This window comes from Hermetia illucens, chromosome 7, assembly GCF_905115235.1.
Source record: "Hermetia illucens chromosome 7, iHerIll2.2.curated.20191125, whole genome shotgun sequence".
Taxonomy (NCBI): domain Eukaryota; kingdom Metazoa; phylum Arthropoda; class Insecta; order Diptera; family Stratiomyidae; genus Hermetia; species Hermetia illucens.
The window spans coordinates 1,972,790-2,192,982 of NC_051855.1; the positions used below are offsets into that span (position 1 = coordinate 1,972,790).

A 220,193-nucleotide genomic window follows, 5' to 3' on the forward strand; every position below is an offset into this window, starting at 1 on the left:
CTCGACAAATCGGTTGACTATCAGGGTAACCAACAACTCCAGCCCTAGAGAGAGTCATAGCAATGGTGTGCGAGAATAACTGTGTGGCGATATTTACTTTTTGCCACTGCGCTCTTCTGGTCAAAGGGTAGAATAGGTCCGAGGGCGAAATGTGGATTGGTACCCACGATGGAGTATAAAACCTGGGAAACGCCTGCTGGACAAATACCAATAGCCCTACTACCAAACCCTATCTCCACCTTCACGTGGTGACAGCTGGGAGCTCTTTCTTAACGAAAAGCTGCACACGCGGAAGGATGAAGGCGAGTCCACCGCGCCGAACAAATTGTACCAACTGGTCCTCCAGACTGGGGGTTGGGTGGGACTGACAACCCTACACGGAAAGCAACTTGTTACGAAGCCACAACAGGAGCCTCGGATAGGACGGATTTTAAAACGACGGATCCGGCAACGAAAACGGAACAACGATTTGCGCATTTTCTCATGGAACGTGCGCTCCCTGTACAGAGATGAAGCTGATAAGCAGCTAGCCGATACCCGGTCCCAATATAGGGCTGATGTAACAGCGTTGCAAGAGATGCGATGGACAGGGACCGGTTTCCTGGAGAAGAGTTGTTACACCATATATTATAGCGGCCATCCAGCAAACCATGTTTTCGGAGTAGGCTTCTTAGTCAGGCAAAAAATGAAAACTGCTGTTATTGGCTGTGAAAGCATAAGCGAAAGGCTATGCACTCTGCGCTTACGAGGCAAATTTAGAAACATAAGCCTCATTAACGTTCACGCCCCTACAGAGGAGACTGCAGAGTCGGAACAATCCCCGCTGACAATCAAGGGAGAGTTAACACGGAAGCCATCCACAATGCAGCCCTCCACAACACCTGTAAGAGGGAAATGGATGCCGCAATAACCGCAGTCAACAGAGATCCGAAAAGTTCGAAGATGGCGGGTGTATCAAAACCGCTTCGTGTCTCTGTTGGTGTTCATCAAGGAAGCGCTCTCTCACCACTCCTCTTTGTTCTTGTTATGGAAACCATCACACGGGATATCCACCGTTCAGCGCCCTACACACTGCTTTATGCAGATGATGTTTTCCTAGCGTCTAATAGCAAGAAAGATCTCGAGCAACTTGTCCAAAAATGGAATGATCGCCTCATGTAACCCGATCTCAGATTGAGTCTAAACAAAACGAAATTCTCGTCGACCGATCCCCATGAAACAGGTAAAATCACTGTCAGCGGCAGTGATCTGCCCAGCATTGAGCGATTTAAATACCTTGGATCAGCGCTATCAGCCAATGCAGAACTGCGTTATGAAATCGCTTTACGCATTAACGCAACCTGGATGAAGTGGCATTCCATGATTGGTATTCTTTGTAATCGACGTACCAATGTCGTCCGTCCTGTCGCCCTCTATGGTTCTGAGTGTTGTCCAAGTATAAAAAATAATGAACGGCGTCTTGCGATAATGGAGGCGAAGATGTTGCTTTGGACTAGTGGCGTCACACGTTTTGATCACATCCGAAATGAAGATATCCGCGATCGTTATGGGGTTGCACCGATCGTGGAGAAATTGCGAGAGAGGCGCCTTCGATGGAATGATTACGCAATTTGTGCTAACGAGAATTCACTTGCCAAGATTGGTTTGGACAAACGAAGTCGATGATAAACGATCAAAATGCAGGCCGAAACAACAGTGGCTTGATACGCTGGATCGGGATTTAAAAATCTTGAGATTGCATCCAGATCAAGCATTCGATAGAGCTAAATGGCGAAACCGATCACCACGAGTCGAGCCCGCTTGTGAACGGGACAAAGGCTGAAGAAAAAGAGGGCTAACCCTGACCAATGTGCGAGGCCATATAAAGCAGCAGGATCACTCTCAAGACCATTCGACATCAACAACGGAGTACGACAAGGCGATGCCCTACCATGCGTTCTCTTTAACCTGGCCCTCGAGAAAGTGATCCGTGATGCTGAGGTAAATGCGAGGGGTACAATCCTCTCTAAGTCCACCTAACTGGCCTATGCTGACGATATCGACATCATGGGAAGAACCACCCGAGACGTACAAACGGTCTTCATGCAGATCGAGCAGACGGCAAGCGAAACGAGATCTTGGGCTGCACATCAACGAAGGCAAGACAAAATATATAGTTGGAACGTCACCATCGAAAACCAACCACCAACAACACCAAACCGCACTGGTCAAACGGGAAGAATAAAGATAGGCGACTAGAACTTTGAGACCGTTGATAATTTCTCCTATCTAGGGTCGAAAATCACAACCGATAACAGCTATGATGATGCAATCCGCGCACGGTTGTTGGCAACCAACAGAGCCTATTTCAGTTTACAAAACCTGTTCCGCTCGAAACTTCTCACCATAGGGTCAAAGCTCTTACTGTACAAGACAATGATGTTGCCAGTCCTCATATATTACTAGGAGACCTGGGTTCTCAGCAAGAAACTCTTGGCCGCGTTCAAGAGAAGAATCCTCCGAAGAATTTTTGGCCCCGTAGCCTACATAACGACGAAATCTATAAGCGATACCATTATCGTCCGGTTGTGGATAAAATCCGGCTGAATAGGTTACTGTGGGCGGGTCAGTTAATCCGTATGGATGAGGATGATCCGGCCCGGAAAGTCGATAAGGGCAATATCTATGGTAGAAAAAGAGGACGAAGCAGACCCTGCTTGAGATGGAGCGATGGCGTAGATCAGGACTCTAGACAGCTTTTATGTATATCGAATTGGTGGACCTCGGCGCAAAACCAGGATGTCTAGAGTTTTTTATTTAGGCAGGCCTAGACCGGAAAACAGTTGTTGCGCCGTTGATGATGATGGTGATGAAGGAAATCTTATGTGTGATGCTCAACTCATCTGAAGTAAGGGATAATAGCTTTTCTATACTATTACCCCCTATTGTCACGCCTTGATGAATTAAGCTCTGATCGATGAAATAATTTAGCAGGAGTTTTGTCAAACGAGGAACATCAAGGAACACGAAGATTTTGTTGTCCGGCGGCGATGGGTTTATAATTCTAAAAGACTAAAGTTTTATTATATGTGAAACTGACAATGGGAAGTTACGAATGATAGATGGAGACATCTGTCTGTCTGTAGTTTGAGGGATACACAAACATTTATTTGTCTGATATTTGAGACAAACACAAAGATATAATTCCATAATTCCGAGATCTCGACCAACAGCCACGTTATCCGCATAAGTTTGAACGTGTATTGACAGATTTTGCAACCTTTCGTCGCTTCGGTTGTTAGGTAGCGATCAACACCCACTTCAGCACACAATAATTTCTGCGTTAGCATAGCGTAGATCCACTTTATTAGAGTTTCGTCAACACCATGTTCTCTGGCGGCATCACAGAGCTTTTGGAAGGGCGCACAGTAAAAAGCCCCATCAATGTCCACGAACACCCCCATCGCGTACTCCCGTACCCTTCGGAGTTGCATCCTCTATCTTTGAAATCAAAGAATGAAGAGCAGACTCACGGGACTTTCCACGTTGGTAAGCATGTTGGTTTCCATTCAGGGGGTGCGACTTTAGCGCCTTCTCGCGAATATGACGCTCAATCAGTCTCTCCAGACATTTCAGCGAAAATGATGTTAGGCTGATTTGTCTGAAGTTCTTTGGATTAGAATAGTCATCTTTTCCAGGCTTTGGTATGAAGATTACCTTCACCTTCTGCCAAGAGGAAGGCATGTAGCCCAGAGCAAGACATCCTCGAAAAATATTTCTTAGAAGTTTCTCTAAGTGCTCTATATTCTCCTTTAGCATCGCTGGGTAGATGCCATCCATACCAGGTGCTTTGAAGTGTTCAAATTATAGTACAGCAGCTCTCGCTTTTTCATTGGTAACAACTACTCTCGCAGTGTCCCGATTCCCCTTGCAACACCTTCGTGTTGAAGGGTTTGCAGAAACCCCGAATTTTCTTCTTCCCACTTCTGAGACCTGTTCTCCCGGGTGGTGTACTTCCAAGAGAGTCTGTATAGACTCAACTCTGGAGTTCGTGAAAGTACCATCCGGTTTTCTAAGAGAGTCCAACTTGGCGGACTCATCCTTATTAAGGACTCTGCACAACCTAGAAGTCTCCCTTTCACTTTCCAGTTCCTCACAGTACGCTCTAAAAGAGTCTCGTCTCGAACGTTTTACGAGCCTCTTATATTCACGCTGTGAGTTCCGGAAGTTTAGCCAGTCTTCATCTCTATTGCTTTTGGAAGCACGATTTAGAAATCGTCTGGTTGATTTCCTAAGTCTCTGCAGTTCTCGGTTCCACCATGGAACCGTTTTACCACTTTGGCCTCGGGAAATAGGACAAGCCTCTGCAAAGCTCTCTAAAAGTGTGCTATTCAGAGTTTTCACTTGATCTTCTATTAAGAAATGAGTCCTTAGTCGGCCAAGAAGTTCATTGAACTTTGTCCAATCCGTTTTCCTACGATTCCGTCTTTGTATTACAGGCTGTTCGTCAGTAATAGACTAAATTCTAAATAACGGTGATCTGAGAGTAAGACTTCATCTAGTACTCGTCAGTTTCTAATATACTCTAACAGCTTTGAAGTGCAGATTGTTAGGTCAAATACTTCACTTCTTCTTGGCCCACGAACGTAGGAGCGCACCCTATGTGTGCGATCATCAGACCAGCTGAAGTGATAAAATCAAACAGCTTCTCTCCTCTAGGATTGCATTTGCTACTGCCCCAACAAATATGCTGAGCGTTCGCATCACAACCTATTAAAAGTTCAAGGTCACTTGATTCTGCATACACTACCAGATCCCTTAGTTCTTGCGTCGGTGGAGGGCAAAAAGAATCATAGGGTAAGTAGGCAGAGGCAACTATAACGTTTCTCCTCTCACCATTAACCTGGTATTGTAAGTTGACCGCAACAAGGTCCTGTGAACTGAATTGTCTCAGCATGGTTGCCTCTAACAGTTTTGACATCAGAACGCAGGCCCTCGGTCTCGAGGATCTTTCATCGAAGAAGATCCCGGTCCCCTTGACTGATCCAATGCCACAGATTCTGTTAAAACAAACCAATTGTTCTTGAACCAGAAATATTTAAGGACAGTCCTGCAACTTTGCCAGCTTTGCCGCCAGTAGATAGGAGGAAACTTTGGCATGCTGCAGGTTGATTTGACTAGCTCTTATGTTTGTAGCCATAAGTGCAGTCTAATACGAAAACCGCCGCTAACTGAAAAGTCTGCTGCGTTCAGGGTGGATCTTACCGGGGTTACCAACTTGTCCTCACCTTCCACCGAAAGTTCCACTTTTTTGCGTCCGGTTTCTCTGGATATCGCCAGACTTAGTAGTGTAGCAACGTCCATGTCCTCATTCGCAAGAAACTTCGCCTTCTTTCGCAGTGCCTTCCGTTGTCGTCGGCTACAAGCCCTCTCAGATTCACGGAGTCCGGGCTGCATGGATCTGTTTTCACTTACCGGCGTTTGACCAGTTGCGTCCACATTACCAGCTTCCCTTTCTTCTGTTTTTCCGAGTACAGGCGGAGGAGAAGGTTCTGACAAGCAAGCCTGTAGTCCCTTCTCCTTTGTGGCTGAAGTTTCATTCTGCCGAGCTTTCTTCCCCGGTATTTTGGAAGAGCTAGGTAACAGTGTCACCGACCAACTGGCCGTAGTCAGATTCCCAGTTGCTCTCATTAAAGGAGATGCTGTACTATCCTTGCTGGCTGACCGCGTCGTAGACACCGGGTGTAGGTTTTCCACTGAAGTGGAGAGCCTTTATTCCACAGATTTCTCCATGGGGGAACATGAATTAGGTGGGGCATCCAAAATCCGTGCCTCGCCCACGACCTGATTTCTCAGAGTCGCGGGTGGATTCGAAGTCTGTGACTTCTTACCACTTGGAGAGTTACAATCCTTTGTTTCCATCTTTATGTGTTTTTGGCCACTCTTAGTATAGTAATAAACCACCCCAAGCACCCCCATCACGACAAGATGGTGTCCGAGGGGGAGAGAATATTATCGTAATCATAATCATGATAAATGTACATTGAAAATTCCTCACATATTAAAAACAGAAAACCTTTCATACCTGAAGCATTGAGCTTCTAGTTTCCCGACTTGTTCTGTATTTTAAACGATTTTGATTAGTTCTTAGTTTTCATTCATTATGTTCTATATTTTTTCACTATTTCTCTTCCAATAATACACTCTGGAATTTCACGCTCTCTCTTCTTCAGTGCATTTGCAAGGGATGGTATTCGCTAGCATACGCAGAAAAAGGTGTTTTTGTTAATGAAGGGGTTCTAGGTGTTTTAAAGTGTCATTATTAAAATCGGTTTAGTGTCTGTCACAGTCATTTCCTCAGAAATAGTTGCTCCTATCGACACAAAACTTTGGTGAAAAGATGCGAACTGTGAATTCCATTGCATGCAGTGAGTGACATCGATCTACGTTGAGTTTACATTCAAAAGAGGGGTGCTTTCGAAGTAGATATTAGTTTTGACATTGGTTGCAAAGGGGATGAGTGAGGGGATGCGAAGAGGGTCAAATATTTCAACGAGCCGTGCTCAGAAACTACTCAGCTGAAAAATCTGAAAAAGTCGTGGTGATCAGTGCTCATGGAATCTAGGTCCCAAAATACTCCTTGTTACGATATCTGCTCAAATAAAATTAGTAACGGCATTTAATTGTATTTTCAGAATTAGCTGTGAACCCCCCTTAAATTCGTACTAGATCTATAAACTTTTGCAGTAAAATAGACTTTAGTAGGAAGCAACTCACTAGAGGAGGTGGCAGAAATCCTATGATTATTAAGAATGTTATTATATGTCAAAGCTGCCCATTTCGCGGCAAATTACTACTCTCCACGGGGAAAAATGTCAGTACCATATCGAATTGAAAGTTGAGTATATTCAACGTATACTCACTATCAGCTATACATAAGTAGAATCATTGTGCAGTCAAATATTCTTACATAAAAAATCAACAAAACCTTTCATACCTAAGGCGCCAAGCTTGCGGTTTCATGGCTCGTTTATTCTTTGTTGCCAGCATGTTGGTGTTTGAGCCTAGGAGAACGCGATGCAATCAACCAGATCGACTTCATAGCACTGTGCTTGTAATTTTTGTGTCAACTTGATTCTAGAGATAATTGTAGATTAAGCGGGGGTTCAAGAATAACAATATAAGCACTTGAGGTATCACAGGCTGGTTAGTGGCATTCATTTATTTATTTTAATCTCTATATATTTAATAGTGTTCTATACGTAAAGGGCAAGTGTTTGAAAATTTAAAATTTTATCATTTCAAATTGGAAATTCGACGGAACCCGTTTGGATAGTATGAAGTCTTTAACTCTTGGGTAAATTCTTTTTCTCTCTTACCATTTGGTGTTTACTTTCAATTTGTTTCTCTTATTTCCTGGACTTTACAATGCATATTGTATTTGATGAGGGAGAGTGGGCTGGATGGCATGACAATATATGTGGGTGAGTTGCATCGGGGGGAGGAAGGGAACTGGGAGCTGATTCCCAATCATTGAAGAAAAATTATTTCAGTGTCTCTTCTAAGAAAATAAATAAAAGTAGTTCGACTGTCGATTAAATTTTTTTTGTAACTTTAATTCAAATGATTAAAATTTAATTTAAATATATATCCGGCGTGGCAAAATAATACCAACATTTAAATACAGATATGTTTGTAGGTTGTTTTGGAATAAATTAAGTGATTTATTGCGGAAATATTTAAGAAAATAGAAATACTTGAAATAAAAAATGTGGGTGAAATTATAATAGAGCAAATTATTGTGGATCAGTGGGAATTGAGGAAAATTCGATGATTTTATGATCGATCCGAGGCTCAAATAGAATCGCTAAACTAAATTTGATTGAAATGCAGACTTAAAAGAATCTGGCGGCTAAAAATTTCGTTGAATGATTTCCATCACGCTTCAGAACTTAATTTTTGGTTTGACACCATTTAAACAATTGAATTTTTAATAGTTGGTTTTCTATTCAATATAATTTTTTACATTAATAACACTTTAAATATTAAAAACCACTTGAAATCCATCGGTTTTTGTAACATGATTTTTCTTATTTGCATCTACTCTGAATGCACATATGAGTTTTCACTTGATATCTATTGATATGTAAAAAGATGCTGTTGAAAATTGTCGGAGATTTGCGAAAAATTAAGAATAAAAGAAACAAGACCTCATGCATTGCAAGAAATTTTTATCTCCTTTGTCATCATCATGAAGGAGAAGTTATGCATATCTGTAAATTGCTCGCAATTAGACCAGTAAATTTATGCAAAAGCTCTGATAAACGAAATAAAAACAACTACAAACGACAGCAGACTATAAAACTAAAACTAATGCTAAATAAAGTTGATATAAAAAAACGTAAAGCCTTCCCATTAATAGTAAATCTACAATCAATTTGTGGGAAAGAATAATAATGTTATATAATAGGAGAACTGGTAACTATTCGTTGTTTGTAATATCCATGAATAACGTTCAACTGTCCAACAAACCCTTGTGCAACTATTCAATAATATTAATTGTGTGTATGATGTTTTGGAAGTTGGGATATTGTTCACATGGTTACAGGTATCTCTAGCTAAATAATTTTCCTAAAACCACCCAAAGTCATAACATCAATTTCGACCCTTTCCCTACTTTCCCTTAGTCAAGAGTTTAGAAAATTAATTTCATTCCCTCTGAACCTTTTTTTCCAGTAACACCACAAAGAATTTTCGAAAGAATTTCCATTTAATTCTGTCCATTGCGGCCTTCACGTCAATGGCGAGAAAAATCAATTCAAATTACAATACTTTTAGCCTGCAGCACGTGCATTGTCATCAACTACGGCCGATATTGTTGCCTGTGTACATGGAATTCTATTTTCTCATTAAATGTCATTTGGAAGGGGTTGAAAATAGAGACATTCAATTGATTTTCTCCGACACACCCAAATCGACTAATAGGGGTAAAAACGAGGCATATCCCATTGATAAAATATGAAATATTGCATCAGATTACCCTAGAACCTCAACTGAAATTATATGTCTGAGGGTAGATAAAGTGGAATTGGGATCTAAATCCTGATCAACCTGTATATCTATTTTCGTAAGAAATTCCGTGTTCGTGTTCTTTTTTCTCTACCTAAAAATATTGAAATAATCGCCTTATGAAGCAACATATACAAATTTGACCCGCCGATACTACATACTTACTACTAAAGGGACTTTTTAAGGGGGGTCATCCCGTGTGAAGGCCGTTTTTTTTTGGCTATTTTTAGAAATTTGTTGTGAAGAACTGGATAAAGGTACAAATACGAGTTTTCACGATAGGTTTATTAACATCTTGAGCATGCATAGTAATTTTTCCAGCCCGATCGAATAGTTCGTTATTGAAATGGCGAGCAATTTATACAGCCATCTCCAAAAAAGGTGTTTTCCTGCTGCCACGCTAGAGAGCGTTGCGATCATCTTAAAGAAAAAAAAGTAAACGGCATTTTGATGTACAGACATAACTACAGTCCGCAAACTAGGATTATTAAAAAATATTAAAAGCTAAATTTTTGGTGGCGGGTAAAACTTTTTTTTTGTGAATTTGTGATGTTTTTTCACGGCTTCTTCAATGAATAAAAAACAAGTCGGGAAACCGGAAGCTAGACGTTTCAGGTATGAAAGGTTTTGTGTATTTCCTTTATAGAGAGATTTGAGTGTGCATTTGTCTCATTCGCATGTAGCACGTAAAATATGCATATATTATGTGAAAATAGCCCCTTTCAAGTGATATTGACATTCATAGTCTTCAATTTGCAGAGGAGCGACAGGTTTTACCTAGTATAACTTTATTAGCAATAGTGCGATTTTCACCAAATTTGGCAGGATCATGCTCTATACTGTAGCCTACATTGCTGCAAAACTTTGTGATTCTAGGGTGAACTTAAGGGGGGTTTTCCTGTCAATTACTAAAAATTATAGTAATGTACTATTATTAACTTTATTTGAACAGCTATCGGTATGAAGGGTATTTCGGAGCCTAGGTGCCATATAGTGGCAGCTCCCTGATTTTTTTCAGATTTTTCGGTTGAGTAGTTTCTGAGAATGGGTTCGTTAAAAATATGACCACTTTTAACCCCCCGCATTTCCCACCTTTTCAACAAAAGTCAAAACTAAGACCGGCTTCGAAAAGTATTAACCGAGACCTTTAATTTGATACCCCACATGACTATATTTGATGAAAAAAAAATTTACACCTCCTTTTGCATGTATGGGGACCCCCCTTAAATTCGTCGTGAAAGGATGTAATTCCCTAAATGCATGAGCGTTCACAGTTCCCACCCCAAATTTGGTGTCAATAGCTATAACCGTCTCCGAGAAAAATGCGTGTGACGGACAGACAGACAGACAGACAGACGGTCAGACAGACAGACAGTAAACCGATTTTAATAAGGTTTTGTGTTTGCACAAAACCTTAAAAACTGCTGAATGAATCTCAATTATCCTAGTTTGCGGACCGTAGAAATTTGTTCTGAATAAGTTGTGAAAATTTCAAAGAATTTTGTTGGATAGATTTTGGGCTATGGTGGCAGCCGATTTTCAACATCAACAGTTTCGAGAAAACGCATTTAAAAAGTAGAATGCGATTTTTAGCCATAAAACCTTAACTGACCATTAATCTGCTACACCTAGTCCATAAACCTTAGGTTTCTTGAAGAAACACATGTATAGCCTTGGCGTCAATTCTTGTCCTTTTAGCAAAGTCATTCGAACGTCATTCGAACCGATAAATACGAGTTTTATTACGGCGATCGGCATAAATCTGGCATGTGAAATATTACGTATTTAACGCTGTAATTTCCGAACGACTCCGAATATCAAAAAATCACCTTGCTCATATATGCTACACAATATATATTATAGATACAATTGATGCCAAAAAAAATTCGATTCCACGGATTCGACACTCGGGATGACCCTCTTAACTTAAAAAAAAATTATTGAAATCAATTTACTGCCTGCCCGTCTGTTTTTGTTTTTTGAGAAGTTGAATCACCGAGAGCGACAGAGCTGTACCACCCGAGCCACCTGTTCGACTTGTTCATTTCGCGATGGTTGAGATTGCTGTAAACTCCATTCCACTTGTCTCCTTATTCAGTACAAACCCTCCTCCGTTCTACCTCCGTTCTTTGTTCACTGCGTACCAACTTCATTCGGCTCTAGTTTTTCTGGGATTTGTGTTTTAATCCTCAGTGTAACATTCAACGGATCTCTCAATCAACGAAGGATGAAGACGCACTCAGGATCGCAACTTTTGCAGATTCTATCTTATCTATTGTGAGAAACAGGATAAAATGGTACTGGTTCCTCCCCGTGATTTTCTTCAAGTTGAATCTTCTTCTTTGGGAATGATTATACGATCATGCAACTTCGAACTTGCCCGATTCCTGCGTGCTGCGCATCTTCATATGGCTTGCATAGTACACCGCAGTCATTCCTCGCGCGAGAATGCCGATTGGGATCATGCTCACCATTACTACACTGCTCCACCTGATGCGTAGATCTTCAGAGCCAGCAGATGACAAGAGAACTCACTTTCTTTTATGTTCGCTAATTTTCAACCACTGTCGCCCGCACAGGCGCCTAAATCTTCTACTGTCCTTTTGTCTGTCAACACAGGTTTTGTATGCCAAGAGGTTTTGGGTAAAGGTTTGGTGAAAATCGCACTATTACTAAGAAATTTCGTGCATTCTAGGACTTTGAATGTCACCCAAAACTGAATGGTTTGACAAACTAAATGCATTTAAATATGATTCTGGCATCAATATACAATATCTTTCATTCCTAATTGGTTCATTAATCATTTCTCGAAATATGTAATAGCCGATTTAGAGCCGTACACGTATGTACACTAATTTCCATTTTGCCAGTGTTTTTCTTTCCATAGTTCGTGATAAAAAATGTGCCAATTTTCTTATCAATGTGAGTCAGTCCGGCATCTTCAACACTTCACTGGTTTCTCTGCCTCCGTCTTGTAGAGTTCCATTTTTTCTGGGAGTTTCGATGTGACAACATTGTAACCACTACCGTCCAGGGATTTAATAGCCTCGACCACAGAAAACTTGTCAAAAGTCTTCTAGCGGGGTTTCGTTCCTTTTTTATCTCCATGCAAATTGTCTGATGATCACTGTGAGTACTCATGGTACACCCGAATGTTTAGCTCCGTGAATGCTTTGAGCAAAAGCCACGCCCACGCATTAAAATCACCCGACATGACTAGCAGATCACTTCCTCCTGTGTCCAACAGCACAGTACCTAGCCTATACCATATAGTTCCCTAATTATGTCCATAATGATTTCCTTCTCATGGCTGGAGTGGGAAAGTAAATACAACACAACTTCGCCGTGGTTTAGTCTGATTTGTATCAACTTTATTTACGATTTGCGTTGAGGCCTCTTCAATACAAGTTCTCCTTCCTTGTGCCAGTTTTGGGTCAGCTCGGTAATCCTAACCATCATGGGCTTATGCATTTCCTGCATTGTATAGATTTATTATTACTAATGATGCATCCTCTTGATAATTGAACAAATATAGGGGAACTGTTGCATTACTTAAGTGCCACCTAAGTCCCTATGTTGACATATAACCCAGGTAATTTTTATTCTTCCTGCTGCCGACAATTTGAGCGCTACCTTCACTGGTAGGCTGCTAACAGCGGTCTGTGCCCCACCGAAGTAACACTTTCACTGCTTATCCATGAAGCTCAATAATAGTGATTCCTTGTCTTTGATCTCTTGAAATTCAACAACAGATAGGATTCTGGAATCGCCTGATGCGGCAAACATTCCCTTCTAAATTAGTGAGGTCTGGACCCAGTTTCACTCTTCTGAGAATATGGACGTATGGCCCATCATCTCGTTTGGAGATGATGAACGCCACCAATCGTATTATTCCCCCCTCCCCCCCTCACCACCTCTCCTCTTCCCAAGTGTCGTCTTTATCCACGCTTTTGGGTCTTTCTTGTCCTGTTTAGTCCTTTTCTCAGAGACTGGGGTCATGTGCGTTTTGCCAACAGTTTCAGCCTCACCTGTTCCATTTTTTTGAAGAACCTCTTAGGAGTTTGCTCTCCTGTTGATTCGTTCTACCATCCAATTTCTCCCTTCCCCGGTTTATCCTGCACATTATTTTAATGGGAAGTTACTAGTCAAAGCTTGCCTATTTTTTATTCGCTAGTGATATTTATTAAGTTTACAAATACCGATATTTCAGGAACCATTTGTTCCTTTCATCAGTGCTAACAGTGCTGGGACTTGTTAGCACTGATGAGGGGAACAAGTTCCCGAAATATCGGTATTTGTAAACTCTCAAATAATTTACTCGCAAGAAATACCGCGTTAGACACCTTTATGTCTTTTTCGTTTTGAACCCTACTCTTGCTTGATGCTTCTTGGCGTAAACCTTATATATTAGTGAATATTCCTTCAATTGTCACTTAACCGCCAAAGCTTCATAATAATAATAATTATTATCGTTTGCGCAATAAGTATGTTAGAGCACTTCAGTGAGATTTGAACCGTGACCTTTCGCTACGGCAGCCCAGCGCTTTAACCACTTGAGCCATCCAGACACAAAGCTTTATGCTCTTATTAAACCGTACGATGCGCTACACCTTGGGGTGGGGGAGATCTAGAAAAAATCGAATTTATTCCCAAGAATTCATTAAAATCTCCAACCTACACCCTCGAGAAAATTCCGGATCCGAACAGAACGGTCACCTTTCTTCCCCGTCTCTCATTTATTTGCACTTTAACCAAAAACTGCGAGACCAGAACTCGAACTTGCATCTATTTCCAATGGGCTTCCTCTTATTGAGCAAACGCTAATGGTGGTCTTCCCTGGGTTATATATGTTCCTCATTTCGTCAGTTAGTTTCTCAAACTATCCTTGAGTGATTCCGCATACTAATCTGATTTACGATGCGATAGGAGAGTCTGGTTTTCAACAATGATGAAAATCATTTCTTCAGAGCAATCTAAGAAAACTTATAACAACAGTTTTCTAAAAATGTAAATGTTATTTGTTAAAGATAGGCATTTCAGATGTAATTCAAATTCAAACGTGCCCATGGTATGTGACATCACAAGTCAAGCCAAGACACCTCAATAATCCCATAAATTGCCGTTGATATGCATAATTTGCTTTCTCCTACAGTATCCTCTCCATAGCAATCACATTTAGATCCGTAATCTAATTTATGAACAAATATAATGAAGATTTAGATTAGTTTAATTGTAATTTGACACAGCTTAGATTCAAATCAGTTGGCCGGTGATGACACTAGGCGTTTCAGGCAACTTCCATACTTTTTCCCGCCTTGCTTTTTGAAAAATTGTAATTATTAAATGAGCGCTTTTAAAAAAATGTTCGGATGTATCAATAGAGCAGATTTACATCTCCGGCACTATGTGACTTCATCTCCAACCTTTCTTTTCCTCAGCCTTTCAGGGTCGGCTCGTCGTGATCGTTTTCGCCATTTGGCTCTATTAAATGTCTGATCTGGATGCAATCTCGGGGCTTTTAAATCCCCATCCAGCGTATTCAGCCACCGTTGTTTCGGCCTGCCTTTTGGTCGTTTACCATCGACTTCGATGTTCAGACCAATCTTGGCCATTGAAATCTCGCTAGGGCGAATTGCATGACTATACCATCGAAGACGTCTCTCTCGCAATTTTTCCACGATCGGTGCAACCCCATAACGATGTAGATGCATTTCACCTCCCGCCGTCAAATGGATAAGCATTGACATTTTTCTGCGATGGGTGGGTGTGATCCTGAATTCTAAGTTAAATTTGAGGCTGAAAATGAAACTGAATTTAAGAAGACTTGTATATAGCTTCCTATCCCTTCGAGAATATATTACATGCATACGGATATCCTTATTTCGGATGTGATCAAAACGTGTCACCCCACTAATCCAACGCAACATCGTCGTCTCCATTACCGCAAGACGTCGTTCATTGTCTTTTAAAGTCGGCCAACAGTCAGAATCATAAAGAGTGGCAGGACGGACGACAATGCGGTAAATTTTCGATTTGTGATGTTCGTTGATACGTCGATCACAATGGACACAAAGGACGCCACTTTATCCAGGTTGCGTTAATGCGTGAAGCAATTTCATAACGCAGTTCTCCATTGGCTCATAGCGTTGACTCGAAGTATGTAAATTGCTCAATTCTGGGCAAATCACAGACGCTGCGCGGTCAGTGCGTTCCTCACGCTGTTTTATTGGTGGCTTAATTCGCAGGACGGCAATCAATGGCGGATGTTGAGGTGCAATGGTCTCATAGGGAACGGCTTTGCAATCAGTGATGGTGGTAAAATGTTGGCGTGTTATGAGAATATAGTCGATTTGCGTTTTGGTGTCTCACTATAAAATGAAGGAAGATGAGACAATCGTTTGAAGAACCATGTATTCATAAGCAAAAGGTCATGGGTTTCCGCAAAATCGATTATACGGTTGCCACTCTTATTGCGCGCCCCGAACCCCTTTCCCCCATGGCACCTGTTACCGTCAGCCTTTTTACCCACGTGACCATTAAGGTTGCCGGCAATGATGATATAGTCGTCAGCAGGCACATGACCAATCATTCATCGAGAAGTTGCCAGAAGGCATCTTTCTCGGCATCAGGTCGACCTGTCTGTGGTGCGTACGGAGTGAAGAAGTATCATAAATAGTGCGATCAGCTGATATAATGGTGAGCCTCATAAGCCGATTATCAAATCGTTCGACTTCTTTAATGGCATCTCGGAAATCCTCTGAGATAACAATGCCAACACCATATTGAGTGTGTGGGCTACCAAAATAGAGAAATTTATAGCCATTTTACCGCGTTCGCGTTCAATGTCGCAGTTTTTGGCGCCAGATCATCGGGTTTTTGCAGAGCGCAGATGTCAATGCGCCTTTTCCGCAGGGCTTTTGCGAGCTTCCCGGTCTTTCCAGTTAGGGTGCCAATATTTAGCGTGCGGACATGTATTTGTTTTGTTCGGACTAACTTGCTTATGTCCGGCCGTTGTGCATGCGTCCAGAACCCTTGCCCATTTCTCGACAGGACCGGGGCCCGTCCTGCTGCCTCGACTGAGGTAGACGCCCTATCATTCTTCCGAGGCCTGTGTAACGACATTGTATACGTTTTCTTGGTCGGCCTGTCGCGGGACCTGTCACCGAGAGAGATCAGGTAGGATTTAGCATAGTGGAATAACTCCAACTGTACTCTATTTGTCTCTTTCCCTGATCTCAGCATTTTATTTTTGTTTTACTGAGGATAGCACAAAGTACGTTGCCTCAAACCCTCCTCCTTCACCTGGGCATGGGACCAGCATACTCTGTTAATAGCATGGCGAAATTAGACTTCATCTCCAATCAAACTAGTTAATTGAAAATCAAGAGTGTTTCATTTCCTCGACGACAGTTAAATTTGTGTTCCAGGGGTCCGATTTTCTATTCAAAGTATTTCATTTTTGTCGCAAAATCCGATAAAAATATTTCATATTAAAGAACATGAAAATTGTGGAGTACTATCCCCGAATGGAGTTTAACGATATAGTGCAGAAAGATGATTCCTATAGGCAATTCCACCCAGTACAGGAGAGGCTTCTTAACGCTATTGTGCTCCTGATGGGTAATTCACAAAGATGGGCTCTGGTAACACTTTGCTTGGACATGTGATGACAAGGCATGGTCTTTGTGGCCATAACAACAACGGTAACTTCTGCAACTTTCAGGACCTCGCCATCGACTGCAAAATGTTCGAGCACAGAGTCTGTCATACGATCAAATGGATTTCAACTGATCGGCTACCGCCTTCTTAGCAGATCTAGTATGTCGCGATTAACGATAGATTGAGGAGTCGTCTTCAGAATATACGTAACAAACGAGACGCGGATATCGGCTTGCCTTGACTTGTGTGTCGCTACTGCAAGTATTTAGGTCTGAAAAATGCCGATGAAGATAGTGTTCTTCCACTTCCAAAGTGCAGCGATGGTCAGAAATGCACACAAGATTATTTCTTTAGTTCCTCTTGCATCAATTGATTCAAGACGTCTAAGTGAATTGCGGTCCTAATGTAGCTGTACAGGATTTCAGGCAAGTTGATCCGAAAGACTCGTGATGAAAAGGATCGCTTTCGTTCGCTGTATTCCTCCATGTCCCGAAAATATTGTATGTCGAAGAGTAAGCTGCTGTGAGCTTATCGCTTACATAACGTTAAATGTGATGATAGTGAAACTGAAACACAATCTGCCTGTGTGGATGTCCTATACTCCACCAAGGATTGAACAAAAAACACTATGAGTACGTTACCAATTGTTAATTTCAAGAAAGAAGCTAGACTGGAATCTACTAGTCTTAGAGTAGTTGTAGGAAAATGCCATCCGCACCAGGTGATTTCAGTGGCTTGATGGTTTGCTGCTCTCCAGTTCTCTTTCTCTTCCCTTTCCCATCCCCACCCACAACAATCATCCCTTACAGTACAGCAGCAAATCTTATTTTTCTTTAGCCTTTGCCCCCTTTACAAGCAGCTTCGGCTTACCGTGATCAGCTGTGCTATTTTGTTCTATCAAAGACCTGATCTGGATAGAGTCGCGAGGCTTTGAAATCTCCATCCAGCGAATCAAGCCACCATCGTTCCGCCGCCCTTTTGGTTGTTTACCATCGACTTTGATGTTCATACCAATCTTGGCAAATGAATTCTCGTTAGGGCGAATTACATGACCGTACCGCCGAAGACGCCTCTTTTGCAATTTTCGCACAATCGGTGCCACCCCATATCGATCGTGGATATCCTCATTTCGGATGTCATAATGCCGTGCAACATGCGCGAGACGCCGTTCATTGTCCTTTATAGTCGGACAACACTCAGAACAATAAAGAGCGACATATATCGATCACAAAAACCACCAGCTGTGAAACGCCACTTCATTCAGGCTGCATTAATATTTCATAACGCAGTTCTCCATTGGTTGATAGTATTGTCATGAGATATTTATATCGCTCAGTTCTGGGTAGGTCACTGCCAATAGTGCCCGTTTCATGGGGATCGGTCATCAACAAGTCTGTTTTATTCAGATTCAATCTGAGATCGTATTGCATGAGGCGATCATTCAATTTTTGGACAAGTTGATCCAGACCATTTTTGCTATTAGACGCCAGGAAAACATAATTTGCATAAGGCAGTGTATAGAGCGCTGGATTTTGGATGTCCCGTGTGACAGTGTCCATAACAAGAACCGAGAGGTGTGGTGTAAGGGCGCTTCCTTAATGAACACGGACAGAGGCACGAAGCGGTTTTGATATAGCCGCCACACTTCGAACTTTACTTTTCGGATTGTGGTAGAGCAATTGAACCCAGCGCACAAGTTCTTCTGGTACTAAGTGTTGTCATAGAGCATACCAGATGAGTTCGTGTGACACACGTTGAAACGATTCCTCCAGATCTCGAAATGCAATTTAAAGAAGATGATGCTTCTCACGGAGAAACCCCCATGAGTAACCGCGCAGCGTGTATTGCGTCAGTAGTTCCGCAGTTCTTGATAAACCCAGCTAGATTCATGGTTATTTGAACTACATCGCGAATACGGTTGTGAGGAATGCATTCCAAAATGTTCATGGTATGGGATAGCACCCGAATCGGAGGGTAATTTGAACATTTTGCTGTACTAACAGCCGATGTTGACGTGCGATGGTTTCATGGGGAACGTCTTTGCAATCAATGACGGTGCTAAAATGTCGGCGTCTTATGGGAATATAATCGATTTACGTTTTACTATCTTTCTCTTTCTTCTTCTCGGCATCAGATCGACCTGTCTGTGGTGCGTACGCGGTGAAGAAGTGATATAATGGTAAGCTTAATCAGATGGTCATCAAATCGTTCGACTTCTTTAATGGCATCACGGAAACCCTCTGAGATGGGAATGCCAATATCGTATTGAGTGTGTGGGCTACCAAAATAGAGAGATTTTTTTACCGCGTTCGCGTTCTATGTCGCCGGTTTTGGTACCAGACCATCGAGTTTCTTGTAGAGCGCAGATATCAATGCGCCTTTTTCGAAGGGATCTTGCGAGTTTCTCCGCCTTTCCAGTGAGGGTGACAATATTTAGTGCGCAGACACGTGAGTCTTGGCTTGCGTAGGACATTTTCGTGGCGTTTCATCCTGGCGGATGTCAGCTTCCCCATATTAGGCGCAGACTTCTTGTGTCACTATGGATTGCTGGTGGACTTGCAAAATAAGTCCCTTATAGACCCCACGACCAACCTTAATTCGTCGGGCCAAATGGTATCTCACGCTGACAATAACCTTTCTGTTCTTTTGGAAGACATCACCGACTCTCGTGTTCGGACACTCCTCCAAAAGTTCAGCCAGATTACTACCGAGTGTAGTCTCTCCAAACCAGTGAACCACAATGTACAGCACCACATTATCACTACTGGTTCCCCGATCTTCTCGAAGGTGCGTCCTCTACCATCCCAGAAACTGGCTATTGCACGGAAAGAATTTGAACTCGTTTAACAGGGTATCTGCAGGCCCTCAAACAGCTGTTGGTCTTCCCCACTGCATATAGTCCCTAAGCCAAACGGCGAATGGCGCCCATCTGGGGATTACAGAAGGCTAAATGCACAAGCTGTTCCTGACCGATATCCAATTCCACTCATCCACGACTTTGCGCATCACCGCGCGAATTGCCGCATCTTTTCGACCTTGGACTTAACTAAGGCTTATCACCAAATCCCAGTACCTCCTGAAGACATTCCAAAGACGGCAATATGTATACCCTTTGGACTCTTCGAGTTCACCCGAATGACTTTCGGATTGTGCAATGCGGCGCAAACCTTTCAAAGGTTCATTCACTCAGTCCTGCGAAACCTCGACTTCTGTTTCGTATGTTTGGATGATGTTTTGATCGCTTTTTCCACTGAGTCTGAGCACTTAGTCCATCTCGAGTGCATTTTTCAACGTCTCATTGAGGCCGGTTTAGTCCTAAACGTTGAGAAATGCAAATTTCTCCAAAAACAGGTGAGATTCCTCTGCCATTTCATTTCCCCCGAAGGAATACAGCCCGACCCAGACAAGGTGCAAGCGATAACAAGCTTCCCGCGTCCAAAGACAGTGAGGAAGTTGAGGAGGTTCTTGGGCATGCTAAACTTCTACCGTCGTTTCCTGCCCAAGGCCGCCCATCACCAGTCCATTTTGAACGCGTACTTGTTCGGCCCCAAAACTAAGGACACACGAGAGATCGTGTGGTCTGAAGAGGCTATCCGGGTGTTTGACAAATCCCGTCAATAACTGGCCGACGCTACACTCTTGGCATTCCCTCTGCAAGATGCACCCCTAGCCGTTTTTGTTGATGCCTCTGACATCGCAGTAGGTGCTGCCCTTCACCAAAAGGCGGATCAAGTTTGGCAGCCGTTGAGCTTCTTCTCGAATTCCGCTCAACGGAACTACAGTACCTACGATCGTGAACTGCTCGCCGCGTACTTGAGCATCAAATACTTCCGTTTCTCCCTAGAAGGCAGGCCGTTCACAGTGTTCACGGACCATAAGCGCCCCTCGTCAGCTTCGACATCTGAGCTTTATAAGCCAGTTTACGTCAGACATCCAGCACGTGTCCGGCAAGGGCAACATAGTTGCTGACGCTTTGTCTCATGTCTCCGAGGTTAACATCCCCGCCTCACTCGATTTCTCGGCTATTGCCAAGGCGCAGGAGGATGACGCAGCACTTCAGAGCCTCAAATCCAACCCCAAATACAAATTTCGGGAGTTGCCCATCTTCGGCTCAAACCTCTCTCTCTGCTGCGAAGACTCGGAAAAGGGACCTCGGCCATACATTCCGGCCATATTTCGCAAGGAAGTGTTCCACGTAGTTCACGACTTAGCGCATCCAGGCATAAGGACAACAAATCGGCTAGTCACCGAGAAATACTTCTGGCCCTCCATGAACATGGATATCAATTCCCGGGCCAGAGAGTGCATCGCATGCCAGAAGTGTAAAGTTTCCAGGCATGTAAGGAAAGAAGTGGGCTCATTCCCCCGCACTACCAAGCGGTTCCACACAATACACCTCGACATAGTAGGGCCTTTGCGAGACTCGCACGGTTATAGGTATTGTCTCACAATCATCGACAGGTTTACGCGGTGGCCTGAGGCAATACCTCTGAAAGATATTACGGCGCAATCATGCGCCGAAGCCCTCTGTCGAGAATGGATACCTCGCTTTGGCGTCCCTGCAGTGGTCATCACTGACCAGGGAATGCAATTTGAGTCCACCCTTTTCTCCGAGTTAGGCAAACTCCTTGGTTTTAAACGCCAGCGGACTCCGCATACCACCCGCAATCCAATGGGATGGTAGAACGTTGGCACTGGACGCTGAAAGCCGCCATTATGGCACGCGACGATCCGTTCTGGTCCCAAGTCTTGCCTCTCGTCCTACTCGGCCTACGTACAACCCGACGAGAGGAATTTGCTGCCAGCCCCGCGGAGCTAGTATACGGGGAGAACCCAAGACTCCCAAGCGATCCGGTCTTCGACAAGAGATCGGGTCTCACGGCGTCGGGATTGGTGCGTCTGCTGAGGGACAATCTCCGACGCATAAAAGCCACACCACCCACCCGACACTCGTCCACACCTGCCTGTTTGCCCAGGGAACTGGACACGTGCACGCACATTCTGGTCAGGATGGATGCCGTCCGGAAGTCGCTGCAGCCTCCATATGGGGGCCCGTACCGCGTTCTCAAGCGGGGAGAACATTTCTTCCAGCTCGAGATCGGTGGACACAAAAAGGCGGTCTCTCTGTCCAGGCTGAAACCCGTGTCCGCTCCGAAGCAGCGTCGTGTCCGCTTTGTGGATTAACGGTGAACGAAGTTCCGGGATCAGTCGCCGAAACCCCTAGGTTTCATCTGCGAGCGGAGTGATGTGGCGCAGCAGGATTTGCAGCATTCGAAATTTATTTCGAATATTGCTTTCTTCCAATGATAGAGTATCTTCTTCCAATAATAGAGTATCATCCTTCTCTTGTAGCATGGGATTTTGCCACTTTGAGTACTGACGAATCCTGGTTGAAACCGTCAAATTTCTCCTCCTCAATGAGCAGAAGGTCTACATCCTCTTTGTCTTCCTCTCCGCCCTTTCGGTTTCCATAAAATTGGTAATATCTGCAAGAATATCCACTTAGTTGCCACTTTATGTAGCCTTCATCGTTTTCTACTTGTACGTCTGTACTGAAATATTATGGAACTTATAAATCTTGTCTCATCTGATTGCCTCCAGCGACCGATCATCCACACCGAGCGAGAGCGATGTGTTTTTGACCTCGCCTTAGGTCTTCAATACCCGCAATTATCGCTAATAGAAACTTCATTTTAGGCAGTAATTAAGTCTAAGTCTGTATTCCTAGTATATTGTACTGAGAACATGTCGATAGTTGCGCTCCTCCTAGCCGGCAATTTCAGGACTATGTTACTTAACAATTCGGTTGTGTTCTTCGCAGCACAGTCCGCTAGTGTTACACGAAAACTTCTGCCGTCGAACAACCTTACTCCCAACGATTGCTTTGAATACGACATTGGTTGAAATGTCGATTTGATACTTCCGATGCTAATATCGGGCCTACTGACACCTACCTTCACTTGTTTGCTTTTTCTGAGAGTATTCACCCCCTACGGGCTAATTTTCCCTGCTCCCCTTTCTCCGGTTCATAATTCGACGGCTTAGATCAACAAAACTGTATAGAGGAAAGTCAACTCCCAAATTTCATAGGGACGGAAAATCATCGCGCATCTTCGACCACGATGGGAGTTGTGCGGCCGAAATTCCGCGCATAAGGGCGGATGTAAGTGGCGTGTATGAGATGCAATGCTTTCGTTGCGTGCACCTGGCTGCGGGTTGCTGTGAGCATGTGGCAGTATTCGTCATAGCAATAGATATGGCGCAGTTGTCTATGGTTTGCCACATCCCAGCGGGAATTAAAGCCTCTTTAAAGATTCATTTCTGATTAATGACAATGGACCTTAATGGAATCACTGAGCGAATGATGCTTCAAAATTCCTCTGTGGGAAGCTTAGCGGAAGCAAACACGCGCAATATTCTCGGCAATAGATCCATGCTTGCTCCCCTTGGAAGTGAAGAGCAAATAAATAGATACATCCAAGATCAATCCTTCTGATGCATCCGTTTCTTGCTGGTATATCTACCTTCTTTCTAACGTCTACTATATCTGCCTCTGACATATTTTTTCGAATCTTTGCTTTGTTATTCGCCAATAATGGCTATCGTGTGTGTATGCCCGGATAGCTAACTGGTTAAAGCACAAGGCTATCGTATGGAAGGTCGCGGTTCAAACTGTAGCAGTGGGATTTGTATCGCGATTAGGCGTCGGATACTAGCCGCCTCAGCTGTTAATGAGTATCTGGAGTAGATGGAGCGATGACGTAGGTCAGGCAGCCAGACAGCTTTTAGGAATATCGAATTGGTGGACTTCGGCGCAAAACCGGGATATCTGGAGTTCCTTATTAAGGCAGGCCTAGACCGGATACCGGTTTTTGCGCCGTTGATGATGATGATGAGTCAAATCAGGGTAATAATCTCGGGCGAACGCAATGCTGACCACATTGCCTCCTACAGTGTAATGTAACGTACCATTACAGGCTTGAATGAAGTGCTCTAACACACTTCAACGCCCTGATACAATATGCATTGTTATGCCAACGATTATTATTATTATTAATGGTCGTCATCACTCCCTGAAAATTAAGATTCCTTTCTCCTTGAAGTTGATTCTTATCAGTATTCCAGAGATGTATCACCTCGTGACGCTCCAGTTTAGATGCGGCTTGTTTATTAGTTACCTTCATTCTTGCTTATTCACTAAAGTGGTCAGCAATCACTGCGGTTCCATTCGAGCATAGTAAGTTATCGCCAATGCAAACTGTAAATAGGAGACGGATCGTACTTTACTTTGAATCACGTACGAATCCTCAACGTTCTGTTAAAGTAGGATCACCTCCTATAGTGTGGGCCTTCTCGCCACGCCCTGCTAAACAGGAGGCTCAAGCTCACGGAGACCTATAGTCATTTCAGTCCTTTGCTACATCATTTCTAATACACAAGTTTAATTAGAGTAATTAATTCTTAATTCCTTCAAAGCTATTCGTTTCTCCATTGGGCTTAAAATGGGGCTATACTATTTAAATCGATTAGCCTTACAAGAGCTACTTTCGGCGGAAGATATAAAGACAACCGCAGGTTGATTCCGTGAAAAAATTGCATGTTTTTAAATTTTTTTTGCGGATATAGATAGCGCTAACTTATTTAGTAAATTTCCATATAATAATGAGTGAATTGAACAATATTTCCCGAAATTTTTATTTGCAAAAAATTCGGAACAATCGTAGACCTAACTTTTGTCAGCCCTGCACTGGCACGTGGTATATCCTGGTGCGCCAACAAGGACTACACCCACAGCGATCACCGGGAAATCTTCTTTGGGCTATCGGTGGGGTCACAGGGCATAAGACAATCATGCCCGAAACAGAGGACGATGTCAGGCTGGTCCTCTAAAGCTCTGGATGAGCTTCATAGAAGTGAACCTAATAAAGCAGGCCCCTCTACGGAAAGAGCTGTCCATGTGGCCCAATGCATCGCCAAGGCGTGTGACGCGTCCATGCCTAGGCGGTGCTCATTCCCCAGTAGAAGACCAAACTACAGGTGGAATACTGAACTGGCCAGCCTTCGATCAGCCTGCCACCGAGTCAGAAGAGCGGCTCAGAGAGCGGTAGGCAGAATCGATCAAGGGCAAAAAGAGCGCCCGCAAAACCCTCAAGCTCGCCATCCAAAGGAGCAAGAGGGAAAGCTTTAAGGAGCTCTGTTCGGAAGTGGACGTAAACCTGTGGGGGAGCGCCTATAGAATCGTGCTGGGGCGATTCAGAGGCCGATCATGTCCGCACTCTTGCTAAAAATTATCCAGGGGTTATTCCCACAGCAAGGAGAGGGCATAGACAGCTTCTAGCGGCCTCTGAACGACACGGGAATACCGCCAGTCACCAGCGACGAGCTGCGATAGGATAGGAGATAACAAAGCTGGATGGCGTTCTTACTAGGGCCTTAAGCTTGTCGTAAAATCCAGGCCGGACATGTTCGCTAAGTTGTTCGAAGCGTGCATGTCCGAGGGGATACTTCCTGCATCATGGAAACGACAGAAGTTGGTGCTACTGCCTAAGGCTGGCAAACCTCCAGGTGAGTCAACCTCCTACAGACCTACTTGTCTTTTTGACACCTTGGGCAAAATGCTAGAGCGAGTAATCTATAATAGATTACTCCTGGTTGTCGAGAGCCAGGGAGGTCTTTCAGATCGGCAGTATGGATTCCGTAAAGCCAAATCAACCATTGATGCCATCAAAATGGTTGCTGGCTTGGCCGAAGATGCAATCCACCGGAAGGGCAGTAATAGCAAATATTGCATTGTAGTGACCCCGGATGTAAGAAATGCATTCAATTCGGCCCACTGGAACCTAATGCATCTATTGTCAACAACTATTTACAAGAACAGAGGCTTTGGTATGACACCGATGATGGACCCCAAGAGTACGTTGCCTCCGAGGGTGTCCCACAGGGGTCTGTACTGGGCCCACTACTATGGAGAATCATGTAAAACGATGTACTTAATCTTCCCCCTCCCGGAGGAAGCCACGATGGTGGGCTACGTCGACGAAATAGTGCTGGTTGTGGTCGCAAAGCACCTCGAAGATGCTGAGTTATACTCATGCGGCACGATTAGTGTTGCTAAGGGTTGACTTGAGAGTTTTGGTGTGAGACTTGCGGAGAAAAAAACGGAAGCGGTACTCATAACTAAGCGCCGTAAAAGAAATTTTGCCCGGGGAATCATATCATCACTTCTAAGCCGACCATCAAATACTTACGAGTGATGATAGACGGGAAGCTTAGCTATAAGCAACACGTGCGGTCTGCATCCACTGCGAGTGTGGCCCTTTCAACGGTGATCCCGAACGTGGGAGGGCCACGGCCTGCTTCCAGGTTGCTTATCGCTGGAGTAGTGAGTTCGATCCTGCTCTATGCAGCTGCAGTTTGGGGAAAGGCATCGCAGGTTGAATTTAACACTAACAAACTGAGTTCAGTCTACAGAAGAATAGCCCTACGGGTGTGCTCGGCATTCAGGACTGTCTCAGATGATGCAGCATTCGTCGTCTCTGGAATGACGCCCATTGACATCCTAGCAGATGGGATGGCGAATACGTATAATGCGAAGTCTAAGGGAGAGATCTCTAAATAGATGGCAAGAGTATTGAGAACGCTCGGGAAAGGGTCGGTGGGACACCCAGGCTCATCCTTACCATCAAGGAGTGATTGGAGAGACGGCACGGTGAGATTAATTATAACCTTACTCAGTTTCTCACGGGCATGGAGGATGTCGCCAGTACCTGTTCAGGTTTAAACTAGATACCTCACCGGATTGTCTAACCTGCCATGGAGTCATAGAGGAACCAGAGCATGTATTCTTCCACTGTCCAAGGTTCGTGGAGGAAAGGAAGAACCTAGAGGAAACTCTAGGAGAGGTGCTCGTACCAGAGGATATGGTGCGAAGAATGTTAGCATGTGAGGAAGACTGGGATGCGATCAACTCCATGTTCGTATCTATCCAGAGCAAACTATGAAAGGCAGAGGAGAATAGAAGCACGGTTACGTACGCCGCGTAGAGACGAAAGGGCACCAAGCTAAAATGCGCTGCCTCCGCCCCGTGATGTAATACCGTACGGTGGTTCCACAGGGCTTAGGGGGGGTGGGGGGTTATGTGTGGTTTTAATGGGTAAGAATCCCACACGCTGGCGTGTCCAGGCCAGTGTCTTTTGACGATTTCCACCTTAAACAAAACCTTAAAAGCAAAAGGCTCTGAGCTATACCTGAAAAAGCATGGTGCAAAATTTTAAAATAATTGGTACAGTAGATTTTGAGTTATCGATCGGCTTTGACACAACATTCTTGAGATGTTGTGCATTCGTTTAAAAAAATAAACAAAAAATGCAAAAAAAAACTTTAAACACTCAACCCCTTTGCAGGGGTTCATTGAATCAAACATCCGCCATCGGCCACCCAGTCGATTTTGAGGCAACCACCATTCACTAAGTAGCTTCAGTAGAAAAACAACTACTGTCTTTTGCTTTTTTGTCGTGAAGAATGGACTGAAAGTCTTATTTTTTAAGCAGGTGTAGAAAGACTTCGTTCTTTTAATGACCCCTTTTAATTTTTAAAGTTTGGGGAAAATAAAAGATCCTTTTAGGCCGAATTTAAGGGCGGGGTCCCCACACATGCAAAAGGGTTGTGTAAATTTTTTTTTCACTAAATATATTCATATGGGGTGTCAAATGGGGGGTCTCGGTTAGTACTTTCCGAAGCCGTCCATAGTTTTGTCTCTTGTTGGAAGAGTGGGTAGTGCGGGGGTCGAAAGTGATCATTTCTTTGACGGGCCCATTCTCAGAAACTATCCAACCGAAAAATCTGAAAAAAAATATCAAGAGGCTGCCACTATATGGTGCCTAGGCTTTGAAATACCTTCCATACCGATATCTTTTCAAATAAAGTTAGTAATAGTATATTATTCTAATTTCTCTAATAGCTTGGTAATCAGTAATGTAGGCTATAATATAGAGCATGATGGTACCAAGATTGGTGGAAATCGCACCATCATTAACAAAGTTATAACAGGTCAAAGTGGTTGCTTCTTTGCAAATTCAAGACTATAAATGTCAATATCGCCCGAAAGTGGATACTCTCACATAATATATTCATATATTACGTGCTACGTACTAATGGGACAAATACACACTCAAATGTCTTTATATAAGAAATACACAAAGCCTGAAGTGTCCAGCTTTCGGTTTCCCGACCTGTTATAGTTTTGTGATTGGTAGCGATGTCATTAAACTAACCCCTTTAAAATTTTAAAAGAAATTTTTACTGGAAAGTTTTCCAGTAGAATAGTATGTAGGTTGCTGTGAAAAACTGGGGGAAACATAGCTCCGAGCAATTAAGCAATGATATGTAGGTCCATTGTACTAACCCTTCCTCTCAAATTTGAGGAAGCCGAATAACTGTATTATACTGGCTGCAGGTAGTCAAGTCAATAATCACATCAGAAATAGAGAATATGCTACTATATTCTGAAGTTACCCATCAGATCCACAATATCCAATCAACCTAATCACTTAACAGAATAATCCCCACGATTCATCCACCCAAATATTATTTACATTACTTTGTTAATAATTTTATTGTATTTTTTCTTTCTTTTTGATTGTAGAAATAACACAGAAAGTGCTGAACTTGTGTCTAATTATGAATCGAGTTTATCATTGCCCGACATTTTGCCAATACCATCAAAACAGTACGATAAAAATCGCGCTCCAAAACTACTTGGACAGCCAACAGTGGTATACTTTCACGTGACCGTACTATCGTTAGATTCCATTAATGAAGAATCAATGGTAATGTATAAAATATGTTAAAAAATACCTAAAATTTTAGACCTTTTGTTTAGTTCAATCGATAATTTACTGTTTTGGAAAAACTATCTTAAAACAATTTATTATTATGTGTTATTATATTTAAGAAAACCCCACAAACCCTCACCTCGCCCAACCGGATCGAGGAACGGACGACCTAAGGATGTGTTAGACGCAATATCCAAAGGCCCGCATCAGTGGAATGATGCGGTTTAAGGCAATGTGTTTGCAACCATGCAAGAATATTGTCGTATTTGTGATCGAATTTTAACTCTTTATTTAACATACTTAGGATTATCCGATTTCAGTTTTGTTTGCAAACTTGTTGCCGTTTAGAAGGCAACTTTGTTATCTCCCCCTTATAAAAACCCCGTCCTTATTTGCAAAAAACTCAGACAGCCAGTTTCCGCAAGCCACTTTTGAGGCGAACTTAGTAGCACCAAGAGCGCTTTGCATGGACCAGAACTATACGGGCTATACGGTGGGTGCGATAGGACATCCCATCCGAGCTCCCGTAGTTTTTGGCGGGTCATCAAAGATGTGTGAGGCCGAGCGTTGTCCTGGTGGAATAGAACACAATCCCTATTGACCAATCCTGGCAGCTTCTAGTCAATCGCCTGCTTCAAACGGTCGAGTTGCTCACAGTAGAGGAACGAATTGAGGGTCTGGCCATAGTTGAGCAGCTCATAGTGGATGACTCCCTTCCAATCCCACCAAACACACAGCAAAACATTCCTGGCCGTCAATCCGGGCTTGGCGATGGTTTGGGCCGACTCACCGCGCTTTGACCACGATTTTTTTCACTTAAGGTTATCGTACGTGATCCACTTTTCATCACCAGTCACCATCCGCTTCAAAAACGGGTCGAATTCATTCCGTTTCAGCAGTGCACCGCAGGCGTTGTTTCGATCCAAGAGATTTTTTTGCGTCAACTCGTGTGGCACCCAAACATCCAGCTTTTTTTGGAATCCAATCTTCTGCAAATGGTTCCAAACGGTTTCATGGTCCTTACCCAGTTCCTTGGATGATTTCGACGATTTTATCGGTTTCTACGACGATTGGTCTAGCAGTACGGGGTGTATCTTCGATATCCACTACACCAGAACGAAATCGATCGAACCAACGCTGTTTTGTGCAATATCGGACCCATAAACTTCACAAATTTTTTCGGCCGCCTTCGTTGCATTTTTACCTCTCAGGTAGTAAAAATGTAAAATATAACGAATTTCTTCCTTGGTGGACTCCATCTTTGACGCGTTATAACTTGAGACTGAAACGTACGATCATAAAACTGTCAAAGAGGCACCTGTAGCCCATATTGTCGTATAGTATGACCCGATGCAATAAGTACAACACAGGATATGTTTAAGTGTCGCCATCTATTGACAAAATACGACATTACTTTCTCCCCAACCTAATATATTGCCACATCCCCGATTACCGCAAACATTTCAAGCAGGGGTGGTTTTTGACTGCAGAGACATATATGTACATAGGCGGTAAATAGAAAACAGTGCAAATCTTGTATAGAGCCCACTAGGTCAGACTATTATCGGACAGGGCTCTTCTCACTAGAGCACAAGTTGCAAGGATGACAGCTGCTTACATGTATTGTTTGGCCCTTAGACCGAGCGTCTTCTGTGCTGTATGTAAATTCTACAAAACTAATCCGGTCTCTGAAATTGCAACTGGGACTACCAGGGTCTTTTGTAGTGCCTATGCCTGCTTCATATCGTCCGCCAAGGAGCTGTAGCTCTAGGTCTTTCTTGCTGCCTTACTGGATGGTCTCTTCTTCACAGTTGCATAACCTCCAACTGGAGTTGATAATTGAGGAGTCATAAAGGATGAACTATTTAGAGTTTTTAGTTGGGAGCGAAGCGCCCTGAATTGAAGTGGAAGATACTTCTGCTGTAAGTCGCAATTTTTCCGCGAAGTTTGCGTGAGACGCACGCGTGCGCACAGTACTGTAGGCACTACAGTACAAATAATAAAGATCATGAAATACCATGTAGAGACGTATTTCATTGTGCGTCCGTAGTCCGTAGCAAAAGTTACCGCAGGAATAGTGTATCATAGGTGAACGTGTTGGTATAGTATAGATAAAATAGTGGAATAAAAGTCAACAAAGGAAATGGCGACTACGATTGAATCGATGCCAACCACAACGGCGATCCTGACGACGTCAACGTCATTAACGGGATTAACGCGACCAAGTAAATTACAAAAGTTAACGGTAGATGGATGGACGGTATGGAAACTGCTTTTTCAAAATGTTGGTGTTGCATCAGATACAAACAAGATGGTCATGGAAGTGTAAGTAGCAGTTCTGTTGCATTGTATAGGTGAAGCATAGATGTCTCTATAATGCATTCGAGGTAACCACAAAGCAGAAAAACAATTGGGAGACGATGCCTCAAAAGTTTGAAGAGTATTTCGTGCCAAATAAGAATGAAATTGTAACTTGACATATATTTTTAACGAGCGACCAAGGACAAGGTGAATTATTTGATACATATTTATCGGAAAAACTATTAAAATTTATATTAAAAAATAAAGTATTAACATTTGTGAAAAAATTCGAACAAGTGAGGGAAGCTACAAGGATAAAGAAACAACAAAGCAGTGGTAATTTCAGCAATAATGGCAGTCACGCATGTAACAATACGAGTTGAGCGCAACCGCAAAAGCATCATCAATATCATTAACAATTATCCCAGCGATCATTAGTATCATTAAGAGCGTAAATGTCCACGTTGTGGTTTCAATCATATTAGGTTGTTGCACATGAAATGGCCAATTTCGTACTAAAATTTGAAACGACTGTAAAGCTTACAGAAATTTATTTAATTAATCAAAATAGGTGTCAGTCGATTCAAAATACTTCTCCCAGCGAGATACAAGAGCATGTATGCCAGTTTCGTAGAAGTCTAATTTTCGCGGATAAACTCGTCGAAGGCAATTTTGATGGCCTCTTCATTCCTGAATTGTTTTTCCGCCAAAAAGTGATCCAAATGCCTAAAAAAGTAGTAGTCGGTTGGCGAAATGTCCGGTGGTGAATATGGCGGATGAGGCAGAGTCTCATACTGTAATTCGTTCAACTTTTGAACTGTTGTTCCAGATACATGAGGTCGTGCATTGGCGTGAAGGAGTATCACACCATCTCTGTTGACTAATCTCGGCGGTTGAATACTCAATCTTTGGTACATTTCCTCGATTTGGACACAGTGTTTCTGTGCATTTATCGTTTCTACAGGTGCCAAAAAAGAATAGTGGATAATTCCAGCTGTAGACCACCAAACAGTCACCATCACCTTCTTCGGATGGAGGCTTGGTTTCGGCATATGCTTCGGTGGCTCATCAGCATCTACCCATTGTGTTGATCGGCGACGATTGTCGAATTATATCCAATTTTCATCATATGTCACTATTCTGTGCAAAAAGGGATCGTTTCTGCTGCGGGAGAGCAAAAGACTGCAAATTTCCATTCGATGCGCCATGTTTTGCTCCGTAAGGGCTTGCGGAACCCATTTGTCGAGTTTTTCACCTTTCAAAGTTGTTGCAAGTGTCGGAAAACTGTTGAATAGTGCACGCCCAGTTTCTCTGCAATATCTCTGACAGACTGACGTGTGTCGGATTCGAATAGCAAACGCAGGTCGGCGTTGCCAATCGATGGACCTAGATGTCCACGTGGCTTAGTTTCAAGGTTTACGTTGGCTGACTGGAATTTTTCGAACCACTGCCGTGTGGTTCATTTGCTTACCGTATCAGCTCCAAATGCGCTGTTAATGTTCCTGGTCGCCTCCGCTGCTTTATGACCGAGTTTGAACTCATACAGAAAAAGTATACGTTCTTGGCTCTTTTCCATCCTCTTTTCCTTTTTATTGACTGTTGATGGTCAAAACCAAAATGACTCCTTGATTAAATGTAGGAGTATTTATACTTCATTATCAGACAGCAACAGCGCCAATTGGTGGTGGTTTGATATAGCAAAATCGCAACTAACTTCACTTGACTGCCAAATCGGCCATTTCATATGCAACAACCTAATATTATGTGTAATGTATATTAATAAACGGTACATAAAAGTAGTTAATGTGAAGTTGGATGCTGAATATGAGAATATAGAAGATTTTTTTTGATCCGATAATTGCAGAAACAATTAACACACGAGAAAATTGAATACAAAATGTAAATATGTTAGATTCTCTTGCCTTTGAATCCATTTAAAATGTATATAAATGTGTATCACACTTTTATATTCACTGACTTATGTAACAAATTGGATATAAGAGAATGTATGAAATCTAATGTAATTCTAAAAAACTATAATAATGAAAAAATAGAGAAAGAAGTAAAATTTGAATTTTTTCATGATAAAAGTGTACAATTCTGAGTCTAAAAAATTCCATTGAATAAAAAAATGAATAAAAAGATTCAAGCCAGACAATCAAGGTAAATATATGGATATAATAAACGCAGGCTTTAATTAGGAAACTAGTGTTATGTTAAATAAGTATAAACACGTGCTTTAATGGTTATGGTAAAATTAGAAATTACCAATATAAAATTGAATTAAAGACAGGAAGTGTGGGTAAAGTAGAACTTTGCGGACATGTGCCTTTTAAATTGATAAGTAAATTGAAGAATGAAATATAAAGAACGGAAGCAGTTGGAATTATATCATAGACTAGCTGACCCGGCAGATTTCGTACTGCCTCAATCGATTTGCCAGCTCGAATGATAATATTATGGCTATCAGATGGCATCCGATCCGATGCTATTTTAAACATGTTTATTAAATTGTTATTCTGATGAAGAAACATTTGTAATTCATGGACAATGGTTCTCTTCACTGTTGGATTGTGAGCACAACGATTATCAACTTCCGCATCTGAATTGCCCATAAAATAAATTTGTAAAAATTGATAATCTGCATCAGGTACTGGTAACAGTGTCCCCAATAAGTGATAAATTTGTCCTTGTATCTGTAATTTTTAAAAATTTGCCGATTAATTATTTCCAAAACAGACATTTTAGTACATATTGAATATTATAAAAAAATATTCTGGTATATAATACCTTGAAAGTGGGCATGAAATTGTCCTGTATAATATGTGTAGCGCCAAATGATGTCATCTGGAAACAGCTGTTATATTTCTCAATGTTGGCCAAGAAGTGCTTAAAATCATTTCCAATCCCAGAAACTGAAGATCATAAAGGATCTGGTGGTGGGAGCAATTGTGACAATTTTACTTTGCCTCCAGCACAACATAATCCAGTAGATTCATGAGTGTATTTTAACGCCTTACAATATTTATAAATTATTTTCATTTCCCCAATTGTAAGCGATTTGTCGGCACTATAATCAATTGCCGGATCATAGTGGAATGCAGCTCGTTCGAGAATCACAGGAGCATTCCGTCTGCGGATTCGATCAATTTCATTATGCCGTGATTGCTGTTGTTGTGTTTGATGTGCACGAACTCGTTGCATTTTAAGCCTATCTCCTTCATTATCACTCACTAAATAACGCAATTCTGACAAAAGCAATACGACTATTTTCTTGATCTGTCTCTCTCTGATCATCAGTGCGGTTAGCACGTGAGGTAGCTCTTCACACATTTGATTGACTGCGACGACCTAAGTCAGGTCGTCTTCTCCTCGGCATCGTAAATTGTAAATAATCAAAGTGAAAAAATGTTTCGCTCACTTAGCAGTAAAGTGTCACAATCACAAAATATCAAAAAAAAGAACACATTTCCTGGAATGTCACAATCACAAAGGATCGCCAAAGTAAAGAAAGTTCTCGCGCACTCATAGACATCATAACACAATATCGTAATACTTCTTTCCGTGTTCTAAAGTGCAACAGGAGGGATTGACATATTAGTTGGTTGTCAAATCTAATGTCAAATATTATCGTTGCGTTCAGAAATTTAATTTGTAACAAAACTTAATATCTAGTCTAGGTCTAGGTAGTCTAGTTTGGTCTTGAAATATTTATGGACATTCAGAGAAGGTTTAAACGGTGAGAAACAAAAATACTAAAAACAGAAATTCTATTTCCCAATGCAACATGTTCTGAGCTGTGAAACATTTGATTTCTTTTTAGAAATAAAAGATTGTCATTTGGTTGTCAAATATTTCTAGTTGCGTTAAAAAATGTTGTCCGTTTCATAGCTGTAATATGAGGTCCGATGAACACAGTGAGTGATTGAACTTTATTGAATATCAATAAAGTTCAAATTGACTCTACACTTTATTTAGAAAAAAACGTTTATATGCGAAGAAGAAAAGTGATGTTTTTAGGGTTTTACCGGAAATTATTCGAATTTTTCTCACCTTTTAAACCTTCCCTAGACCTCCACGGACATTTCAAAATCAAGATAAGATAAATCCGTTCAGCCGTTCTCGAGTTTTAGCGAGACTAACAAACAGCAATTGATTTTTAAGGTTTTGTGTAAACACAAAACCTTATTAAAATCGGTTTACTCTCTGTCTGTCTGTTTGTCTGTCTGTCTGTCCGTCACACGCATTTTTCTCGGAGACGGTTATAGCGATTGACACCAAATTTGGTAGAAAGGTGGGAAGTGTGAACGCTCACGCATACAGTGAATTACATCCTTTTACGTCGAATTTAAGGGGGGGTCCCTATACATGCAAAAAGGGGGTGTAAAATTTTTTTTCATCAAATATAGTCATGTGGGGTATCAAATTAAAGGTCTCGATTAGTACTTTTCAAAGCCGACCTTAGTTTTGACATTCGTTGGAAGGGTGGGGAGCGCGGGGGGTTGAAAGTGATCACTTCTTTAAGGGGGCCATTCTCAGAAACTACCCAACCCAAAAATCTGAAAAAAATCAGAAGGCTGCCACTATATAGTGCCTGGGCTCCGAAATACCTTCCATACCGATATCTGTTTAAATAAAGTTAATAATAGTATATTACTACATTTTTTTTGTAATTGGTTAGAAACCCCCCTTATGTTCATCGTAGTACCATGAATTGCAGTGCATTGATATAGGCTATAATATGGAGCATGATCTTACCAAGTTTGGTGGAAATCGCACTATTACTAACAAAGTTATAATACCTCAAATTTGTTGCTTCTTTGAAAATTGAAGACTGTGAATGTCAATATCACCTGAAAGTGGATACTCTCACATAATATATGGATATATTACGTGCTACGGACTAAGAAATACACAAAAACTTTCGTACCTGAAGCGTCCAGCTTCCGGTTTCCCGACTTGTTATATATAAGATAGAAAAACGAATAGAGTTTGTAAATTCATTAGTATTGTTTAGTTGCTAAAGCAGATGGATCGCTAAAGATTTGTGTAGATCCACAGTATTTGAATTCTTGTATCAAAAGAGAATATGTACGTTTCGTATGTTTCCAAAAATTGATGAAATGAATGAAAATTGATGAAATAACAATTTAAGTAAACATGTCGGGAGAATTCTGGAACCTGGGCGCTTTGGGTATAAAGCTTTTGTGTTCATCTTATGTAAGAAACTCCCTATGCACGTTTCTCTATTCCTACATAAGTAAGGTCTTGAATGAAGTGCTCTAACACACTTTAAGGCCTGATCCAATATGGATTGTTGCGACAACGATTATTATTATTACATAAGTACTCCTCCATTTATTGCCAAACTCCAAGATATACATATGTACACACATATCAAAGACAAATATGAGCCCATCCTAAATAAACAAACATTGCCCATTACCGTATACTGATGCATACATATATTATAGATGTAAGAAACTAAATTGATCTAACGCATCTTCATACATTTTTACTCACAAACTCGATATCCTTAAAAGTTGTCTGGCGTCCTGACCTACGCCATCGCTCTATCTCAGGTAGCATCTGCCTCGTCTTCTTTTTCTACCATTGATATTGCCCTCATAGACTTTCGGGGTGGGATCATCCTCATCCATACGGATTAAGTGACCCGCCCACCGTAATCTATTGAGCCGGATTTTATCCACAACCTGACGATCATGGTATCGCTTATAGATTTCGTCATTATGTAGGCTACGGAATCGTCCATTTTCATATAGGGGGCCAAAAATTCTTGGGAGGATTCTTCTCTCGAACGCGGCGAAGAGTTCGCAATTTTTCTTGCTAAAACCCCAAGTCTCCGAGGAATACATTAGGACTGGTAAGATCATAGTCTTGTACAGTAAGAGCTTTGACCCTATGGTGAGACGTTTCGAGCGAAACAGTTTTTGTAAGCTGAAATAGGCTCTGTTGGTTGACAATAACCGTGCGCGAATTTCATCGTTTTAGCTGTTATCGGTTGTGATTTTCGACCCTAGATAGGAGAAATTATCAACGGTCTCAAACTTGTAGTCTCCTATCTTTATTCTTCCCTTTTGACCAGTGCGGTTTGATGCTGTTGGTTGGTTGGTTTTTGGTGCTGACATTGCCACCATATATTTTGTCTCGCCTTGATTGATGTGCAGCCCAGGATCTCGCGCCGCCTGCTTGAACAAGATGGAGGCGGTTTGTGCGTCTCGGGTGGTTCTTCCCATGATGTCAATATCGTCAACATAGGCCAGTAGTTGGGTGGACTTAAACAGGATCGTACTCCTCGTATTCACCTCAGCATCACGAATCAGTTTCTCCGGGGCCAGGTTAAAGACAATGCATGATAGGGCATCCCCTTGTCTTAGACCGTTGTTGATGTCGGATGGTCTTGAAAGTGATCCTGCTGTTTTTATCTGGCCTCGCACATTGGTCAGTCGGGATGCCGAATTCTGCCATGGCCGTACAGTTTTACCGTAGTTAGGCTATAAAGTCGATGAAAAGATGGTGCGACTTATGTCCATATACCAACAGTTTGCTGCACTGTGCGATGTCTCTCTTTTTATGTACGAGACAGATAATGTCTCGTTGCCAATCGTCAGGTATTGATTCGCTGTCCCATACCTTGAGCAAAAGTTGGTGAACCACTTGGTGCAACTGGTCGCTTCCATATTAAACTAATTCACCTGTAATTCCATCGGCTCCTGGCGACTTATGATTTTTAAGTCGATGAATTGCACGGACTGTTTCTCCTACACTTGGTGGTGCCAGAATTTGTCCGTCGTCTTCAGTTGGCGGGACTTCCAACTCGCCGATGTTCTGGTTGTTCAGTAGTTCATCAAAGTACTCACCCCAGTGCTCCAATATTCCCATTTCGTCGAAAATCAGATTTCCGTCTTTGTCTCGGCAGGATGAGCATCGACATGTATAAGGGTTCATTCTGCTGACTTGTTGGTAAAACTTCCGCCTTCTGTGCCTGGTGCGGTTGCTTCCTGTATTTTTCGAGTTCACAGACTTGTTGGTTCTCCCAGGCATCTTTTTTCCGTCTGTGAAGTGGCTTTTCCGCTCCCCGGAGTCCGTGATAAGTCTCCGCGCGTACCCACGTCCTTTGAGAATGCAACATTACTCGATATGCAGCATTCTTCCGTTCCGTAGCTAGCTTACATTCACCGGCAAACCAGCCGTTCCGACTCTTTTTGCGGCTGAGGCCAATTATGTTTGTGGCCATATTTATGATAACGTTATTCAGGTGATTATGAAAATCATTTGTTGATGCTTCATCTCCAGAATCTCTGTTGCCTGCGGTTATTGCGACATCCATTTCCCTGGATGGCTTCAGTATTAACTCTCACCTGATTGTCAGAGGGGATTCTGGGTGGTGTTGTTATTCGAGCTCGGAGTACCATGCCAACGAGATAGTGATCCAAGTCTATATCGTCGCCTTTATATGTTCTGACATTTATCAAGGCTGAGAGGTGGCGGCGTTCGATCAACACGTGGTGAATTTGGTTGAAGGTGGTCTCGTGTGGAGAAGCCCACTTATGTTTGTGGACCGCTTTCTGCGCAAACCAGGTACTTCCAACAACCATTTCGTGTGATACTGCTAATTGGATAATCCGCAGTCCGATTTAGTTCGTATCCTAAAAAACTGATGCTGATACCTTGGCCGATTTCTGAACACGAACTCCTTTCGGACCTGAAGAGCCAGGTTCGCACCACTCTTTAGTCTCTTCTTTTGATTCAGGATCGTGCTGATAGGCTCAATTTTCATCCATAGTGATGAATGGACGCACAAAATCCAATTTACTCTTTCGAAAACGCTCCTAATGTTGCTGAGAGTCGCATTCGAATGTGTTTTTGTTCCATTGTTAGCGAATGCGACATCCATTGTGCACACAGCTTTTTGAAACCCAATACTTCAGTCAAAATATTGCTTACACTGCCCAATGAGATGCTCTTTCAACCACTCGACGATTTTCCAATACGAAATCCTGTATTTTTTCTACGATTTCTGGTGTTGTTGCTATTTTTGGTCGTTTTTAACGTGAATCGACCACACTCATCTTTCTAATGTACTCATTGAAGGCGAACAGTCCTTATTTACTTTGAACATTCGTTGATAAATTTCCTTTACTCTTAAACCTTCCAAAAATAAAAATTTAATAACTGCACGATACTTGATTTTTTCCATTATCAAAAGATACTGTGACTCGTTGATATTAAATGGCTTGTAAACAGAGAATGAATTAACAGATTGAAATGAAACTTCACATATGTTCATACGAAGAGCGTACCAACATAAAAAATTTAGGATAGTAGCAACGCCCTCTCTTATCGAACCCCAATAATAATTGAACAACCTGGTATGCCCATCTTATTGAATACTACCGGCAAAACTTCATTTGCACATGTATACTTTTATCCATACACATTCCTGTCTCCAGTAATTGATATTGATATATAAATAACTAAAGAAGGCCGGAAACTGGACGCTTCAAGTATAAAAGGTTTTGTTTGTTTCTTGCGTGAGTATATTTGAGTGCAGATCTATTCCATTTGTACGTAGCCCGTAATGTACATCCATTTAGCATGTCAGACTACTCACTTTAGTGTGATGTTGATATTTAGTACTTTGGGTTGCAGTAAATTTACACGATAAAGACAACTTTGAGCTACCGTAACTTAGTTAATAATGGTATGATTTTGATCAAACGGGGATAACATCCTTCCTACTATAATCTATGTTACTGCAAATTTTTATAACTCTCTCTCCCCCAAAAAATAGTAATATACTATTATTAACTTAATTTGGGCAAATATCGATATTTTGAGGCCTGAATACCATACAGAGCCAGCTTCTTGATTTTTTTCAGATTTTTCAGCTGGGTTGTTTCTGAAAATAGGTCCGTCAAAGAAATCATCACTATCGACCCTCCGTTCCCCGCCTTTCCAACAAATGTCAAAACTAAGATTGGTATTGAAAAATACTAATCGAAATCCTTCATTTGATAGCCAACATGGCCTTATTCGGTGAAAAAAATTGTACACCCCGCTTTTCCATGTATGAAGCCCCCCGTTAATCTCAACGTAGAAAGATGGAACTAACTGCCTGAGCGTTCACAGTTGAACCGATTTTGATACGGTTTCGTTTTACAACCAAAACTAAAAATGTTCTATGGACCCCGCCGTTCATATAACTTCACTTTGTATGATGATGCCGTCATACACGGCAGAGTGTAGTCAATTTGCTTGAAATTCAAAAGTTTTACCTTCTATAATTTTTTGTAATAATTATTTGCTGTTATAATGATAATAATAATAATCGTTGGCGCAACAATTCATATTGGATCAGGGCCTTGAAGTGTGTTAGCGCACTTCCTTTTGTGTACCGTAACGGTACACTACAGAATAGCCCGTAGGAGGCAATGTGGTCACCATTGCGCTTGCCCGAGATTATAACCCTGATTTGATTCAGGTACTCATTCACAGCTGAGTCGACTGGTATTCGACGTCAAATCACGATGTAAATTCCACTGCGACCAGTGAGATTTGAACCGCGACCCTCCGTATGATAGCCTCGTGCTCTAACCACTGAGCTATCCGGACACTGTTGTTGTTAATAATTGTTAATTAACTTCGTTTGTGCAGATATCGAACCGGAATGTATTTTGGGGCCTAAATTTTTTTAGATCTTTTGGTTGGTTGAGTTCTGAGAACGAGACATTTTTGCCTTATTCTACGAAAAATTTTGTTTACCCTTTTGCATGTATGGAGACCCCCTCCAAACTTACCACACTTGCTATATGTAAAGGGATTCACAGACCACACCTTCTCATCCAGTGTCGTGATAATCAGCCGTTCAGCCACACAGCCTTATCAGTACGATCATCTGATGGTACCAATACCTCAGAGTCTATGCGTATACGGAGGGACATTTTCCAGGAAGATTCTGCATGGCCCTGAACCCCCTTTTATGGCTACTGAATGATGCTAGAGGGCATGGCTTTGCAATAAAATATGGCTTAGGTGCTAACTGCGGGTTGACACACTTGATGTACCTAGATGACATCAAGTTGTACGCTTGTACTGACGACTACCTTAGAATTGTGTCGCGAATAGTGAACATGTTTTGCCGTGATATTCGGATGAAATGTGGATGAGACAAGTGTGTCTGGTGGGGAGCTCTTTGCTGAGACGGATTGATTCATGTGTGCTAGTCAGGAATGGGTGGGCGCCACTCGAGCACATCGTGAAAGAGCGGGTGGAGAACGACCAGTGCAGAATGTGTGGTTCAGCGTTAAGGACGTTCTCATTTCTGGATGCACTGTAACGGCGCCGGTGCAATACACGAACAGGCATAATTCCCTATGTAAGATGGTTCATCAAAACCTTGCATACAAGCATGGGTTGATCATGGGAACATGTCCGGTTTACCAGTATGAGCCGGAAGCAGTACTTGATAGTTTTGCTCACAGCATATATTGGGGCCCGCGAGTTCTAACTGATCGCTAAATTCTACACAACAAGCCTGACGTGCTGCTAATTGACAGGATGGTCCGCTCCGCGTATATTATTGAGGTTGTTACCTCACGCGATAGCAACAATGAACGGAAATACGTGGAGAAGAAAGTTAACTATGAGCCACTGGCTCGAGAAATCAAAGAAATTTGGCTTCTCGAGAAAGTGGTTGTAGTACCAATAATATTGTCCGCTATAGACATTGTACCTAAATCCCTCATGGCTTCTCTTAATGTCCTGGGACTCTCACATAGTCTGGCTCAAACAATGCAGACGAAGACCATTCGTCATACGTTTTCGATGTTGCGGGGTGTTGTCGTCAGATTCTCCCATTAACCTTCCGCGCTGGTGATGGTGGCCACCAGCGCTCCTTTATATTTTAACTGGGTAGGATCGTCCGAGCCTAAATTCTTGGCACTTAGTGCTAGTATTAGATAGAATCTGCTCGCCCGAGATTATTACCCTGATTTCACTCAGGTACTCATTCACAGCTGAGTTCACTGGTATCCGGCATCCAATCAAGTTAACAAATCCTTTTGCGACTAGTGAGGTTTGAACCGAGAGTTCCGCTAAAACAGTCAAGGGCTCGAACCACTTGTGCCGTCCGGACACAAAAAAGGTATATAATAATAATCGTTGGCGCAACAATCCATATTGGATCAGGGCCTTGAAATGTGTTAGAGCACTGAGTGTGACGTCGTGATTTGAAGTCAGATACCAGTCGACTTAGCTGTGAATGAGTACCTGAGTCAAATCAGGGTAATAATCTCGGGCGAGCGCAATGCTGACCACATTGCCTCCTACAGTGTACTATAGTGTACCGTTACGGTCTTGAATGAAGTGCTCTAACACAGTCCAAGGCCCTGATCCAATATGGATTGTTGTGCCGACGATTATTATTATTATTCTGACCCCTCACTTCTCTATGTTTCATTCGGTATCAGAAATAAAGCTAGCTTTGTACTGTGATGTTGCCACTCCACTGACAGTTCCTCTGATCCCAGCGTCTTTACCTTATCTGCTCTCTATTAGAGTTTATGGAAAGTCGGAGCAGCTAAAATGCCAAACTCCAGGCTAACCGACTTTGGGAGCAGCAATTGCTTAAACTCCATAAGAATTAAACAGGTCGTGTTTACCTTTGATAGTTCTGACGAACTATATATTTCTCAATTCATGTTGTCTAATTTATACATAATTTACATATACTTAGTAGGCCTGTACTTTTAGATACATATGAATGTACAGTATGTGGGAGAAAATATTACGTAGCAAGCAATGCTAATGTGGATAAGTTTTACAGTATTTTACAGTACAAAGTACTAATCGAGCCTTTTCATTTGATACTCTACATAACCGTATCTATAATTTGCACCTTCCTTTCGCATGGATGAGGAGCCCTCCCTCAAAATCAACCTAAAATGGAGCCACACTCACAAATGTCCCGACAATAGTACCAGCCGTTTCTGAGTGAATCGGGTGTGGCAGACAGACAGACGTTGAATTGCGTGTTTCACGCAAAAACCTTACATATTGAAGTGTATATAACGAGGATGGAAAATAATCTTAGCGTATCGGACATAAGAATGATTGAGTTTTAAAGTGAAGCGTATACAGATAAAGAACTTCTAGAAGTTTTAAGATCTGTAAGCGAATCGGGGAGCTTCAGGTATAAAGGTTATAAAATTAATGCGGCCAGCCACAAGTAGATGGCGGGCTTTGAACCATCGGAGCACAACGAATTCACGTGGAATACAGAACTTTGACCTGCTACAAATTTGTTGGCGATAGTTGGATTGCCTTCAAACTTTCACAATTGTGTTTTATGTTATCGCTAATAAAGTTTTATAACACTAGCATAGCACCTAAGCGGGTGGTCAATACCCAAAATACAGTTATATGCTATTGTTTACTTTATTTGTGCTGACATCGTCATGGAATATATTTTGAAATCTAGATATTAGAGAGATGCATTGCTGTGATTTTTTTTTCACATTTTGCAGTTGGATAGTTCCTGAGAACGAGATCTATTTCACTTCTTGGGGCACACATTTTGACTCCTCATTCCCCTGTATTACCCTCAATGTAAGAAAGAAGATCATTTTCGAAAAGTACTGATTGAACCCAACCGTCTTATCGACATTACCATATCCTGTGAAAAAACATTCCTGTCCCCTTTCGCATATATAGATAGCCCCCTTAAACCCAACGTAAAATGATTCACTCGTTGCACGTGTGGCGGTTCACAGGCCACATATTCTCACAAAATTTCGTGATACCAGCTCCAACCGTTTCGGAGTAAATCTTGTGTGTCAGCAGGCAGACAGATAAACCAACAGGCAGACATTGAATCGATTTTATTAAAACTTTGTTTCACACAAAATCTTAAAAATTGACGACCTAAAAAGAAGGTATCTGTTCCTGAATATATAATACAATGTCATATTTTTCGTTTAAACAAGTGGGGATCGTTAGGAAGGTTTTATGTTTATCTAATGAGAGAAACTCTCTGTGTACGGTTTTCCTTTCGTACCTAGCTAAAAATGCAAAATATTCCTTAACTAATTCCTGCAGTTTAGGAATTAGTTACATACATGTACATATGTAACAACATATCAAAGACATAAATATTGTGCTCACCCTAAATAAATAACAGTTACCTATATATACGCATCCAAATTGATCTAATGGATCTTCACGCATTTCCAATTTACACTACTTAAATACCGCTGGTACTTCTTATTGAATACTACCCACAAACTTCATTTACACATACATATTCGTACCCATACACATGTCTGTGTTTTCGGTTGGATAGGTTCTGAAAACGAGACCTTTTCACTTTTCGAGGTATACATTTGAGCCCTCACTGCCCTATTTTGTATCCAATATAAGAAAAGTACTAATCGAGCCTTTTTATTTGATACTCCACAGGGGACTTACCACCAAGAGAGATCAGATAGATTTGACCATACTGGAGTATCTCCAACTATACTTTTTTTATCTCTTTCACGATTGTACAAAATACGTTCCCTCAAATCCTTTTCCTATATTTGGAATTGGGACCAGCATAACATGGTGCACTCTGATGATTTAATTGATAATTGTAACACAGTAAAGAAGCCATGATTCAAAAAGGGATACCAGAAAAGTCATGAGGAGTTGTAGCTTCCGATATTTTTTTCTTATTGGTGTGGTGGTACCAATTACTTCCAGGCACTTGTCAGGAATTACAACTTTTAATTGCCTTTCTACCCCAAGTCATCTAGTCCCTAAAAGTAAGCCAATTGCTACAGGGTTAAGTAGAGCATCCACTCGGTAGAACTACTCACAGCTCTCACTTTGTGAACACCACAATTAGAAGTAGGATGGATATTGAATTGAACCCATTATTGGCCAAGGGGTCGTATGCGACCCCCAGATTTTCCACCTTTTTTCAATTTTTCGGTCGTGTTTTTTAACGGTGTAGCTAATCCAGCCATCCAGTAAACCATGTGCTCGGAGTAGGTTTCTTAGTCAGCCAAAAAATGAAACCTGCTGTTATCGGCTTTGAAAATATAAGCGAAAGGCTATCCACTCAGCGTTTGCGAGGCAAGTTTAGAAATATAAGTCTCATAAACGGTCACGCCCCTACAGATGAGACTGCAGAGTCGGAGAAGGATACAGTTGAGCGGACTCTGGGAGCTTGTCCCAAGTATGATATCAAAATCATTGTTCGAGATTTCAACAGTCAAGTAGGGACGTGTTATTCGTGCTCCGAGCTTGAATAACATCACCCAGAATCCTCTCTGAGAATCAGGTGAGAGTTAACACTGAAGCCATTCACAACACAACCTTCTACCACACCCATAAGAGGGAAATGGATGCTGCAATAACCGCAGTCAACACAGATCCAGGAGATGAAGCATCAACAATTGATCTTCACAATCAACTCAAGAACGTTATCATTGACGCGGCCACAAAGATACTTGGCGCCAGCCGCAAAAAAAGTCGGAACGGCTGGTTTGACGATGAATGTATGCTAGTAATGGAATGGAAGAATGCTGCACACCGTGTAATGTTGCATTCTCAATGAACGCAGGCACTCACAGCGACTTATCACGACCTTCGTTGAGCGAAGAAACGACCTCACAGACGGCAAAAGGAAGCCAGGGAGAACCAACAAGTTTGTGAACTAGAAAAGTACAGGGAGCAACTGCACTAGGCGTGGAAGTTTTACCAACAAGTCAACAGGATGAACCCTTACACACCACGATGCTCATCCTGCCGAGACAAAGGGGGAAATCTGATTTCCGACAGAATGGGCATATTGGAGCGATGGGTTGAGTACTTTGAAGAACTACTGAACAACCAGAACATGGAAGTCCCGCCAACTGAAGACGACGGACAAATACTGACACCAGAAAGCACAGGAGAAACAGTCCGTGCAATTCATCGGCTTAAAAATCATTAGTCGTCAGGAGCCGATGGAATTACAGCCGAATTAGTTAAATATGGAGACGACCAGTTACACCAAGTGGTCCATCAACTTGTGCTCAAGGTATGGGACAACGAAGCAATGCCTGACGATTGGCAAAGAGGCATTATCTGTCTCATACATAAAAAGGGAGATATCACACAGTGCAACAATTATACATTGCTGAGTACCATATATAAGATATTCTCCTCTTGCTAGACCGGATAGCCCCATACGCTCAGAACATTGGCCCATACCAAAAAAGCTTCACTCCAGGCAAATCAACAACCGATAAGATTATCTCTCTGCGGCAAGCGATGGAAAAACTGTTGGAATATGAACAACAGTTGCACCATCTATTCATCGACTTTAAAGCCGCCTATGATAGCATAGCCAGGGTAAAACTGTACAAGGCCATGAGAGAATTCGGTATCGCGGCGAATTTGATAAGACTGACTAGGCTGACCCTGACCAATGTGCGAGGCCAGATAAAAGCAGCAGGAACACTCTGAAGACCTTTCGACATCAACAACGGTCTACGACAAGGGGATGCCCTATCATGCGTCCTCTTTAGCCTGGCCCTCGAGAAAGTGATCCGTGATGCTGCGGTAAATGCAAGAGGTACGATCCTCTTTAAGTTCACCCAACTACTGGCCTATGCTGACGATATCGACATCATGGGAAGAACGACCCAAGACGTACAAACTGTCTTCATCCAGATCGAGTAGGTGGCGCGAGATCTTGGGCTGCACATCAATGAAGGCAACACAAAATATATGGTGCCAACGTCAGCACCGAAAACCAACCAACCAACCAACAACATCAAACTGCATAAAATCCAGCTCAATAGGTTACGGTGGGCGGGTCACTTAATCCGTATGGATGAGGATGATCCAGCCCGGAAAGTCTATAAAAGCAATATCTATGGTAGAAAAAGAAGACGAGGCAGACCCTGCCTAAGATGGAGCGATGGCGTAGGTCAGGACGCCAGACAGCTTTTGGGGATATCGAATTGGTGGATCTCGGCGCAAAACCGGGATGTCTGGAGTTCCTTATTAAGGCAGGCCTAGTCAGGATACCGGTTGTTGTGCCGTTGCTGACGATGAGTTAATCGAATGCACCAGTCAACTATTCATAAAAGCAACAAAAAAATTCTAATATTGAGCTGCAATGCTATAAGGATAAGGGCTGTAGAACATACGCCTTGTTTGGTGAATATCCCGATCATCATTTTTGACCATTTTTAAAATAATCAAATACATCGTTTATTACCGTTATTCCATATTTAGTTTATTATTCCAATATCTTAATTTTAGAAAGTAAAGTTACTTCTTAAAAAACGATAGAATAGTAGTATTTACCTTTAGTAATTCATGTGTCCGGATAGCTGAGTGGTTAGAGCACAAGGCTGTCGTACGGAAGGTCGCGGTTTAAATCTCACTAGTGGCAGTGGATATTTGTATCGTGATTTAAAGTCGGACCCCAGTCTACTCAGCTGTGAATGAGTACCTGAGTTAAATCAGGGTAATAATCTCGGGCGAGCGTAATACTGACCACATTGGCTCCTACAGGGAACTGTAATCCGTACGGCCTTGAATGAAGTGCTTTGATCCAATATGGATTGTTGCGCCAAAGAATTTTATTATTATTATTAATTCATACCGGGGTCGTAGGCGACCCGACGTCCCGATAACAGTTCAGTGCTTAGATCCGTTGCAGGACCTTGAGCATGTCGATGTCACGTTCTTCTGTTGGTTTACTTCAGTTATTCCCTACATGTAGTGGTAGTCTCTTGAATTTTTTCAGATTTTTCGGTTTGGCAGTTTCTGAGAATGGCCCCGTTAAATAAATGATTACGTTCGAACCCCGAACTCCACGTCCTTAAAACAAATGTCAAAGCTAAGACCAGCTTCGGAAAGTACGAAAATACTAACGGAGACCTTTCATTTAATACCTCACATGACTATATTTGTTGAAAAAAAATGTACACCCTCATTTTGCATGGACCTCCCCTTAAATTCGACATAAAAGGATGTAATTCACTGTATGTGTCACCGTTCGCAGTTCCCACCTGTCCACCAAATTTGGTGTCAATCTCTGCTACAGTTTCCGAGGAAAATGCGCGTGACAGACAGACAGTAAACCGATTTTAATAAGGTTTTGCTTTACACAAAACCGTAAAAACGTAGTGAACTAAAATCCGGTGTTGCCCTTTCAAGACCAAAACCACAAAAAAAAGTATATGAAAATATTTCCTGTTCGAGACAATATGGTTGTGTTTGAAAGCATTACTGACATCGAATCTGAGAATATGCTTCAAAGCTGTGCAGGTTTTTCGCCGTTCGAATTGTTCTCCTTGAATTATGACGATGAAATCATAAATATGACAGTTGCTGAATTAATGAGATATACTGCTCAAAAGAACGACTCTACTTTTCCCGTGTCAGCTTCCGAAATCAGACGATATTTCGGAATACTTCTCCTTACCGGTTACCATAAATTGCCCCAGCTACAAATGTACCGGTCTAAAAATAAAAATAAAGGCGTAGAATTTGTCAGGGAAACAATGAATAGAAATCGATTCGGAGCTATAAAAAAGAATTTATATTTCTCGGACAATAATAACTTGAACAAAAATGCGTCCACTTTTTGACAGGTTAAACATCAATTGCATGAGGTTTGGGATATTCTCAGGGAGGCTTTCGATCAAAGAAAAAATGGTTCCATTTTTAATCGACATACTGCAAAAATGTTTATGAAATAATAATAATAATAACAGCTCGAAGAACTGGAGGGGCTTAGGTCTGGATCGGGTGCAGAATTTCTGGTATAAGAAATTTATCAGTGTACACAGTCTGTTGGCACGCAGTATAAATGAGGTCATGAGTCGGCCGGAGGAATTTCCACTCTTCCTCACTGCGGGGATTACCTACCTTAGCCCTAAGAAGGACACGGTGCAGGACCCCGCAGACACAAGACCGATCACTTGCTTACCAACCCTCTACAGAAGGGCTGCCGAGTTGGGTCAAGGGGTTGCAAAGAGCAATTCATTATCGACTCGGTAGTTGTAGGACAAGCAACTAGAGGCCAAAGAAACCTCTTTAGTTCCTATATCGATTATGCCAAGGCTTTTGATAGCGTTCCGCATATCTGGCTAATTGATATCCTACATCTGTATCGCATTGATCCGAAACTAATAAAGTTTTTGGCGACAGTCCCAGGCGAAGGGTGGCATACCACCTTATCAGTCCGTACATCTGAGGGTGCTAATACCTCAGAGCCCATCCGGAGGGGAGGAGGGATCTTCCAGGGGGATTCGTTGAGTCCCCTTTGATTTTGTATGGCACTGAACCCCCTTTCATGGCTACTGAATGATGCTAGAGGGCATGGTTTTGCAATAAAATATGGCCTACGTGCTAAGTGCGAACTGACACACTTGATGCACTTAGATGACATCAAGCTGTATGCTGGGACTGACAACCATCTTAGAAGTCGGTTGCGAATAGTAGACATGCTCAGCCGTGATATTCGGATGGAGTTTGGATTAGACAAGTGTCGAATCCAAGCCATCCACAAAGGTCATCACGAGCCGCATGCTGGACATAGCATTGGTGACCTCCACATCAAATCTATGACCGAGACAGACTTCTATAAGTACCTAAGATTTCTGCAAGGAACCCATGCTCGAGTTGGTGATCTGAAAGATGCTCTGCTGTCCGAATTCCTGCGATGTGTAAAGCTGGTGGTGAAATCGCATCTCTCGGGGAAGAATAAAATGAGCGCGTTGAATATATTCGCTATCCTTTCACTGGCTAATGCATTCGGAATATTGTCGTGGACGAAGACCGATCTGGAAAACGTCCAGCGGCGGATACGGACAACTATGTTCAAATTCCGAATGCATCATCCAAAGTCTGCCGTGGAGCGGATGAACCTGCCTCGTGACATCGGAGGTAGGGGCGTGGTTGACGTGGCGGCACAACATCATCGCTAAGCCCTCTTATTTTTACAGCAAAGAGCAGGCGAGTCCCTTGCATGCGGCTGTCTGTAATGCGGACTGTGAACTGACTCCACTTAACTTGAAGGATCGATCAATCCTCTGAGTGGGGTGAAGTCGGACCAAGAGCGGATCGATGAATGGAAGTCGAAGGCAATGCACGGTAAACACGTGAATTGTCTTTGGCAGCCATTTGTCGATTTGCATTTGTCGAACAGATGGCTGTGTGCTGGGGAGCTCTTTGCTGAGACGGAGGGGTTCATGTGTGCCATTCAGGACGGCGTGGTCGCCACCCGAGCTTATAAAAAGCTCATCATGAAAGCCACTGCCACCAGTGAGACTTGAACCGTTACCTTCCCTACGATAGCCTTGTGCTCTAACCACTCAGCAATCCGGACAGAAAAGTAAGCCAATTCCCTTTGGTTTCAAAACTTGGTGTTTGTGCTTTGAAGACGGATACTTATTTCAATTTATGCCTTATGTTGGTGCTACAACAGGAATCACGTCTGACCTGGGACTCGGTGGCAGTATTGTTTTGCAATTACTGGCTGTTGTTGAGCAGCTAAAAAAATACGCTATTGGCTTTGATAATTTCTTTTCTTCTTACCAACTTTTTCATAAGCTGATCGAAAAAGGTTTTTATGCCACAGGGACCGTTAAAGAGAATCGGTTGAAGAAGTGTTCTCTTCTGCCAGACTGTGAACTGAAGAAGAGAGAAAGGGGAACGTATGATTCGGCGTACGATCTAAAATCTAATCTGTTTGTCGCTAAGTGGCACGATAACACGATAACTCCCCGGTCGTGTTGCAAGTACCTGTACAAACATTGAGCCCCTAAATAAGGCAATTGATCAACCCTAAATGATCGCTACCACCGTTATATGGGAGTAGTTGAACTTGACGATAATGGCGTGGACAATTATCGGATTATAGTGAGGAGCAAGAAATGGTGGTGACCATTGTTTATCAATTCCCTGGGAAATTGAGTGGTAAATGCCTGAAAAATACATCGACGTCTCAACAATGACTCAATGCGCTGATTGATTGACATCGTGCTTGGGCTTACAAAATTTGCCACACCAGGGATTGAAAATCCCCCAAATCCTAGCCTTGCAATGCAGTCGATTTCATATGCAAGATACGACAAAGTGGGACACATGATCATTGGACAACCCTTGGATTTTCGAAAGAGGTGTAGGATATGCAAGAACAAAACGCTATATTTGAGTGAACAACGTGAAGCCCATCCTCACCCGGAATGTTTTAAGTCGTTCCACACACCTTAGGTAGTGAACAAAACCGTCGGGTCGTATACGATCCAAAGTGTATAAAGTGATAACCAATTACAAAAAGATCTTAACATATCATTAAGGTTTGGTGTAAACACTGTCCCCTGGGTAGTCAGTCCTCTCCCTGGCTTCCTGGCGTACTATGCAATTTTTTATTATACTAACCCCTGTTTGACGATAAGCGTATCTTAAATTCCGTGCAAGGAATCCTCGCTGGCCGACTGGAGTCTCTACAGTAGGAACATCCCTCCCTTCAGGTTCGGGTCTCTTCTCACCTGTCCTCGATCCATTGTACTCATTCGTGCTGTAACTAGACAATCGTGCTCCTTTGAGTGCCGTGCTTGGGTGATAGATTCGGATTCTTGCAATCCCATCTTCCCAGAGCAACGGCACCTGGAATGGATCAGTAGTGGGCTGAGCCCTCGGGAACACTAGTTGTAGAGGGGTCACATTATAGTTTTCAGAGAGGAAATCGTTTGCCAGTAGACCATCAACTAAGATATCACGTACGCCTGGAATGTTGCCCTGCATTTGCCTAAGGTTTTCCCATGCCTAAATGGGGTGTGTAAAATACAAGTTTAGGCTTCATTGAACGCTCGCTCCTTTATTATACAAACCTGCGTCCGTGTTGACGAGCAGCTCCACTTCGTTTCGTGCCCCTACGTCTAGAGGGATCCGGACCGATGAAATTGTCTTCCGCGATGCACGGTGTACGCTCTTATATTCATTTTGTTGGCCGGATTTCGGAATTTTAACTCGACCTTTGGGAGTTTCCCTGAAGTTGGTATTCCTATTTTTCTTTAAATTCGCAATGTTTCACCAAATGTCCGCAGAAATAACAACTTTTTTTCTTTGGCGAAGGTCTGATCACTGCTGGTTCAGTTTGGCTTTCCTGTTACCTTCTCTCCGTTCTGTTATTTCTTGAGCCACTATCTTCTCTGCGACAAGTTTGAAAATCATGATTGTACTTTTTACATATGGTACAGTATTGTGCATTTTTTTGGTCGTCGTATACATATATGCCACTTTTTGTAACAAAAACACATGTTATATTTGGTTGGATGGTTGGATCCATTTTGACCCTTTTTAAAATTTTGTGTAAACACAAAACTCTATTAAAATGGGTTTACTGTCTGTCTGTCTGTGTGTTTGTCTGTCTGTCCATAACACGTATTTTTCTGGAAGACAGTTGTAGCGATTGACACCACATTTGGTAGAAAGTTGGAAACTGTGAACGCTCACGCATGTGTTACATCCTTTTACGTCGAATTTAAGGGGGGTCCCCATACGTGCAAAAGGGGGGTGTAAATTTTTTTTCATCAAATATAGTCATGTGGGATATCAAATTAAAAGTCTCGGTTACTACTTTTCGAAGCCAGTCTTTGTTTTGACATTTGTTGGAAAGGATGCGATTCTCAGAAACTGCCCAACCGAAAAAACTGAAAAAATCAGGGGGTGCCACTATATGTTGCCTAGGCTACTAAATACCCTCCCTACCGATATTTGTTCAAATAAAGTTAATAATAATAGATTACTATAATTTTTAGTAATTGACTGGAAAACCCCCTTAAGTTCACCCTCGAATCAGGAAATTTTGCAACAATGTAGGCTACAGCATGTCCTGCCAAATTTGGTGCAAATCTCATTATTATTAACAAAGTTATACTAGGTCATAACTGTCGCTTCTGTGCAAATTCAAGACTATGAATGTCAATATCACTTGAAAGTGGATATTTTCACATAATATATGCATATATTACGTTCTACATACTAATAGGACAAATGCACACTCAAATCTCTTTATAAAAGAAATACACAAAACCTTTCATACCTGAATTTGTTTGAACTGACTGTATTTCTACTACTTGAACATTTGTCATGTTCAAGTAGACATTATTGGGTTACTGGATATTTAATGGATTTTGCATACCTGGTGGAAAATTATTTATGCTGTGAAAAGCTGACTGCTGTAGCTTTGTGCATGTATGTGGCTAGCCGCTGGGCCATACTTTGAGGTGGCTGCCTTCTTACAGGTGCTAAACTGCTAAACCGTTGTCGTAGTCTCGAAAAAAAGTTATCGAAGCTTCTAAGCGAGATTTTTTCATAGTAAGCAATTTATTTACTAGGTCCTGATATGTTTCGAGCGGTAAATAATTTCTAGCCAATAACTTCTCGGTCTCTTCAAAGGTCAACGGCTGATAGGTCTTACCCCTCAGTCGAGTGGGTAATAATTGATTGAGTATTGTTTGTTGGTTCGGTGTTAAACAAGCCCACTTACTTTTGCAGTATATCCTGGAAACCTTGTATACAGTTATTCACACTAAAGCTATTTGCGGCTAAACTTATGTGTTTTGGAGGATTACTTTAAGTATCGAGAGAGAGAGAGAGAGGATCATTTAAATGCCAATAAATCTGCTCAAAATTTTTCGATGACGTTCCTAATTTCAGTGTCTCTTTTTGCTGCCTTTGCGGCTGTATCTATTCGAAATGTCTATTTAACATTTCCTAATCGGAAAACGTTAGAGCTCTCTAGCTTTTTCGTAGCTCGATTGAAACTATCTATCTACTAATGTTGCTCCTAAGATAGTACCGCCGCGTAGTCGTCTCGCTGACTGCTCCTTTTGATGCTGGCAGTTGTGGTTGACATACGGGTCCGTTTTTGTTCTAATATAGGTCTAAGAGTTCTAATAGTTCGAATTTTTGGAGGTTACGACTTTACGTATCCTATTTCTATTAGGTGCAACCAAAATTATGGTTACATATAGATTTGTACAATCTGCGGCTGGTAAGCTGACAAGGTCCCTCGGACGAAAGCGCGGCAATTATCCCTCAAGTGGAGTTGCTAGGCCTTTCCTAAAATCCAGCAGAACTGTATAATAAAGACGATCAGAACCGGCTTGGAGCTAACTAATAACCTACGTGTGCAGTGTAGGAACTAAGTCAGGCATCTTTCTTTTCTTTGAATCGACTTCCATATCAATTTTGTGTTTGCTAGAATAAGCAAAAATCCATAATTGCCAATTCTGCAATTGAGTATGAAAAGTTTAGACATCAATTTTCCGTAGCAATAAAACAAGTCAGGAAACCGGAAGCTGGACGCTTCAGGTACGAAAGGTTTTGTGTATTTCTTATACAAAGAGTGCATTTGCCCCATTAGTATGTAGCATGTAATATATGCATATATTATCCACTTTCTCGTGGTATTGGCATTCATAGTCTAGAATTTGCACAGAAGCGACAACTTTGACGTATTCTAACTTTGTTAGGAATAGTGTGATTTCCACCAAACTTGGTAGGATCATGCCCTATGTTATAGCCTACATAACTGCAAATTTCGTGGTGCTAAGATGAACTCAAGGGGGGTTTCGCCAATTACTAAAAATTGTAGTAATATAGTATTATTAACTTTATTTGAACGATGTCGGTATGGAAGGTATTTCGGAGCATAGGCACCATATAGTGGCAGTCTTTCGATTTTTTTTCAGATTCTTCGGTTGGGTAGTTTCTGAAAATGAGTCCGTTAAAGAAATGATCACCTTCGATCCCCCGCAGTCCCCGCCTTTCCAACAAATGTCAAAACTAAGACCGGCTTCGGAAAGTACTAATCGAGACCTTTCATTTGATACCTCACATGACTATTGTTCAAGCGATTTCACCGGATTTTCTCCAGCAGCCGCATCTTTGGAGCTAGCCCCATGAAACCCAGTCTGCCTGCGCATTTAACCTCTTCCGTCCTTACATCACATGCTATGCAAATGGCCTGTTTGGACATCACGAGATTCTTTTCCGCCTTTGCATCAGCATGTTACATACCAAATGGTATATTTGGCCTCGACATGACTTTCTTCCGTGTCAGCAGTTCGCAGCGCAACAGCAGGTGTCGATTTGTCGCCGACAACCAAATTTACAATAACAAACAAGTGTTATTGTGTTGTGTACAAGAACACTTTCAAAGCAATGTGTAAACACGGAAGGGTCAAACATAGGTGATTTTAAGAATAACGTTACTTTGACTTTTGAGTTGTGAACAAGCCTCTGAACAGAGCTAAAGGGTTCTATCCGAGAACACTTTACGCGCGGAAATTACTTTAAATCGCTTTTGAGATTAATTAAGTAAAAAGTATTAATAAGAGTGAAATAGAATATTGTGATTAGAAAATAAAGGTATGTTGAAGTGGAGTCGCGAGTGTTCTCATTTACTTAAGCCATACAAATCGAGTAAGTATTCTTTCTAACCCCTTTAGTGTTATTCTGTTTCAGTGGTGTGTGATTACCCCATCGTTCCGAAGTTAGGTTTCGGCAACCCGGAACGAAAGCAACCACGGTCCTCGAGTTAAAGATCCAGGAGCTAGTGCGCGAGCTTGGCCAACGCCAAGCAGGGTAGTTCACTGGAAGAGGCCGTTTAGGAGAATGCTGAAACAGCTGGTCCGTCGAGCCGGATTACGATCCAAAGTAAGTTTTTAAATAAAAATTACTATTATAAAAATAATTTCTCTTGTGAAAAAATTTATATAAAGTGCGGGAAATTATAGTGATTGTGTTTCGTTTACACAACATAAAACACTACTTGAACGTCAACGTTGGTGTGCATTGTTTTTTGTGTTGTTGATCCGTGGGCGCGTTCAAACCCAAGGCAAAGTTCCTTATAGCGTTGCGCCTCCCACGTTTCTCTAACGACATTCTATCATCGTTGGTGTGAATTTTTGTGGTGTTGTTGATCCGTGGACGCGTTCAAACCCAAGGCAAAGTACTTTTAGTGTTGCGCCTCCCACGTTTCTCTAACGACACTCTATCATCGTTGGTGAATTTTTGTGGTGTTGTTGATCCGTGGGCGCGTTCAAACCCAAGGCAAAGTCCTTTTAGTGTTGCGCCTCCCACGTTTCTCTAACGACACTCTATCATCGTTGGTGTGAATTTTTGTGGTGTTGTTGATCCGTGGGCGCGTTCAAACCCAAGGCAAAGTCCTTATAGTGTTGCGCCTCCCACGTTTCTCAAACGACACTCTAACATCGTTGGTGTGTATTTTTATTATTGTTGTTGTTACGTGGGCGCGTTCAGACCAAAGGAAAGTCCTTATAGTGTTGCGCCTCCCACGTATTCTGTGTGTCGTTCATATACACTGTCCGTACCAAACGGAAATATTTAATTCAATTAAGTGACAACCAGTTGAAATAGAACCAAAAATGGAGATCCAGGAGATCATTGAAGCTCAGCAAAAGCGGGTTTTGAAAGTTGAAGAGGTTCGCGAGACGCTATGCAAACTGCGGCAGGAAAAGCGAACTAAGGAACGCTTTGAAACCGCGTGGAGTGAGGTCCGGCAGATCTATTTAGAGTTCATTGCAGAACATAAACGGCTTCTATTATTGAATCCCTCGGCAGATTTAATATATTTTCGAGAGAATAAGCTGGGACTCATGCAATCAGTTTATTTGAAAACAAAGGAGTTCGTTGAGAGAGTTCATCCCTCTCTTATCCCTGAGGAGAGACAAACAGAGGTCGACCCGTTAACTTTGGGACCAGTTAGGGAGCAAGTCCCTAAACTCCCGCCAGTGACTCAAAATTATGTAGATCCCGGTGAAGGAAGTTCGAGTAGGGGGGCCGTCCCAAGACAAGTTGAAACAGGGTTATTAGAACGAGACTTGGGCATAGACGTCAACGACAGACTCCAAGGTGAAGCGACAGCTAGGGATCTGCCCAGGAGTTCAAGCAGATGTGAAGTTGCATTTGGAGGGGCATGGGGGGCCTGTGATAAGGATAGACAAAATTATCCAACGTGGAGAGACGAACCGCGTACATCTAATCTTGGGCCCTTCCCCACCCATCTACGACCGGACTATTTATTAGATCCTAGTCAGCCCCGCCCAGAATATATGCGGACTCCTAGACCAAACCGCTCAGAATCCTTCTTGGATCCCAGCCAAACCCGGCCAAACCATTTTGGTCCTTCGAGCCATTTTTCCCCTTGGAACTCCGGATATCGTTTTAGACCCGCCCCACCAATCCCAGATATTCCAATATTCAGTGGGGACATCAGTCAATACGAACCATTCAAAAGCCTCTTTAACTCTGTATACGATGGTTCTGAAATCGGTTTTGCGGAGCGCTTAATGATGCTTCAGAGCAAGTTAAGAGGTGATGCAAAACGTGTAATCGACCATTTAGGGATATACGGAGAGAATTACCAACAAGCATGGGTTCTTCTTGACCGAAGGTACAGTAATCGTCGGGCCTTAATAGAAAAGGAAATTCAGGCGTTAGTTGACTTACCTCAGATAAACCAAAGGGAGGCTAGAACGCTGGGAAGAGCATTGGATACCATGCGTTCCGCAGTTCAGAACCTACGGAAAGCAGGATTCAATGCAGATGAAGGTATTCCATTCATTCCGTTCGTCTTGACGAGGAAAATGGATATGACAACTCGGAGGGAGTTCGACTTAACGTTACGAGATCCAAAAATGCCCGTTACGATAAACGACATCGACCAATTTCTAGAAAATAGATATGTGGTCATGTCCCCCGGTTGGGATGGTCTAAGTGGGATATCCAAGGCGGAGGATCTTGGGAGTAAGAGAAAAACCCAGAAGGAGATAGCCTTGCTCTCCAAGTCGGAAGGTGAAAAGAGAAACTGGATTAAATGCTTCTTATGTATGGGGAAGCACTTCACAGCCCAGTGTCCTCAATTCATTGAAAGTACCGACAAGGAGAAACTACTCCGCCGTTATCATGTTTGCATTTACTGTCTCTCTCACAAATATATCAGGGGGGAAGCGTGCAATAAACGCAAGAATCTCCAATGCGAAATATGCAAAGGGCAACATCTTACTGCCATGCATCCGTGCAAAGGGGATAACCCGTCTTCTGCTGTTCATCATGCCAAAAATTCGACAGCATTGTCATGGTCCGGAACCGTTCTTCCAACAGCTGTCGTTAAGCTAGAGGCAAGAGAAGGACATGCCGTTCCAGTTCGGTGTTTGATCGATCAAGGCAGTCAGAGCAGCTATATAACCGAAGATCTAGTACAGAAACTTCGGTTAAAAAAGAAAAAGACCAACATCGAAATTTCAGGGGTAGGTGGTGTGTCAGCAGGGAAAGTGTCAGCGGTTGTGTATCTCACCCTTAAATTGGACGATGGTTCCGAGGTCAGCACTAAAGCGTTAGTAGTCAGACGGGTAACTAAAGGTTCCCTTCCACAAGTACCGCCGCAAGTAAAGGCATTGTTTCAAGGGAAGAAGTTGGCGGATCCCGTAACGGAACATGCATCTCACGTTCCAGTTTTATTAGGGTCTAGTATCCTTCCACAACTTTTCGTGAATGGAGTAGAAACCGTAGATAGTTTCCTGCTCCAGAACACGAAATTGGGATGGATTGTGTCTGGTCCGGCGGAATCCTCGGTATCGAAGTTCACCTCAACACATGTCACTATCAAGGAATGGGAACAGGACTTAAGGGCTTTTTGGGACATGCCCCTAAGTAGAGATGAATCTAGTCGCATAGATGACGAAATTTGTGAGGACCTATTCGTAAAGGGTCATTACCGAGAGAACGATGGCCGATACGTGGTACCGACCCCGTGGCGACAAGAGAATATTAAACTAGGAAACTCGTACCACAAGGCTGTGCAGCACTATCTCGGTCAGGAGAAAATGTGGTTGAAAAACAAAGACCACAAGCTCAAATCGGATGAGTTTATGGAAGAATATTTTAATTTGGACCACATGGCTGAAGTTCCAAAGGATCATCAATCTGACACTAGCGGCGAAGTATATTATATCCCGTATTTAAGCGTGGTTCGCCAAGAGGCCACGTCGACGAAATTGCGGAATGTCTTCAATGCTTCCAGTCCGACATCAAATGGTGTGAGCCTTAACGAGATGATCCATCCCGGTCCAAAGTTGCAAAACCATATTTTCGACATTGTCACTAGAATACGCAGGTTTGCGTATGTATACTCTAGTGACATTACTAAGATGTATCGGCAGATACTTTTGAGACCGGAGGATCAGATCAAGCTTAGGATTCTCTGGCGGGCGAAGCCTCAAGAACCGATAAGAGAGTTTTACTTGAAAACGGTGACCTACGGGTTAGACTGTGCACCCTGGCAAGCAATTCGAACGCTTCACCAGGTGGCAGACGACAATGCTCCTGATGAGGAGATCAACTGGATCACCAAGAACGCGTTCTATATGGATGATCTGTTATACGGGGCGTCCAGTATAAAAAAAGCATCAATTTTACGGACCACAAAATCTATGAAGGTCTACATCGTGGTCTTCGTATTTATGTCTACTAAAGCGATACATTTAGAGCTCTGTACGGATCTTACCACAAATGCATTTTTGGCTGCGTTTCAAAGGTTCGTAAGCCGGCGAGGCCAGCCGAAAATGGTTCGCTCCGACAACGGCACAAACTTAGTAGGGGCTTCCAAAGTGCTCAGGGAAGCCTGGGGAAAGTTGACCAGTGAATGCGAGGAGAGGTTGGCTCAGCGTCAGATCGTATGGCATCATAATCCCCCAAGAGCCAGCCACTACGGAGGGCTATTTGAGGCAGCAGTGGGGAGTCTAAAACGCTACATAAAGCGGATGCCTTCAATTTCCAACCTGACATATGAAAACTTTCAAACTGCCGTCTGCACATGGGAAGCAATATTAAACAGCCGACCATTGTATCCGCTGGCTGATAATAGTCATGACCTACAGGTACTAACTCCTGCACATTTCATCATTCAAAGAAGCCTATTCTCACCTCCGGCTGGGGAAGGTCTAAATGAAAGTCTCCCAGCAACCAAAAAATGGCTTCAGATCCAGGAACTGCAGAAGCATTTCTGGGTCAAAATCGAGACTGACTATTTGGGGTATCTGCAGAAGCGGTATAAATGGAAGGCCCCCGGTAGGCAACTGAGGCCAGGTGAACTTGTTCTAATCAAAGAAAGTGGTCACAGGCCATTAGATTGGAAGACCGGGCGAGTGTTAGAAGTTTTTCCAGATCTACAGGGCACCATCCGTCAAGTAAAATTAAAAACTGCTGGTAGGGACAATATACATCGTGCTGTGCATCAGCTCGTTCCCCTTCTTCCAGAAGAGGAAGCTGAGCCCTCTCAAGCGCAGGAAGCAGATGATAATGCGTTAGAACCGGACAAGGTTCCACCTAACATTCCCTCCCGAACGCGAAGCGGAAAAGGATGGAAGCCGTGGTCTCTAGCGCAAGTGGCTACTCTGCAGTGTATATGCCGAATGCCCGCCACAGCGGTGTCCTGGGCAGTGGACCCGATCTTGGAAACCAGAATTTTGGAATTGGGATTAGTGCAGGTAAAGGCATTTGACCTAAAATATACTATTGCAACCTCAGTAAACCTCACGCGTGATCTCGACGCAATGTCGCAACAGTTGGAAAAGTTCCATAAGATATGTGAGCGGCAGATGGTGGAGGAAGTCCAAGAACATTGCAACGAGCTGAAACTTACAAGCGAACTGCAAGTCGCTGATGTTAATCGACAGTTGACCGCTTCCTATAAGGTCAACCGAGTTAGGCGGGCCTTTGGTATAGTCCCCATTATATCAGGTAGTTTATTGAAAACAGGGGCTAAGTATATCCCAGGTCTCTTAGCGGCGGGGACAGTAGCTTACCTTAGTTACCGAGATATAGCTATTCGCGAGGAAGTGAAAGCTCTTAGACATCAACAGACAAAAATCGCAGCGTTAACATTAAACATCACGGACCTCGAGTACCATCAGGTGGAGAACCAGATAAATCAGCTAATGGAGCAGCAGGGGAAAGAAATGTTAAGGCAGGAGCTGTCGGAGTTCTCCCTAGGACGACCTACCAAGGAACTGGCTGCTTTTATAAGCCAGGTTAATAGGGAGGTCCCTGGGGTAGTCCTGCCGAAACAAGATGAGCCAGAAAGAGTGTTCGAGGTTAATCCAGTGTCTGCATGGCTTCAGAATGATCTCGTTACGATCGAATATACAATTCCTCTTGCGTATAAAGAGGAATTTAGACAGGTAGTAGTTATCACCCCTCCAGATTCTAAAAATAACACTTGGGACTTGGGGACAACGATACCATTCCGCATCCTATTCGTTGGGCCCAATGCGGACAAGTTTTTCTTCGAGGAAGAGTCTACAGAGATTCTCCCTCGTCTATATGAGACAAAATTGTTACGCTCTGGACCATCATGTATTAAGGAAATTATACGGGGAGGCCAACAATTAAAGGATTGGTGTTCGACCACGCGGTGGAGCAATGAGACCTACATCGGTCGCATTAGCCCCCATGTTGGAGTGATATTCAAAGGGCAAGTTGATAAAATACCAATCACGTGTAATGACACTCAGTTAGAAATTCGGTTTCCTGTTTCTCTAGTAGAGCTCGACTATTGTACCATGGGCGAGGTTCCCTTTCAGATAAAAGAGATTCCACGAGCCATTACAGTAAACTGGACAAAGGTGTATGAAACAGTCACTCCTCGGTTTAATCTTCCATCAACCGAGATCAGTCTCGTCCGGGACAACAAGCACCTTATAGCCACATTAAAGAGAGAACTCGATGGAGTAATTAATGACGATAGTGTGTTCAAACAATACATTCCCCACGGTTGTACTTTGGCAGGGTTATTAGTAGGGGCCGTTATCGTAGGTATTTGGGTACGGTTAGCCAGAAAGAAGCGAAAGGGGGATGACGATCACCCTACCTTTATAAGCCATCTAGCAACAGCGGATCGGCAGCACGGGAGATGGGGTCAAGAATCGACAAACCCTATAGGTATCATGTCACCCGCAAATTCCTCAGTCTAGAATTCCTGTGTATACATTCCCATGTAAAAAAACAAACCCGTAGTTGGATCCGAAATTGTAATGTAAATAAATGAAATTAAATAATAATCACTAACCTACGTAAAATTCTTGTGTATGAATGGATTGTAAATAAGTGACTAATACAAATTAACAACAGACCGGCGGCAAAAAAGTCACGGTCAAGAACAGTAGCATGGTGTCAAGGTATCAGATTTGTTTTGATTGTTTTTGTTTTTTGTTATGTTGGGTGACGGTCGCTTGATATGTGTTGTTGTTTTGTAGCATGAGTGCAAGCAAAAATGAATGCAGATGCGTGCAAAGTGATTCAATGTCTGGGGCAGCCGGCGCTCTGATTTCAAATGTGCAAAGTCAACGCTTGATGGATCACATTTCTTTACCGTGGTACGTCATCGTGAAACTGAGCTGATGAGGTATTCCCTAGGCATTGAATCGCTTTCGAGTAATTTTGATTACTACGCGTGTAGTTTAATTACTACCAATAGGTAGTACACTTAAGTGCACAATGAAAAAAAAACGAAATATAAGTAATCTGAGAACAATTAACTGAGAGTAAAAATATTGCAGAAATAGTAAGCAAAAAACGAAATGTGGTGATCTTGTGAAGTATGAATATTTTCTAAATCAACACTAGAATTAACTATAAACACAAAATGCATATGAACATAATGATAACTACATCACATACAAGCAAAATAGTATCCAATTAAACGATTCAAGTTTTCCAGGCGTTTATAAAAAACGACCAAGTATTTATATTTGTGTAATTATTACATTCTTCATTTTCATCCTCTTGTAACAAAGTCCTAGGGTTAAATAGCCTTTTTTATTATAATTTTTAAAGAGCAGATTCAATTATAAAAGAATAATGAACACAATGAAGAAAATAAGAACGATACATTTAAGAACAAACAAAATTGTGGACCCTTCCGCTAAAAGAAAATTAGGCATAAGCTTTGATATGTATAATACTAACAAGACAATCGACTTCATCGGAAAAAAACAACACATCAACACCCGGAAGACAATTCTGCATCAATCGGAGATCTACCAGGGGACTGGCTATTGATGGAAGGGGTTATTAAGACGCTACGCACTACTTAGGGGTTTCCGTTTTGGGCGCCATCATTTCGATCGTTAGAGGTAGAAGGATGGCCTTACACCCTTAGAATGCAAGCTGGCAACGAGTGACACCAATACGAGAGTTTCCATATTCAGAAATTTGGGACCGTTTGCCAATAGATAACAGTCCAGGTCCAGGCAATTGGACTTTCTTTGCGCGGGAGGATGTTCAAGCGATTTCACCGGATTTTCTCCAGCAGCCGCATCTTTGGAGCTAGCCCCATGAAACCCAGTCTGCCTGCGCATTTAACCTCTTCCGTCCTTACATCACATGCTATGCAAATGGCCTGTTTGGACATCACGAGATTCTTTTCCGCCTTTGCATCAGCATGTTACATACCAAATGGTATATTTGGCCTCGACATGACTTTCTTCCGTGTCAGCAGTTCGCAGCGCAACAGCAGGTGTCGATTTGTCGCCGACAACCAAATTTACAATAACAAACAAGTGTTATTGTGTTGTGTACAAGAACACTTTCAAAGCAATGTGTAAACACGGAAGGGTCAAACATAGGTGATTTTAAGAATAACGTTACTTTGACTTTTGAGTTGTGAACAAGCCTCTGAACAGAGCTAAAGGGTTCTATCCGAGAACACTTTACGCGCGGAAATTACTTTAAATCGCTTTTGAGATTAATTAAGTAAAAAGTATTAATAAGAGTGAAATAGAATATTGTGATTAGAAAATAAAGGTATGTTGAAGTGGAGTCGCGAGTGTTCTCATTTACTTAAGCCATACAAATCGAGTAAGTATTCTTTCTAACCCCTTTAGTGTTATTCTGTTTCAGTGGTGTGTGATTACCCCATCGTTCCGAAGTTAGGTTTCGGCAACCCGGAACGAAAGCAACCACGGTCCTCGAGTTAAAGATCCAGGAGCTAGTGCGCGAGCTTGGCCAACGCCAAGCAGGGTAGTTCACTGGAAGAGGCCGTTTAGGAGAATGCTGAAACAACTATATTTGGTGAAAAAAAAATTGTACACCCCGCTTTTGCACGTATGGGGACCCCCCTTAAATTCGACCTAAAAGGATGCAACTTACTGGATACGTGAGCGTTCACAGTTCCTACCTTTCCACCAAATTGGCTGTTAATCGCTGTAACCGTTGCAAGCTAATCTAGGTTCTCATTACGCCACGTACTGCGGTTGTTGCCGATCGAAGGGCGGTCAGTCTTTGCTGGAAGAAATACAAATGGCTTGGGTTCCAAATGAATTCACGACACCAGTTATGTTTTTTTTTACATACTGAATGCTCGGTAAGGTTTTACTGATTTCAAACAGAGAATAGACTACTTTTTAGAACACACGAAATATGGCGAAACCTTTACAGCAGTGAAAATCTAAGTGGATCACTAAGTACTCTTACGCGTCAAACTCCTTGATGACTTCTACGTTGTCCCATGTGATACTATGTCTCTCTTCAATCACGTGTTACCATTGATTTTAGCGTTGTGTCTTTTGTGGGCGGAAACCGCCTTACTGGCCGCTTCTCTATCGTGCTCTACCCAGCTGCCAAAACCAGTCCTTTCGTTTGTCCTTAAAAGCACCTCTTACAATCTGGACATGTCACTTTATATATAGCACTGGAATTATGTTTTACTATACGGTCCTTGGGGTATCCCAGCCTGCTTTTCTGCTGATAAACCCTACTCGATGGCACCATGTCGATGTTTAGCCTTTTCATCATTTGTATAAGTTTCGACGAAGCCACAGAGTGTGTGACTCCTGGTGGGTACAACTTGTGCCCGAAACACGTATATACAAATAGATTCTTAATCAATATTACTCCACCATATCACATCAAAAGTATATTGAAGGATGGGAATAGAATCCCCATAATTTTGTTGAGGGCATGATCCAGATGCTGTTCGAATTCCCTCAGGAACTTACAATTAATAATTGCTCTAGCAGGCGTTGTTACTTGTAATATGCTCAATGTATTTGTACACGTCGTCCGTAAAGATGTGAAGATGTCAGTTTAATTGCATCCTATATTGTCAGTGCGTTTTTCCCAACAATTGTTTTCATGCGACATTTTTCCAAACCCAATTGTATGGCAGTATCCCTACTGAACTGGATGGTGATATCCAGCAAGGAGCGAAGTTGATTTTCATCTTTGGCATACAATTTGATGTCGTCAATGTACGTTTCAATAATACGCTATGTTTGACTTGAAATCCGTGTTTGCTTTTATACAAAAGACGGGACATCCGATTAAAAGCCAAACAAACCCATAGCGGGCTTAGGGAGTGGCCTTGGTAAATTTCACACCTGATTGGTATTTCTCTGATTATTGTGAGGTTACTGATAGCTTCGTGTTCCAACCGCTCGTCATTGTTCTAAGGAGGAGAACCACATTTGTGTTGATAACCACGACCTGATATGGTGAGGTTTTTATAAAATGGTCTTTGGTTTTGGAAGAAGACGGTTTTGTCCGCCTTTTGACCAGAAGGGTAAAGTCCTCCTATGTGTGCCCCTATTATTCGCTCCAATATGCTGCTTGTGAAAATAAGTAATCGTAACAGTTGCAACGTATCAGTTTATCTCGGTAGTCAAATGAGAAGCTAATATTCTGTCAATGGGAGCAATGATGTTTTTAGTTGCGAAGTAAACTTTAGTTGTGGGGCCTTACAAATGGAGTATTCGAGTTGCTCCTTTAATCTCTTCGGTTTGTTGCTGATTCCACACTGAGCCCAAGTGAAACCTTTTGAAAAATTTCTGGCCTAGTTGAAGAGGAACTCGATTATTTTTCACTATCACCCTGTATGGATTGCCAATGTTCTGTTCCGAAACATGATTTAGTTATGGAAATCGATTATGAACGGTTCACAGATTCGATGTCTGTGGCCTGCTGTATTCCGTTCCAAACACGGTAATAGACGCGGCCGATAAATTCGTTGAGTTAGTTGGTCGAAGTCAAACCTAGGTCTTCCGCCCCTGATAGTTGACGGCATGACCGCTAAAACTCCTTATGATGTGGGGTCCCATTCATAGAGTTTGAATTAGTGTCCACAATTTCTTCCTAAGAATAATGGGGAAACAGGCAACAGAACCCTAATCTTACAGTGCGCCATGGTTACTTTCGAAGGTAGGGAAGGTATTGGAAAAAAAGTTTCTGAAATAAAGTGTAACGAAGCTGTAAATCATCCGATAGGTGCATCGAGTCCTTCACCCTGGATTATGATTTTTTTTCAAAGGAGGTTTAATAATAATAATCGTTGGCGCAACAATCCAATTGGATATGGGCCTTGAAGTGTGGTAGAACGCTCCATTCAAGACCGAACCGGTACACTACAGGATTATTACTATAGGAGGCAATATGGTCAACATTCCGCTCGCCCGAGGTTATTACCCTGATTTGACTCAGGTACTCATTCACAGCTGAGTCAACTGGTATACGGCGTCAAATCACGATAAAAATACAACTGCCACCAATAAGATTTGAACCACGACCTTCCGTACGATAGCCTTGTGCTCCAACTACTCCCCCAGAATGGGAGAATGGGTTTAGGAGAACGAACATAAAGAGAAACATTCTGCTTGTCTGCAGCTGTTTTTTCGTATAAACGAAAACCTAATTAGCAACGATTCAACATTTGTCCGTCTATTTTTTGGTGTTTTGTTACCGTTAGAGAAGGAAATCTTAGAAACCCATCGCTTCGCCAGATCGAAGCACGTGTGGAATTCTTGCCCACTAAAACGACCCCACTATCTTCTTCTTCTTCCCCGGTCGGGTCTAATGTAATGAGGCAGCATTGAAACTGAAAACTTTGTTATCACCGATCCTTCGGTAAATCCCCTCAAGTTTTGTCTCAGTTAACGCTTGTTTGTTTGTTACTATATCGACAACAAAATACGGCCAGGCCAGCTGTGGTGTTCACCCCCTCATCTTTATAAGAACTCTGTGCGCTCTTCCCCAAAGGCGTTGGCCTGTCTCCGCACAAAGTCCCTTAAAGCATTCTCTCTTGTCGGACCGTGTAGCCTGCTTAAGGCGACCTCGACAGTTTGTGTGTATCTCCCGTTTCTCGCGAAGTCTGGTCTTCCTTTAGATTGTTGGCAACTCCTCCCTGCTCGAAAGCATGCAGCACGCAACTCCGCGGTTTTTTCGTTACAGTGGTTTAATTTCCCATTTGCGAGGATTGTCCGCCTTGGCATGGCAACATCGCATGCTCATATCATATCACGTGTTTAACTTGTATTGCCTTGGACTTCCATGCATCGATTCGCTCTTATTCTAGCTTTACTCTACTCAGAGGATTGAATGATCGATCGTTGAGGTTGAGCGGAGTCAGCCCACAGTCTGCCTACCCGAGAGATGCGATTTCAGTACTAGCTTTACACGTCGTTGGAATTCGGGTAGCTGAACATCCTTCAGATCAGCAACTCAAGCATGGGTTCCTTGCAGAATTCCTAGGTATTTGTAGAAGTCTGCCTCGGTCATTACTTGGATGTGGGGGTTACCCCATATGCTATGTCCGGCATGAGGCTCGTGATGACCTTTGCGGATGGCTTGGATACAACACTTGTCTAATCCATATTCCATCCGAATATCTCGGCTAAGCATGTCCACTATCCCTAATAGACTTCTAAGGTGGTCGTCAGTACCAGCATACAACTTCATGTCACCTAAATATTATACATCAAGTGTATCAACTCCCTTCCGAATATCATGGCTGAATATGGCCACTATTCGCAAGAGACTTCTAAGGTGGGTGTCAGTACCAGAATACAACTTGGGGTCATCTAAGTTCATCAAGTGTGTCATCTCGCCCTTAGTACGTAGGCCATATTTTATTGTAAAACCACGCCTTCTAGAATCATTCCCAGCCACTGAAGGGAGTTCAGTGCCATGCAAAACCAAAGGGAAAATGGCTCTCCGTATATGAGTTGGCTCTGAGGTATTAACACCCTCAAAAGAACTCATGAATAAGGTGGTATGCCACCCTTCCATGACTGCCGCCAACAACTGTATTATTTTGGGATCAATGCGATACAGACGTAGGACATCGATTAGCCATGTGTGCGGTACGCTGTCTAAAGCTTTGGGATAATCGATATAACAACAAAAGAGGTTTCTTTGGCCTCTAGTTGCGAGCCGATAAAGAGTTGTTCTTTGCAACCCCATGACCTGACTCGGCAGCTCTTCTGGTCCTTGGACAGAATGTTGTCGTCCTCGAGGTGCACATTGACCCTTTCATTAGTAGTGGACGTTATGAGAGTTGGTGAGAAAGTAACCGGTCTTGTATCCGCGGGATTCCGCACTGTATTAGGGACAAGGTAGGTAATTCCCACAATGAAGAAGGGTGGAAATTCCTTCCGCCGACTCATGACCTGATTTATGCTATGTGCCAACCGGTTTTGGTATTGGGGGCGGCATGTCAAACACAGCTGATCTACCTGCGATCATCACAGTTAGATATTAATAGCTACCACACTCCCCTTATAATAATAATATCATAATAATCGTTGGCGCAACAATCCATATTAGATCAGGGCCTTGAAGTTTGTTAGAGCACTTCATTCAAGACCGTAACGGTACACTACAGTACATTGTAGGAGGCAATGTGGCCAGCATTGCGCTCGCCCGAGATTATCACCTTGATTTCACTCAGGTGCTTATTCACAGCTGAGTCGACTGGTATCCGACGTCAAATCACGATACAAATTCCAGTGCCACCAGTGAGATTTGAACCGCGACCTTTCATACGACAGCCTTGTGCTCTAACCACTCAGTTATCCGGACAGCTATCCCCTTACCCCCCAAAAAAGGGAAATCAGTGTGGATATACACGAATTCAAATTGCTCTGCCCTTGAGCATGAGGGAAATATAACGAAAATCGGATGAACTGTGTTTGACACCCCGCCCGGACTTGTCAATGCGCTGGTGTGATTGGCTCGTTTTGTCTAGGCATGAGTGACTACGTCAAACTACTTTTGGCTATATGGGTGAGCATGGTATTAGTGTCAGAATAGCAAAAGCTCATCGTCGTATCGTCAAAATATTTGGCACCAATCCGGTGTCAAATTGGAAGTAATTTGGACCGTTTGGCATTTTGGACGAAATGAAGTAGATAGTAAATTAATTAATTTAATTAATTAATGGTATAATAATTGTATAAACTGCAAACTATCAATCTTAAATTGTTATCCATTTATATTCTGCATATAGGTTATAAATTTAATAAAAACATAACCGACCTTCATTCAGTCATCTATTGGCTTTATTCCTCATTTCCGGCAATGAACACTTGTGGTGCGGCAGGATTCGCGGCATTCGAAATTTATTTCGAATGTTGCGAATGCGAGCGGACAGATGACGCCACCGGCGCCCTCCACTGAGTTCAGATCTCGCCACAGGAGTGGAGTTCAGAGTGCCATGACATGGAAAAATAATTGCCGATATTAAGAGGTTTTGTAAAAAAGAGTTGTGTTTGATTAGTAAAAGGTGGCGGTTGATTTCATAGTTATCAGATATCCGTATTAAATTAAATAAAGAATTTTGCTTATAATCATTTAACTAAATGAAAAGTTTTGCTTGTAATCATTTAACTAAATAAAAAGTTTTGTTTGTAATCATTAAACTAAATAAAAGGTTTTGCTTGTAATTGTTTTATCGAAAATATAATTATGGTTGCGATATGACAGAATGATTTTATCGAGGAAGAAACTAGTCGTAATAGAAGTGGTAGCAGAACCTAATATTGAGTTACTATTACTGTTGGATTACATCAGTAATAAACTAAACACTTTCTTGGGAAGTTGACCGATAAAGATGTCATATATATTATTTTACTGACTATGATTATTGATACTAGCAGAATAGATTAACAATTATTAATTTTCAACTTGGTACTTATTTCTTGTTTTAATTTGTTTTGCTGTATGAAATTAAAATGATTGTATAAAAAAAAATAATAATAACTTTTATTTAATCCTCTCGCTCTTATTGTTCTTACGAAAAGTTTTTTTTCTCACTATATCGTTGACTTCTTTTTCCTACTATCGCCACCACTCAAGTAAAGAGGAAACTTTGAATGGCGAACACATATAAATGATGCATATCTGCATCTACGATTTGAGCCATTATATTTAAACTTTGCGGTAAGAAACGCTTTTTATACACAAACTGATTCCATTTCCGTTAATTTTTCAATAAAAGCGCAATTACTTCGAGATAAACTAAATCTTTTCAAATGAAATTCCCGCTTCCATTGCCTCTGAAAACTCATGCCTCGTTGTATTACCTTTGTTTACTTTTTATTTGCATTGAAGTAAACAATATAACGTATACTTTAAATTTTAAACTTTTGTAATGAAATTCTCGAAGGGCGCGCATTTCATGAATGAAACTATCGTATCGGCAGCTTTTTTTTCGTTCAGAAATTTCTCTTTTCTTCGATTGAAAATACAAAAATATACACATAATTTTTCGTTCAATTAAATATGGCTCACATGTTCCTTTCATCTCTTTCTTACCAATACGATTTGACGAAGATAATTTAGCGCATATCACGTGAATGGATGAGCTTCCGCAATACACTTGCAAGTCAGGGCATTTTAGTGTGGGTACTGCCTTTTAGATCTACTGTGGTCTGGATGTTCTGTTGCGATTCGTTCAGAGATCTTTAAAAACTCCGTTGGATCCAGGTGTACCTTGCATTCTGAACGCGTCTGAGTGACTTTCGCTATACCGTTGGAACCAATTGCATACAATAGGAAGTTTCTGCTTTAGTGTGCCCAGAATTCCAACTTCGGGTATTTCACTGGGGATGGCATAGTTCCTGAAAACCCCCTGCACTTTATTTCTCTCCCGTCTGCAGGCATTGTCAGTGCTGATTTTGAGTCAGCGTAGCAATGTCCTGCCGCGTAGCAATGTCCTGTCACGCCGGCGTTCCACACTGCTTTATTATTATTTGATTTTTATACATATTGTTTGGTTTGTTTGTAGTTTTTATTTTCTCATGACCCGAACTTTTTTCTGAGTGAATGCTGTGATCTGTAGAATTATTGATTTACTGTCGTAACAAAGCATCGGCTACTAAGTTTTTATAGCCAGGTCCCCATACATGCAAAAGGGGGGTGGAAATTGTTTTTTTTTTCACCAAATATAGTCATGTGTCATGTTTATTCCTTTTATCTCGGTTAGTCATTTATCATCAGTATGAAGTCTGCTGTCTTCGGTGTGGTCTGTATACCATGTGTTGATATCTCCATTTGTGGTTTTTTATGAGTCCTTATTTCTAGCGATGTGGACCACAAGAACGTCCACCATTTTGAAGCATATACTTTCAGGCTTTGTGACAAGTAATCCGTTTCCAAAGTAGGCAATTTTGTACAAATATGGTGGAATACTATTTTTAAAGGCCGAATTCAATGCTTCAGTTTCTTGTTTGGGGAGACGTACTGAATTGTTTTCGCTTAATCTCTCAGTAGCTGCAGCTCTAGTGGCCATTCTCAGTACGATTTTGTTGTAAAATGCTCAAGTACCTCATCAATGCTCGATCTGCTTCTTCGTCCAATGCATCCAGCGAAACGATATTGCAGGCTTATCTGTTAGCTGGGCAGCCGAGGTACTACTGTGAATGCGAATTTCACTTCGGACTGAGTTACTGGCGGTACCCTTTTTTTGTCGAGTTTCGTCTCATAGCGGGTATTCGAAATACGGGGAAGAGTTCTTGGAACTCTGTGGAATTGTGCGTTTTCCAACCGGGTACCAGCGACCCCAAATCACTCACACCGTCGATTTTTGATGTTTTATGAAAAGGTATCTAGCAAATTAAATATAGCATGAAATACTCTGCAAACTCCTTTTTAAAATAGTGTAAGATTACGATAACAGAGAACCTTTGCCAAAAGTATAAACACCTCTAGAAAATGCTGATAGCTTGAAAAGAACAAATTACTTTTGCAAAAGCCTTGGATGCAACCTAGACAAATACCGTTGCCTGTAAAATAAGGCAACATGAAACGTTGTGGAGCCAGAACGAAGCCGTAGCTTTTGGAGCGATAGAAAAAGGAACCATTTGGAATGGGTTTGACGACGTCAACTTTGCAGTGAGGGAAATTTGAGGAATATTATGCGGTCCGATGAATTGAACTGAAGTAAGGTTGCATACAAGCATTTACATAATACTATTATTATTCTGTTAAGGGAAAGTCGCACCGCGTCCTTGAAGAACTATTGTGCTCCTTTTACTGGTTATAGTGTACCTATTGATCATAGTATCTCAAGCAGGCCTGTAACCGTTGGGAACTTTAGTATGTTCCCCACTTCCAGATGTTTCAGCTTTGCATCTGGTATTAAGTGTTCTCTCAGATGTCTCGACCTACTTTGCACAAGTGCCGGACACTGCCCCAGGACGTGTAAAGAGGTTTCGTCCTCCTTCTCACAAAACCTGCAGGCAGTGTCCGTAGATGTCCCTAGCTTCCCTAGGTGATAGTTCAGCTGACAATGACCAGTGAGAATTCCCATTATGATTCGGAGGTTCTTTTTGGTGAGTTTTAAGCAATCCTTTGTACGCATGGGTTCGTATCCCCCAATAAGAACCCTGGACTGCTCCATCCCTGGTAGGCCCGCCCAATATATTTCCCTCAACCGTTCCTCTTCATTTCTTGGATTCATAGCCATGAAACCGTTTCCGATTCCACAGAAGGGTTCTGGCCCATGTAAAGGCGTCCCTGCTCCCTGCTTGGCTAGTTCATCCGCTGCCTCGTTGCCTTCCAATCCAGCATGGCCTGGAACCCAAAGTATCCAGACCTTGTTGGACGAGCCGAGTGTATTCAGTCTCTCAAGGCATTCCCATACCAGTTTAAAATTCACCTGGTTGAACCTAAGTGCCTTGATCGCTGCTTGGCTATCGGTGAGAATAGCTATGTTCTGCCCCCTATAGTTCCTTTGCAGATTAAAGGAGGCACATTTGTCTATGGCGTATATTTCCGCCTGGAATATGCTAGTGTACCTGCATCTGCATGTGCAGATGGAGAGGGATTAATCCCAAAAGGACCTCCAGGGATGCCGTTGAGCATGTCGTCATTGCCCCACTGATACACAGGCAAGCCAGCCTTTGGAGCTTATGTAATTCTCTGGCTTGTGTGCTGAGTTCGGTTCTTTCTGGCCAGATTACCGCTCCATAGGTAATCATTGGCCTTACTATTGCAGTATATATCCAAAGTAGTATCTTTGGGCTGCAACCCCATTTGTTCCTGCTATGGATCTGCAAGTCATCAGAGCCTTCGTGTCTTTCCGACAAGTGTTTCCGACATGTGTCTTCCAGAGTAATTTTTGGTCTATTATTATTATTTTTGTTAAGGGAAAGTCGCACCGCGTCCTTGAAGAACTATTGTGCCCCTTTTACTGGTTATAGTGTACCTGTTGATCATAGTATCTCAAGCAGGCCAGTAACCGTTAGGAACTTTAGTATGTTCCCCACTTCCAGAAATTTCAACTTTGCATCTGGTATTAAGTGTTCTCCCAGATGTATCGACCTACTTTGCACAAGTGCTGGACACTGTCCCAGGACGTGCATAGAGGTTTCGTCCTCCTCCTCACAGAACCTGCAGACAGCGTCCGTAGATATCCCTAGCTTCCCTAGGTGATAGTTCAGCCGACAATGACCAGTGAGAATTCCCACTATGATTCGGAGGTTCTTTTTGGTGAGGTTTAAGCAATCCTTTGTGCGCATGGGTTCGTATCCCCCAATAAGCACCCTGGACTGGTCCATCCCTGGTAGGCCCGCCCAATATAGTTCCCTCAACCGTTTTTCTTCGTTTCTTAGATTCATAGCCATGAAACCGTTTCCGATTCCACAGAAGGGTTCTGGCCCGTATAAAGGCATCCCTGCTCCCTTCTTGGCTAGTTCATCCGCTGCCTCATTGCCTTCCAGCCCAGCATGGCCTGGAACCCAAAGTATCCAGACCTTGTTGGACGAGCCGAGTGTATTCAGTCTCTCAAGGCATTCCCATACCAGTTTAGAGTTCACCTGGTTGGACCTAAGTGCCTTGATCGCTGCTTGGCTATCGGTGAGAATAGCTATGTTCTGCCCCCTGTAGTTCCTTTGCAGATTAAAGGAGGCACATTTGTCTATGGCGTAAATTTCCGCCTGGAATATGCTAGTGTACCTGCCCATTGGCTTAAAGTACATTTTCCTTGGACCAATGACACCGGCACCCGCTCCCTCTGCTGTGAGGGATCCGTCAGTGTACCAAGTAATCAGTTGCTGGTTTAAGCCGTATGTCACAGCCACGCTTTCCCAGTTTGCCTTGTTACTCCAACGTGTTTCAAACTTCTTATCGAAATGAAACCTCGTTGTCATGTTGTCCCTCGGTATCAGTAATTCGGGATACCGCCTAGAAAGGATATCAATCTTCCTTCGATTTAGGCAGCTCCCCGCCTCACTCATGCTACCGGCCATCCTGAATATTGATCTCCTTGCCTGCATCTGTATGTGCAGATGGAGAGGGGTTAATCCCAGAAGGACCTCCAGGGATGCCGTTGGGCATGTCCTCATTGCCCCACTGATACACACGCAAGCCAGCCTTTGGAGCTTATGTAATTCCCTGGCTTGTGTGCTGAGTTGGGTTCTTTCTGCCCAGATTACCGCTCCATAGGTAATCATTGGTCTTACTATTGCAGTATATATCCAAAGTAGTATCTTCGGGCTACAACCCCATTTTTTTCCTGCTATGGATCTGCAAGTCATCAGAGCCCTCGTGGCTTTCCGACAAGTGTTTCCGACATGTGTCTTCCAGAGTAATTTTTGGTCTAGCGTGATTCCCAAGTATTTGACCTCTGTTTCTCGTTTCACCTCCATATCATGTAATGTTATGGCTTTCAGGTGATCCAGCTTACGCCTCCTAGTGAATGGTACTATGGTGGTTTTGGTTGGGTTGATCCGCAGTCCCACCTTCCTGCACCAGGCACTAGTAACCCTTAATCCAGTTTGGATTCTATCACATAGGGTATCTTCATATTTGCCCCTACAGATTAGAACAATGTCGTCCGCGTAGCCCTGGACTTGTATTCCAGTATTAGTTAACACGTCCAGGAGTTCATCCACTACCATACTCCACATCAGCGGCGATAGTACTCCGCCCTGTGGACAGCCTTGAGTGGTGTTCATGATAATAGAATTTGTACCTGTTTGTACCTCTATTTGTCTGCTTTCTAGCATTTTGCCCATCCAGAGTGCCAGTGTGTTTCCCACTCCTTTGCGGCTCAGGGCATCCTGTATCTCTGTGTGCGATGTGTTGTCGAATGCTCCTTCGATATCCAAAAACGCGCACAGTGCAATAGTTCTTCAAGGACGCGGTGCGACTTTCCCTTAACAAAATAAAAAAAAAACAGAGCAGTTTCAGTTGACCTTCCTGCCCGGTAAGCGTGTTGACAGTGATGTAAGGGATTACGCTTTAGAACGTTAGTTCTAATATAGTTGTCTATGACCTTCTCCACCGTTTTGAGTACGAACGATGTTAGGCAGATTGGTCTGAAAGATTTAGGGTGAAAAGGATCCTTTTTACCCGCCTTCGGAATAAAGACCACTTTTGCCCGTCTCCATGCCCTTGGTATGTAACCCAGTGCTATGCTCCCCCTTACCACCCTCAGAAGAGACTCTAGGATAATTCCTAGGCCCCTCTGGATAAGTGCAGGGAAAATGCCATCTGCTCCGGGAGATTTCATTGGTTGAAAGGTTCCCACTGCCCATCTTAGCCTAGCTTCTGAGCATACCTCTTTTGCTAGTTTCCAGCTCTCTTTCCTTCCCCTTTTATTCGTTGTTGGGGTGTCAGGCAGATTATTGTCGCCTGCCGCTGAGGGGTAGGACCCCGGGAAATGAGTTCTGAGAAGCAGGTGTACCCCGTCCTCCTCATTCTCGGTGAATGTCCCATCTTCCTTTTTCAAGCAGACAGAGGATATTCTCCCGTCTTTGGCTACAGCCTTGTACAGCCTAGTTGCTTCTGTGATCTGTTCAATCCCTTCACAGAATTCCCTAAAGCTGTTCCGTTTCGCTTCCCTGATGGCGTTGCTATACGCAGTCAGTGCATTTTTATACCTCCGCCAGTCCCCGGTTCGTTTTGCCCGGTTAAAGAGTTTTCGTACCTCCGTTCTCATTCTGGCTAAGTTTCTGTTCCACCATGGTACATCCCTTGATGACTTGACTGTCTTGGCCGGACAGCTGGCCTCATATGCGTCAATGACGATTGTGTTGAGGTCTTCCACCACCGTTTCTAATTCTAATTCGCTCCTGATGTCACCGCTCCCTTGAAGGTGGGCAATGTTGTTGCTCAGGTGCATTGTGTAGGATTCCCAATCCGTTCTCTTGGGATTCCTTATTATTCTTTTTATTTCGGAGTTACCCTCAATGTCGAATCTGATTATCCTGTGATCAGACATTGAGGGTTCATCCGACACCCTCCAATTCCTGACCATCCCGTTCATTAGGGTATTTCCTAGAGTTATATCTAGTACCTCTTGTCTGGTGCTGGTCACAAATGTTGGAGTGTTCCCTACGTTGTATATTTCTAACTTATTACTAAGAATAAATTCGAGAAGGTACTCACCTCTACGATTAGTGTCACTGCTTCCCCACACTACGTGGTGGGCGTTGGCATCGCAGCCGAGAAGAAGTGGTAACGCCCTCTCCTCGCAATACTCCGTCAGCTTTGCGACTTGTTCCGGTGGAGCCCGGCTCTCGTCTCCTGGGAAGTATCCCGATGCTACCACTACCTTTCGAGTGCTCCTCCCGGCTTCCAATGAGACTTGGATAGCCACAAGGTCCCCGGTTAAGAACTCTGAAAGACATATGTATTTTAGATTACGTTTGAGAATTATGCAAGCTCTTGGTTTTTCACAAGACGAGTCCCAAATTACCTGCATGTCTCCTCCTTGCAGACCGCGAATCTGCCCCCGGTACACCCAGGGCTCCTGAGCCAGCACTATTCCAATGTTCTCCTTGGAATTTGCCCTTGCAATCACTGCAGATGCAGCTCTCGCATGGTGGAGGTTTATCTGGGCTATCCTAGTGCTGGCCATTGGCTCCGTTATTGTTTGGAGCTCTTCTCCACTGTCGGAGTGTCACCCTCCTCCTCCGACATGGCGCTTTCCTGCGCGTCGCTGTCCACCCCGAGCCCTAGCAGTCCTAGGTCTAGGTCGTCCAGCTTCTGCTCTTCACTGGGCAGCAGGTCTATTTCCCTGGTTGATCCCGTTCTTTCCGCCTCTATGGCTTCCGCGACTTCTTCAGGGACCTCGGTAAGTTTTCCACCCGATGCCTCCTCCGAGGTTTCTTTCCTTGGCTTTTCCTTGTGCACATGCACGGGTATGTTGCCAAATCGGTAGTTGATATGACAACTCCGACGTTTAATTGCCTCTAGGGATCGGTCATCTACCCCGATCGTGAGGAGTTTGCCCTTTCCCTCCACCTTGCTTCTGAAGACTCTCCATAGTCGAGTATGGAGATCTTCGTTCTGAGCAATTAGGAGTCTCATGAGGTCTTCTGTTACTATTGCCGCGGCCTTTGGGAGAAAGACTGTCACCATGTGGGCTCCTGGTATATCATCTCCAGCACATGTTGACAGTTCCACCCCTTCCCAGCCTGGCAATCTAGGAATTATGGTTCTGACCCATTCTGCGGTACCTTCCGTCGCGCAGTCCACCAGTATAAGGCCTGGTCGAAAGCGTATCCCGGTGAACACCAGTTTCGACGTCCATCCCTTGATCATCTGCTTGACGACCAGTTCTTCAATGGTTTCCTGTTCCTCCCGAGTGAGTATTTGCTCGGGAAACCTTTTTGGCAGTATGGCCAGCCGAATGCCCTTGACCGCACTAGCATAGCTAATGCCGGGCTTCCTGGGTCCTGCCTTCACTCCTGACCTGCCCGGGTTTTCTCCTCCCGTGGGTTCAGGTCTGGGTTTTTTGGGGGCATTCCCTTCATGCGGGCTGATCTCTGCTGCTCCCCGCTTTCTCGGCTCCGGTAGAGATGGCTTAGGTCTGTCCTGAGCCTTCTTAAGGGCCTCTTCTGGTTTCAGGCCTTCCTTCAGATAGCGCAGGTACCATTTAACCCCGGCGCCACTGAGACCTGTCTCCTTCCTGACGTCTGTTATGTTTATCTCAGACGTGCTTTTGCTGGTCCCTGCTCTTTGAGCAGTGGTGTTCGTTGGCTGTAGTCCATGCAGTATACCAATGCTCACCTTGGATCCACTGCTTGACGTCCCAACTTCTCCCTTCTTGGGTGTAGTCACCTGGCTTTCAGTAATTCGGAGACGTGCCTCCACCTGATTAACCAGTTTTGGTGCGGTACGGGGCCCCGCTTTTTTGGTTTTTGTTTTTTTTTTTCCAATTTAGTACTCATTTGATTCCCACGAGTATGGGGGTTAAGAGGTCCGCCGTGCCATAGCCCCCCGTAGCACGGTAAGATCTAACTTACTCACTGAGGCGACCAGGTATCAGTGAGGCTCCGTTCGAATACAGTCAGTTACCCCCGACTGCAAACTATCCAATGGGCACGGTTCGCATGACACCCTGGATTGGGGGAGGTGTTTTTCGACTCCCCAGTCTAGATCCGTAGCGTTTTGTTAATAGTAGGGTCACCTCGTACAGGGTGTGGCTATCACCACTCACTAACGGTCTTGGTAGACGAGAGGCTTGGCTCCTGAAAAGGCACACACCGTCCCAGAGGAGAGACAACTCATCCTTAGACAAAGATAGGTTGGCCTCAGGGAGCTATGTTCCGCATCAGTCTATCCTGCAGTACACTGCTTGACCCCTGCTTGGTCTAGCGTGATTCCCAAATATTTGACCTCTGTTTCTCTCCATATCATGTAATGTTATGGCTTTCAGGTGATCCAGCTTACGCCTCCTAGTGAATGGTACTATGGTGGTTTTGCTTGGGTTGATCCGCAGCCCCACCTTCCTGCACCAGGCACTAGTAACACTTAATCCAGTTTGGATTCTATCACATAGGGTATCTTCATATTTGCCCCTACAGATTAAAACAATGTCGTCCGCGTAGCCCTGGACTTGTATTCCAGTATTTGTTAACACGTCCAGCAGTTCATCCACTACCATACTCCACATCAGCGGCGATAGTACTCCACCCTGTCGACAGCCTTGAGTGGTGTTCATGATAATAGAATTTGTACCTGTTTGTAGCTCTATTTGTCTGCTTTCTAGCATTTTGCCGATTCAGAGTGTCAGTGTGTTTCCCACTCCTTTGCGGCTCAGGGCATCCTGTATCTCTGTGTGCGATGTGTTGTCGAATGCTCCTTCGATATCCAAAAACGCGAACAGTGCAATTTCTTTTGTTTCTATGGCGTCCCGTAGTCAGTTGATACAATGCAGTTTCAGTTGACCGTCCTGCCCAGTAAGCGTGTTGACAGTGATGTAGGGGATTACGCTTTAGAACGTCTATGACCTTCTCCCCCGTTTTGAGTACGAACGATGTTAGGCAGATTGGTCTGAAAGATTTAGGGTGAAAAGGATCCTTTTTACCCGCTTTCGGAATAAAGACCACTTTTGTCCGCCTCCATGTCCTTGGTATGTAACCCAGTGCTATGCTTCCAAACGCTGCTTCTGAGAAGCAGGTGTACCCTGTCCTCCTAATTCTCTAAATGTCCCATCTTCCTTTTTCAAGCAGACAGAGGATATTCCCCCGTCTTTGGCTACAGCCTTGTACAGGCTGGTTACTTCTGTGATTTGTTCAATCCCTTCACAGAATTCCCTGAAGCTGTTCCGTTTTGCTTCCCTGATTGCGTTGCTATACGCAATCAGTGCATTTTTATACCTCTACCAGTCCCCGGTTTGTTTTGCCCGGTTAAAGAGTTTTCGTACCTCTGTTTTCATTCTGGCTAGGTTCTGGTTCCACCATGTCACCGCCCCCTTGAAGGTGGGCAATGTTGTTGCTCAAGTGCGTTGTGTAGCATTCCCAATCCGTTCCCTTGGGATTCCTTATTATTCTTTTTATTTCGGAGTTACCCTCAATGTCGGATTTGTTTATCCTGTGATCAGACATTGAGGGTTCATCCGACGCCCTCAAATTCCTGACCATTCCGTTCATTAGGGTATTTCCTAGAGTTATGTCAAGTACCTCCTGTCTAGTGCTGGTCAGAAATGTTGGAGTGTTCTCTATGTTATATATTTCTAACTTATTGCTAAGAATAAATTCAAGAAGGTACTCACCTCTACGACTGGTGTCGCTGCTTCCCCAGACTTCGTGGTGGGCGTTGGCATCGCAGCCGGGAAGAAGTGGTAACGCCCTTTCCTCGCAATACTTCGTCAGTTTTGCGACTTGTTTCGGTGGAGCCCGGCTCTCGTCTCCTAGGAAGTATCCTGATGCCACAACTGCCTCTCGAGTGCTCCTCCCGGCTTCCAATGAGACTTGGATAGCCACAAGGTCCCCGGTTAAGAACTCTGAAAGACATATGTATTTTAAATTACGTTTAAGAATAATGCAAGCTCTTGGTTTTTCTTAAGAGGAGTCCCAAATTACCTGCATGCTTCCTCTTTGCAGACCGCGAATCTGCCCCCGGTACACCCAGGGCTCCTGAGCCAGCACTATTCCAATGTTCTCCTTGCAATCACTGTAGATGTAGCTCTCGCATGGTGGAGGTTTATCTGGGCTATCTTAGTGCTGGCCATTGACTCCGTTATTGTTTGGAGCTCTTCTCCACTGTTGGAGTGTCACCCTCCTCCTCCGACATGGCGCTTTCCTGCTCGTCGCTGTGCACCCTGACCCCTAGGAGTCCTAAGTCTAGGTCGTCCAGCTTCTGCTCTTCACTGGGCAGCAGGTTTATTTCCCTGCTTGATCCAGTTCTTTCCGCCTCTATGGCTTCCGAGACTTCTTCAGGGACCTCGGTAAGTTTTTCACCCGATGCCTCCTCCGAGGTCTCTTTCCTCGGCTTTTTCCTGTGCACATGCACGGGTATGTTGCCAAATCGGTAGTTGATATGACAACTCCGACGTTTAATTGCGTCCAGGGATCGGTCATCTACCTCGATCGTGAGGAGTTTACCCTTGCCCCCTACCTTGCTTCTGAAGACTCTCCATAGTCGAGTATGGAGATCTTCATTCTGAGCAATTAGGAGTCTCATAAGGTCTTCTTTCTAAGAGTCTCATAACTGTCACCATGTGGGCTCCTGGTATATCATCCCCAGCACATGTTGACAGTTCCACCCCTTCCCAGCCTGGCAATCTAGGAACTATGGTTGTAACTCATTCTGCGGTGTCTTCCGTCGCACAGTCCACCAGTATAAGGCCTGGTCGAAAGCATATTCCGGTGAACACCAGTTTCGACGTCCAACCCTTGATCATCTGCTTGACAACAAGGTCCTCAATGATTTCCTGTTCCTCCCGAATGAGTATTTGCTCGGGAAACCTTTTTGGCAGTATGGCCAGTCGAATGCCCTTGACCGCATTAGTATAGCTAATGACGGGCTTCCAGGGTCCTGCCTTCACTCCTGATTTGCCCGGGTTTTCTCCTCCCTTGGGTTCAGGTTTGGATTTTTTGGGAGCATTCCCTTCATGCGGGCTGATCTCTGCTGCTCCCCGCTTTCTCGGCTCTGGTAGAGATGGTTTAGGTCTGTTCTGAGCCTTCTTAAGGGCCTCTTCTGGTTTCAGGCCTTCCTTCAGATAGCGCAGGTATCATTTAACCCCGGCGCCACTGAGACCTGTATCCTTCCTGACGTCTGTTATATTTATCTCAGACGTGCTTTTGCTGGTCCCTGCTCTTTGAGCAGTGGTGTTCGTTGGCTGTAGTCCACGCAGTATACCAATGTTAACCTTGGATCCACTGCTTGACGTCCCAACTTCTCCCTTCTTGGGTGTAATCACCTGGCTCTCAGTAATTCGGAGACGTGCCTCCGCCTGATTAACCAGTTTTGGTGCGGTACGGGGCCCCGCTTGTTTGGTTTTCGTTTTCTTTTCTTGTTTTGTACTCATTTGATTCCCACGAGTACGGGGGTTAAGAGGTCCGCCGTGCCATAGCCCCCCGTAGCACGGTAAGGTCTAACTTACTCACTGAGGCGACCAGGTATCAGTGAGGCTCCGTTCGAATACAGTCAGTTACCCCCGACAGCAAACTATCCAATGGGCACGCATTCTTAAACGTGCCATACAGTAGCCGTCAGAAACGATCACATCAATCACTCGGCTTCCCAGAGTACAAAAGCACATTGCCGGATGAGAGAGACGAATACTCTCCGGAGTCCCACAATCGTATTTCAACGACCGGTATCCGGTCTAGGCCTGCCTTAATAAGGAACTCCAGACATCCTGGTTTCGCGCCGAGATCCACCAGTTCGATATACCTAAAAGCTATCTGGCGTCCTGACCTGTGTCACCGCTCCATCCCAAGCAGGGTCTGCCTCGTCTTCTTTTTCAACCGTAGACATAACGTTTATAGGCTTTCGAGGCTGGATCATCCTCATCCATATGGATTAAGTGACCCGCCCACCGCAATCTGCTGAGCCGGATTTTATCCACCACCAGACGGTCGTGGTATCGCTCATAGATTTCGTCGTTATGTAGACTACGGAGTCGTCTATCCTCATGTTATTCGTAATTTTTCTTGCTAACAACCCAGGTTTCCGGGGAATACATGAGGAACTGGCAAGATCATAGTCTTGTACAGTAAGAGCTTTGACCCTATGGTGAGACGTTTCGAACGAAACAGTTTTTGTAAGCTGAAATAGTTTCTGTTGGCTCCCAACAACCGTGCGCGGATTTCATTGTTATAGCTGCTATCGGTTTGCGATTGCGAGAAATTATCAAAAGTCTCAAAGTTGTAGTCTCCTATCTTTATTCTTCCCGTTTGACCACTGCGGTTTGATGTTGTTAGTTGGTTGGTTTTCGGTGTTGACGATGCCACCATATATTTTGTATTGCCTTCATTGATGTGCAGCCCAAGATCTCGCACCGTCGATCTTGATGAAGGCAGACGGTACGTCTCGCATCGCTCTTTCCATGATGTCAATACTGTCAGCGCAGCCCAGCAGCTGGGTGGACTTGAAGAGGATCGTGCATCTCGCATTTACGTCTGCATCGCGAATCACTTTCTCCAGGGCCAGGTTGAAGGAGACGCATGATAGGGCATCCCCTTTACTTAGACCGTTGTTGTTGTCGAATGGTCTTGAGAGTGATCCTGCTGCCTTTATCTGCCCTGGCACATTGGTCAGTCAAAAATCGAATTCTCTCATGACCGTGTACAGTTTTACCCTGGTAATGCTATCATAGGCGGCCTTAAAGTCGATGAAAAGATGGTGCGATTGATGTCCATATTCCAACAGTTTTTCCATCGCTTCCCGGAGAGAGAAAATCTGTTTCTGATTTGCCTGGAGTGAAGCCTCTTTGGTATGGGTCAATGATGTTCTGGGCGTATAGGGCTATCCGGCCTGGCAGGATAGCGGGGAATATCTTATAGATGGTACCCAGCAACGTGATACCCTCTTTAATTGCTGCACTGTGTGATATCTCCCTTTTTATGTCTGAGACAGATAATGCCTCTTTGCCAGTCGTCAGGCCTTGATTCGCTGTCCCACACCTTGAGCACAAGTTGATGAACCACTTGGTGTGATCGGCTTCTGGCGACTTATGATTTTTAAGCCGATGAATTGGACGGGCTGTTTCTCCTATACTTGGTGGTGGCAGTATTTGTCCGTCGTCTTCAGTTGGCGGAACGTCCAACTCGCCGATGTTCTGGCTGTTCAGTAGTTCATCAACGTACTCAACACATCGCTCCAATATACCCATTCTGTCGGAAATAAGATTTCCCCTTTTGTCTCGGCAGGATGAGCATTGAGATGTGTAAGGCTTCATCCTGCTGACTTGTTGGCAAAACTTCTGCACTTGGTGCGGTTGCACCCTACACTTTTCTAGTTCACAGACTGATTGGTTCTGCCAGGCTTCTTTTTTCCGTCTGTGAAGTCGCTTCTCCGCTCGACGGAGTTCGTGATAAGTCTCTGCGCGTGCCCGCGTTCTTTGAGAATGCAACATTACTCGGTATGCAGCATTTTTCCGTTCCGTTGCCAGCTTACATTCATCGTCAAACCAGCCGTTCGGACTTTTTTTGCGGCTGGGGCCAAGTATGCCAACGAGATAGTGATCCGAGTCTATATTGCCCCCCCCCCCCCTATATGTTCTGACATTCATCAAGGCTGAGAGGTGGCGGCGTTCGATCAACACGTGGTCAATTTGGTTGAAAGTAGTCCCGTCTGGAGAGGCCCATGTATGTTTGCGGACCGCTTTCCGCGCAAACCAATTACTTCCAACAACCATTTCGAGGGACACTGCTAATTGAATAATCCGCAGTCCGTTATGATTTCTATTTTGGTGTAAGCTATTGGTGTAAGCTATGATTACGGGCTCCTTCCCTACTTGGCGGTTAAAATCCCGAAGGATGATTTTGATATCATGTCTAGGACAGGTTTCGAGGGTTCGTTCTACTGCCTCGTAGAAGGTATCCTTCTCCGACTCTGCAGTCTCCTCTGTAGGGGCGTGAACGTTAATGAGGCTTATATTTCTAAACTTGCCTCGCAAGCGCAGATTGCATAGCCGTTCGCTTATGTTTTCAAAGCCGATAACAGCAGGTTTCATTTTTTGGCTGACTAAGAAACCTACTCCGAGCACATGGTTTACTGGATGACCGCTATAATATATGGTGTAGTGGCTCTTCTCCAGGAAATCGGTCCCTGTCCATCGCATCTCTTGTAACGCTGTTATATCAGCCCTATATTGGGACAGGGTATCGACTAGTTGCTCATCAGCTTCATCTCTGTACAGGGAGCGCACGTTCCATGAGAAACTGCGCAAATCGTTATTCCGTTGTCGTTGTGTAATCCGTCCAGTCCGAGGCTTCTGTTGTGGCTTCGTAACAAGTTGTTTTCCGTGTAGGGTTGTCAGCCCTACCCAATCCCCAACCTGGAGGACCAGTTGGTACAATTTGTCCCGTTTTTACTCGCGGGAGACTCGCCTTCATTTTTCTCCGTCTGCAGCTTTTCGTTAAGAAAGAGCTCCCAGCGGTTACCACGTGGAGGTGAAGATAGAGTTTGGTAGTAGAGCTGTTGGTGTTGTTTCGGCAGGCATTTCCCAGGTTTTATGCTCCATCGTGGGTACCAATCCACGTTTCGCCCTGGGACCTATACTACCCTTTGACCACTAGACTGTAACATTTCTTATAAATGAACACTTTTTTTTCATCATTGCAGGTCACCGTCACTTCGAAATTTATTGAAAATTTTATGTATTTTCGGAAAATAGTATCGAATCTGGGATTAAATGATTGGGGGAGTGGGAAATCGTGATTTTTTTTGGGAAAGTTAAGCATTTTCACACTATTCACGGAAAACGCTTTAACTCTAAAAGATAGGCAGCCCATTCCATGGGCAAATTTTCCTTAAACAAGTGGCGATATCCACCATTGAAATTTCTTCCATCATAAACATTTAAGACTCAGACGGTAAACTAGGAGGCAATATGAACAGCATTCCATTGTCAGATGGTTAGTGCAATACAATTCCCCGTACCACCAGCAAGGTTTAAATGGTGACTTTCCTTTGCAACAACTTTATGCTCTAACCGCTAATCAATCCAGATACATCCCGAATTTTTTAAAACAGTAAATCAATCATTGCATAAATTGTATTTCGTAGTTTTCCATTTACTTCTAAGAGATAACAAGAAACTTTCTTTTCTCTTCCACAGACATACGTAACGGACATATTTCTAGCTCAAAGTTGGCGAGACCCAAGATTACGTCTTCCTGAAAATATGAGTGAAGAGTATCGAATACTTGATGTCGATTGGTTGCATAGTATATGGCGGCCCGATTGCTTCTTTAAGAATGCTAAAAAAGTTACATTTCATGAAATGAGCATACCAAATCATTATCTATGGTTATATCATGATAAGACGTTATTGTATATGTCAAAGTAATTAGAAGGAAATTTTTTGGTGATGCTAGAATTCTTTTGATATAAAACGGACAGTCTTGATTCATTTTTCTGAAAATTTTGGTTTTTGTAGATTTTTCCATGTACTGGTGAAATCAACGTTCTGAATAAGGCACTTTTGTTGGGATGATTTTTACAAGAAGGGGTGTTTTCATTTAGAGCGTAAATAGAGGAGTTGGTTTTTGTAGATGATCAAATTCTGAAAAGAGAGACTTTTTCTTATCACACTATTCAGTAATACATGGGAAATTTACATTGCAGTCTATCACTACTTATTTGTTAGTCTGTCGTGAAGTTTTTATCCTGCTTTATTAGTAAAATTTCCGCTCCTGGTGCTTTTGCTCCCTATACTTCTCGATTTCACAGACTTGTTGATTCTCCCAGACTTCTTTTCCCTGTCTTTGAAGTTGTTTCTCCACTCAACGAAGTTCAGGATACGTCTCCGCGCGTTTTTTGAGAATGCAGCGTTGGCCAGTATACAGCATTCTGCCGCAAGATTACAAGCATACATTCTTCGTTGAACCGGCCCACCGGCCGACTATTTTTGCGACTGTATGTTTGTTGCCCTATTATTTCCGTCCCCACGTACTCGAGGAGGGCGATCAGACCCGAGTCTGCAAGGGACTCATCTGAAGTGGCTTCGACCACGAAGCCTCACCGGAGGTTATCTGGTATCATGGGAACCGGGACCGCCCTCTGAGAGCATATGCTCCAGGAGAAGTCCTGGAGGATGTGTTCTCGGCCCGGTTATTTGCGGTTGGCCCCCTAGTGGGAGTTTCATGGTAGTTGTGGTTATGCCTATATCACGGGCAGAGCTCCTCGGAGCTCGAGCGGCAGAGGTGTTAGATAGGCCTCGCATCCACTGGTATGAATGCTGAGTCTGCACTCAGTATAAACCAGGACCGCTGTGCTTGCATGGCGGGGCTCTGATTGTGGTCCCAAAATCTCTGTTCTGTCTACACGGCAGGTACTCACGTTAAACCCCCAGGACTTTCATGTGGCCTTATTAAAGAGAACGCTCTTCAGGTGTTTATGAAGATCATTTGCCGATGTTTCATCTCCAGGATCCCTTTTAATTGATGATGAATTTAGCTATGTTCACAATCTTAGTCTTTTGAGTATGTCATTTTAGTGTGTTCTGGAATAACCTTTTAAAGTTGCTGTTCCTTTTTCTTTTCCTTTCATTTAGACTTAATTTACAGTTCGATCGTTATGCCTAATCTGGACATACGAGTGATCTCATTTGAAAAATATTGCTTGATGCGCTAGTAACTACAAAATTTGTCTACTCAGTTATCACTGTCACATTTTTTGCTTAAATAGTTCTATTTTGGAAAATAGAATTTAACACATTTGGACGCTATATACGAAGGGTTCCTCCATGTATTACTATATAACAGTTTGAAAATGTGGTGTGCCAGCTGAGCCGGTTTTATACCTGCTTTGAATTAAACAGCGGCGATTCCAGTTTCCCATGACTATCTTACAGAAATTCAGGTATATATTAGGTAAAGTAGAATAGAAGCGGATATTATGAGGATCGCATTTAGAGTGTCCTCCGACTCTACATTTCCTGTGTGGGCATTATAAAATGCTCTTTTCTGGCCCCAAATTTAACGGCTTAACAGTTTCGTGTGTTTGAAATGACAGAAACTAACCTTGAGAGCTCATTTTTCTCAACGACGAGGGCATAGTAAAACGTATGCTATAAACCGACGAATAGTGAAAGGGTAGCGCTGCCAATGCCTAAGTTCAACAGAGGTATCAAAGATCCTGTCTACCTTCCTGGACTGGCTAGCCTAGCGATATAAAAGACTACTATTAGATAGGACTCCGAAGGAGAGAAATAGGTGCATTTACCCATATTTTATGTTGCCCTGTCCTTACCAGTACCCTGTGCAGTCAGGATACTTCTGTGGTTCGTTCAACAAAATTACGGAAGTTTTGAAAATTTCTTACTCTCTTCATTATAGTTCATTGTAAATGCCTCTTTGAACCTTGACCAGTATCAATTTTTTTTCATTTGGCTATGTCGGTAAAAACAGAGATAGAAATAGATCTAGACAACTACTATGTATTCCCGCTACGTTTTTATTTAAAGTTTATTGCTACCATTGAAGTAGACAAACGTCAGCATTCCAAAAAGACCAGGTTCATTACTCTCAAAAAGACAAATTTCTATTTTCTATATAAGGCCAGTGTAGAACCCCTTATTCTTCATTTCCTTGAAATAAATTAGAGAGTTGTAGAGTGTTTTTTCCAGCTGTCGAACAGTCCATCAATTTTGAGGAGTTAATATCTAGGTTCAATCTAATAAAACGCGTTGATGTTCACGATACAATAGTTGGGTCCGGTATTATACCGCATGTGGAGATCGTAATTACAACGTTCCATGGGATTAGGGGTTTTCCTAAAAATTTTGTAACGTATTTTTAATGAGTTTTTTCTAGTTGCGGTACATCGATGCTGTATGGGGAGTTGGATGTGATTCGTGTGCTAGTAGATCGTCTTCAATATCCATGTTGCGGCTGTTTCACATGTGTATTCACAGAGGTCGCGTCACTAATTCATAGCTTATAATTAACACTCACAACTGTTACTGTTACGGTCTACGACAAGGGGATGCTCTATCATGCGTCCTCTTTAACCTGGCCCTCGAGAAACTGATCCGTGATGCTGAGGTAAACGCAAGAGGTACGATCCTCTTTAAGTCCACCCAACTACTGGCCAATGCTGATGATATCGACCTCATGGGAAGAGCTACCCGAGACATACAAACTGCCTTCATCCAGATCAAGCAGGCGGCGCGAGATCTTGGGCTCCACATCACTGAAGGCAAACCAAAATATATGGTGGCAAAGTCAGCAACGAAAACCAACCAATCAACAACATCGAACCGCACTGGTCAAACGGGAAGAATAAGGATAGGAGAATGCAACTTTGAGACAGTTGCTAATTTCTCCTATTTAGGGTCGAAAATTACAACCGATAACAGCTACGATGATGAAATCCGCGCACGGTTGTTGTCAGTCAACAGAACCTATTTCAGCATACAAAAACTGTTCCGCTCGAAACGTCTCACCATAGGGTCAAAGCTCTAGCTGTACAAGACAATGATATTGCCAGTCCTCATGTATTCCTCGGAGACTTGGGTTCTTAGCAGGGAAACTCTTGGCCGCGTTCGAGAGAAGAATTCTCCGAAGAATTTTTGGCCCCTACAAGAGGATGGACGATTCTGTAGCCTACATAACGACGAAATTTATGAGCGATACCATGACCGTTCGGTTGTGGATAAAATCCGGCTCAACAAGTTGCGTATGGATGAGGATGATTCAGCCCGGAAAGTCTGTAAGGGCAATATCTATGGTAGAAAAAGAAGGCAAGCAGACCCTGCCTAAGATGGAGCGATGGCGTAGGTCAGGACGCCAGACAGCTTTTAGGGATTTCGAATTGGTGGACCTCGGCGCAAAACCGGGATGCCTGGAGTTCCTTATTAAGGCAGGCCTAGACCGGATACCGGTTGTTGCGCGGTTGATGATGAATTGTTACTGGTACATACTTTGCGCGCAAAAGCTGTTCATCTTTTCCGGTGTGAGTAGAGCTGGATTTGGAACTTTGGTCCAGATTGTAACATCCGTATATCTACTCGTACAATCGTATCCGCTCTAAAAAACAAAAGGCAAGTTGAAGAAAATGAAATCAAACCACTCTCAATTATTAATACTTAATTCTGAGGGTATTTATGAAAGAAGTATACAGTAAGGAGCGACATTATCTAAATGGAGCGCTAAGCTACAGTCATTACCGTTATTATTCAAGAGGATATTTACGACCTCCTGAAAATCGATTGAACCCATTCCTAACTATAGTGTACCTAACCAACGAAAATGTTGGGATGGATCAACCCTAGATAGACCTACTGCTATGTATAAAAATTGGACCTTGCTCCAAATGTGTATAAAAGTCACAGTGCTCTTCTCGGAGAATCATTGCCTGATATCCGACAGTTTTGCTATTTCTTGGGTAGGTTTACCGAATCGTGAGAGTTTTTTGTAAGTGTCTAGATGTGTTTTATTTTCTGGATGGCTCAGTGATTAGAGCGCTTCGCTGTCATATCGGAAGGTCACGATTCAAATCTCACTGAATGTCTGATACCAGCCGACTCAGCTTCGAATGAGTGTCTGAGTCAAATCAGTGTAATAATCACGAATGCAATGCTGATCACTTTGCTTACAGTATGCCGTAGTGTAGCCTCACAGTCCAGAATGAAGTGCTCCAACACGCTTTAAGGCCCTGATCCAACTGGGTTGTCGGGCCATCGATTATCTTTAGAAGTTTTTCAAATTGCTCCCATTCTGGTATGCTTGCCTAGTATGTTTACCATTTTCTTCCTTTTTGATTCTCTTGACTATGAATTTCTTCCCAGTTCCGCTGAGTCCTACGACCCCCCTTACCGTCTAGTTTTAAAGTATTTTTCTTTCTACCCTGTTATCAAGGCCGAACAGGGTCCGCCTAGTCCTTTCCAACTAAGACCAAACACACTCAATATCTCCGTCACGTAAACCACTATATCATCTCTATGCTTCACTATAACAACTGAAGAGAAGTCATCCGCGAAGCCGATAATCGGAGCTTCTTTTGAAACGGGAAGTACGAGCATTCCATTATTTAGCACATTCTGTGTAAATTTTATCGCACCACCACTGTGATTATGTAATCTCTGTTAAAGCTACTTTCTCCCAAAGCGCGCAGTTTGTTTTATTTGTTTCAGTAGTTAGATAACTTAGTGGGAAATCGTCTTCCTCTAACCATAGTAGGTTCTGTTGGTAATCTGAGCGACTTTTTTTATAGCCGTACTATTCACTTACATACCGTTCACGAGATTCACGGAAAACATATTCTCCAGAAAAGCCTTCGCCGTTCATCCGATTGGTCCATGGGACATCCTGTCCGGCTCTTTTGCGCCCTTGATTTCCCTACAGATTACCTGCTGGTCATTGTCAGTATTGTCCTTACTGCTTACTGCTAAACGACTCTCTTGGCTAACATGACATTCGTGTATGTCAGCTTTATTACGGACCCCAAGTTTCTTCCTCCGATAGAATGTGAGATTCCAGCGCTTCGAGCAACACGTTTACTCTGGCATCTGCTGTTCGGTTACCCCACACAAGAACCCGTTAAATTCACCCCGCTATGATGTTCAGAAAACATCCTATCACATCCAATATCTTAACTCCCAGCATTTGCTCATAGTCGGCAGTTGTAACGCTGGATAGAACATCGCAGCCGTATATGTGAATTACTTGACCCAGCACTTCATGAAACGCTTGGTTTGGTCTGTTGTCCAACAACTGTGATTCTGATATAGTTGACTAATAAAGGCGACATTGATGTCTTCCTCGTGGATGGTGCGGAATAGTAGATCCAGCCATTGTTGATACCATTTTCATCAGATTTACTGTATTGTTTGAGACTTCACTTAGACTGGTTCATCACTTCAGTGCTATTTTCTATCTGAACGGATCCACAAGGTAATCTATTTTCACTCTCTCTACTGTCAATAGTTTAAGTGTCGCGCTGTTATCACGCCGATGATAGCAGTCTCTGCACTACCGTAAGCTTTCCCTAGAGCCTTTTACGGTTGGTCCCTGCATTTGGATAAGGTCTACCTCCATCTTCAAGGCCTTGGAAATTTCCTCTTCGTGGTAATTTTATCAATGTTTTTACATTCTGTCCGCCTCCTTTCCCAAATGCTTTCTAATTTGATTTGGTTAAATCCTTGGATTTCTTGAGCTGCAACATAAGATTTCCTTTCTGGGATCGTTTGATAAAGATAACATTTTTTCCTAAATGACTCAGTTCTGGATGCGGCTACACCCTTCTGTGGTTTAGGGATGATTGTCGTCAGTGTTATCTTCTCCCTATCTCATCTTTTATTAGATGTTACTTTTCTCCAAATTTCCGTATCATCTTGCGGGATTTACCCCGTTTTTCAGGTACAACTGCCAGCAATTTTAGCCATTCTTCTCATTTGTTCCACTTTCTCCAGCAAATTTTTTGACCGTGAATGGGTATGGTCTTGTCCCCTATTCCTTCCACTAGTCAATTTTTCAGTACTTTATCCAACGAAAACGTAAACGTATCAATAACCCTATTACAAATATGAACGTTCTGTATCCCCTTATAGGAATTATTGAAGTAACCATCTTTAATACCATGAAATCAACACAAGGCTGCCTCGTTCGTTGCGTCACGTACATAATACGTCTGTCAATTGATGCAGGACAGTTTCGGTTAATGTTCTTCCCCGGGGTACATGTTGATCTGGATGTAGTCGCTTAAGATTTTTGGTGTCATTACCATAAAAGATGTAAGGGTAATTCGTATGAAAGAAATTCAATGCAAATAATCATTCAATGTGATGTCAACATCTTCCAGCTTTACTTCCTAATATTAATAATAATAATAATCGTTGGCGCAACAATCCATAATGCATCACGGCCTTGAAGTGTGTTAGAGCTCTTCATTGCAGACCGCGACGGTACACTACAGTACACGGTAGGAGGCAATGTGGTTAGTATTGTGCTCGCGCGAGATTATTACCCTGATTTGACTCAGATACATGTTCGCAGCTGAGTCGACTGGTACCCGACATCCAGTCACGATTACAAATTCTTCTGCCACCAGTGAGATTTGAACCGCGACGACATCCCAGCGCTCTAACCACTTATTTTATGATTATATCTGATTACGCTCCGATTTGTAACAATTTCCCTTAGCAGTTATCTTTACACACTCCTAGTGTATGTTTGTGGGAACCTTTTTTTTGTGTAATAATAAAATTTTGGGATTTATTTGCCCCCAGTTGCACGGTTTAGGCAATAAATCATCGCCTGTTGTGAACCTGGCATGTCGCTCCCAGCATATGTCGATAGATAAACCTCCTCACAGTCGAACAGTTTTGATATTTTGGTTCGGAAACATTCAGCTGTCTCCTCCGTCCAAAATCTCGGCAGTTAATTCTGATGGAAAAAGTTTGCCATCGAAAATCAGTTGTACTTTTTATCCCTTATACATCTTATTCGTCCGACAATAAAGCTTTCCTCGCGTTTCGCGAGTAAGTGAGGTAGAATATATACCACTTGCAAGTCAAATTAACGCTTTGATGTGTCAAATTAATGCTCTTACAAATAAAATTAATGCTTGAACACGTTAAATTAACGCTCTTATAAATGGGATTAATGTTTGAAAAAATGAAATTAACTCTTTAACAGATGAAATTGACATTGATTTAGTTTGCAACCTTACAGGGTTGCAAGGACATTATTCATCACATTCCCATGTGATTTTTTGGCCATGTCGAATACAACATCATCTACGGCTGTGTCTCTGAAAATTTCTATTTATTCTGAATTCCAGCTTTAAAAATTATCGTCACCAGTTCTGTAACTTCCTATTGCAGACTACAAGGTAGACTTTAACTCCGGTGGCGGGTCAGTCACCCGGATTAGGTTCGCGACTTTCATAGGCTATCATAGGCTGGGTAGCTGTGAGAGGCTTGAATGGAGTTGTTTTTGCTTTTTTTTAAATCTAAATGGAAGCAGCCCTTCAGGAATCATCTAGAGCCTTGCTACTTTTTTTTAAGGTTAGAAAAATGTTATATTATACATAAAAAGATTTTAGAAATCACCAGTTAACACTTTTTAAACGATACGAATCATTTTTGGTTTTGAATGGAATTAACAATCTTTTTGCCAAAAAATGGCGAAAAATTAACGAGTAAAGACTTTTATGAATCGAAATTTATTTTCTTTGTTTTCTTATATGATCTTTATTCCTATTTCTTTTAGGTTAACTTTGGTATTATCGTGTGCAATGAAATTCGAATCATATCCGCATGATACACAAATATGTTCCATGATGATTGAAAGCTGTGAGCATTTAAAATTAACGAAAAAAAGATTTTAGATTTAAAAATAATTAAAACTTTAATTTTAGTAAATAATCAGAAAACCAAACACTAAAACTTTTCCATTTAATTATTTAGAGTATGCTTTCATATACATCACCCTCCATATGCATTAATGTAGGCAACGTAGAGGTAGATTGTCCTTTTAATGGGATTTGAAACGGAATTTATATTTTGGGTAAACAATTTATCCTTCACAGTTGAATAGGCAAACTTTAAATCCATAAACGTTAACCACAAGAATATACGGTGGTCATAAACTATTTTCCGTTGTTGGCTAAAATATTATTTTATTTCAAGCATACCGCATTTTAGAAAACCAAAACCTCCTTTTTTAGTGTGATAAGACACATTGAAGAAGAGAATAATTTATTCCCCAGACAAGGTATATCTACAATAAAAGAAACATTTTAGTTAAAACTGCAAAATATCTCTTCCATTTCTTTCTAATCAATGACTTTAAAGCCGTCTATGATAGCATAATAATAATAATCGTTCCATGTTGGATCAGGGCCTTGAAGTGTGTTAGAGCACTTCATTCAAGACCGTAACGGTACACTAGGAGGCAATGTGGTCAGCATTGTGCTCGCCCGAGATTATTACCCTGATTTTGACTCAGGTACTCATTCACAGCTGAGTCGACTGGTATCCGACGTCAAATCACGATACAAATTCCACTGCCACCAGTGAGATTTGAACCGCTACCTTCCGTACGACAGCCTTCCGCTCTAACCACTCAGCTATCCGGACATGATAGCATAGCCAGGGTAAAACTGCACACGGCCATGAGAGAATTCGGTATCCCGACGAATTTGATAAGACTGACTAGGCTCACCCTGACCAATGTGCGAGGATAGATAAAAGCAGCGGGATCACTCTGAAGACCATTCGACATCAACAACGATCTACGACAAGGGAATGCCCTATCATGCGTCCTTTTTAACCTGGCCCTCGAGAAAGTGATCCCTGATGCTGAGGTAAATTCGAGGGGTACGACCATCTTTAAATCCACCCAACTACTGGCCTATGCTGACGATATCGACATCATGGGAAGAACCACCCGAGACGTACAAACTGCCTTCCTCCAGATCGAGCAGGCGGCAAGCGAAGCAAGATTTTGGGCTACATATCAATGAAGGGAAGACAAAATATATGGTGGCAATGTCAGCACTGAAAACCAACCAACCAACAACATCACACCACACTGGTCAAATGAGAAGAATAAAGATAGGAGACTACAACTTTGAGACCGTTGATAATTTTTTCTATATAGGGTCGAAAATCACAAGCGATAACAGCTACGACGATTAAATCCGCGCACCGTGGTCGGCAACTAAAGGAGCCTATTTCAGCTTACCAAACCTGTTTCGCTCGAAACGTCTCAGCATAGGGTCAAAGCTCTTACTGTACAAGACAATGAGTCATTTCTCATGTATTCCTCGGAGACTTGGGTTCTTAGCAAGAAAAATTGTAAACTCTTGGTCGCGTTCGAGAGAAGAATCCTCCGAAGAATTTTTGGCTCCCCCCCCTGTGGATGGACGATTCTGTAGCCTAGATAACGATGAAATCTCTGAGCGATACCATGACCGCCCGATTGTGGATAAAATCCGGCTCAGTAGGTGACGGTGGGCGGGTCACTTAATTTGTATGGATGAGGATGATCCAGCCCGGAAAGTCTATAAGGGAAATATCTATGGTAGAAAAAGAAGACGAGGCAGACCCTGCCTGGAATGGAGCGGTGGCGTAGGTCAGGACGCCAGACAGCTTTTAGGGATATCGAATTGGTGGACCTCTGCACAAAACCGGGATGTCTGGAGTTCCTTATTAAGGCAGGCCTAGATCGGATACCGGTTGTTGCGCCGTTGATGATGATGAATGACCTTATGACTCAGTTAAATTTAGAGAGAGACAGCTTTCTCTGTGAGCTAAGGGAATTGATCGGTAAAAAGATTTTTTTTTTTCAAAGTAAATCGAAGTTAGAAACAAGTCGAAAGCCATAAACCCGACGCTTCCAGTATGAAAGATTTTGTATATTTCTTGTATAATTCCATTTGTACCTAATGTATGTATATGGATCTAGCATATCAGACACCACTTGAGTGCGATAGTGATGTTGGTAGTTAGCGTTTCGGTAAATTTACTCGGATAAGACAAATTTTGAGCTACTCTAACTAACTAACTGAGTAATAGGATGATTTTGACCAAACTTGGGGATATTATGTTTTATACTCTCTCTCCCATATTATTATATTTGCATGAATCTAGGATAAACATAAGGGGTTTCGATTGAATTTCCTTCAAACATGGTAATATACTGTTATTGAATTAATTTGAGGAGATATCAGTGTGAAGGGTACTTTGACACCTGGATACCGTATAGAGCTTCAGCTTAATGATTTTTTCAACCTTTGAAATTATACTTTATAGCCCCCGCACTCCCCACCTTTCGCGAATCGCTTTCTCTGCTAAGCTAGCGACCAATTTGATGGCGCCAATAGTTAATCAGGCTTTACGGAACCAGTACTGCCGATCTGACCTTGGCTTTCAACAAGCGGGAGCAATTTACTATTGATTACTCGCTTTAACAATTTACCGATAGTGTCTAGAAGATAGATGGGTTTATAAGAGGATGGCTCACTTGTGGGTGTGCCGACCATTATCAACTTTCGCCGCTTCCATACTGAAATATCGCTTCGGATATGTACCCTTCCAACAACTCAGTGGGCATGTCTGGTGTAGATTTCCCGACAAGCTTGTGGGCTTTGTTCGAAATTTCGTCCAGGCATGGAGCTTTGCTGTCACCTATTCTGCCGCAGTTTCTCTGTGATTACTGCTGAGGAGGGCGATTAGATCTGAGTCTGCATGGGACTCATGTGAACTGACTCTTACCACTCATATGTTCTAGGAGAATTCCTAGAGAATGTGCTCGTGGCCCGGTTATTTGCGGTTAGCTATTTTGTGGGAGTTTCATTGTGGTTTTGCCCATGTCTCGGCAGAGATTTATGGGGGCTCAAGCGTGGAATTGCGGTGTACAATTCGGGCGCCGTACCTTTATTTGCGGCAGAAGTGTTAGGTAGATCTCGCATCCACTAGCATGAATGTTGAGTCTGTACTCATCATAAACCAGTATCACTGTGCCCGTCATAGCGGGGCCTTGATTATGGTCTAGAAATCAATCCGTATACGATGAGAACCATGGGATTATGCCTACACAACAGGTACTCATGTTAAACCCGCAGAACCTTCACGTGCTTATTAGCAATTGAATAAAGCTCCTTAAAACCTTTTGCTCTGTTGAATGCCAAGCTTGAGGGTTTTGTGGGCTGCGTTATAGTCGTTTTTTGCACCTGATCGATGCTACCTACAACCCTCTGAGCCGTTCACTTGGCTCGGTGGCAGGCTCATCGGAGGCTGGTTCCACCAGTAGTTAGGTCTCCTAGTGGAGAATGTGCATCTCCTAGATACTTGCCTTACAGCTGCATTTCGGGGCCGCCAGCCTTAGTAGGCTTGTCTAGCTATACTTCCATTAAGATTTCCTCATCCAATGCTCTTGTAAACCAGCCCGCTTCCTTGCCGTGTGACTCTATTCATAATTTGAAGATAATTGCCTGGTGATCACTGTGGGTACACTCTTCGCTTACACATTGAAATCACCAGCAACTACCTTTGAATTTCATCTCGTTGCCTCTTGAACAGGATTGTCTAACATGTCTCATGTCTAATTCAGATATTGTGAGACTGGGTGGAGCGTAGCAGCTGTATAACTACACGTCGCTTAATTTCGCCTATACAAAACCCTTGGACGACTGACTCATGGTATATTGTATAGCTTGGCGACCGTGACTCCATATCCCTCCACCAGTCGAGCCTATGAACTATATGTCACCCTCAAGGGTTCTGCAGTTCATCTGATTATAGCCTCTCAAGTAAATTCTGAGCAATGAGTAAGGTTTATTTGAATAAACCTCATTTTTTAAATTCCTTCCTTTCTTCCGGCAGCATGCCGGTTATCCCGTCCTCTCTTAACATCGGTTATAAAAGCCATCAGTTCTGCCCAAGTTGGATTTTTTCAACTCAAACATAATTGCCTTTCTGGGTCTTTCGGATTTTGCTGACATTTCCGCCTAGTTCTATTATGTATCTCCACTTATAACAGATTGTCCTTGCTAGAGATAACGATTGCTTCTGGGCGAATTCGTACCTTCGATTGTTGGCATTTTTGCGAATGATCTTGGCCCATCAACCATTTTCGTTTTCCCTAGGCTTCGCCTCGGTTGGTGACGGTTGCGATTAGGGCATACGCTTTTCCCCTTTTGGTTCCTTTCTTCGGAACTATCTCTTTTCCCGCGCTCTTTTATTATATTTGGTAGCAGGTGGATGGGACCACAGTAAGGTGTCATCTGGGTAGCTTGTGACACTGTTGGCACCGCAGGTTACAGCTTTTGCTTTGCAGTGGGTTAATTTTTGCGATTTGTATTTTCAACTGATCTGCAATCAGCAACGAGCAAACAATGTATTACCAAATAAGCAATCTCCAATGAAAATTATTTAGACGCATGAAACATAATTTTCTGTGGGTCAAATATGATTGGGAAAGAAATTGTCGATCCTACAGAATACTGTGTTTGGTTGGATTATCTCCGGTCGAGTAGCGAAGCCTGATGCCGCCACATATAGCTGCGGCATTTGTAGTCAAGATTATGAAGAAGTTTAGAAGAAGGTGGAGGAATTCTGGAAACTAAATGAAGTGGAATCAGGTTCCAGCCTTACATAACAGGAAAAAGGATGTGAAGAGCATTTCTTTGCTAATACTGTAAGAGAATAGGATGGACGATTTATGGTCAAAATGCCATTCGCGAAAGATCCTAAGTTGTTCGGGACGAGTCGCTGAAGCAACAGTACACTGATTTCATGACAGAGCACCACGGGTTGGGGCATTCTTCCATATGCCCCAACCCGTGGTGCTCTGTCATGATCTCTAGCAGATTTCTACCTCCCATTATTTTTCGCCGCATCATTGCATTTTGAGACCAGACAGCACTACAACAAAATGACGACATCCATGAAAGTTCTACACACTGGACCGTTCCTCCAAGATGATGTCTTTACCGTTCTGTTGCGTTTTCGACTTCGTAACTTTGTGTTCATAGCGGACATCGAGAAAATATACAGCCACATAAATGTAAAGCAAAAAGAGAAAATTCCAATTGATCTTGTGGAGAGATAATATAAATCAACCCGTTAAGTGTTATCAACTTATTACTGTGAAGTGCGGCATTACAACAGCTCCTTATTCAGCTATAAAATGCCGCAGGTAGATAGCAACGCAGCGTAAAACGTTAGAACCATTTGGATCTCAGACGATAGAAAACAATATCTGCATCTATGATGTAATGGCAGGAGCCAGTAGTTCAACAGAAACTTTGGCAGTACGAAAGCAACTGACAGAGGTTCAAGCTGAGGAAGTGGTGCGCAAACCACAGTCAGCTGTTTCAAGGCATCCCCAAAGAAGACCAAGCGGTCCAATTCGATCAAAGCAGCAAAGATCTTTATCATGTGAAGACTTTAGGCGTAACGTGGTTACCTTAAGAGGACAACTTCTGCGTGAAAACTTTCCAGCCAAGTGACAATAAGCTAACGAAGAGAACAGTTTCCTCTGACATAGCGCATCCCTTCGACCCGTTAGGTGGTGACCAAAAAAAAATATTTCTTCAGCAACTTTGGAATCTAAAAGATAGGGATTCAGCAGTGCCAATGGAGATGCACTTCCTTTGGACCAAGTTTCAGAAAAGCCTTACGGAACTCGGCCAAGCAACTTAAAGTTCGAAAGGAAGTTAGAAACTAAGGTGGCAAAGGTGGTGCTCTCAGTTGCAAATAAAGAAAACATACTTTCCACAATCGACCACCGGAATTCATTTAAACATTTACGACGGATCGTCGCGTATGTTCTTCGATTCGCAACCAACACTCGAACCAGTAGAGAGCTGACAGGCTTATTGTTTCTAACCGTTGAAGAAATGCTATCAGATACGATCCTGTTTCTAAAGGAAGCCTAGCGTTAAAAAAACTGGCATAGTGGATAACAAAGCTCACTTGCTCTATTGTTGGACAAGAAAAGTGTCATCAGAGTTGAAGGACGCTTTCAAGAGGCGAACATTTCATATGATATGAAACATTCAATACAATGACACTATTACTCGTTTGATGATGACCGTAGGCCCTCAAGGACTACTCCCTGCCACGCTGCAAATGTTTTGGCCCGTCAAAGGAAAGACCATGGCGCGTTCAATCGTGTTGAATTGCGCTCACTGCAGTAAGGCAAAGCTAAAATTATTTGCCTAGATGATGGGCAATCTGCCTGAGAGGAGAGTTCAACCCGATAAACCATTTGGAACTACAGGAATTGATTTTTGTGGTCCATTCTGGATTCACTACAAGATCAGAGGAAAGAAGCCTAAAAAATCTCACGTAGCAGTGTTCGTCTGGTTTGTTACAAGGGCAGTACTTTTGAAAGTAGTTAGCGACCTAACAACCAATGCATTTATTGGTACATTAAAACGATTTGTAAGCAGACGGGGAAATATTTGTACTGCGTCAACGCTACAAACTTTGTGGGACCACAAAATCAGTTAGAAGAACTTCATCCAGCTATATATTCAAAACAGGTCCAAAATAAAATAAGCAATTTCTGTACATTAAGAGGAACTGAATCCCATTTCATCCCACCAAGGGCTTCTCATTTCGGTGGACTGTGGGAATAAAAAAACTATCCTTAACGGATTGAGGAATATGAGTAACTAGAAACGGTCGTAGGAATTAGAAATGGTCATAGTGGAAGTAGAAGCGAATACTTAATTCAAGCGCCATCGCGCCAATGTCTGCGGACCCGAATGGTCTGACAGCACTAACACCGGGAGAACCGCTGGCGAGCGCCGCTGAATAGGACCTGGTCATTTATTATAATATGACCAACTATTAGAAAGAGCTAACAACCGTAAATAACGGGCTAGAAAACTTGGACTATTTCTGCAGCCCGAAAGCAAATAAGCTGCCCTGTGCACCAACTCTCAATTCTCAGGCATAGTGACAGAAAACAACGAGCTTCTGCATCAGCCAATATCCTTGCTGAACTGAATGCTCAGCAAAGAGCGAAGTTAGTCCCCGCCTTTGGCATACAATTTAATGTCGCCAATATATAATAAATGACTTAATGTACATTTCGGCAATATGCCATGATTAACTTGGAACCCGTATTTGATTCTATGCAAAATATGGGATAGTGCTCCTTTAAGTGCTTTTGAACCGCTTCAACCAGAAATTGTGAATCTCATCAACTCCTCGCGCTTCCCATTTACCTGCCTTTTCAAGAGTTGCTTCAATGTCAACTTCAATTACATATGTCAGGCATGGTCATTTCGGGGAGGGCCTCACATTGTCACATAAGGTGTGCGAGCTACGCTGCTTCTAAATTTAGACGGTTGAATTCGCTCCAAACATTTCTCCAGGAATCTTCTGCCTGATCCAGATAGAGATTATTTTCCCGACCGGAGTTGCTGAGAGTTTTATAAAAGGTCTGCAAATGTGATTGGAGCATACCGTAAGATTCCGCTTCAGCAGTGCGAGGATTTTTTCCAATGGCATATCATTGGAGAGATGGTAGTTTTCCAATTATGTTCGCAACGCGTCTGTGCACTCTTGGTGATGGATATCCAAGAACTGCCTGCGTGTCATAGCCCATCTCTTCTCTAAACTTTTCGATTTTTTTTATTAAGTCGAAGCTCTCAGGACAGGAAATTTATGCGCATACCTCTGTTATTCGCTCTAAGATGTTGATTGTGGAGTCGAATAACTGTGGTAGCGCCGATCACGACGAGCCGACCCCGCTTGTGAACGGGACAAAGGCTGAAGAAAAAAAAAAATAGATGTGGTAGCAGCAATGTGTCGCAGCAATCTCGCTAGCCTAGATCAGCCAAAATTTTGTCAACGCCAGTAATGATGTTAATAGTTGCCCAAGTAAACTTTAGTTTTGCGATCTTTGGCCTAGCGCCTGGGAGAATTTTAGCTCATTCTGTGAATGCGATCTGGAATACGGTCAAAACCTCATTATGAATTGGTTCGACATCCCCAGTTGCTAAGTTTCTCCTAACTACTGGATTCATGGAGTGCCTTATAAGTGGAGTATTTGAGATTTCGGTAACTCAATAATTTTTCACTACCACTTGGCATTGATTGACGACATTTTGTTTCGGAACAAGGGTTAGTTCCGGAAAGCAAGTTATGAACACGTTAGGGATTCGACGTCTATATCTTGCTTGATTCTGTGCCTAATCGATGACACGGCAATAGGCGCGGATGATAAATTCGTTGAGTTGGTTCGTACAAAACATACGACGACTAGGTCTTCTGGCCCTGGTTTTTGACGGCATAACCGCTAAAACGTCTCGACTCTCAACCATGTTGAGTACTGTCTTCGTGTCTCTGGGGCCAAAAGAAATCGAAATTTTATCCTCATTTTTTTTTCCCACGAGTAATGGGGAAGCAGTCAGCTTTGCAACAGAGCCCCAACGTTGTAATACGCAATGGTTACCTCCAAAGGGAGGGAAGGTGTTTGGAGGGGAGCCCACGAAATACTGTGTAACTTCACTGTAATTCATCCGATAGGTTCGTCGATTGCTTCACAACCGATTACGGATTTTTTAAGGATGTTTACTCTGGGAAAGGTAAACATTTATTAGGGAAGATGAACCCAAATGGAAACGTTCTGCTTGTTCGCGGCTACAGGATTAACCTGCGATATTCGTAGTTAACCCGGTAGGTTATGTCATTATCTGCAACCCCTGACAAGCGCCTGGTCGAATGTAGTTCTGCTTTCGCAACTCAGGTAGGGGTTAATCTGGTACCCCATTCGTGGTAGGGCATTCATTATCATTTATGGTATTTAGTCGCAAATGGTAAGAGCGCTTGGCTGTCGTAGCGGAAGATCGAGGTTCAAATCTCACTGGTGGCAGAGGGATTTGTTATCGTGACCGGATGCCGGATACCAGTTGACTCAACGGTGAATGAGTATCTGAATCACATCAGGGTGATAATCTCGGGCGAGCGCAATACTGACCACATTGCTCCCTACAGTGTACTGTAGTGTATCGTTACGTTTTTGAATGAAGTGCTCTAATACACTTCAAGGCCCTGATCTAATTCGATACAGATCTCTCTCGCCATCCCCAGTGTCCAGTTTATCGTAAAGATTTTTGAAATGGTTCGCTCGGGTGACAGCGACCGCTTTCTTTGCTTCCCGGTTGGCATTCTTATATGATAAATTTGCCAATTAGCAGGCGTTTTATCGTCGAGAAATTTGTGGTAGAGGCGTTTCTTTTCACGGACCTTCATTTCAACATCATCATTCCAAAGCCAAGTATCTCGGTTGATGTACCGCTTACCCGGCTTGGTGACCCCGAGGGTTGCAGAGGCCGCTTTGTGGATCGTGTCTTTCATTTGGTTCCATGATTCTTCCACATTCGTAATGGTTGGCAATTGTATTAGTGAGACCGTTTCTTCGTTCTTCTCACCAAATCGCCACCATTTAATGCGCGGCGGGCCAGTGCGTTCCTCACGCCGTTTTATCGGTGGCTTAATTCGCAGGAGAGCAATCAACGGCCGATGTTGAGGTGCGATGGTCTCATAGGGAACGACTTTGCAATCAGTGACAGTGGTAAAATGTTGGCGTCTTATGAGAATATAGTCGATTTGCGTTTTATTGTTCCCACTATAAAATGTGGGAAGATGAGACAATCGTTTGATGAACCATGTATTCATAAGTACAAGGTCATGGGTGTCCGCAAAATCGATTATACGCTTGCCACCTTCATTGCGCGCTCCGAACCCCTTTCCCCCATGGCACCTGTTACCGTCTGCCTTTTCACCCACATGACCATTAAGGTCGCCGGCAATGATTATGTAATCGTCAGCAGGCACGTGACAAATCTTTTCATCGAGAAGTTGCCAGAAGGCATCTTTCTCGGCATCAGGTCGACCTGTCTATGGTGCATACGCGGTGAAGAAGTGAATAGTGCGATCAGCTGATATAATGGTGAGCTTCATCAGCCGATCATCAAATTGTTCGACTTCTTTAATGGCATCACGGAAACCTTCTGAGATGGCAATGCCAACACCATATTGAGTGTGTGGGTTACCAAAATAGAGAAGTTTGTAGCCATTTTTACCGCGTTCGCGTTCAATGTCGCAGCTTTTGGAACCAGACCATCAGAGCGTAGATGTCAATGCACCTTTTCCGAAGGGCTCTTGCGAGTTCCTCGGTCTTTCCAGTTAGGGTACCAACATTTAGCGTGCAGACACGTATTTGTTTTGTTCGTTGTGTGCGGACTAACTTGCTTACGTCCTGACGCCGTCCATGCGTCAAAAACCCTTGCCCATTTCTCGACAGGACCGGGGCCCGTCCTGCCGCGTCGACTGAGGTGGACGCCCTAGCATTTCTCCGAGGCCTGTGACTTAATCCGATCATCATGTTTGTAATGACATTCTATGCATTTTCTTGGTCGACCTGTCGCGGGGCCTGTCACCAAGAGAGATCAGGTAGGATTTAGCATAGTAGAATAACTGGAACTATACTCTATTTATCTCTTTCCCTGATCTCAGCATTTTATTTTGGTTTTACTGAGGATAGTACAGAGTACGTTGCCTCAAATCCTTTACCTGGGCATGGGACCAGCATACTATGTTAATAGCATGGCGGAGTTTGTCGCCCCTCGGATAATAAAAAACAAAAAGCAGTGAAAGGACTCTCACGCCCACTGCTGATAGTTTCGATATATCACGCCTACAGTGCTTTGCCTGCGGGCAGTCTGGTCATTGGGCTAAGACTGCAACTGACTTGGAGAAAAGTTTGTTAACGAAGCGTCACTCCCCAGGGCATCGCAGCAAAGGCTCCAACGATGTGTCAAAGGAAGAGCTCTGGTCACCAGAAGCTATGGCGTGTGGGAATAATAGGAAAGTTTGGAGAATTAGGAAAGAAAAAACTGTTTTTCTTCTTTATCTTTTATCCCATTCAGTAGCAGAGTCGGCTGGTATGGATCTAGTGCGCCATTTTCTCGGCCATCAACTTGCTCCGTTAGTTATAGACTTTTCTTCCGTAGTCTTTCCGGGAGGGATGTAGCCCGATATTGATCGCTAATGTCTTCGAATGTGATCATGGCGTTAAATGCTTTCGTCTTTACTACCGCGAGGTGTCGTTCATTATCTTCGACCCATCAGAAAAAGTGCGGTGAATGGCGGGTTTCAGACATTTGTTGATGTGGAGATCACAAAGAACGTCAAACGTGAAATGGCGCTTCATTCAAGTTGCACTGATGCGTGAAGCAATTCGCTGGGAATTGTGCTTCCCACATGAGCCTATGACAAGAACGAAAAGAGTGGCGAAGATCGTTTCCTTCATGAATACCGAGAATTCATTCTGGTAGCGTAAAGCATACCAAATGAGTTTGTATGGTACATGGTCGAACGCCTTCTTATGATCCGGAAATATAATATAGATGAGCGATGCTTCTCGCGGTGTTTTCCCATGGGACAATGCCGTAGCGTATATTTTGTCAGTGGTTTCCCAATTCTTGAAGAACCCGGATTATATTAGTCTATGGTTATTAGATCGATGACTGATGGCAGCGTGATGATGGGGGCCTATCTGAGGTTCCCTTCTGAGTTGCCATGGATGTTTATTATCGTCTTGTGTTTGTCTCGCCGTTGTGAGTTTATCACTTGCACAACATTAATTGGGATCATAATGAAGCTGAAGCATAGTCTCACTGAATAAAAGTAAAAATAAACAAGTTGGGATACCAGAAGCTGAGCGTTTCGGGTATAAAAGTTTTGTGTTCATCTTATGTGAGTATTGTCTATTACCGCATAATGATGAATACATATTCACGCACTTTACTCCGTGCACAAAAACATACATATATATATCATGTACGTAAATTAAAAACCGATGGTAACTAGGTACACACATGTCTATTATATTAGTTACTACCTGCAGGCTTTATTGGCACATGCATAAACATACACATGTCTACTTCGAGTAATTAACACTGATATGCAAATAACTAAAACAGCCAAAAAAGGGAACCGAAAACGCCTCCATCAACCCGCCATTCATATAAGTTCAATTTATATGATGATGACGTCATACACGTCTTAGAGTGCAATAAATTTACCAGAAATAAGAAAGTTTGACCTTCTATAACTTTGTTGATAAGAGTTGCATTATCTTCAAACTTTTCAGAATTTGTACTTCTGGGATGAAGTGAAGGGGGGTTTTCCAGTAAATTTCTAAAAGATGGTAATGCACTATTATTAACTTTATTTGTGCAGATATCGGAATGGGATCTATTTTGAGGGCTAGATTTCATATAGTTGCATCACTGTTATTTTTCCAAATTTTTCGGTTGGATGGGTTCTAAAAACGAGACCTTTTTCACATTTTGAAGCACACATTTTGAGCCCTATCTCCCCTACGTTTCGCCCAATATCAGAAATAAGCTTCGAAAAGTACTAATGGAGCCATTTCATTTGATACCCCACATGACCATATCCGGTGAAAAAAAAAAATACACCCCCATTCGCATATATCGGGAGCAAAGTCAATACAAAATGACGCCACTCGCTGTATGTAAAGAGACAGACAGACCACATGTTCTCACTAAATTTCGTGACAATCTGTTAAGCGGTTTCCGAGTAAATCGGGTTTGACAGAGAGACAGACGGACACACAGAAATTGAACCGATTTTAATAAGATTTTGTTTGATACAAAACCTTAAAAAGAGGTGCCCTATACTCTACAAAAGATTGAGCAGCAACATACAAGCACAAGAATGCATTTAAAAATCTTCACGGTTTTGAATAATGACCAAATTTGATGCTAATTGAAATACCTGTTGAATTGCCATGGTTCTACCCTCTCAATAACACCATTGAAGGACTCATCGAGCCAGAGTGCCGGGTCCCAGTTTTGCGTTTTCCAGAGCTCAACAATGTGTCAGGCCCTGTTCCTTTTTCGTTTAATTGCTCCCTGGACTTCTATGCCGCTGATAAATGGAATTGCTCCAAATGTGGGTAGCGGTGGGAGAGCGCATTCTTGCATTGAAATCTGCTCGAAGAACTCCCGTGAGCTATCCGTTGCGACTCGTAGGTCATTAAGCAAATATTCAATATGTACCAGGACAAGGGCTTGAAATATACAGCGTGAAAACCAGACATTTAGTTATCGTTCAGTTTTGTGGAGGTTGACGGAAGCACTCCATAATCCTACATCTAATATTATTGAGAACCTGTGTGTCGAATATGTCCAGCGTCTGATCGAATCCATGCCGCGAAGAGAAAGGGGTGTATATGAAAATTAGATTTTCATAAGACGTGTTAGCTCTGTCGGGATTTCAATGTTGCCTACAAAAAGACAGTTTCTTTGGTAATTCCCTTCATTTTCGTTAATTTTCTTCGCATTGTATCCAAAAGGCTGCACGTTACGTTCTTATAGAAACACAAAATACATATAATTGTTTTTACCTGTTTTAAACACTAATGTATTTCGTACAACGGTATGTATGTAAAACTACGGAGTTAAGGAGCATGATAACGTTCGTTCTTGATGCAACCAGAACGGAGCGAATCTGTGTTATGGATATTGTCTCAAAGAAGGCCATCAATTCTGATTTAGGGAGAGTAAGAAATGCTATTAATTTGATGTATCTCTTTTTATCTCCAAATTGGTTACAGTATACCTTTTCTTGATGGTTCAATTTCTTAAGAGTTCTTTATTAATTTTGAATTAGAACAGATAATTTTTGCAAATTCCAAAACCTTTTCTTAATTTATTTTTTTATCATTATTAATGTGAAGGCTAAATTGATTTACATATATCTCATGTATGCATATATGTTAGTCACGTTAATGTGAGAGTCCAATGGCTAACGAATTACAAAGTATATCTTCACAATAATGTTAAAAATTGGAGGAAAATTATATATAGGTATAGTTTTTATTAAGTGAAATTTTTGTCAAGCCTCCTATTTTCGACACTTCTTTTACGAAAATATTTCTCCAGCTTATAATGATGTGTCAAAACTATATTTTTTATAAATTTTTCTTTATTTTTCTTTCATGTCTGTCGGCATCTTCAACGAAATGAACAAAATAAAATGAATAATGGATTTTTATTCGTTCAAAAATATTTATATTAAAAATTTCCTCAACTCTACTTGCATTACAATGGGAAAATACTATTATCAAATTTTTCATCCATATTTAAAAAAAAAACTGAAATTAATGCTTGATTATTCGTCAATGATGAATATTGGAAAACATATAAATAAATTGAACCAAAATAAAAACAGTATCACATACTGTACAAGATTTAGTATTTATTTGGAACATGACAGATCCGTTAGTTGTTAATTCCGAAATAGAACTGCCCCAGTTGGATATATCGAACAATTACACAACAGATTGTACGATCGAATACTCAACTGGTATGTATTTTTTTAGGATTCGAGATTTCTTTTTATTTTCAATTTTCTTCTCTTTAAATCTTTTATTTGTGGTTATGAGGGATGAAAAACGAAAAATCTTATGGAACAATTTATTTACTTATTGTCTAAATGATTTAATTTAACTTCATCAAGGATAAAAGTTGATTCAAGCTAAAAAATATCAACAATTTATCTTTTCTATTTATATTTAGTTTTATTTGAGTCAGCCAAAATACAACCTTTTTAAAATTTTCCAAAAACAGTTAAACCATCCAACTATGATATCATTTTTTATTTATTTAATTTATATTTGAAATTTATTTTTTTTGGAAAAGCTTATTTTCAAACAGTTTATTATGCTAACTGACATCAAACTTAAATGATTATTTACTTTAGTATTCAATTCCTACCTTAAAATGTTTTAAAACAATATTTAAATAAAACCAATTTCCTTTGCTTACTATTCCTTTTAGTGCCTGTTTTTCATTCTGAGTAGTAGCTTTATACTCTTTACAGAACCAGTCTCAGTTTTTCTTTTCGGTTAGTGATCCCTTCACCCGTAGTTTTCCTTTCGCCATGGATGGATCACATGCTACCACGGTACATTTTTGACTGAGTTTCAGCTTGTCAGTGTTCGCCAACATTCTTGCAAGTGCCGCGACGGTGCTCGGTGTCTTTTGGGAAGTATACTCTAGGTGCCCCATTAAACACAGCTTGCGTTAATCATAGCCTCAAGATATTTGATTGCTATTTTTTCTACAGTTTGTGATCCAGATCGTTTTGTTTTCTCATTACAAAGGGTCAATCCAGTTTCTTGCAGCCATTACTTTTATTTTCAAAGTTTCTAAGGTTTTTCAGAAAGCCGATAATGGTAGCGTTTTCTGCTAGGAAAATCATTGGCGCTGTAGGCCCAGTATCGAGGGGTAATTCTCGACCCAACTCATTAAGCATCCATGAGTATCCAAGTGTAGAGTTGAAAGCACCACCACGTCCCAATACCTGCTAATTTTCTGCGCGCCTTCTCTCGGGGGTCACCACAATTCTGATTGTAGCCATAGAGTGGATCTTCAGTCTTTGTCCCATTCACAATGGGGTCGGCTCGTCGTTATCGGTTTCACCATTTGTTTCTAGCAAATGCCTAATGTAGATGCAATCGCAATCCAGCGTATCAAGCCACCGTTGTTTCGGCCGGCCTTTTGGTCGTTTACCATCGACTTCGCTGTTCAGACCAATCTTGGCAAGTAAATTCTTATTGGCGCGAAATACGTGACCATACCATCAAAGACGCCTCTCCCGTAGTTTTCCCATAATCTTTGCAATCCCATATCAATTGCGGATGTCCTCATTTCGGATGTGATCAAAGTGTGTCACGCCACTCGTCCAACGCAACATCTTCACTTCCCTTACCGCAAAACATCCTTTATTGTCCTGTATAATTGGCAAACCTCCAGAATCAGGGAGAACGGCAGGACGGACGACATTAAGGTAAATTTTAGATTTGAGACGTCCATTTATATGGCCATCAAGAAAGACTACCAGCTGTGGCACGCCACTTCATTCACACGCTTCAGGTATGAAAGGTTTTGTATATTTCTTTTATGAAGACGTTAGTGTGAATTTGTCCCATTAATACGTAACACGTAATATACGCCAAGATTATGCCTTAGAAAGCACTAACCGAGACCTTTCATTTGATACCGCACATAATTATATTTGATGAAAAACAATTTACACCCTCCTGTTGCATGCATGGAGATCCCCCTCCTCCCTTAAATTCGACGTAAGAGGATGTAGCTCATTATATGCGTCAGCGTTCACAATTCCCACCTTTCCACCAAATTTGGTGTCAATCGCTGCTGCAGTCTCCGAGAAAAATGCGTGTGACGGACAGACAAACAGACAGTAAACCGACTTTAATAATTTTAATAAGGTTTTGCACACAAAACTTTGAAAAAAGGAGTGGTGAAACTGCGCTTCCTTGAAAAACACGACACGAAGCGGTTTTGATACACCCGCCACACTTCGAAATTTACTTTTCGAATCGTGGTAGAGCACTTGAACCCAACGCACGAGTTCTTATGGCACAAAGTGTGGTATGCTCCACACCATATTAGTTTGTGTGGCACACGATCAAACGCCAGATTCAGAACTGTAATGTAAAGAGGGCAATGCTTCTCAGGATGCTCCTTCATGAGTAACCTTGCTTGATTCACGGTTATTTGAACGATTTAGGAAATACGTTTGTCAAGAATGCATAGTAGAGTAACCTGATCGGACGGTAATTTAAACATTCTGCTGCACTACCTTTTTTTTCCATATTGGAACTGGGGTACTTTCTTGCCAGTCAGATCTTGTTCTACCTTCCTAAATAATCTGATCAAAGAATTTACTGAGCCACAGAATTCGGTCCCACTTCTTCGCTTTTCAGAGCTCAGATATGATGTGAGATCCTGTAGCTCTCCACGATTTCATACGCTTTATTGCTTCCTCGACTTCAGTTGCGTTTACGGGTGGAACAGCTCCAAATGTCGGCTATGATTATGGAAGTGGAGGGTGAAAAAATTCTTGATGGAAATCTGTTCGAAATATTGTCCCAATCTAACCGTCGTGGCTCGACGGTCGGAAGCAAAGTAATCGCTGTTGTCAGAACAGAATAGCTCGATAAGCTGTGTGTGATCGTGTTGGCTTTGGGCAAAGCGATGAAGATCTCTCTCTCCATCCGAAGTATCTGTTTATCGTAAAGATTTTTGTAATGCACCGCTGGGGTGACAGCAATCGCTTTCTTTGCTTCCCGGTTGGCATTTATATAAATTTGCAATTGGCGAGTGTTTTATCGTCGAGAAACTTATGGTAGAGGCGTTTCTTTTCACGGACCTTCATTTCAACATAGTCATGCCAAAGCCACGTATTTCGGTTGATGAACCGCTTACCTGGTTGCTTGCCCCGAGAATTGCAAGGCCGCTTTGCGGATTGTGTCTTTAATTTGATTCCACGAGTTTTCCGCATTCGTAATAGTTGGTAATCGCGTAAGTGAGTTCATTTCTTATTTCTTCTTACGAACTCTTCACTTCAATTTATTGCGCGGCGGGCCAGTGCGTTCCTGGCTGTTTTATCGGTGGCTTGATTTGGAGGATGGCATTCAACGGCCGATATTCAGGCGCGATGGTCTCATAGGAAACGGCTTTGGAATCAGTGACGGTGGTAAAATGTCGGCGTTTTATGAGAATATTGTCGATTTGTGCTACTACTCCTACTATAAAATATAGGAAGATGAGTGAATCGTTTGGTGAACCATGTATTTATAAGTACAAGGTCATGGGTGTTCGCAAAATCGATTATACGTTCCCCACCCTTATAGCACCCTCAAAACCCCTTTCCCCCATAACACCTGTTACCGTCTGCCTATTCACCCACATGACCATTAAGTTCGCCGGCAATGATGATATAGTCACCAGCAGGCACGTTGCAGGTTTTTGCATCGAGAAATTGCCAGAAGGCATTTTTCTCGGCATCAGGTCGACCTGTCTGTGCGTTCGCGGTGAAGAAGTGAATAGTGCGATCAGCTGATATAATGGTGAGCTTCATCAGCAACGCCAACAAAGAAACCCCTCTGAGATGTCAATGCCGTCACCGTATTGAATGTGTGAGCTACCAAAATAGAGAACTTTATGGCTATTTTTACCGCGTTCGCGTTCTAAGTCGCAGCTTTTGGCACCAGACTGTCGGGTTTCTTGCAGAACGAGTTCTTCGAATCTTTCCAGCTAGGTTGCAAACATTGACCGTGCAAATACGTGTTTGATTTGCTCGGACTAATTGACTTATATACGTCCTGACGCCGTGCATGCGTCAAGAACCCCTGCTCACTTCTCGACAGGACTGCGTCCAGTCCTGCAGCGTCAGTTGAGGTGAATTTTTCAAGGCCTGTTACTCAATCCGATTATCTTGTTTTTAACAACTTTGGATGCATTTTCTTGGTCCGCATGTCGCGGGACCTGCCGCCAAGAGAGATCAGGGAGGATTTAGCGAAGTGGCATACTCCAACTATATTTATCTCTTTCCCTGATCTCGTCATTTTATTTTTGTTTTGATGAGGATAGTACAAAGTACGTTGCCTCAAACCCTCCTTCTTTACCTGGAATTGGGATCAGCATGTTATGTTAATAGCATAGCGGAGTTTAAACCCATACTGGTGCTATGGTAGATCATTTCTATTGTGGATTCATTTTATTCGAAAAGCCGTTCGGGCACAGATATCAGTTTCATTATAGGCCACAAGCCAGCATTCATGAATACCAAGTGCAGCGCGTAATCACTTCGAAAAAAAACATCCGAGGCTTTTGCTACGGGTAGTATAACGCCTTATAAAGATGCTAAATATGGTAGATCGTTAAAATCGATTTACCGTTATCAGAAATTATCGATTCTTGGATTCTAAACACATAAAAGATTCTTTTTTCCAAGCATTAAGTCAGCATGTTCGAGGCAAACCGTTTAATCGATAAAGATCCACATTCAAGTGCTGATACATTCGATCGGAAATAAACGCGTTTCGCGTGCAGGTATTGACGGTATCCTCCATGATCGGTGGGAAACTGGGTGAGATTATAATTTAACTCCCATGCTTTCTCTCCAGCCCCTCCCCGATGGAAAGGATCAACCTGTAAGTCCAACGGCCCTTTTCTGACTGGTCCCATCGCTGTTGACATCTGCTTATGGATCTCTCCCTTTCGGCTTTTTTCACCTGCGATAGGGGAGAGATGGACCTGGTGTTATAAGTGTTCATCATTTCGGTTGCCAGGATGTCAATCGGCATCATTCCCGAAATGACGAACGCTGCATCATCTGAGACGGTGCTAAAGCAGAGCACACCCGGAAGGCTGTTCTTATGTAAACCGTACTCAGTTTAAGTGCATTGCCCAAAACGTGCAGCGCTTTTGCCCAAGCTGGGAATGCATACAGCATGATAGAACTCACCACCCTGGCTATGAGCAGCCTGCAAGTATGCCGCGGTTCTCCTACGTTCGGCATCATCCTTGGCAGAGCCATACTCATGGTTGATGCTTTTTTCGCAGATATGTTGTATGTGCTGCTTAAAATTGAGTTTTCCGTATATCATAACCCCCAATTATTTGATGGCAGGCTTGGAAGTGATGATACGATTCACGATACTAATGCAGGCGTATTTTCTTGCGACGCTTAGTGATGAGGACCGCTTCTGTCTTTTTCTCCGCGAGTGTCAGTCCATCACTTTCTAATCAAGCCTTAACAACACTGATTGCTTTGTTTGAGTACAACTCAGCATCCTCCAGATGCTTTGCGACCACAACCAGTGTTTTATGCGTAACCCACCACCGTGACCTCCTCCGGAACAGGAAGGTTAAGTGCATCATTATACATGATGTTCCACAGTAGTGGGCCTAGTACAGAACCCTATGGAACACCCGCGGAGACAGTGTACTCCTTGGTTCCATCATCGTTATTATATCAGGGTGTCCGCTCTTGCAAGTAGCTATCGATAATAGCGGAGAGGTAGGTGGGAACATCAATCGTCGCCAGATTTTCGTATAAGGTTCCAGTTGGCCGAGTTGAATGCATTCCTCATATCCAGGGTCACAATCACACAATATTTGCTGGTAGAACCTCTTCTGTGAATTGCATTTTCGACCAAGCCAGTAACCATTTTGATGGCATTAATGGTTGATATGGCTTTACGGAACCCATACTGTCTATCTGAAAGGCCCTCTTGGCTCTCGACGACTGGGAGTAATCTATTATATATTACCCGCACCAACGCGCTTCCGCAGGAAAGATACCCTCGGACATGCACATAACGGCAAGTTTGAGGGCCTCATTCGGTATGCCATCCACACCCGGGGCTTAGCTGTCGCCGATTTGACTGCAGATCTCCAGCAGATTGTCCTTGGTGGAATCGGCGTCACATTCAGGGGACGCTGGAAGGTGTCAGTACCTCCTTCGTGAAGAGGAAATAACCCCTGGATTATTTTCAACAAGAGCATAGTACACGTGATCTGCAGGGATTATAGGCTTCTAAATCGTCCTGTCACGATTTTATAGGCGCTACTCCACGGATTTATGTCCACTTCCGAACAGAGCTCCTTAAAGCATTCCCTCTTACTCCGCTGAATGGCAAGCTGGAGGTTCGTGGGGGCTTCCCTATAGTCATGCTCCTTTTGCCATTGATCGATCCTATGTATTGCCGTCTGAGCCATTCGTCTGGCTCTGTGGCAAATCGATTGAAGGCTGACAAGTTCACTATTCCACCAATAATTGGGTCTTCTAGTGAAGAACGAGCATTTCCTAGGCACCGACGCGTCACATGCTTTAGAGATGCTTTGCGTAACATGTAGAGCTCTATCCGTGAAGGTGCCTGCTTTGCTAGGCAGGTCTAGCCACACTTCCATGAATGTTTGCTCATCTATCGCTTTTGGAGACCATCCTGGTGGTCTTCTGGATTTCGGCTTTCGGGGTGCGGGTCTTCTGCCTTGTGGCTCCGTCCTTAGTTCAAAGGTGATTGCTTCATGGTCGCTGTACGCGAAGGGCTCGCTAACTTGCCAGGACCTGTCACGTGCCAGCGTAGGGCTGACAAAACTCAGATCTACAATTGAACCAGATCCCCCTTTCCGATAAGTTTTTACATCACCTTCGTTGGCTAGAACTACATCCAACGGGAGGAATGCTTCTAATAAGCACCGCCCCCTTGCGTTAATCTCTTTGTTGCCCCACTCGATGGCCCACGCATTAAAGTCGCCGGCTATCACTTTTCGACCTCGTCCTCTTGCGTTGTGAACGAGATCGTCTAGCAGGTCTTCAAACTCAGGCAGTGTGAGGCTCGATGGGACGTAGCAGCTGTATACGAATGTACCGCTTATTTATGCCCATACAAAGCGACTAGTCGTCTGACCCATGTTATGCTTGACGACCGTACGCCCTTGCCGCCGCTCCACCAGTCGAATCTCTGACCCATTATTATTATTATCATTATTCTATTAAGGAAAAGTCTCACCGCGTCCTTGAAGAACTATTGTGCCCCTTTTACTGGTTAGAGTGTACCTATTGATCATAGTATCTCAAGCAGGCCTGTAACCGTAAGGAACTTTAATATGTTCCCTACTTCCAGATCTTTCAGCTTTGCATCTGGTATTAAGTGTTCTTCCAGATGTCTCGACCTACTTTGGACAAGTGCCGGACACTGTCCCAGGACGTGTAAAGAGGTTTCGTCCTCCTTCTCAAAAAACCTGCAGGCAGTGTTCGTAGATATTCCTAGCTTCCCTAGGTGATAGTTCAGTCGACAATGACCAGTGAGAATTCCCACTATGATTCGGAGGTTCTTTTTGGTGGGGTTTAAGCAATCCTTTGTACGCATGGGTTCGTATCTCCCAATAAGCACCCTGGACTGCTCCATCCCTGGTAGGCCCGTCCAGTATAGTTCCCTCAACCGTTTCTCTTCATTTCTTAGATTCATAGCCATGAAACCGTTTCCGATTCCACAGAAGGGTTCTGGCCCGTGTAAAGGCGTCCCTGCTCCCTTCTTGGCTAGTTCGTCCGCTGCCTTCCAACCCAGCATGGCCTGTGTGCATTCCCATACCAGTTTAGAGTTCACCTGGTTGGACCTAAGTGCCTTGCTATGGATCTGCAAATCATCAGAGCCCTCGTGGCTTTCCGACAAGTGTTTCCGACATGTGTCTTCCAGAGTAAATTTTGGTCTAGTGTAATTCGAAAATATTTGACCTCTGTTTCACGTTTCACCTCCATATCATGTAATGTTATGGCTCTCAGGGGATCCAGCTTACGCCTCCTAGTGAATGGTACTATGTTAGTTTTGGTTGGGTTGATCCGCAGCCCCACCTTCCTGCACCAGGCACTAGTAACACTTAATCCAGTTTGGATTCTATCACATAGAGTATCTTCATATTTGCCCCTACAGATTAAAACAATGTCGTCCGCGTAGCCCTGGACTTGTATTCCAGTATTTGTTAACACGTCCAGGAGTTCATCCACTACCATACTCCACATCAGCGGCGATAGTACTCCACCCTGTCGACAGCCTTGAGTGGTGTTCATGATAATAGAATTTGTACCTGTCGGTACCTCTATTTGTCTGCTTTCTAGCAGACCCCCCCCCCCCCCAGAGTGCCAGTGTGTTTCCCAATCCTTTGCGGCTCAGGGCATCCTGTATCTCTGTGTACGATGTGTTGTCGAATGCTCCTTCGATATCCAAAAACGCGCACAGTGCAATTTCTTTTGTTTCTATGGCATCCCATAGTACTTCTGTCAGCTGATACAGAGCAGTTTCAGTTGACCGTCCTGCCCGGCAAGCGTGTTGACAGTGATGTAGGGGATTACGCTTTAGAACGTTAGTTCTAATATAGTTGTCTATGGCCTTCTCCACCGTTTTGAGTACGAACGATGTTAGGCAAATTGGTTAGAAAGATTTAGGGTGAAAAGGATCCTTTTTACCCGCTTTCAGAATAAAGACCCGTCTCCCCGTCTCCATGCCCTTGATATGTAATCCAATGCTAGGCTCCCCCTTACCACTCTCAGAAGAGATTCTAAGATAATTCCTAGGCCTCTCTGGATAAGTGCTGGGAAAATGCCATCTACTCCGGGAGATTTGAAAAGTTCCCACTGCCCATCTTAGCCTAGGTTCTGAGCTAGTTTCCAGCTCTCCTTCCTTCTCCTTTTATTCGTTGTTGGGGTGTCAGGCAGGTTGTTGTCGCCTGCCACCGAGGGGTGAGACCCTGGGAAATGAGTTCTGAGAAGCAGGTGTACCCTGTCCTCCTTATTCCCCCGTCTTTGGCTACAGCCTTGTAAAGCCTCGTTGCTTCTGTGATCTGTTCAATCCCTTCACAGAATTCCCTGAAGCTGTTCCGTTTCGCTTCCCTGATCGCTGATTGCTGTACGCAGTCAGTGCATTTTTATACCTCTGCCAGTCCCCGGTTAAAGAGTTTTCGTGCCCCTGTTCTCATTCTGACCAGGTTCTTGTTCCACCATGGTCCCTTGATGACTTGACTGTCTTAGCCGGTTAGCTGGCCCCATATGCGTCAATGACGATTGTGTTGAGGTTTTCCACCACCGTTTCTAATTCCAGTTCGTTCCTGATGTCACCGCCCCCTTGAAGGTGGGCAATATTGTTGCTCAAGTGCGTTGTGTAGGATTCCCAATCCGTTCTGCTGGGATTCCTTATTATTCTTTCTATTTCGGAGTTACCCTCAATGTCGAATCTGAATATCCTGTGATAAGGCATTGAGTGTTCATCCGACACCCTCCAATTCCTGACCATTCCGTTCATTAGGCTATTTCCTAGAGTAATATCTAGTACCTCCTATCTGGTGCTGGTCACAAACTTATTGCTAAGAATAAACTCAAGAAGGTATTCACCTCTACGATTGGTGTCGCTGCTTCCCCAGACTTCATGGTGGGCGTTGGCATCGCAGCCGGGAAGAAGTGATAACGCCCTCTCCTCATAATACCTCGTCAGTTTTGCTACTTGTTCCGGTGGAGCCCGGCTCGTCTCCTGGGAAGTATCCTGATACCCCAACTGCCGCTCGAGTGCTCCTACCGGCTAGCCACAAGGTCCCCGGTTAAGAACTCTGAAAGACATTTGCATTTTAAATTATGTTGAAGAATTATGCAAGCTCTTGGTGTTTCACAAGAAGAGTCCCAAATTACCTCCATGCTTCCTCCTTGCAGACCGCGAATCTGCCCCCGGTACACCCAGGGCTCCTGAGCCAGCACTATTCCAATGTTCTCCTTGCAATCACTGCAGATGCAGCTCTCGCATGGTGGAGGTTTATCTGGGTTATCTTAGTGCTGACCATTGGCTCTGTTATTGTTTGGAGCTCTTCTCCACTGTCACCCTCCTTCTCCGACATGGCGCTTTCCTGCGCGACCTAGGAGTCCTAGGTCTAGGTCGTCCAGCTTATGCTCTTCACTGGGCATCAGGTCTACTTCCCTGGTTGATCCAGTCCTTTCCGCCTCTATGGCTTTCGAGACTTCTTCAGGGACCTCGGTAAGTTTTCCACCCGATGCCTCCTCCGAGGTCTCTTTCCTCGGCTTTTCCCTGTGCACATGCACGAGTATGTTGCCAAATCGATAGTTGATATGACAACTCCGACGTTTAATTGCCTCCAGTGATCGGTCATCTACTCCGATCGCGAGGAATTTACCCTTGCCCTCCACCTTGCTTCTGAAGACTCCCCATAGTCGAGTATGGAGATCTTTATTCTGAGCAATTAGGAGGCTCATAAGGTCTTCCGTTTCTATTGCCGCGGCTTTTGGCAGAAAAACTGTCACCATGTGGGCTCCTGGTATATCATCCCAGCACATGTTCCACAGTTCCACCCCTTCCCAGCCTGGCAATCTAGGAACTATGGTTTTAACCCATTCTGCGGTGTCTTCCGTCGCGTAGTCCACCAGTATAAGGCCTCCCCCCGGTGAACACCCGTTTCGACGTCCAACCCTTGACTATCTGCTTGACGACAAGGTCCTGAATGATTTCCTGCTCCTCACGAGTGAGTATGCTCGGGAAACCTTTTTGGCAGTATGGCCAGTCGAATGCCCTTGACCTCATTAGCATAGCTAATGGCGGGCTTCCTGGGTTCTGCCTTCACTCCTGACCTGCCCGGGTTTTCTCCCCCCTTGGGTTCAGGTTTGGATTTTTTGGGAGCATTCCCTTCATGCGGGCTGATCTCTGCTGCTCCCCGCTTTCTCGACTCCGGTAGAGATGGCTTAGGTCTGTCCTGAGCCTTCTTAAGGGCCTCTTCTGGTTTCAAGCCTTCCTTGAGATAGCGCAGGTACCACTTAACACCGGCGCCACTGAGACCTGTCTTCTTCCTGACGTCTGTTATATTTATCTCAGACGTGCTTTTGCTGGTCCCTGCTCTTTGAGCAGTGGTGTTCGTTGGCTGCTGTCACGCAGTATACCAATGTTCATCTTGGATCCACTGCTTGACGTCCCAACTTCCCCCTTCTTGGGTGTAATCACCTGGCTCTCAGTAATTCGGAGACGTGCCTCCGCCTGATTAACCAGTTTTGGTGCGGTACGGGGCCCCGCTTGTTTGGCTTTCGTTTTGTTTTCGTTTTTTGTGCTCATTTGATTCCCACGAGTATGGGGGTTAAGACGTCCGCCGTGCCATAGCCTCCTGTAGCACGGTAAGGTCTAACTTACTCACTGAGGCGACCAGGTATCAGTGAGGCTCCGCTCGAATACAGTCAATTACCCCCGACTGTAAACTATCCAATGGTCACGGTTCGCATGACACCCTGGATTGGGGAGGTGTTTTTCGATTCCCCAGTCTAGATCCGTAGCGTTTTGTTAATAGTAGGGTCACCTCGTACAGGGTGTGGCTATCACCACTCACTAACGGTCTTGGTAGACGAGAGGCTTGACCACTGAAAAGGCACACACCGTCCCAGAGGAGAGACAGCTCATCCTCAGCGAGAGATCGGTTGGCCTCAGAGAGCTATGTTCCGCATCAGTCTATACTGCAGTGCACTGCTTAGCCCACGCATTAAAGTCGCCGGCTATCACCTTTCGATCTCGTCCTGTTGCGTTGTGAACAAGATCGCCTAGCAGGTCTTCAAACTCAGGCAGTGTGAGGCTCGATGGGACGTAGCAGCTGTATACGAATGTACCTCTTATTTTGGCGCACACAAAGCCACTAGCCGCCTGACCCATGTTATATTGTATGACTTGACGACCGCACGCCCTTGCCGCCGCTCCACCAGTCGAATCTATGACCCATATACCAACGTCAAGATTTCTTTACGGTTAACTAATGATATCAATCTCCATCGCGGATTCGTAAGTAGTCTGCGCAAGCAAATCTTGTGCGACCCTGCAATGATTGAGGTTTATTTGTATTAACCTCATTTTTTCACTGCAGTTAACGCTTTCCTAAATTCCGGGCATTTACCACTTGCGGCAATACGCTGGTTATCCCGACCCTCCTTTCCTTCGCACAAAATGCGTTTGGGGTCTCTATTGCACTCCTTGGCAATATGTCTTTTCTCCCCACACCATCGGTCCGATCGATGCCGCTAGTGCATGCCTTCGCGAAGTGTCCAAATATTAGGCATTTGAAGCACCTCTTTAAAGAGATCTGTTCCCTTAGTAGCACCTCTTTAAAGAGATCTGTTGCCTTGAGTACCGCCTCCAACTTGAATTATTGCTTCAATGCAGTGCAGATCTCTTCTCTGGATGTTACCTCATCAAGATCCTTGCACTGTATATAGATCTCATGTTTTTGGAAACTAACGGCGACATCCTCCCCAAGTGAGTTTATAACTTGATTACGAAAGAAGGCAGTTTTTCTAACACTGGATTTTTTCAGCTCAAACATGAGATCCCTTTTTGGGTCCTCCGGATTTTGCTGACATTTCCGCCTAGGTCTTTTAGGTCGAGGTCACATTTCACCTTTTTCAGTATCTCCGCATACGTTATATTTCTCTTGTTGGAGATTACAACTACCTTTGGGTGAATTCGCACCTGTGGTTTCTCGTTCCTTTTTTTGTTCACGACCTTACTCCAACCACCATTCTTATTTTCCTTCAGTTTTGCTCGCTAGCCGGCATTCCTGCTTTGGGCACTTTGGGCACTTTGGGCCCCTCTGAACTTTTAGTTCCATTTGTTGAACTGGCCAAGACCCGTTTTTTTCTTTTTGGTGCTGTTGATTTCCCAACGCTTCCCCCTCTTTGTCTCGCACTCTCTTACTTCGAAGGTCACTTGGGTCGCCTGTGACACTGTTGGGGTTGGAATGTTCGGCTTTTCCTTAGGCTTTCTTTTTTCTTCCTGCGACCTGCTGTAAAGCACCCCGATGGCTCTCACCATGTTCTTTATAGCTTATTGCAGGCTCTGATTGCCCTTGATGAATTCGGACAGCTCAACTATTTTAGTCCCAAGCTTTTTAAAACGTAGTTCTTCTGGGTAAGGGCTCTGTTCTCGGTGTGTCTTGGCCAGATTACTCAGTCAGTAAGACTACTTCACCTTTTTCAATTACTGAGCTCCCATGAGCTTTCTCTTTTGCTTTAGTATTGCAGGAGATCGTTAAATTGATGAGCTTCTTCTGAATGTATCTTTTTGGTGCTGCTGGAGTACCTATTGGTCAGATCCGTTGGGTACCGAAATCGCCTTTTTTGGTCACCTATCTTCTTTTAGCCCATCATTCTTTGCCTTTGCAATTGGTGTTCTTGACAGAATTGTGATTCGTTTGAACACCCCCTTCTCCAAATCTAAAACGCTCGCAGCATTAGATGCCACGGTGGCCAAGTAGTCCACCACCGTCCGTCCGTGCGCCCGTCTGTCTGTCTGTCTGTCCACGTGCTCTCACTTCTCTGTGCTAGCCATTCTCGGGAATGTGGGGGTGGGGGGTCCTTCATACGCTTGAATCCCAGATGCGTCATTGTACAAAAATTCACATGTCCTTTCCGACATGTGGGTCCGCACCGGTTCCTGATGGATAAACAAGCAGGGGGATTCCCGCGAGCCTTCAAAATAAGATCACGCGAGCTGTGGATGGAAAGTGAGGCGTAGAGCCGTTAGACTCCGGACCTGGTGATAGCATCCACGGTCGATGTTTCCTCTGCCTCAGATGATGGTTCCCATACATATAAAAAGGGGGTGTACAATTTGCACCGAGTGCAGTCAGCGCGCAATTTTAGCGCCAAAAAAATGCAACTGTTGATTAAATAAATTGTCCAGTTCAACCAAATTTGCCAGGTGACTTGGTGTCATACAAATCCATTGATACTACTACAAATGAAGAAGACGCAGTCAATTGTCCGATTGAATTCTTGAATTCTTCGGAACCACCCGGTATGCTACCGTATTATTTGAATGTCAAAGCCATACTTCTTTCAAATCTCAGTTCACCAAAACTTTGCTTTAGAACGAAACTTTCGGTGAAAAAAATTAATATCAAATTTGACCGAAGCAACAATTCTTACCGACAAAGCAAAAGAAGAAGGTCTACTGATACCTCACATTCCATTAATACCAACAGGGATGCCAACCTTTGGAATGACCGTTAATAAAGCTCAAGGACACTTCAAGTGTGTGGTGTGAATTTGAAGGAACCGTGATTTCTCATGGGCAATTATATGTAGCATGTTCCAGAGTCGGATCACCAAAAAATTTATTTAATCATGCACCGTAAAATCAAATAAAAAATGTTATGTACACTAATATTAATACATACATTGAACTAAAAAAACTTAATATTTTTGACCTAATGTTAGTATGGTATACGTGCGTAGCGGAGCACGACGGGATCCGCTAGTATATGTATTTATATAAGTACAAAAGTTGAATACCGCTGGTGGTAACGTAAATATATATCCATCTGGAAATATCACTACCCACAGGAAATTTTGTGGCTAATCTGTTCCGATCGCAGTGTGGAGGCAATCTCATCAAACGCTGCCTCGGGCATCCACTCTGCGGAGCAATGTGACAGAAAGCGGCTACCAGTGGCCTTTTGCTTTTTGTTTCGTATAATTCAAAAGTTGACAAGGGTGTAAATTATATTTTCCGAAACCGCCAGGATTTAACCCAGATTGGTTTTAGCTAGTATAACTACCTTTGCTTACGGACGAGTTGGCCTGAACCCGCCATCTACTAATGGCGGAGCGAGGTGCCTCTTAAATTAGTGGCTCAGAATCATTGAAATACAATGGATTCACGTGGAATTCAAAATTTTACCTTCAATAACTTTATTAATAATAGTTGGATTGGCATCAAACTTTGCAGAATTATGTCTTCTATTATCGCTTATATAATCTAATACGCTATACTTCCAGAATAAACTTCAGGGGGGGGGGGGGGGTTTCGGGTATTTCTAGAATATAGTTGTATGCTATTATCAACTTTATTTACGAGTATATTTCAAGATATCGGAATGGAATGTATTTTGCCGGGATTTTTCTCAGATTTTTTGGTTGGATAAGTTCTGAGAGCGAGGATTGTTTCACTTTTTGAGGCACAGATTTTGAGTCCTAACTGCCCTGTGTTCCACTTAATATAAGAAAGAAAATCATTTGAAAGAGTACTAATTGAGATCTTTCATTTCATAACCTAAATGACCATATTCTGTAAAAAAGATTAATCCCCCAATTGAGTAAAAGGTCAATTAGTTCCTCTTCATTTTCTTTTCGCGCTGGTTGGAATTTAAATGTTCAAAGCGAACTTATCAAAACAAAATGTGGTGGATGTATTTCAATGCCTTAGTGCGGCCGACATATACTCGTGATTTCTTTTGCCATGAACTAGACGATTAGATCCAAAAAGAAAGACTAGGAAATACCGCAACCACATAAGCACAACATCCTCCCGCGAAATTCCAAACAAGTCGGGAAACCGGAAGTTTGACGCTTCAGGTATAAAAGGTTTTGTGTTTCCCTATGTGAGCAGCATAACGTAGTTCTCCATTGGCTTATAGCATTGACCCGAGATATTGAAATCGCTCAGTTCTGGGCAGGTTACTGCCATTGTCAGAACTGAGCGATTTAAATATCTCGAAGGGCAGGTTACTGCCACTGCCAGAACTCAGCGATTTAAATATCTCGAGTCAATGCTATCAGCCAATGGAGAACTGCATTAATGCAACCTGGATGAAGTGGCATTCCCCAACTGGTGTTCTTTGTGGTCGACGTATCAGCGCATGTCCCAAATCTAAAATTTACTGCAATGTCGTCCGTCTGCCGCTCTCTATATAGTTCTGAGTGTTGGCCGACTATAAAGGACAATGAACGGCGTCTTGCGGTAATGAGGACTAAGATGTTGCATTGCACTGGTGGCGTGACACGTTTTGATTACGTCTGAAATGAGAATATCCGCGATCGATATGGGTTTGCACCGATCGTGGAAAAATTGCAAGAGAGGCGTTTTCGATGGTGTGGTCAGGTAATTCACACTAACGAGAATTCAACAAACAGTATTGGTCAGAACATCGAAAGCAATGGTAAGCAACCAAAAAGCGGGCCAAAATAATAGTGGCTTGACACGCTGGATGGGGATTTAAAGGTCTCGAGATTACATCCTGATTAGGCATTTGATAAAATAAAATGACGAAACCGATCACCACGAGCCGACCCCGCTTGTGAACTGAAGGCTGAAGAAAAAGGAACAGATGTGAGGAGCGACGAGTAAACGACAGCTCCGTGTAATATAGCTAAAAATTCCATTGCCCTCTATTTTCTAGAAAGCGATTTAAATAAATCATTTGATGGAAAGCCCTGTGTTGATAATGGTCAACCTCATACGCTTCACACTCTGAGTATTAGCAAATGCCAACAATTTAACCAACATCAAATATATTATAAAACATTGAATCGATTTTAATAAGGTTTTGTTTTACACAAAACCTTAAAAAGGGCTAGGGAGAATTAGATTCTTCTTGAATGGAATTTTAATATTTCACTCGAATTTCAATTATTCTCGTTAATTATGACGTCAGCATCTGATTTGCATGACTTTAGAAGCAGTAAATTCGTGCGAAATTGCTAAGTTTGAACTGCTATAACTTTGGCGTTAATGGCCAGATTTCCAGATTAGCACGTATATACGAAATATTGTCCTCTATGCTGGTACAAAATTCGGGAGTCCTAGGATGAATTTAAGGGAGGTTTTTCAGTAAATTTCTAAAAAGTGGTAATATACTATTAGTAAGTTTATTCGAGCAAATATCGGAATGGGACATATTTTGAGGCCTAGATTTCATCTAGGCGCACCACCCTGATTTTTTTCGGATTTTTAGGTTGAGTAGTTTCCGAAAATGAGTCCTGTCTCACTTCAAGTGCGTACATTTTGACTCCTCACTCACGCACTTTGCAATTTATGCCAAAACTAATGTCAGTTTCGGAAAGTATAAATTGAGACCTTTCATTTGATACCCTACACAACTATATGCGGTGAAAAACATTTTTGAACCCCCCCTTTGCATGTATGGGGAGCCCCCCTTTAAACTCCACCTAAATTTATGCCACTCGCTGTATGAGTGGGATTGCATAGCTCCCATCTGTCCACCAAATTTCGTTCGGATCGGTTTAGACAGACAGACATTGAATCAATTTTAATAAGGTTTTGTTTTACACAAAACCTTAAAAATTACCCTTTGTATTTGCGATCCTCCATCAAATATCACTCTTACTGTAAAAACATTATCGGTAGGGAGCTCCTGAGTCAGCGAGGACGCGTATGATGGAGTTTCAAGCCTCCAGAAACATCAACATCAAGGCCTCTCGCTGTATGATTCACTACCCATCACATGAGCCGATCGCATATTATAGTCACTAATTTCAGATCTCCGACGGAATTCCCATGAAAACTTCCTAATTATTAACCGCCAAGCTAGGACCCTCCTTTCTACTGCGGGAATCCCTATCCCTTAGCTTCCTGCGGCTTTTCCATAAATTCTTCCGTCCAAGAACAAAACCCAATTCCTCGAAATCACTTTCCTCCTTGCACCTCCTCCTTCTTCAAAACCTAATTGGAGATGTCTGCTCGGCTGATCATTTGTCCGTCCGATCAGCCGGTCCCGCTAATTCCTGAGTACGCCGACCCTGGCTGTGAACTTCAAATTCAACGTTGACTCAACGGAAGCAAAAATCAACTTTTGCGTGGTTAAATGCATGCGCATTCACTCTAGGTCAACCGGTGTGACTATAATAACGATAATAATCGTTGGCGCAACAATCCATATTGGATCAGGGCCTTGAAGTGTGTTAGAGCATTTCATTCAAGACAGTAACGGTACACTACAGAATTACAGTACCCTGAAATTGAAATTTGCTCAAATGAAATTGGATTCGTGAGTTTAGGAGAAAGTGACCAATTGTTAGGTTTTTTTTTACTTTGTGAGAAGGGTGCACTCTCTTGTCGGATTGAACTTGAGAAAGGCAAATGAACTGAACCGACCATGTCGCAAAGCCCCGGCCACAACATTACTTTGATCAGTAAATGTTAATATTAGGTAGTTGTTTAGGATATGCGGGATCCTAAGTTCACATCCACTTGATGGTGGACCGGACTAGATGCGGAGCAACTTACTCCTACGTTTTCTAGTTCATGGATCCCTAGTTTGGAGCGTAGCACCCCAAGCATTAAAAATCAAAAAATCAAAAATTACTGACGGTTTCGTCCAGAGCAGAGGCAACTCATCAAACGCTGCCTCACTTCTGGCCTAGGAGCAGCGTGACCGAAAGTGCCAACAGGTGGAAAAACGCTCCCTTTTATCATCGCAAAAACCCAGGGCAGAGATGAGGCAGCGTCTGATGAGTTGCCTCTGCCCTGGACGAAACCGTCAGTAATTTTTGATTTTTCGATTCTTAATATTAGTTTATTTCAGAAACTAAAGAAAATACGACATATATAGCCAATTACTCTTGTAAGTACTTACTAGCGCTTAGCTTGGATGATTCAACTAGCCGACCCCGCTTGTGAACGGGACAAAGGCTGAAGAAAAAGAAGAAGAAGCTAGGATGATTCAACTGAAACTGTGATTTTTCGTCAAAATTCATTTCATTTACTAAATTGAACGAGATTCTAGACTGCTTGCCCAGTGGCTTAAAAGTAGCAGTTCATATGGGGGCTCAGTAGGCTCCAATATGATGTTGACAATCTACCATATAACTCCTTATGTTCCCGTAAATTCACATGAAAATTATATCCGGCTCAGTTAATCCATCCAATTATCCGTAGTTTATTATTATTCTTATGTGTGTATTCAGCGCGAGTTGGGCTCCTGGGAGCAGCGACTGGCATTTTTTTTACTGTTATTAAGGCTTTGGTAGATTATTTTTTATTTAGTTTATTTCACGCCGCCCTTTTTGCTAAACCCTCCAATGTTGAATTGCAGGAGTAGTTATAAATATTAAGCTGGGAAGACAATTTAGAAAGCAGTCCCAATCTTGAAACTTGTGCGATGTGCACCCAAATTCAAACGGAAATTTCAGTATTAAAACCAACTAAAGAGTGTATATAATTACTGTATTTTCCTGAAACGGTTTTCTTTTTAATTTTATCGAATCTCACTATATTTTTTGCTTAATTTTCATTCTTAATTTTCTGGTACTTTTCTTTATACTTTCCATGTATACGCCACTACTGGAATTTTAAAAAAACGTTCGCAATTCTAGGAAATTTTACATGTCTAGCAGTTGTGTTTAATTTAAGACGCCGCCTAGGCTATCATTTATTTCACACGTACATCCCATCCGCTTTAATTGTTGTTATGTCGTGGATATCGTTTTGGATCAAACCGGAAGCGATACCAGCACGAGTAACATTGGGCGTGACATCGCTTTTAACGCTGGCAACACAAAACACACAATCACAGCAATCCTTGCCTCCAGTTTCATATGTGAAAGCTATAGACGTATGGATGTCGTCCTGTTCGGTTTTTGTATTCCTATCTCTTATGGAATTTGCAGTAGTCAATAACTACATGGGTCCTGTGGCGACGAAGGCGATGAAAGGATATTCAGATGAGGATTTGACTGACGCGGATGATTTGAAGGTATGTTGGAATGAATGTGTATAAAATTAAGAGCCAACCCGAGAAAAGAAGATATTCAAAGTTGTTTCTCTCCCCATGACTTCGCCAAGTTTGTAGTAATTTTCTATCCTTTATAGTAGTAGCATTAGAATGTATTTAGTCATTGATCGATAGGACGGTACTGGAAATGTTTGCGTTCTGCTACCAATCATCATATTTGGGACAAAAATGAGCATCACTAACAAACATAACGACGAAATCTATAAGCGATACCATGATCGTGAGGTTGTCGATAAAATCCGGCTCAATAGGTTACTTAATCCATATAGATGAGGATGATCCAGCCCGGAAAGTCTATAAGGGCAATATCTATGGTAGAAAAAGAAGACGAAGCAGACCCTGTCTAAGATTGAGCGATGGCGTAGGTTAGGACGCCAGACAGCTTTTAGGGATATCGAATTGGTGGACTTCGGCGCAAAACCGGGATGTCTGGCGTTCCTTATTAAGGCAGGCCTAGACCGGATATCGGTTGTTGCACCGTTGATGATGATGAATAGCGTGTCACCATATTTTAGAAATTTTCCTGAAAGCCCCCCTTAAGTTAATTCTAGAAGTAAAACATTTGGTACCATCAAGTAATAACGTAGTACAAACATTTCGGGAGCTAAAATCCATTTACGCACAAAGGGCTGGACTCCTCGCTCAGACTATGGCTCAAACACCCTCTTGGAGCGTCTAGGACTCTGGCCCGGAATCTTTTGACATATTGCCTTAGGCCAGGCCTATTCCTTTCCGCCTTAAGAATGCTTTGATTGTAACGTGCCGCTCGGCTCCACGTGTCCTCGCTCTGCAGCATGGCCTCAATTATGGTGTTCGCAGATGCAAGGAACCCTTCCATTGGAAGTTGATGACGATGGCGTTCCTCTCCTTCTGCAGAAGAGAAAGGTGTGGCAGGCATCACTTACCACGTCCTTGGAATAAATGCAGACGGGCGACCTTGATTTTCCGATTGTGTGCCGGTAAGATTGAAAATACTCATGACCACTTAGTTAGGTTAGGTGACAATCAACCTCACCATGCTTTCGATTGAACCACGGCTGCACGTCTTTTATAAGATGCGCGGTCCATCTACCTCTCGATTCTCCGTCCCAAAATTGTTACCATTCGCAGAGAGTACCAGCTCTCCCTTCGCAAGCGACAGCTTCCTTATTTCCTTAGCCTTTTCTGAAGTATATAAGCCTCCCCTCGGCAGTACGGAGAGCGATTGGAATAACTTCTGCGATCGCCATTACAGAGACGCACGATAGGCGGAGATAACTCGCAGACCTGCTCGTGTTTGTATTTGCGCTAGACGCTTACGGTACATTTCCGCACTCATCAGCAAGCGACTCCTAGTGGATAAGGTGCCTCCGACATTAGACATCAGCAGGCAAATCGCAGACATTCTAGCCACAGACTTGTCCGCAGTGTTGCCGAAAAGCTTGCATAGATTCGTTCGGTAAGAGGTAAACGCTGAAAAACGTCAATTCCGCACCGCCAACCCAAACGAAGCCATCTCCCCGTTAACCAACCGTATCTCTCATCCAGATGGCAGCAGTTGCACATGTATCGGCATACCACAATGGTGAGCTCCTATGCCGGTACCGCTCACTGAGAAGCAACAAATTAGCTTTCTTTTCTTGCAACATCTGCCCCATCAGGTCGTGAGCAGCTGCATTCCTTTTCTTTGAAGACCTGGCAACGCCGAGGACTGGGAACATGAGCCATATCTTTCTGCAGACTGCTGTCCTTGCAAAGCTTTTTGCCAATTCACAAGTATTTGCTTTGTGTGTGGGTTCGCCAATTTTGTAACATAAAGTGCTTCTGTCCTGCCCCTTGCAAACCCCTGCTAGATGTCTGTATGCCAATCACTTAAAACACCGGGTTGGAACTGCGCTTCGCCTTATTCTGCAAATAATCCACCCGATCTCTATTTTCCCGCAATGGAGAAGTTGGCTCGCTGTCTTCCCAGGGACAATGACAATGGTCGATTTTTGTCTTCTGGAATTGACAGACGTAACTCCTTTTTGAGGCTGCTCACATCTGGGTAATCCCTTTTTATCGCCTCCTCGATCTCTTCTGTATTAGTGAGGCAATCCAATAGTATACATAGTATACATTGGTGCCGCTGCTTTCATGCCTAAAATGCTCTGGATTGTCTCGCAGAATGGCCTCTGCTTATCGGTCTTCGACCTAAGCCGGTTCGAGTCCGTCGGATAGATTTGGCATCTACCCCAGCGTCTGCTGGTTTGGCATTGTTGCGGTCTTCTCAAAGAACTTCCGCGAAACATCTCTCTTCGTTCGGTTTGATGAGAATGGCCTCTGACCGTGGTTTACCGCTTCTCTTTTCCTTGGGCGCTGAGTAATTATTTTAAATTTGCTACCGTAGAGCCACTGCTGTCGCTATTCAACTTAGGTTGTTGTTACTGAGTTTTCTCTTTTTGTTGCTTGGTCCACCTCGCACCTTGGTCCTTGTTATCACCTCGCGGAATTCGGCTCACTGCATCCTCGTCGGCAAATCCATACCGTTTTCCCTTCGCCTCCTTTTGTCGATTATTTGTTTCTCCTCTAGCGGGCTGATGGCACTGCATTTTGTGCAACTTCGATTGTTTTGCTAGTATGCAATAAATTCCAGCAGTTTCTGCATCTCCATTATGCCATTTTTGACATCCATGGAGAGGTTTCGTGGGATGATGGTAGCAACCTTTGTTTCCCCGCACTTCTTGATAAGCCTCTCTTTCGGATGGGCTCCAACCTGGGGAGTTCGTCACCTTTTTTTCCCGACAAAGGGGTATCACCCAGCTCGGAGTTTGCCATCTCTTTTCGTGGCCATTTTCCGAACTCGAATTCGATGCCGTTTCTCTTTTTTAGCCGCCAGCACTATTAGCCTCAACGGTTTCACTCCCTTTTTCATTTCCAGTCGCCTTCACCATTGGGACATGGGGTCTTTCTACTTTTTCAGTAGGTGACCGTCGTAACTTTGCGCTCCTTGGAGTCCCCCATTTTAGCACCCAGGAGCAATGAGCGTGGTGTATTGTTGCTCTTTCTGAAAATTTCGGCTGTTGCCGGTTTTTTCGTCATGTTTGTTGTTGCGGTGGTTGTTATTTGTTTTTGTCGTTTTAATTTGGGTCCCAGCTGCAAGCAGCTATCTCCGCTAGAAACATCAGGGTAACTAGTTAGTCAACTTGGTTCGGAAGTAACAAGGATCATTGCCATCTGTCGTATCTGTTTGAACCCGTTTAGTCCCAATTCCGGAAGGTTTGAAAAAAACCAACTATTATTAATAATGTTAAAGGAGGTTCAAATTTTGTATTTCACGTGAATTTATTGCAATCTAAGGCGTGTATGACTTCATGATCGTATAAAGTGAACTCATATGAATGGCGGAGTTGGATGTACCAGGTAATATTTTGATTTTTTAACTGTACACAAATGAAAAAACCCGCATAGAAAATTTCTGGATATCAATATCACACAAAAGTGAATAGTCTGACATACTAAAAACATAAAAGGTCTAAATGGGCAAGTGTCGAGCTTCCAGTACTCTAACTGGGCTTTGTTTTGTTTTTAGGGAGGGTCAAATCTCCAAATGTCGCTGGCTTGAACATACCAGTGTGTTCGATTATTACTCACTAAAACCACATCCGATCCCTTCTCACCCACCGCGAAACCATTAATTATCACATCACGGAAAGGGAATTAGCTCACCCCGTCCTTCTGTAGACCGTGCTCAGTTTATGTCCGTTGCATTAAATCTGCGGTGTTGGTCGCCAAACTGGAACTGCATACAGGAAAATAGAACTCACCATCCTGGCTTGCACGTATGTCGCAGTCCTCCTCCATTTATCATCATTCTTCCTTGAGCCATACTCGCGGAGATACGTGCTGCTTAAAATTCGTCTGTCCACCTGTCCGTCTCTCTAATCGGTTTTTGATTCTCATCCAGAGTGGCGACGTTTGAGCAGATTTCGTCTAGATTCCTTCTAGTAAATTCCGCAAGAGTCCACGTCGACCCTTCAATTTAACCCTGGGCTAATAGCATAAATAGCCATGTTGGTTTATTGTTCAAGTTTAGTGACGATTTCCGCACACCGTATGGCTGGGTGCAGTTATAGACCTTGCTTGCAGACGTTAGGTACATTGTGATATACCTGTTGGGTATGCTGCACATCAGACACAATCTCTTCGTTCGAGATATTGACATTAAACGAATGCTCGGGCGTAACACAAAAGCTCGACATGTATCCCTGTTTGATGGAATAATTGCCCCTTACCCTCGTGATACAAATTAAAAATGCGAATAAATTGGTCATTATTTTGGACATCTTCTATACCTTTTTCACTGGCCTGGATTTGTGTTTCCTTTTCTATTGTCAACGTGCTTTACTGGTGACTCTACTTCACATTCCCCATTGGATGGCAATGAACAAATCTTTGTAACAGGTTATTTGATGGTATTATCATTCGTTAGTAGTATCACAAACCTAGTCAATCGGTGGTCCCCAGGATGAACTACCACAATTCTGGGTCCCAGACGGCACTGACAAAAAAAACTGATTCTTGCATTTTCAATCGTTTCACTGTCTATCTGTTTGTCTGTCACATGCACTTTTCATCTGAAAATAAGGAGAAAGCTGGTGCCTAGGCTCCGAAATGCCCTTCATAAAGTTAATAATAATATATTAGCAGGATTTTTAGTAATTGACTGTAGAACTCCTCTTAACTCCATCCTAGAATCATGTAGTATTATAGGTTATGATATAGAGCATGATGCTAACAAGTTAGAATAGGTCAAAGTTGTCACTTCAGTGCAAATTCAAAGACTTTGAATGTCAGTAGCACCCGAAGAAATATACAAAACCCTTCATACCTGAAGCGTCCAGCCTCTGGTTTCCCAAATTATGTATATCTGTTGTAAGTTAACTTCTTCACATTTGCTAATAATATTGAACTAATAATGTAAAGTGTATGAGGCTGACTATTCTGCCTTCTTCTTGTTCCTGTACCTATGTCCAATACTGAAAACTCCATCGCTGCCAGAAGTGTTGTTCGAGTCATTTCTTGTCATGTTGACTTCCACACGGAAGGGACTTCCGTCGCTGCCAGAAGTGTTGTTAAAGTCTTTTCTTTTCATGTTGTCTTCCTACGGAAGGGTCTTCCGCCCGGCAATTCAAATAGGTATCTTCCAGTAAAAAAAAAACCAGGAGTTAAGACGGTAAAGTGATGTGGGTCAGTGGGCAATGGTGTCTAGGGCAAGCTTCAATCTATGCTAACAGTCTGAATCTGCCTTCCAAGTTTAACAAGAACGCACCAACTGTTTTAACCAAATGGCGGCGCATACTTCTAACTGTAGTCAACCAAATCTCTCCAAAATGTGGAATAAAATTCAACTTGATGTTGTTTACAGCAAACTTTTTTTGTGTTTCCTCGAACATCTTTTTCGCAAATCTGTACATAGATGATATACTGGCCGCTTCTTTTTCCGAAGTTGAGAATTTGGTCCATCTTGAGTGCCACACGGAATTCATCCAGACCCAGACAAAGTTGAGGCGATCACAAACTTGCCCCTACCGACCACGGTGAGAGATCTACTACTACGACAGTTCTTGGACATGATAAACTTCTATCGTCGTTTCCTACCCATGGCCTCCCACCATCAAGAGATCCTTAACACTTACTTGTCTGGGCCAAATGAAATGAATGATTCTCGCCAGGTTGCATGGTCTGCAGAAGCCACCCATGCGTTTGAAATCGTCTAGCTGGCTGATGCTACACTTTTGGCATTTCCTTGGGCAGATGTACCCCTAGCCGTGTTCGTCGATGCCTCAGACACAACGGTAGGCGCTACTCTTCACCAACGGGTGAGCCAAACCTAGAAACCGTTGAGGAATTATACTCAGCTCAACGCAACTACAGCGTCTACCTACTGCATTTGTTTCCATTTTTCCCTTGAGGGCAGGCTCTTCACTGTGTTCACGAGCTACACGCCTTACGTTCACTGTAGATAAAAACCCGACAAAGCGCCACCTCGCAAAACTTCAGCAATTGAGTTTCATCAGCCGGGTAACAGTCCCCGCCATGGTCGATTATACGATAATCGCCGAGCCACAAAAGGACGACGCAGAACTTCAGAGCCTGAGGACAAACTCCAAATACAAATTCAAAAAGTTTCCTACCTTTGGCTCAAACTCCTGTTCTGCGAGGCCTCGGAGAAAGGACCTAGGCCACTTACTCCTGCTGAATTTCACATGGAAGTGTTCCACGCAGTACATGATATAGTACACCTAGGCATCAGGGCGTCGAACCCGTTAGTCACCAGAAAATAATTCTGGCCGTTCATGAACAAGGACGTAAACTCATGGGCCAAAGAGTGCATCGCGTGCCGAAGGTTTAAAATCAACAAGCACGTAGGCGGATTCCCGCGGTCACCAAGCGCTTCCATACCATTAACCTCGATAATTCGCAAGACAGCAATCAACAGCCGATGTTGAGGTACGATGGTCTCATAGGGAATGTCTTTGTCGGCATTTTATTACAATTTAGGCGATTTGCGATTTGTGTTTTGCTTACCCTACTATAAAATGTAGGAAGATGAGAAAACTGTTTGATGAACAATTCATTCATTCATTAGTGTCAGCAAAATTGATTACACGCTCGGCACTTTCATTGCGTGCTCCAAACACTTTTCCCCCGTGGCACCTGTTGCTTTTTCATCCACATGACCATTAAGGTTGCCTACAATGGCGATATAGTCATCAGCAGGTATAGGTTTTTGCATCGAACATTCTGAGCATCGGAGCGACCTATTTATGCGGTGAGGAAGTGAATCATGCGTTCGATCAATATAACAATGAGCTTCATCATCAAGCGTAACCGCGGTGAGATCCACGCTGGACGCAGCAGACTTTTCAGTTAGAGGCGGTTTTCACAGTAGACTACGCTTACGTCTACAAACATAAGCCTCTTCCTATCTACTGCCAGTAGGTTGGCAAAATTGCAGGTCGGTCCTTATATATATCTGGTCCAAGACCCATGGGTTCGTTTTAACGAAATCTGTGGTGTTGGATCAGTACAGGGGACTAGAACCTTCCTCGATGAAAGATCGTCAAGACCGAGAGCCTGTATCCTCATGTCAAAATTGTTAGAGACAGCCATGCCGAGACAATTCTGTTCACACGAACTTGTTGCGGTCATCTTACAATACCAGGTCAATGGCTAGAGGAGATACGTCTTAGTTGTCTCTGTTTATTAACCCCATAATTTTTTTGTGTCCTCCGCTAACGCAAGCGCTAGGGGATCTGGTACTGTACGCAGAATTAAGTGGTCTTGAACTCTTATTTGGTTGTGATGTGAACGCTCAGCATTGTTGGGACAGTAGCAAATGCAATCCTAGGGGAGAGAAGCTGTTTGATTTGATCACTTCAGCTGGTCTGATGACCGCGAACGTGTTGTGCCCCGCTACGTTCGTGGGGTCAAGAAGAAGTGAAGTAATTGACCTACAATCTGCACTACCAAGTTGTTCGAGTTGATTAGAGACAAGCGAGTGCTAGATGAAGTCTCACTCTCAGACCACCGTTCTTTAGAATTTAGTCTGGCTATTGCAGGCAAACAGTTTGTAGTATAACATAAAGACGGAATCCTAGGAACTCCCTAAATGACTAAGAACTCCTTTGGCGATAAAAGATCAATTAGAAACTCAGACACCCATATTTTTAAAGTGCTTTGAAGAGGCTTACCCTATTTCCCGAGGCCAAAGGTTAGGAAATCAACCAGACAACTTCTAAATCGTCCTTGCAAAAGCAATGAGAAGGAAGACTGGTTAAATTTCCGGTACTCACAGCGTGAATATAAGAGGCTTATAAAACTTTCGAAAAGAAACTTCTTTAAAGCATACTGTGAGGGACTGGAAGGTGATAGGGTGACTCCCAGGCTAGGCAGAGTCCTTAATAAGGATGAGTCGGCCAAGCCGAACTCTCTTAGAAAACCGGATGGAGCTTTCACGAATTCCTGAGTTGAGTATATTCAGACTCTTTTGGAAGTATACCACCCGGAAGAACAGGTCTCAGAAATGAGCCAAAGAATTGGCGTTTTCTGCACGAAGTTGTTGCAAGCAGAATTGGGGCACTGCAAGAGCGATTCTTACCGATGAAAAGGCGCTATAGTATAGAGGATAGTTCCTCTAAACACTTCAAAGCACTTGTCATGCATGGTGTTTACAGGGAGCACTGATTTGCCCATCCGAAGTCCTAGACCCCGTTCAACTTTTGTTTCAGTTCGTCCAGATACCCTATCCGAAAATCACAATGGTGTATCTAGACAAGATTTAGGCCTCAAAATACTTCCCGTTCCGAAATGTGCACAAATAATGATAATAGTATATTAGCATATTTTAGAAATTTAGCCGGTAACGCCCCTTAGGTTCATACTACAAGTCCAAACATAAAATATAACATAAAGCATAACTTTGGGAAGTTTGAAGGACATCCAACTATTATTAACAAAATTACAGAAGGTGAAACTTTTACATTTTATGTGAATTTTGTGAATTCTAAAACGTGTATGACGTCATTATAACTTATCAATTCGTCAACAGCACAACAAAGTGACCATACATATGTTAAATTTTTGAACATGTGTATGTACACATGTTGTCTGACAACACTTCAGAACGGATAAGAGGAGTCCACATAAACAGATAAAAAGGTGTTTACATTTTTTTTTATAGATGGCAGCCACTGGTGCATATTTTGTTAGTTATACTGTTGATGTGGCGACATTTCCCTCTGGCCGGGCCTCAGAGATTACTTTACCCCAACTCCCCGGCCTCCTACCCTTTGGAGATAGATGACTGATGAAACTAGTCGGCCCTTTCGCAACTATCTTTCGCCTTTTGACAATAGAAACAGTAGCAATAACTAATCACACCATCTCCCCAACCACTGCACCCCCATGAGGAATATATTGCTGGTAACTTTCTTCCGACACCAATACTTCTTCCAATTCTTTCGTTAACGGATCCTTGTAGGCTAAAGGAAGAGAAACTCTATGTTTATAAGATCATTTTTCTCTCAGGCTGACACCGGATGAACTTCAACTATACTCTCGGGCCTTTCCAACTCCGTTAAGACGATACTTGCAACCTCCTTTTGTAGACGTCTGATATACTCCAATAGCTTTTCTACCTAGCGAAGCATTAGCACTTGCTGTTGGCATTCATTTCACCCTCCTCCTGGTGATATTTCAGGTCGGTGATGTTGAGCACCAGAGTGGCTATCCTAGCTTGCTAATACCGCATCGTCTCTATTTCCTTGTCGACTACAACCCCTCAACCTATGCTGAGTACAGCTAGAATGTACTTGAATCCCAGCTTTGCCCCCTGCTTGATGATAAGCCTTATCACCGGACTCCGTCTATTTCGCCTTATTCCATCTTTCAGATTCTGGGTAACATCGGTTGCCTGGTGGCTATTAGCAATCTTCAGATTATGGCAGTGCTCTAACACTTCCTGCTGGCTTTGCCGATCGTAAATTTTCCCAAACTTTTCCATTTGCTGCGAGATAACTTATAAGTCAGACATTAAATTCACCGAAGTGGCGATAAGGAACCTCAAATCAAATATCTTAGCCTGAACCTCGTCAATATCCACTATCTTATTATCTAACAATGGATCTGTTGACTATGAGTTTGATTCGGAGGGAAGTAAAATAAATTATAGTGCTAAGGCTACATAAGTCAGTAATCCTCCTCATGCTTTCCACACAGCTCGTGTTCGCGGACGATTTTGAGCTCCACAGTTATTATTGCTATCATGTGAGGTTTTTCTACATAGTTCCCTATCACATTCCCCACGGCGGTCCCCTTTCTCGTGAAAAACAGCCGAACCAATTGATTGACGGTGCGGTGGACGCTATCACTGCTCAAAGTTTTAAGCTCAACCTGCCTCACAAAACCACTTGGATCAGGAAAGGTTTCGAGAACTCAATAACTCATCCTCCAGCTCAACGGGCTGTGACCCTTCTCTTTAATTAGGTCTAGATTGCTTTGCTTCAGCTGCCGCCCCTGATTCTTCGACTTATATCGCTTTTGCAAATACCCTAGATACTCAATTTTGAGTTTCGTCCAAAAGTGAGCCTGTTGCTGTCGGTTTTGGAACTATCGTTTTGTCGCGGTTAGATCCTCCTTGAGTCCTTTGCCCATTGGTATTATCCGAAGCTCGCACTGGATCAAAAAATGTACAATGCTAAGTCTGTTAAGTGAGATTTTTTTGACAAAATGTAATCAGAGCATAACTTATTCTTCCTTCAACTCGGAGGAGGTCGCTGCTTTTTTCCACAAAACTGTCAAGGGCACTTAAACAATGCTGCTTCTCCACCGGAAGACCTTGATTCAGCCTGGCAATTTGTCTACCAAACTAATCCATTTGCTGGCACCGCACTACTGCTTCCTCGACTTGCTGCAGCTCCTCTGCAGATAAGTTGCCTGATTTCTTCGACCTCCATCCAAAACTCGAGCAATGGTGTCCACCTACCCACTAACAACCGAGAACCGTGCGATTAAGTGAGCAATGAAGACTTACTCTTCCTTCGTGACTGAGGCACATCAACTATAGAAAAAGGCGTTGTTAGTAACTCGGCACTTAAAAACGAAGGATCGTGGAACCACAGCTCATGAGATACAAACTTCTGCGGCAGCATACCTCGAGACGCACAATCAGCTGGGTTCCACGTTAACCGAACAAGATAGATCTCAGCCGAAGAGATGACTTTACGAATAGCCTTGGTGCTCTGCCTTACGAATTTATCTTTGAACGCTTTCCTGCTACGTTCTGAAATAATCCTATTAATAGGACGCTACTCTCCAAATCCAGCTTGGGTATGGTACAGACCCAAGAATCCTGGTTCTTTCTGGTTTTCAATGGGGTAACTCGACTTTTATTTATGACTTTTTATTTTTGCGAACTGAACTTGTGCCGGATCCACGATTTTAACATTCCAATCGAGCACTACCTGCCACAACCGCTAAATACAGCTTCGCAGCTTCATAACCATTCAAAGTAACCATCCAATGGAATCGTACATGGAAACAGCAATACTTAATGTCTGCCTCTTGATTATCGTTGTGAACGGTCTCGTCCTTATGATCATCATCATCATCAACGGCGCAGCAACCGGTATCCGGTCTAGGCCTGCCTTGATAAGGAACTCCAGACATCTCGCTTTTGCGCCGAGGTCCACCAATTCAATATCCCTAAAAGCTGCCTGGTGTCCTGACCTACGCCATCGTTCCATCTCAGGCAGGGTCTGCCTCGTCTTCTTTTTCTACCATTGATATTGCCCTTATAGACTTTTGGGGCTGGATCATCCTCATGCATACGGATTAAATGACCCGCCGACCGTAACCTATTGAGCCGGATTTTATCTACAACCTGACGGTCCTGGTATCGCTCATAGATTTCGTCGTTATGTAGGCTAGGCGTTCTTATGCTATATTGAAAACAATCTTCACGAGGATTGTAATGCAACCTGAGAATTGTTAAGTCGCTCTTAGCCTTCTGCAGATCTACATAGGCTTCAACATGCCATCAGTTATCTATATCCTCCAGCATTTCTTTTCATTTAGGGGGCCTCTTGCCCCCATTGAAAGCATTTTGATCACCGATTTAGTCTCCTCATGGGAGGCGTTGTCCTCGACTATCTGATGAAGTTTCCTTATGCCAGGGTGCACAATCCCTTCCGTAAGTGACGGTTTTAAGAAAATACTCCGTAATTTCCTCCCCGGGATCGCTTCTCCACAGAAAGCTCGTGTTTCTAAAAAATTTGGCGGTACATTAATGTTATGCCACTGAAGAGCGCATACTCAAATTTACGAATTCGGGTGATTATGTTAAAAATTCGGGTTTGCAGTTTCGGGTCAAGGGCAATCTTCTGATTCAGGCTAACTTCATTATAGGTTGGACTTGAGGCATTAAACGCATGCCTAAGTTTAGTGGTTGTGGCATCCTTGAGAATGACACTCAGATGGATTATGTAGTACACCTCCCCCACTTGTATCCTCCCGGAATACCCCATGTACCCCAAAATCTCGATAGTCTGGCATTAACTCATCCAATTTTTGCTTGAGCTTAATGTTCTTCACTCATCGCTTCTCTTGCCCAAGAAACTACTGGAATGCTTTGTGATAGGAGTTTCCGAGCTTGATATCTCCCTGCGGCTAAGGAGTTGGTGCTACGTATCGTCCGTCGGCCTCGTGGTAATGCTCTGTTTGATAAAGTCGTTTGAAGTTCTCTTCCTCAAGACTATCATCTCCATCATTATTGAAGGCCATGCTCCAAAAGTTCCCAAGGTGTTCAAACCCTTCCATAGACATATGAGCAGTGGTGACCTTCGAATCAGGAACCTAGTGAGAACCGGATCATCTAGCCAAGCCGCGGTTTCTGCGCAAAGAACCCGTCAGCAACGTCCATCCCCTCCGAAAACAACTGTGGTGGAATGTTGGACTCTAATAGAGCCGGGGCATGTGAGGCATGTTTCGCGTGAGCACTTCCCTACACGGAAAACCGAAGTGCCAGAACAGGCGCCTCGAACTGGACGGATAATACAACGATGAACCCCGCAAATACAAATGAATATCGATTTGCGCATTTTCTTATTGAACGTGCGCTCCCTGTGCAGAGATGAAGCTGCCAAGGGGCTAGCCGATACCCTGTCCCAGGGCTGATGTAACAGCGTTACAGGAGATGCGTTGGACAGGGACCGGTTTCCTGGAGAAGAGTCGCTACACTATATATTATAGTGGCCATCCAGTAACCCATGTGCTCGGAGTAGGTTTCTTAGTCAGCCAAAAAATGAAACCTGCTGTTATTGGCTTTGAAAACATAAGCGAACGGTTATGAACTCTGCACTTGCGAGGCAAATTTAGAAATATAAGCCTCGTTAACATTCACGCCCCTACAAAGAAGACCGCAGAGTCGGAGAAGGATACCTTCTACGAGGCAGTAGAACAAACCCTCGAAGCCTGTCCCAGATATGATATCAAAATCATACTTGGGGATTTTAACAGCAAAGTAGGGTCCGTATTTAGTCGATACGTTGGCTCCCATAGCTTACATCAAAATATAAATGAAAACGGACTGCGGATTATTCAATTAGCAGTGTCACACTAAATGGTTGTTGGAAGTACCTGGTTTGCGCGGAAAGCGGTCCCCAAACATACGTGTGCCTCTCCAGACGGGACCGCTTCGAACCAAACTGGCCACATGTTGATCGAACGCCGCCATCTCTCAGCCTTGATAGATGTCCGAACATATAGGGAGGCCAATATAGACTCGGATTACTATCTCGTTGGCATGGTGCTCCGAGCTCGAATAACAACACCATCGAGAATGCCCCCTGACAATCAAGTGAGAGCTAACACTAAAGCCATTCACAACACAGCCCTCCGCAACACCTATAAGAGGGAAATGGATGCCGCAATAACCACAGTAAACAGAGGTTTTGGAGATGAACCATTAACAAATGATCTTCACAACCACGTGAAGAACGTTACCATGGATACGGCCACAAACATACCTGGCCCCAGCCGCAAAAGGAGTCGGAACGGCTAGTTTGATGATGAATGTAAGCTGGCAACGAAATGGAAGAATGCTGCATATCGAGTAATGTTGCATTCTCAAAGGACGTGGGCACGCGTGAGACTTATCACGAACTCCGTGGAGCGGAGAAGCGACTTGACTGACAGAAAAAGGAAGCCTGGGAGAACCAACCGGTCTGTAAACTCAAAAAGTACAGGGAGCAACCGCACCAGGCGCGGAAGTTTTACCAACAAGTCAGCAGGATGAAGTCTTACACACCTCGATGTTCATCCTGCCGAGACAAAGAGGGAAATCTGATTTTCGACAGAATGGGCATATTGGAGCGATGGGTTGAGTACTTTGATGAACTACTGGACAACCAGAACATCGGCAAGTTGGAAGTCCCGCCAACTAAAGACGATGGACAAATACTGCCACCGCTAAGTATAGAAAAAATACGCCGTGCCATTCGTTGGCTTAAAAATCATAAGTCGCCAGGAGCCGATGGAATTACAGCCGAATTGATTAAATATGAAGGCCACCAATTACACCAAGTGGCGCACCAACTTGTACTCAATGTACTCGAATCAATACCTGACAATTGGCAACGAGGCATTATCTGTTTCATACATAAAAAGGGAGATATCACACAGTGCAGCAATAATAGAGGTATCACGTTGCTGAGTACCGTCTAAAAGATATGATCCTCTATCTTGCTTGACCGGATAGCCCCATACGCCCAGAACATCTTTGGCCCATACCAAAGAGGCTTCACTCCAGGCAAATCGCTGATAGCTTTTACAAATACAACCGCATAATCTAGGAATACCAAACATGTTATACCCTGTAACCCTGTCAAGACCTGGTTCGACAAAGACTGGAAAAATGCCGGTGTGTTGTTAATACCGAAAGGTAACCCTTTAAATTGTAGATGCTGGTACATAAAACTGAATGCAGTTTTACACCTATCCTCCTGAAGAATCTGGTGATACCCTTGCGGCAAGTCATGTATGGAAAAACATCTTGAATTCCCAAGTTCATCGAAGTTATCATAAATCCGCGGCAGTGTATACTACATACTTTGGTATTTAGATCCCCGAAATTTACGCATAGGCTTCGATACTAGAATAAATGAGGAGTTGTATAGTTTATCAATCGACTCAATTATGCGTCCTCCAAAAATTTCTTCAATTTGTCGCTTACACTCATCCCGATGATCTTGTCGTATCCGTTACTGTGGCTTATTTGCGAGTATTGGATTCAGCAACAGAGGAATCGAGAAGGTTTTTACGTCCGTGAATAGCAACTTATGAGTAGGAATATATCATTATGCTTCAAGTACAGCTGAGTAATGCTAACCGTCTCTTCCTGGTTAAGTGTGTTCAATAGCTCTAGGACCTCCTTTAACTGCTTAAGCCTACTCGCATTAACTTGTCGATTCCTTCTCTCCCTCGACCGCCAAAGTTTATAGTCTGACGAATGTCCAGATTCAGGCCTAAAATCCCGGAGGTTAATTTCCTCCTCATTTACATTGATGCGCCCAGGAAGTACAGTCCCATTCCGGGTTTCACTAAGACATTATTTAAAACCACCACTTCCTGCTGAAGGTAAATCCGTGACCTATTAAATGATACGGGCAGTTCTACGATCCTTCCTCTCTAGGACCCAAACTAATGTCTCCTTGTTCTGATTTCCCTTGTATCGAACTTTTCCAGTTCCCGATTCCTACAACTAAACTGTTACGGTCTTTTTTTCTCTCCTGCACCTTTTCCCTCGTTATTTCGGTACTTTCAAATGTGATTTCCATAATCCTAACATGCAGCCCCTTCACCATTGGATGGACATCTTTTTGCCTCTACTTACCAATTATTGAAGATACATCCACTGCCCAATCTTGCTCAAATAACGATTGAGATTATTCCCCGTCGTCGTCGTCATCGCTAACTTCTTCAGTCCCTTGAACTCTCTAACCTGCCTACAGGCTCTCTAAAACCGGCTTCTACTCGTTCGTTGGTAGACTCTGTTTCGGCAGAGACTTGCGCAAACAATTTGAACGATCGTGATCTCGAGTAACACAGAAGTCACGATACTACGCCAGTTTTTTCTCACTACCTTGTTGCGTGACTCCACCCCACGAAACTTATCGAACAGCGCAACATCCAAAAACCTACGATGGTCGTCCTTATAGTATACTAATCGCATCCTGTGTCCATTTTAATAAAAGGCTAACTCGCCGACCTAAATCTTCTATTTCTTCCCCCGGAAGCTGCCTGCACATTCTCAGTTCGTCCCAAAGCTCGTCGATCTCTTCGGAACGTACGCATTGCTTAGTGCCAACTCCATGTCTGTGATCGTCCTTATAGTTGGCACACTTAAATAGAACTGGTTTTTGCTCCTCTGGAAACCGATTATGAAGTCCCATCACACTGTCTAAAAATTAATACAGGTCAGAAACCATGAATGGTCATCTTTCCCGAAAAGGACGAAAATGCATCGTAATGCGGTAGTAAGCAATGTCTTTTTAGGGTGAACACAGTATTTATGACTTTGATTTGTATGTACAGATGTGCATCTTGGGGTTTGGCAAAATATGACGGAATATTTTGTATTCTTAGCTATGTACGAATGGAACATCGTGCATAGCAAGTTGCTCAGGTAAGATGAATACAAAACCTTTATACCCAAAGCACCCGGCTTCCGGAATTTCGACTTCTTTGTGTAATTCATTCGCTACGGAAATGTAGACATGATGTACAACTTTATGTCCCGCTTGTTTACCGTTTTCGGGCTTTCTTATAACTAGCCACACTGCAAAGAAGGTTCCATGAGCACGACAGCTGAATCCAGTTTTTGCAAATCCTTCTGATTCTTGGATCCCCTTACATCTGTTTGGTCGAAGACATGATGCTATCTTGAAGCGAAGAGAAAACTAGGACAAACCAGAAGAATGCATTTCACGATATAGTGACGTCTTCTACACCGATGGCTCAAAAACGTAACAGGTTTATGGAGCAGGAGTCTACCTCCTGAGAAAAAATGAGAAATGAGTTTTGTCCTTGAGACAATATGCAACCGTCTTTTTGGCTGAAGTGTATGGAATCGTAAGGATGGCGACCTGGACGATTGACGAGCGGTTGAAGGGCAGGCACCCCGCAATCTGTGATCAATCTTCATTGAGCGGTCGTTTGAATCGCTTTAAAAATCGTTCAGTAATCTAAAAATCGATTGAACTCTGTTTCTGGATACAATACATTGGAACTGCTCTAGGTACCGAGCCATTGTGGTGTAGAGGGAAATGAAATCTCGGATGCTTTAGGAAAAGAGAGTTCAATTTTCCCCATACCCGGACCGCAACCAGTAATTGGAGTTTCAGTAGCATTGGTTAAAGCTGCTATCAAAAACTTTAAACAAGCTTCCCATAATGACAGTCTTAATGCTGCTAAACACACCAAACTTTTCCTGTCAGAACCAAACAAACATTCTGCAAAATTTATCATGTCTGAAAGCAGAAGAAATATTGTGGCCATTCTGACTGGCCATAATTCGCTAGCTGGACATATATTCAGCATGAGGAAGTGGAATCCATAAAACATTTGTAGGTGAGAGCCTTGCCTATGGATGCATCAGACATGAGATTTTTGGTGCTGATGTGCTACAACTGCAGTGAGTAGCATTACATCCGCTAACGGAAACCCTGCGATACATAAAAGAATTCCGAATATTTCGTTAGACGGGGGAATCGAGTACAAAATGGACCACTAGATCAATGTATTTTTCCCCATGGAAGGGATAATCTTCCAAGTATTGCAAGAGAAGGCATACTCACTCGGGTATCAGTAAAATTCCGTTCTTACACAGCTAGCTACTCTCGGCAGCAGACTCACCCATGGGCTCGGTTTGCATGACATCTTGAATTGGGTGATAGCATGCGTTTATACTCCATAACCTCAGCGGTCAGAGTTTCACTCAGCCTAGTCGTTATGCTGATTCCATCATACCGCTTGGCATTGTCAACTTTTGTTATTGTCAAATGTTGTTTTGATTTGCATTTGATTTTTGTGTTACAGTTTCCAAATTTGGTTTGAGAAATATGGTGGTGATTTGAGTGTCCCGGACCGTAATAATATGTTGGAAACGCCATTTACCCTTTATACCGCTCAACCATTTAGTACCAGGGTTCGATTACCGCTTCTTGGCTTAGTTTTTTCTTTCGAGAATGTATGACGGATCGTCTACGAAATTGAACACGAAAGCACGACCTCTCCTGGTCTCAAATGCGGCTCTTCATACCATTCGTTCTAAAAATTAGTCTGCTTCCATCAAAATATTTGCGCCAAAAATAGTTCCGCCTGGCCTCTTCTTTTCTATGTGTAGAAAATACAGTCCCTCCTGGTCTATTTTCTTCTGAAACTTCGTAGGCAACATACATTTTCCCCTGGACCCCATTCTTTTGGAAACTTATACCCTGAACCCGGTCTCTCCCGGTCCTTTTCTGTTTTTAGTGAAAATTCATGTCGAAAGTATCTTACAGGCAGTCTTAATAATAATAATAATCGTTGGCGTGACAATCCATATTGGATCAGGGCCTTGAAGTGTGTTAGAGCACTTCATTCAAGACCGTAACGGTACACTACAGAACACTGTAGGAGGCAATGTGGTCGGCATTACGCTCACCCGAGATTATTACTCTGATTTGACTCAGGTACTCATTCATAGCTGAGTCGACTGGTATCCGACGTCAAATCACGATATAAATCCTACTGACGCCAGCGAGATTTTAACCACGACCTTCCGTACGACAACCTTGTGCTCTAACCACTCAGCTATCTGAACACAAGCAGCCTTGGTAAACTTTAATTCCACTAGCAACAAACTTTCGCCGGAGGTATTGAACAGCGTGTTGGGGGAAATTTATTTCATATTTGACTGAAGCTGATCTCAGGAGTACAGACAAAATATAATATATCATTTGCCTTGGTACATTTCTCCAGAAAATTCGTGCTGCAGACAAGGCCCACCTTGGTCTTGTTCCTTCTGAAAATTGGTGTTTGTTTGTCGTGGCGGCTCATATAATTTATCATTTTTAAATATTTTACAATACTTGACTCTATATGAAGAACAACTTGTTTAAATCCTTTTTCCTTTTCTCTAAATTTTACAGAATCCTGATCATCGTGGTTCAGTTGTTGTTCCTCAATACGATACTTTTTGCTATGGACGTGAAACTGCATTGTACATAGACAAATTCTCCAGATTCTTCTTCCCATTTTCCTTTTTCATCTTGAACATAGTTTACTGGTCGACATTTTTATAAAAAAAGCAACAAAGCAAACTTCAACGTTCAATGAAGAGTCCCGGCGGTTTCTTCACACCTGGAAGTGTTCTTAGAGTCCTTTTCGGTCATTCGGATTCACAACCCAACTAGTTTGGAGACATACGACCGAAGCCAGAAAAACCGCTTCTACAAAAAAAGACAGCAAAGCACACATGCAGCTATGACTACTCTACAAGCAATATCTTCGACAATTCTTAACTTTGCACACACAACTTCAAATGCAAAAGATGGAAGGATATATTTCGATGTGGAGCTGAAGGGACACATTGTATCATGCAGTGTATCTACGTAGATTCTAGTTCAAATTATTTCGTGGCACTGTTAAAAACTTACAAATTTTTTTTAGAAAAACTAAATCGAATCGGAAACTGATGTTTGGAGCTAACTTTTAAGAATTGATAAAAATGTGAACTAATAAAACTAAAGAAATAGGAAAAAGTTTATTTACTTTGATCATTTTCCCTTAGCACCTAGGTAGTAGCCTGTTTTCACGAATGGCATTTTTTCTATAATTCCAGGATAGAGTTTGTCGCGAATTTTCAGTTGGATTTCAGTTCCGGGCTTCTTGTGTTCCTCAAGGACATAGCCCATGCCGATGTTAGCTCCGATACTTGGACTAGGGCAGCCACTAGTTACTCTACCGATTTTCTCGCCATTTATACAAATGTCCACTCCATATCTAGCAGCCGGCCCGCTGGTAGTCATCCGAAAGCCTACTCGGCGGGTACTGATCTGACCTTTTAATTGTTGGTTGATGATATCCGCGCCAGGATAATTTGTTTCAATTCGACGTCGTTTTGCTAAAATTAAAGTAATTTCGAGTCACACAAATACAGGCAGTTTCAGAATAGAGTAGAAAACTTACCTATGAGCCAGCTTAAACCTGCCTCGATTGGTGTCGTTGTCCTGTCTATGTCTGTTCCATATAGACAAAGACCTGCTTCCAGTCTGCAATAGCGATAGAGGTAAATCTGTGATCCTGCATAAAAAAAATCATTTTGATACCTCAGCGAATCTCGTGCTCCTAGTCCGGCTAGCTTTGTAGTTTTGTCACCCGTGTTCAGTACAGTTTCAGCTATCTCGCATGCTCGATCAGAAGGTACTGATATTTCTATTCCATCCTCCCCGGTATAACCACATCTTGTTATTCGACATCCTTTCACACCAGCCAGTTCCGATTCAACCGTTGTCATGAAGAACAAATTCTGCAGGTCCTGCGTGGGTACTAAATTTTGTATTGAATTAACGGCGGTTGGTCCTTGAACAGCAAGAAGAGATCGTTCAGAAAGTGAGAGAAACTCGGCTGTTACGTCTTTTCCTTTGGATTTGAAACTGGACTGCGTGGAAATAGAGAACAAAATAAAATTTGAATAGTGAGATTTAGGGATCAAATCTTAAATGTTGTAAGATCTGACTATACACTTAACAGGTGCTACCTGGTACTACACAATTGAAATTAACCTGATTTATAACTAGCCCAGTCTAGTGCCTGAGTTGCTGGTGATATTTTCAGTCACAGAGGCCTCAGTAGCACCTAAAAAGTAGTCGTCACAGCAGGAGCATAAGGAAGCATTGCCTTCTTAATTATATTTTGTCTGTTAAATTACTTACAATCGCATTCTGCATAATTTCTATGTCTTGCTTTTTCATGGCTGCATTCGAAACCACATACAGACAATTAGATGAAATTTTAGTAACGATTAGGTCATCGTATATAGTACCCTTGTCTGTGGTGAAAACTGTCAATGTGCCAGAATGTGGCTTTAGGTTTTTAATGTCGGCTGGGCATAACGTTTCGAAACATTCAATGGAGTCTTTCCCTGCAATTATAAAATGATATTGGTATCTGAAAATTTCGTCATCCATCTAGTTCATTTTCTAATAGGACACGGTTGGCGACACATTAGGACCACAGACATGTAAACCAGGCGCCCCTACTTCCATCCATTTGTCCAGGCAATGGAAGGGCGCCTCAAATATTTAAGGGTCTCTGCAATACTCCGAAGCCCGACTAGCAAAGATTCCTAAAAGCGCGTATCGACAGAAAACTTTCGTTGAATTGCACTTAACTGCTGACAGACCTTTCCCCCTAATTCTCACCACTACTGAAGCCCTTGACGTTGGTCTGCCCTCGCCATTGTCTCTGGCCAGTTTGGATAGCCATGCTGGCCATCTTCAGTCTTGACCGTCGTCATAACAACATAATTTCCACGAAGTGAAGTTCGCTTCATCATATCATGTAAATATAAATTCCTGTTTTCATTCCAATTTCACAAATAGCACGCGTCTTCACAGATTGTTATTACTGCAATCTAAGAAGTTCTAAATTTATTTCATAGAGCATCATGAGCACAATGCAACTGACATCAATTTATTGTAAATATTTTCACTTACTTTTTTCGGAGTTGTCTCAATCTCGGCAGATGCCGGATTTTACCTAATACTAGCACTAAGTGCCAAGCATTTAGGCTCGGACGATCCCTCTTACTTAAATTATAAAGAGGCGCTGGTGGTAAATCAATGGGGGAATCCGTCGAGAATCCCTCGCAACATTGAGCACGTATGAAGAATGGTATATTTCTGCATGATTTGAACCGGACTATGTGAGAGTCCCAGGACATCAAGGGAAGCCGTGAGGGATGTAGGTACAATACCTGTAGCTGAGAATATTATGAGAACAACAACCACCCACTCGAGATGCCAACTTTCTTTGATTTCCCGAGCCAGTGGCTCATAGTTTACTTTCTTCTCCACGTATTTCCGTTCGATGCTGCTGTTATGGGGGATAGCAACATCAATAACCCGAGCGACCCGTCTTGTCAACTAGCAATACGTCAGGCTTATTATGTTGAATATGGCGATCAGTTAGAACTCGCCGGTCCCAATACATGATGTAAGCAGAACTATCAAGTACTGCTTGCGGCTCATATTGGTAAACCGGACATGTTCCCGTGATCAGCTCATGTTTGCATGCAAGGTTTTGATGGATCATCCTACATACAGCATTATGCCTGGTGGTGTATTTGACCGATGCTACTACAGTACAGCCGGAAATGAGATAGTCCAACGTCGCCGAACCGTACATTCTGCATAGGTCGTTCTCAACCCGTTCTTGCATGGTCAGCTTTTTATAAGCTCAGGTGGCGACAAATGGCTGGCAAAGACAATTCACGTATTTACCATGCATTGCCTTCGACTTCCGGTCATCGATCCGCTCTTGGTGCGATTTCACCCAACTCAGAGGATTGAAAGACCGATCCTTCAAGTTCAGAGGAGTCAGCCTACAGTCTACCTTACAGATAGCCGCATGCAAGGGACTCGCCTGCTCTTTGTTGTAAAAATAAGCGCACAGCGAGTCTACCTGGCGATGATGTTGTGCCGCCTGGTCAACCACGCCTCTACCTCCGATGTCACGAGGCAGGTTCATCCGCTCCACGGCAGACTTTGGATGATGCATTCAGAATTTGGAATTTGGATTTGGTATCCGCCGCTAGACGTTTTCCAGATCGGTCTTCGTCAACGGCAATATTTCGAATGCATCGGCCAGGGAAGGGGTGGTTAATATATTCACTGCGCTTATTTTATACTTCCCCGAGAAAAGCGATTTCAACTTTATACGTCGGAAAGCAGAACATCCTTCAGATCACCAGCTCAAGCATGGGTTCCTTGCAGAATTCCTAGGTACTTGTAGAAGTCTGTCTCGGTCATAGCTTCGATGTTCGGCATGCAGCTCGTGATGACCTCTGCGGATGACATAGATTCGACACTTGTCTAATCCAAACTCCATCCGAATATCACGACTGAACAATTCTACTATTCTCAACAGACTTCTAAGGCGGTCGTCCGTACCAGCATACAACTCGATATCATCTAAGTGCATCGAGTGTATCAGTTCGCATTTAGCACGAAGGCTACATTTTATTGCAAAACTATGCCCTCTAGCTTCATTCAGCCAGCCAGCTTCAGCCATGAAAGGGGGTTCAGTGCCATGAACAACCAAATGGGACTCAAAGAATCCCCCTAGAACATGCCTCTCCGTATATGTATAGGTTCTGAGGTAGAACACCCTCAGATGAAGGCAGTGATAGGTTGGTATGCCACCTTTCCATGACTGCTGCCAAAAACTTTATTAGTTTCGGATCAATGCGATACAGATGTAGGAAATCGATTAGCGAGGTATGCGGGACGCTGTCTAAAGTATTGGCATAGTTGATATAGCAGCTAAAGAGGTTTTTTTGGCCTCTAGTTGCTTGTCCTACAATTACCGAGCAGATAATGAGTTGATCTTTGCAAAAACTTGGTCCAAATCGATATCCCTTCTGCTCCTCGGACAGAATGTTGTTGGCCTTGAGGTGCGGATTGGCCGTTCTGCTAATGATGGACGTTATGAATTTATGAAGGGTTGGTAAGCAAGTAATCGGTCTTGTGTCTGGGGGGTCCTGCACCGTGCCCTTTTTAGGGATAAGGTAGGTAATCCCGCAGTGAGGAAGGATGAAATTTCTCCGGCCGGCTCGTGACCTGATTTATGCTGCGTGCCAACCGACCATCTGTACTGGTGAACTTTTTCTACCAAATGTTCAGCACCGGATCCAGACCTAGGCTTCTCCAATTCTTCGAACCGTTTATAGCTCGTCGAACTTCCTCTTCTGTAACATTCGCAAAATTCATGCCAGGCGCAGTGACATGGTGGGTACCTTCGGCAGTGATCCACTCAGCATACTGGGCGCTGAATGAAATCAAGTGGATGCTGACTTAGTATCCCTTAATCCATGATCCAGTAATTTGCCCAAGGCAAATCTCTATTACATTCGCCTGAACATCCAAATTGTTGAGAAATGACCCACCAGCCGCCCGAAAAACTAGAAATGGATACGATCGACTGTGGTTGAAAAATCTCTTGACTCCATTCCGATAAAGCTTGAGATCGAGAAAAGCGGCTAAAGAAGGAGTCGATAACTAGGAGGAGTATGTATACCTAACACATTTATCGTAGTACCGTAGCAGAGGCGTTTAAACAGTTCTTTGACTCCGTCTTCAAAAGCTTGTCTGATATCTTTCCCTATCTAACGTATTTACCATTTTTCAACGACACTTTTCATAACTCAGTCAGTCCATCTGTCATCTTCAAAACACGAGTAACTTTTACAAAAAGCCGTTAAGCTACTTTTACAGCGGAGAATCTACTTGAAAAGTAAATGATTTTGGTGCCCAACCACACATAAAGCTTTTAGTGAATACAGTCACTTTTCAAGGAGTAGAATTAAAGGGCAAATATTCCAGGGCTATTCTCATCTTGAAAACATCATACAACCAAGAAATTTTTTTTTCTTTTGTTGAAGATCCTTTCCACTATGCAATAACTATGCAAATAGCTTTGAAACGTTTCCTTTATACAGGGTGCGACAGCATAACTTCCTTTTTTCAAAAATCAATAAAAACTATTGTATGCATCGGAAAATATTTATTTATTTTTTATAATGTAGGTACATGTCTAAAGTTTTTGTTTACATACACTGCGTAAACCGATTTCTGGCGTTTGTCATGACTCTTGTTAACATAGCAGGTGTTATGTTGGCAATTTCTTGTTGGATGTTGGTCTTCAAATCTTGTAGGGTTATTGGACGGTTCACAAAAACACGGGATTTCAAAAAACCCCATAGAACGACATCAAGAAGAAGCTCACACGCATTCATCCGAGAATTGAAGTCACGTTCTGAAAGTTCCTGCACTATCGCCATCTTATAGGGATGAAAATGAGGATCATCACGAAGAATTCTTCTCACAGAACGATCGGATAGTCCAAGGGCAGATGTGTGTTTGCGCGTAGAACGCCGTGACGATCGCAACATTGACGCTCTCACTGCTTCAATGTTCTCAGGTGATCTAACGGGCCGAGGGACTCCAGTTCTTCCTTTTGTCGCACTTGCAGTTTGTCTGAATGTAGTGACCCATGTAACAATTGATTTGCGGTCTGGGACGGGAGCCAACGGGGCTAAATTAAAGCGATTCCGAAATGCACGCTGTGTTGCAATAACCGAACATCCGCTTGAAAAGTAAACCTCAACAGCAAAGGCACGCTCCTCACTATTCCAACGCATGATGGCGACTAAACCGTATCGGGACAAAACTTTACAGTATCCCCTCTTGAACGAGACCACTAGCGCTCCGCTATGACATCAACTAACTGAGTGGCGCACATTTTAAAAAAGGAAGTTATGTTGCCGCACCCTGTATATTAAAAATAAACGGTGAAAACCCTATCGCTAAGATTGACACAGAACTCCCTTTTTTCGATCAATCCAATTCAAAGCTGGTCAAAGATACGCTGGATTTGGATGCTTTCATATCAATAACAAGATTAAAACAAGACTGCTCCAGTTGCTCGAAAAGACGACAGCAAAAAGGATTAAAATAGCTGTAGTCCAGGCATTAAAGCTGAAAATCGGGTGCGACCTCCGAATTCTTTCAGACATGAAATTTTGGGTGCGAGTAGAGGGTGACATAAACAACAAAAGTTATATAGCTCCAGAAGACCAAAATATTCTCAATGAAATGATCAAAACTAAGGAGACCGGTTCTGCTGGTGAAGAAAGCGGAAAGCAGCACTCAGTACCAAGCGATTGTCTTCTAAGACAACAATAAACGACTAGCGACCAGGCAGGAAACATAACCGACCACGCAAACAAAAGAAGCAGGGTATGGAAGGGTATAGCAACCTTGCAATCCCAATAGAAAACAAAGCAACAGCGGCCAACCAGCAGCACACGTTAATCTAAATGTTAATCGAAACCTAAGGTGGGGAGATAGCGTTGATATCATATGTGGTAATACCACTAAACAACTGTCGCTAAAAGTACGAAACAGTATGAAGGTCGAAATGAGAATCAAGCGGGCATCGACAGCGACTTGAATCAAGGGTGTCAATCCCACTTTTAAAACCTCGCAGTTGATTCGTGCATACCAAGCCATAGCATCAGAGGAAATGGTCTTTTGAAATTTGATTAGCTCATACCTCTCATGGTTGGGGATCGCTGAGAGGTAGCGAAGCGGTGCCCCAGTCTTGTCCATATCTTCATAATACCGATAACCAAGGATAAACTCCGAAGATGAGAGAAGTTGTACAGTCAGGCAGCGCGACGAATTAAATACTAGCTTGCTGCGAATGCCGCAAATGATAAAGAGCGGCGATTAGGAGCCAGTGTGGCTTCATCCTACGTTCCTGCTTTACTTTACCTTAATTCAGCCCTCCTTAACACTTTTGACCTGCCTTGTCAGAAATATTGTTGAATATTGCTGTGTAGTCTGGTTCCCCTTCAGTAACCGTGACTGTCGAGGTCTTGAAGTTGGCTGTTCAACGCAAATTCACAGGGACCTTTCTTTTTCCCTCCGCGTGTGGATTACACTTCACGGATCTGCACCTTCAATATCTCTTCTCTACAACAATGTCGATGTACCATTTTAAGTCTCTAATTGCCTAACGGAAGGCTCTGACAACTCCGATCTTATTTTCCGCATCGCCTTTTGTAGTGCCCGTAGTGCGGACAGTTTTGAAATTCCCTTCGCGAACGAATATTCCAAATATTCCTTCTTATTATGCCAAACTCCAAGATACACATATGTACATACATATCAAGGACATAAATACTGTGTTTATCCTAAATAAACAAGCATTGCCTGTTACTGCATGAAGATGCATACATATATATATGTCCGCATCTAAGGTGATCTAACGCATCTTCACGCATTTCTACTTTATTCAGAGGACAAAAGCATACACATATGTATGTAGATTAAAAACCGCTGGTTACTAGGCACGCACATGGCTACTATACTGGTTACTATCCGCAAGCTTTATTATCATGTACATATACATACACATGCCTGCCTCGACTAATTGACACTAATATTCAAGTGACTAAAAACAAACGCAAACAAGTCGGAATACCGGAAGCTCGTGCTTCAGGTATAAAGGTAGGAAATATATATATATATAACTACAAATTCAACATAATCTTTCATATTTTTCCAAACTACGAGACATACGTAGTATGTACATATTACAGCCATAGATATTCCGCTCACCCTAAACAAACAAACTGTCAATTTCCGAATACTGTACACATATATGCACGTATATAAATGGATCGTACCCATATTTCCGATTTACTTCTTATATCTATTTGAATTAGGTACTACCCGCAAAGTTCATTAGCACGCATATATTATATACCTTCATACACACATGTCTGGTTGACAAATAACTAAAAAACTAAAAGAAAATAATTCTCTGCGACCCAATTAAAAAGAACTCATTTCGTTGTGGTATTGACGAATTGATATGTGATGATGACGTCATGCAGGTTGTAGAGTGCACGAAATTCACAAAAAAATGTGAAGTTTCACCCCCTATAACTATGTTAGTAATGGTTGGATTTTCTTGACCAAACTGTGCATTATGTTCTTCATTATACGCATGCCAAATTTTGTACTTCTGGGATGAACATAAGGGGGGGGGGGGGGGGGGGCGGGTGCTGGGTAAATTTCTAAAATGTGGAAATATACTATTATTAACCTTATTTGTGCAGATATCGGAACCGGATATATTTTGAGGCCTAGATTTAGTAGAGATGCACCACTGTGATTTTTTTCAGATTTTTCGGTTGGATAGGTTCTGAGAACGAGACCTGTTACACTTTTTGGGGGTCATATTTTGAGCCCTCACTTCCCTACGTTTCACCCAAAGTCAAATATTGAACCAGTTTCGAAGTACTAATTGAGACCTTTAATTTGATACCCCACATGGCTACATTCTGTGAAAAAAAATTTGCACCCTCCATTCACATGTATGGGGAGCCCCCCCTTAAACTTAACACAAGATGGCGCCACTTACTGCATGTAAAGGGAACACCAGATTACATACTCTCATCAATTTTCGTGACAATCGGTCCAGCCGTTTCCGAATAAATCGGGTGTGACAGACAGACAGACAGACAGACAGACAGACAGACAGACTGTGCGGAGTTGCCAAATCTCCCATCAGGCGCGTCCCTTCGTGCGGATAAGGGAATGCTCGGCGGATGCGTAGGAATATGCACATATACGCATTTGCAGGTGTGCGTGTATGGGCATGCTTATGCGCAGGCCGGGTAGGTGGGGGGGGGGGAGTACATCACTCCCGAGAACGCCTGTTCAAAACCCAAGAAAAGATGGGGCACAAACTGGTCAGTTATTAGCCCATAGCGGGGTAACTACACCTGGTCGAAATATGTCGCAGGACTTAGTGGTTGATCCATTTAAGAGAAGCTCGACGATAGCGCGATCTCCTCCGAAATCAACCTTGATGAAGGAAGGAAATCAGGGAAGCATTCGGAAGGCTAATAAGTACGTAAGCGCCCAATGTGAAAACCAAGCGGAGGAGCTATCTCAGAGTCCGCAAGAATCATCGTTTGCCCTACTCGGAGGTAAAATAGTAGAGTTGTCGGAATTTATTAAGGACAAACACAACGTGCACCAGGCCATCAAAAACATGGTCCGTACCATTCGGGTACTATACAATGGTGCCAAGGAAGAAAAAAACGCCTCGAAGAAATCAAGCGTCACCCAGGCAACACAAGTGACACCCCCTCAACATCCAAAGGGCGGTAAACTTGAAAAGAGGAGTAGAGAGTGCGCGAACGATTCTTTCGGATCCTCACAGGACGCGAAAAGGCAAAAAGGCCTCTCACAGGCAAAAGGCAAGGGAAACAAAGTTACCAACATCGTGGAAACTGCGGCGCCGGCTCCAATTGACCCAAGGGAGGCAAAGCCTCAAAAAGGGACCAAGGAAGCATGGACCAAGGTTGGTGGAAGGAAAAATACGGCGCAGAAAAGAAGATTACGGCCCGAATTAATCATCATCTCCAAAAAAGGGGATATGACTTACGCCGATATCCTTAGGAAGGTCAAATCCGATCCTGAGCTGATGGACCTTGGAGAAAACGTTAGCCGAATCAGACGCTCCCAGAAAGGAGACTTGATGCTGGAGCTGAAGAAGTCTCCGGGCAAAACGGCAGAAAATTTCCTCGGCAAGGTGGAGAAGTCCTTAGGAGAAGAAGCTCAAGTACGGGCCAGAAAGCAGGAGCTTGTCATAGAATGTAAGGACATTGACGAAATTACGACCAAGGAGGATATCCGTGACGCCCTAGAAAAGCAGTTCGGACCACTTGGCTTGCAACATTCCGCAATCAGGGGACTGAGGAAGGCGTACGGAGGCACGCAAACGGCAACTATAAGCTTACCAACTGAAGTAGCGTTCAAACTGCTGGCGGCTGGGAAAGTAAAAATAGGTTGGGTCGTTTGCCGACTCAGGGAGCAGGTATCCCTTAAGCGCTGCTTTAGATGCCTGGAATTCGGCCACATACCGGCGAAATGCACCGGTGACTGTGACAGCTCAAAATGTTGCCGAAAATGTGGGGGAGAAGGCCATATGTTCAGGGAATGCAAGGCTGAGCCTGAATGCATGCTCTGCAAGGAAAAAAAGGGCGTCGACTGTCGGCACGTTGCAGGCAGCAGCAGATGTCCAGTGTTTAGGCGAGCCTTGAATGCAGTAAAAAAATGAGGTTGATACAAATCAACCTCAACCACTGCGAGGCAGCGCAAGACCTTCTCTCGCAGACCATCTATGAGAAGGGAATCGAAGCTGCCATAATTAGCGAGCCCTATCGCAACAATAAGAGCGGTGCCTGGACTGCAGATGAAACTGGCAAGGCGGCAATATGGGCGTGTGGAAATCAGGCCATTCAAGAAGTGATGGAGTTTCAAGAAGTTGGATTCGTCAGGGCAAAAATAGCTGGCATCTATATATATAGTTGCTATGCTCCATCAAGCGCGACGATAACAGAATTCGAAGGAATGCTAGGTATGCTAGTCTCGGATGCAAGAAGTCGAAACCCCAAGATCATAGCTGGTGATTTCAACGCGTGGGCCGTGGATTGGGGCAGTCGCACTACGAACACCAGGGGCCGTATCCTGCTCGAGGCTTTCGCGGAGCTAGATTTGGTGCTTGCCAACACGGGAAACGTTTCCACTTTTCGTGGGACAGGGTCGGGCTCAATAGTCGATCTGACATATGTGAGTACCACATTGGCGAGGAGAATGACATGGTTTGTCAGTGAGCATTATACTCACAGCGACCACCAGGCGATTTTCCTCCAGATCGAATATGGGCCATGCGTCGATGCGTGTCCCCGTGAGGCTGGAAACCGGGGCTGGTCCGTGAAAGGGCTTGAGGAGGATGCATTCATAGAGATGCTATTGGGAGGCCAATGTCCCGGTGGTGCGGCTACGGAAAAGGTAGAGCAAATGATGGGACGCATAACAAGAGTATGCGACGCTGCTATGCCGAGGCGACGAGTTCTCGCAAAAAGGCGCTCAAACTATTGGTGGAATGAAGAGATCGCGGTGTTACGGAATACATGTTTTCGTGCTAGAAGGATCTGCCAACGATCTAGAGCAAGACCAGACTTCGACGAGAAACGGCTAGCATATGTGAACCTTCGAGGTAGGCTTAAGCAGGCTATACGGACCAGCAAGCGAGAATGCTTCAAGGAGCTTTGCACAGAGGCAGACCAAAGCCCCTGGGGAACAGCGTACAGGATAGTTATGAAGAAGATGAGAGGGCGAACACCACAATTGACCTGCCCGCATCTTCTGCTCGATATCGTGACGGCGCTCTTCCCCCCGGATAAAGGGGAGCGCAAACAACACAAGCGAGCACTCGACGTCTACACCATACCTGCGGTAACTGAGGAGGAACTTATGCAAATTTGCCGGAGAATTGGTGATAACAAAGCACCCGGTCTGGATGCTGTTCCCAATAGAGCCCTTAAACTCGCTGTTAAGACCAGACCCGACTGGTTTATCAGCGTGTTTGAGACATGCATGATAGAAGGAATTTTCCCCCATCGGTGGAAGAGGCAAAAACTAGTTTTGCTCCCGAAGCCGAATAAACACCCAGGACACCCATCATCATACCGACCGATTTGCCTTATCGACACGGCAGGAAAGATGCTCGAAAGGGTCATCTACAACAGACTGTTCCCTATCATCGAATACAAGGATGGACTATCGGAGCGACAATTTGGATTTCGTCAAGCCCACTCAACGATCGACGCCGTAGACGTTGTTTTGAAGCTGGCTCGAGACGCGATGTCGTCTAAAAAATGCTGTGCCGTAGTGACGTTGGACATCAAAAATGCGTTCAATTCCGCAAGCTGGGAGTGGATAAAAGTTCACTGGCTAACACGGGTGTCCCTAGTTACTTGACTAAGCTCCTCAACAGTTACCTTTCGGAGAGGACACTGTGGTACGACACGGATGAGGGATCCAAGCAGTACACCGTCACCGCAGGAGTACCACAGGGCTCAGTGTTGGGTCCTCTCCTGTGGAACGTCATGTACAATGGGGTCCTTGCCCTTCCCGTGCCAAAGGAGGCCACGATAATCGGTTTCGCAGATGATCTAGCTGTGGTTGTCGTCGCGAAAGAACCTGAAGACGTCGAAATGTACGCTAACGAAACCATTAGCGCCATAAAAGCGTGGCTGGAGATGGTTCAGCTTGACCTTGCGGAACAAAAGACGGAGGCGGTCTTGATTACCAATCGTAGGAAGAGGAATACGATTAATATTCGCGTTGGTGGTCACGTCATCACTTCGAAGCCGGTTATCAAATACCTGGGGGTGATGATTGACGCTAAGATCAATTTCAGGGGACATCTGGACTATGCCTGTGAGAAAGCGGCAAATACCAGCGTATCATTAGCGCGGATGATGCCTAACATTGGAGGTCCAAGGTACAGTCGCAGATTACTTGTAGCCGGAGTGGTTCGCTCCACACTATTATACGCGGCACCAGTTTGGGAGGAAGGATTAGCGTGTGAGAGTAATCGTAGGAGAGTGAATATGACTTACCGCTTAGTGGCGCTAAGGGTGTGCAGCGCCTTCAGAACAATATCAGGCGAGGCAGCGTGTGTTATTGCGGGAATGATCCCGATAGACATTCTGGCAAGTGAGACACGCTGCCTGTACGAGACAAGGAAGATGAATCCTTTTGAAAAGGATGCAGAATGCCGAAAGGCGGAAAGGCGAGAGTCGCTGGAAAAGTGGCAGAAACGGTGGGATGACTCGCAGAGGGGTCGCTGGACCCACACTTTGATTCCCCGTATTGAAGAGTGGATCCAGCGACGACACGGTGAGATTAACTACCATCTGACGCAATTCCTGTCAGGACATGGTGGTTACAGGAAGTACCTGCACCAATTCAGGCTGGATGATTCTCCCTTGTGTCCTGAATGTGGTTGCACACCTGAGGACCCGGAGCATGTTATGTTCCACTGTCCACGATTTCTCTCAGAAAGGAGGAGTCTGGAAAACTCCCTGAAAACTACTCTAAGCCCGCAGAATATCGTCGGGGAAATGTTGAAATCGGAGGGAAACTGGTGTGCGGTGAACACCGCCATCAAACAAATACAAGAGGAACTGGCAAGAGCGGAGCGCGCAAGGAGGACGCGAAGAACGGAAGGCGTGGTCGCGTAAAGCGCAGTCCACCCCGCGAAGTACTGCTTTGCGGCGGTCCCGCGGGGAAGGAAAAAAGGAGAAAATGGGGGTGGTTTTAGTGGGTGAGAATCCCACACGCTGCTGCAACCTGGCGCGGCAGTGTCTTTCTAAGATTTCCACCTCCATCCATAAAAAAAAAGACAGACAGACAGACAGACAGACAGACAGACAGACGGACAGACGGACAGACAGACACCGTCTCGATTCTAATAAGGTTTTGTTTCACAAAAAACCTTAAAAAGGAAAACGAAAATGTCCCCATGTACCCGGCTGCTCATATTACTTCCCGTTAAGGGGACTTTTCCGGAATATTTGTAAAACATGGCAATATACCATTATTAACTTTATTTATGTAAATATCGAAGTGGGACGTATTTTGAAGAATAGATTTCATATAACTGTATCACTGTGATTTTTTCAGATTTTTCGGTTTGGTAAGTTCTAGGAACGAGACGTACTTCACCTTTTGGGCCACACATTTCGAGTCCTCACTACAATATGTTTCACACAATAAGATCAGTGTCGAAGAGTATTAATCGAGTCCTTTCAGAACAGCAATATTCTGTGAAAAAAAAAATGTATACCCATTTACATTTTAACTCAATATAAAATGGCGTTACACCCTCCGTATAAAAGGGCACACTGACCACATGTTCTCACAAAATTTCGTGACAAAAGGTTTAGCCATTTCCGAGTAAATTGGATGTGACAGACGGACTGTCTGGACAGAACGGTAGTCGAGTAGAGGGACAGATGATCAGACGGACAGACGGACAAACGGACAGACGAATAGACGAACAGTCGAACAGACGAACAGGCGGACAGACAGACAGACGGATAGACGGACAGACGAAAAAGGTTTCAGGCTGGTCTGCAAAATCTTTGGATGAGAAGACCTTCATACAGGTGTGGTTAGATCAACCTGATAAAGCAGGCGCCTCTACGGAAAGAGCCGTCCATCTGGCTCAATGCATCGCCAAAGCATGTGACGCGTCCATGCTTAGGAGATGCTCATTCCTCAGTAGAAGACCAAACTACTGGTGGAATGATGAACTGACCGGCCTTCGATCAGCCTGCCACCGAGCCAGAAGAGCGGCTCAGAGAGCGGTAGGTAGAGTCGATCAGGGGCAGAAAGAGTGCGCCTATAAGGCAGCCCGCAAAACCCTCAAGCTCGCCATTCAGCGAAGCAAGACGAAATGCTTTAAGGAGCTCTGCTCAGAAGCGGACATAAACCCGTGGAGGAGTGCTTATAGAATAGTGATGGGACGATTCAGAGGCCGTTCCTCTCCGCAGATTACGTGTCCCACCCTCTTGCTGAAAATCATCCAGGGGTTATTCCCCCAGCAAGAGGAGAGCACCGACATATTCCAAACACCTCTGAATGTGACGGCAATTCCTCCAGTCACCAGAGACGAACTGCTGGAGATCTGAGGCAGAATAGGAGACAATAAAGCGCCGGGTCTGGACGGAGTACCGAATAAGGCCCTTAAGCTTGCCGTGAAAGCCAGGCCGGACATGTTCGCTGAGTTGTTCGAAGTGTGCATGTCCGAAGGAATATTTCCGGCGGCTTGGAAGCGACAGAAGTTGGTACTTCTGCCTAAGCCTGGTAAACCTCCAGGTGAACCATCGTCATACCGACCCATATGTCTTTTGGATACGGAAAATGTTAGAGCGGGTAATCTATAATAGATTACTCCTGGTGGTTGAGAGCCAAGGCGGCCTTTCAGATCGGCAGTATGGGTTCCGAAAAGCCAGATCAACCATTGATGCCATCAAATTGGTTACTGGCTTGGCCGAAGATGCAATCCACGGAACTGCTAGTACCAGCAAATATTGGGTGGTAGTAACTCTGGACGTGAAAAATGCATTCAATTCGGCCAATTGGAATCTAATACGCAAATCCCTAGCGAAGGTTGGTATTGCCGCCTATCTCGCTGCTATCGTCGATAGTTATTTAACTGAAAGGAGGCTCTGGTATGACACTGATGACGGACCGCAGGAGTACGTTGTTTCCGCGGGTGTCCCACAGGGCTCCGTATTGGGCCCACTACTGTGGAACATCATGTACAACGATGTACTTAATCTTCCCCTTCCGGAGGAAGCCACAGTGGTGGGTTACGCTGACGACATAGCACTGATTGTTGTCGCAAAGCATCTTGAAGATGCTGAATTATACTCAAGCGAGGCAATCAGTGCTGTCAAATGCTGGTTGGAGAGCTCTGGTTTGACGCTTGCGGAGGAAAAAACAGAAGCGGTCCTCATCACGAAGCGCTGGAAGAGAAATTACGCCTGTGTTAGAATCGGTAATCATTTCATCACTTCCAAGCCGACCGTCAAATACTTGGGGGTGGTGACAGACAGAAAGCTCAGCTATAAGCAACACGTACAGTATGTTTGTGATAAATCATCCACTGCCCGTATGCCACTGGCGAGGATGATGCCGAACGTGGGAGGGCTACGGCATACCTCTAGGTTGCTTATAACCAGAGTGGTGACCTCAATCATGCTCTATGCGACCCCAGTTTGGAGCGAGGCATTGCGGATGCCAGTTGACACTAGTAAACTGAATGCAGTCTACAGGAGGACAGCTCTGAGGGTATGCTCTGCCTTCAGGACTGCCTCAGATGACGCAGCATTCGTCATCTATGGAATGATGTCGATTGACATCTTGGCAGATAAGATGGCGAATATATATCATGCGAAGCCAATCTCTCCCTTATTGCAGACGAAGAACGCTTAGAGGGAGAGATCCATAAATAGATGGCAAGAGCAGTGGAAACGCTAGGGAAAGGGTCGGTGGACTCACAGGCTCATTCTTGGCATCAAGGAGTGGTTGGAGAGACGACACGGTGAGATTAATTATAATCTCACTCAGTTTCTCACGGGACATGGAGGATATTTCCAATACCTTCACAGGTTTAAATTGGAGACCTCACCCGACTGTCCAAATTGTGAGGGAGTTCCAGAGGAGCCAGACCATGTATTCTTCCACTGTCCGAGATTTGTGGAAGAAAGGAGGAATCTAGAGGAGACTCTAGGAGAGGTGCTGGTACCAGAAATTCTGGTGCCGAAAATGCTAGCACATCAAGAGAATTGGGATGCGGTCAACTCCATGATCGCATCTATTCAAGAAAAATTGCGAAAGGCAGAGGAAAGGAGAAAAGCGCGGTCACGTGCGCCGCGTATAGAAGAAATGGGATTAAGCTAGAGTGAGCTGACTCCGCCCCGTGATGTAATACCTTATGGTGGTTCCGCGGGGCAGGGAAGGAGTCGGAGGTGGTTTTAGTCGGTAAAAATCCCACACTCTGGTGTGTCCAGACCAGTGTCTTTTGAAGATTTCCACCTCCTCAAAAAAAAAAAAGACGGACAGACGGGAAGACGAACAGATAGACCTGTGAGGAGTGGCCAGATCTCCCATCAGGCGCGACCCCATCTGGCGGATTGGGGCATACCTATGGATGTGTAAATACGTGTTCATGCACTTTTCTCTTATGACTGTGCATGGGCTAGTGGTAGCTCATCTCTGGTGCGCGGACCAAAATGGCTATGGGAAGGATACCCAGAACATAAAATCACTATGGAAGACGTGAGAAGGAGGAAACCTACGGTGCAGGGGCTCGGAACCCCAGTACCGGCGGCTTTTGCGAGTGAGCAAGCGGGCTCCCGGTCGTCGTTATCCCTCGACCGCAGTGCCTCGGTGGCGGACAAATTGGCCACCGTGGCATCTAATGCTACAAGTGTTTTAGATTTGCAAAAGAAAGTGTTTAAGCGAAATACCACTCTACCAAGAACACCAGTCACAAAATCGAAGAAGGATGAATTGAAGGCAGATCGCTGGACGACAAAAATGGCAACAACACCGATCGCACATATTCAAGAGAAGCAGCAGCAGGAGGTACTCTAGGACCAGGAAAAGGACCCATTTAGAAGAAGTTCGTCAACTTTGAGATCTCCGCCAATTCCAAACATCAAAAAGATAGCACGGAGAGAAGGTCAATGAATGTCAAATGTGAAAGACTATTTAAAACTAGTAATCTGGTTAGGAACCATGGAGAGCAGAGCCTTGAAGCAGAGGAATTACCCTTCACACAGCTTGGTGCAAAAATAGTGGAGCTGTCCGAGTTCACCAAGGACAAGCACAACGTGCACCAAGCCATCAAAAATATGGTGAGAGCTATTAAAGTGCTCTCTACAACAAATCGTAGCACGAGCAACGAAATTCCAAGGACAAGTCGAAATCTGTTGCCCCAACGGTGTCACAGGCGATCCAAGTGACACCTAATCGCATTGCAATCAACTTGCCACCAAACAAGAGGGTGCGGGAAAGAGATGTGGATCCTCTGGGAAATCAGTAGGCTCCTAAGAGGAAAAAGGGAATACAAATAGTTCCGAAAAAGGGAACTAAAAGCGCCGAAGAGAGAAAGCAGGTTCCCCAAGTGCGAGCTCCGACAATATACTCGACAAAATCCAAGGGGAATGAAAACGGTGGATGGACCAAGATTAACTATCTAGGCGAAGAAAAAGGCAAAAGTGAGAATTCACCAAAAGCGATTGTAATCTCCAGTAATGGTAGTTTGTCCTACGCGGAGATACGGAAAAAGGTCAAAGCTGATCCCGACCTAAAAGATCTAGGCGGAAATGTCAGCAAGATTCGAAGGACCCAAAAGGGTGACCTCATGTTTCAGCTGAATAAAAAACAGCTTGGGGAAAACTGATGGCTTCCGAAGTCAGATTAAGAACTCACTTGGAAAGAATGTCACAGAATGGACTCAAAAACGTGAGGTCTATATACAGTGCAAGGTTCTTGATGAAGTGACAGCCAAATGCTTATTGTGCGAAGGAAGTGAGGGACGGGATTACTGGCATATTGCCGGAAGTGATAAATGCCCGGAATTTAGGAAGGCGCTAGCTTCAATGAGAAAATGAATCATTGTAGGGTCGCTCAAGATTTACTCGAGCAGATCATCTACGAATCCGAGGTGGAAATTGCCATCATTAGGGGAACCCTATAGAAACCGTCACGGTGGCGTATTGGCCACAGATTCGACCGATAGAGCGGTGGTATGGGCATGCGGTCGACAAGCCATACAACGTACTGGGAATCAGACATACAGCGGCTTTGTGTGGGCGAACATAAACGGGGTATATGTGTACAGCTGTTACGCCTCACCAAGCCTGACACTGCCCGAATTCGAAGAAATGCTTGACAGTCTTGTTCTCGACGCAAGGGTTCGTAGTCCAAGGGTAATTGCTGGTGACTTCAATGCTTGGGCTCGTGAGTGGGGTAGCAGAGAGACAAATACAAGGGGCCGCAGTCTATTAGACGCTTTCGCACAGTTGGATATCATTCTGGCCAACGAAGGATATGTAAACACCTTTGAGAAAGAGGCGTCTGCCTCAATCGTAGACCCAACTTTTGACAGCCTGAACTGGCACGTGGTATGTCCTGGTGCGTCAGCAAGGACTACACCCACAGCGATCACCAGGCAATCGTCTTTGGGCTATGGGTTGAGTCACCGGGCAGAAGAGCATCATGTCCGAAACCGAGAAAGATGTCAGGCTGGTCCGCTAAGGCTCTGGATGAGTAGACCTTCATAGAGGTGTGGTTAGATCAACCTAATAAAACAGGCGCCTCTACGAAAAGAGCTGCCCATGGTGCCCAATGCATGGCCAAAGCGTGTGACGCATCCATGCCTAGGCGGTGCACATTCCCCAGTAGAAGAGCAAACTACTGGTGGAATACTGAACTCGCCAGCCTTCGAACAGCCTGTCACCGAGCCAGAAGAGCGGCTCAGAGAACGGTAGGCAGAATCGACCAAGGGCAAAAAGAGTGCGCCTATAAGGAAGCCCTCAAAACCCTCAAGCTCGCTATCCAACAGAGCAAGAGGGAATGCTTTAAGGAGCTCTGTTCAGAAGCGGACATAAACCCGTGGGGGAACGCCTATTGAATTGTGATGAGGCGATTCAGAGTCCGATCATCTCCGCAGATCACGTGTCCTTTTGTTAGACAGCTTCCAGACAGACCTCTGAAAGACACGGCAATACCGCCAGTCACCAGTGACGAGCTGCTGGAGATCTGCGCTGAGGCATTAGATAGCAAAGCTCCGCGTTTGGATGGTGTGCCGAATAGGGCCCTTAAGCTTGCCGTGAAATCTAGACCGGACATGCTCGCTGAGTTGTTCAAAGCGTGCATGTCCGCATCATGGAAACGGCAGAAGTTGGTGCTACTGCCTAAGGCTGGCAAACCCCCAGGTAAGCCAACTTCCTGCAGACCTATTTGTCTTTCAGACACTGTGGGCAAAATGCTAGAGCGAGTAATCTATAATAGATTACTCCCGGTTATTGAGAGCCAGGGAGGTCTTTCTGATCGGCAGTATGGGTTCCGTAAAGCCAGATCAACCATTGATGCCATCAAAATTGTTACTGGCTTGGTCGAAGATGCAATCCACGGAAAGGGCAGTACTAGCAAATAGTGCATAGTAGTGACCTTGGATGTGAGAAATGCATTCAATTTGGCCAATTAATCTTCCTCTTCCGGAGGAAGCCACAGTGGTGGGTTACGCCGACTATATAGTGTTGGTTGTGGTTGCAAAGCATCTCGAAGATACTGAGTTGAGGGATCATGGCTGTTAAGGGTTGGCTAGAGAGTTCTGGTTCGATACTTGCGGAGGAAAAAACAGAAGCGGTCCTCATCACCAAGCGCCGTAAAAGAAATTTTGCTCGCATTCAAATTCAACTTCTAAACCTGTCATCAAATACTTAGGAGTGATGATAGACGGGAACCTTAGCTATAAGCAACACGTGCAGTATGTTTATGACAAAGCATCCACTTCAAGTGTAGCCCTGGCAAGGATGATGCCGAACGTGGGAGGGCAATGTCATGCTTCCAGGTTACTTATAGCTAGGGTAGTCTGTTCGATCTTGCTCTATGCAGCTCCAGTTTGGGGAAGGGCATTGCAGGTTACATTTATCGCTAAGAAACTGAGTTCAGTCTACAGAAGAATAGCCCTAAGGGTGTGCTCGGCATTCAGGACTGTCTTAGATGATACAGCATTCGTCGTCTTCTGGAATGATGCACATTGACATCCTGGCAGATGAGATGACAAATATATATAGTGTGAAGTCTATCTCTCCTTTATCGCAGACGAAGAACGCCGAAAGGGAGAGATCTCTAAAGAGATGGCAAGAGCATTGGGAACGCTCGGGAAAGGGTCGGTGGACACACAGGCTCATCCCTGCCATCAAGGAGTGGTTAGAGAGACGGCACGGTGAGATTAATTATAATCTTACTCAGTTTCTCACGGGGCATGGAGGATATCGCCAGTACCTGGGTAGGTTTAAACTAGATACCTCACTCGATTGTCCAAACTGCAATGGAGTCCCAGAGGACCCAGAGCATGTATTCTTCCATTGTTCAAGGTTTGTGGAGGAAAGGAAGAACCTAGAGGAAAATCTAGGAGAGGTACGAGCAACAGAGAATCTGATGCGAAGAATGTTAGCATATCAGGAAGACTGGGATGCGATCAACTCCATGGTCGTATCTATCCAGAGCAAACTGCGAAAGGCAGGGAAGACTAGAAAAGTGCGGTTACGTACGCCGCGTAGAGACGAAAGGAAACCAAGCTAAAATGAGCTGACTCCGCCCCGTGATGTAATACCGTACGGTGGTTCCACGGGGCTTGGGCGGAGTCGGGGGTGGTTTTAGTTGGTAAGAACCCCACACGCTGGCGTGTCCAAGCCAGTGTCGTTTGAAGATTTCCACCTCCTCAAAAAAACGGATAGGTAGACAAAACGCATGGAACGATAGACGGACGGATAGACAGACAGACGGGCGAGTACACAGACGAACGGATAGATAGACGGACGAACAGACAGACGGACAGAAAGACGGACAGACAGACAGAAAGATAGACGACAGCCAGGCGAATGGACGGACGAGTAGCCAAACGGACAGGTTGACAGACGGACAGACAGGGCAGATAAATGAACGGATAGACAGACGGACGAAAAAACAGACGGACGGAGAGCAAGGCGGAAGGACAGACAGATGAAGTGGCAGACAGGCGGACGGACGAACGGACAGACAGACGGAGAGACGGATAGAGAGACGTACGTGTATATATGTCTGTCTCAAGTAACTGATATTGATATATAAATGATTAAAAAACTAAAACGAAGTGTTTCCTCCGACTACCCATTCATACGAGCTCACTTTGATGTGGAATTGACGAACTAGTATGTTATGATGACGTCATACACGTTTTAGAGTGGACGAAATTCACATAAAATGTAAGAGTTTTACCTTCTATAACTTTGTTAATGATAGTTAGATATACTTGAAACTTCCCAACGTTATGCCTTTTGTTACTTTTTATATCACTGCCAAGTTTCGTAAGGGGGTTTCGGGCTAAATTCCTAAAATATGCAAATATGCTATTATTTACTTTATTTGTGCAGATATTGGAATGGGATGTATTTTGAGGTCTAGATTTCGTTAAGATACTCCACTGTGATTTATTTTTTCAGATTTTTCAGTAGGACAGGTTCTGAGAACGAGACCTGTTACACCTTTTAAGGGTCACATTTTGAGCCATCACTTCCTTACGTTTCATCTGATATTAAATGTGGGACCAGTTTCGAAAAGTACTAGCGCTTTCATTTAATACCACACATGGACATATTCTGCTGTCCATTTAGGAGAAGGTGCGGGATGGGAACAAAGGGGATGTCAAAAACGGATATAATCAGATAATGATGTGTGAATCAGACACGCCGATTAGGGAGCAATATACCAAAGAACTGAACAAGAAACTATTGTACATAAACTTTATACATTGACACCAGTGGTGGTACTGTATTTTCTTTAAATCTCTCAGAAATTATAAAGCTCAGAATCAACAGCATCCATGATGATCGACATACATACAACTTGCAATGAAGCACAGCCTTGAGGTGCTCTCCAATTCTAGTATCCTGAAAATATGATAGTCAGTGGCACATGAAGTCTATATTTCGAGGCCATGTGCTCGGACCCTAACATCGCACACACACCTCAATACTAAGCGGGGCCCATTGGATAGTAAGGAGAGTATTCCGTTTTGATTTTCGTCATATGCGCATTAGCTGCCAGTTTCCTGTAGGATCCATTAAGTCTGAGTACGTTGAGCGCGAACATATATTGAGGTGTAGCCGATCATTCTCGCTTTGTATCACGAAGGTTAGTAAATCATTATTGCACTTTGTAGACCAATCTTCCCTGAATTGTGTATGATGGGGAGCTTACTGATCCTGATTCCATCGGAAATGCAACCATCATCGCGTCATGGTGACCCTTCAGCACAAGTATACACTTCTTATCTCAAACCCTAGAATTTATTAAACTTCAAAGATGCACCAATCTATCCCATCCAGCAATGTCCTAAAAATAGATACTGGCTCGAAACTTATGACTTGCCTCGAATATAAGTCTGCAGCATGTGGGACACATCAAAAAGCGATGCATGCTTTCTGGTATGCAAATGAGATGCAACAATCGACATTTCACTATACTGGACCGGCAACAAATATCCGGCGAAATTCACAATTTTTCCATTGTTTTTCACATGGAAATCATACAATGCGGTCTTTTCCGGCTGATTACTATTCGAGTAGGGACGACTGACAACCTTCCCGTACACTCGTTGCAATATGAGTCGATTCTTGCCAGTCATAATATAACGTAAAGATGCAAGAGCCATTCTGCCTCCAATTTCCACTATTTCACAGTTTTCACTATAATTTTTCCAGCGGACCCGAAAAACACTTGGAGACACAAACACTCTTTGGGTAACTGACAATCGTAATCATGTTTCGTTTTTTTGCCTTTTAATTCATCGAGATGGACATAATGTTGACGAGGGAGGTCTGAAATTCTGAATGACCTCTGGCTGGATGTTAGTATATTCCTATGGCGAAAAGAGAAAGAACAATCCAAAACAATAACGGCGGAATTAGATGTGCTGGATGCTGACGTGAGTGATAAGCCCGATCAGGTCAAGTACATTGACTTTTTTAAGTGATAAGGGCTAACTTAGCTTAACTGTTTAGTGAGGACAGTCATAAATCGTTGTTTGGAACGGGCATTATGAGCTGAGTAGAAGCATTTGCTTATTACTAATATTAGGTTTTTGGGGAACCTTAAACAGTGTGCTGCATAGCTACTGCATCATCGGCGCTGTGGCTTTACCTAGTAAATTCAATTTCAATAAAAAAATAAGGGCGCTCTCCTAGGTAATTTTCAAATATTCTCGATTACTCAGCACCTCCACGCTAGAATCAAACTCGATTCCCTGCTAATCCAATATACAAAAAAAAGTCAAATTCTTTTAGATAACGTCAAGGAACTCCGGGAGGTGCAGCCAGCCATACTTTCAAATTTTCTTACTTTCAGACCAATCGTGGTAGTTCGTATAGTGTCATGGCTTATAAACACTTAGTGGGGGAACCAAACCAAGTCATAACGTCGCGGTTAATTTCAAATGATGCCTGCCGACAATCCCCACTGGTGAAGGCATACTTTATGAAGTCCATGTCCCCATGGAAAAGTAGGGCGCGGTCAATTATCTTTCTATTTAGCGAACTTACCAGTGGATGTGACTGACAGACGTTTGTTAACTCTGAATGTTGCGCCAGCGTACCAGATTCTGAATAAATGGCGCTCCAAGTGAGCAACGAAACCTTTACTCTCACGAAGACTTATGGGGATAGCCTGTACTGGCACCAAACTTCATTTTGGATTGGACACATTGCTCCAAACTAGACTTCACACATTTCTAACAAATACCTCTAGTTATCGCTTAACTCCTCGGCCCTTTAAAGCAAGTGTTCCTTGTCCACATATCCAATTCTTTCTGCTACTTGAAGCTAATTTTCCTCAAATTTTAACTATTATACACAATGTACCATTTTTTTGTTACCATTATTTTATCTTAAGTATTCAATTTGTGATGGTCACAATAGAATAAATCGAAACCCACCTATTGAGAACAAAACGGTTAGATAATCCATATAATTATTTTTTCTAATTTTGATTCATCGAAAGACATCATTAGCGCTTCAGTATAATTGGTTTTTAAGGTTTTGTGTAAAATTGATTCACTGTCTGTCTATCTGTCTGACGGTTAAACCGATCTGAACGAAATTTGGTGGACATATGGGAACTATTAAATCCCACGCATATAGTGAGTAACATACATTTACGTGCAGTTTAAAGGGGGGCTCCCCATTCATGTAAAGGGGGATATAAAATTTTTTTTTCATCGAATATAGTCATCAAAAAGTACATATACTTTCCGAATCAGGAAGGGGCACTTAGATGAAATCTAGGCCTCAAAATATGTCCCATTCCGATATCTGGTCAAATAAACTTACTAATAGTATATTATCAACTTTCAGAAATTCACTAAAAAACCATTTAAATTCATCATAGGACTACCAGCATAGAGGGCAATATTTCGTATACACGCGCCAAATTTCATGGAAATATGGCCATTAGTGCCAAAGTTATAGCAGTTCAAACTTAGCAATTTCACCTGAATTTACTGCGTCCAAAGCCATGCAAATAAGATGCTGATGTCATAATTAACGAGAATAATTGACATTCGCGTGAAATATTAAAGTCGCATTTATGAAGAATCTACTTATCTGTAGCCCTTTTTAAGGTTTTGTGTAAAACAGTTATGTGAAATCTAATCTTCGAGAGATGTCCCATTCCGGTATCTGTTCAAATAAATTTACTAATAGTATATTATAAGCTTTTAGAAATTGACTAAAAGACTCCCTTTAAGTTCATCCTAGGTGTACTAAATTGCACCGACATGAAAATCCAACTATTAGTATCAAAGTTATAGCAGTTCCAATTTATCAATTTCGTGCGACTTAACAGCATCCTAAACCATACAAATAAAATGCTGACGTCATAATTAACCAGAATAATTGGCATTCGAGTGAAATATTAAAATTCCATGCAAGAAGAATCTAATTCTCCCCAGCCTTTTTAAGGTTTTGTGTAAACACAAAACCTTATTAAAATCGGTTTACTGTCTGTCTGTCTGTCTGTCTGTCTGTCTGTCTGTCTGTCCGTCTGTCTGTCTGTCTGTCTGTCTGTCTGTCTGTCTGTCTGTCCGTCACACGCATTTTTCTCGGAGACGGTTGCAGCGATTGACACCAAATTTGATGGAAAGCTGGGAACTGTGAACGCTCACGCATACAGTGAATTACATCCTTTAATGACGAATTTAAGGGGGGGTCCCCATACATGCAAAAGGGGGGTGTAAATTTTTTTTTCATCAAATATAGTCATGTGGGGTATCAAATTAAAGGTCTCGATTAGTACTTTCCGAAGCCGGTCTTAGTTTTGACATTTGTTGAAAAGGTGGGGAGGGCGGGGGGTTGAAAGTGACCATTCCTTTACGGGGGCCATTCTCAGAAACTACCCAACCGAAAAATCTGAAAAAAATCAAGAGGCTGCCACTATATGGTGCCTGGGCTCCGAAATACCTTCCACACTGATATCTGCACAAATAAAGTTAATAATAGTATATTACTATAATTTTTAGTAATTCGCTGCAAGACCCCCCTTAAGTTTATGCTAGGACCACGAAATTTCGCAACAATATAGGATATAACACAGAGCATGATCTTACCAAATTTAGTGGAAATCGCACTATTACTAACAAAATTATAATACGTCAAAGTTGTCACTTCTTTGCTAATTCAAGACTATGAATGTCAATATCACCCGAAAGTGGATACTCTCACATAATATATGGATATATTACGTGCTACGTACTAAGAAATACACAAAACCTTTCGTACCTGAAGCGTCCAGCTTCCGGTTTCCCGACTTGTTTACATTTGATCTGGGTTACATTCTTGGCATTTGCTAATAATATTAACCTCGCTTTCTAAAAAATAGAGGGTAATGGAATTTTTAGCTATGTCACACGGAGCTGTCGTGCACTCGTTGCTCCTCACATCTTTTTCTTTTTCTTCAGCCTTTGTCCCGTTCACAAGAGGGGTCGGCTCGTCGTGATCGATTTCGTCGTTTTATTTTATCAAATGCCTGATCAGGATGTAATCGCGAGGCCTTTAAATCCCCATCCAGCGTATCAAGCCACCGTTGTTTCGGCCGGCTCTTTGGTCGCTTACCATTGACTTCGATGTTCAGACCAAGTGAATTCTCGTTAGCGTGAATTACGTGACCACACCATCGAAAACGCCCCTCTGGCAGTTTTTCCACGATCGGTGCAAACCCATATCGATCGAGGATATTTTCATTTCAGACGGGATCAAAACGTATCACGCCGCTAGTGTAATGCAACATCTTCGTCCCCATTACCGCAAAACGCCGCTCATTGTCTTTTATAGTCGGCCAACACTCAAAACTATAGACAGCGGCAGACGGACGACATTGCAGTAAATTTTAGATTTGGGAAGTGCGCTGATACGTCGATCACAAAGAACACCAGTTGTGGAATGCCACCTCATCCAGGTTGCGTTAATCATCATCATCAACGGCGCAACAACCGGTATCCGGTTTAGGTCTGCCTTAATAAGGAACTCCAGACATCCCGGTTTTGCGCCGAGGTCCACCAATTTGATATCCCTAAAAGCTGTCTGGCGTCCTGACCTACGCCATCTTAGGCAGGGTCTGCTTCGTCTTCTTTTTCTACCATAGATATTGCCCTTATAGACTTTTCGGGTGGGATCATCCTAATCCATACAGATTAAGTGACCCGCCCATCGTAACCTATTGAGCCAGATTTTATCCACAACCGGACGGTCATGGTATCGCTCATAGATTTCGTCATTGTTTAGGCTACGGAATCGTCCATCCTCATGTAGGGGGCCAACAATTCTTCGGAGGATTCTTCTCTCGAATGCGGCCAAGAGTTCGCAATTTTTCTTGCTAAGAACCCAAGTTTCCGAGGAATACATGAGGACTGGCAAGATCATAGTGTTGTACAGTAAGAGCTTTGACCCTATGGTGAGACGTTTCGAGCGGAACAGTCTTTGTAAGCTGAAATAGGCTCTGTTGGCTGACAACAACCGTGCGCGGATTTCATCATCATAGCTGCTATCGGTTGTGATTTTCGACCCTAGATAGGAGAATTTGTCAACGGTCTCAAAGTTGTATTCTCCTATCCTTATTCTTCTTCGTTCGGTTGATTCGTCTTCGGTGCTGACGTTGCCACCATATATTTTGTCTTGCCTTCATTGATGTGCCGCCTGCTCGATCTGGATGAAGGCAGTTTGTACGTCTCGGGTGGTTCTTCCCATGATGTCGATATCGTCAGCATAGGCCAGTAGTTGGGTGGACTTGAAGAGGATCGCACCTCTTGCATTTACCTGAGAATCACGGACCACTTTCTCGAGGGCCAGGTTAAAGAGGTCCCATGATAGCGCATCCCCTTGTCGTAGACCGCTGTTGATGTCGAATGGTCTTGAGAGTGATCCTGCTGCTTTCATCTGGCCTGGCACATTGGTCAGGGTCAGCCTAGTCAGTTTTATTAATTTCGTCAGGATACCGAATTCTCTCATGGCCGTGTACAGTTTTACCCTGGCTAAGTTATCATAGGCGGCTTTAAAATCGATGAACAGATGGTGCAACTGTTGTCCATATTCCAACAGTTTTTCCATCGCTTGCCGTAGAGAGAAAATCTGATCTGTTGCTGATTTGCCTGGGGTGAAGCCTCTTTGGTATGGACCACTGATGTTCTGGGCGTATGGGGCTATCCGGCCTAGCAAGATAGTGGAGAATATCTTATAGATGGTACTTAGTAACGTGATACCTCTATAATTGCTGCACTGTGTGATATCTCCCTTTTTATGAGTGAGACAGATAATGCTTCGTTGCCAATCGTCAGGCATTGATTCGCTGTCCCATACGTTGAGCACAAGTTGATGAACCACTTGGTGTAATTGGTCGCCTCCATATTTAACCAATTCGGCTGTAATTCCATCGGCTCCTGGCGACTTATGATTTTTTAGCAGATGAATTGCACGGACTGTTTCTCCTAAACTTGGTGGAGGCAGTATTTGTCCGTCGTCTTCAGTTGGCGGGACGTCCAACTCGCCGATGTGCTGGTTGTTCAGTAGCTCATCAAAGTACTCAACCCATCGCTCTAATATGCCCATTCTGTCCGAAATCAGATTTCCCTCTTTGTCTCAGCAGGATGAGCATCGAAGTGTATAAGGCTTCATCCAGCTGACTTGGTGGTAAAACTTCCGCGCCTGGTGCGGTTGCCCCCTGTACTTTTCTAGTTCACAGAATTGTTGGTTCTCCCAGGCTTCCTTTTTCCGTCTGTGAAGTCGCTTCTCCGCTCGACGGAGTTCGTGATAAGTCTCTGCGCGTGCCCGCGTTCTTTGAGAATGCAACATTACTCGGTATGCGGCATTCTTCCGTTCCGTTGCTAGCTTACATTCATCGTCAAACCAGCCGTTACGGCTCCTTTTGCGGCTGGGGCCAAGTATGTTTGTGGCCGTATCCATGATACCGTTCTTCAGGTGATTATGAAGATTATTTGTTGATGCTTCATCTCCAGGTCCTCTGTTTACTGCGGTTATTGCGGCATCCATTTCCCTCTTATAGGTGTCGCGGAGGGTTGTGTTGTGGATGGCTTCAGTGTTCACCCTCACCTGATTGTCAGAGGGGATTCTAGGTGGTATTGTTATTCGAGCTCAGAGCACTATGCCAACGAGATAGTGATCCGAGTCTATATTGGCCCCCCTATCTGTTCTGACATTCATCAAGGCTGAGAGGTGGCGGCGTTCCATCAACAGGTGGTCAATTTGGTGGTCCCGTCTGGAGAGGCCCACGTAACCAGGTGCTTACAACAACCGTTTCGTGTGACCCTGCTAATTGAATAATCCGCAGTCCGTTACCATTTGTTTTTTCGTGTAAGCTATGGGAGCTAACGTATCGCCTGAATACGGGCTCCTTCCCTACTTGGCTGTTAAAATCCCCAAGTATGATTTTGATATCACATCTGGGACAGGCTTCGAAGGTTCGTTCTACTGCGTCGTAGAAGATATCCTCCTTCGACTCTGCAGTCTGCTCTGTAGGGGCGTGAACGTTTATGAAGCTTATATTTCTAAACTTGCCTCGCAAGCGCAGATTACATAGCCGGTCGCTTATGTTTTCAAAGCCGATAACAGCAGGTTTCATTTTTTGGCTGACAAAGAAACATACTCCGAGCACATGGTTTACTACATGGCCGCTATAGCATATGATGTAGCGACTCTTCTCCTGTCCAGCGCATGGTTGACTGGATGACCGCAATAATATATGGTATAGTGGCTCTTCTCCAGGAAACCGGTCCCTGTCCATCGCATCTCCTGGAACGCTGTTATATCAGCCCTATATTGGGACAGGGTATCGGCTAGCTTCTCATCAGCTTCATCTCTGTAGAGGGAGCGCACGTTCCATGAGAAAATGCGCAAATCGTTGATCCGTTGTTGTTGCCGGGTCCGTCGTTTTAAAGTCCGTCCTGTCCGAGACTCCTGTTGTGGCTTCGTAACAAGTTGTTTTCCGTGTAGGGTTGTCAGCCCTACCCAACCCCCAACCTGGAGGACCAGTTGGTACAATTTGTAGCGTTTTTAGGCGCGGGAGACTCGCCGTCATCCTTCTCCGTCTGCAGCTTTTCGTTAAGAAAGAGCTCCCAGCAGTCACCATGTGGAGGTGGAGATAGGGTTTGGTAGTAGAGCTATTGGTGCTGGTTCAGCAGGCATTTCCCACGTTTTATACTCCATCGTGGGTACCAATCCACGTTTCGCCGTGGGACCTATTGTACCCTTTGCGTTAATTCGTGAAGCAATTTCTTTACCCAGTTGCATTGCTGCTCGCAAACCATTTATTAGTAACGTCAATTGAAAACAAGTGGGGAAACCGGAAACTTGACGCTCCAGGTATAAAAGGTTTTGTATTTCCCTATGTGAGGAGCATAACGTAGTTCTCCATTGGCTGATAGTATTGTCTCGAGATCTCAGACGGAAATGTTTTAACAACTTTTCTTCCGTTTAAACTTCGAAATCGCCTCAAATTCCCGACACCTCCACCGTGCTGACTAATATTTGGCGGTCGATGTAAATTCTGAATTCATGATGTCGCGCCACTTTGGATTAGATAATAACGTATGAAATAGGAATCCATGTCTGTAACAATTCAGCTCCTTAAGTCTTCCAATCAGAATATAGCTGGTTGAAACACAGACCATATATTTATACTTTATATGCGTTTGAAATGATTCATGAAGTAGGATGCAGCCTCGCTTGAACGAAATTCAATCAATTCGCCTTGCTGTTTAGTTACTTCCAAAAAAATCATCATCATCAACGGCGCAACAACCGGTATCCGGTCTAGGCCTGCCTTAATAAGGAACTCCAGACATCCCAGTTTTGCGCCGAGGTCTACCAATTCGATATCTCTAAAAGCTGTCTGGCGTCCTGGCCTACGCCATCGCTCCATCTTAGTCAGGGTCTGCCTCGTCTTCTTTTTCTACCATAGATATTGCCCTTATAGACTTTCCGGGCTGGATCATCTTCATCCATACGGATTAAGTGACCCGTTCACCGTAACCTATTCAGCCGGATTTTATCCACAACCGGGCGGTCATGGTATCGCTCATAGATTTCGTCATTGTGTAGGCTACGGAATCGTCCATCCTTGGTCAACTCCATGATGTCGATATCGTCAGCATAGGCCAGTAGTTAGGTGGACTTAAAGAGGATCGTACTTCTTACATTTACCTCAGCATCACGGATCAGTTGCTCGAGGCCCAGGTTTAAGAGGACGCATGAGAGGGCATCTCTTGTCGTAGACAATTGTTGATGTCGAATGGTCTTGAGAGTGATCCTGCTGCTTTCATCTGTCCTCGCACATTGGTCAGGGTTAGCCTAGTCAGTTTTATTAATTTCGTCGGGATACGGAATTCTCTCATGGCCGTGTACAGTTTTACCCTGTCTATGCTATCATAGGCGGCTTTAAAGTCGATGAATAGATGGTGCAACTGTGTCCATATTCGAACAGTTTTTTCATCGCTTGACGCAGAGAGAAAATCTGATCTGTTGCTGATTTGCTTTGAGTGAAGCCTCTTTGGTATGGGTCACTGATGTTCTGGGCGTATAGAGCTATCCGGCCTAGCAAGATAACGGAGAATATCTTATAGATGGTACTGAGCAACGTGAGACCTCTATAATTGCTACACTGTGTGATATCTCCCTTTTTTTGTATGAGACAAATAATGGCTCGTTGTCAATCGTCAGGCATTGATTCGCTGTCCCATACCTTGAGCACAAGTTGATGAACCACTTGGTGTAACTGGTCGCCTGGTGACATCCAGCCACGATAAATTCATCTGCCCCCAGCGACATTTGAACCGCGACCTCCCCTACGACAACTACATACAACAGAATTTGCCTTGGTGAAACACAATTTGTGGACTAAAACTACTGAAAAATTACTATGATGGGGTCCTTTTGTGAAAAGGTCAGACACCTGCCTTGAAAAAGCATTCAACATCATCTCGTCTAGTACAGTTAGTGTCCGCTCATTTCTGATGTTGGTAAACTCGTCTGGAATAGAATTCAAATATTCAATGTTTCCAAACGATAAGTTTGAAGGTAGGGCATGTTTTTCCGCGTTACACCAAATAACTTTGTTAATTTGAGGTTGTATTAGAGATGTATTGCTTAGAAGACTTTCTATAAATGTTGTCTTCCCGCAACCTGAAGGACCAGCAAGCATCATTGTAAACGGATGAATAAACTTTAACATAGTTCTTATCTCACGCACAAAATCCTGGTACAATCAATATAAAAATAAAATCCAAGTCGATATTTATACATATTATTTGAAGCTGGACATCCGCATCTATCACCAACACGTGCTTACGTTAGCGGAGAAGATGTACGCGGACATTGTAATCGAGCGAGTGTTAAATCACCGTCTTCGATGAGTATCAACCATATTTTCAACCTAAGAAACCTTTTGCGGCAGTAGCTAACTGCCTGGGTTTTGCCTATTATATCTACCCAAATTGTAATGGCTTCATCAAACATTTAGACTTGCACACATTTTAGATGTGTAATAGAAAAGCATATTAGAAAAGATATATAAATATTGGTAAAAGAAAAGGAAGGAATATTGAAAGAGTGTAATGATACGTGTGGAGATAGGAGATCAAGTCGATCATCCTTAGTGACCGATAATGACCTAGAGGGCAGAGCTATCCCAAAAATCTAAACAATTTGGCTAAATTGACCGTGCAGGTCCGCCCACAAAGATTGAAACTCCATCAAAGTGCTCGGTCGACACGTTCTTGCACGCCTCTGTGCTAGCCAGGCTCGGGAATGTGGGGGGGTCCTTTGAGCGCTTTGATCCCTCACGCTTCATTACTTAAAACAACGTGCCTTTTCTGATGCGTGGGTCCGCACCGGATTTTAAATTTGACTTTACAAGGGATTTCGCGACGGCCTATCGAATGAAAACCAGAACGCGAGCTAAATTGGAAAATAAAAAAAAAAACACCGGCTCGACCGCGCGCGTGGAGCCGTAAGTCTCCGGACCCGAGTGCCGCGATCAAGGAGGGGAAGATCCACGACGGATCACCGTCTCGATTGCCGTCTCTTCCGCCTCAGATCTTGTACGAGGCGCGGCCTGTGAGGTTCCCACCCTTCCTTGACATCCTCCGGCCAGTTATTCGATTAGAGGATGTCCCTTATATAGGAATTCCGGGTTAGTAAGGAGGAACTAAGGGGAGGAAGTCCTCAAACTACTTCAAATTATTCCATCGTTATTTACTTGTTCAGCTTCAATACATAGTAAGACAAAAATTAAAATAAAAATAACTAAAATGTAACACTCAAAAGAAAAGAATCAAATAAAATAAAAATCATAAAATAAAAATTATAAAAAGAAATAGAAGAAGAAAAGAAAATAAACGAATAACTTACTCTGATGTCACTCCGAGCTCGGATTGATGCTTCTATAATAGTATCTATATTTTTTCATAAAATTCAAAATTAATGATAACACATTATATAGTCCTTAGAAAAAAACTAGCGTTAATTCACTTTTTATGTGTTTTTTCTTTTTTCCTTTTTTTTTTTTTGTTTATACACAGCGCGGGAATTCCGATACTTTACTTCGGCAGCTAAATATTAATTTACTCATCCGACACTTCAATTATCCGTCTTTTTAATTGTTTTTCTCCTCTTTGCCCTAATTCACTATGCATTTAACACTTGTCAACGATTGAACTACTTTTAACAATTTGAACTTATCCACGGAATCTTTGTTTACAATGCCCTTGCGTTAGGGCTTAGCACGATATGGTTTTCGATTTCTTTGGATTCAATTCTTTTACTTTGCTCGCGAAAAATCTTCCACTCCACCTCCAAAACCAATCTCCACTTTTATCAAAATTCCTTTCCTCCTCCTAGATTCTCTAGCCCAAAAAACTTGCTGCTTCTTTTTCCTCTGTCTTCCACTCAACCTCCAAAACCAATCTCCACTTTTCTCCAAATTCCTTTCCTCCTCCTAGATTCTCTCGCCCAAAAAACTCGCTGCTTCTTTTTTCCTCCGTCTTCCACTCAACCTCCAAAACCAATCTCCCTTTTTATCCAAAATTAAATTCCGTTCTCTTCCTCGATTCTTTAGCCAAAAAACTGTACCACCCAGCAACATTCTCGCTGTGCTTTGTTCGTGCACCGCTTCTATTCCCGCTACATAGCCTTTCTCACTCGGCAATGTTGCGGCAACATGCGCATGCGCCTGCAGATGCGGCAAATCATTCCCCTCCTGTCAAGATCAATTCGCTCGAATACATTGAATAATGTGCAATCTGCGGCGAACTTTAAGGCAATTGCACACTATTAAATGCATTGTTTAAGCAAATTAATTAAGAAAGAGCCGAATGAAATTCCGCTCACGTCGCGCAGCCGCGGTCACTACAAGAGGTATGTGTAAATAAGTCTAATAATAAAAATAAATATTTGAACTTTATTAACAAACTTCTTCATTTAAACTTAATCCGATTACTTAGGACACCAATGATAATCGGCATCCATAGCATAGCCTCCCGTCGTAATCCCGACAAACTCTAAAAATCTGACCAAAAAGATCGATACCCCCTATAAAGACAGCCAACCCGACACTCCTAAAACCCAGCGATGCTAAAGGAGGGTATAGAGCACTTAGAGAAACTTCTAAGAAATATTTTTGGAGGATGTCTTGCTCTGGGCTACGTGCCTTCCTTTTGGCAGAAGATGAAGGTAGTCTTCATACCAAAGCCTGGGAAAGATGACTATTCTAATCCAAAGAACTTCAGACAAATCATCCGAACATCATTTTCGCTGAAATGTCTGGAGAGACTGGTTGAGCGTCACATTCGCGAGAAAGCGCTAAAGTCGCACCCCTTAAATGAGTCTACTCTTCATTCATTGGTTTCAAAGATAGAGGATGCAACTCTGAAGCATGAGTACGCGATGGGGGTGTTCGTGGACATTGAAGGGGCTTTTTACTGCGCGCCTTTCCAAAAACTCTGTGATGCCGCCAGAGCGCATGATGTTGACGAAACTCTAATAAGGTGGATCTACACTATGCTAACGCAGAGATTGTGGTGTGCTGAAGTCGGTGTTGATCGCTACCTAACAACCGAAGCGACGAAAGGTTGCCCTCAAGGAGGTGTGCTATCGCCACTTCTGTGGAGTACGCTGATCAACTCACTACTATGGAAACTGCAAAATCTGTCAATACACGTTCAAGCTTATACGGATGACGTGGCTGTACTGACTGTTGGCCGAGATCTCCGAATAGTGCGTAGAAATATACAACGCGCCATTGATTTGATTGACAGTTGTTGTCTCAGGCATGGGCTTTCAGTAAATCCAAATAAAACCACAATGGTATTATTTACAAAAAGGAGGAAACTGAATGGGCTTTGCCTTCCAGAGATGAGAGGTACAACCCTTCAACTCTCCGAAGAAGTGAAATATCTGGGAATTATTCTAGACAAGAAGCTCCTTTGGCACAAACATGTAGAGGCAAAGATGAAACGAGCTCTCGCAGCTTATGGGCTGTGTAGGCGGACCTTTGCTTCGACATGGGGGCTTAGGCCTCAAGGGGTAATGTGGATAAATGTTGCTATCTTGAGGCGGATGTTCACTTATGCATGCGTAGTGTGGTGATTTAAGGTGAAACAGAAGAGTTTTCGCTGTAAACTAGCCACACTGCAAAGAACTATGTGTCTGGGTATTATCGGTGTATCATTTCTATGTGAGTACCCCACTTACGGACGCATCAGACATCAGATTTTTGGTGCTGATGTGCTCCAACTACAGCGAGTAGCATCACATCCCTAACGGAAATCCTGCGATACATAAATGAATCCGGGATATTCCGTTACATAGGGGAATCGAGTACAATGGACCACTAAGGTCTGAATGCTCAGTGGCTTTACCTCTCCCCCACCTCAAACACACATCCACTTTGAGAATAAAATTAAGCAAAAACCAGTAGGAATTGCTATAACAGAACCACAGAAAAAACTCTTGCATTTGCTTTTAATAAAATAATACTCGTGGATAATCTTTTATGCTATCCATGCGGTTTTAAGAGAATTGGATTACATAAATGAGAAGAGAAAAATAATGAATATAAATAGGAATGCTTCTTTTATTTTTCAGTATTCTGATCGCGGATTCGGAAAAGATAGTACAATACGTTATGGAATCTAACAAAAAGTCGGCTGTGGTTGATGTCCAGTTTATATTATAGTTGGTTGCAATAAGCAAATGTTTGTAAAAGAGCTTGTTACATTGAACACTGACTCCATTAACCTAGTTTTGTCTGATTTCAAACTTCGGTTCCCGGAGGAAGAGCTTAACTCAAAAAGTCCATGGCAAGTGGATTATAATTATAAATTCATAAACAGATCAACGTGGTCGGATGGCGACATTGGTTATAATCATTTACCTGAAATTTTATCAACCCTAGAAGGTTCAGTAATATATGTAAAAGGAAAAGAGAAAATGAAAGTTTTGAAAAAAAAATACCTTAAAGACGTTGAAATTATTGAGCCAGACAACCCCACACTTGGTCTTTTAAAAAAGAATAAAACAAATTGTATCATACATGGGGAGTCGTCAAATGTTAGATGTGCTTCAGAAAACAGCGTCAATATGTACATATATCTGCAGAAAAATAAAATCATCAAATAAAACAAAAAATATTGCCTTTTTTATGCTTTTATTTCTTTATACACAAATGCTTTTTTATTTCTTTATACACAAAGTATTAAACAGTATATTAGCGCTACACAATATTGGAGTATCATAAAAAAGTCTGGAATAATTAACATGAACGTAAGATGCTGGTGATCAAAGGGTATTATAGGTCCCAGGGCGAAAGGTGGATTGATACCCACGATGAAGCATAAAACCTGGAAAACGCTTGCTGAACCAACACCAACAGCTCTACTACCAAACCCTACCTCCACCTCCACGTGGTGACCGCTGGAAGCTCTTTCTTAACGAAAAGCTACAGACGGAGAAGGATGAAGGTGAGTCCTCCGCGCCTAAAAACGGGACAAATTGTACCAACTGATTCTCCAGGTTGGGGGTTGGGTAGGGCTGACAACCCTACACGCAGATCGATGTTATGAAGCCACAAAAGGAGCCTCGAACAGGATGGTATTTAAAACGACGAACCCGGCAACGACAAAGGAATAATGATTTGCGCTGTGTGTGATCTGTAAAAACCGAATGCTGCTCAGCAGCTAGCCGATACCCTGTCCCAATACAGAGCTGATGTAACAGCGTTACAGGAGATGCGCTGGACAGGAGGAGAGTCGCTACATCATATGCTATAGCGGCCATACAGTAAACCATGTGCTCGGAGTAGGTTTCTTAGTAAGCCAAAAACTGAAACCTGCTGTTATCGGCTTTGGAAACATAAGCGAACGGCTATGCACTCTGCGCTTGAGAGACAAATTTATAAATATAAGCTTCATTAAAGTTCACGCTCTTACAGTGGAGACTGCAGAGTCGGAGAAGGATATCTTGTACGAGGCAGTAGAACGAACCCTCGAAGCCTGTCTCAGATATAATATCAAAATATAGACTCGGATCATTATCTCGTTGGCATAGTCCTCCGACCTCGAATAACTACACCACCTTCAATCCCCTCTGACAATCCGGTGAAAGTTAACGCTGAAGCCATCGACAACACAACCCTCTGCAACACTTATAAGAGGGAAATGGATGCCGCAATAACCACAGTTAACAGTGGTCCTGGAGATGAAGCATCATCAAATGATCTTCACAATCACATGAAGAACGTTATCATAAATACGGCCACAAACACACTTGGCCTCAGCCGCAAAAGGATTCGGAACGGCTGGTTTGACGATGAATGTAAGCTAGTAACGGAACGGATGAATGCTGCATATCGAGTAATATTACATTCTCAAAGGACGCGGGCACGCATGGAGACTTACCACGAACTCCAGCGAGTGGAGGAGCGACTTCACAGACGGAAAAAGGAAGCCTGGGAGAATCAACAAGTCTGTGAACTCGAAAAGTACAGGGGCACGGAAGTTTTACCAACAAGCCAGCAGGATGAAACCTTATACAGCTCGATGTTCATTCTGCCGAGAGGAAGAGGGAAATTTGTTTTCCGACAGAATAGTGGAGCGATGGGTTGAGTACTTTGGTGAACTACTGAGCAACCAGAACATCGGCGAGTTGGAGGTCCAGCCAACTGAAAACGACGGACAAATATTGCCACCACCAAGTGTGGAAGAAACAGTCCGTGCAATTCATCGGCTTAAAAATCAAGTCGCCAAGAACCGATGAAATTATAACTGAATTGGTTGAATTTGGAGGCGACCAATTATACGTAGTGGTTCACCCACTTGTGCCCAAGGTGTGGGGCAGCGAATCAATGCCTTACGACTGGCAAAGAGGGATTATCTGTCTCATACATAAAAATTGAGATATCACACAGTGCAGCAATTATTGAGGTATCACGTTGCTGAGTACCATCTATAAGATATTCTCCTCTATCGTTCTAGGCCGGATAGCCCCATACGCCCAGAGCATCATTGACACATACCAAAGAGGCTTCACTCCAGGCAAATCAGTAACCAATCAGATTTTCTCTCTGCAGTAAGCGATGGAAAAACTGTTGGAATAAGGACATCAATTGCACCATCTATTCATCGACTTTAAAGCCGCCTATGATGGTATAGCCAGGGTAAAACTGTACACGGCCATGAGAGAATTCGGTATCCCAACGAAATTGATAAGACTAACTAGGCTGACCCTGACTAATGTGAGAGGCTAGATAAAAGCAGCAGCATCACTCTCAAGACCATTCGACATCAACAACGGCCTACGACAAGGGAATGCCCTATCATGCGTCCTCTTTAACCTGGCCCTTAAGAAAGTGATCCGTGATGCTGAGGTAAATGCAAGAGGTACGATCCTCTACAAGTCCACCCAACTACTGGCCTATGCTGACAATATCGACATCATGGGAAGAACGACCCGAGACGTACAAACTGCCTTCATTCAGATCGAGCAGGCGGCGCGAGATCTTGGGCTGCACATCAATGAAGGCAAGACAAAGTAACAGCATCAAACCGCACTGGTCAAACGGGAAAAATACAGATAGGAGTCTACAATTTTGAGACCGTTGATAATTTCTCCTATCTAGGGTCGAAAATTCCAACTGATAACAGCTACGGCGGTGAAATCCGCGCGATTGTTGTCAGCCAACAGAGCCTATTTCAGCTTTCAAAAACTGTTTCGCTCGAAACGTCTCACCATAGGATTAAAGCTCTTACTGTACAAGACAATGATCTTGCCAGTCCTCATGTATTCCTCGGAGACTGCAAACTCTTGGCCGCGTTCGAGAGAAGAATCCGCCGAAGAATTTGTGGCCCCCTACATGAGGATGGACGATTCCGTAGCCTACACAATGACGAAATCTATGATCGATTCCATGACCGTCAGGTTGCGGATAAAATCCGGCTCAATAGGTTACGATAGGCGGGTCACTTAATCCGTATGGATGAGGATGATCCAGCACGGAAAGTCTATAAGGGCAGTATCTATGGTAGAAAAAGAAGACAAGGCAGAACGTGCCTGAGATGGAGCGATGGCGTAGGTCAGGGCACCAGACAGCTTTTAGGGGTATTGAAAAACAAACACAAAACCGGGATGCCTGGAGTTCCGTATTAAGGCAGGCCTAGACCGGATACCGGTTTTTGCGCCCTTGATGTTGATAGTGATGATAAGATGCTCTCGATGGTATAAAGAAGTCTTCGTCTGGCAGTTTGATGGTATTTGCCTTTCGTCACTTTGTGGCGTATTATAGTATTCTTTCACGCTCTCTGATGCACTGTTGTTGCGGTATTTAACAATATTGAAGAACCGCATCATCTCATATAACTTTAAAAGTTCAAGTGTCTGCAATTGGATACTGCCCTGACCCACCGGAATTTTTTATTTTTTCGAAAGCCCGAACTGATTTTCTGGTAGAAAGTCTCCAGTTTCCTCTTTAAGCTTGTTTATATGGTTAAAAACTGCACACCATTCAGAATAATTTGCCGATATTGGAAACCGTCCATGAAGATGAAAAATGATTTTGGCTTGAAAGTTTAATGGATCAAAACCGAGCACGACTTTTTGGTTCTGGCATCCGTTCAAGTAATAAGTGTAATTTAACAGCACTTTTTTTCCCGCCAGTGTAGATTTTCCTCCTTTCGCTGTTTTGGTCGTTGTTTTTTCTAACTTTTTACCTTCTTGCTGTCAGGCTTCATCATGAACAAATGTAGTTACAAAACTGGATGTGAAACATTTCGTTTCGGGTGATGCTTATCTCTTTGAGCTGCTTTTGCGTCCAGTTAAGTTATGGGCTGGGTAGTTGTTTAGCTTTAGCTTTAGCCTTAGTCTAGCTTAGACTAAAACAACTGGCGTTTTAGTCCAATATAATTCGCAACCTTGTCGTGTTTCTGCGATGATAAAAGGGAGCGTTTTTCCACCTGTTGACACTTTCGGTCACGCTGTTCCCAGGGCAGAGGTGAGGCAGCGTCTGATGAATTGCCTCTGCCCTGGACGAAACCGTCAGTAATTTTTGTGATTTTTAATCCGATTACTTTGGACATCTGAAGCCAAGCGGTAATCAAAACCCCAAGCCAAGGTGTGACTACCGTGCCGAGGGCTGAATGGTCACAGGGGTTAAGATGTGGCCGTAAACGGTGAACTCTGGGTACCAGGCGACCCCCAGTTTCAACTAGCCTTGTCTCGGCAAAAAGGGGCTCTGCTGAGATCGACTTATTTTCCCCGGTAAAATTGAGGCCATGGCAGCCAACTATGAAAAAAACGAAAAAAAACAAAAACACAAACCTTCTAAGCAAACACAATTAAACTTCGATCGTGACGATCCAACCCCGAGTGAAGGGGCAACCCTGAGCTCATCGATGGAGAACCTGAGTCTAGACTCAGATTCCCCACTTATTCAAGTGGGAACCAATTCAATTGGGACCCAGTCCTTAACGGATGAGCCGATGCAGGCCCCTTTTGTCAGTACTCCTGACCCCAGGCTCCAATCGGCGCCACCTGCTGAGGCTAAAGTCTTGCCCATGGGTAAGCACCTGTCCACGGACAGCAAACTGCCTTCGGGCAAATCGCCTTCGGGCAAACAGCCTCCGGGCAAACTGCCTTCGGGCAAACTGCCTCCGGGCAAACCGCCTTCGGGCAAACCGCCTCCGGGCAAACCGCCTTCGGGCAAATCGCCTCCGGGCAACGCACAACCAAAGAGCTGTGCCAAGGTTGAGGGGAAAGGAGCGTTCGGGGCACCTGCGGCTAAGGGGAAACCGAAGCGGCAGCGGTCCTCGGACGATCCTAACTCTTCGACACAAAAGGCGGCAAAGAGGGCTCGGCCGGCAACGGCTAGGCCTTCATTTGCAGCCAAGGCTATCGAAGCCGATGGATGGGTCCTATATGACGACTCTAATCCATCCGGCTACGATACTGAGCAGTGCGAACAGCTTAGAAGGAAACTCCTCCTAGCTGTAAGGACTGCGTCCGCGCAAGGCATTAAGCTTTGCTTTGAGTCGGTAGGTGTATACCGTAAAATGTTACGGCTGAACTTTGCCGACGAAGACACGAACGAGTGGCTCAGGCAGTACTGCTCCTCCCTTAACGATGTGTGGGAGGGTGCGCGACTAACCTTGAAAAGGGTCTCTGAGCTGCCATCGATCAAAAAGTGCTTTCTCTGGCTTCCAGAAGAAGAGCGAAATGGTGTCGGGGTTCTGGAACAACTTGGTGTACAGAACAACCTTAACACTTCCACCTGGTTGCTGCTAGGCAGCAAAACAGGAGAGAGAACCGATAGGCCGGGAACTTTTCTCACTATCGGCGTTCCCGAACCTGATGTTAAGAAAGTTCGGGAAAAATCGGGTTGCCGGCTCTACTATGGGCTGGGGACCGTCACGTTACAAGTGCCGGCTCCTAAAACCATTGAAGGGGACATGCAGCCCCCGGCACCTACATCTGAAACATAAATGAGGTGCCACATCTCCCAAGTAAATTTGCAGCATTGTAAAGCGGCGACTGCACTTATCAGTCGTCGGATCAATAGCTGCAAAACATTTATATACCTCATACAAGAACCGTGGGTTGTTGGTGGGGCAGTCAGGGGCCTAAACTTCCAACATGCTGACCTATTGTATGCCAATGGAAGCGATCGACCCCGCACCTGCATGGTAGTCTCCAAAGACTTCCAGGCTAACCTGGGTAACGATCTATGTGATGGCGACACCACATCGGCTAAGCTAACCATAAAAAGTCAACAGGGAGATAAAGAGATACTATGGTGCTCTGCATACTTCCCCTACGACGCAGAAGACGTTCCCAGTGGAACATTCATCAGAGCCATCCAATATGCCAAAAGTAGAGGCATGGGGGTAATAGCAGGATGTGATGTCAACGCTCACCACATATGCTGGGGAAGTTCGAACATCAATGCAAGACGATCGAGACTACTGGAGTATCTAGTAGGAACCGATTTGCAGATCCTAAATGTGGGTAATGAACCCACTTTCTTCAACGTGGTCAGGCGAGAGGTCATCGACATCACGGTGGCATCTCCTGACATCGCGGCTCTGATCGGAAAGTGGAGAGTATCAAACGATGTCACACTCTCGGATCACAGACGCATTGATTTCGTTATGGGCATGGATCTACCTCCACCCACTCCATTTCGGAATCCGAGGAAGACAGATTGGGTAATGTATCAAACAGAATTGAACGCCCGAGTCACGATCCCTGGGAGGCGCATCAAATCCATTGCTGGAATTGAGAAGACAACCCAGATGATCACAACTAGCATGAGAGAAGCTTTCGAAGAAAGCTGTCCACTCAGGATGCCAAAGAAGGGTAAAACACCATGGTGGAACTCGGATTTGGCAAAACATAGGAGAACGACAAGGATGCTCCTTAATCGTGCTGAGGGGCGAATCAAGCACTAGCTGGAATCGCTATAAAGAGGCGCAGAAGGCTCTAAAGAAGAGCATAAGATCGGCCAAACGATCATCTTGGAGACGCTTTTGCGAAGAGACTAACTCTCTTGAGGCAACCTCAAAGCTGAAGCGGATTCTGGTCAAAGATCGTAGCCAGAAACTGGGTTACTTACGTTTACAGAATGGGAAGTACACAGAAAGCGAAGAAGCGAGTGAAATGGGCATTTAACTCGTTCCACAGATATAAGTCTGCAGGTCCGGATGGCATCATTCCTGCGCTAGTAATAGAAGGAATGGATGCCCTGGGTCGACACATTCGGAATATATATCGGGCATGCCTAGCACACGCTTATATTCCAATTAGATGGCGGGATGTGAAGGTGTTGTTCATTCCCAAACCAGGAAAACCCACCTACACAGACGCAAAAAGCTTTCGACCGATCAGCCTAACGTCCTTTCTGCTAAAAGGACTAGAAAGATTAGTAGATCGGTTAATAAGGGATACACACATTCCTAAATGGCCACTTCACCATAGGCAACACGCCTACCAGAAAGGCAAATCCACGGAGACAGCACTCCATGAACTTACGGCAAAAATTGAAAAGGCGATGTCCGATAAAGAATACGCTTTAGGCGCATTCATGGACATCGAAGGTGCCTTCAATTATGCCTCATTTGCGGCAATTTGTGATGCGGCAAGACAGCATGGAATCGAACCGCTGCTAATCAGTTGGATCCTTCACATGCTAGAGTGGAGAAAAATCCACATATCGGTCAGCCAGAAGTCTATTGAAGCAGGATGTCTCAGGGGCTGCCCACAGGGAGGGGTTCTCTCTCCACTGTTATGGCTCCTGGTGATGGATACCCTGCTGTGGCTCCTGGAGGACAAAAAAGTCTTCGCGCAAGCATTTGCGGACAACCTAGCCGTAATAATTACCGGCAAGTTTGCGGACACAGTATGTGACCGCTTGAGTGCAACTCTGCATGTAATCCACAGCTGGTGCCTCCGCAATGGACTCACGGTGAACGCTAGAAAGACTGGACTAGTTATGTTCACTAAGAACGTCAGGTGGGGCAGCTATACGCTACCCACCTTAGCAGGGGCGGAAATCCAGCTGGCACAAACAGTCAAGTACTTAGGAGTACATTTCGACTCCAAGTTAACGTGGAAGATTGCTCTGGTGCTGCAGGAATGCGATAGGTAAGACCTGGGGACTTTCACCTAAACGGATATATTGAATGTATACATCCATAATAAAACCCATTTTGATGTATGCATGCATCGTCTGGTGGCCAAGACTGAACTTTGCTAACAGCAGGAAGCTGCTAACGCAGATTCAGAGACTTGGTTGCCTAAGTATTACTGGAGCAATGAGTACTACGCCGACTGCGGCACTTGAAGCCATCCTAAATTTACCCCCCATCCACTTGGAGGTGAAACGGAAAGCAGCCAACGACGCATATAGGCTCGATACCATTGGGGCGCGGAAAGGCGGCCAATCCAACGGGCATGCGTCTATATGGAAATTCCTTGAAAAACATCCGGTAGCTCTGATGCCGACCGATCATATGGTTCCCAGATTCGTCTTTGAAAAGACATACACTGTCGTAATCACCGAAAGAGAAGAATGGTCGACAAGTGGCCATGAGTCTTTTCAGATTACAGACCTAATAATCTTCACCGACGGGTCAGTCACGGAGGATGGATCGGGTGCAGGCGTGTTCTCGGAGAATCCGATTATAGAACTGGCCCGACCCCTCGGAAAAATGACGACCATATTCCAGGCGGAGATATATGCCATTTCATTGGCAGCAGAAGAATGTCTGCGACAAAAATGGAGGGGTCGCACCATTCGAATCTCTTCCGACAGTCGGGCGGCATTATCAGTACTAAATGGCAACAACATATCAAGCCAGTTGGTGTGGAGTTGTCATCAGGTGCTGCTGAAACTTCGCCGACTGAACGAAACATTCCTAATGTGGGTGCCGGGGCACTCTAACATCGCCGGTAATGAGGGGGCTGATAGACTGGCTCGCCGAGGGTCTGGATCCACAATGGTGGGCCCAGAACCAGCTCTTGGAATCCGACCATCTACTGTCAAGTCTACTCTGAAAGGTGAAATTGCAAGGATTCACGCAACCGAGTGGAGAAATTTGGACTCTTGCCGACAAGCGAAAATCCTTGTGAAGGAGCCTAGGGCCACTAGAGCGGCATTTTTGTTGTCCCTTAAGAAGGGGGACATGAAAACCCTAGTAGGGCTTTTGACGGGACACTGCCCCTTAAACTACTATATGGAAAAGATTGGGGTAGTGGCTTCGGCTGTGTGCAGCCAATGTGAGGAGGAGGAGGAGACGGCCCTACACTTTTTATGCAGCTGCCCGGCATCCTCAGATCTCAGACGAAGACACCTTGGCAAGGTTTTCTTCAATGAAGAATCTGCACACTCTCAGATTCGCTAAAGCCTGCGAACACCGTAGGCGGGAAGCCATTGAATAGGCAACTTACGGGGATAGTACAATGGGTCTAATAATGGCCTGAGTGCTCGGAGCTGCGGCTCCCCCCATTTAACTAAACTAACTAACTAACTAACTTGGACAGCAATGACAACCGCAGAATCTGCATTGGCTAAGCCTATCACCTAAAGCCCGCAGCATAGCCTCCCGTCATAATCCCTACAAACCATTTTCAATAAAGGCACTCACCACAAAAACCGATACCCAGAAGAATATATCAAAACACCTTAATAAACCCTAAAAACCTCCCCAAAAAGATCAATACCCCTATAAAGACAGCCAACAACAACCCGACACTTCTAAAAAGCACCCGGAAAAAACGTTACCTCAGATACACACCAAATCAACTTAATAACACCCAAAAAGCACCCTAGAAAAACCGATACCCTTATAAAACCTCCAACTACAACTTCACGCTCCCTAAAAACACTTGAAAAAGATCGTTATCTCAAAAACACACCAGGAAACAGGTACGGATCACCCAAGACGCACATTAAAGCTCTATATACCAGAAACGAACCAAACATAGCACACAACGAAAGTACTTATCCCAGAAAAACACCAAAATAGTGTCCCGGATGAGTGGTTTATATCTAAGATGAAGTGGTTTGTCCATTGGGATATTAAGCTCTTTTGGTGTTTTTCTGGGATAAGTACTTTCGTTGTGTGCTATGTTTGGTTCGTTTCTGGTATATAGAGCTTTAATGTGCGTCTTCGGTGAGGAGAAGGTGTTTTCTGGTGTGTTTCTGAGCTAACGATTTTATTCAAATGTTTTTAGGGAGCATCGAGCTATAGTTGGTATCTTCATCAGGGTATCGGTCTTTGTAGGGTGCTTTTTCGGGTTTATTAAGTTGGTTGGGTGTGTATCTGAGACAACGATCTTTTCCTGTGCTTTTTGGGAGTATCGGGTGTTGTTGGCTGTCTTTATAGGGGTATCGATCTTTTTGGACACGCTTTTAAGGTTTATTAAAGTATTTTGACATATTTTTCTGCGTATCGGTTTTTGTGGTGAGTGCCTTGGTTGAAAAGGTGCAGGCTTTAGGTGATAGGCTTGGCCGATGCAGATTCTGCGGTTGTCATTGCTGTCCTAAGTAACCGGATTAAGTTTAAATGAAAAAGTTCGTTAATAAAGTTCAAATATTTATTTTTATTATTAGACTTATTTGCACATACATCATTCAATATTCTCTCTTTTCCATTTAACAATATTTATATACCTTTTCTGCTAGCTTTTCTATTACATATCTAAAATGTGTGCAAGTCTAAATGTTTGATGAAGCCTACTTCTTTTGAGTCGCCTTTTCCCTTTCGTTCTTTCCCCAGTTGGCTCTGGAATGGGCTGTTGGCGATGCGTTTGGCACTCGTAGTGTTCTCATCGGAAGGCGCAGTTGTTTCTGCTTCCCCCGGATTTTCTCTTATTCTCCATCTCCGCCTATAGTATGAACTTCTGTCCAGGAGCTTTTCCAGCTCCATTAACCCGTTTTTCACCCGTTTGTTGACGTTTTTTCTGGAGGAACGTCGCCGATCGTATGCGCTTCACAATTACCGCACATTTCTTAGTAATCCTTTCCTCTCCTCTAGTGTAGGGTAGTGAGAGCTCCAAATATGACCCTCAAAAAGTGTAACAGTGTAACTGAGAACTAAACTCAAAACCTATTCAACCGATAAATCTGAAGAAGGTCACAACGTAAGTTCATGCAAGAACTACAAAATTCGGCACTTGCGTAAGGGATAACATAAGATATAATTTTGGGAAGTTTGAAGGAAATCCAACTATTATTAACAAAGTTATAGAAGGTGAAACTTTTACATTTGGGCTGAATTTCGTGCTTTCCAAATTGTGTATGACGTCATCATTACATATCAATTCGTCAATACTACATCAAAGTGAGCTCAACTTTCCACGGATTTCATCGTCATGGCTGTTTTCGGTTATGATTTTCGATCTTAGATGCGAGAATTTATCAACGGTCTCAAAGTTGTAGTCCACTATTTACACTCTTCCCGTTTGACCAATGCAGTTTGATGCTGTCGGTTGGTTGGTTTCTGGTGCTAACGTTGCCACCATGTATTATGTCTTGCCTGCCCGAGATCTTGCGCCGCTCGGTCTAGATGATGGCAGTTTGTACGTCACGGGTTGTTCTACCCATGATATCATTATCGTCAGCGTATGCCTTGGGTGCACTTGAGAAGGATCGTATCTCTCGCATTTACCTCACTTTTTCCGGGGCTAGGTTAAAGAGGACGCATGATAAGACATCCCCTTGTCTCAGACCGTTGTTGATGTCGAATGGTCTTAAGAGTGATCTTTCTGCTTTAATCTGGCCTTGCACATTGGCCAGGGTCAGCCTAATCAGTCTTATCAATTGCGTCGGTATACCGAATTCTCTCATGGCTGTGCTATCATAGGCGGCCTTCAAGTCGATGAAAAGAGAGAAAATCTGATCTAATGCTGATTTCCCTGTAGTGAAGCCCTTTGGTGTGGGCGTAACCGAGATAGCGAGATAGCGGAGAATATCTTAGAGACGGTACTCAGCAGCTTGATACCGCTGTCCGCACCTTGCGTATAAGTTGATGAATCGCTTGGTGTAATTGGTCGCTTCCATATTTAACCAATTAGGCTGTAATTCTATGGGCTCCTGGTGACTCACGATTTTTAACCCAATGAATTGCACGGACTGTTTCTTCTATACTTGGTGGTGGCAGTATTTGCCAACTCGGTGATATTTTGGCTGTTCAGTAGTTCACCAAAGTACTCAACCCATCGCCCATTCTTCGGAAATCAGATTTCACTCTTTGTTTCGGCAAGATGAGCATCGAGGTGTGTAAGGCTTCATCCTGCTGACTTGTTGTTAAAACTTCTGCGCCTGGTGCGGTTGCTCTTCCTTCCGTCTGTGAAGTCGCTTCGTGATAAGTCTCCGCGCGTGCCCGCGTCCTTTGAGAATACAATATTACTCGGTATGCAGCATTCTTCTGTTCCGTTGCTAGCTTACATTCATCCTCAAACCAGCCGTTCTGACTCCTTTTGGGGCTGGAGCTAAGTATGGTTGCGGCTATATTTATGATAACGTTCTCAGGTGATTGTGAAGATCATTTCCCTTTTATAGGAGTTGCGGAGGGCTGTGTTGTGGATGGCTTCATTGTTAACTCTCACCTGATTGTCAGAGGTGATTCTGGATGGTGTTGTTATTCGAGCTCGGTGCACCATGCTAACGAGATAGTGATCCGAGTCTATATTGGCCCCCTATATGTTCTGAGATTCATCAAGGCTGACAGGTGGCGGCGTTCGATCAATTAGTACTTTAGCACTTATTTCTGACACGGTTCCCCAGACAAGATGAACACAGAACGTTTATATCGGAAGCGTCCGACTTCTGGAATTCCGATTTGCTTTTTACAAATTTGCATTTTTCTGCTCTTACAAACCCCTAGTATTTAACAAGTCGGGGAACTGGAAGCTTGATACTTCAGGTATAAAAGGTTTTGTATTTCCCTATGTGAGAAGCAGTTTTTTTGCCCAGAACTGAGCGATTTAAACATCTCGGATCAATGCTATCAGCCAATGGAGAACTGCGTAGTGAAATTGCTTCATGCATTAACGCAACCTGGATGAAGTAGCGTTCCACAACTGGTGTTCTTTGTGATCGACGTATCAGCGAACGTCTCAAATCTCTTGTCGCTCTTGCAATAATGAAGACGAAGATGTTGCGTTGGACTAGTGGCGTGATACGTTGTAATCACCTCCGAAAAGAGGATATTTGCGGGGTTGTATTGATCGTGGAAAAATTGCGGGAGAGGCGTCTTCGATGGTATGGTCACGTAATTCGCGCTAACGAGAATTCATTTGCCAAGATAGCTCTGAACATTGAATTCGATGGTAAACGACCAAAAGGTTGGCCGAAACAGCGGTGGCTTGATGCGCTAGAAGGGGATCTAAAAGCCTCGCGATTACATCCAGATCATGCATTTGTTAGAACAAAATGGCGAAACCGATCACAACGAGCCGACCCTGCTTGTGAACGGGGCAAAGGCTGAAGAAAAAGAAAAGGATGTGAGAAGCGATGAGTGCATGACAGTTCCATGTCACATAGTAAAACATTCTATTGCCCTCAATTTTTGGGAAAGCGATTTAAATAAATCATTTTATGGAAAGCACTGTATTGATAATAGTGAACCTCATACGCTTCACACTCGGAGTTTAATATTATTAGCAAATGTGAAGAACTTAACCTACAACAGATACAAACAAGTTGGAATACCGGAAGCTCGTGCTTCGGGTATAAAGGTTTTGTGTTCATCCTAAAATATGAGAGAAACTTCTACGCACAATTTTCCATCCGTATATAGCTACAAATCCAACATATTCCTTCATATTTTTCCAAACTACAAGATATGCGTATTTATTACATTTTATTTCCGAGTTATCACAATCTCGGCAGATGCCGGATTTTACTTAATACTAACACTAAGTGCCAAGCATTTAGGCTCGGATGATCCTACCTACTTAAATACTAAAGGGGTGCTGGTGGTAGTGGCCGGTGGTAGGTTAATGGGAGAATCCGTCGAGTACTCTCCGCAACATCGAGCACGTATGCAGAATGATGTACTTTTGCATGGTTTGAACCAGACTGTGCGAAAGTCCCAGAACATCAAGGAAAGTCGTGAGGGATTTAAGCACAATACCTGTAGCTGACTATATTATGGGAACTACAACCATTCGCTCCAGACCCTAAATTTCTTTGATTTCCCGAGCCACGTATTTCCGTTCAATGTTGCTATTGTGGGGGATAGCAACATCAAAAATATACGCGGAGCGACCCGTCTTGTCAACTAACAGTACGTCAGGCTTTTTGTGTGCAGTATGGCGATCAGTCAGAACTTGCCGGTCCCAATACATGTTGTAAGCAGAGCTATCAAGTACTCCTAGCGGCTCATATCGGTAAACCGGACATGTTCCCGTGATCAGCCCATGCTTGTATGCAAGGTTTTGATGGATAACCTTACATACAGCAATTATGCCTGGTGATGTATTGCTTGATGTCATCTAAGTACATCAAGTGTGTCAGTTCGCACTTAGCACGTAGGCCATACTTTATTGCAAAATCATGCCCTCTAGCATCATTCAGTAGCCATGAAAGGGGGTTCAGTGCCATACAAAACCAAAAGGGACTCAATAAATCCCCCTGGAAGATGCCCCTCCGTGTACGGATGGGCTCTAAGGTATTAGCACCCTCAGATGTACGCACTGATAAGGTGGTATGCCACCCTTCCATGACTGTCGCCAAAAACTTTATTAGTTTCCGATCAATGCGATACAGATGTAGGATATCGATTAGCCAGGTATGCGGAACGCTATCAAAAGCCTTGGCATAATCGATATAGCAACTAAAGAGGTTTCTTTGGCTTCTAGTTGCTTGTCCTACAACTACCGAGCCGATAATGAGTTGCTTTTTACAACCCCTTGACCCAATTAGGCGGCCCTTCTGCTCCTCGGACAGAATGTTCTTGGTCTCGAGGTGCGCATTGACCCTTCCACTAATAATGGACGTGATGGATTTTTTAGAGGGTTGGTAAGCAAATAATCGGTCTAGTGTCTGCGGGATCCTGCACCGTGTCCTTCTTAGGGATAAGGTTGGTAATTCCCACAGTGAGGAAGGATGGAAATTCCTCCGGCCGACTCATGACCTCATTTATACTGCGTGCCAACCGACTATGTACGCTGGTAAATTTCTTATACCAGAAATTCTGCACCCGATCCAGACCTGGGCCCCTCCAGTTCTTCGAGCTGTTTATGGCCCGTAGAACTTCCTCTTCGGTAACATCCGTAAAATTCATGCCAGGCGTATTGGCATGGCGGGTGTCTTCAGCGGTAATTCACACAGCATGCTGGGCTTCCGTCACCGAAAGCTATACTGTCTGGACGCTCTGTTGGGATTCGCTGAGAGATCTGAATATATATAGTATAATATGTAATACTATGTATAAATATCGGCTTGAATTTCATTTTTATATTGATTGTACCAGGGTTTTGTGCGTGAGATAAAAACTATGTTAAAGTTTATTTATCCGTTTACAATGATGCTTGCCGGTCCTTCAGGATGCGGGAAGACAACATTTTTAGAAAGTCTTCTAAGCAATACATCTCTAATACAACCTCAAATTAACAAAGTTATTTGGTGTAACGCGGAAAAACATGCCCTACCTTCAAACTTATCGTTTCCAAACATTGAATATTTGGATTCTATTGCAGATGAGTTTACGAAAGTCAGAAATGAGCCGATTCTAATTTTATAAGACGACATGATGTTGAATTCTTTTTCAAGGCAGGTGTCTGAGCCTTTCACAAAAGGATCCTATCATAGTAATTTTCCAGTAGTTTTAGTCGCACAAAATGTATTTCACCAAGGCAAATTCTGTCGTGAAATATTGCTTAATTGTAAATACTTAGTAGTTTTTAAAAACCCGCGGTACAAAAGTCGGTTTCTCCATCCCGCAAAACAGATTTATCTAGAGAATAGTAGAGAGCTAGCGAAAATACAATATATAATATAAGGATATCACACAGAGGCCGTATAGTTATTTTCTGATGGATTTAACCAAGGTATGAACGAAATCCTTCGATTTCGGACCGATATTTTTAACACAATTTTCCTCACGTGCAGTTGTTCGCCAGACAGTATAAGAAATAATCATGGTATCGAAAGTGAGACGATTAAAGGCCAACAAACATATATTGTGTGTTCTCTAGGTCATGGTATCACTCATAGATTTCGTCATTGTGTAGGCTACGGAATCGTCCATCCTTATGTAGGGGGCCAAAAATTCTTCGGAGGATTCTTCTCTCGAACGCGGCCAAGAGTTCGCAATTTTTCTTGTTAAGAACCCAAGTTTCCGAGGAATACATGAGGATTGGCAAGATCATAGTCTTGTACAGTAAGAGCTTTGACCCTATGGTGAGACGTTTCGAGCGGAACAGTCTTTGTAAGCTGAAATAGGCTCTGTTGGCTGACAACAACCGCGCGCGGATTTCATCATCGTAGTTGTTATCGGTTGTGACTTTCGACCCTAGATAGGAGAAATTGTCAACCATCTCAAAGTTGTATTCTCCTATCCTTATTCTTGTTCGTGTTTGTGTTTGACCAGTGCGGTTTGATGTTGTTGGTTGATTCGTCTTCGGTGCTGACGTTGCCACCATATATTTTGACTTGCCTTCATTGATGTGCAGCCCAAGATCTCGCGCCGCCTGCTCGATCTGGATGAAAGCAGTTTGTACGTCTCGGGTGGTTCTTCCCATGATGTCGATATCGTCAGCATAGGCCAGTAGTTGGGTGGACTTGAAGATGATTGTACCTCTTGCATTTACCTCTGCATCACGGATCACTTTCTCGAGGGCCAGGTTAAAGAGGACGCATGATAGCGCATCCCCTTGTCGTAGACCGTTGTTGATGTCGAATGGTCTTGATAGTGATCCTGCTACTTTTATCTGACCTCGCACATTGGTCAGGGTCAGCCTAGTCAGTCTTATTAATTTCGTCGGGATACCAAATTCTCTCATGGTCGTGTACAGTTTTGCCTTGCCTATACTATCATAGGCGGCTTTAAAGTGGATGAATAGATGGTGCAACTGTATCCATATTCCAACGGTTTTTGCATCGCCTGCCGCAGAGAGAAAATCTGATCTGTTGCTGATTTGCCTGGAGTGAAGCCTCTTTGGTATGGGCCACTGATGTTCTGGGCGTATGGGGCTATCCGTGATACCTCTATAATTGCTGCACTGTGTATCTCCCTTCTTATGTATGAGACAGATAATGCCTGGTTCCCAATTGTCAGGCATTGATTCGCTGTCCCATACCTTCAGCACAAGTTGATCAACCACTTGGTGTAACGCCTCCATATTTAACCAATTCGGCTGTAATTCCATCGGCTCCTGACGACTTATGATTTATTTGTCCCTCGTCTTCAGTTGGCGAGACCTCCAACTCGCCGATGTTCTGGTTGTTCAGTAGCTCATCAAAGTACTCAATCCATCGCTCCAATATGCCCATTCTGTCGGAAATCAGATTTCCGTCTCTGTCTTGGCAGGATGAGCATCGAGCTGTATAAGGCTTCATCCTGCTGACTTATTGGTAAAACTTCCGCGTCTGGTGCGGTTGCTCCATGTACTTTTCTAGTTCACAGACTTGTTGGTTCTCCCAGGCTTCCTTTTCCCGTCTGTCAAGTCGCTTCTCCGCTCGACGGAGTTCGTGATAAGTCTCTGCGCGTGCCCGCGTTCATTGAGAATGCAACATTACTCGGTATGCGGCATTCTTCCGTTCTGTTGCTAACTTACATTCATCGTCAAACCAGCCGTTCCGACTCCTTTTGCGGCTGGGGTCAAGTATGCTTGTGGCCGTATTCATGATAACGTTCTTCAGGTGATTGTGAAGATCATTTGTTGATGCTTCATCTCCAGGTCCTCTGTTTACTGCGGTTATTGCGGCATCCATTTCCCTCTTATAGGTGTCGCGGAGGGTTGTGTTGTGGATGGCTTCAGTGTTCACTCTCACCTGATTGTCAGAGGGGATTCTAGGTGGAGGCGACCAGTTACACCAAGTGGTTCATCAACTTGTGCTCAAGGTATGGGACAGCGAATCAATGCCTGACGATTGGCAACGAGGCATAATCTGTCTCATACATAAGAAGGGAGATATCACAGAGTGCAGCAATTATAGAGGTATCACGTTGCTGAGTACCATCTATAAGATATTCTCCACTATCTTGCTAAGCCGGATAGCCCCATACGCCCAGAACATCATTGGCTCATACCAAAGAGGCTTCACTCGAGGCAAATCAGCAACAGATCAGATTTTCTCTCTGCGGCAGGCGATGGAAAAACTGTTGGAATATGGACAACAGCTGCACCACCTGTTCATCGACTTTAAACCCGCCTATGATAGCATAGCCAGGGTAAAACTGTACACGGCCATGAGAGAATTCGGTATTCCGACGAAATTAATAAGACTGACTAGGCTGACCCTGACGAATGTGCGAGGGCAGATAAAAGCAGCAGGATCACTCTCAAGACCATTCGACATCAACAACGGTCTACGACAAGGGGATGCGCTATCATGCGTCCTCTTTAATCTGGCCCTCGAGAAAGTGATCCGTGATGCTGAGGTGAATGCAAGAGGTACGATCCTCTTCAAGTCCACCCAACTACTGGTCTATGCTGACGATATCGACATCATGGGAAGAACCACCCGAGACGTACAAACTGCTTTCATCCAGATCGAGTAGGCGGCGCGAGATCTTGGGCTGCACATCAATGAAGGCAAGTCAAAATATATGGTGGCAACGTCAGCACCGAAGACGAATCAACCAACAACATCAAACCGCACTGGTCAAACACAAACACGAACAAGAATAAGGATAGGAGAATACAACTTTGAGATGGTTGACAATTTCTCCTATCTAGGGTCGAAAGTAACAACCAATAACAACTACGATGATGAAATCCGCGCGCGGTTGTTGTCAGCCAACAGAGCCTATTTCAGCTTACAAAGACTGTTCCGCTCGAAACGTCTCACCATAGGGTCAAAGCTCTTACTGTACAAGACTATGATCTTGCCAGTCCTCATGTATTCCTCGGAAACTTGGGTTCTTAACAAGAAAAATTGCGAACTCTTGGCCGCGTTCGAGAGAAGAATCCTCCGAAGAATTTTTGGCCCCCTACATGAGGATGGACGATTCCGTAGCCTAAACAATGACGAAATCTATGATCGATACCATGACCGTCCGGTTGTGGATAAAATCCGGCTCAATAGGTTACGGTGGGCGGGTCACTGAATCCGTATGGATGAGGATGATCCAGCCCGGAAAGTCTATAAGGGCAATATCTATGGTAGGAAAAGAAGACGAAGCAGACCCTGCCTAAGATGGAGCGATGGCGTAGGCCAGGACGCCAGACAGCTTTTAGGGATATCGAATTGGTGGACCTCGGCGCAAAACCGGGATGTCTGGAGTTCCTTATTAAGGCAGGCCTAGACCGGATACCGGTTGTTGCGCCGTTGATGATGATGATGATGATTCTAGGTGGCATTGTTATTCGAGCTCGGAGCACCATGCCAACGAGATAGTGATCCGAGTCTATATTGGGCCCCCTATATGTTCTGACATTCATCAAGGCTGAGAGGTGGCGGCGTTCGATCAACACGTGGTCAATTTGGTTGAAAGTGGCCCCGTCTGGAGAGGCCGACGTATGTTTGTCGACCGCTTTCCGCGCAAACCAGGTACTTCCAACAACCATTTAGTGTGACCCTGCTAATTGAATAATCCGCAGTCCGTTAGCATTTGTTTTTTCGTGTAAGCTATGGGAGCCAACGTATCGCCTGAATACGGGTTCCTTCCCTACTTGGCTGTTAAAATCCCCAAGTATGATTTTATTATCATATCTGGGACAGGCTTCGACGGTTCGTTCTACTGCCTCGTAGAAGGTATCCTTCTCCGACTCTGGAGTCTCCTCTGTAGGGGCGTGAACGTTTATGAGGCTTATATTTCTAAACTTGCCTCGCAAGCGCAGAGTGCATAGCCGTTCGCTAATGTTTTCAAAGCCGATAACAGCAGGTTTCATTTTTTGGCTGACTAAGAAACCTACTCCGAGCACATGGTTTACTGGATGACCGCTATAATATATGGTGTAGTGGCTCTTCTCCAGGAAACAGGTCCCTGTCCATCGCATCTCTTGCAGCGCTGTTATATCAGCCCTGTCCCAATGGACAGGGTATCGGCTAGCTGCTCATCAGCTTCATCTCTGTACAGAGAGCGCACGTTCCATGAGAAAATGCGCAAATCGTTGATTCGTTGTCGTTGCCGGGTCCGTCGTTTTAAAGTCCGTCGTGTCCGAAGCTCCTGTTGTGGCTTCGTAACAAGTTTTTTTCCGTGTAGGGTTGTCAGCCCCACCCAACCCCAACCTGGAGGACCAGTTGGTACAATTTTTCCCGTTTTTAGGCACGGGAGACTCGCCTTCATCCTTCTCCGTCTGCAGCTTTTCGTTAAGAAAGGGCTCCCTGCGGTCACCACGTGGAGGTGGAGATATGGTTTGGTAGTAGAGTTGTTGGTGTTGGTTCAGCAGGCATTTCCCAGGTTTTATGCTCCATCGTGGGTACCAATTCACGTTTCGCCCTGGGACCTATACTACCCTTTGACCACCGCGACAGTTGGCTGAAGTTAAAAGCTCTGTTCGAAAACAAAGGAAGGTTTTTATACAGCGCTCTTATATTATTAGAAGTCAGAAGTACCTTCAAATCCTATAGGAGCACTTATTTAAAAGTCGATATGCAGAGAAGCAATGTTCTATTATCACCCGAGGTATACGAAAACCTCAAATACGTTATTGAGGAATGAAACAATCAGACTTTGTTTGATAAGGTGATGAGTAAAATATTGAAGAGTAAAAACCTTCCCGATATGAATAAGTGGTATAGCTACAGAAATGAGCCAATAAATTTTTAAAAAGACATGTTCCCGAACTAAAAGTCGATTTTCCAGCAGTTAGTAGAAGTTTGAGGAAAAAGGAAGGTGTGCGAGACAATCAGACCCAGACAAGATTGATTTTTAAAGAGGATTTATCGACCCAGACAGGGAGAGGGACCAGATAGGGAACCGTTCTTGACAAAAGAGAGCTATTTGGAGACAGAGACCGAAAAAATAACGCCACCCACAAAATCCCTTTCACCTGCAGCTAAACGACATTTATCAGCAATTAGTATTGCAAAAAACTTTCAGCAACCGAAAATGCAGAAATCTAGTGCAAGTAGATCAGGAATGGATGATTATAAGATAATAATGGCTTTTGATGGTATAACTCAATACACAGTTTCTATGGACATGAGTTCCGGCGAAGATGCCAGAGCTATAGAGAAGTTTGAGGAAAGAGAAGGGGAAGAGTTTAAAAAGGAAGCAAAAAGGAGCTGCCAAAAGACTACCTTAAACCCTCACGTCTAGATCTTGGTCAATAGGAACTATCATTTCCTGTGAAAAAAACTGGAAGGCACAGTGAACGTTTGAAAGTAGAAGAGAGCGAGCCGCTAGTGTATTGGATTTTGATTAGTAAAGGATATAAACTAATAAAGATACCCGTCGATGTAGAAAGCAATGACTTTTATATTTCCCTTCTAACCAATAGTTCACTGCGCTTTTAACCTGATAACACACACGCACGTTTTCGAAATATATTACCAAGATTGGGTAAACTAAAGGATACCTGGTGTGTGGGAATTACAGCAGTAGCATTATCAGTGAAAAAAGTGAACACGAGAAGATTTCCCGGCGAGTCAATAGAGGAAAGTGGTAAGAAGAGAACAAAAAGCGATTTAAAAGAAATAGCTAAAGTTGGTCCCATAGCTTTGAGAATTGTACTAGACTTTGATGACTTTCCTAGTTTACTTAACTGAACACAAAACCAGCTAAAGATGTTTCACCAGAACCAGAATAGATCCTCCTGATCCAAGTAATCGGGGGTTCACCAGAGCAAAAGAGAAAATGTGCAAACGTGTAGAGGCTGATTTAACGGGTAAAGTTATAGCTGAAGTTTCTTACGAGGCTCTTCCGACTGATCTACACTAAACATAAAACAATCCGACACAGCTGTAGAGAAAGTTTTTCGAAAACTTATACATATCCCTCTATTGGACACTTCATTGATGTGATTATTTGTCAAATCCCAAGGAAACGGAGAATGTATGACAGTTTAAAATTCATTATTCTTTTAGATGCAACTTTGCCGCATCATTCACTGAATCTCTTAGCAAGATTGCAACTGCTGATAATGCAATATTATTAGAGAAGGTTAAAACAATGGAAAGGGATATTGATCGTACAACGGAAAGATTCTTGGTTGAAAAAACCGCATCATCTGAAAAGATTCATGAAGAATACACCTCATTAATGAACTAAATTTGCAGCCTTAATGAATTAATTGGTAAAGTTAGTGGAAAAAGATTCGTACGACGCCTACGTGTAATACGTAGAGTGAAAATTCTTGCATTTGACATCTTGATGTCGGAAACGCAAGATATAGCGGAAAAACGACGGCCCGAGGGACTCACCAAAATCGAGGAAAATTGAAAATTTCCACGACCCCCGCGTCGTAACAATTCGCAGAAATGCAAAATCGACGTTTTTCTTCCGGCGATCCCTCGTTCGAACGGGGAGGCGGCCCGGATTCAGGATATGCAAGAATTTTCACTCTACGATGTCGGGAATGCAAGATATAGCGGAATAACGACCGCCCGAGGGACTCACCAAAATTGACGAAAATTTAAAATTTACACGACCCCCGGGTCGTAAAAATCGGAAAAAAATGCAAAATTGACGGATTTCTTCGAGCGATACCTCGTTCGAACGGGGAGGCGGCTGGGATTCAGGAAATGCAAGAATTTTCCCTCTACGATGTCGGAAACGCAAGATATAGCGGAAAAACGACGGCTCGAGGGACTCACCAAAATCGAGGAAAATTGAAAATTTCCACGACCCCCGCGTCGTAAAAATTGGCAAAAATGCAAAATCCACGGATTTCTTCGAGCGATACCTCGTTCGAAAGGGGAGGCGCCCCGGATTCAGGAAATGCAAGAATTTTCACTCTACGATGTCGGAAACGCAAGATATAGCGGAAAAACGACGGCCCGAGGGACTCACCAAAATCGAGGAAAATTGAAAATTTCCACGACCCCCGGGTCGTAAAAATTGGCAAAAATGCAAAATCGGACGGATTTCTTCGAGCGATACCTCGTTCGAACGGGGAGGCGGCCCGGATTCAGGAAATGCAAGAATTTTCACTCTACGATGTCGGAAACGCAAGATATAGCGGAAAAACGACGGCCCGAGGGACTCACCAAAATCGAGGAAAATTGAAAATTTCCACGACCCCCGGGTCGTAAAAATTGGCAAAAATGCAAAATCGACGGATTTCTTCGAGCGATACCTCGTTCGAACGGGGAGGCGGCCCGGATTCAGGAAATGCAAGAATTTTCACTCTACGATGTCGGAAACGCAAGATATAGCGGAAAAACGACGGCCCGAGGGACTCACCAAAATCGACGAAAATTGAAAATTTCCACGACCCCCGGGTCGTAAAAATTGGCAAAAATGCAAAATCGACGGATTTCTTCGAGCGATACCTCGTTCGAAGGGGGAGGCGGCCCGGATTCAGGAAATGCAAGCATTTTCACTCTACGATGTCGGAAACGCAAGATATAGCGGAAAAACGACGGCCCGAGGGACTCACCAAAATCGAGGAAAATTGAAAATTTCCACGACCTCCGTGTCGTAAAAATTGTCAAAAATGCAAAATCGACGGATTTCTTCAACCGATACCTCGTTCGAACGGGGAGGCGGCCCGGATTCAGGAAATGCAAGCATTTTCACTCTACGATGTCGGAAACGCAAGATATAGCGGAAAAACGACGGCCCGAGGGACTCACCAAAATCGAGGAAAATTGAAAATTTCCACGACCTCCGTGTCGTAAAAATTGTCAAAAATGCAAAATCGACGGATTTCTTCAACCGATACCTCGTTCGAACGGGGAGGCGGCCCGGATTCAGGAAATGCAAGAATTTTCACTCTAAGATGTCGGAAACGCAAGATATAGCGGAAAATCGACGGCCCGAGGGACTCACCAAAATCGAGGAAAATTGAAAATTTCCACGACCCCCGGGTCGTAAAAATTGGCAAAAATGCAAAATCCACGGATTTCTTCGAGCGATACCTCGTTCGAACGGGGAGGCGGCCCGGATTCAGGAAATGCAAGAATTTTCACTCTACGATGTCGGAAACGCAAGATATAGCGGAAAAACGACGACCCGAGGGACTCATCAAAATCGACGAAAATTGAAAATTTCCACGACCCCCGGGTCGTAAAAATTGGAAAAAATGCAAAATTGACTGATTTCTTCGAGCGATACCTCGTTCAAACGGCGAGGCGCCCCGGATTCAGGAAATGCAAGAATTTTCACTCTACGATGTCGGCCGACCCCCGGGTCGTGAAAATTCGCAAAAATGCAAAATCGACGTTTTTCTTCCAGCGGTCCCTCGTTCGGATTCAGGAAATGCAAGAATTTTCAATATACGATGTCAGAAACGCAAGATATAGCGGAAAAAACGACGACCCGAGGGACTCATCAAAATCGACGAAAATTGAAAATTTCCACGACCCCCGGGTCGTAAAAATTGCCAAAAATGCAAAATCGACGGATTTCTTCAACCGATACCTCGTTCGAACGGGGAGGCGCCCCGGATTCAGGAAATGCAAGAATTTTCACTCTACGATGTCGGAAACGCAAGATATAGCGGAAAACCAACGGCCCGAGGGACTCACCAAAATCGAGGAAAATTGAAAATTTCCACGACCCCCGGGTCGTCAAAATTGGCAAAAATGAAAAATCGACGGATTTCTTCGAGCGATACCTCGTTCGAACGGAAGGCGGCCCGGATTCAGGAAATGCAAGAATTTTCACTCTACGATGTTGGAAACGCAAGATATAGCGGAAAAACGACGGCCCGAGGGACTCACCAAAATCGAGGAATATTGAAAATTTCCACGACCCCCGGGTCATAAAAATTGGCCAAAATGCAAAATCGACGGATTTCTTCGAGCGATACCTCGTTCGAACGGGGAGGCGGCCCGGATTCAGGAAATACAAGAATTTTCACTCTACGATGTCGGAAACGCAAGATATAGCGGAAAAACGACGGCCCGAGGGACTCACCGAAATCGAGGAAAGTTGAAAATTTCCACGACCCCCGGGTCGTAAAAATTGGCAAAAATGCAAAATCGACGGATTTCTTCAGACGATACCTCGTCCGAACGGGGAGGCAGCCCGGATTCAGGAAATGCAAGAATTTTCACTCTACGATGTCGGAAACGCAAGATATAGCGGAAAAACGACGGGCCGAGGGACTCACCAAAATCGACGAAAATTGAAAATTTCCGCGACCCCCGGGGTCGTAAAAATTGGGGTTGATATAGCGGAAAAACGACGGCCCGAGGGACTCACCAAAATCGAGGAAAATTGAAAATTTCCTCGACCCCCGGGTCGTAAAAATTGGCAAAAATGCAAAATCCACGGATTTCTTCGAGCGATACCTCGTTCGAACGGGGAGGCGCTCCGGATTCAGGAAATACAAGAATTTTCACTCTACGGTGTCGGAAACGCAAGATATAGCGGAAAAACGACGGCCCGAGGGACTCACCAAAATCGACGAAGATTGAAAATTTCCACGACCCCCGGGTCGTAAAAATTGGCAAAAATGCAAAATCGACGGATTTCTTCGAGCGATACCTCGTTCGAAAGGGGAGGCGCCCCGGATTCAGGAAATGCAAGAATTTTCACTCTACGATGTCGGAAACGCAAGATATAGCGGAAAAACGACGGCTCGAGGGACTCACCAAAATCGACGAAAATTGAAAATTTCCACGACCCCCGGGTCGTAAAAATTGCCAAAAATGCAAAATCGACGGATTTCTTCGAGCGATACCTCGTTCGAAAGGGGAGGCGGCCCGGATTCAGGAAATGCAAGAATTTTCACTCTACGATGTCGGAAACGCAAGATATAGCGGAAAAACGACGGCTCGAGGGACTCACCAAAATCGAGGAAAATTGAAAATTTCCTCGACCCCCGGGTCGTAAAAATTGGCAAAAATGCAAAATCCACGGATTTCTTCGAGCGATACCTCGTTCGAACGGGGAGGCGCTCCGGATTCAGGAAATACAAGAATTTTCACTCTACGGTGTCGGAAACGCAAGATATAGCGGAAAAACGACGGCCCGAGGGACTCACCAAAATCGACGAAGATTGAAAATTTCCACGACCCCCGGGTCGTAAAAATTGGCAAAAATGCAAAATCGACGGATTTCTTCGAGCGATACCTCGTTCGAAAGGGGAGGCGCCCCGGATTCAGGAAATGCAAGAATTTTCACTCTACGATGTCGGAAACGCAAGATATAGCGGAAAAACGACGGCTCGAGGGACTCACCAAAATCGACGAAAATTGAAAATTTCCACGACCCCCGGGTCGTAAAAATTGCCAAAAATGCAAAATCGACGGATTTCTTCGAGCGATACCTCGTTCGAAAGGGGAGGCGGCCCGGATTCAGGAAATGCAAGAATTTTCACTCTACGATGTCGGAAACGCAAGATATAGCGGAAAAACGACGGCTCGAGGGACTCACCAAAATCGAGGAAAATTGAAAATTTCCTCGACCCCCGGGTCGTAAAAATTGGCAAAAATGCAAAATCGGCGGATTTCTTCGAGCGATACCTCGTTCGAAAGGGGAGGCGGCCCGGATTCAGGAAATGCAAGAATTTTCACTCTACGATGTCGGAAACGCAAGATATAGCGGAAAAACGACGGCCCGAGGGACACCAAAATCGAGGAAAATTGAAAATTTCCGCGACCCCCGGGTCGTAAAAATTGGCAAAAACGCAAAATCGACGGATTTCTTCGAACGATACCTCGTTCGAACGGGGAGGCGGCCCGGATTCAGGAAATGCAAGAATTTTCACTCTACGATGTCGGAAACGCAAGATATAGCGGAAAAACGACGGCCCGAGGGACTCAGCCAAAATCGAGAAAAATTGAAAATTTCCGCGACCCCCGGGTCGTAAAAATTGGCAAAAATGCAAAATCGACGGATTTCTTCGAGCGATACCTCGTTCGAACGAGGAGGCGGCCCGGTTTCAGGAAATGCAAGAATTTTCACTCTACGATGTCGGAAACGCATGATATAGCGGAAAAACGACGGCCCGAGGGACTCACCAAAATCGAGGAAAATTCAAAATTTCCGCGACCCCCGGGTCGTAAAAATTGGCAAAAATGCAAAATCGACGGATTTCTTCGACCGATACCTCGTTCGAATGAGGAGGCGGCCCGGATTCAGGAAATGCAAGAATTTTCACTCTACGATGTCGGAAACGCAAGATATAGCGGAAAAACGATGGCCCGAGGGACTCACCAAAATAGAGGAAAATTGAAAATTTCCGCGACCCCCGGGTCGTAAAAATTGGCAAAAATGCAAAATCGACGGACTTCTTCGAGCGATACCTCGTTCGAACGGGGAGGCGGCCCGGATTCAGGAAATGCAAGAATTTTCACTCTACGATGTCGGAAACGCAAGATATAGCGGAAAAACGACGGCTCGAGGGACTCACCAAAATCGACGAAAATTGAAAATTTCCACGACCCCCGGGTCGTAAAAATTGCCAAAAATGCAAAATCGACGGACTTTCTTCGAGCGATACCTCGTTCGAAAGGGGAGGCGGCCCGGATTCAGGAAATGCAAGAATTTTCACTCTACGATGTCGGAAACGCAAGATATAGCGGAAAAACGACGGCCCGAGGGACTCACCAAAATCGAGGAAAATTGAAAATTTCCACGACCCCCGGGTCGTAAAAATTGGCAAAAATGCAAAATCGACGGATTTCTTCGAAGCGATACCTCGTTCGAACGGGGAGGCGGCCCGGATTCAGGAAATGCAAGAATTTTCACTCTACGATGTCGGAAACGCAAGATATAGCGGAAAAACGACGGCCCGAGGGACTCACCAAAATCGAGGAAAATTGAAAATTTCCGCGACCCCCGGGTCGTAAAAATTGGCAAAAATGCAAAATCGACGGATTTCTTCGAACGATACCTCGTTCGAACGGGGAGGCGGCCCGGATTCAGGAAATGCAAGAATTTTCACTCTACGATGTCGGAAACGCAAGATATAGCGGAAAAACGACGGCCCGAGGGACTCACCAAAATCGAGAAAAATTGAAAATTTCCGCGACCCCCGGGTCGTAAAAATTGGCAAAAATGCAAAATCGACGGATTTCTTCGAGCGATACCTCGTTCGAACGAGGAGGCGGCCCGGATTCAGGAAATGCAAGAATTTTCACTCTACGATGTCGGAAACGCAAGATATAGCGGAAAAACGACGGCCCGAGGGACTCACCAAAGTCGAGGAAAATTGAAAATTTCCACGACCCCCGGGTCGTAAAAATTGCCAAAAATGCAAAATCGACGGACTTCTTCGAGCGATACCTCGTTCGAAAGGGGAGGCGGCCCGGATTCAGGAAATGCAAGAATTTTCACTCTACGATGTCGGAAACGCAAGATATAGCGGAAAAACGACGGCCCGAGGGACTCACCAAAATCGAGGAAAATTGAAAATTTCCACGACCCCCGGGTCGTAAAAATTGGCAAAAATGCAAAATCGACGGATTTCTTCGAACGATACCTCGTTCGAACGGGGAGGCGGCCCGGATTCAGGAAATGCAAGAATTTTCACTCTACGATGTCGGAAACGCAAGATATAGCGGAAAAACGACGGCCCGAGGGACTCACCAAAATCGAGGAAAATTGAAAATTTCCGCGACCCCCGGGTCGTAAAAATTGGCAAAAATGCAAAATCGACGGATTTCTTCGAGCGATACCTCGTTCGAACGGGGAGGCGGCCCGGATTCAGGAAATGCAAGAATTTTCACTCTACGATGTCGGAAACGCAAGATATAGCGGAAAAACGACGGCCCGAGGGACTCACCAAAATCGAGGAAAATTGAAAATTTCCAGCGACCCCCGGGTCGTAAAAATTGGCAAAAATGCAAAATCGACGGATTTCTTCGAGCGATACCTCGTTCGAACGAGGGAGGCGGCCCGGATTCAGGAAATGCAAGAATTTTCACTCTACGATGTCGGAAACGCAAGATATAGCGGAAAAACGACGGCCCGAGGGACTCACCAAAATCGAGGAAAATTGAAAATTTCCACGACCCCCGGGTCGTAAAAATTGGCAAAAATGCAAAATCGACGGATTTCTTCGAGCGATACCTCGTTCGAACGGGGAGGCGGCCCGGATTCAGGAAATGCAAGAATTTTCACTCTACGATGTCGGAAACGCAAGATATAGCGGAAAAACGACGGGCCCGAGGGACTCACCAAAATCGAGGAAAATTGAAAATTTCCACGACCCCCGGGTCGTAAAAATTGGCAAAAATGCAAAATCGACGGATTTCTTCGAGCGATACCTCGTTCGAACGGGGAGGCGGCCCGGATTCAGGAAATGCAAGAATTTTCACTCTACGATGTCGGAAACGCAAGATATAGCGGAAAAACGACGGCCCGAGGGACTCACCAAAATCGAGGAAAATTGAAAATTTCCAGCGACCCCCGGGTCGTAAAAATTGGCAAAAATGCAAAATCGACGGATTTCTTCGAGCGATACCTCGTTCGAACGGGGAGGCGGCCCGGATTCAGGAAATGCAAGAATTTTCACTCTACGATGTCGGAAACGCAAGATATAGCGGAAAAACGACGGCTCGAGGGACTCACCAAAATCGACGAAAATTGAAAATTTCCACGACCCCCGGGTCGTAAAAATTGGCCAAAAATGCAAAATCGACGGACTTCTTCGAGCGATACCTCGTTCGAAAGGGGAGGCGGCCCGGATTCAGGAAATGCAAGAATTTTCACTCTACGATGTCGGAAACGCAAGATATAGCGGAAAAACGACGGCCCGAGGGACTCACCAAAATCGAGGAAAATTGAAAATTTCCACGACCCCCGGGTCGTAAAAATTGGCAAAAATGCAAAATCGACGGATTTCTTCGAGCGATACCTCGTTCGAACGGGGAGGCGGCCCGGATTCAGGAAATGCAAGAATTTTCACTCTACGATGTCGGAAACGCAAGATATAGCGGAAAAACGACGGCCCGAGGGACTCACCAAAATCGAGGAAAATTGAAAATTTCCGCGACCCCCGGGTCGTAAAAATTGGCAAAAATGCAAAATCGACGGATTTCTTCGAGCGATACCTCGTTCGAACGGGGAGGCGGCCCGGATTCAGGAAATGCAAGAATTTTCACTCTACGATGTCGGAAACGCAAGATATAGCGGAAAAACGACGGCCCGAGGGACTCACCAAAATCGAGGAAAATTGAAAATTTCCACGACCCCCGGGTCGTAAAAATTGGCAAAAATGCAAAATCGACGGATTTCTTCGAGCGATACCTCGTTCGAACGGGGAGGCGGCCCGGATTCAGGAAATGCAAGAATTTTCACTCTACGATGTCGGAAACGCAAGATATAGCGGAAAAACGACGGGCCGAGGGACTCACCAAAATCGAGGAAAATTGAAAATTTCCACGACCCCCGGGTCGTAAAAATTGGAAAAAATGCAAAATTGACTGATTTCTTCGAGCGATACCTCGTTCAAACGGCGAGGCGCCCCGGATTCAGGAAATGCAAGAATTTTCACTCTACGATGTCGGCCGACCCCCGGGTCGTGAAAATTCGCAAAAATGCAAAATCGACGTTTTTCTTCCAGCGGTCCCTCGTTCGGATTCAGGAAATGCAAGAATTTTCAATATACGATGTCAGAAACGCAAGATATAGCGGAAAAACGACGACCCGAGGGACTCATCAAAATCGACGAAAATTGAAAATTTCCACGACCCCCGGGTCGTAAAAATTGCCAAAAATGCAAAATCGACGGATTTCTTCAACCGATACCTCGTTCGAACGGGGAGGCGCCCCGGATTCAGGAAATGCAAGAATTTTCACTCTACGATGTCGGAAACGCAAGATATAGCGGAAAAACGACGGCCCGAGGGACTCACCAAAATCGAGGAAAATTGAAAATTTCCACGACCCCCGGGTCGTAAAAATTGGCAAAAATGCAAAATCGACGGATTTCTTCGAGCGATACCTCGTTCGAACGGGAGGCGGCCCGGATTCAGGAAATGCAAGAATTTTCACTCTACGATGTCGGAAACGCAAGATATAGCGGAAAAACGACGGCCCGAGGGACTCACCAAAATCGAGGAATATTGAAAATTTCCACGACCCCCGGGTCGTAAAAATTGGCAAAAATGCAAAATCGACGGATTTCTTCGAGCGATACCTCGTTCGAACGGGGAGGCGGCCCGGATTCAGGAAATGCAAGAATTTTCACTCTACGATGTCGGAAACGCAAGATATAGCGGAAAAACGACGGCCCGAGGGACTCACCAAAATCGAGGAAATTGAAAATTTCCACGACCCCCGGGTCGTAAAAATTGGCAAAAATGCAAAATCGACGGATTTCTTCGAGCGATACCTCGTTCGAACGGGGAGGCGGCCCGGATTCAGGAAATGCAAGAATTTTCACTCTACGATGTCGGAAACGCAAGATATAGCGGAAAAACGACGGCCCGAGGGACTCACCAAAATCGAGGAAAATTGAAAATTTCCACGACCCCCGGGTCGTAAAAATTGGCAAAAATGCAAAATCGACGGATTTCTTCGAGCGATACCTCGTTCGAACGGGGAGGCGGCCCGGATTCAGGAAATGCAAGAATTTTCACTCTACGATGTCGGAAACGCAAGATATAGCGGAAAAACGACGGCCCGAGGGACTCACCAAAATCGAGGAAAATTGAAAATTTCCACGACCCCCGGGTCGTAAAAATTGGCAAAAATGCAAAATCGACGGATTTCTTCGAGCGATACCTCGTTCGAACGGGGAGGCGGCCCGGATTCAGGAAATGCAAGAATTTTCACTCTACGATGTCGGAAACGCAAGATATAGCGGAAAAACGACGGCCCGAGGGACTCACCAAAATCGAGGAAAATTGAAAATTTCCACGACCCCCGGGTCGTAAAAATTGGCAAAAATGCAAAATCGACGGATTTCTTCGAGCGATACCTCGTTCGAACGGGGAGGCGGCCCGGATTCAGGAAATGCAAGAATTTTCACTCTACGATGTCGGAAACGCAAGATATAGCGGAAAAACGACGGCCCGAGGGACTCACCAAAATCGAGGAAAATTGAAAATTTCCACGACCCCCGGGTCGTAAAAATTGGCAAAAATGCAAAATCGACGGATTTCTTCGAGCGATACCTCGTTCGAAAGGGGAGGCGGCCCGGATTCAGGAAATGCAAGAATTTTCACTCTACGATGTCGGAAACGCAAGATATAGCGGAAAAACGACGGCCCGAGGGACTCACCAAAATCGAGGAAAATTGAAAATTTCCACGACCCCCGGGTCGTAAAAATTGGCAAAAATGCAAAATCGACGGATTTCTTCGAGCGATACCTCGTTCGAACGGGGAGGCGGCCCGGATTCAGGAAATGCAAGAATTTTCACTCTACGATGTCGGAAACGCAAGATATAGCGGAAAAACGACGGCCCGAGGGACTCACCAAAATCGAGGAAAATTGAAAATTTCCACGACCCCCGGGTCGTAAAAATTGGCAAAAATGCAAAATCGACGGATTTCTTCGAGCGATACCTCGTTCGAACGGGGAGGCGGCCCGGATTCAGGAAATGCAAGAATTTTCACTCTACGATGTCGGAAACGCAAGATATAGCGGAAAAACGACGGCCCGAGGGACTCACCAAAATCGAGGAAAATTGAAAATTTCCACGACCCCCGGGTCGTAAAAATTGGCAAAAATGCAAAATCGACGGATTTCTTCGAGCGATACCTCGTTCGAACGGGGAGGCGGCCCGGATTCAGGAAATGCAAGAATTTTCACTCTACGATGTCGGAAACGCAAGATATAGCGGAAAAACGACGGCCCGAGGGACTCACCAAAATCGAGGAAAATTGAAAATTTCCACGACCCCCGGGTCGTAAAAATTGGCAAAAATGCAAAATCGACGGATTTCTTCGAGCGATACCTCGTTCGAACGGGGAGGCGGCCCGGATTCAGGAAATGCAAGAATTTTCACTCTACGATGTCGGAAACGCAAGATATAGCGGAAAAACGACGGCCCGAGGGACTCACCAAAATCGAGGAAAATTGAAAATTTCCACGACCCCCGGGTCGTAAAAATTGGCAAAAATGCAAAATCGACGGATTTCTTCGAGCGATACCTCGTTCGAACGGGGAGGCGGCCCGGATTCAGGAAATGCAAGAATTTTCACTCTACGATGTCGGAAACGCAAGATATAGCGGAAAAACGACGGCCCGAGGGACTCACCAAAATCGAGGAAAATTGAAAATTTCCACGACCCCCGGGTCGTAAAAATTGGCAAAAATGCAAAATCGACGGATTTCTTCGAGCGATACCTCGTTCGAACGGGGAGGCGGCCCGGATTCAGGAAATGCAAGAATTTTCACTCTACGATGTCGGAAACGCAAGATATAGCGGAAAAACGACGGCCCGAGGGACTCACCAAAATCGAGGAAAATTGAAAATTTCCACGACCCCCGGGTCGTAAAAATTGGCAAAAATGCAAAATCGACGGATTTCTTCGAGCGATACCTCGTTCGAACGGGGAGGCGGCCCGGATTCAGGAAATGCAAGAATTTTCACTCTACGATGTCGGAAACGCAAGATATAGCGGAAAAACGACGGCCCGAGGGACTCACCAAAATCGAGGAAAATTGAAAATTTCCACGACCCCCGGGTCGTAAAAATTGGCAAAAATGCAAAATCGACGGATTTCTTCGAGCGATACCTCGTTCGAACGGGGAGGCGGCCCGGATTCAGGAAATGCAAGAATTTTCACTCTACGATGTCGGAAACGCAAGATATAGCGGAAAAACGACGGCCCGAGGGACTCACCAAAATCGAGGAAAATTGAAAATTTCCACGACCCCCGGGTCGTAAAAATTGGCAAAAATGCAAAATCGACGGATTTCTTCGAGCGATACCTCGTTCGAACGGGGAGGCGGCCCGGATTCAGGAAATGCAAGAATTTTCACTCTACGATGTCGGAAACGCAAGATATAGCGGAAAAACGACGGCCCGAGGGACTCACCAAAATCGAGGAAAATTGAAAATTTCCACGACCCCCGGGTCGTAAAAATTGGCAAAAATGCAAAATCGACGGATTTCTTCGAGCGATACCTCGTTCGAACGGGGAGGCGGCCCGGATTCAGGAAATGCAAGAATTTTCACTCTACGATGTCGGAAACGCAAGATATAGCGGAAAAACGACGGCCCGAGGGACTCACCAAAATCGAGGAAAATTGAAAATTTCCACGACCCCCGGGTCGTAAAAATTGGCAAAAATGCAAAATCGACGGATTTCTTCGAGCGATACCTCGTTCGAACGGGGAGGCGGCCCGGATTCAGGAAATGCAAGAATTTTCACTCTACGATGTCGGAAACGCAAGATATAGCGGAAAAACGACGGCCCGAGGGACTCACCAAAATCGAGGAAAATTGAAAATTTCCACGACCCCCGGGTCGTAAAAATTGGCAAAAATGCAAAATCGACGGATTTCTTCGAGCGATACCTCGTTCGAACGGGGAGGCGGCCCGGATTCAGGAAATGCAAGAATTTTCACTCTACGATGTCGGAAACGCAAGATATAGCGGAAAAACGACGGCCCGAGGGACTCACCAAAATCGAGGAAAATTGAAAATTTCCACGACCCCCGGGTCGTAAAAATTGGCAAAAATGCAAAATCGACGGATTTCTTCGAGCGATACCTCGTTCGAACGGGGAGGCGGCCCGGATTCAGGAAATGCAAGAATTTTCACTCTACGATGTCGGAAACGCAAGATATAGCGGAAAAACGACGGCCCGAGGGACTCACCAAAATCGAGGAAAATTGAAAATTTCCACGACCCCCGGGTCGTAAAAATTGGCAAAAATGCAAAATCGACGGATTTCTTCGAGCGATACCTCGTTCGAACGGGGAGGCGGCCCGGATTCAGGAAATGCAAGAATTTTCACTCTACGATGTCGGAAACGCAAGATATAGCGGAAAAACGACGGCCCGAGGGACTCACCAAAATCGAGGAAAATTGAAAATTTCCACGACCCCCGGGTCGTAAAAATTGGCAAAAATGCAAAATCGACGGATTTCTTCGAGCGATACCTCGTTCGAACGGGGAGGCGGCCCGGATTCAGGAAATGCAAGAATTTTCACTCTACGATGTCGGAAACGCAAGATATAGCGGAAAAACGACGGCCCGAGGGACTCACCAAAATCGAGGAAAATTGAAAATTTCCACGACCCCCGGGTCGTAAAAATTGGCAAAAATGCAAAATCGACGGATTTCTTCGAGCGATACCTCGTTCGAACGGGGAGGCGGCCCGGATTCAGGAAATGCAAGAATTTTCACTCTACGATGTCGGAAACGCAAGATATAGCGGAAAAACGACGGCCCGAGGGACTCACCAAAATCGAGGAAAATTGAAAATTTCCACGACCCCCGGGTCGTAAAAATTGGCAAAAATGCAAAATCGACGGATTTCTTCGAGCGATACCTCGTTCGAACGGGGAGGCGGCCCGGATTCAGGAAATGCAAGAATTTTCACTCTACGATGTCGGAAACGCAAGATATAGCGGAAAAACGACGGCCCGAGGGACTCACCAAAATCGAGGAAAATTGAAAATTTCCACGACCCCCGGGTCGTAAAAATTGGCAAAAATGCAAAATCGACGGATTTCTTCGAGCGATACCTCGTTCGAACGGGGAGGCGGCCCGGATTCAGGAAATGCAAGAATTTTCACTCTACGATGTCGGAAACGCAAGATATAGCGGAAAAACGACGGCCCGAGGGACTCACCAAAATCGAGGAAAATTGAAAATTTCCACGACCCCCGGGTCGTAAAAATTGGCAAAAATGCAAAATCGACGGATTTCTTCGAGCGATACCTCGTTCGAACGGGGAGGCGGCCCGGATTCAGGAAATGCAAGAATTTTCACTCTACGATGTCGGAAACGCAAGATATAGCGGAAAAACGACGGCCCGAGGGACTCACCAAAATCGAGGAAAATTGAAAATTTCCACGACCCCCGGGTCGTAAAAATTGGCAAAAATGCAAAATCGACGGATTTCTTCGAGCGATACCTCGTTCGAACGGGGAGGCGGCCCGGATTCAGGAAATGCAAGAATTTTCACTCTACGATGTCGGAAACGCAAGATATAGCGGAAAAACGACGGCCCGAGGGACTCACCAAAATCGAGGAAAATTGAAAATTTCCACGACCCCCGGGTCGTAAAAATTGGCAAAAATGCAAAATCGACGGATTTCTTCGAGCGATACCTCGTTCGAACGGGGAGGCGGCCCGGATTCAGGAAATGCAAGAATTTTCACTCTACGATGTCGGAAACGCAAGATATAGCGGAAAAACGACGGCCCGAGGGACTCACCAAAATCGAGGAAAATTGAAAATTTCCACGACCCCCGGGTCGTAAAAATTGGCAAAAATGCAAAATCGACGGATTTCTTCGAGCGATACCTCGTTCGAACGGGGAGGCGGCCCGGATTCAGGAAATGCAAGAATTTTCACTCTACGATGTCGGAAACGCAAGATATAGCGGAAAAACGACGGCCCGAGGGACTCACCAAAATCGAGGAAAATTGAAAATTTCCACGACCCCCGGGTCGTAAAAATTGGCAAAAATGCAAAATCGACGGATTTCTTCGAGCGATACCTCGTTCGAACGGGGAGGCGGCCCGGATTCAGGAAATGCAAGAATTTTCACTCTACGATGTCGGAAACGCAAGATATAGCGGAAAAACGACGGCCCGAGGGACTCACCAAAATCGAGGAAAATTGAAAATTTCCACGACCCCCGGGTCGTAAAAATTGGCAAAAATGCAA

General features: G+C 43.8%; 2 protein-coding genes across 2 annotated transcripts; one reads left to right on the forward strand and one right to left on the reverse strand.

Moving 5' to 3' along the window:
• The first annotated feature begins 7,456 nt into the window (after positions 1–7,456).
• On the forward strand, positions 7,457–147,382 carry LOC119660776 (glycine receptor subunit alpha-4). Its single transcript, XM_038069552.1, has 7 exons — positions 7,457–8,587; positions 28,352–28,535; positions 85,738–85,964; positions 93,836–93,918; positions 108,355–108,489; positions 127,642–128,021; positions 146,771–147,382. The coding sequence occupies exons 1-7, from the start codon at positions 8,436–8,438 to the stop codon at positions 146,921–146,923; spliced, it is 1,314 nt and encodes a 437-aa protein (XP_037925480.1). The 5' UTR covers positions 7,457–8,435; the 3' UTR covers positions 146,924–147,382.
• LOC119660777 (aminomethyltransferase, mitochondrial) lies at positions 147,371–170,506 on the reverse strand. The gene is made up of 5 exons (XM_038069553.1): positions 169,991–170,506; positions 148,556–148,764; positions 147,950–148,281; positions 147,810–147,892; positions 147,371–147,744 (listed from the first exon to the last, which is right to left on the reverse strand). Exons 1-5 carry the CDS (start codon positions 170,271–170,273, stop codon positions 147,398–147,400), a joined length of 1,254 nt encoding a protein of 417 aa, XP_037925481.1. The 5' UTR covers positions 170,274–170,506; the 3' UTR covers positions 147,371–147,397.
• Between the last annotated feature and the right edge of the window lie 49,687 nt (positions 170,507–220,193).

What these genes read in the sequence shown, in the direction of transcription:
- LOC119660777 (XM_038069553.1), bottom strand. Translation starts at nt 170,273, where the DNA reads ATGGCTCTTGCATCTTTACGTTATATTATGACTGGCAAGAATCGACTC. An exon ending in GCTGCAGACTTATATTCGAG is followed by an intron (nt 148,765 to 169,990) that starts GCAAGTCATAAG and finishes TTATAATTGCAG; the next exon opens with GGAAAGACTCCATTGAATGT. An exon ending in AAATTATGCAGAATGCGATT is followed by an intron (nt 148,282 to 148,555) that starts GTAAGTAATTTA and finishes ATTTCCACGCAG; the next exon opens with TCCAGTTTCAAATCCAAAGG.
- LOC119660776 (XM_038069552.1), top strand. Translation starts at nt 8,436, where the DNA reads ATGTTATATAATAGGAGAACTGGTAACTATTCGTTGTTTGTAATATCC. An exon ending in TATTGTTCACATGGTTACAG is followed by an intron (nt 8,588 to 28,351) that starts GTATCTCTAGCT and finishes TTTTGATTGTAG; the next exon opens with AAATAACACAGAAAGTGCTG. An exon ending in TACGATCGAATACTCAACTG is followed by an intron (nt 108,490 to 127,641) that starts GTATGTATTTTT and finishes TCGCAATTCTAG; the next exon opens with GAAATTTTACATGTCTAGCA.